At 41.7% G+C, this 288358-nt stretch overlaps 1 protein-coding gene across 1 annotated transcript; it reads right to left on the bottom strand.

The window, feature by feature from the left end:
• Positions 1–218990: 218990 nt before the first annotated feature.
• LOC139317487 (uncharacterized) lies at positions 218991–219404 on the bottom strand. The gene has a single exon (XM_070944554.1). The coding sequence runs from the start codon at positions 219402–219404 to the stop codon at positions 218991–218993; it is 414 nt and encodes a 137-aa protein (XP_070800655.1).
• Positions 219405–288358: the final 68954 nt, after the last annotated feature.

Raw genomic sequence — 288358 nt, 5'->3', positions numbered from 1 at the left:
CTTCTCCCTCCAATTAAAATTCCCAAGTGCCAATTAGCCGCTACTTTCCGTACCGGGACCTCTTTTAAGATTTTAAAAAGTTTCTTTTTTTTTAAAAAAAAAAGAATTTTTTTATTTTTTTAAAAAAACAAAAACAAAATATAAAAACATTATCATTCCAAACAATTAAAGACAGTGTATCAGTCAGTAACATTTTTTGTGCTCCTCCTCTCTTCAATTTATCACTAAACATGCTAGTTTATTTCCAAAAGTTTCAACATCCATTTATATCATAATTATCTCCAATTCTTATTCTCCATCCATTGATAAAATAAATCTCATATCAAATAATATTGTCTCTCTTCCTGCTCTCGTATTTCAAATGTCAGTCTACTCATTTCAGCACATTCCATCATTTTCTTAATAATTTCTTCATCATTGGGTAACTTTTCTCCTTTCCAGATTTTAACAAATACAATTCTGGCTGCTGTCAAAAAATTCACAATTAAGTATTGCAGTTCTTTATTATATGTCTCCGGTACGATCCCTAATAAAAATATCTCTGGTTTAAAGTCAATATGTCTCTTTATCATTTTTTCCAACCACGTGATCTGTCCCCGTCCCCACACACACACAACACAGCCAGCCGAGGGTTAAGGAAACACTTTGGAACGCACCCAGTTCTTATCTCCCTCTTGGCAGCGATAGACACACCGTCTGCCAAGGGACTTTATTTTCACAAACAGACAGATAAGGTACGAACGTTCAAGAAAGTCCAAACAGAAATAATATTCCTCCCAGCAGTTCCGGACGAGGCTTTAGTGACTGTCCAAGGTTTACTTTGTTCGTCACAAGGATCCTTTGACCACTACCCTCTATTATATAGTCTCTGGGGTGTGGTCCAGTGACTCAGTTCTAATCCCTAGCACGCCTCCTAAATTGCTGCAAACGTTTATCACGCCTTCGGAGGCGTGCGTCCAGGAATGATGTTTCATTATCACTTTGATTCGAATCAGCTGTCTCCTCTCCCTCGACCGGCACTTGAGACAATGCCAGAGGGGAGGGGCCTGGAGAGGGAGGCCTGGCTGACTCCTCTTCCTCATGCTCGGAGCTTTCTTCCTCCGATGGGACAGGCTCAGAGGGCGGGGCCACAACACTATCCCCCACCGCAGGGCCCTTCCCCCGGGTCTGACGGTCGGGATGGGGTCGGGACGGGAACTGTTCGTGGAAAGCCCGCACCAGGTCAGGGGCCTGAACGGCAGACGCGTCCACCCAGGTGAAATCCTCAGGCCCGTACCCCTTCCAGGCGATGAGGTATTGGAAGCGCCCCTTCAGCCAACGGGAGTCCCGGATACTGTCCACCTCGTACGTCGAGGCGTCGTCCTCGTCGGCTGCGGCTGGGGGGGCAGGCGTCGGCGGGCGGCGGAGATGGCTCGCGGGGGCCTCAGGGACCAGGAGGGACCGATGAAAAACAGGGTGGAGCCGCATGGAGCGGGGTAGAGTCAATCGGTAGGCCACCGGATTGATGACCGCCTCGATAGGGAAGGGACCGATAAAGCGGTGGGCCAGTTTCCTCACCGGCCGGTCCGTGGGGAGGTGTTTCGTGGACAACCACACCCGATCTCCAACTTCCAGCGGTGGCGTCGCCCGGCGGGCGCGATCGGTGAACCGTTTATAATCCTCTTTCGCCCGGATCAGCTGCCGCCGCACCACTTGCTGCACCGCCTGCAGCTCTGAGAGGAAGTCCCGGGTCTCGGGAACAGGGGAGTCCATGATGGTCAACGGGAAAAGCCATGGATGGTATCCGACGTTGGCATGGAACGGGGTCATCTGGGTGGAGGTGTGTTGGGAGTTATTAAAGGTGAACTCCGCCAGGGGAAGGTACTCGGCCCAGTTGTCCTGCTGCTGGTTGACAAAACAGCGGAGGTACTGCTCCAGTATGCCGATGACCTTCTCCGTGGCCCCGTCAGTCTCCGGATGGTGCGACGATGACAGGCACACCTGCACCTCCAGCGCGGCCATCAGGCTTTTCCAGAAGCGGGCCGTGAACTGGGCCCCACGGTCCGAAACCACCCGGTCCGGCAGGCCGTGGAGGCGGAAGATATGTTGCAGGAACAGGCGAGCCGTGGTGCGGGCCGAGGGCAGGCCGCGGCACGGGATTGAATGTGCCATCTTCGTGAGCGCATCCACCACCACGAGGACGGTCGTGTACGTAGCGGACAGGGGCAGGTCTGTCAGGAAGTCCATGGAGATGGCTCCCCATGGTCTCTCCGGTGTCGGCAGCGGCTGGAGGAGTCCGGGAGGGGGGCCGGACACGGCTTTGGCCTGTCGGCACGTCACACAGGACGTCACGTAGGCGTGCACGTCGTGCCGTACCCGAGGCCACCAAAAAGTCCGTGTCACCAGGTTCAAAGTCTTAAAGAAGCCGAAGTGCCCCGCTGCGGGGTTGTCATGACACTGGTTCATGACGAGGGCTCGGAGCGGACTCGTGGGCACGTACAGCCGACCCCGATGTCTGAGCAAGCCCTCCTCCACGGTCCATGGGGACGCGGGGCCGACGTCCGCTCTCCGCTGCTGCGACCAGTCGTCCCGTCACTGCGCTTCCAGCACCTGAGCCCGCAGGTCCACCAGTTCCTGGACCGCAGCCAAGGAGTCCGCTGGCAGCACCGTCCGGGGGGGAAGGGAGTCCTTGGGGCAAAAGTATTTCGGCTTACGGGATAGCGCGTCCGCCCTCTGGTTGAGGTTGCTCGGAATGTAGGTGACGTGGAAGTTGAACCGGGCGAAAAACAACGACCACCGGATCTGCCGCTGGTTCAACTTCCATGCCGTGGTGAGGTGCTCCAGGTTCCGATGGTCCGTCCGCACCTCCACCTGGTGTCAGGCCCCCTCGAGGTGATGTCGCCAAGCCTCGAACACGGCCGTGATGGCCAGCAACTCCTTTTCCCAGATGGTGTAGTTGTGCTCAGAAGGGTTGAGTTTCCGGGAGTAGTATGCGCAGGGAAAAAGAGTGCCGCCATCCACCGGAGCCTGTAGCAGCACCGCCCCAATCGCCACGTTGGACGCGTCTGTCTCCACCACGAACGGACGGTGTGGATTGGGGTGCCTCAGGACTGGCTCCGTGAGGAAGGCCTGCTTGAGGACCTCGAAGGCCTGCTGCTGCGGGGGCCCCCACTGGAACGGGACCTTCTTCCGAAGGAGCTGGGTCAACGGCAAGGTCAGGGTGGCGAAGCCCGGGATGAAGGTCCGATAGTAGTTGGCGAATCCCAACAGACGCTGGACGTCCTTCACCCGACGCGGGGGTTCCCAACTGCGCAAGGCCTCCACCTTGCGCGGGTCCATCGCGATGCCCTCGGGGGTGATGATGTGCCCGAGGAACTCTATGGAAGTCTGGAAGAAGTAGCATTTCTCCAACTTCGCATAGAGCTGGTGCTCCCGCAGGCGCTGCAGGACCTGGCGGACATGCTGGAGGTGACTTTCCGGGGTCCGGGAATAGATCAAAATGTCATCCAAGTAGATCACCACGAACCGATCCAGCATGTCCCGGAACACATCGTTCATCAAGTGCTGGAAGACCGCGGGGGCGTTGGTCAATCCGAATGGCATGACGGTATACTCGAAGTGTCTGTACCGAGTGCCGAACGCCGTCTTCCACTCGTCCCCCTCTCTCACGCGCACCAGGTTGTAGGCCCCTCGGAGATCGAGCTTAGTGAAGATCGAGGCCTCCCGCAACCTCTCCATCAGCTCCGGGATCAGCGGCAGGGGGTAGCGATTTCGCACTGTGATGGCGTTCAAGCGCCGGTAGTCGCAACACAGGTGCAAGTCCCCTGTCTTCTTTTTAACGAAGAGGACCGGGGCCGAGAGCGGGGAGGTCGAAGGCCGGATGAACCCACGGGCCAGGTTCTTTTCCAGAAAGTCCCGTAAGGCGGCCAGCTCGGGCTCCGACATGGAGTACAGGCGTCCCGAGGGCAGGGGTGCGTTGGGCATTAGGTCCACCGCACAGTCGTAGGGTCGGTGCGGGGGCAAGCGGTCCGCCTCCTTCTTGCTGAACACCTCGGCGAAGGGCGTCAGCTCCAGAGGCAAGGAGACGTTTGGGGCAGAGACGTCCTGGCCGGCGCAGGTGTGGCGAAGGTGGTCGACACACTGCAGGCTCGGGAACGAGATGGCGTTTCTCGACCACGCCACCTGAGGGTCGTGCGCCTGAAGCCAGGCCATCCCCAGGACCAAGGGAAAGTGCAGATCCGCCGTTACGTAAAACTGGATCGCCTCCTCGTGGTTTCCAATGGCGAGGCGCAAGGGCTGGGTAGCGGTTTTGATGGGCCCCGCCACGAGTTCCCGCCCATCTATAGTTTCAACCCTCAACGGAGGGTCCACTGGAACCAAGGGGACTTTGTAATGGGCCACAAAGGCCTGGTCCATAAAGTTCGTGGTGGCCCCTGAGTCCACCAGCGCGTGCGCTTGGAGCCCCTCCGACCGGTTAGCCAACAACACCCGGGTGTTCAAAATCAGGTGCCGAGGGGGCTCACAGTCCACAGCCGCCGACTCCGGCGGGGCATGGTCACGTGCCTGACCCAGAGTTTCCCCTAGGCCAGGCCTGGCCCGTTTCCCGGCTGGTCACGCCGAGACTCCGGAACAGGCATGAGCGGTCCACTCCGCTTCCGGGGACACGAGGCGGCAAAATGTCCCGCCTCGCCGCAATAGAGGCACAACCCCCCTTGACGTCTCCGCATCCGCTCCTGGGCCGTCAGTTGAGGTCTGGCTGCTCCGAGCTCCATGGGCTCCTCAGCCGTCGCCACAAAACGATGTGCGGTCCGGAGCGCTGTCGGTGCGAAACGCGGGGGGTGCCGACGCTGTCGATGGTTCCGGAAGAGCCCGACGGGGCCGTCGCCATTGCAGGCAGGCGTCGATGCGCAGGCATTGGGTCACCAGCGCGTCGAGAGTCGGTGGCGCCTCCACACGAACCAGCTCGTCCTGCATCTCGTCGGAAAGGCCGTCCTCGAAGGCGTCCATCAGCGCCACCTCATTCCAAGCCGAATCCTGGCCTAGCAGTCAGAACTCTGCAATATAGTCCTGCAGGGGGCGCTTGCCTTGGCGGAGGTCCTTGATGCGCCTCGCTGCCGTCTGCACCCGGAGGGGATCCTCAAACATGGTGCGCAGGTGTTGTAAAAAGCCCTGAAAGTCCAGGAGCAAGGGGCTATCTTGCAACAACAGGGGCGTGGCCCATCGGGCGGCAGTGCCAGAGAGGGAGCTGATAACAAATGCCACCCGAGCCCGGTCATCCGGAAAATCCTCCGGCCTCATTGCCATAAACAGTTGGCATTGTCCCAAGAAGGCCGGAAACATCTCCTGCTGCCCAGAAAACCTATCTGGCACGTTCACTGGGCATCTCGGACGGGGAGGGGGAGGAGGTGGAGCTGCAGGAGCATTTCCCAAAGCAAGTTGGGCAGTTAGCTGTGCTACTTGCTGTTGCAGAAGCTGATTGGCCTGCAGTATCAGCTGTAACTGCTGCTGCAGCTGTTGGTCCATCGTGGGTTAACGATGGAGTATGGGGTGACGAACAAGATGATCTGTCCCCGTCCCCACACACACACAACACAGCCAGCCGAGGGTTAAGGAAACACTTTGGAACGCACCCAGTTCTTATCTCCCTCTTGGCAGCGATAGACACACCGTCTGCCAAGGGACTTTATTTTCACAAACAGACAGATAAGGTACGAACGTTCAAGAAAGTCCAAACAGAAATAATATTCCTCCCAGCAGTTCCGGACGAGGCTTTAGTGACTGTCCAAGGTTTACTTTGTTCGTCACAAGGATCCTTTGACCACTACCCTCTATTATATAGTCTCTGGGGTGTGGTCCAGTGACTCAGTTCTAATCCCTAGCATGCCTCCTAAGCTGCTGCAAACGTTTATCACGCCTTCGGAGGCGTGCGTCCAGGAATGATGTTTCATTATCACTTTGATTCGAATCAGCTGTCTCCTCTCCCTCGGCCGGCACTTGAGACAATGCCAGAGGGGAGGGGCCTGGAGAGGGAGGCCTGGCTGACTCCTCTTCCTCATGCTCGGAGCTTTCTTCCTCCGATGGGACAGGCTCAGAGGGCGGGGCCACAACACCACGTGTGTATCTTAGTCCAATATCTCCTTGCTTCTACGCATGTCCACCACATGTGGTAATAGGATCCTGGGGTCTGATGACATTTCCAGCACTTCTCCGATTTGCTCTGGAACATTCTGACTATCCTCATCGGGGGTAGATGCCACCTGTAAAACATCTTATACAAATTCTCCTTATATGCTGTAGACATTGTCATTTTATAATTATGTGACCACAATTTTTGCCATTTCTCTAAATCAATACCATAGCCAAAATTCTTCCCCCATGCTATCATTGATTCTTTAACTTGTTCTTCTTCCAGTTTAACCTCTAATAAATAACCATATAGCTTTTTAATTACATGATCATCAGAGCCCATTAAGATCTTATCTAAATTAGTCAAGTCATTATACAAACCTTCTTGTTTGAGATCTTCTTGATATCTAGAAAGTATTTGCATATATGAAAACCAATCCATCTTATATCCTTGATCTTCTATATCGTGCTTTAGTTTAAGTTCACCCTTTTCATCCAATAATTCCTTATATCTTATAATTTGTTCCCCTTTAAATGTCACTGGATACGAGAATGCTTCAACTGTGGATATCCAGACTGGTACCTTCAAATAGTGATATTTTTTAATCTCTGCCCAGTTCAACCATAAAGCTTCACGTACTTTATGTCTTCTAAAATACCCCTGTATTTTAGTTCCTTTATACCACAAAAAGGCATGCCATCCCAACAACAAATCATGTCCCTCCAAATTTAACAATCTAGTATTTTTTAATAATATCCATTCTTTAATCCACATTAAGATAGCTGCTTGATAATAAAGTTCAAAGTTAGGTAAACCAAAACCACCCCACATTTTAGCATCTTGTAACAACTTAATTTTTATTCTTGCCTTTTTCCCTTGCCAAATATATTTCAATATCATTTTATTCAAATCTGTAAAAAAATCCTTGTCCAACTTTATTGGAATCGTCTGAAATAAATACAAAATTCTAGGCAGAATATTCATCTTAATCGTTGCAATTCTCCCAATTAAAGATAGTTGCAAATTTCCCCATTTTTCCAAATCTTGTCCTATCTGTCGCTTAACCTTATTGTAATTATTTTCTTTAAGAGAACTACACCTTGCTGTCAATTGTATCCCCAAATATTTTACCTTATTCGTGACCTGCATATTTGAAATCTCCATCAATTCTTCTTTTTGCTTTTTCAACATATTTTTAGTCATTATCTTTGTCTTCTCTTTATTAATTTTCAGACCAGCTACTTCCCCAAACTCTCCAATGTTTTCTAACGATTTATTTATTGACATTAATGGTTCTTCAATAATAAAGACCAGGTCTTCTGCAAAAGCTTGCAACTTATATTCTTCTTTCCGAATTTTCATACCTTTTATCTCTTTTTCTTCTCTAATGTTTCTATTTAAAACTTCCAATGTCAAGCAAGGAGGAAACAGATAGTAAAAGCCAAGAAGAAGAACCAATAGAAACAAATCAAGAAAAAGAAATAAGACAGAGGCAAGAAAAAGAGAGAGAACAGAGAGAAGGTGCAAAAGCTAAGGCACGGATGGAAACAAGAAACACAAAAAAACAGATACGATAGGCAATGGATGAACAGATCAAACTCTTTTCGGTAAATATTAATGGCTTAAATGCCCCAAAGAAAAGGAATCAAATTTTCACAAAATTACGAAAATTAGAAGCAGATGTGATATGTCTGCAAGAAGTACACATTCAAAAAGACTATCAAAAAATCCTAGAAAACCCCAAATTAGGAAAACTATATTCATCTCTGGCCCAAAAAAAGAAAAAAGGAGTAGTGATTTACGTAAAAGAAAAAATACAATCTAAATTAGTTTATACCGATAAGCAAGGTAGAGTGGTGATGGTAGAACTAGAAATAGGAAAGAGGAAAATGTTAATTGTAGTGATTTATGCACCTAACCAAAAACTTCAAGTTTTTTTTTAAAGATCTACACATAAAATTAGCAGAATTAGAATATGACGATATTTGTGTAATAGGGGATTATAATGCAATAGTAAATGCAAAGAAGGACTACAAAACTGGGGGAAAAAAAACAAAAGAAAAAAGAAATACTTCCAAAAGAATTCTTTACTATGGCTGAAGAACTAAACTTGGCAGACGTATGGAGGGAAACACATGAAGAAGAGGCCCAATACACCTTTTACTCCCATCCGCATAACTCCTGGTCAAGATTGGACATGGCATGGATGACCCCAAATATCAAAATAGAAGTAGAAAAAATTGAGATAGGCACAAACCAATGGGCAGACCACAATCCACTATTCATAAACTGGAAAGGGGAAAGAAGACGTAAGAGATGGACAATGAACCAAAGATTATGTAAAGAAAAAGAATTTAATTTGATGTTAGAAAAGGAAGTAAAAATATTCTTTCAGATAAATAAAATAGAGGAAACCTCTTTACAAAACACATGGGATACTTTAAAAGCATATATAAGGGGCCTAGTAATAGCATATACGAGGAAAAAGAATAAAGAGAAGAAAAAACAATTAGATAATTTAGAGAAAGACCTAAAACAAATAGAACAAAAACTCCAGGAAAAGCCCCAGAACAAAACAATAAGAGAAGAATGGGAAATGATTAAGCATAAATTGAATTTGATAAACCAAATAGAACTAGCCCAAAAAATAAAAATGGCAAAACAAAATTATTTCGAACACGCAAATAAAACGGGCAGATGGCTAGCCTATAAACTGAAAAAAGAACAGAAAAAAAAGAACGATATACCAATTGAAAGACGATAAAGGAGAAATTCAACATAGTAAAGAGGCCAAAAAAGAAATTATTAAGAAATTTTATGCGAATTTATATAATCAGGGAAAAATAGAGGAAGACAAGATAAAACAGTACATAGGGAAATCAGGAATGCCAAAAATCACAGAAGAACAAAGAATAACTCTCAATAGGCCAATAACCAAATTAGAATTAGATGAAGTACTGAAAAAGCAAAAAAACAATAAAACACCGGGACCCCGACTTCTGGTTGGCGCCGCCGTCGTTGCTAGACGGTCTCTTTAAGACCGCCAGCCCCGCCGCCCGTAAGAGCCGCCTCTACAGCTGAGAGGCGGCTTGAAAAACTCCACGTTCTTGAGGAAACGGGAGGAGAGCCGGCGAGACCAGGTAGAGCCCCCTGCGAAGTCCCCAGATTGTCTTTTTTTGCTTCTGGGGAGGAAGCAGGGTGAGGCTCCCTATCCAGCTCACCGAGGCTCCGGACTCCGGGGACAACTCTGCATCCAGCAGAGCCAGACGATGCGACCAACATAACCAGTGAAATCCAAGAGAATTATCAAAAATAAACAGGGTGGAATCTGGACCTGAAACTTAAAACTGCAAGTATTTGTATTAGCCCTGTGATTGAATTTAAGAATGGAGAAAAAGTGAAAGTCTGCTAAAATGGCGTCCGGCTGCAGCAGTAGGAAAAAAGCTGAAAGCGAAAGTGGATTTGCCTGAGTGTTTTAATACGTTACAAAGTATCCAAAGCAACAGCGCTGGCTAGAAGAAAAGGGAAAAGTTTTTTTTAAGTGATTCTGATCTGTTCCTTCTCCCTTAGAGACTTGATTAAAGCTGGGGAAATTTTTGAAAGGATTCTGTGGTGAAAAGGGAGGGAGGACTTCCTTCTTAGAAAGAATCAGACTGCGTGGCAGAATGGCTTCAAAGCAGACAAAGCCAGCCACTAAAGCTGCAGGGGGGGGGGTTCCCCCACCCACAAGTCACAAGAGCAGCTATTAAGTTTGCAGACTCAGAGCCAAGCGCAGGAGACTGGTTTTAAAGATTTGAAGGAATTTATTGCTGCAGCTCTGATGAATCAAAATGAAGTTTTGGACCAGAAATTTGAAAAATCTCAACAGGAAATTAAGGAGGTGGTTCAAGAAAAGTATGACAAGATGAAGCGTGACATACTGACAGTTGTGACTGGCTTGTCAGAAGTAGTTGTCCAGATTGATAAAAAAGTGGAAGAACTTAGTTCAGAAGTAGAATCTAAAATGAAGGAAGCTGATTATAAAATTTCTAATGTTGACAATAAAACACAAAGGATTGAAAATGAAGTGACAATGATGCAATTTAGATTCATGGAGTTTGCTGTAAGACTGAGAGGAATAAAAGAAAATAACAGAGAAGATTTGAGAAAGGTTTGTGCTGATGCCCTGGCTGTGATGCTAAAGGTTAGCCCTGAGGAAATTTTGTGCAAGATGGACAAGGTCTATAGAGTGAATTCTTGGGTGGCAAGGGAAAGGCAATTGCCTAGAGATGTGGTGATCTACTTTACAGATAGAAGAATAAGAAATGATATCTTGCAAAAGTCTTTTGTTTCTACTATTCAAGTGGATGGAAGGGAGATTGGGATTTACAAAGAGTTGCCACCTAAAATGCTAAGAGATAGAAAGGACTTTGGATTTTTGGTGACTGAATTAAAGAAACAACAAATTCCATTTAGATGGGATGCTCCAGTTGGCATAATATTGAGGTATCAAGGAGAGAGATATTGATTAAATACTGTTGAAAAAGCGGAAGATTTTTACTTCAATGTTTTTAAAACTGGCGCAACATCTCCACGTACATCCTCAGTGTTAGGTATAGAGGAGGGTGAGAAAGAGAAGCAATTTGAACAAGAGCTTGAAGAGCAGCGGAAACAGATGGAGGTGGAGGCAATGGAAACTCAAGGAGCAACAGGGTTTTTTTTGGATGAACCTTTGCTGTAAAGAAAAAAACAAAACAAAACACCGGGACCCGACGGGCTACCGGTAGAAATATATAAAACAATGCAAGAAGTATTGGGAGAGAATATGTTGCGATTATATAATGAAGCTATGGAGAAAGCCAAAATACCAAATTCATGGACAGAAGCCATAATAACAATCATTCCAAAAGAAGATACAGATCTCCAGTTAATTCAAAACTACAGACCTATTTCATTATTGAATGCTGATTACAAAATATTTGCAGCAATCTTGGCTGAAAGGATTAAATCAGTATTAAATACATATATACACCCAGACCAAAATGGATTTCTGCCGGGACGCCAAATAAAGAACAACATGAGAATAGTACTTAATGCTCTAGAACAGCGGTTCTCAACCTGGGGGTCGCGACCCCTTTGGGGGTCGAATGGCCATTTCACAGGGGTCGCCAAAGCCCTCTCTCGCCCCCCCACGCCTTCACTCACCCTCACTCTCTGCTCTGTTGGATCGCCGGCCGTTCGCTTACCCCGCCCACTCCCAATCTATTGCTGCCTCCGGAGTCCCAGCTGATGGCTAGAGGAAAAAAAAAAACTGTTTAAATTCTTGCCGCAGGGCTTCAAAGGGCCGCCCTATAGCCAGTGGTGGGATTCTGCCGAACCATTTGTTAAATTGCTGGCTTGCCCCGCCCCTCCACACCACTATTTATTGCCAATAAATAGTGGTGGGCGAGGGGTGGGCGAGCCAGCAATTTAACAAATGGTTCGGTGTTTTTTTGTAATTTTATTGGCCCATGGAGCTTCAGCATAGGCTAAAGATCGGCTCCCAACTCTCAGCTGATTTGCTCTCAGCTGTTTTGCTCAGGGCTCTGCTGCTTGTTTGCTTGCTGGAGCAGTTTTTTTTCCCCTAGCTATGCTGAAAAACGAAACTGAAAGTAAAGCAGGCTGTTGGCTTTGCCTTTGCTGCAACGTTGGAAAATTAGGCAGGCAGATTTCTTTTCTTTTTCCTCACCAAAAAAGGTAGGTGCAAACAATGGGAAATTTAGGGAAAAAGAGGAGAGTTCAAGATTTTAAAACACAAAAGAAAAAAAGCTCTATATAACTAGGGAATTGTAATAATTGAGATACTATTAATTGTATATTTCTGAAAGTAGAAATGGTTAAGATGTGGTTTGGAGGAATATATGGGGGAAATTATTTGGTTTATTATTATTGGTAAATATAATTAATTGATTTGTAAGAAATTGGATTGCATGGAAATAATTGGAATATTCATGTTCATATTGATTAATATACAAAAAAGGTAGTTATATAACTAATTGATTTATATTAAAATGTTGAATTTATATTAAACAACTAATATTACATAATTAACCAATGTGAGGATGGATATAAAAATAGATGACAATGGGAAGGGGTATAATATAGAATAGAAGGGAAAAATTGAATTTGATTAAGATTAGAGATGAGGATGAAGGGTAATACTGGTTTTTTACAAAAATAGATGAGGAATAAATATGGCAAAAAGGAAATATAGGAATTGTAAATTTAATTGAAATGACTAAACACTGTTTAAATTTGTGAACAGGCCAAATACTCATTGTATGTTTGTATGTGTGTTTCTAATTATTGTTATTTATTCATATTTGTTCTCTTTTATTCTTTAAAGTTTAACAATTCATTCTTTATCTTAATATCTTTATATTTGTTTGGGGTTGGCTTTCTTCCCTTTCATCTTTTTTATTGTACAGCAATCTTTCTCCTCAAACCTACCACCTCTCTCTTTTCTTTCCTTCTTACTTTCTCTTCCTCCCCCTCTTCTTCTTCTCCCTACTTCCTCTTCCTTTCTCCTTCTCCTCCTCTCTTCCTCCCTCTCTTACCCTCACTCCTACTCTAATTTCCCTTCCCTTCCTTCATCCCTTTCTATTGTTGTATCCTTTTATGCATATGGACTACTCAGAGGGCTGAAAAAGTTATTTTTGACTGGTCCTCGCACTTTTGACCAGTCCTCAAACTTACGACTGTCCTCACATTTTACCTTTTTGCCCTATCTTGTCACCATGGTGAAGAGAAGCAGTTGTGAAATGAGTGACATGGTTGTTAAGAATGCTACAATGGGCATAAATGATGACCAGTCATAAGTGCGAAGACCGGTCAAAAGTGCGAGGACCTGTCAGAAATCACTTTTTTCAGCCCTCTGGGTAGTCCTTTTGTGCATATGGACTACTCAGAGGGCTGAAAAAGTTATTTCTGACTGGTCCTCGCACTTTTGACCAGATCTCGAATTTACGACTATCCTCACATTTTACGTTTTTTTTTTTTTTTGCCCTATCTTATCACCATGGTGAAAAGAAGCAGTTGTGAAATGAGTGACATGGTTGTTAAGAATGCTGCACGGGAGACAAGACTTCCGGTGGCTCCGCAGACGACGAGGACGGTCTCCATAGACCGCCAGCCACCCGATCTGTAAAAACCGCCCTGACAGCGCTAAACAGCTGTCTGGCGGTTTGAAAAAACTCTCCTTCAGGCAAAGAAGGAGAGGAGAGTCGGAGGGGGTGGGTAGAGCTCCCCGAAAGTCACTGGATTAATTCCAGGGACTCGGAGGGTGAGAGCTCCCCAGTTCACCCCTCCCATCGCTCCGGATCGCTGGTGCCTCTGTTAATCAGAGCAAGACGTCTGCGTCCAATTCTGCCGGCAAACAGTGAGTTTTAATGATTTCTAACAAGGCAGACAGAGGGGAAGCAAGAGTGCAAGCTTTCTAAGAGAAACAGAACTTAACTCCGTGAATACATTGTTGCAAACGGAGCTCTCTTGAGCTGGAGGCTGGAGAGGAAGCCTTTGTTATGGGCGGAAGGGAAAGTGAAAGTTAAAGGGAAACTGCTTGTTAAGAGCCCTCTGCCTGAAGAGTAAACTGCTGGGGATTGAGTATAGCTTGAAGAGAGGATTGTTTATTTTGGAAAAACTTTGAAATATACTTTGTAAGACTGTTTATAAGATTCTGTGGCTGTAAAAGGAAAAAACTCTTTTTAAAATAAAATGGCTGCTAAACAACTAAAGCCACCAACTTCTAAAGGGGGAGGAGGTTCCCCTGTAGTGACTCAAAAACAACAACTTCCGGCTGATACACAGTCACAAGACCTTAAAGAATTTATAATGGGTGCCCTGAACAATCAGACAGAAATGATGAAAGAATTTTCAGAGGAGCTAAAGAAACTTACAAGTGTGGTGGAGGAAAAACATGATGAAATAAGAGATGACATTGTTTATGCAGTTTCAGGATTGGCTACTCATATGTTAAAGATTGAGGAGAGAGTACGGGAAATTGATGATGCTAACTTGGAGCTTGCAACTAAACTAGGAGAGGTTATGATACAAACAGAGAAAGTGGATGACGAAATGGTTATGTTACAATACAGATCAATGGAATTTGCCCTGAGGCTGAGAGGTTTGAAAGAAAAGAGTGGTGAAAATTTAAAAGATGTTTGCTCCAATGCTTTAGCAGAGCTGATCTCAGAAAGGCCAGAAGATGTGGCAATTCAAATGGACAAAATTTACAGGGTCAATTCCTGGCTGGCAAAACAAAAGCAGCTACCAAGAGATGTGGTGATTTATTTTACAACAAGGAGAGTTAGAAATGACATTTTGCAAGTGTCTTACAGAAACAAGACTAAAGTGGAGGGACAAGAGCTGGTGGTCCTGAAAGAGCTTCCTCCTAAAATGTTAAGAGACAGAAAGCAGTTTGGTTTTTTGGTGAATGAACTAAGAAATCAGCAACTCCAGTACAGATGGGATGTCCCATTTGGGATAATAGTGACATACGCTGGGCAAAGACATCGTTTAAACACAGTTGGAAAGGCAAAAGATTTTTATGCCAATGTTTTAAAGGCTGGAAGGCCACCCTCACCAGGGGGTGCTAGAAAGCAATTGGAAATCACACAACAAGAGAAAGATGGAGGGCAACCACAAACTTATGCTCAAGCACTAGCTGGAGGAGCCAATCTGGAAGAAGATCCACTATTGAGTGGGGGTCCACCACCAACCCTTGAGTCATTAACGATGATACAGCTGCCAAAAGATCAACGATTGACAAGAGCTACTTACAAACAACATCTGGCACAACAGCCTCAAGATTCAACCCAACAAGCCCAAAAAACACAAGCAGTGGGAGGAGCCAGGCCGAAGTCTAAAATGGCGGAGGAGGTTCAGCTGATGCTCTCAAAGCTTGGAACGCCCAGAGATGGCAAATAAATTTTTATCTTGGAATGTTAACGGTTTAAATTCTCCACAAAAAAGAAAGAAAATATTTCACTATTTGAAGCAATTTCAGAACGATGTCATTTGTTTGCAAGAAACGCATATTAAATCCTCAGATCAAAAGTACTTGATAAATTCGAAATTAGGTACACATTTTGTGGCATCAGCACCAGAAAAGAAAAATGGCCTAGTTATATACGTTAAAAGAGGCTTAGTGGCCAATTTAATTGAGGCTGACACTCAAGGTAGATATATTGCAATCGAATTAACAACACAGAATGGGAAGCTGCTTGTAATTGGAGTATACGCACCTAATCAATAACAAGATAAATTTTACAAACTTTTACATACCAAAATATTACAATGGGATTATAGATCTTTACTTCTAATGGGTGATTGGAATGGGGTATTAAATACCCAGAAAGATAAAAAAAGTCTTTCCAAGATTTCCATGCGTGCTAAGTTGCCTAAATCTTTTTTTGATATCTTGGAGGATATGGAGCTCAGAGACATTTGGAGAGAAAGGAACGTATTGGAGAGTGATTTTACTTTTTTTTCAGATAGGCATCAATCTTTTTCTAGGATTGATTTTATATTAACTACAAATGATCTTTTTTCTAGGGTGAAGAGTACGAAGATATGTCCAAGAACTTTAACTGATCACAGCCCGGTTTGGGTGGAACTAGAGCAGGAAAGAGGGGAAAGGAGGTCTTGGAGGTTAAATGAGAATTTATTTAGATATGAAGATAATTTGTGTGAGCTTGAAAAACAAATGAAAGAATTTTTTATTAACAATATGAATAAAGGAACTTCGATGGAGATGGTATGGGATGCGTGTAAGGCATATATGAGAGGAACATTAATTTTTTTGAATAATAAATATAGATTAAAACAACAAAATAGACGGAAAGAGATAGAGGAGGAAATTAAAAAGAAAGAACAATTGCTTATAATTAACCCGGGAGATAAAAAGGCAAAAGATATGATTAATATTTTAAGAGAGCAATTTAATATGTTAATGGCTGGGCAAGTAGCAACCAGCATACAATATGCCAGACATAATACATTTTGTAATGCTAATAAACCTGGGAGATGGTTGGCTTACACGATGAGGAAAAAACAGAAATCACGTGTTATAGACAAGATAGAATTTAGAGGTAAAGAGATTTATCAACAGAATTTAATAAAAAAGGCTTTTTTGGAGTTTTATACAAAGTTATATGCTAAAGATGCAATTCAAGATGTTGATATTGATAGATATTTAAAGATGGAGATTCCTGAATTAACGCTGGAACAGAGAGAGAGATTGAATCAGCCAATAACTTCCGAGGAAATTGTTGGGGCAATTAAACAATTAAAAATAGGTAAGGCTCCGGGAACAGATGGACTAACAGCTGTTTATTATAAACATTTACAATCTGAAATGTTAGAACCACTCAAAATTTTATTTAATAAAATACAAGTAGGAGGAGGAGTACCACCTTCTTGGAAAACAGCCTTTGTCTCACTAATTCCAAAGGAGGACCAAAATTCCATTAAACCTGAGAATTTCAGGCCAATTTCACTTCTGAATACTGATTATAAGATTTTTGCTAAAATATTAGCTAATAGATTAATGCCAGTTATGCAACAAATAATTCACAATGATCAATCAGGGTTTATAAAAGGGAGACAAATGAGATATAATGTTAGACAAATTGTAAACTTACTGGAATATTTGGAAAAAAATAATCAAGTCCCTGCAGCGTTTATATTTTTGGATGCAGAGAAGGCATTTGATCGTTTGAACTGGCAATTTTTGTTCAAAATAATAGAGAAAATGCACTTTGGGGAATATTTTACACAATCAATTAGAGCGATATACCAGCAGCAAACAGCACAAATTATAGTTAATGGAGGTTTAACAGAGGCTTTTAAAATTGAGAAAGGAACAAGGCAGGGGTGTCCTCTGTCCCCATTATTATTTATTTTGACTTTGGAGGTACTATTGAACAAGATACGTGATTCAGAAAAATTGAAGGGTATTGTAATTAGACAACAAGTTTATAGATTAAGAGCATTTGCAGATGACTTGGTTATTACTTTATCCCAACCTATAGAGTCGGCTCCATATATATTGGATATAATTGATCAATACGGGAAAGTATCAGGATTTAAAGTTAATTCACATAAGACAAAGATGATAGTTAAAAATATGACTATACTTGAAAGAGATAAACTAGCAAGATTAACAGATTTTGAAATAGTTAAAAAGGTTAAATATCTAGGGGTATACATAGCAGCTTCAAATACAAAATTATACAAAAACAATTATGAGGTACTTTGGCAGAAGGTACAGAAGGATATGGAAAATTGGAAAAAAATACAGTTGTCTTTATTGGGAAGAATTGCAGCAATTAAAATGAATGTTTTACCTAGATTTTTATTTTTGTTCCAAATGATACCTGTGCTTAAGAAAGATGAAAATCTGAGAGAATGGCAGAAAGGTGTTAATACTTTTATTTGGGCTGGGAAAAAACCCAGAATAAAAATGAAAATTATACAAGATACACGTGAAAGAGGGGGTCTTAAAATGCCTAATTTAAGATTATATTATGAAGCAGCGGTTTTATCACAAATTAGTGATTGGTTTAATTTAACTGAGGGGAGAATTTTGAATTTAGAAGGTTATGATTTGTTATATGGATGGCATGCCTATTTGTTATATGACAAAAAAGTGGATAAAGTATTTAAGGTTCATATATTAAGAAATGCTTTGTTAAGGGTTTGGAAAAAATATCAATATAAGTTAAATTATAAGATACCTTTATGGGCAAATCCTAGACATGCAATAGAAAATATAAGTATAGAACAAAAACAGGAGGTGATTACCTATAAAGAGCTTCTTATTATGGAAAGGGGGGTAATGTATTTGAAATCTTTAGATATACTGAGAGAAGAAGGTATAATTTATACATGGTTTCAGTACGGTCAACTTCAAGCTAGATGGAAGGAAGATCAAAAAACTGGCTTTGTGCAAAATGAGGAGAATTTGGTAAAACAAATTAGAGATCAAAAACAAATGCATATTAAAAGGTTGTATAATGCTTTATTGGAAATAGATTCTGAGACGGAATTGGTTAAAGACTGTATGATTAAATGGGCGCAAAATTTTCAAGAGCCAGTAATGATGGAGACTTGGGAAAAGATTTGGATTAGAAATGTGAAATTTACACAAGCACAAAATTTAAGAGAAAATTTTTATAAAATGTTTTATAGATGGCATTTAGATCCTAAAAAATTATCATGTATGTATTCTAATGTGCAAGCTAAATGTTGGAGATGTGACTGTGATGATGCAACTTATTATCATATATGGTGGACTTGTAGAAAAATCAAAGCATTTTGGATAAAGATTTGGTGGGTGATGCAGAATATTCTTAAAAAGAGACTGAAATTTACTCCACAGTTGTTCTTACTGGGTATAACTACGGACTGTACAGTTGCAGAGACTAAATTGATTTTGAACTTGATAACAGCAGCAAGATTGTTGGTAGCACAATACTGGAAGAAGGACTTGGGGAAATTGTGTTTGTTTTAAAACTTTTTCAATAAAAAGAATGCTGCACGGGCATAAATGTGAGGATGGTCATAAGTGTGAGGACCAGTCAAAAGTGCGAGGACCTGTCAGAAATGACTTTTTTCAGCCCTCTGAGTAGTCCCTATACACATAGCCACGCCCACCCGGTCACATGACCAGCTAGCCACGCCCACCCAGTCACATGACCTCCAAGCCATGCCCACAAAATAAGCCACACCCACAGAACCGGTAGTAAAAAAATTTAGAACCCACCACTGGTTGGGGGTCACTACAACATGAGGAACTGTATTAAAGGGTCGCGGCATTAGGAAGGTTGAGAACCACTGCTCTAGAATATTATGAATCACACCCGGAGAAGCAGGCAGCGTTGGTTTTTCTTGACGCCCAAAAGGCCTTCAATAATCAAAATTGGAAATTTATGATTGAACAACTACAAAATATGCAAATTGGGGAAAAATTTGGGAAAATTATAGCAGAAATCTATACCAAGCAATCAGCAAGGATAATTATGAATGATGATATAACAGACAAATTTAATATAACAAAAGGAGTCAGACAAGGCTGTCCACTTTCCCCCTTACTATATATTCTATCATTGGAAATCCTGTTGAAAAAAATTAGAGAAGACCAAGGAATTGAAGGTTTAAGGATCAATAGAGAAGAATACAAAGCTCAGGCCTTTGCTGATGACCTAGTGTTTTTGATAGAAAATCCTATGGAATCTATACCTAATTTGTACCAAAAAATAGAAGAATTTGGAGAAGTGGCCGGACTAAAAATCAATAAAAGTAAATCGAAGCTAATTGTAAAAAACCTTACAGAAATCCAAACAAAAGAATTGACAGATAATATACAAATCCAAACAACTGACCGAACACTGGTAAGGTCTCATATTAAGACCTACCTGGTGGCGATAAAAGTGGCGAAGTATAACTATTTTGCCTCTCTTATTGCGTCATCAGATAATTGCTCAGCCACCCTGTTTAGGGTGACCCGCTCCCTGCTCCACCAGGAAGCGCGGGAGGACCCCTTGGAGGGTAGAGCCGAGGATTTTGTACAGTATCTGTATGACAAAATCGCTCAGATTCGGGAACACCTGGACTCTGACTGGGTAGACTCAGTGGGGAGGACAGAGGCAGGTCTTGTGAGTATTATCTGGGAAGAGTTTGATTCTGTGACGCCCGAAGACATGGACAGGATACTGGGCAGACTGAGCGCAGCCACATGTTTACTGGACCCGTGTCTCTCCTGGTTGGTGCTGGCCTCTCGGGAGGTTACACGAGGCTGGCTCCAGGGGATTATAAATGCTTCCTTGAGTGAGGGTGTCTTCCCTGCCGCCTTGAAAGAGGCGGTGGTGAGGCCTCTCCTCAGGAAGCCTTCCCTGGACCCGGCAGTGTTGGCAAATTATCGTCCAGTCTCCAACCGTCACTTCGTTGCGAAGGTTGTTGAGAGTGTGGTAGCGCGACAGCTCCCCCAGTACCTGGATGAATCGTCGTATCTGGATCCGTTCCAGTCAGGCTTCAGGCCTGAGTACAGCACGGAAACGGCATTGGTCGCGTTGGTTGATGATCTCTGGAGGGCTCGGGACAGGGGTTGTTCCTCTGTCCTGGTCCTATTAGACCTCTCAGCGGCTTTTGATACCATCGACCATGGTATCATGCTGCACCAGCTAGAGAAGTTAGGGGTGGGGGGCACCATCCTACGGTGGTTCTCCTCCTTTCTCTCTGACTGGTCGCAGTCTGTGTTGACAGGGGGGCAGAGGTCGACCCCAAGGCTCCTTGTATGTGGGGTGCCACAAGGGTCGGTCCTCTCACCCCTTCTGTTCAACATTTATGTGAAGCCGCTGGGTGAGATCATCCGTGGTTTCGGGGTGAAGTACCATCAGTACGCTGATGATACTCAGCTGTACATCTCCACCCCGGACCACCCCAATGATGCCCTTGAAGTGATGTCCTGGTGCCTGGAGGCTGTGCGAATCTGGATGGGGAGAAACAGACTCAGGCTCAACCCATCCAAGACCGAGTGGCTGTGGTTTCCGACATCCCGATATAGTCAGTTGGTGCCATCACTGACTATTGGGGGCGAGTCATTGGCCCCCACGGAGAGGGTTCGCAACTTGGGTGTCCTCCTGGACTCACAGCTGTCTTTAGAAGAGCACATGACGGCCGTGGCCAGGGGGACTTTTTATCAGGTCCGCCTGATTCGCCAGTTGCGTCCCTTTCTGGATTGGGACTCGTTAAGTACGGTCACTCATGCTCTCGTTACTTCCCGCTTGGACTACTGCAATGCTCTCTACATGGAGCTCCCCTTGAGGAGCACCCGGAGGCTCCAGCTGGTCCAGAATGCGGCCGCGCGGGTGGTTATGGGAGCGACGTGGCGCTCCCATGTGACCCCTCTCCTGCGCAAGCTGCACTGGCTCCCGGTGGTCTTCCGGGTGCACTTCAAGGTTTTGGTTACCACCTTTAGAGCGCTCCATGGCATCGGACCGGGGTATTTACGAGACCGCCTTCTGCTACCAATAGCCTCTCACTGACCAGTACGCTCCCATAGAGAGGGGCTCCTCAGGGTGCCGTCGGCCAAACAGTGTCGACTGGCGGCCCCCAGGGGGAGAGCCTTCTCTGTGGGGGCACCTACCATCTGGAACGAGCTCCCCCCAGAGATACGGAGGATCCCAGACCTACGCACGTTTCGCCGTGCTCTCAAAACTTTTCTATTTCAGCAAGCTGGCCTGGCCTAACTCTCCTCTTTTAAATTTTTTAATTCGTGATTTTATAAATTGGGTGTTTTAATCTGTGTTTCGACCAAAATATTTAATAATTTTAAGGGATTTTTAATATTTGTATTATCTGTATTTTGTCTTGGCTGTTCACTGCCCTGAGTCCTTCAGGAGTAGGGCGGTATAGAAATTTGATTAATAAATAATAAATAAATAAACAACAAAAAATAAAATATCTAGGAATCTGGTTATCTACAAGAACATCAGCAATTAAAGAAAACAATTATGATAAATTACTAGAACAAAGAAAGACTTAGAAAAATGGGAAAATTTACACATTTCATTCCTAGGAAGAATTTCGGCCATCAAAATGACTATATTACCTAAATTTTTATATTTGTTTCAGGTCACCCCAATTAAAATAGATAAACCGTTTTTTGAAAAGCTGAATAAAATAACATCTAAATTTATATGGCAAGGGAAAAGGCCACGAATAAAATTTAAGCTGCTTCAGGATACAAAAGATAGAGGAGGAGCTGCACTCCCTGACTGGGAGGTATATTACCAAGCAGCAGTACTATCGTGGGTCAAAGATTGGATAGAATTAAAGGACTCTAGAATTTTAACAATTGAGGGACACGAACTCCAAACTGGCTGGCACTCCTTTATGTGGGATGAGAAATACAAAACACATTCATATTTTAAAAGACACACAATAAGAAACTCATTATTACAAATTTGGCTTAAAATTAAAAAACAACATTATATGAAGATACCAAATTGGCTAGCACCGGCAGAATCAATTAGACACCCAAATTTAACAGAAAAGACAAAAATAATTAGATATAAAGATATAATTGACTATCACGGCAAATTAAAGATAAAACAACAATTGGAGACAGATTTACACAGAGAAATAGACTGGTGGACTTATACTCAAATACAATCCAAATACAGAGAACATATAAAAACATATGAAATTTATAATCAAAAACAAGAAATAGATAAAATTATATTAGAGTCAGAAAATAAATTAATTAGTAGAATTTACAAATTTCTTCTACGCTATAAATTGGAAGAAGAGACAGTCAAAGAAACGATGATTAAGTGGGCTCAAAACATCAAACACACAATACCTTTGGAAAAATGGGAAAAGTTCTGGCAGGTAAACCTAAATTTAACGAAAGCAACAGCGTACAAGGAAAACCAACTGAAAATGTTTTATAGGTGGCATATGTCTCCAACCAGATTGGCAAAAATACAACCTAAAAATAGCCCGATTTGTTGGAAGTGCAAAAAGACACAAGGGACTTTCTATCATTTATGGTGGACTTGCCCGGCAGCAAAGAAATTTTGGTCTAACATCAAAAAATGGTTGGAACAAATAACAAAAACACGGATTGAAAAAGAACCAGAAACATTTCTATTAGGAATCTTTAACAAATCATACCCTAAGTGTCAGGGATAAATGCCTTGCCTCAGATCCAGGGCTGGAGGCAGGGGGGCTGGACAGGCCAACCCCCAGGGTCCACCCTAACCCATTGACCCCTCCTTACCTTAGCCACGCCCCGGGGATACTTAAGGTCCAGCCATGCGGTCCTGGCTCAGTTCCAGAATTGTACCTGCAATGATAAGATGCCTTGTTAATAAAGACTACTGATTTAAGGAGTACCTGTGTGATGGAGTTATTGGGCACGATCCTTGGACATCCTTAACAAAATGGTAGCAGAGGATGGTTAAATAGCCCAACCCTAATACTCCAGGATATGCCAGGGGACTCCATGCAGAGAACCACAACGAACAGGGTGAATACCAGGGCATTCACCAAGAAGATGGCAGAACGGCCTGCCCAACCTGAAGCTACGCAACGAGAGGCACCCGAGATGAGCGGCCTACTCCACCACCCATGCACCCCGACCAGACACGACGAGAGGTGGAAAGAACCCGAGAGCCCAACGAGCGAGAAACACAACCTAAAAGAAAAACTCATAAAGCTAATAGACTCGGCACAAAGCAACACCGACCTCATCGCGGAACTCCGAAGCCTGGTCAAAGGCTGCGAAGCAGCGAGTGAGGAAGATGAAGACGAGTCGGACTACAGCGACAAAGACGCGGTAAGGGTAGACTGCCCCCACCAGAAACCCACCGAAAAGGCCGAAAAAGAATTTGCGCCCTTTTTGCGGCGGCCATCTTGGGAGGTGACATCACCAAAGATGGCCGACCAGCCACCAATAGATTCCCGAGATTTAAATCTCATGGCGGGAATCGGGGCCTACTCGAGGGTGACCACCCAAAACTACCACGACGAACAAGAAAACCCTAAACCAAAGCCTATGAGCTTGCCTACTGAGCCCGAGGTCAACAGGGCAATAGAATTGGTCACCGCGGCACTAGGGGACAAAATGAGGCTGCCGGACACCCACACTGGCGCCAGGCCAAAGCACCAAGGGAACACCGACACGAGGGGAGCCAGCGCCGGTGACCACCCAGGGGAGCAGATCGCTACCGCGCAGACCCAACACTACCCACGACCCCCAGGAGGCCCACCCATGGGGACGGAGCACCGAGGGCGATGGGGCTACTCACCCAACCGGCAACTGGGACCAGATCCAGGATCCACGGGACCGTCAGCAGGCAGGGGACGACCATCGGCAGGCAGAGGACTTGGCCCGACACCTGGAGGCAGCATCCAAGCGAGGCCGGGCCATCCGGGACCATTCGCGGCCCCAGCGGGACTTCCGACCTTCACCGATGATCCTCATCGCTTCCCAGGGTTCCAGACGGCGATCCGAAGAGATTTCGACCAAGCGAGGCCGGCCAAAGAGGAACCGAAGGCCCATCTGGAAGATTGGGGCCTTCACCCGGGAGCTGCAGAGACGAGCTCCTCACTCCATGGCGGCTGGGCTGGAATGAACTTCAGGCATGCGCAGTGCCTCCCTGCAAGAGAAACGGAGCGGGACATAGAGCTAGACCGATGCAGGCACATAGAAGCAAGTCAGTTCAGATTTGCCACAGTCATCCCTCTGCCTTATTGCGAGTATCCTTATGTGAGAAACCATGGACAGCGACACAATGTAAGTAATTTAACTTACAATTCAGGGACTTTACCAAGTGACTTTCCCAAACTAAGACTAGATGGGGAGAATTTTCTGGAGTGGAACCAACAGCTCCAAGTCACCCTGCTGAAGGAAGACCTGTTGTCCCTAGTTACTGATCCCCCAGAAAAACCTTGGACTTTTGAATTAGATTGTACCCATCACAAGGCTTATTACATAGTTATTGCTAGCATCACCCCCAGCATTTACCCTAGCATTAGCCACCACCTAACAGCCCTAGAGGTAATACAGAGAATGCACAAACTGTTTTATTGTCAAAGCGTAGCAAGCACCACCAGACTCTCCAGGGAGTTCTATGCCACCAAGCTCAAGGCAGAGACCCCAATGAGCAAACATTTACTGTCTTTAAATGCCACCAGGGCCCAGCTGACTCAAAGGGGGGAGGTCATAAGTGAGAGAACCATGATCAGCATTATCGTGAACTCCCTGGACCCCAGCTGGGACACATTTATCATTTATTTATCCACGAGAACGCCAACTGGTCCAAGATACACCTCAACGAGGTGTCCCTTAGCAAGGACGGCCCAGAAGGTAACCAAAGGGGGACAGGGCATAACACAGGAAAGGCCACAGAACAGGAGAAGGGCAAACCCAAGAGGCAGGGAATACAAGTTAAGGAATGGAAGGAGAACCACCCCTGCATTAAAGTGGACTCACTCACAGAGAAAGAAGCTAAGTACCTACACGACACCGAGACACCTCCTGCCAGGCCAGTCAGGACAAACAGGGGTAAAGCACCAAAAAGGTTAGAAGACTACGTTTTATCCCTCCACACTAACCAACTAACCTCCAACACATACGAGGATGTGCTGAAGTTACCAGAGGGAGAGAGGACAAAGTGGGAACAAGCTATGGAGAGGGAAATGAGCAGCCTAAGGGAACTAAATGTATACACCCCCTCCGAGGTCCCAGAGGATAAAACACCAATAGGCACCAGGTGGGTCTACAAAATTAAAACATTAGAAGGAGATAAAGTCCTCTACAAAGCTAGACTAGTGGCACAAGGGTTCACCCAAAAATACCCTGATGACTATACAGAGACATATTCCCCCACGGTCAGGGCCGAAAGTGTGAAATGTGCACTGGTAATTGCATCTCTACTTGGCCTAGAAGTACATCAGTTCGATGTACAAACCGCTTACCTGCACGCTGAGCTCGACAAGGAGATATATGTAAGAGCACCACCCAGCCAAAGCACCAGGAAGGGGGAAACCTGGGTCCTAAACAGAAGCCTGTATGGACTCAAACAATCAGGGAAACGCTGGTACGAGTGCTTGTCCAAGACTCTGAAATCCATGGGGTTCTCAGCCACCTCTGCTGACAATTGCTTCTTCATTAAGAAGGTAGGCAACTCTGTCAAATATGTCTTAATATACGTGGACGACATACTGTACATCAGCGACCAGTCCAGCAAATGTAATGACTTTGCCAACGAGCTGGGGAGACACTTCTCGTTAAAGATACTGGGTAAAGTGGATAAATACCTGGGGGTACAAATTACAAAGACTGACAAAGGCTTCCAACTCTTACAAAAAGACAAAATATTGGAACTATTGCAAAAATGCAACATGGCAAACGCCAAAACGTGTGAGACACCAATGCAGCCAGATTTCATAAAGGACATGTACAATGAGGCTGAGGCATTCAAGGACAATACACTATATAGATCCACCATAGGTTCCCTATTATACATCGCGAACTGGACAAGGCCAGACATTGCCCTACCAGTTAACCTGCTATCTCGGCACGTAGGTAACCCCACTGTATACCACTGGGAAGCCATCAAAGGGGTGCTGAGATATCTAAAGCATAGCGCTAACGCCTGCCTATCACTAGAACCCGAGAACACCACAAGACCCACACTCACATGCTACGCTGATGCTGACTGGGCTGGGGACGTGAAAAGTAGGAAGAGCACCTCAGGCTACATATTCTTCCTCAACAACAGCCCAGTACATTGGTACACAGGTAAACAGAACCTGGTAGCCACATCCACAACAGAGGCCGAATACATATGCCTGTCCAAAGCCGCCAACAACCTGGTCTGGTTCGATGACCTGCTCACAAACATATGGGCGGAACCCAACTACCCAATAACCATACACGAGGACAATAAAGCTGCAGTGGAAATATCAAAGGCCGAAGCAGTTGGTCAGAGGTCGAGACATATCGATATAAAACATAAACACGTTAGACAGTTCTCAAGCATAGGATTCATAAAGGTCATACACTGCGATACAGAAGAGCAGACAGCAGACATTTTAACGAAACCATTGCAAAATAAACAGCATACATATCTAACATCCAAATTGGGTGTCCTCCCAGAAAAAACATCCCAGGTACACACAATCCAAGGGTACCTCGGCCAGGCATTTAGAGGGGGTTTTGTCAGGGATAAATGCCTTGCCTCAGATCCAGGGCTGGAGGCAGGGGGGCTGGACAGGCCAACCCCCAGGGTCCACCCTAACCCATTGACCCCTCCTTACCTTAGCCACGCCCCGGGGATACTTAAGGTCCAGCCATGCGGTCCTGGCTCAGTTCCAAAATTGTACCTGCAATGATAAGATGCCTTGTTAATAAAGACTACTGATTTAAGGAGTACCTGTGTGATGGAGTTATTGGGCACGATCCTTGGACATCCTTAACACTAAGGATATCAAATATCTCACAATTCACATATTAACTGCTGCAAGAATAACCTACGCAAAAAATTGGAAGCAAGAAAAAACACCAAGTGAAACAGAAGTAATAGGAAAATTTTTAGAATGCGCTGAAATGGATAGGTTAACCAAGAATTACAAGAAAGAGAAGAACCAGATTATTACAAAATATGGAATAATTGGTATAATTGGTTAAAAAACAGAAATATACAAAAAATATAGGGGGAAATATTACCGATTTAAATATATATATATATATATATATATATATATATATATATATATATATATATATATATATATATATATATATAATAAAAAATGTTATTAGATTAAGGAGAGGTGAAGGAATATATTACAAGTAGAATTGTAGAATGTCACTCTGAAAAAATGCTTAAGAAGAAATTATACTCTTTTTGTGTATATGTTGTATAAATGTTTGTTGTGTATATGTTACGTATGTCTTTTTAAATATTTATATTCAATAAAAAATATTTTACAAAAAAATAAAACTTCCAATGTCAATATAAACGATAGTGGGGACAGTGGACACCCTTGTCTAGTGCCTTTTTCTATTTCAATAAAGTCAGACAATTCTCCATTTATCATTACCTTGGCCTTTTGTTTGGAGTATATAGCTTCAATTGCCTGAATAAATTTCTTTCCCAAAGCCCATCTCCTCCATTTGTAACATCATAAATTGCCAATTCACATTGTCAAAGGCTTTTTGTGCATTTAGAAATATCAAAGCCATCTGCTTTTCAGGATGAGCTTCATAATATTCTAAGGTATCCAAAATTATTCTTATATTGTCTCTAATTTGTCTTTTTGGCAGGAATCCATTTTGGTCAGAATGTATAAAGTTATTCAAATATCTCTTAAGCCTTTCTGCCAATATCGTAGCAAAGATTTTATAGTCCACGTTTAGCAGGGATATAGGTCTATAGTTTTTGATTTGTTGTGGGTCTGTCTCTTCCTTGTGAATCAAAGTGATGTATGCCTCAGTCCATGTCTTGGGTATTTCTTTTTTTTCCATTACTTCATTCATCACCTCCAGCATTGGGATCGATAAAGATTCTTGTAAAGTCCTATGATATTCAGCTGGCAGTCCATCTGGTCCTGGTGCCTTTACATTCTTCTGTTTCTTAATTGCCTCAGTTAGTTCCATCATTGTTATGTTTCCATCCAACAGCTCCTCAATGTCTTTGGGAATTTGTGGTAGTTTTGCTTTTTGTAGATACCTTGCCACTTTATCCTCCTCTATTATGTCTTTCTTGTACAGTTGTGTATAGTATTCCTGTATTATTTCCCCCATCTCTTTAATTCCAAATCTTCTCTGTCCTTGATGATCAATTAGTTGTAATATTTTTCTTGATTTCTTTTTTCAATTTATATGCTAACCATCTGCCTGGTTTATTTGCATTTTCAATATAATTCTGTTTGGCAGCTCTTATTTTTTGAGCTAATTCTTCCTTCTCCAGTAGATCCATTTTGTGCTTTATAATATCCATTTTAATGTTTACATCTTTCTTATATGGATCTTTCTGGAATTCCTTTTCAAGTCTTTTATGATCATCTATCAATATTTTAAGGGTTTGTCTTTTCTTCACATTTCTTTTCCTTGTATAATCAATAATTAATCCTCTGGCAAAGGCCTTCATTGTATCCCAACGGTTTTGTATCGATGTTTCTTTCTTGTTTTCCTTGAGGAAAAAATCCAGTTCTCGATTCATTTTCTGTATGAAATCTTTCTCTTTTAATATTGTGTTGTTTAATGTCCATCTAGATCTACCTTTTCGCCCTTTCCAAATAGCAATCACCGGGTTATGGTCCGCTCATAGGTTAGTATCTATTTTCACTTGTTCAATATTTAAAGTCAATTCCATTGTTGTCCATATCATATCTAATCTGGACCAAGATAGATGTCTGTCAGAGTAGAAAGTATATTGTCTATTTTTTCCATTTCTTTCCCTCCATATGTCTTTCAAGTTTATTTCCTCTATCATTTTAAAGAAAGTTCTCGGCAATACCTTTCTACTATGTTTTGTTGTTTTGTGTGTTTTATAGTCCAATTTTTCATCCACAATTCCATTAAAATCTCCCATCATACAGACATTTTCATACTCCATTTCAATTATCTTATTATGTAGTTTTCTATAAAAGTCACTTTGATTATTGTTAGGAGCGTAAATTGCTACTAAGAGTAATTTTGTATTGTTATTAATTATTTCCACCATCAAAATTCTACCTTCTGGATCGGCGTATTTCTGCTCTGCCATTAGTACGTTTCTGATATACAAAGCAACTTTTTTACTTTGTGACAATGATTAAAAAGTTTTGCCAAGTTTTGGTTGAATCAATAGTTATTTATTTTTATTTATTTTATTTTATAAAATTTGTATGCCGCCCTATCTCCAAGGACTCAGGGCGGCTCACAACGACAATCGACCAAGCGAGTGTTAAAAACAACAAATATACACAAAAAAATAAAAAAATATTTTTTAAAAATTTAAAATATACTACCCCATCAGTCCAGGCCGGGGGACATAAATAGCCAGGTTTTCAATTCACGGCAGAAGGTGCGAAGGTCAGGGGCCAACCAGAGCCCCAAGGGAAGTTGATTCCAAAGGGTGGGGGCGCTTACAGAGAAGGCTCTACCCCTGGGGGTCGCCAGCTGACATTGTCTAGCTGACGGCACCCTGAGTAGGCCCTCTCTGTGAGAGCGCACCGGGCGATGGGAAGTTGACGCTGGTTGCAGGTGGTCCGACAAATAGCCTGGGCCTAAGCCATGAAGGGCTTTATAGGTTAACACCAGCACCTTGAATCTCACCCGGAGGGCAACTGGCAACCAATGCAAGCCGCGCAGGTGTGGTGTAATATGGGAGTATCGGGTCCCTCCCGCAACAATGCGCGCGGCCGCATTCTGTACCAGGTGAAGCCTCCGGGTGGTCTTCACGGGCAGCCCCAGGTAGAGAGCATTGCAGTAGTTGATCCGGGAGGTGACTAGCGCATAAGTGACTGTGTGTAGGGCATCTCGGTCCAAGTATGGGCGCAACTGGTGCACCAGGCGAACCTGGGCAAACGCCCCCCTGGTCATGGCCGTGATATGACCCTCCAAACTCAGCCCTGAATCCAAGAGGACGCCCAAGTTGCGCACCCTGTCTATAGTTGTTCATGTTGTTTTTTAATATGCACTTCCTGTAAACAAATTATATCAAATTTTAATTTTTCTAGTTTGTGAAATACTATTCTTCTTTTACTGGCTGAATTGAGTCCATTTACATTTATTGAAATTAATTTCTTTCTTCCATATTCATACTTTATAAATAGGTTTTGTTGCTCTAGTCGATCTAGCTTCACGTTGTTCCTTGTATTCCATAACTCCGCCAACCGCTCCTTCTGTTGCTTCCAGCATTATCAATTCTTCTTCAGTGGATATTATTGGAACTAATATTGCTTGAGTTTCAACTTCCATATCTACTTCTTTCTCTTTAAGGACTTCCTCATAGAAGGCTCTCGCTTTGTTGATTGTATTTAACCTGTATCTTTGGAATTGCCATGTTAGACCTACTCCTTCTGGGAACAACCATCTGTAGTTAATCCCTTTTTGCAGCAAAACTTTGGTCAAAAATTGATATCCTCTTCTTAACTCTCTCACTTTCCTTGGAATTTGTCTCAGAACTGTCACTTCTTTCCCTTTGTATTTCAAAGCCTTGTCACGAACAGCCTGAAGAATTTGTGTCTTAATTGATTTCTTAATAAATCTTATATGTACTTCTCTTGGAAACTTATTACGCATTGCGTATCCAGTATAAACTTGATAAATTTCATCAATTCCTTCCATCATCTTCTCTTTAGTGACTTCTAATGCCTCAGCTAGAATCGTGTTCATGATCTCGCCTAAATTCTCCCCTTTTTATTCCTCGACATTTTGGAATCTTAAGTAGAATTCTGCTTTATCCATTTCCCATCCAATTAAGCCAGATGTTCCTTGTTCTACCTCTCCCAATCTGTTCTCAATTTCCTTCATTTTTTCTTCTTTTTGGCCATCTCTTTCCTCCAATTTAACCAATCTTTCTTCATATTTCGACATTGTTTGTTGTATATTGACCACCTTTTCATCTGTTTGCAATAATTACTGTTCCATCCTTTGTTGTTGCTGTTCCATCCTTTTTTGTTGCTGTTCCATTCTTTGAAGTGTTTGTAAAATCGTTTGTGTCACTGGTTCTTTCTCTTTCTCTTGTTGTAACATTGTCTGGATGGAACGTTGGCCTCCAGATGGTGATGAAGTTGGTGTAGTCGCTGCAGCTCCCACCGTCACTACTTTTCTACTCATTTTATTCACTCTTTAGCCAAACTCACTTTCAGGTCAAGAAGGAATTTAGAAGATCCAGCTAGACAAAAGGGGGAGGGGAAAAAGGAAAAAAGGGAAAAAAAAGGGAAAAAGGGAAAAGAGAAAAAAAGGAGAAAGAAAAAAAAGAAATTCCTCAAGTTCTTCAGGTTCTTCTGAGACCCTAATCCAAAGGGATAAAACAAAAAAATTAGGAAAAGAACAAAATTTAAGATCCTCTTCCAAAAATAAATAAATAAATAAATAAATAAAGGAAAGGAAATATTAGGCAATAAATCTTCAGGCTCTTGAGTGCTTTAATCCAATATGAATACGTGGGGGTCCCAAATCAAAAATAAGAAAAGGCAATGAGGATAAGGAAATTAAAAAAGGAAAAAGAAAAAAGAAAGGGAAAGGAAAAAATTGAATAGTCCTTCAAGTCCTTTTATATCCGGAGAGCCTACAGGGAGTGACTTTTCCTTTTGCCTCTTTCCAGGCCACACGTCTCACTGGGCATTTAATAATTACTCAAAAAGAATCAAGCCTTCCAATATATTCCCAGGCTTTGTCAATTTAAAAGGAAGAGCACCTGTGTAAACAACATTCAGTAGCTCTTCAATTTTATCAATCCAAACAGATTCTCTGTATTTGTTTTGGCTACAGTATTTCTTTCTTCTGTTACTTAAGTAAGCATAGAAACAAAGTTTTTCTTCCAGTAGGTGGCAGCACTGCACACTCTCCTAACTCTCCTCCCGTTCTTTAAAGGGAAAAAAAATCTTTCTTTCTTTCTTTTAAAAATTAATCAAAAAGCTGCCTTGTCAAAAATAAGCCAAAACCCCATTCCAAATGTTCCAATCAGACAATCGAACAGTCTAGTGCCAACAACTTTCAAAAGTGTCCCAATACTGTTTTTTTCCCCTTCTTTCAATCCAGTCCGGTTATCCAAAGTGAAAGTAAAAACAATTAAGCAATTTCAAGTCTTTTAAAGCACATACTTGGGTAAAATAAAATTAATCCACCTTAGGTTCACCACTTATCTTCATTCATTCACCATCACTATCTCATTCCTCAATTAGGGTGTTCTTAGTATTATTAAAAAAAGTGAAAGTCTCTCACCGATCTGTTCACTGTCATTCCATTCTGTCTTCCTGAAGTTGTCACAGCCTCCGCAGCCTAATGGCTGCCGCTCCGCTACTGGAAAAAGGGCTTTCCTGGATCAACCAGGGACTTAGCGATGTCCCTGGGATCCTCAGGATGTGCCCTCCACTGCCACAGTCAAAACGAGACTGTGGGGTCCAATTCGGACCGTCCAGCAGTGGAGTTTTTGGCAGAGTTTCTGGAGCACCAAAAACCCTGCTCGTCTCACTACGACGCCAACTTCCGGTCACCCCCCAAAAGTTTCTTTTTTACCTGTGAGTTGGCCAATCACTCACCCGGTACCAATACTCCATTCAAACATTGCTCCTGCACAAAACCTTAATCCAGTTGCCCCAGCTTCAGAGCGGTCGTTTTAACAGCCGCCACCCCCGCTGCTGGTTCAGAGAGCTGCCTCCGACCCTTCAAGGAACTTGCCTGTTCCTCTTGGTTGTCCGAGGTGTCTCTTTTTCTTCACCATCCCTACAAGACAGTTCCGGTCCAAAGACCTTCCGACAGTGGTCGCAAGGCTTGTCAGAGCACACTATTTTCCAGCCAGTCTCATCGCGATGCTTCTGGTTCCAATCACATCTCATGGCGCTGGGACCTTCTGTGAGGAGATGACATGTGGGCGAGTCCCTCCAGCGCTGTGAGATGTGTGCTGAGATGGAGATGACTTGACCAAACCTTTCTGCTTCCCTTCGCAGTGAAGCTGCTCAGAAGGCAGCCGCTGTAGCCTGTCCCTTTAAGGTCCCACCTCCACCACCCTGGTTCAGTTTACAGAGCAACCAGGAGGGACTGGGACAGTCGAGCCCTTTTCCTTTGGCAGCAGCAGAAGCGGGCTGCCTTGGCACAGGGCTGGATGGCGGGCAGCAATGAAGTACCTTAAAGGGACAGGCTGCTGCAGCTGCCTTCCGAGCAGCTTCGCTGTTAAGGGAAGCAGAAAAGTTTGGCCAAGTCGTCTCCTCCTTCTTGACCTCAAACATACATACAGAGCAAACACGCACACATCTCACGGTGCCGGGACCTTCTGCGAGGAGACGGCGCATGGGCGAGTCCCTCTACCTCTGTGAGATGTGTGTGTATTTGCTCTGTATGTATGTTTGAGGCTGAGAAGGAGGAGACAACTTGGCCGAACTTTTCTGCTTCCCTACATAGCAAAGCTGCTCAGAGAGGGCGCAGTGTGCCACCTGTGGCATGCATGCCACAGGTTCACCATCATGGCGATAGGCCAGCCAGAAATCATATACCAAAACTTTGGGGATGTAAAACAGTATTTTGGATTTGCTAAAGTTAAAGTGTTAAAGGGGCCTCTACTGTTAGGTGTTTTGTGCCAGCCATGGCAGTCTCTTCAAAGGCCACCAGATGGGGCAAAGAGGCACCTTTGATCCCACTGGTGGGTCAAGGGGCTCCAGCCCCTGCAGCCCCATTGGGGAGAGTTAATGGCCCCCTCACACACCTTGTAAGGGAGGGGCCAGGGGCCCCTATAAGAACCCCTGCACAGGGGCTGCTCCCCCCTATTTGCTTTTCCCCTTTCCCCTGCTCTTGTTCTAGTCTCCTATGGGACTGACCCATGGGCTCAATCCAGGCATGGATGCCTCCATGCTTGGGAACTTACTTTACTCTACTTTTACTTCTAAATAAAGACTTAATTTGATTGCATCCTTGCGTGCTGACCTTTTCTTGGAAGCGCCCTCAACGAACCATCATTCTTCATGAGATCCCTCACAAAGTGGTAGCCGAGGATGGTTTGAGGCAATGCTTCCAAACCAGCAGAAGCAAGATGCCAGGAGGTTCCAGCAAGAACCCCCAAGAGATGGATGGCAGGACTTCCCCGGTCATGACAAGGAGTCTCCAAGCAAGGTTGGCAGCCCTGCATCCAGTCCCTGATGTGAGCTTCGATCCAGAGGAGGGTACAGATGATCTCTATGCCCCCAGAGGACCCAGCGGAATGCAAGGGACCCCTTCGCATGCTTCCTTGCAGCTGCAAGCCACAGAGGAAGGCGTGGAAGGCCAGCAGTTCACCCAGGACTGCCAGGACACTGGGGATGCGGCCAGGGACCAGGCCACCCCCAGCGTGGACCAGCTCACTGGCGAGGAATGCAGAGAACTGCTACGAACGCTCCTAGCAGCCCGAGGGACACCAGGAGCCCAGCCACATGGGACACCAGAGCAGGGGGCCTCTGGACACCAGGTAAGTCCTTCCCCAGCACCCAGGAGGCTCCCCAACATGGCACTGGCCACCCTGGGGGCCCCCGGGGCCCCGGAGCTTTTGGTGGGAAAGTTCCCGCCAAATCGCAACCTGCAGCTTCCGGGCCCAACTGGAAGCAACATGGCGGCCCCCAGGCCACCTGCTCCAGCGAGGCTTGGTAGGCCTCAGCTAGGCCACGAGGCCCAGCAACTGATGGCAGCCAGCCAAAGTAGCATGCAAACTGCTCGCCCCCCCCCCAGGCAAGCCTCGAAGTCTGCCCAGCCGCTCCTGCTGCAGCAGGCATCAGGGCTGCAATCCAAGTGCTGATCGCAGCCCTGGAGGCCACAATGACCGTGGCCTCAACCTCGGAGGCAGCCAGCCTCCCTCAACACCCCCAGGGGACCAGCGAGGGGGGGGCATCCAGTCCGGAGCCCCCCAGCCAGGACCCAGGCCTCCAGAAAGCCCCAGAAGAACCCCTGGGGGCTCCAGCCTTCCCAACACCTGCACCGAGGCAACGGAGGACTCACCTCAATGTCTTCAGGGGGCCTCCAGCTGAGCCTCCCACCTCCCAAGATGGATGCCTCCTCCGGAGTCTTCAGGGCCAGTGGTGGACCCCTCCAGGTGATCTTCAGCATTTTCGGGCTTTTCCAGCCCCATCCTGCAGCCTTCGCCCCCTGGTAAGTGTTCCAGTACCAGGGGGGCTTCCAGAAGACTCTTCAGAGCTCCACAGGCCTGGGCCCAGGCCTGGCCCTGAAGCACAGAGGGAGAGGTCTGCTCCCGTCGGCTCCTGGGCTGGAATGAGCTCTGAGCATGCTCAGCAGTTCGCACATGCTCAGTTCGCTCCACCTGAAAAAGAAAAGAATAATCAGAGAAAAATACCTACACTGGCCAGCAGAGGGATCCCTCTCCCATTTACTTCAATGGAACCAAAGCAAAGATACCTTGGACAGCAAGTGGGATCAGCATTTTCTGCTCCAGCTGTGTCTGTTCTCCCAAATAACTTTCAGAAGCTACATCTGGGAGGGGAAAATTATAATATATGGAACAAAGAGATTCGGGTATGTCTCTTAAAAGAGGGGACCCTAGAAATGGTTTTAGACCCCCCACCTTTCCCTTGGGGACCTCAAGAAGAGTGGTACCACAGGAGAGCCTATACCACTCTACTGAGCTCACTGGATGCTAAATTGTACCCTAGCATTCCAGATGGGCTCACAGCTGGTGAAATTTGGGGGTTGTTATATAGCTTATTTAATAGTGATAGCTTGGGCTCCACCACAAGACTCACAACGGAGTTCCGGTTTGCTGGCTCCCATTGAAGACGGTCCCTTTCTAAGGACCGCCAGCCCCGCCGTTTGTAGAGCCGCTTCGATTGTGAGAAGCGGCTTGGAAACTCCAGAATCTGCAGGATTTGAAGGAGAGAGTAAGCAAGGTGCAGGTCGAGCCCCTGTGAGCCCCCAGAAGTTTGCTACTGGGGAGGAAACAGGCGCGGCTCCCTCCCAACTTGCGAAGACTCCGGACGGCGTGGGACGACTCTGCTTGTTGCAGAGCAAGCCAGCTGCAGCAAACACCTAAATTGATTGAAATCAACCTTATTAACTAGTGGAGAAAAAAACCTGAACCTTGATACCAAGAAACTGCAAGTATTTTCCTTCTTTTGTGACTTCCCGATTTGAGTAAAAATTAGAGTGAGCGGAAGCAGCTTGAAAAGATGGCGCCGTTCCAGCGTTAACAAGCTGAAAGGGAGAGTGATCTTCTAAAGCTACTCTAATAAGTTACATTGTTGCGCTGCTTGTAGCAAGCAAACAGGAGAAGAGCAGAAAAAAATCCTTTTTAAAACAAGCTGAGCTTGCTCTAGTCTAATTCTATTTCCAACCCGACTAAAACTGGGGGACTTTTTTAGAGGACTAAATCTAATTTACGTGGCAGAATGGCTTCTAAAAAACAGGAAGGCAAGGCAGCAGGGGGGGGATCCCCCACACACAAGCCTGAAGAGCAGTTTTCTTCTGTTCAGCAGAGTCAGAAAAAAGATTTTGACTTTGAAAGTTTAAAAAAAATTATTACTCAGGCTCTGGATGATAATTTTCAAAAATCTCAACAGGAAATGGATGATAAATTTCAAAAATCTCAACAGGAAATCAAGCAGGAAATTAGTGAAATGAAAAAGTTGGTGAAAGAGAATTATGGCAAGGTGACTGATAAGTTATCAAATGTGGTCTCTGGCTTGTCAGAAATTATTATTAAAGTGGACTCTAAATTGGAAGAATTTAAATCAGAAGTGAATGTCAAAATAAAGGATACTGATTTTAAAATTTCTGATGTGGATAATAAAATGCAGAGAGTTGAAAACGAAATCACGATGATGCAATTCTGGTCTATGGAATTTGCTATAAGACTTAGAGGTATTAAGGAGAATGATCGACAAGATTTGAGACAGGTTTGTGCTGATGCCTTGGCTGTGTTGTTAAAAATCAATTCTGATGAGATTTTTTACAAAATAGACAAAATTTACAGAGTGAATTCGTGGGTGGCCAGACAAAGACAATTGCCTAGAGATGTGGTGATATATTTCACAGATAGAAGAATGAGAAATGATATTTTGCAAAAATCTTTTCTTTCTTCTGTGCAAGTGGAGGGAACTCAAATTGGAATCTACAAAGAACTACCGCCAAAGATGTTGAAAGATAGAAAAGATTTTGGTTTTTTAGTAAATGAATTAAAAAAATTAGAGATTCCATTTCGGTGGGATGCCCCAACGGGTATAATCCTGAAGTACCATGGAGAAAGATATCGATTGAATACTGTTGAAAAGGCGGAACATTTTTACTATACTGTTTTTAAGGAGAGACCACCATCCCCACGTACATCTACTGTGTTGGAGATAAAGGAGAGTGATAAGGAGAAGCAACCTCAGCAAGAGTTGGAAGAGCAGCCTAAGCAGATTGAATCAGACCCAACAGAAGTGCAGGGTGCTGTAGGAGGTTATCTGGAGGAGCCCCTGTTAGAATCTTCTCCAATTCTGACTACAAGAGATGTGGCCTTGGACCTAGCTCGTATGGTTGAAGCTAAAGACCAGCGAATAACTCGTGCAGTTTCTAAACAACTCAAAGAAAAACAATTGCAAGAAAGAGCTAAGGCACAACAATATAAAAAAGGAGCCAAGAGTACTACACAACAAAGTGAAGCCATGGGGGGAGCAAAGCCGATGGTCTCGGAAGATATCCGGCAATTCTGCTCGTCGCTTCAAAAAGGTATACATGCGGTTAAGTTTTTATCTTGGAATGTGAATGGACTGAATTCACCACAGAAAAGGAAGAAGATATTTACATATTTGCAACAATTTAATAATGATATAATTTGTCTACAAGAAACTCATATTAGAACGCAAGATCAAAAATATTTGATAAATTCAAAATTAGGAACACATTTTATAGCTTCAAACTTGGAAAAAAAGAATGGCGTGGTTATTTATATAAATAAAAGACTATCAGCTAAAATTATAGAAGCAGACGACGGTGGTAGGTTTGTAGCAATTGAACTGTACACTGTACATGGCCAAACTCTTGTGATTGGAATTTATGCTCCTAACCAACAACAGGATCACTTTTATAAAATTTTGCATACTAAAATATTGCAATGGGATTATAGATCTATTTTGATTATGGGAGACTGGAATGGAGTGATTGATTCTAAACTAGATAAAAAAAGTCTGGCGAACTCAAGGATCAGACTACCACAAACTTTTTTTTGATATGAAAGAAGATTTGGAATTAAAAGATGTGTGGAGAATATATAATTCAAAAGACTTGGACTATACTTTTTTTTCTGATAGACATACTGTAGATCCTTTTCAAGGATTGATTTTATTTTATTATCAAATGATTTACTTGTTAAAACAAAAAGAACTAAAATCTTTCCAAGAACTCTATCTGATCATAGTCCAGTATGGATAGAAATTGAGACTGGAAAAATTGAGAGAAGATCATGGAGATTAAATGAAAATTTGTTTAGATATGAAAAAAATATAATAGAACTTAAAAAGCAGATGAAAGAATTTTTTGAAATTAATTTGAACAAGGGTACCCCTATTGAAATTGTGTGGGATGCGAGTAAAGCATATATGAGAGGGGTACTCATTCACATGAACTCTAAACATAAATTGAACAGACAAAAGAAAAGATCCGAAATTGAAGTAGAAATAAAGAAAAAAGAACAGTTACTTATTAAAAATCCAACAGATGAAAGAATACGTGGTGCTATAAAACTTCTGAAAGATCAATTCCAAATGCTTATGGCGGAACAAGCTGCAACAAATTTACAATATGCAAAGCATAATACATTTTGTAATGCCAATAAACCGGGCAGATGGCTGGCCTATACATTAAGGAAGAAGCAGAGTATGCGGACTATTGATTGTATTGATATTGGAGGGAAAGAAATTTATCAATAAAAATTAATTAAAGAAGTCTTTGTAGATTATTATACTAAATTATATGCTAAAGATGACATACAGAATGGACTTATAGAAAAATACTTAGAAAATAAAAGAGTTACAAAAGTTACTAACCAACAAAAGGAAAGAATGAATTATCCTATAACAGTTGAGGAGATAATTGCAGCAATTAAACAACTGAAAACGGCCAAAACTCCTGGAACGGATGGCTTGACTGCAGTGTATTATAAAACTTTGCAAGCAGAAATGGTGGAACAACTTAGAGACTTATTTTGTAATATACAACAAGGGGGTAAAATACCCCCATCATGGAAAACAGCTTATATTTCTTTGATACCAAAAGAGCAAGCAGGTCCTAAAAAACCGGAGAACTATAGACCAATATCTCTTCTGAATAATGACTACAAAATTTATGCAAAAGTATTAGCCAACAGGTTGATGCCAATAATTCAAGAGGTGATTCACGATGATCAAGCGGGATTTATAGAGGGTAGATATATGAAGGACAACGTAAGGCAAGTTATAGATTTACTGGAATATCTTGAGAAGAATAAACAGATCCCTGCAGTGCTGGCTTTCTTGGATGCGGAGAAAGCCTTTGATAGAGTGGATTGGAATTTTCTATTAAAGACTTTAAAAAAGATGGACTTTGGGGATCAATTCATACAGGCGGTTTCAGCAATTTACCAAGAGCAAAAGGCACAGATTATTATTAATGGAAGTTTGACAACAGATTTTAAAATTGAAAAAGGAACAAGACAAGGTTGTCCGTTATCACCATTGTTATTTATTTTAACACTAGAAGTCTTGTTGAATACAATACGGGATTCGAACAGCTTGAAAGGTATAGTGATAAGGCAAGAGGATTACAGAATAAGGGCATTTGCAGACGATCTGGTTGTTACCCTAACACAGCCGGTGGAATCAATAATCCAGATGAAAGACATTATAAAAGATTATGGCACAGTATCAGGATTTAGACTGAACCAGAAAAAAACTAAGATGATAGTTAAAAATATGACACAAGATCGAAAACACGAACTTGAAAGGAGGGCAGGTTTTGAGATTGTACCAAAGGTTAAATATCTAGGAGTTCAGGTTGCAGAATCAAATATGAAACTGTTTCAAAATAATTATGAGGTGTTGTGGCGAGATGTACAAAAAGATATGGAGACTTGGAAAAAACTGCAGCTTTCTTTACTTGGAAGAATAGCAGCAGTTAAGATGAACATTTTGCCAAGATTTCTTTTTTTGTTCCAAATGATTCCGGTGCTTAAAAGTGATAAACAACTGAAAGAATGGCAAAGTGGAGTGAATAAGTTTGTCTGGAACGAGAAAAAATCAAGAGTGAAAATGAAAATTATGCAAGATGTTCCAGAAAGGGGAGGTCTTAAACTTCCAAACCTACAGTTATATTATGAAGCAGCAGCTTTGACTCAAGCAAGCGATTGGTTTGGAAGGAAAAAGACTGGAATATTGAATATAGAAAGCTTTGATCTTGAATTTGGTTGGCACGCTTACTTATTTTATGAAAACAAAGTGGATAAAGTATTTAAAAGCCATATACTTAGAGATTCTTTGATGAGAGTTTGGAAGAAGCACCGATTCAAATGGAATTACAAAATACCGCTATGGCTGGATCTTGGTCATATCATGTGGAATACAAATATAATGTCACTCGGGGGGGGTTTATATAAAGAGGTTCTTTTTACAGATGCGGGCAGATGGCAACTGAAGACATTAGAGACACTGTTGGACGAAGGGATTAATCTAACTTGGTTACAGTATAATCAACTTCAACTGAGATGGAAAGAGGACCAAAAAACTGGTATTATGTTGCATGAGGAAGAATTGGTTAGACATATAAAAGAGAAAGGTCCAATGCATATTAAAAGGCTATATAATGTTTTGTTAGAAAGGGATTCAGAAACTGAACTGGTTAAAGATTGTATGATTAAATGGGCACAGAATTTTGCAGAACCAGTGATGTTGGAAACATGGGAGAAAATATGGGTTCAGAATGTTAAATTTACACAATCGCAGAATTTGAGGGAAAATTTTTATAAAATGTTTTACAGATGGCATTTAGATCCCAAGAAATTATCCTGTATGTATCCTAATGTTCAGCCAAAATGTGGGAGATGTGATTGTTTAGATGCTACATATTACCATGTTTGGTGGAATTGTAAGAAAGTTAAGGCTTTTTGGATAAAAATATGGTGGGTTATGCAGAATGTTTTGAAGAAAAAAATTTAATTTTCTCCACAATTGTTTCTATTGGGTATAGTAAAGGGTTTTACATTGGATGAAACTAAGTTGATATTGTACATGATAACAGCAGCGAGATTATTGATAGGTAAATATTGGAAAAATGAAGCTTTACCCACTATTGAAGAATGGACTTTGAAGATGGCCAGTTTTGCGGAGATGGCGAAGATTTCAGCATATTTAAAAGATCGCTCACAAGAGACTTATGAATGGGAATGGAAAAAATGGATAGATTATGTGCAGAACAAATATCAAATTAGGAAGTATCAAATAGCTTTTCATTGAAAGTATTATATAAAAATAGAAATGTATGAATTTTGTGAAGATAAAAAAAATTATAAGGGGGTTTGATGGGTTCAAGTTTTATAAAAAGGGGATTTTGATGGGATTATACTCTGTAGAAGTCAGGGGGGAGGGTTGGGGGGGTCTGGGGGGGTTAGGGTGGGGAGTGTGGGGTGGGGTGGGGGGGAAAAATGGGGTGAAAATGTAATTGTAAAACTTTTGCAATAAAAAAAAAAAGACTCACAACGGAGTTCTATAACACCAAGCTAAAATTTGGGGCTAGCATGGCTGAGCACCTGGGAAAGTTGAAGGCACTCAGGGCAGAACTGGTGCTCAGGGACTACCCCGTGACTGAGGCCAACATGATCGCTGTCATTCTGGCATCCCTGGACAAAAGTTGGGGCAATTTTATTGTCTCACTAGAGGGAACCAGAAAGGAAGCCATGACTCTGTCCTACCTCACAGGGAGGCTCAATGAGGAAGACAGGAGGCATAGAGATGCGGGAGAGTACACCAGGGCCACAACTCATCGCATCAACAGAAGGCACCAGAGTTCAGAGCAGGTTAATGCTCTACCCAAGTGTTTCATCTGTGGCTCTGAGGAGCATCTGAAGAAGGACTGCCCCCATTACCAGCAAGGATCTAAGTGTGGTTCCAATCAAGGGAGGGGCAGGAGGCAGAGAAGGGGGCCTGGCGGGGGCAAAGGTGGTGCTAAGGGCAATTTTGTGTATACTAGCTATTTCACCCCCACCACAAAGGCTGATGGCCCTACTGGCCTCTGGTTACTGGACTCTGGGGCTTCATCTCACATTGCTAACTTGAGGCAAGGCTTTAAGAGGTTAAGGAGAATTAACTCCTCCGTTAAGGTTGCAAATGGTAACAATGCTTTGGTTGTTGGGGAGGGCACTGTCTCTGTACCAGGGCTGGGCAATGTCAAAGGTGTATTACATGCTCCCTCTATAGCCAATAACCTGTTAAGCATAACCAAGCTATGTGATGATGGCAGGGTGGAGGTATTGTTTCGCAAAGGGGGAGGTCATGTCACTCGAGACAAAAGGGTCATTGGGAATGTTACCATTATAAATGGTTTGCCATATTTCTCCCCTGAGTACCCAGCCACAGGAGACAGCTCACAGGGTGCCACCCCAGAAGGGGCCTGCACGCAGAGAGAGAGAAAGGCTCCACAGCCAGCTCCCAGGCTGTCAAAGATGCACAAGACTGAGGCAGTTGCGCCCATGCCGCCTCAACCGGCACCACGGCCTTCCAAGGCCAATGCGGGCAAGAAACCTGAGCCTCAGCAGGCACCTAAGGCAGGTAAGCCCAAAAAAAGGGCCTAAGGTGCCAGCACCACCCAAGGCAACCAGAGCCAAGGGGGTGTCAGTGGGACAGCCGCTCCATACTAAATGTGCCCACCTCTTACATCGGAGGTTAGGCCATGCGAGCTTCCCAGTGGTTAAAAAGATGGGGGAATTCGCTGAGGGGATTCATCTCCAGGATTGTGAGGTATTTCTGGACTGTGCCATCTGTAAGAGGGCAAAGAGGAAGGCCGCCCCAATACCTAAGGTGTCACTGCGTAAAACTCAATACCCATATCAATTAATACATGTTGATTTGGATGGGCCATTTACACCGTCCCTAGGAAAGAGGCAGTATTTCCTCACTGCCTTTGATGATTTCTCGAGGTACGGCCATGTGTATACCCTCACAGAAAAGTCTGAAGCCTTTGATGCCATAAAGTCACTGTACAACTACGTGGAAACTCAGTACAAGACCAAGATCACACAGCTGCAGAGCGACTGGGGGGCTGAGTTCATGTCCCGAAAGTTCCAGGTCTGGATAAGGCACAAGGGCATACACCATTTTCGTACAGCACCTTTTTCTCCTGCGCAGAACAGTGTGTCAGAAAACTGTAACAGCATTCTGCAGACCATGGTGCACAGCCTGATTGCGGATGCTGGGGTTGCTGAATCGTACTGGGCGGAGGCGGTACACTACGCCAACTACACCCTGAACCGCACCTGGAGCAGCATTGTGAACCAGACCCCATATTTTCTGGTCCACGGTAGGAAGCCAAATTTGGGACACTTGCGTGTGTTTGGCTCCTACGCTTGGGTGCACATCCCCAAGCAGCTGCGGAAGAAGGGGAGATCCGTCTCCCAGAGACTGAGGTTCTTGGGCTATGCCCCTGGCTCCAAGGCCTACCGATTCCTGGGAGAAGGAGGCAGGACTGTGACCTCCCAATCTGCCTCCTTCGAAGAGGACTCCAATTGGACCCAGATCCACTCAAATGATCTGGGTCCATACATTAACCGGCCCAGCAAAGCTGCACCAACCATGACACCGCCTGAGACAACCACAGACCCTGCCACCGACGAGAGCGAGGAACAGGACAAAGAGGTCAGCCTACCTGGTCCAGATGAGGAGGATGAGCCATCCAGTCCTGAGGGGGAAGACACGCCATCTTCACCTGACTCTTCACCTCCAGCGACGCTCCAGAGGCCCATGATGCCCAACGCCTGGGACCGAGGGCCTCCACATCCCGGTCGTGAACAGCCAGTTGGCAAAGAACCTGCAGAGGAAAAGGGTGGTGAGTGGCAGGAGGTCAGAAGGTCAAAGCAGTCCAACAAGGGGGTCCCACCAAAGAGAATTGACATTGGGCACGTCGCATCCGTCAACAGCGTCGTGGTCACCCCAAAGACTTTCTCGGACATCCAGGAGCTGCCCATCGAAGAACAGGAGAAGTGGCAGCTTGCGATGGAACAGGAGATGGAGAGCCTGAGAAAACTCAAGGTCTTCACCCCCGGGCAGCCACCCAAGGAGAAGAAGGTCATTGGCACAAGGTGGGTTTTCAAGGCCAAACCACTTGCCAATGGCCGCTATCTGTACAAGGCCCGCTTGGTAGCACAGGGGTTCGCCCAACGCTACATGGAGGACTACATAGAGACCTACTCTCCAACTGTCCGGCCAGAAAGCGTCAAGGCTGCCCTTGTAACTGCAGCCGCTCTGGGGAACGAAGTCTACCAATTCGACATCCAGACGGCCTACCTCCACGCCAACTTGGACCGGCAGATCTATGTGAGGGCCCCTCCTGGTTACCAGCAGGAGGGGGGAAACACATGGCTACTCCAAAAGGGATTATATGGCCTCAAGCAGTCAGGGAAACTCTGGTATGACTGCCTCAAAAAGGGTTTAGAGCGAATTGGCTTCAGGGCATCTCATGCAGATGAGTGCTTTTTTACACGTGACACCAAAGGTGATACAGAACGGGTGTTGGTTTATGTGGATGACCTCCTATACGTAGGGCCTGGCAAGGAAAGGTGTGATGAATTTGCCCAGGCCCTGGGGGAAAAGTTTACCCTGAAGTCCTTGGGGCGGGTTGACAGGTACCTGGGTGTACATATCTTGGCCACTAAAAAGGGATTTGCATTATCCCAAAAAGAAAAAAATTGAAGAATTGTTGGCCAAATGTAAAATAGCGGAGTCTAACCCAACGCGTAGCCCCATACAAAGTGATTACTACGGCCACAATCACAAAGACAGCCCCGACTTCACAGACAACAAATTATATAGATCTGTGATTGGCTCCTTGCTATACATTAGCAATTGGAGCAGGCCTGACATAGCTTTAGCCGTGAATCTATTGTCCAGGCACATGAAAAACCCAAAGGAATTCCACTGGAATGCTGTCAAGAGGGTATTTAGGTACCTCAGGGGCACTGCCGATGCCCTCCTTATGCTGGAGCCAGAGAAGAGGAAGCCAGCCCAGCTGTCCGCTTACTCGGATGCAGATTGGGCTGGTGACACCAAGAGTAGATGGAGCACCTCTGGTTTCCTCATACTGCTAAATGGCTGTCCTATCCATTGGCATGTTAGGCAGCAAAAATTTGTTTCTTGATCCACGGCCGAGGCAGAATATGCCAGCCTATTGGACACTGCAAATGACTTGATTTGGTTCAATGCTCTGGTAACGAGCATTTGGGCACCTCCTACTCTGCCCATCCAAATTCAAGAAGATAACACGGCCACAATTGGGATCTCAGGGGCATACGCGGTGGGCTCTAGGTCCCGCCACATAGACATCTGCTACAAGAATGTCAGGCAGCTTGCCAGAATTGGGTTTGTACACATCAAAAATTGTAACACAACCGACCAGTTAGCTGACCTGTTTACAAAACCTGTGCCCATTGACCGACACAACCTTCTGTGTAAGCGTTTGTGTTTGGTCCTGTAAACGATGCATCTGTATGTCTATGACACCTGCTCACCCTCTCAGACACATTCACCATCACCTGTCATTGGCTGGCAAGAAGGGGAATTGTTAGGTGTTTTGTGCCAGCCATGGCAGTTTCTTCAAAGGCCACCAGATGGGAGCAAAGAGGCACCTTTGATCCCACTGGTGGGTCAAGGGGCTCCAGCCCCTGCAGCCCCATTGGGGAGAGTTAATGGCCCTCCGGCCCCCTCACACACATGGGTAAGGGAGGGGCCAGGGGCCCCTATAAGAACCCCTGCACTGGGGCTGCTCCCCCCTTTTTGCTTTTCCCCTTTTCCCTGCTCTTGTTCTTGTCTCCTATGGGACTGACCCATGGGCTCAATCCAGGCATGGATGCCTCCATGCTTGGGAACTTACTTTACTCTACTTTTACTTCTAAATAAAGACTTAATTTGATTGCATCCTTGCGTGCTGACCTTTTCTTGGAAACGCCCTCAATGAACCATCGTTCTTCGTGAGATCCCTCACTTCTACTTTCCGGTACTGCCACATAGGTTAGAGGGGAAATTAATGTTTAGTCTGTGTGCAACCTGTACAGAGAATCAGAAAGTCACAGAGTGTCTCCACAATGATGAAGAAAGAGCCCTAACCAGTACGTGGTGCACTGTAGAACTGAATGCCACTGTGGAGAAAGGATCCAGAATTGCAGAGATCTATGAAGTTTGGTGACTTAAGATGCTTACTGCACAAGCTATGTCAGGTCTGGACCACTGTGACAGATATAACAAGCTCTCTATTGCAGACTGATATATCTCTTGATCACAGGCTTCACTTTTGTCCTCACCCAAATTTCATTAGCAGAATACCTGTCAGGTGGAATCCCCTTGTTCTATCACTCTGACCTGTGTGGCATTGACAGCTCTTGTGTTTCAACCCTCTTGTCAGATCCCTATCGTCATACTGCCATTCAAGTGCAGAGGGGACCCCGGATCATTTTACTCACTTATTGCTCTCATCCTGTTTTCCTATGTATCCTGTAATTCCCTACTTTATAACTTTTACCCTGTCACCTATTCTGCCCTGTGCTTTCATTTACCTTGGGGGATGTACAAGGGGGGAGTGCCATCTGTTTTCTTTCAGTTTGGAAGCCCCACAGAAGAAACCCACTGGTCCAGAATGCAGCCGCGTGGGTAATTATGGGAGCGACTCGACGCTCCCATGTAACACCGCTCCTGCGCAAGCTGCACTGGCTCCTGGTGGTCTTCCGGGTGCGATTCAAGGTGCTAGTTGCCACCTTTAAAGCGCTCCATGGCATGGGACCTGGGTATCTACGAGACTGCCTTCTGCCACCGATAGCCTCCCATCGACCCGTATGCTCCCACAGAGAGGGGCTCTTCTGGGTGCCGTCGGCTAGGCAATGATGGCTGACGACCCCCAGGGGGAGAGCATTCTATGTGGGGGGCCCCAACCTCTGGAATGAGCTGCCCCCAGAGATTCGTAGGATTCCCGACCTGCATACCTTTCGTTGCGCCCTAAAAACATTATTATTCCAACAAGCAGGGCTGGCCTAAATAATAATAATATTTTTACTATTTTAATGGGTTGTTTTATTAGAGTTTTTGGCCAATTGATTTAATTGTTTTAAATTGCTTTTAATTTTTATATTGTCATGGTTTTATTTCTGGCTGTACACCTCCCTGAGTCCTTCGGGAGAAGGGCGGTATAGAAATTTAATAAAATAAAAAATAAATAAATAAATAAATGCATGGGAACGTATCCTTATCTCTTTCTCAGGACCGTTTCCACAATATCTTCACGCCTGTGGATTGGCTCATTCAACATCAAACTGAGAGGAGGGGTTTCTAACCACTTTATCCTAATAGAATTGCCTGGGGAAACTCAGACCCTGCTTTGCTTTTGTCTTGCAATCACTCCCTTTCAACAAAAGGTTCCTTTTGAAATGCTGCTGTCTCAAGAGTCCATACTTTCTTGATTGGGGAGTAGAGGTAGAATCTTACATAAAGCAGGGTCTGCAAAAGTGGTCAACCCAGAGAAGCAAACTCATTCTACCAAGGGGACCCTGCACACAATGTCCAAGCAAAGTGGCAAGTAAGGAGAGGGAGAATGCTGGGGTGAAACCTCCACCACCACCCAGCCAGAAGCCAGCTCCTTCTGCCCCATCAAAGATATTGAAGCCAATTTGGAGGCCCCCATGAAGCCCAGATGGTCGATCAGAGTGGGGAAGAAAGATAACTGGGATGGAAGAACCTGAGGAGTCACCCTCACCCGGGGCAGTTGACAACCGGGCTGGAAACGCAAGCTGGAAGCCCGGTCCGACCAGGAAGAGCAGATTGAAGAACCAAGTGGAGATGACCACCTCAAGAGAAATGTTATGCGATTTGTGATGGAGGCTCTTGAAAACCTCAGAACCAGGGGGGAATTAGATCAACACCAGAGAGGGGGCGAGGCAGCAGCAATGAGGCCAGGAATACCGCTCTAGATCCAGCAGCAGCAGGCCAAGCAGATGTGGCAGGGGGGGTAGCAGACATCCAGGTGAACCCACCCTGCACAGCACCAGCCCTTGCAATTGTTTTGGCCAGCCCAGAGTGCCACAACTGGAGAAGAAGACCCCCCCCCCTTGGAGTCAAGTATAATGGCAACCCACAGCAACTGTGGTTTTTCCTGGTGCATGTACTCACATACATGTAGGAGTACGGGAGGGATTTCCAGACCCAAAGCACTCGGGTCCAAGTCATCACCTTGGCCCTGGAAGGGACAGCTGCCCATTGGATGGTGACCCTCCACAACACAGATGCCCCTGAACTGCGAAACTTCAACCGATTTGTGATGGCTCTCCACCACCAATTTGAAGACCCTTTGGCAGTTTGCAAAGATCGCGATCGCATCAGAACCGTGAAACAGGGGCACCGGCCGGTAGCTGAATATACTGAAGAATTCCGAGACCTCGCCTGCAGAGTGGACTGCCGGAAGACATCCTAGTGCGCTGGTTCAAAGACGGCCTGAATGATGACCTCTACCATGCCTGCCTGGCTCTAGGGGCCCCAGACCGCCTGCACAACTGGTACATCCTGAAGTGGAGATTGACATGGCCAGAAACCAGTACCGAGGGGGAAGAGCCTGGACGAGATCCCCACCCCAGGGGAAGTGAGAGCCATTCAAGCTGCAAACCCCCGTGGCACCAAGATCATCTGCCTGCTTCAAATGCAGGAAGGAGGGTCACCGTGCAGCCGAGTGTCATTCAAAAATTCCTGCCTGAAAGCCAGAATGTCTGTCCAGAGAAAAGCCCATGAAAACAGCCCCCCAAGGAAAAGACACCACACTGAGAAGTGGAGAGGCCGCAGAGTTTCACCCCCTCGCAAAATTGGGGGAAGGAACTCTGGTATCAGCTGGGGAGGAATCGGGCCCGTCCAAGAGCGACCCTGAAGACAACCCATTGGTAAGCAAACCAATTGAGACACTCACCCTGCCCCTAAGACTATTTGTCCCCAGTTGGGGGGAAAGAGTGAAAATCTCAGACCTTTTGGACTCAGGGTGCACCCGGTGTTTGATTAGCCCAACCCTGGTGGGAAAATTGGGCATGCACATACAGTTGCGGGGGGGGGGGGACGGCCATTTTTGCCACAGAACCCCTGGACATAGCAATGGGGACTCATGATGAGAGACTCACTTTCATTGTGGCACCCGGAATGGAATGGCCACTAGTTCTAGAGCTCACCTGGTTGAGGAAGTGGAACCCCAGAGTGAACTGGAAGCAGGGGACTCTAAGATTTCAATGGGGAGTGACTGGACCCGATGGCTGAAGGGAGGAAATGGGGGGAGACCCAAACAAAGAAGCAGTGATGGCAGGAAAGGCCACGCCAGACCAGGGCATCCCCAGGGAGTACAAGGACCTAGCTGAGGTGTTCAGCGAAGAAGGCTCCGATGAGCTCCCCCCCTCCGCCCCACAGACTGCGCTATCGAGATCCTCCCAGGGGCCAAACTACCAAACCAAAAATGTATAGCATGTCCCTCAGGGAACTCGAGGAATTGAGAGCCTTCATAGATAAAAACGTGGCAAGAGGTTTCATCGAACCCACACAACCAAAAATTGCTGCCCCAGTGCTATTCTGAGAGAAGAAAGATAGGTCCTTGCGGCTTTGTATAGATTATAGAAATTTGAACACTGTGAGTGTAGAGAATGTGTATCCCCTCCCCCTCATGTAAGACATGTTAGCCCACCTCTCCAAAGGAATTTTTTTTTCAAAACTGGACTTGAGAGAGGCTTACTACTGAATCAGGATTAGGGAAGGGGATGAATGGAAAACAGCTTTTAACACTGCTTTGGGGGTGTTACCAATTCAAAGTGCTCCCATTTGGATTACAAGGCGCCCCTGCCGTGTTTATGCAACTGATAAACGAGGTGCTCCATGAGCACCTGTACAATGGGGTTCTGGTGTACTTAGATGACATTTTAATATACACTGAGACAAAAGCCGAGCATGTAAAGCTTGTCCAAGCTTATCCAAGCGGTTCCACAAAGATAGAATTGACTACCTGGGATATAGGATTTCCCACGAGGGCATGGAAATGGACCCAGGGAAAGTGCAAGCAGTGATTGACTGGTGTTCTGTCCCCCCACCTCACATAGGCAGACACACGAGCAAAAGCCGTCTCTCAACAATTTATTTTCACAAGCCGACCTGAATCCTTTGGCAGAGGAACGTTCTGGCAGCTGCTGTCCGAATGCCTGCCAAGTTTCTTATCACTTCCAGATACAGGAGTCAGCGTATCTGTAGTCCATTGCTGGGGCAACCAAGAGTTCACAAGGTACCAAAAGAGTAGTCAGAAGTCATTCACAATGTCCAAGCCTTAAGTCCTAGAGATATCCCATCTGCAGCTCATGATATGCAGTTTTTGTCCATCACAGAGCCTGCAGAGCAACCCCACCCACTTTTATTCCCTGTGGGGCATGGCTCAGTGACTCAGCAATCTCTGGCCCTTCCACACCTCTTCCTTTGCTGCGCACGCCTCTCCCTCCGATGCTGCTTGGGATCAATCCAAGATTGAGTTTTGTCACTCCCTATTAGTGGGAGCTCCGACATGCCTTCCTCCTGGCCTTCAGCTGGAACCTGAGGCGTTGCCAGAAAGGAGGGTCCTGGAGAGGGAGGCCTTGTCGGTTCCTCCCCATCACTTTCAGAGTCATCTTCCTTCATGAGGACAGGCTCGGGAGCCGGAGTCACAACAACTGTACCCCACACACACACACCCGCAAACAACTACAAAGCTTCCTGGGGTTTGCAAATTTTTACCGGCAATTTATCCCAGCATTTGCACAAATTGCTCTCCCAATCACTAACCTACTGAAAACGGGGGGGGGGGGGGGGGCAAACCGAAACCAAAGCAGCCCATAAACTGGACCATGGAATGCCAGGCATCATTTGATAGACTGAAACAATTGTACTCAGACGAACCAGTCCTAAAACACCCAGATCAAGAATAATCATTCATCATATAGGCAGACGCCAGTGATGTAGCAGTTGGAGCCATCCTACTCCAAGAAAACAAACAGGGCCAACTGCAGCCCTGTGCATACACGTCTAAAAAACTAACCGACACTAAACAGAGATGGGCTATCTGGGAGAAGGAGGCTTTTGCAGTACGGTGGGCTCTCCTTACTTGGAGGCATTTCTTAGAGGGGAATAAAATCCCTTTCGAAGTCTGGGCTGATCATAAAAACCTAGAGGCCCTAAAAACCCCATGGAAACTCTCCCCAAAACAAGTTTGCTGGGCTCAACAGTTCAAATGTATCAATTTCAACCTAAAATACTTCCCTGGGGGGAAAACTTTTTAGCAGATGCACTATCCAGAAAGCCTCAGTTTAATAGCGGGAAACCTGAAATGATCAAACCCCTGCTCCCAGCCTCTCAACTGGCAGCCAAAGTGATGACCAGGGTGCAAGCTAAACAAGAATCACTAATGGACAATGCTACCACTCAGGCATTTGAAAAAGCCCTACAAACCGATGACTGATTCATAGCCCATAAAAACATCTGTTTAATTAAAGATGACTTAGCTTGGGTGGGAGGAAAATTATACGTCCCAGCTAGTCAGGGAACTCCTCTCATGCAAACATGCCACGACTACAAACTGGCTGGTCACTTCAGTTTCGTGAAAACCCTAAACCTTATCAAAAGGCAATTCTGGTGGCCATCTCTTAAGAAAGATATTGAAAGCTATGTTGCCAGTTGCCCTATCTGTCCAGCAGCAAAGAGGAGACAAGGGAAAACCCCCGGTCTTTTACAGACAGTAGCCGAGCCTTCAACACCCTGGAGAGCAATCTCTATGGATTTTATTGTGCAGTTACCTGAAAGTGGGGGGAATACTGTGAGTGTATAAGGTTATGGAACTAGAGCACACCAGACACAGTAAGACTGAACTGTAATTAAGCTGAAGGACTGCCTGTGTTAAAAAAAGTAAAAGGAACAAGGCAGAGAAGGCTTGCAGGATGACTGTTGATTTCCAGGAGAGCTCTCTGCCTTGATTGGGATAGAAGAATTATATTATTTGGGCTGCAAAATTGGAATACTTCCTGAAGGCTGAGTTCTGGGATATTGTTATTAATCCACCAAAGGCAGCATGATAAGGCACTGTCCTACATCTTCTTAAGTTTAGAAGATGAACAATTCCTGAATGTAGCTAATTTAAAAACAGCAAAGGCGGTTTTGCTGAAATTATGAAGTGTGCATGTGAGTGCATCATCATGCAATATTGTGCAATTATGAAGACAATTGTACAGAGCCAGATTGTTACCACAAGAGTGTAAGAAGGGAACTTCACCAAGACAGTGCTGTAAGACAAAAATTACCAGGATGGCCAGACAAATACTGACTCATAATCAGATTAAGCCAAAGAGATAGAAACTCTATAAACATTTAAAAAGAACCTTCTAAAAATAACCACAAGAGTACCGAAGCTATTAAGAAAAACTATAGACAAAAGACTAGGATGTGCAGGGAGAATCAGTTGATACACAAGACAATAGAAGGTCAAGGAGATAACAAAATATTGATCAGCTCAGGGCTAAGATTAAATCAGGAACAAATACGTTAGAAGTACCAGAGTGCGTCCCCGCCCAGAGAAAACGCCTATAGGACAGAAACATAACAAAAAGAAGCGCACTCACAAAACAAAAATAACACAATAGTAAAGGGGAAAACAAAAAGAACTTCATTAAAGGAAAAGTATAAAAACAGTATACTCACCACAAGTCGGGGTCAGCTCACCCAGGAACGCTAGTTCATGCAGTCGCCGGATTCATCTTCCTGAAACGAAAATAAAGGAACCTTGCTTTCACGCAGTGTTCTGCCCCAGCTACGGACCCCAAAAAACGCAGCACACACAAAGTCTGTACAAACCTTAGTTTTACTAAATTAAATCAGTCTTTTTCAAACAAAGGCTGTTAATTAACTTTCTTAACAGCCTACAAGAATCCAAAGAATAAATAATCGTAATCTTACTATGGTTGGCAGAAAGCCCAGAAGCAATTTGCAGGAAACTGATAAGAGAACTAAGATCAAGACGTGAAGGAGAGTGAACGAAGTTGTTCCCTGCAAATTGCCTCAGTTGTCGTCCTTCCTTAAATAGGCTAAGGGTGTGGCCAATTAGCCCCAAGCCTTACTCTCGAGGAGACCTCCTCCTGAGGAGCCACTCCTGCCTTTTGGCAGCTCTGCGTGCCTGTGCATCGAGAAGAGGCTCCTCCTCTTCTTCCTCTTCACTTATGGGAGCTTCTGGAGGTTCTGAAGGCCCTGGCTGAATCCCCGCCTCTGGCACCACATCTTCTCCAGCCTCCTCATTGTCCGACTCAAGTGCCAGCTGCACAGGCTGCTGGCGCAGCACCACACCAGCCTCCTCGCTGTCGGAATCAGCTACTGGCTGCACAGGCCGCTGATGGGCCACAACATGCAGCTCGCTTCAATCACAAATTCTTTCGTCACACTTGCGATGCTCTCCCAGCCAGGAAATTCGAACCCTTGGGGAAACCTCCCCACGGATTCAACAAGAGAATGTGGAGAAGCATTTGCTGTGAGTGCAAACTTTATTTATTGAGCTGGAACAGCATGGCATGCAGATTCCTGAGTCTCAGAAGGTATTGTTGGTATTAAATAGTCTTGATGAAACGTGGGACATTGTTTCAGCTGTTTTTGAGTGCAAACCAGAACAGGATTTACGAATGGAAGCCCTTAAAGTCTGTTTGCTTTCTGAAGAAAACAAATGCCATTTTAGAAAAAGCCGGACTTCCGGCGGCAACCTCAGCGCGTTAGGGACGAAAGGGACGGCGCTCCGTTCCTGAGTCTCTAATAATCCCACATCTGGAGCCGAAATAGGCGCTATCGATCTCAGAGGGATTGATAGTTTAAAGGGGAACGTCTTAGGACCTCGGAGGAGATCGCAACTCCTTCGAAGGTACAAGACAAGCCCTTAATCCAGAGTGAGGAAAAACCAGCCTTTTGAGACTGGCCGGAGGCGTTGACAACTGCGTGAGTGGGAAGCGAAGATTGAAAAAAGAAAAGAAGTCATCAACAGAGGACTTTAACCTAAAAAAACCCAAAAAGCATTTGATGAAGAAGCAGACGCTGGTGGCAGAGATACCAGGAAAAGACATTAGACAAGCGGCAGCAGAAGGATCGGGCGGATTGGAGCCATTTTGAATAGATATGACAGCGCAAAAATTTTGAACAGCCGAGAGAAAAGAGAAAGCGACAAGAATCGCGGAGGATTTAACTCCGATATAACCGGATTTTATTGGGGTGGACTGGATCGAGAGGACTAAATTGGGAATAAGAATAAGAACAGATCTTGTGAGATTGAAGGAAATAAGGAGAGAGTGAGGAGAGCGGTGTACCGGAAATCGGAAGGAGGATTGAAGGAAATAAAGAGAGAGTGAGGAGAGCGGTGTGCTGGAGATCGGAAGGAGGACTTTGGACGGATTTCTACAAACTGATCGCATTGGACTCTATTGGCTTCGGCCGGGCGGATTGGACTAAATTGGAAAACCGAGTGTGAAATAGACTGAAGGAGAGTGTGGACATTACATTGACAGAGACGAAACAAACTTCGATATAACGTATTTGAGCGGACTTTTAGAAGCTATCAATATTTCCACCATTTCCACTGACACTCTTCCGAAAAACTGGGATATATAACGACCTAATCATTAAATACTGAACTATTTAACTATTGAACTATTGAAACAACTGGTGAACAAACGGACGATATAGCTATTAATGGTCTGGCTTAATCTTATTACAACATATTAGAACGCAATAGAACCAAAACTTAATAATTTAGTATTTTTTCTTTCTTCTTTTTTCTGTTTGTGACTATATAAGAATAAGTTGATTATAATAATAACAAGTTGATCATCCAAACAACTATAGAGTACTATATGTGTGATAAATATATTGATTGAAAGCTAATTAATTTAAATAATTTAATACAGTTATAACAATTAAGATAATTAGAAATATAAATTGACATAGAATTGATTTTAGAATTACTATAAATACTGCTAGTGAAATAGATCTCTTAATTTGCAATTAATTTAAGAATAAGGTAATTTATGAATTGCTAGAAACGTGCCCTTTCCCCTCTGTCTCCCCCATTTCTACCTTCCCTCCCCCTGCTTTTCTTTTCTTTCTATATATATCATTATATTGCTGATTGCTGATTAGAAGTATTTCCACTAATATTAATTCCAACAATAACGTTCCATTTAAGCCATTAACATAAAGTAGGCAACACATAATTATATGAAACTGTGGACAAGACTAACATGTATAATAGACATGGCTACTTCAAGTACAGCAACTACCATTAAAACAACTAAAAAGGTACCCCAAACCCAAACACTACTGGTGGCCTCCCCAGTACAGCAAAAGACGGGAGAAGAAAAGACCAATACTATCATAGGCATGCAGAATATACAGGCTGCCCTCGCAATGATACAAGAGGGAATGAAAAGGATGGAAGATAAGATGACGCTAAATCACGATGAAACTAGAAAAAAACATGAACAATTGCGACTGGATGTAGGGGAAATCAAAGATGACATTAGAAACATAGATGAGAAGATAGTGAAAAATCCAGCAAAATATCATAGAAAATGAACAGAGAATACATAAAGTGGAGGAAAAAATGGAAGCTACAGCCTCTAGAATGGAGAGGATGGAGAACCAACAAACGATGAGGAGCCGAGACACCGAAGATGCACTCACATTTCTTGAAATGGAGAAGGCATCCTTCTTTCTTAGATTCCAAAATATAGAAGAACAGAGAGATGAAGACCTGGGCGAGATTATGATCGAAATACTGGCAAAGGCAATGCACAAAGATAAGGACGAAATTAGAAATGGAATTGATGAAATTTATAGAGCCTTTACAAATTATGCAAGGAGAAATAAACTCCCCAAAGAAGTCCATATTAGGTTTACAAAAAAAACAATGAGAGAAGAAATATATAGAAGAATGAGAGAGGAGACAGTCATGTACAAAGGGAGGGAAGTTCTAACATTGAAACAAGTACCGAGAAGAGCCAGAGACAGGAGAAGAGACTACAATTTCTTAAGTAGACAACTGAATAAACTTAAGATAAAATTTAGATGGCTCATACCGGAAGGCCTACTTATTTCATGGGAAGGAAAGGAAATCAGAATAGATACAATAGAAAAAGCTCAAGACTTTGTGGACCAACATCTAGGAAATGAAGGAGAACAGGAAAGCAGAGATAGTAGAGAAGAACATAACCCAAGTGACCAAGAGATACAAATGACAAACAAGGAAGACAAAGAACAAAAAAAGGGAAGGTTGGAGAGGGAGGAAACAGCGGGGATTTCACAAAGAGTTACAAGAAACACAACAAAACTCAAAATAACAGACAAATAAACACTAGCGGAAATGGAAGAAGAAATAAAGCTCATTTCCATAAATATAAATGGTTTAAACTCACCGAGCAAAAGACATCAGATGTTTACAAGGTTGCAAAAATTAGAGGCAGACATAATCACATTACAAGAAGTACACATAAGAAAACAACAGAAAAAACTACTTGAAAACAAAAAATTAGGAGTAATATACACATCTTTAGGAGATTGCAAAAAAAGGGGAGTGGTAACATATATTAGAGATCACATAAGATCTAAACTGATTTACACTGATAAAGAAGGCTGAGTCTTAATGGTAGAACTAAAATTGGAAATAAAAACAATATTGTTAGTAGCTATTTACGCTCCAAATGGAAACCAATCAGATTTTTACAAAAAATTACATGACAAACTAAAGGAGTTGGACTACGAAAATGTATGCATTGTTGGCGACTTTAATGCGATAGTAAACTTACGAGAAGATTACCACAGCATTAGGAAGAATAAAAATAAAAGGAAGACATTGCCACAAACATTCAAAGATTTAGTACAAGAAATGAGCCTACACAACACCTGGCGAGAACTTAACACCAAAACAAAACAATATACATATTTTTCTGGCCCACATCAATCGTGGTCCAGGCTGGATATGGCTTGGATGACACCTCAACTAAGCAAAGAAACATACGAAGTAGAAATTATGTCTAGTATATGGATCGATCACAACCCTATCAAAATAGTCTGGAAAGGTTTTCGAAAACAGAAGAGATGGAAAATGGACACAAGTATAATAAAGGAAAAAGAATATCAGCAAATGATAGAAAAGGAAATCAAGATATTTCTACAAATAAATACAAAAGATACAACATCGTTACAAAACCTATGGGATACCACGAAAGCCTATATTAGAGGCCTAACTATTGCATATGTGACAAGAAGGAAAAAAGAGAAACAAAGAATTAGAAATGAATTATTGGAAGAAATTAAGACAGAGGAAATTAAATTACAACAACAGCCCAACAACACGATTGTGCTACAAAAGCTAAATTTGGCCAAACACAAACTGAATCTAACCACAAAAACCGAATTGGCACAGAAAATAAGAATGGTAAAACAAATTAATTTTGAACACGCTAACAAAACTGGACGCTGGTTAGCATATAAGCTAAAAAAGCAAACAGAAAAAAGAATTATACACCAACTCCAAGACGAATCAGGAACTCTCTACCACACACATCTGGAGAAGAAAAACATAGCTAAAAAATTCTTTCAAAAACTTTATCGCCAGGAAGAGGTCCCGGAAGATCAAATCAAAAAATACCTCCATAAAACCAATCTCACACACTTCACAGAAGATCACAGAGAGATGTTAAACCGGCCCATAACAATGCTGGAACTAATGGAAGCCCGCAAAAAACAAAAGAACAATAAGACTCCAGGATTGGATGGAATTCCTACTGAATTCTATGAACTTTGTCAACAATCTATAGACCAAATACTGTTACAAGTTTTTAACGAAGCATTATTGATAGCTGAAATTCCAAAATCCTGGACAGAAACTATTATTACATTAATACACAAAGAAGACTCAGATCCGACGCAAATTAAAAATTACAGACCAATTTCATTACTCAACGTGGACTATAAGCTATTCATGTCAATACTAGCTCAGAGACTCAAAGCAATAATACATAACTATATACACCCAGACCAAAACGGTTTCATACCTAAAAGACAAATCAAGAATAATTTGAGAATGATTATAAATATTCTGGAATACTATGATCAGAAGATAGATAGAGAAATGGCCATAATCTCCCTTGATGCCCAGAAGGCCTTTGACAACTTAAATTGGTCTTTTTTCATAAAACAACTTGAACTAATGAACTGTGGAGAGAAATTTCATAACCTGATTAAAAAAATTTATTCCCAACAAACAACAAAAATCTCAATAAACGGTGACATGACACAAATTTTTGATATTCAGAAAGGAGTACGACAAGGATGTCCCATGTCACCGCTAATATTTATAATAGCATTGGAGGTATTATTAAATGAAATAAGGAACGAGGAAGAAATCAAAGGACTCAAGATCCGGGGAGAGGAGTACAAATTGCTCGCCTTTGCAGACAACGTAATTTTCAATGATTGATGTTGATGATAGAAGAATACGGGGAAGTCGCGGGCCTCAAAATAAACAAACAAAAAACAAAAATAATGACGAAAAATATGACCCAGACACAGAGATTGGAATTAGAAGAAGAATTAGGAATCCAATTAGTAAAGAAGATAAAATATTTAGGTATTTGGCTGACGGCAAAAGCAACCACGATCAAAGAAGACAATTACACGAAATTATTAAAAGAAATTAAAAAAGACCTGGAAATCTGGAATAGGCTACAATTGTCATTGATGGGCAGAATCAGTTCAATTAAAATGAATATATTACCGAGAATACTATATCTATACCAGGTAATACCATTACATCCAGGAAGGGACTTCTTCAAAAATCTCAACAAAATCACAATGACCTACATATGGCAGGGAAAGAAGGCTAGAATTAAGATTAAAGTGCTACAAGACACACGAGACAGAGGAGGCCTCGCAGTACCAGACTGGGAGCTATATTATAAAGCAGCCGGATTGACCTGGATCAAAGAATGGATGAGATTAGATGACAAAAGAACTTTATATCTAGAAGGCTTTGATCTCATACGAGGATGGCACGCGTTCCTATGGGATGGACCAGACAAACAACACATGTACTTCCAAAGACACATAATTCGGGCCTCACTCTTCAAGATTTGGCAGGGAATCAAGAAAACTTATTATACTAAAATACCAAAATGGTGGTCCCCGATGGAGGCATTGATATTTCCAAATACTCTTGAAATAGGAAAGATGATGCGATACCAAGATTTACTGAATCATGAAGGAGAACTTACTCCAAGACATCAACTCCAAAATGGCGATATAAATATTGATTGGTGGCACTATACTCAAATATATTCAAGATGCAATGCGGCTAAAATCAAATATGGAATTGCAAAAGATCTGAACGAACTGGACAGAATTCTATTAGGAGCAGACCAGAAAATGATTACTAAAACATATAACTACCATTTGAGAGACAAATTAATAGAAGAAACAGTTAAACATACAGTAACATGATAATGTGGGCCAGGGACATAGGACATAATATTCAATTGGCAGATTGGGAGAAATTATGGAAGCAGAACATTAAAATGACAAGAGCCTCATCTTACAAGGAGAACCTCATTAAAATGTTTTATAGATGGCACCTACCACCAGCCCGACTTGCCAAAATACACCCAAACACTCCGGCATTGTGTTGGAAATGTAAAACAAAAAAGGGGACATATTACCACACTTGGTGGAAATGTAGGAAAGCCCAACACAATTGGCATGATATAAAAAATATTATTGAAGAAATAACGAACATTCAAATAGAAAACAGTCCAGAATTCTTTTTATTTGGCATGATAACGGCACAATATCTTAAAGAAACGAAATATCTTATCATACATATCTTGACATCAGCAAGACTACTGTTCGCTCAAAATTGGAAATTAGACCAACTCACATCCCAAGACAAAATCATCGCAAAGGTAACAGAGTGTGCTGAAATGGACAGATTGACGCTGGAACTCCAGGAAAAGGAAGAAAGCGAATACTATCTTGTATGGCACCAATGGTATCAATGGCTGGAAAGGAAAATCAGCAAAAATGTAGAGGACAGAAATTAGGGTAAAGACTTACATAAGGAGATGAACTCATAAGAAATGTAAATTTGTAGTGTAAAGTTATAACGTTGGAATTAGATATTTAATAATTACTCTTTATTAAAATATATAAGCTCAACGACATATATTCTGTTGATGACAAAAACGTATATGTAGAATGTTAGGTGGGTTTGTAGGTGGTGGGTTTTTTTGTTTGTCTTTGTCTTGTCTTGTCTTGTCTTGTCTTGTCTTTATATCTGTGTTTATATTTTAATAATAAAAAAATATTAAAAAAAAAAAAAGAAAAAGCCACGAGGAGGAATTTCTGAGGTGGGGGCCCAAGGAGCAGAGAGAGAAAAGCAACAGACAGGATGTCTGCAGAGATTGGATTACAGCCCAGCAAAGTTTTTCAAAAAAGCAAGAAACAGGACAGCAACACCAGAGGTGTTTCATTTATGGTGATAAGACTCATTTAAATAAAGACTGTTTACAAAGAAAAGATACAACAGATGGACAGGCTGCTGTTGCAAAAGTTAGCTATTGTAATAGCAGAGACAAATGGTTAATAGACAGTGGGGCTAATCAAACAATTGTTAATAATTCTAAATTGTTTTTCAGAATGGATCCAGCTGGAGGAGATGCAGTAGCCTTGGCAAATGGCCAGAAGGCTAAAGTCATTGGAAAAGGCAGTGTGCTGATTCCATATCTAGAGGAAAGGTTTAGTAACATATTGTGTGTGCCTGAAATGGAACGTAATTTACTGAGTGTCTCTAGTCTAGACCAGAAAGGATTTGAGACCACATTTGTAAATGGGAAGTGTCTCATAAAGAGAAATGTAAGTGTATGTGCACAGGGCATAAAAGGATAATCTTTATGTGTTGCAGGTACAAAAGGTTCAATGTGCCCAAACATTTGGAAATGTGGCACAACCTGATTCATGTGTTCATCTCTTGCATAGAAAGCTTGTCCATGCCAGCTTCAGGGTTTTGCAAAAGATGCAACAGTTTGGAGAAGGGTTAAATTTAAAAGGGTGTAAGGCATCCTTGGACTGTGCAGTATGTAAATCATCAAAGTCCAAGGCGTTCCCAGGAAGCAAAAGTAGTACAAGGCAGACAACAAGAGCTCTAGAGCTGGTACATGCAGATTTGGTGGGGCCAATGCAAGCCAGTTTAGGAGGAGCTAAGTATGTGCTGGTCATTGTAAATGACTACAGCAGATTTGGGTTCTGCTATTTACTAAAGAGTAAAATAGAGGTGCTACAGAAATTTAAGCAATGGGTAAGCTTCGTAGAAAGGAGATATAAACAACAGGTATGTCAGCTGCAAACTGACAGAGGTTCAGAATTCATGTCAGCAAGTTTTCAACAGTGGTTGGGACAGTTAGGAATAAAACACAGACGCACAAATCCGTACACAGCAGCTGAGAATGGTGTGGTTGAGAGACAGAATGCTGTTTTACAAACAATGAAGGACACACTGCTGGAGGATTCTGGTCTGAGCAGGTCATATTGGGGTGAAGCCATGTTGACTGCTAACTATTTAATCAATAGGTTGTGGAGTTCCTCTATTAATAATACTCCATATGCAGTGCTATATGGGAGAAAGCCATCTCTGGCACATTTAAGGGTTTTTGGAAGTAATGCATGGGTGCATATTCTAAAAGCAGTTAGAAGAAAGGGACAACCAAAGGCTAGAAAGCTCAGGTTTATGGGCTATGAGCCTGGCTCAAAGAACTATTGAGGGGGGAGCAGACCTGGCGGGTATTACGGAGACTTGGTTGGGCCCGGAGGGAGGAGTCCCTCTGGTAGAAATGTGCCCACCAGGCTTCCACGCATTTCATCAGCCGAGGTCACAGGGGAGGGGCGGGGGAGTAGCGGTTATTATTAGAGAAGGCCTTAGGCCGAGGGAGACCACTGTTCCTCAGACGGCCGGTTGTGAGTCCCTCCTTGTGAAGTGGGGCCATGGGGTTCAGATGGGCTTGCTGATCACGTACCTGGCTCCCTGCCACGTGGCAGCAGCCCTGCCCGAGCTACTCAACGTTATCGCCCCGGTGGCGGTTGATACCCCCAGACTAATGGTCATGGGGGATTTCAACCTGCCGTCCGTGGGTGAGGCGTCTGAGGTGGCTCGGGAGTTCATGGCTTCCATGACGGCCATGGACCTGACCCAGCTAATTCATGACCCTACGCACACAGGGGGAAACACACTGGACCTGGTTTTTGTCTCTGGACAGTGGTTGAGTGATCTTGAGATAGGGGATATAGTCATCGAGCCCTTGTCATGGTCAGATCACTCTCTCCTTCTCCTTGACCTTTGAACCGCGGCACCCCGCCGCAGGGAGGCAGAACCGATAAGATGGTACCGCCCCAGGCGCCTGATGGAACCTGATAGGTTCCAGATGGAGCTTGGGCCAATTCCTGAGGTTCTGGCTCACGCCTCAACTGGAGACCTAGTGGCCGCCTGGGATAGGGCGGCCACTGGAGCTCTGGATCGAGTCGTGCCTTTGCGGCCTCTGACCCAGCGCTGATCTCGCCTGGCTCCTTGGTTCACCGAGGAGCTGAGGGAGATGAAGCGCCGGAAAAGACGCCTAGAGAGTAGTTGGAGGGCTAGTCTTTCTGAATCGGACCGGACACTGGTAAGATCTCATATTAGGAATTACCTAGTGGCGATAAAAGCAGCGAAATGTAGCTATTTTGCTGCTCTTATTGCATCATCAGATAATCGCCCGGCCGCCCTGTTTAGGGTGACCTGCTCCCTGCTCCACCAGGAAGCGCGGGAGGACCCCTTGGAGGGAAGAGCCGAGGATTTTGTTCAGTATCTGCATGACAAAATCACTCAGATTCGGGAAGGTCTGGACTCTGACTGGGTAGATCCAGCGAGGGTGACAGAGGCAGGTCTTGAGACTGTTATCTGGGATGAGTTTGATCCTGTGACCCCAGATGACGTGGACAGGATTCTGGGTAGATTGAACGCGACCACATGTTTGTTGGACCCGTGTCCCTCCTGGTTAGTGCTGGCTTCCCGGGAGGTGATGCGAGGCTGGCTCCAGGGGATTATAAATGCTTCACTGGGTGAGGGTGTCTTCCCCGCCGCCCTTAAGGAGGCAGTGGAAGCCTTCCCTGGACCCGGCAATATTGGCTAATTATCATCCAGTCTCCAACCTTCGTTTTGTAGCGAAGGTTGTTGAGAGTGTGGTTGCGGGACAGCTTCCCCGGTACCTGGATGAAGCGTCGTATCTGGATCCATTCCAGTCAGGTTTCAGGCCTGGGTACAGCATGGAAACAGCATTGGTCGCGTTGGCTGATGATCTCTGGAGGGCTCAGGACAGGGGTTGCTCCTCTGTCCTGGTCCTGTTAGATCTCTCAACGGCTTTTGATACCATCTACCATGGTATCATGCTGCACCGGTTGGAAGAGTTGGGGGTGGGAGGCACCGTACTAAGTTGGTTCTCCTCCTTTCTCTCTGACCGGTCGCAGTCTGTGTTGACAGGGGGGCAGAGGTCGACCCCGAGGCCCCTTATATGTGGGGTGCCGCAGGGATCAGTCCTCTCGCCCCTTTTGTTCAACATTTATGTAAAGCCGCTGGGTGAGATCATCCGTGGTTTCGGGGTGAAGTACCATCAGTACGCTGACGACACCCAGCTGTACATCTCCACCCCGGACCACCCCAACGATGCCCTTGAAGTGATGTCCCAGTGCCTGGAGGCTGTACGGATCTGGATGGGGAGGAACAGGCTCAGGCTCAACCCATCCAAGACCGAGTGGCTGTGGTTTCCGACATCCCGATATAGTCAGCTGGTGCCATCGCTGACTATTGGGGGTGAATCATTGGCCCCCACGGAGAGGGCTCGCAACTTGGGCGTCCTCCTGGATTCATGGCTGTCTTTAGAAGAGCATTTGACGGCCGTGACCGGGAGGATTTTTCATCAGGTTCGCCTGATCCACCAGTTGCGTCCCTTTCTAGATCAGGACTCCCTACGCACAGTCACTCATGCCCTCGTTACCTCTCGGATGGACTATTGCATGCTCTCTACCTGGGGCTCCCCTTGAGGTGCACTCGGAGGCTCCAACTGGCGCAGAGTGCGGCCCGCGCGGGTGGTTATGGGAGCGACGTGGAGTTCCCATGTAACACCTCTCCTGCGCGAGCTGCACTGGCTCCCGGTGGTCTTCCGGGTGCGCTTCAAGGTTCTGGTTATCACCTTTAAAGCTCTCCATGGCTTAGGACCTGGTTATTTATGGGACCGCCTGCTACCACCAATAGCCTCCCACCAGCCAGTATGCTCCCATAGAGAGGGGCTCCTCCAGGTGCCGTTGGCCAAACAATGTCGGCTGTCGGCCCCTAGGGGGAGAGCCTTCTCTGTGGGGGCACCTACGATCTGGAACGAGTTCCCCCCGGAGATACGGAGGATCCCGGATCTGCGCACCTTCCCCCGCGCGCTTAAGACTCTTCTATTTCATCAAGCCGGCCTGGCCTAAATCTTCCCCCTTTTAAATGTGGAAATTTTAAATTTGTTTTAATTATAGGATTATGGGTAAGGCGTTTTAAATTGGGGAGCCATTTTGGATTTAATTTTCTTTTAAATGTATTTTAATGTTTATATTATATGTTTTTTATTTTTATTTTTTTATTTTTTTTATTTACACTTTATTGGGTTTTTTTTTTTACACAAATAAAATATAATAACAATTCTGTTTGACATCGGATTTGCAGTGTTTATACATATATACATGAAAAAATATCTGGTGTCATTTATACTATACATTTCTAATTAATTTCTAATTAATTTCTGTACCATTTTACTCCTTCCTTAATTCTAATTGATTTCTACACCTTTTTCTCCTTTGATTCTATCATTTATCCATTCGTACCATCTTCCCCACACAGTATCATAGTCTGAATTTTCATCATCATTTATCTCATGTGTTAATTTACTTATCTCTGCACACTCTAATATTTTGCTAATTATAAGGTCGTCTGGTGGTGGGTCTTTCTTTTTCCAGTATTGAGCATACGCCAGTCTGGCAGCTGTAGCTATGTGTATTAGGAGGTGGACCTTTTCCTTTCCATACCCTTTCTTTGCCATTCCCAGGAGAAATATTTCTGGATTCAAATCGATTTCTTCTTTAATTATGTCTTTCGACCATCTCCGAATTTTGCTCCAGTATCTTTTTGCTTCGGGGCATGTCCACCACATATGAAAGAAGGTGCCCTGACCATGGCCACATTTCCAACAATTTGGGTGTACATTGGGGAACATCTTTGCTAATCTCGCAGGTGCTAAATGCCACCTATGAAGCATTTTATAATGGTTTTCCTTGTATGTGGCTGCTCTAGTTAATTTATAGTTTTTATTTCAGGCCTCTTCCCATTCGTTAAAGTTCAAACTGTGCCCAATGTTGCTCTCCCATGCTCTCAATTGGTTTCTGATTGTATCCTCATCTCTGTCTTCATCTAATAAGTAGTTATATAGCTTGGCCAATGCTTTTTTTCCTGGTCCTATCAAAATTTTGTCTAATCCGTTGTTTCCTAGTTCTAAGCCATACTCATCCTTATCTTTCTGGTATCTTGATTTTATTTGTAGGTAAGTCCACCAGTCTAGAGTTATACCTTGGTCTCTCAGGGTATCATTTGATTTGAGGTTTCCCCCTCCGTCGACAATGTCTTTGTATCTGCACAGTTTCTCCATTCCCCACCTGTTGGGGTAAATCAATGCCTCTACCGTAGAGAGCCAATTTGGGACTTTTGAGTAATATCTCTGCCTAATCCCCGCCCATGTTTGTATTAAGGAATCCCTAATTTTATGCCTGTGGAAGTAGGTTTTCTTTTTCTTGTCTTTGTCCCATAGGTACGCATGCCACCCTCTCTGTAAGTCATGGCCTTCTAACGTTAGGATTCTCTTATTCTCCAAAGTGATCCATTCCCTTATCCATATCAGTTTTGCTGCTCTGTAGTACGTTTCCCAATTCGGGAGTCCAAATCCTCCCACATTCCTTTTTTCCTGTAAGATTTTGAGTGAGATCCTCGATTTTTTTCCCTCCCAAACGAATTCCCTGATATTCTTATTTAATTCTAAAAAAATTTTTTTCTCTAAGGTCACTGGTAAATTTTGATATAGGAATAGCATCTTGGGGAGGATGTTCATCTTAATTGCCGCAATTTTGCCTATAAGTGACAATTTAATCTTTTTCCATCTATCCAAATCTTGTTTTAGTTTATTAATTAATGGGGTATAATTATCTTCTTTTAGAGATGAACACCTTTTGGTTAGCCAGATTCCTAAGTATTTTATTTTTGGGACAACCTGTAGGCCCAAAGCTCCTTCTATCTCTTTCTTCTGCGTTTCAGTTACGTTCTTAATTAGTATTTTGGTTTTAGATTTATTCAGTTTAAAGCCAGCCACCTCTCCATATTTACCCAATTCCTCTAATACTTTTTGTCCGGATATTAATGGGTCTTCAAGTATTAGCGCCACATCATCCGCAAAGGCTTGCGTTTTGTAAGTCTCTTTTCTAATCTTTAGGCCTTTGATTTCCTCGTTATTTCTAATCCTTCGTAGCAACACTTCTAGGGCCATGGATGAATAATAACGGTGACAGGGGGCAGCCCTGTCTTACTCCCTTCTTGATTTGGAATGTTCTTGTCCTATCTCCATTTACCAAAATGCTCGCCCTCTGATTGTCATAGATATTCTTTATCATCTTTTCGAAGTTTTGCCCAAATCCCATTGTTTTAATTTGCTTGGTCATAAAATTCCAATTTAAATTGTCAAATGCCTTTTGGGCATCCAAAAAAACTATGGCCAACTGCTTTTCTGGGTGTTCTTCATAATATTCTAGGGTATTTAACACAATTCTCAAATTATCCCTAATTTGTCGCCCCGGGAGAAATCCATTTTGATCTTTATGAATCCAGTTGTTTAATATTTTTTTGGTTCTTTCTGCCATTATACCCATGAATAGTTTGTAGTCAGTGTTTAAAAGCGAGATCGGTCTGTAATTTTGGATTTTTTTTGGGTCGGCACCTTCTTTCGGCAGCAGTGTGACATGTGCTTCCCTCCACGAGTCGGGGATTTTGGAGCCCATCAAAACCTCATTGAAAATTTCCATTAATTTGGGTTGTAAAATTTCTTCCAATTTTTTATATATTTCTCCTGGGAATCCATCTGGGCCTGGTGATTTGTTGTTTTTGAGTTTGGAGAGGGCTTTTTTGAATTCTTCAGTTGTTATCTTAGCATTTAACATCTCCTTCTCTTCCTCCGTTATTTGTGAGAGCTCCGCATTTGCCAGATATTGGTCTATTTTTCCTTCCAAGACCTCCTCTTCTTTGTATAGTGATTCATAATACTCTCTCGCTCTTTCTAATTTTTCTTCTTCTTTATTTAAAAGATTTCCCTCAGCGTGTTCTAGTGTCTGAATTGTCCCTTTTTCATTTTCCTTTTTTAATTTATAGGCCAGCCACCTGCCCGATTTGTTGGCGTTCTCAAAGTAGTACTGTTTTGTTCTTTTTATTTTTTGGGCTAGCTCCTCTTGATCTAGGATGTTTAATTTATGTCTCCACACCAGCCAATTTTCTTTTGCTACAGTATCTCCAGGTGTTTTCTGGAGTTTCCTTTCTGCTTCATCTAGATGTTTAATGAGATCTTCCCGGGATTTCCTTTTTAATTTATTTTTATATGCAGAGTAGGATATTATTACCCCTCTTAGATAGGCCTTCATTGTGTCCCATACTATTTTGCGGGGAGTTCCTTGATTCTCATTTTCTATAAAAAAAAGTCTTTATTTCTCCTTTCAATTTTTCTACACACTCTTTGTCGCATAGTAGTTTTGTGTTGAGCCTCCATCTCTGTTGCTTCTTTCTCTTTATGGTTCTCCATTTCATTTCCAGGGGGTTGTGATCAGCCCAGATATTTGGGCTAATTTCTGCTGTCTCTATTTCTAACCCCAACGTCCTGGTGACCCAAACCATGTCTATTCTCGACCATGACTGTTGCGGATTAGAATAGAATGTATATTGTCTTTTGTTTGGGTGTAAAGTTCGCCATATGTCAATTAGATTCATTTCCTCCACCAAATCGAAAAAAGCTTTTGGTAAAGTTGCCCGTTTATTTTTATTCAATTTATTACTTTTGTGGTCATTGTCTGGGTCTACAATTCCGTTGAAATCGCCTATCATGCAAATTTTATTATATTCCATTTTCCCTAATTGTTCACAAAGCTTTTGGAAATATTCTCCTTGTTTTTTATTTGGGGCATAAATGCCCACAAGTAATATTTTAGTGTTTTCTCTCGTAATTTCAACCATGAGGGTTCTTCCCTTTGTGTCATTATATTTCAATTCTGCTTCAATTCCTTTTTTAACATAGATTACTACCCCTCTCTTTCTTTTTTCAGCTAATGAGGTAAATAGTTTACCATATTTTTTATACTCCAAACATTTACCCTCATCCTTTTTTATATGGACCTCCTGTAAGCAGATTATATCCATATTTTGTTTTGCTAGTTTTGTAAGTGTTAATTTCCTCTTTTTACTATTGTTTAATCCATTAACATTTATTGAGATTAATTTCAAATCATTCATTCTTATTTTCCTTGCTCGGTCTTAGTTCTTGTTTAGTCTTACGGCTCTTACTGGTCTTGTTTTTTTCTCTTTGGCTTCTTCTTCGGTCTTCTTCTCCTCCGCGGTTCCTTCCTCTTCTAAATTTGTCGCCTCTATTTCCTCCTTACTGCTCTGTTCTTCTTCTGCACCCCTTAACTGATCAAGAAAGTCTTGTGCTGTGCTCAAGCTATCTATTTTTATTTTTCTCCCCTGCCAGGTGACTAACATCCCCTCTGGCAAGAGCCATCTAAATAATATATTTCTTTTGTTCAATTGCACAGCCAAAAATCTGTATTCCTTTCTCACCTCCCTCACTCTTCTTGGAATCTGTTTTAATATTATCACTTCTTTTCCTCTGTATGTTATTTGTCCGTCCCTCGCCATATTGTATAGGATGTCTTTTACTTTTTTTCTCGCGAATCTGATGTGAACTTCTCTGGGGAGCCTATTCCTCCTCGCATAATTTGTTTGGACTCTATAAAGGTCGTCCAATTCTCTGATGATCTCACGTTTATCTTGTTTATTTATTTATTTATTTATTTATTTATTAAATTTTTATACCGCCCCCTCTCCCGAAGGACTCGGGGCGGTGAACAGCCAAATTAAAAACACACAATACAAATATTAAAATACATTAAAACAGAATTAAATTATCTTAGGCTTCTCCAATTTAAAACCCCGTTACCCATAAAATTCACCAATTAAAAATTTTTAACCCAGCCCGGCTTGCTGAAATAAAAACGTCTTCAGGGCCCGGCGGAAGGTCCGGAGATCCGGGATTAGTTGTATCCCTGGGGGCAGCTCATTCCAGAGGGCGGGTGCCCCCACAGAGAAGGCTCTTCCCCGGGGGGTCGCCAGCCGACATTGCCTGACAGACGGCACCCTGAGGAGACCCTCTCTGTGGGAGCGTGTTGGCCGGTGGGAGGTTATCGGAGGCAGAAGGTGGTCTCGTAAATAACTGGGTCCTAAGCCATGGAGCGCTTTGAAGATGAGAACCAACACCTTGAAGCGCACTCGGAAGACCACTGGAAGCCAATGCAGCTCGCGCAGGAGAGGTGTCACGTGGGAGCGCCATGCCGCCCCCATAAGTACCCGCGCGGCCGCATTCTGCACCAGTTGGAGCCTCCGAGTGCTCCTCAAGGGGAGCCCCATGTAGAGAGCATTACAGTAGTAATTGTTGAAGTACTTCTGCGATTAGTTCCGCCATCTTCTCTCCCAGATCCTCATCTTTATCTTCTTCCACATTTTGAAAGCGCAAGAAGAATGACGCCCTATCCATCTCTAATTGTATTAACGAATCTTCTAATTCCTTGTTTTGCGTCGTCAATGTCTGGTCTACCATATCTAGTTTCTTCTCATTTTGTTCTATTTTTTGCTCTGCTTTCTGGATCCTTTGTTCGTTGTTAGAGATTGAGACTTGAATCTCATTCATCTTCTGATCCAGTAGGTGGATATCTGTTTTAAGTTCGGTGTGATTGTTGGACATTTTTTCCTGCATGACCATCATCGTTTCTTGAATTAATGTCAATGTTGACTGCACTGTTAGTAATGTTGGTGTTGCTATGGCCTTGTCCGTTTTTTGTAGTCCTTCCATTGACTTTTGGGTAGCCGGAGAGGTCATAGATATAGTGGGGTTTGAGGGGGTCTTTTTTCCTGTTTTCAGGATCGTTGATGACAAGCTCGTCATTTCTTTCAAGATTATTTTTTGTTCCCTGATTATTTTCTCGATATTTCTCCAAATTTTCATACACTGGTTGCCACCTCTTTTTTATATTTCTTCAGAATATGGAGAGAAATTATTTATCAATCAATGTCAATTTATCAGTCTATATCACTTCCAAACAGTATCTTCAATGAAATATTCAATCAATATCAATTTATCAATCTATATCACTTCCAATCAATATTTATGGTTTGTAATTAATTTATAGTTAATTGGTGTAATAAATAGTAGTTAATTGATAAGAATTTATTTCTACTTGTTAATAATTAATTCAAGTCCTAATAATTTAAAACACAATAACACAATAGCTCCTAGATAAATCTATAATCTATGACTAAAATTCCTATATCTAAATTACTACTTAAAAAAGATTTTATGTTCAAATTCCTATATAGCTGTTTACTAATAAATATATGTAGATATTGTAATTCTAATATATCAATATGTCAAGTCAAGTATATGAGAGTAGTGTCAGTACAAATAGATGTAAATAGATATATGTAAATACAATTAAATAATTAATTAAATGGGTATAAATCTAATAAACTCTATAAAAATATATCTTGTATATAGGCAGGGATCAGAGCTTAAATACTATAAAGATTTACAATTCTTGTTGATAAAAATATTATTATGCAAGGGATCCAAATGTTATGAAGAGAAGTTTCAGAGGAAAAGGGAAAAGAAAAAAAAAAGGGGGAGGGGGGAAATATTTCAATTGGGGTCAGGCAAAGTTTTTCCAAAATGGTAATAATCTTTCTCACTCAGCCACCGGTCTCCTCCAATCCTTTCTTCTTCCCACGTTTGCTTTGCTACTGTCAAAACTGTCAAAACTCTATGGTAAGCCTCGAAGCTAGATTGTCTCTATGCCTGTCCTTTTCAGTTTGCTCTGTCAGGCTTCTTCAATGGCTGCACTTCCTGTTCTCTGGCACAATTAGATAGAGTCCAATCTCCAACTTAGTTGACCTTTCTGCAATCACCAGCAAATGGAAAAAAGAGTTCTTCTGGATTCTTTTAGTTTCCTTGCTCCCTGTGCCCACCGATCCTCTTCTTGCACAGGTAATTTAGCGTCCTCAGTTTCTTATTCTCAGCGCCGGCTTGTCGGGCTCCGTAGTCATTCAAACTGTTCTCCGATCTCCGTCGCCGCCTTTTTCAGTTTAAGCCCTTCTCGCCCGATTCCGCCGGCCCCTTCCTGATGTTCGATCTCACATATGCAGGGAGGACACGTTTCAATCTCGGCACTGCAGCCTCCGATCTTCCTTGCTTCCCATCTAGTTGTCGGCTACCACAGCTTCAGGTCAGCCATTGAAAGGCTGACTTCACACGCGTCAGTTTGACAGAGCTGCCCGATTTTGCGAGAAGTGTTTGCGCTTCACTTTCTCGCTCACCTGGCTCTCTCTTTTGTCCGCGGGGCTCTCCAGGACCCGCGCCCCCGAAGGGATCCCCAAAACACGGTGACAAACGATGTTGAGGAGTGGCGATCACTCACTCAGCACCATGTCGCTGCAGCTCGCCAACCGGAAGTCCCATATTATATGGTTTTTTTTTAATCTTGGCTGTTCACCGCCCCGAGTCCTTCGGGAGAGGGGGCGGTATAAAAATTTAATAAATAGACTTCCGGTTTTACTTTTGGGATGGAGCGGATGAGATGCCCCATATCCCCAGCCGCTGCTCCGGGCTTTGGGAGACCTCTGCTAATGCAGAGCCAGGCGTGAAGAGCAAGCCTGCGAATTTAACAGATTACTCAAAGAAAATGTGAGCTGGACCTGTAATATTGAATCGCAAGTATTTTTCTTATCTTTTAAAAAAATTATTTAAGAGAAAAGAGGAAAGGAAAGGGGGAGAAAAAAAGCCTTTTAAAATGGCGTCTGCCGCGGCTGGAGAAGAGGCTGAAAGGAAAAGTCCTTCCGTTTTCTATTAATACAATGTAGCGGAATAAACACCACTGGCTACATTTGTAGATAAAACTTCGCTCCTGTGTCTTTTTCTCTCTTTTTTTTCCCTGGAGACTTGACATTGTTATTGATTGGAAAGAAGTCTTCTTTCTTGTTTTTTTTTTCTTTTAACAAAGCTTGCCTGGGCGGAAACATGGCACTGAAACTTATAAAGTCAAACAAACAAGTAGTGGGGGGGGGATTCCCCCACTAACAACTTAAAAGAACAAGTTTTAACTCTTCAATCTCAGAAACCTGATTTCAATATAATAGAATTTCTTTTAGAGGAGATTGTAAGAAGGGATGAGATTTTGAATCAGCATCTTGAAAAATTTAAGCAGGAAATTAAAGAATTGGTGAAATCTAAGTTTGATTTTTTGGAGCAAAAAATTTTAAAAGTGGCTAATGGTTTGTCAGAATTTATGATACAGTTGGCTACAAATACTAATGTACTAGAGTCTAAAATGGAAGAAATTCAATATAAATTGGACAATAGAATTCAAAAAATTGAAAATGATTTGATAAACACTCAGGATAATAGCTCAGAAGAAAAACCTAAAATGGAGGCTGATCAAAAGTCTGGTAATGTAGAAAACCTGCAACAGAGGATTGAAAGAGAGGTTTTAATGGTACAATATAATTTCACAGAATATGCGATAAGACTGAGAGGTTTGCAGGAAAATAACAGAGATGATTTAAGGAAAATATCTTCTGAATTTCTAGCTGGGATTTTAAAGGTTCAACCCGAGGAAGTGTTTTGTAGGATTGACAGAGTTTACAGAATAAATTCCTGGATTGCCAAGCAAAGGCAACTGCCTAGAGATGTGGTGATTTATTTTACAGATAAAGAAATTAGGAATAATATTGTGCAAAATTCCTTCAATTCTAATTTGCAATTGTATGGAAGAAAGATTTGGATTTACAAGGAACTCCCACCTAAGATATTAATGGAAAGGAAGAAATTTGGTTTTCTGGTGAATGAGTTAAAAAAAGAGAAATATCCCATTTAGGTGGGACGCCCCAGTTGGTATTATATTGAGATATCAAGGAGAAAGATACCAGCTAAATACTGTTGAAAGAGCGGAAGAATTTTATCAAAATAGGTTGAAAATGAACTTAACATCTTCAGGTATAATACAGGATAAGCAGAAGGAGCTGGAAACAAAGGTAAAATATCGAATTATAGAGACTGTACCAGATAAATTGCCTTTGGATTTATCGGACACCCCAGCTGGATTATCTACAAATTTGAGAGAAGTGGCATCTAACCTTAATGTGATGACTTATCAAGGCAAGGACAAGCATGGAAACCAATTAGGGGATATACAAGGGATAAAAAAGAAACATGAGACACAAAAACAAAACCAACAAGACCAATCTACAAAGCAGAATGAAAACCGACCAGATGATACACAATTTGTAGAAAGGAAACCAGGATGGAAATCAAACCCACAAAAAGAAAAGAAAAAAAGAAATAGGTTGCATAAAAATAGAAATTTCTAAATCAAGCAACAGTGAAGCCAGTGACTTTAAAATATGAATGATTATGTGTAAACATAGAAGAGGCGACGTATTGGTTAATATCATCCTGAGGATTGTGGCAGATCTCTGCATGGCCGTAATCTGGGGACGTGAAAAGAGCCTTAAACTGATGGATTTGAATTATCCACTTTGGAATTTCTTTTTGTGTTGATAAACATATTATAATTATCTTGAATCACAAGGCAAGAGAATTATGCTGGGGCATGCAGAAGATCGGGTTGTTACCCACTACGATGATGGGAATCAATAATCCTGATGAAACCCACAATTATTACTATATGGAATATAATTATAATGTCACTCGGGTGGTTGTTTTTACTTTTATACATATAAGAAGATATTTACTACTGATGGGGGCAGATATGATTGAAGATCCTGAATAAACTGTTGCACCAGCAAGCTATGTTACCCTATTATGGATGTTGGTTCTACCAATCCAGTGGAAAGACTTCAAAGAAGATATTATATGGACTATAAATTTAAAGTCATTGTCTTTTCTTTTTTTTATTTAGATATAATGGAATATATAGACATATATTTTTAAGTAGTGTGGGCAGTGAATCAAAGATATTAAGAATTGTTGTGTATGGTAATTTTGCAGGATAGTGGGTGAATAAGCTAGTTAGTAGATTGATTAGTCTAAGAAAAGGGATTATTAAGTGATATATTTAGGGGAGTGGAGGAAATGGATAGAGTGGAATAAATGTTAAACTAGATTTTATGGGGAAGGCCGCTTTGAAATGTTATAGTAATATATATAGAAGATTAAATGTTAAAGTAGGACTTATCGTATAGTTTTAAAGTGGAAGGTGGTCTTGAATTGTTGTAATAATATATAGATACAAGCTTGGGAGAGGAGAAAAAGGGCAGATTATTGCCAAATTGGGAGTTATAATACTATTATGTTAAATTAGAAGTTATTTTATAATGTTATAGTATAATGTCTTTTTTTATTATTTCTTTTCTCTTTTCTGAAATGTATGGATAAAGGGGGATGTCATAATATTAATAATATTTTTAGTAAGTAAAGGTCAATATTTAGAGGAGGGAGTAAGTAATCTGTTATGAATTAGGTTTTTTTTTTTTTTTACGAAGAAGTCACGGGGGGGATGGGTGGGGAGGGGGGGTTAGGGAGGGGGAGGGAGAGGGAAAAAAAGGGGGAAAAATTTGTATTTGAAAACTTTTTCAATAAAAAATAAATAAATAAATAAATAAATAAACTATCACTTTAGCAATGGGAGCAAAAGAATAGTCATTTCCAGGTCTGCGAGCTTTGCAGAGCAAAATTGGAACAGAATTGATGCCAATTTATGGAATCATCCACTTAGTGATAGTGACCCACTTAGTGACGGTAACTCACTTAGTGATGATGTCAACGTTCAGGGAGGAGAAACTGAAAAAAGCAAGAAAAGAAGTCATGAGAAGATGATGACTCGGATATGAAGCAAGAAGAGGGTTGAAATACAAGTCAATGCCACGCAGGTCAGAGCGATGGAATAAGGGGATCCCACCTGACAGGTATTGTGCTGGTAACATTAAGGTGTGTAATGTGTGGTATGAGCTAAGAAACTATCAGGAAATTACCCAAAATTGAACAAGTAAAGTGGAAAGAAACCATGGACAAAGAAATGAAACCCATGAATGAACATAAAGTATTCACATCTATGACTTTGCCACAAGGTTGCAAAGCCGTAGGATGTAAATGGGTGTTCACATCTATGACTTTGCCACAAGGTTGCAAAGCTGTAAGATGTAAATGGGTGTACAAAAAGAAAGTACTACCCAACAATGAGGTCCAATATAAGGCAAGATTAGTGGCACAAGGTTTTTCACAAAGGAAAAATGTGCACTATGATGAGGTATTCGTGCCAACTGTAAAGAGTGAAAGCATAAGGTTGGCACTAGCATTGGCAGCGGCATGTGGACATAAAATTTGGCATTTTGATATAAACACAACATTCCTCAATGCAGAATTAGAGGAAGAAATTTACATGGTTCAAGCACCAGGCTTATTAGCATTTGTAGATGATCTCTGTTTCATTGCAAAAGATCTGTCACAGAAAAAGGAATTTGCTAATCAATTAGAGAAAACAATTGAATTAAAAGATTTGGGAGAAATAAAAAACTATCTTGGTGTAAAGATACAAAAAACTGAGAAAGGTGGTTATGTTTTCAGTCAAAGAAGGAACATTGAACAGCTGTTGGAGAGCTCCAACATGAAGGATTGTAATTCTGCTCCAACATCTATGAGCACAGATTTTCACAACAATTTGGGTGAGGACAAAAGTGAAGCCTGTGATCAAGAGATATATCAGTCAGCAATAGGGAGCTTGTTATGTCTGTCACAGTGGTCCAGACCTGACATGAAACGACGGCCGCTGGGGCGGTGCTGGGTGGAACGGCGCTACCCTGGCTGTTTTCAGACCGACTTTAGACCTTTCTACCAGGGTCGGTTATTTACTGCGGAGGGGAGGAAGGGAAGAACGCAGTCTGACCGGTTGCTGACTTCTGAAGACCCCTGAAGACCGGGGACTTAAAGGGGATTAGAAGACCTTATGGAGACTGGGGGTTTGGCAAAGTTGGGTGACTGGCCTGCCTCCCCCTGGTCTGTATCCATTTTCCCCTTTCCCGCCGCGGCCTGGTTATGGGCGTGGTTGGGGCTGTGGCCATTTGATCTGGACCTTATCTGCACCGGCATTGGACTGCATTTGGACTTATTGGACCCCTGACCTGACCTGACCTGACTATAATTGACCCCCGGCTTCCGGCTATATCATCAGTCCCAGTCACATTTATAATGCCTTGCTGTGAGGAGAGGCTTAAGCCTGGGTGTGGTCACCGAGGGAGTCACCTTGCTGTTACTGCCACCGAATCAGACCTGTCGATACCAGCCGCCGTGAGAGGGTGGTTTGGTCATTGCTTTTCGGGGCATCGGCTTGAGACTCCTCTCCACTGCCGTGAGAGGACAGTGGAGCCCCGGTTTTGATCCGCGCCAAAATGGTGAACTGTCTTTCCTGGACCTTTAAATGCATCATCATTGAATCCTTAGCCTTATTCCATTTCCCCAGGCGGACTTGCAGGAATGTATTCACCGGCTGAGCTCTTTGCCTTGCGAGACTCCCCCCTCTCGTAAGCCTGGCCTTCCACGTTACTGAAGGCCTACCTCGATGAAGGGCTTTGGAACCCAGAGAGGTGGCATGTCGCGAAGAGGGGGTTGAGGGGTTTTTTATATAAAGTTTTAGCGAATGTCTTAAGGGGTTGCGGGGGGGGGGAGGGTTGGATCAGAAGTAGGGCCGTGGGTATGGGGGATAACCCACTAAGGGCAGGGCCAGGTATGGCTGTGGAGCACGGCATGGGGAGTGGGGGGCCTGGGGTCGAGGGGGGGCTAAAGTTCATCCAGATAAAGTTTTTACCATCAGTACTGTGGGTGGGAGGGGTAGATATGGCGGGAGCAGGGGGCCATATCGTGTTAGGGGAGCGTGCGCCCGCTGTCTTCGAGCGGTGGTGCGCTCCGGCCCCCAAATCTCCACTCGTTCTCCAGGTGGCGCAGATCCTCAGGGCCCTGGCCTCCGTCTGATGTTATGCAATGCCAGGTCTGTAGTAAATAAAGCCCCCCTCATTTGTGATCTTGTTCAGGAGGGGGGAGTGGACCTGGCAGGTATTACGGAAACCTGGTTGGGCCAAGAGGGGGGTCCCTCTCATTGAAATGTGCCCACCAGATTTCTGCGCATTCCATCGGCCGAGGTTGCAGGGTAGGGGCAGGGGGGGTAGCGGTTATTATTAACGAAGGTCTGAGACCGAGGGAGGCCACTGTTCCTCAGACGGCCGGCTGTGAATCCCTCCTTGTGAAATGGGGTCACGGGGTTCAGATGGGTTTGCTGATCACGTACCTGGCTCCCTGCCATGTGGCAGCAGCCCTGCCCGAGCTACTCAGCATCATCGTCGCGGTGGCGGTTGAAACCCCTAGGCTTATTGTCATGGGGGATTTCAACTTGCCGTCCATGGGTGAGGTGTCTGAGGTGGCTCGGGAGTTCATGGCTTCCATGACAGTTAATTCATGGCCCTACCCACACGGGGGGAAACACGCTGGATCTGTTTTTTGTCTCTGGACAGTGGTTGAGTGATTTTGAGATAGGGGATATAGTTACCGAGCCCTTGTCATGGTCAGATCACTCTCTCCTTCGTCTTCACCTCCGAACCGCTGCACCCCGCCGCAGGGAGGCGGAGCCGGTAAGATGGTAACGCCCCAGGCACCTGATGGAACCTGATAGGTTCCAGATGGAGCTTGGGCCATTTCCTGAGGCGCTGGCACACGCCTCGACTGGAGACCTAGTGGCCGCCTGGGATAGGGCGGCCGCTGGAGCTCTGGACCGGGTTGTGCCTTTGCGGCCTCTGACCCGGCGCCGATCTCATTTGGCTCCTTGGTTTACTGAGGAGCTAAGGGAGTTGAAGCACCAGAAAAGACGCCTAGAGAGTAGTTGGAGGGCCAGTCTTTCAGAATCGGACCGGACACTGGTAAGGTCTCATATTAGGAATTACCTAGTGGCGATAAAAGCAGCGAAATGTAGCTATTTTGCTGCTCTTATTGCGTCATCAGATAATCGCCCGGCCGCCCTGTTTAGGGTGACCCGCTCCCTGCTCCACCAGGAAGCGCGGGAGGACCCCTTGGAGGGAAGAGCCGAGGATTTTGTTCAGTATCTGCATGACAAAATCGCTCAGATCCAGGAAGATTTGGACTCCAACTGGGTAGTCTCAGGGGGAGGGACTGGGGCAGGTCTTGAGAATGTTATCTGAGATGAGTTTGATCCTGTGACCCCTGAGGATGTGGACAGGATTCTGGGTAGACTGAACGCGACCACTTGTTTATTGGACCCGTGCCCCTCCTGGTTAGTGCTGGAGGTGACGCGAGGCTGGCTCCAGGGGATTATAAATGCTTCGTTGGGTGAGGGTGACTTCCCCGCTGCCTTGAAAGAGGCGGTGGTGAGGCCTCTCCTCAAGAAGCCTTCCCTGGACCCGGCAGTGTTGGCTAATTATCGTCCGGTCTCCAGCCTTCGTTTTGTGGCGAAGGTTGCTGAGAGTGTGGTTGCGCGACAGCTCCCCCAGTACCTGGATGAAACGACGTATCTGGATCCGTTCCAGTCGGGCTTCAGGCCTGGGTACAGCACGGAAACGGCATTGGTCACGTTGTTTTTTTTTTTTTATTGAAAAAGTTTTTCAAATACAAATTCCCCCCCCTTTTTTCCCCCTCCTCCCTAACCCCCCTCACCATCCCCTCCCCCCTGTGACTTCTTCATAGTAAAACTCAAATTCATAACAGATTATATAATACTTTACCATCCCCTTACTCCATCCCATATGCTGACCCTTTCTTTCTAATAAGATTATCATATCCCCCTTATACTACACATTTCAAAATGACATTCTACTATAACATTATATAATAACTCCTAATTTAGCATAATAATATTATTACATCTCCCAGTTTAGCGATTTCTGCTCATAATCTACCCTTTTCTACCCCCTATACGTATATCTCTTAAGTCAAATCTTTTATGTATATTAATATAACATTTCAAAACAACCTTCCGCTATAAAACTATATAATAAATCCTAATTTAACATTTATTCAGTTCATAGTCTACCCATTTCCTTCACCCCCATCGTTATATCTCTTAACTCAAATCTTTTACATATATTCATATCTAAACATAATATCCCTTTTCTTAGACTAAACAATCAATAAACTAACCTGTCTCCACCCACTTTCCTACAAGACTACCATACTTAATAATTCTTAATATCTTTATTCTTCTGCCCATTCCACTAAAAAATATTCCCTTATGTAAATAAAATCCTCTTAAAGAGACTTTAGGCTTGTAATCCATATAATATCTTCTGTAATGTCTTTCAGCTGGATTGTAAACTCCATCACCCATGTTAGGGTAACATCACATCCTAATTCCAACAGTATGTTCGGTATCTTCAATTACCATCTACCCCCATCAATAACAAATATCTTCATAAAAAAAAAAGAAAAAAACAACAACCACCCGAGTGACTTTATATTTGTATTCCATATAGTGTCTGTAGAGGTGTCTTTTATCCAAATTATTAATTCCAACCACCGTAATAGGGTAACAGCCAGATCATCTGCGTGTCCCAATCCCATAACACTCTTGCCTTGTGACTCAGCATAAACGTAGTATATTTATCAAAGAATCCAAAAAAAGATAGTTCCAATCCATTCAATTTAAGGCCCTTTTCACATCCCAAAAGTACAGCACTGCAGAGATCTGTCACACTCCTCAGGATAATATAAACCAATACTTTGCCGATTATCTTTTCATATATTCAATCATCTCTTAAATAACTGGCATTACACTGTTGTTTAGTTTAAAAGTTTTTGTTTTTGTGAGACCTGCTTCTTCTTTTCTTGACTTTTTGTGGGTTGGATCTCCATCCTGATTTCATTTCAGTAAATTGTATATCAACTATATGGTTTTCATGCTGATCTTGTTGGTTTTGCTTTTGTGGTTTAAATCTCCATTCTGGTTCTGTGAGTTTTATATCAACTGATTGATTTCGGTGCTGGTCTGTAACTTGGTAAGTCATCACTTTAGAATCCAGAGCCGCCTCTCTTGTATTTATAAATGATCCAGCTGAGATCTCTAAAGAAGAATCTGAAAGCAGCTCATCTGCAAGAACCTCTGTAACTTGTTGTTTTTCCATTACTTCCACCTCCTTTTACTTATCTTGAATTTCTATCTCTTGTTGGTTTTGCTTTTGGAGAACCTTGTAGTAAAATTCTTCCGCTTTTTCAACAGTATTTAGCTGATATCTTTCTCCTTGATATCTCAATATTATACCAACTGGAACGTCCCACCTGAATGAAATATTTTGTTTCTTTAGCTCAGTCACCAAAAATCCAAATTTCTTTCTATCTTTTAGAATCTTAGGCGGCAACTCTTTATATATCCAGATCTTTCTTCCGTACAGTTGTAGAGTAGAATTGAAAGATTTTTGCACAATATCATTTCTTATTTCTTTATCTGTAAAATAAATCACCACATCTCTAGGCAATTGCCTTTGCTTTGCAATCCAAGAATTTACTCTATAGGCCTTGTCAATCTTGCAAGATACCTCCTCAGGATGAACCTTTAAAATCCCGGCCAGAACTTGAGCAGATATTTTTCTTAAATCATCTCTATTATTTTCCTGTAACCCTCTCATTCTGACCGCAAATTCTGTGAGCCTGTATTGCATCATTGTAATTTCTTTTTCAATTCCTTGCTTTATATCTTCTGCATTGTAAGTCTCGTGACCAGCTTCCTTTTTAAACTTTACTTCTAAACTTTTGTCTTGAATATTTATCAAATCATTTTCAATTATTTGTATTTTATTGTCCAAAGTATAAATCTTGTTATCAACTTCCTCCATTTTAGACTCTAATAACTTGATATTTGTATCCATCTTTATAACAATTTCTGAAAAAGCATTAGTCACTGTTACAATCTTTCGTTGCAAATTATCATACTTTAGTTGTATCATTTCTTTAATTTCTTGCCTAAATTTTTCAAGTTTCTGGTTCACAGTCTCGTGATATCTTGCCATTTCCTCCTGGAGAAATTCTTTTAAATTAAAGCCATTCTGCTGAGTCTGTAAGCTCAGAGCTTGTTCACATAATTGCAAATGGGGGAACCCCCCCCCCCCACTGCTTGTTTGTCAGGCTTTATTAGTTTTAACGCCATCCTGCCACACAAACTCTTTTTTTAAAAAAGAAAACTTTTCCCCAAACAAGATCAAGTACAAATCTCCAAGAAAAAAGGAACTTAACATAGATATTTTTCTTCCAGATTCTAACCAGCACTATTTATTCCGCTACTTTGTAGCTTGTTACGGAAGGACTCTCACTTTCGGCTTTCTTCTACTTCCCAAGCCTCAGCAGTCGCCATTTTAAAGTTTTTTTCTCCTTCACTCTAAAATGCTTGTAAAATCATTAAGGATACTTGCGATTTAGGGTCCCAAGTCCAAGTCTCATCTTTTTTAATTAATCCATCTGTTAGTTTCGTTGATTGATCCAGTTCCAGCGCCTAGCTCTGCAAAAAGGCAGAGTTCTCCCGAAGCCCGGAGCAGCGGCGAGCGGGAATAGGGAGCCACAACCTGCTCGTCCCCAAGAGTTAAAAAAAAACTCTGGGGACTTCGCAGAGGGCTCTACCTGCCCTCGCCTGCTCTGACTCACATTTCCATCAGGAAATGGAGTTTTTCGAGCCGCCTTTCAGGTGTAAAGGCGGCTCTTTACAGGCATCGGGGCTGGCGGTCTCAAAGGACCGTCTGACAGCAGTGGAAGCCAGACCGGAAGTCGGTCACGTTGGTTGATGATCTCTGGAGGGCTCGGGACAGGGGTTGCGCCTCTGTCCTGGTCCTATTAGATCTCTCAGCGGCTTTTGATACCATCGAACATGGTATCATGCTGAACCGGCTGGAGGAGTTAGGGGTGGGGGGCACTGTTCTACGGTGGTTCTCCTCCTTTCTCTCTGACCAGTTGCAGTCTGTGTTGGCAGGGGGGCAGAGGTCGTCCCCAAGGCCCCTCGTATGTGGGATGCCACAAGGGTCAGTCCTCTCGCCCCTTCTGTTCAACATTTATGTGAAGCCGCTGGGCGAGATCATCCGTGGTTTCGGGGTGAAGTTCCATCAGTACGCTGATGATACTCAGTTTTACATCTCCACCCCGGACCACCCCAACGATGCCCTTGAAGTGATGTCCCAGTGTCTGGAGGCCGTGCGGATCTGGATGGGGAGGAACAGGCTCAGGCTCAACCCATCCAAGACCGAGTGGCTGTGGTTTCCGATGTCCCGATATAGTCAGTTGACGCCATCGCTGACTATTGGGGGCGAATCGCTGGCCCCCATGGAGAGGGCTCGCAACTTGGGTGTCCTCCTGGATTCACGGCTGTCTTTAGAAGAGCATTTGACGGCCGTGACCGGGAGGATTTTTCATCAGGTTTGCCTGATCCGCCAGTTGCATCCCTTTCTGGATCGGGACTCCCTACACACAGTCACTCATGCCCTCGTCACCTCCCGCCTGGACTATTGTAATGCTCTCTACATGGGGCTCCCCTTGAGGAGCATGCGGAGGCTCCAACTGGTGCAGAGTGCGGCCGCGCGGGTGGTTATGGGAGCAACATGGTGCTCCCGTGTAACACCTCTCCTGCGCGAGCTGCAGTGGCTCCCGGTGGTCTTCCGTGTGCGCTTCAAGGTTTTGGTTACCACCTTTAAAGCGCTCCATGGCTTAGGACCTGGTTATTTACGGGACCGCCTACTACCACAAATAGCCTCCCACTGGCCGGTACGCTCTCATAGAGAGGGTCTCCTCCGGGTGCCATCAGCCAAGCAATGTCGACTGGCGGCCCCCAGGGGGAGGGCCTTCTCTGGGGGGGCACCTACTATCTGGAACGAGCTCCCCCCGGAGATACGGAGGATCCCGGATCTGTGCACCTTCCGCCGTGCTCTTAAGACCCTTTTATTCCAGCAAGCCGGCCTGGCCTAATTTTTCTCCCCTTTCTTTTAAATTTTAAATTGCAATTTTAATTTGTTTTAAATTTATTGGGATTTTAATTGTTGTGGGCCAATACTAATTAATTTGGTTTTAAATTGTCTTTAACTTTTGTATTTCTGTATTTTATCCTGTGCCTGTTCACCACCCTGAGTCCTTCGGGAGTAGGGCAGTATACAAATTTAATAAAACCAAACCAAACCAAACATAGCTTGTGTAGTAAGCATCTTAAGTCACTTTACTGCTGCACCAACACAATTGCATTGAATGGGTATAAAAAGGATTCTCAGGTATTTGAAGGGAACTGTGAATTTGGGTCTTCAAATACAGGTCTCTGAAGAATTAAAATTGAAATGTTATGTTGACAGTGATTATGCCAATGATGTAAAAGCCAGAAAGTCTAATTCTGGGATTGTGGTATTGTTTGGAGGGACTTTATTTGGTTTGAAGTCCAGAAAACAAACAACTGTAGCCATTTCTACGGCAGAAGCAGAATTTATTGCTCTGTCTGAGCTTTGCTCAGAGGTAACTTGGTACGTACAGCTGTTAAAGGATTTAAACATAAAAGTAACTGAAGCTGTAATGGTGTTTGAGGATAATGCTGCTTGCATTAAAATGGCAACAGGTGACAGAGTAAAGAATAGAAGCAAGCATGTGGATATTAAATACTGTAATGTAAGAGAAACCATTAAATGTAAATTAATTAGCTTGCTTCAGAGGACAATCTGGCAGATATAATGACCAAGCCATTGGGTGGAGTGCACCATGGGAAGAATATTAATTTATTTGGTTTTATGTCTATTCCAGTCATAAAGGGAGGAGTGTGAGCATATAAGATGTATTCATGAACTGGAATAGACACGGTAACAGGTCAGCCAATGGGGACTGTTTGGTGACCCAGACGGCTCAGAGCCTGGGTGTGGCTTAGGTTCACTGATCTGTATATATATGAGTGCTTCTGTGATTCTATAGCCTCTGTATTATATAGCGTCTGTGATTATTGATTCTGTACTTCTGGATTCTGAGTTCTGGTTCTGGCTTCCGCTGTATGGTATTGTATATAAAGAAGTTTCTTATATAAATGAATACTGCTGAATTCTTTACTTGTGTGCTGGTTGGATTGCTGCAAACTCTAACAAATACTGTTATCTGGGTCGTAACAGACCTTTTCTCCAAGCTGGCCCACTTCGTTCCCTGCCAAAAAATCCCCACTGCTAAGGCACTCACCAAACTGTTCCTGCAGCATATCTATCAACTACATGGGGCCCCACAAAGGATAATATCTGATTGGGGGGGGTCCAATTCACTTCAAAGTTCTGGAAGGCCTTTTAGGTCCTTCTCGGAACTGGCCAGGGCCTAAGTTCTAGTCATCATCCTCACACTAACAGTTCAACAGAGAGATTGAATTCAGTTCTGGAACAATATTTAAGATGCTTTATTAACTATCAACAGGATAACTGGACTGACCTCCTGCCTTTTGCAGAAGTTGCCTATAATAACTCTGTGCACTCTAGCACTGGGTTCACCTCATTTTGAGTTGCCACTGGCCAGGACTTCATCCCAATGCCAGAATTACCAGTAGAGGAACCAACCATACCCTCCCTTAAAGAGTGGATACAAGAGCTACAAAACATCTGGCCAGTAGTGAGACTAGCCCTGAATGAGGCTAGAGCCGCTTTTAAAGCCCAAGCTGACAAAAGGACAGAACCAAACCCATTCAAAATAGGCGATAAGGTTTACCTGTCCACAAAATTCCTACAATCCTTACACCACTCAAAGAAATTGGGACCCAAATTCATAGGACCTTTCCCAATCACTAGAATCATCAACCCAGTAATGGTAGAATTACTACTCCCCAAGACACTTAGACAGGTCCACCCAGAAAAACGTCAAAATCCCCCCGCCCAGGGGTCCATAGAAGAGAGGATACCCTGCAAACCACAGGGAGACCACAAATCCCTGTGGGAACAGAGGAAAACCTCTCAGACCAGCAAGGAGTGATAGACGGCCATTATGAGCTGTCAGAAGCCACGGCAGCCAGACTGGAAAGTTAAAAGAAGAAGAGCATCAAGCGGTGTGTTTGATCTAGATGAGACTTTTCTGAACTCTGCTTTAAAAGAAAAGACTTGCCTCTCCCTCAAAGCTGGATGTAATTGAGAGTGAGATTAAAGAAAAGGAGGTGGGATTGTAAACTTTCTACCTCCGGATTTGGTGGTGAAGAGGCCATTAGTCATTAACAAAAAGGACATAGAAGAAATTATTATTTTGTTACAAGGAATTGTGGAAGAGATAGAAAAAAGAGACTAAGGCATTAAGGACAAGTGCGCCATCTAGAGGCCTCGATAATATCCTTGGAGATGGAAAAGGCTGAATACTTCCTAAGATTCCAAAATATAGAAGAAGAGAAGGGGGAAGACCTCTCCGATAAAATGGCAGAGTTGTTGGCTTAAATCCTGGAAGTGAGCAAGCAGGAGGCATTATCGGAGATGGATGAAATTTTTCGGGTCCACACAGGCTATGCAAAGAGGAATAAACTCCCAAGAGAAGCACACATTAGGTTCTTGAAAAAGATGACGAGAATGGAAATACTTCAAAAAGCTAAAGGAAAGCCAATGGTGTATAAAGGGAGAGAAATAATGATTTTAAAACAGATACCGAGAAGAGTGAGAGATATAAGAAGAGAATACTAATTTTTGGCAAGAAAATTGATTAAATATGATGTACACTTCAGATGGTTGATACCTGAAGGCTTATTGGTGACTTGGCATGAGAAGAGATACAGGTTAGTTTCAATAGACAAGGCAATTGAATTTGATGATTAACACTTCACCATGGAGGAAGAGAATGAGAAAAGAAAGAAAACAGATAAGAGACAAGAAGTATTGGTCGGAGAGGAACCACTACAGTTAAAAGAGAGTGAAATGGAGAAAAAAGAAAGAGCAGAAAAGGAAGGAGTTAGAGCAAAAGAACAGAGAGAAATAAGAACCACTAGAACAATTAGACCTATTTACAAATAAAAAGATGGAAGAAGAAATTACTTTAATGTCAATTACTGTTAACGGATTGAACTCTTCAGCAAAAAGGAATTTTCAAAAAAACAAATTGAAAAAAATTGAACTTAGATTTTATTTGTCTCCAGGAAGTACACATTAAAAATAATCATCATAAACTTTTGGAAAACCCTAAAATAGGGAAACTATATGCCTCATTAGCACAGCAGAAAAAAAGAGGGGTGGCCCTCTTCATCAAAGAATCAATAGAATCAAAACAAATCTACAAATATGAAGAGGGGAGAATTCTGATGGTAGAAGTAATGATAAATTTTAAACGAACACTATTAACAGTTGTCAGGGTTCCAAGGAACACCCCCAACAAAATAAAGCTCTGAGGCCTGAGGTTCCTCAAAGTTCCAATTTATTAGAGATGTCATGTTGGCACATCTGGGAAAACCCGAATCTGAAGCTTCCAGGTTTTCCCCACCCAGCTAAGAGTTCACAGACCTGTCCCACACCCACAAGTTCATCACATTGTCCAATGAACTCTTCACACTCCACCGGATACAATCTTCAGGCAGTCTCCATCAGACGCAGGCAAAAGTCTTTGAATACGGAATGTTGTTATGACTAACTTTCTACTGCTCCAACAACAACCCCCTCCCAACTTCCCCAGCTAAAATATGTGGCAGTTTAGAAGCAAAAAGAAAATTGTCTTCCAAAACTGACAACAGTAATATATGCACCAAATACCAAGCAAGAAGTCTTTTATGAACAAGTACATAAGAAAATTATAGAAACGGAGTACGATAACATTTGTATTGTGGGAGATTTCAACGCAATTGTCAATGTAAAATTAGACTATGAAAGTAGTAAAACCTTGGTAGTACAGTGGTCTAAAGCACCCTGTTATTAAGACCAGCTGCCTGCAATTACTGCAGGTTCGAGTCTCGCCAGGCTCAAGGTTGACTCAGCCTTCCATCCTTTCTAAGGTAGGTAAATTGAGGACCCAGTTGTGGGGGCAATAAGCTGACTTTGTATAAATATACAAAAGGATGAAGGCTATTGCTTAGCACATTGTAAGCCGCCCTGAGTCTCCGGAGAAGGGCGGCATATAAATCAAATTTTTAAAAAAACAAAAAACAAACCAAAAAGCTAGGAGAACCTTACCAAAGACCTTTTTCAAAATGACGGCGGAAATAGGAATTAAAGATGCTTGGAAAGAATCAAAACCAGAGAAAAAACAATATACTTTCTATTCAAATATGCATAAATCATGGTCGAGAACTGATATGGATGTGATCAGAATTTCAAGAGAATATACAAGAAGTAGAAGTGGAGTCAGATATTTGGGCAGACCATAATTCAATAAAAGCTAAATGGAAAGGACAAATAAGAAAACCAAGATGGACATTAAAGCAGTCAGCACTGAAAGATAAAGAGTTTATACAAAAAATGGAGAAGGAAATGGATTTCTTTTTTTAAAAGAATAAAAATGGAGAAACATCCCTGCAAAATGTATGGGATATGGCCAAAGCATATTTTAGGGGATTAGTGATCTCCTATATAGGAAGGAAAAATAAGGAGAAGAAGAAAAGATGAAAGGGATTAGAAGAAGACTATAAAAGATTCGAATTGGAATTACAGAGAGACCCACAAAAACTAAATGATAAAAACCAAATGGAATTAGTAAAACATGAATTAAACATTTTAGAGAAAGAGGAACTGGCACAAAAAATTAAAGCAGCCAAACAGAACTTTTTTGAAAATGCAAACAAGCCAGGGAGATGGTTGGCATTCAGACTTAAAAAAGAGAAAGAAAAGAAAAGAAACTGATACATAAACTGCGAGACGAGACAGGTACAATTCAACACAAAAATGAAGATAAGAAAAAAATAATAAAAGAATTTTATGAAAAACTACAGTAAAGAAAACAGACTAGAAGATAAAATTATACAATATATGGAAGAAGCCAACTTACCAAAAGTGTTGGAAGAAGTGAAGACAATGTTGAAGGAAAGAATAACAATGATGGAATTAACAGAAGCAATTAAAAGGCAAAAAAAATGACAAAACACCAGGACCAGATGGCTTACCGGCAGAATTTTATAAGTACTTACAAGACACCTTAGGTCCATTTATACTTGAAGTCTACAACAAAGCATTGTTTGAAGCAAAGATTCCCAAAACATGGATGGAAGCAAGTATAACACTGATACCTAAAGAAGACTCTGATTTACTACAAATAAAAAACTATAGACAGATATCATTGTTAAATGTAGACTATAAAATTTATGCCTCAATAATTGCAAGAAGACTGAAAAGATTCTTGAATGACTTTATAAATGTAGATCAGAACGGATTTTTACCCAAAAGGCAAATTAAAAACAATATGCGGATGATCCTAAATACACTGGAATACTATGAGACGCACCCCGGAAAGCAGATGGCATTGATTTTTCTTGATGCACAGAAAGCTTTTGACAATTTGAGTTGGCAGTTTATGTTCTTACAATTAAAACATATGGACTTCGGAGAGACATTTATTAGTATGATTAAGACACTATACCATAAACAGCAAAGGTGATTATAAACGGTGATATGACTGAGAGCTTTAATATAACAAAAGGTACAAGGCAAGGCTGTCCTTTATCCCCATTGTTATTTATATTAACCTTAGAGTTGTTAGGTAGAAACGTTAGACAAGATAGTGAAATAAAAGGCATGAGAATAAAGAAGGAGGAGTACAAGTTACAGGCATTCGCTGATGACCTGGTGTTTATTCTAGAAGATCCACAGGAAACAGAACCTAAATTAATTGCAAAGATAGAAGAATATGGTGCAGTTGCAGGACTGAAAATAAAGAAAGAGAAAACGAAAATATTGGTTAAAATTTTTACAGATAAACAGAAGAGAGAATTTACAAGAATGATGAATATGTAGATTGTAAAGAAAGTTAAATATTTAAGAGTCCAATTAACAGCAAGATGTGTATCTCTCAAAGAAGATAACTACGATAAACTGAAAGCACAATTTAAAACGGACTTGGAAAATTGGAAAAACTTACAATTGTCCCTATTGGGTAGAATAGCTACAATTAAGATGAATATCCCGCTGAGATTATTGTACCTGTTTCAGACAATCCCAATAAAGCTGGGGAAAAAATATTTTGAAGAATTAAATAAGATAATACTAAAATTTGTATGGCAAGGTGAAAAAGCGAGAATAAAAGTAAAAATGCTACAAGATGTTAAGAGTAGAGGAGGTTTTGGTCTTCCGGATTGGGAGCTATACTACCAAGCATCGGCACTTACGTGGGTGAAAGAGTGGATTAATTTGAGGAGTACAAGATTACTAACACTGGAGGGTCATGACTTGCAATTGGGATGGCATGCCTTTTTATGGTACGAGAAGGGTGAGATACATAGCTATGTCCAGAGGCACTACATTAGGAAGGCATTATTGCTAGTATGGACCAAAATCAAAGAGCAACATTATCTGAAAATACCAGTTTGGTTATCTACAATGCAGGCACCCAAATGTCATAAATACACTCAAATGTCATAAATATGGAAAAAATCATAAGATACAAGGACATACTAAATGAAAGGGGAGAACTAAAAACTAAACAAGAACTAAACAGATTAGGGAGGGCGTGGCCAGCGTCGTGGCGATATGACAGACTCTTTGGAGGCTCCCAAAGAGTAGTCAATATCCCTGTTGTCCGAGGGTCCTTTGTGACCTAAGTCATCCTGTAGGGATGACCAAAAAGAGGAGCACGTACTGGTTGATCCAGGGGGACTGCAAACTCCCTGGAATGCTAGAAGAAGCTCCTCAAATCGGACACTGTGGGAAAGCGACCAAGAAGTCGCTAAAAAGCTGGGACGGCCATAACAGAAGAGAAAGTAAAGAGCCAGCCTGTGACATTGAGGTGAGATTGACTTAACTTTATCATTTTGAAAGTTTCTCTTAAAACTACCTGGAAGATCAATAGGGTGGAGAAGAGTGGCTGAGAATGAGGAGTGGGTGCGGGTGTGTACTTGCACCCACATCTGGAAAATTGGGGTGGCAAGGAACGCGTGACTGAGAGCCCATTAAACTTTCTTTTATTAAATTTTTACTGAAAAAAAAAAGAAGACGACGACTTGGAGACTTTAAAAACAATTGGATATTTGGACATTAAAGTTTTGAATGACTGAATGGATTACTTTTTTTTTTTAATGGACTGTTACAATGCTTAAACAATACTTTCAATACTTTTCATATTGGCCTTGTGGACTGTAACTTTTTATTTTATTTCTTTTCTTTTCTGGGTTGTTTAGTTTTGCTTTGAGAACTATAAAAAAAAGTCTTTGGGTTTGTCTTTTTATTTTTTACTTTTCTCTCTTTTTTGGTTGGAGATTTTTTTATTGAACTCAATAGAATTGGTTTTTTTAAGTATTATTTTCCTGTGGATTGAGACTTGAAGAGTCAGAAGAAACTTTTGCCTTTTTTAACCTTTATTTTCTTTTTAGTCTTTACCAAACCGATCCTTTTATGGACTCTTGTTTTTGATTTTGATTTTAAAATTCTACTTTTTTTTTTTCCTTTGAAACAGTTGGATTAAAACTTTTTCTTTTCTCTCCCCCCCCCCCACTTCTAGCTTTTAAAAAAAAAAAAAAAAAAAATCTTTATATTTTTGAAGGGAAGGGATGATTTGAGATTTTTTACTTTTTTTTTCTAATTTTATGCCTACTAATTCAATTATTGAATTAGACATTTGGATTATAATTAAACCATAAATGGATTATCAATTATTTACATTAAGTTTTTGGAGAAGTGGAAATGAAGAAATTTATGCAGACAGCACCAAGTCCCTCAGCGGCAGAAATGCAGAAAACTTCCGAGATGATGGAGTTACATAAATTTATGCAATCACTCCATGATGATATTAAACAGGAACTACAAGAAATGAAAGAAATGATGGGGAAGAATGAGGAGAGAATTCAGAAAGTAGAAGAAAAAGTGGAAATGACAGAGAAAAAACTTGAAAATTTGGTTTCCGCAGACAAACGGAAGCCTTGGTAGTACAGTGGTCTAAAGCACCCTGTTATTAAGACCAGCTGCCTGCAATTACTGCAGGTTCGAATCTCGCCAGGCTCAAGGTTGACTCAGCCTTCCATCCTTTCTAAGGTAGGTAAATTGAGGACCCAGTTGTGGGGGCAATAAGCTGACTTTGTATAAATATACAAAAGGATGAAGGCTATTGCTTAGCACATTGTAAGCCGCCCTGAGTCTCCGGAGAAGGGCGGCATATAAATCAAATTAAAAAAAAAAAATTCAAGGAAGAACAATTATTTTGCTGGAAATGGAACGTTCTGAATTCTACTTAAGATTCCAAAATATAGAAGAAGAAAAAGGAGAAAATCTACCAGAAATAATTGCAGAGATTTTGGCTGAAGCCTTGGAACAACCCAAGGAAAAGATTTTAAATGAGATTGATGAAGCCTTTAGAATATACACTAGATATGCAATAAGGAATAAATTACCAAGGGAAGTACATGTAAGATTCACAAAGATAGTGATGAAAACAGAGATACTTCAAGCAGCAAGGATTACAGCATTGAAACACAAGGATAAAGAACTTGTAGTTCTACAACAAATACCCAGAAGAGTTAGAGATTTGAGGAGACAATATCAATTTTTAATGAGATTTTTAATATCTAAAGGAGTGAGTTTTAGATGGTTAATACCTGAAGGGATCATGGTGACATGGCAAGAACAAAGACACAGACTTGATTCAATTGAGAAAGCAAAATTATTTTATCAACAATTTTGTGGACCAATGGAAGAAGATTTGGGAGCTGTAGGTGTTGCCAAAGAGAAAGATGAAGAAAAGGATAAAGAAGAAAAAGCTAAAGAGGAAAGGGCTCGGAGAGAAGGGGCGAGACCCAAAAATCCAATCAAACAAAGAGAGACTAGGGCAATGAAATTAAAACCTAGTAATAAGTAAACATGGAAGAAGAAATAAAAGCAATATCTTTAAATGTAAATGGACTAAATATGGTGATAAAAAGAAACAGATTATTGACTAAATTAAATACTCTGAAGATGGACATTATATGTTTACAAGAAGTTCATATTAGAAAACAACACATAAAACTATTACAATACCCAAAACTAGGAGTTTTATTTACATCACTGATACAACAAAGTAAAAGAGGTGTGGCATTATATATTAAAGAAAAATTAGAACATAAATCAATTTTTGAAGATGAGGAAGGCAGGATTTTGATGGTGGAAATAAAAATGAACTTTGAAAAAATACTCTTGATAGCATTGTATGCACCAAATGAAAAACAGGAAAAATTCTATCGGGAAAATTATAGCATTGAACTATGAAAATGTATGTATAATGGGTGATTTTAATGGCGTTACAGACCCAGATTTGGATTATAAAACTGTGAAGATAAATAAAAAATCTAGAAGAACATTACCAAAATCCTTTTTTACAATGATAGAAGAATTAAGTATCCAAGATATTTGGAGACAAAAACATGTGATGGAGAGTCAGTATACTTTTTATTCAAATAGACACCTATCATGGTCAAGGATAGATATGGTATGGATTGTAGAGGTTGAAGGTCATGATATCGAGCCGTGTGCAGCAAACTGCCTCTGCTTCTGGTGTCATGTATCTTGTTTCTGGACCCTGAATTCTACAATGGATGTCAACTGGACTTATAGAAGAGGTGCAAGAAGTGAATATTGGTTCAAATATTTGGGCAGACCATAGTCTGATGACAATAGTATGGAAAGGGCAGAACTTCCAGTTTGGCGTCGTGGCAAGACAGTCGAAATAGCGGGCTCTGATGAGCCCCGCAAAAACCCTGGCTGCCAAACCGCCACCGATGAGTCTTCAGACTGGAACCATCCTGCAGGGATGGGGGAAAAGGAGGGGCACCTCGGATGACCAAGAGAAACAGGCAAGTTCCTTAGAGGTCAGAGGGAACCCTCTGTGAGTTGGCGGCGGGGGGCGGCAGCCATGGCAGCTGCCACGAAGCTGGGACAACTGGGTAAGAAATGTGCTGGAGGAAGGTGGTTAGAAACGGAGCTCTTTGAAGCCAGGTGAGTGACAACCAACCCAGGCAGGCTAGAACAACGCCTAGAGCAAAATTAACATCTATAAGACCCCTAGCTATAAAATAGTGGCTGAATAACAAAGGAGCTGAAAGTTTAAAATGTTACCTTAAAGAAACAAAGACCCGATAAACAACTAAGCTTTGAATAGAACTAAAGGAATTAAATATCGAGATATGGGACAAAGACTGGATATTTTAAAATTTGAATTGGATTTTTTTAAAAAAAGAAGATTGGATACTTTTAAAATTAAAAGAAGAAATAAATTGGATTGTTACATAATAGCACAAAATGGATACTCGCATGACTAATGGAAAATGTGGATTGTAGAGGGACACCATCTGGTTCAAAAAAGAACTTTGTAACTCTTTTCTGTTATGGGAAATTTTGAGTCCTACAGATAAAAGTCGTGGGATCTTGCGGAGGAGGTTTTTTTTTCCCCTGTCTGCAGGCAGCTTGACTTTTGTGAAAAGAAAAGGAAATTATAATGGAACTCCTATAGTTGAAACAATAATAACTTAAAAAATTGGCGCAGGAATAAAAGAAGGAATAAGCACAGGCCCAACAGAAGATTTGATATATTATATCCGGAATAAAAATAACAAAAAGATATAATATGACTTATGGAGGACAAAATTGAAAACTTTGAAAATGGAAGGAAATATATGTTTGCAGGTGAGGAGATGAAGAAATAAGATAAACACGACTGGAAAAAGAAAAAAGAAGATTGAAACAATGTGATTAAAAATAAAACAATATACAGGTGGATTGTAGTAATAAAAAGGAGGTTTTTACAGAAATTAAGAATGTTAAAAGGAATTTATAAACATATTTAAAGGTATGTTTGAAGCAAGAATTATGTGTTAATGTTAAATTGGTATGAAAAAGGATAAAGATAAATATGGTTAATTTAAAATGTTAAAAGGAATTTATAAATATATTTAAAGCTATATTTTAAGCAAGAACCATGTCTCAATGTTAAATTGTTATGAAAAAGGATAAGGATAAATATGATTAACTGAAAATAAGCAATGTATAGATGGATGGAAACAACAAAGAAAGGATTAAGTAGGGATAGTTAAACCAACTATGATTATGCTGTGTTTAACATCCAAAAAATAAAAATAGATATGTTGTGTAACAGCCAGAAAACAAAAATGAATATGCTGTGTTTAACAGCCAAACAAAATGGATATGCTGTGTAACAGCCAAAACATAAAAGGATATGCTGTGTAACAGCCAAAAAACAAAATGAGCATGCTGTGTCTCAACAGCCAAACAAAAATGGTTATGCTGTGTAACAGCCAAAATAAAAATGGATATGCTGTGTAACGCCCAAAAAACAAAAATGAGTATGCTGTGTTTAACAGCCAAAAATAAAATGGTTATGCTGTGTTTAACAGCCAGGAAATAAAAATGATTGGTTTAACAACAAAGATGAAGATAAAGATGTTGGGTTTTATAGTAAAATAAAATGAGGTGGGATAGCCAAATAAGGAGGAGTATGTTGAGATTAATAGTTAAAATGAAATGAATAAGTTCGGTTTAATAACAGAAATAAAGACTATAAATGTTGAGTTCATTAGTAAAAATAAAATGATTATGTTGGAATTAATTACTTTATGAATGTTTATAATAATTGTGATGATTTATATTGTTAAAATATATCCATCTAAGCAAATGAAAGAGAAGAATGGAATTATAATTGATTAGGATTTAAGATTTAAGTAACGGGTTTTTGGGGATAATGGCATAGTTAAATAGATAAAATTGAGGGAAATAACTGAGTAAAATATTAAGTTGTGTTAATTGAAAATTAAGATTTGTTAGTGATTTGTATTAATTTGTGACTGGATCAAAAGCTTTGTTTTGAAAAAATGTGTTTTATGTTTATGTTTCAAAAAAATAATAAAAAACTTCTTTTAAAAAAAAAATAGTATGGAATGGGCAAAAGAAAAAGTCAAGATGGACTTTGAATACAACAATATTAAATGAAAAAGGATTCCAGGAATTTGTGGAAAAGGAATTGGAATTTTTTAAAAAATTAAATAAAAAGGAGGATACATCACTTCAAAATGTATGGGATACAATGAAAGCATACATTAGAGGACTGGCAATAACATACATGGGGAAAAAGAACAAAAAGAAACGGCAGAAACAAGTAAGATTGGAAGAAGAGTATAAAAGCCTGGAAAAAGAGTTCCAGAAAGATGTTCAAAATAAAAAAAAAATTAAGAAATTGATGGAATTGAAGAAGCATGAAATAACCTTAAATGAACAAGAATCATTAGCAAATCAATTGAGAGCATCGAAACAGAATTTTTTTGAAAATGCAAATAAAACAGGAAGATGACTAGCGTACAAACTAAGAAAAGAGAAGGAGAAAAAAGTTATAAAATATCTACAAGATGAAGAAGGGAAATTACAATATAGGACTGAGGAAAAAAAGAAAGTAATCCAAGAATATTATGAAAAACTTTATTCTCAAAAGAAGATCCCCGAGGAGGAGATACAAAACTACCTGGAAAAATCAGATTTAATTAAAATATCAGAACAATTTCAAGGAATGTTAGATGAAAGAATAACAATGATGGAATTAACAGAAGCAATAAAAAGACAAAAGAGTGGAAAAGTGCCTGGACCAGATGGTTTACCAGCTGAGTTGTATAAAACATTGGAAGAAGTGATTAGTAATGTAATGTTGGATTTATTTAATGAATTATTATTAGAGGCTAAAATGCCAGATTCATGGAAAGAGGCATATGTGACACTCATACTTAAAGAAGATACAGATTTACAATTGATTAAAAATTATAGACCGATTTCATTATTAAATGTAGATTATAAGATTTTTGCTTCAATAATGGCAAATAGGTTGAAAAAACCATTAAATGAATATATTCACAGTGATCAAAATGGATTCTTACCAAAAAGACAAATTAGAGATAATATGAGGATGATTCTGAATACCTTGGAATATTATGAGACTCACCCAGAAAAACAAATGGCGTTGATGTTCCTGGATGCACAGAAAGCCTTTGATAATGTGAATTGGCAGTTTATGATAAAGCAATTACAGAGAATGGATTTTGGGGAGAGATTTATAAATACCATAAAAACAATATATGACAGACAATTTGCAAAGATAATGATGAATGGAGAAATGACAGGAAAGATTAATATAAGGAAAGGTACCAGGCAAGGATGCCCTCTATCACCATTGCTGTTTATTTTGACTCTAGAAGTTTTAAACAGGAACATTAGACGGAGTGATGAGATAAAAGGGATGAAAGTCAAAAAAGAGGAGTACAAACTACAAGTGTTTGCCAATGATTTAGTTTTCAATATAGAGGAACCGCAAATAATAGGCCCTAAATTACTAGAACAGATAGAAGGATATGGAAAAGTATCCGGTTTGAAAATAAACAGAGACAAAACAAAAATTTTGGTGAAGAATACAACAGAAAAACAAAATAGAGAGATAAAAGAAAACTTAGATATACAAGTGGTGAAAAAAGTTAAATATTTGGGAGTATACTTAACTTCAAAATGTGCAACAATAAAAGAAGAAAACTATTACAAGTTAAAGCAACAAATTGAAAAAGATTTGGAAAAATGGAAGAACCTTCAACTATCACTTATGGGCATTGATAAAGATGAACATACTACCAAGACTATTATTTTTATTCCAAACTGTGCCAATAAAAATTGAAATGACTTACTTTCAATATCTTAATAAGAAATTTATATGGCAAGGGAAAAAAGTAAGAATAAGTTTAAGAATGTTGCAAGACACGAGACTACAAGGGGGATTTGGTTTACCAAATTGGGAATTATATTATCAAGCAGCAGCTTTGACATGGTTGAAGGAATGGATTGAACTAAGAAATACAAGGTTGCTAACACTGGAAGGGCATGATTTACAACTGGGATGGCATGTTTTTTTATGGTATGGTAGAAGTAAGATACATACATACTTTCATAGACATTATATAAGAAATGCATTGTTACTGGTATGGGAGAAGGTTAGAGATAAATTTTATGTGAAAATACCAACATGGTTATCAATAACGGAAGCTTTAACACACCCAAATGTTTTTAATTTTGGAAATATTGTTAGATATAATGAGTTACTAACAGATAAGGGGGAATTGAAAGAGAAACGAGAATTGGAACAACAGGGAATTGAGATAGATTGGTATATGTATATGCAGATAAGATCAAGATATGAAAAAGATGCTAAATTATATGGTTTTTATATGGAAAAGACTGAACTGGATAAGATACTCATGGGAACAGAGGAAAATTTAATTTAAAAAATTTATAATTTCTTGCTGTACATTGAATTGGAGGAGGAGCAAGTAAAAGAAACAATGATAGCCTGGGGTAGAAATTTTGGTTATCCAATTGAGTTTGAAAAATGGCAAGAACTATGGGAAAGGAACTATAAATTAACAATGTCCACTGCATATAAGGAAAATCAATATAAAATGTTTTATAGATGGCATATGCCACCGGAGAAGTTAGCAAAAATGTTTAAAGATAAATCAGTTACCTGCTGGAAATGTCATCAAACACCAGGATCTTAGTATCATATGTGGTGGACCTGTTCTGAAGCAAAAAGTTACTGGTACAAAATTAAAATCTGGTTGGAAGAAATGATACAGCAACGTATTGAATTTAAACCAGAGTTGTTCCTACTGGGTATCTTTCCAGAAAAAAATAGTAAGGAAAATGTATATTTGATCATACATGTAATAACAGCTGCAAGAATTGTGTATGCTCAAAATTGGAAATCAGAGAAAATACCATTGGAAGAAGAAGTAATAAAAAAAATTTTTAGATTGTGCAGAAATGAATAGATTAACTTTGATGATTAAGGATAAGGAAGAATCAGAATATTTTAAGACATGGAATCACTTTTATAGTTGGTTGGAAAAGAGATATAAATGACCGATATTATAACTATGTATAAATGACGATTACAACATTGCTTTAGCAATGAAATGTTAGAATGGTTTGGACGAAGATGAAGATAGAAGAAACTTATGGAAGATGGAGAAGAAGCCTAGAAGATAACACCGAGATGTCACAGGGAAGGGAGGATTGATGTATTAAATGTTTGTTTGTTTGTCTTAAAAAAAAATACTCAGAAAAAAGAACTAAACAGATTAGGGATTGACCTATCATGGTGGCCACAATTACAGATACAATCCAGATATGGAAAAGATAGGAAGGCATATGGGTTTTATAAAGAACCAAATGAGCTAGATCAGATGCTAATGGGAGCAGATGAAAAATTAATTGAGAGGATATATAATTATTTAGTAACCATTAAATTGGAGGAAGAACAAGTAAAAGAAACTATGATTATTTGGGCTAAGAATTTTGGCTATACAATCAAATTAGACAAATGGCAGTAATTATGGAATAGAAACTACAAGCTTACAATGTCAACAGCGTATAAAGAAAATTTCTATAAAATGTTTTATAGATGGCACTTGTCACCTGCAAGAATAGCGAATATGTACAAAGATAAATCTGTCAAATATTGGAAATGCAATCAAATACCAGGTTCATATTATCACATGTGGTGGACATGTCCCAAAGCAAAAAATATTGGAAGAAAATTTGCATATGGCTGGAATGTGAGAGATCTCACGAAGGTTGATGGTTCGTTGAGGTGCTTCCAAGAAAAAGGCAGCACGCAAGGATGCAATCAAGTTGAATCTTTATTTAGGAATAAAGTAGAGAAAATGAGTTCCCTGGCATGGAAGCATCCATGCCTGGATTGAGCCCATGGATCAGTCCCATAGGAAGCTAGAACAAGAGCCGAAGAGCGGCCCCTGTGCAGGGGTTCTAATGGGGGCCCCTGGCCCCTCCCTTACCAATGGGTGTGAGGGGGCCGGAGGGCCATTAACTCTCCCCAATGGGGCTGCAGGGGCCGGAGCCCCTTGACCCACCAGTGGGATCAAAGGTGCCTCTTTGCTCCCATCTGGTGGCCTTTGAAGAAACTGCCATGGCTGGCACAAAACACCTAACAATTCCCCTTCTTGCCAGCCAATGACAGGTACCAGTGAGTATGTATGAGAGGGCGAGCAGGTGTCATAGACATGCAGATGCATTATACACTTTTACAAGACCAGACGCAAACGCTTGCACAGAAGGTTGTGTCGGTCAATGGGTACAGGTTTGGCGAACAGGTCAGCTAACTGGTCGGTTGTATTACAATGTTTGATATGTACAAACCCCATTCTGGCAAGCTGCCTGACATTTTTGTAGCGGATGTCTATGTGGCGGGACCTAGAGCCCACCGCGTATGCCCCCGAGATTCCAATTGCGGCTGTATTAGCTTCTTGAATTTGGATGGGCAGAGTAGGAGGTGCCCAGATGCTCGTTACTAGAGCATTGAACCAAATCAAGTCATTTGCTGTGTCCAATAGGCTGGCATATTCTGCCTCGGCTGTGGATCAAGAAACAAATTTTTGCTGCCTAACATGCCAATGGATAGGACAGCCATTTAGCAATATGAGGAAACCAGAGGTGCTCCGTCTACTTTTGGTGTCACCAGCCCAGTCTGCGTCTGAGTAAGCGGAGAGCTGGGCTGGCTTCCCCTTCTCTGGCTCCAGCATAAGGAGGGCATTGGCCATGCCCCTGAGGTACCTAAGTAATAGCATTCCAGTGGAATTCCTTTGGGTTTTCCACGTGCCTGGACAATAGATTCACAGCTAAAGCTATGTCAGGCCTGCTCCAATTGCTAATGTATAGCAAGGAGCCAATCACAGATCTGTATAATTTATTATCTGTGAACTCAGGGCTGTCCTTGTGAGTGTGACCATAGTAGTCACTTTGCATGGGGCTATGCGTTGGGTTAGACTTTGCCATTTTGCATCTGGCCAACAACTCCTCAATCTTTTCTTTCTGAGATAGGGCGAACCCCTTTTCAGTGGCCAAGATGTGCACACCCAGGTACCTGTCAATCTGCCCCAAGGACTTCAGGGTAAACCTTTCTCCTAGGGCCTTGGCAAATTCATCACACCTTTCCTTGCCAGGCCCTACGTATAGGAGGTCGTCCACATAAACCAAAACCTGTTCTGTATCACCTTTGGTGTCACGTGTGAAAATGCATTCATCTGCATGAGATGCCCGGAAGCCAATTTGTTCTAACCTTTTTCTGAGGCAGTCGTACCAGAGTTTCCCCGACTGCTTGAGGCCATATAACGCTTTTTGGAGCAACCATGATGTCAGGTATGCTTCCTTCAAAATCCAGGAAAGAAAGACCCAAACTCCATATTTTATAGAGATTAGTTCTTTTACTGAATATGAAATGATCGCAACCCAGGTAAAGCTGGAAGTGAGCAAAACGCGTGAAATAGCATCTAGATAGCATTCCCCCCCCCTGTGTTCATCATCCATCATCCAATCCAAAGGTCTCCCAAAGGTCAGGTGGAATCTCATCTGCCAACGTCATCCATCAGGAATTTGTGACGGTTGGTCTAACGCCTCCTTTGGAGAATAAGTTTCGTTTCTTGGAAAGACACCTCCTGCACTCTTCCCTCCCCTCGCCCCCCTGACTAGTTCCCCCCCTCCATTTCTTATGGCAGCTGAAGCAGTGAAAGCGGAGGCTGACACATGTGTTTCCCCCCTCCTGCTGGTAACCAGGAGGGGCCCTCACGTAGATCTGCCGGTCCAAGTTGGTGTGGAGGTAGGCCGTCTGGATGTTATTTATTTATTTATTCGATTTGTATACCGCCCTACTCCCGAAGGACTCAGGGCGGTGAACAGCCAAACAATAAAATAACATAGACATAAAAAATTTAAAAACCAGATAAAATCAAATTTGATTTTATGTTGAATTGGTAGACTTCCTTTCCCAGAGCAGCTGCGGTTACGAGGGCGGCCTTGACACTTTCTGCCCAGACGGTTGGGGAGTAGGTCTCCATGTAGTCTTCCATATAGTGCTGGGTGAACCCCTGTGCTACCAAGCGGGCCTTGTACAGATAGCGGCCATTGGCAAGTGGTTTGGCCTTGAAAACCCACCTTGTGCCAATGACCTTCTTCTCCTTGGGTGGCTGCCCGGGGGTGAAGACCTTGAGTTTTCTCAGGCTCTCCATCTCCTGTTCCATCGCAAGCTGCCACTTCTCCTGTTCTTCGATGGGCAGCTCCTGGATGTCAGAAAAAGTCTTTGGGGCAACCACGATGCTGTTGACAGACGCGATGTGCCCAATGTCGATTCTCTTTGGCGGGACCCCCTTGTTGGACCGCTTTGACCTCCTGACCTCCTGCCATTCACCACCCTTTTCTTCTGCAGGTTCCTCGTTGACTGGCTGTTCACAACCGGGATGTGGAGGCCCTCGGTCCCAGGCGTTGGGCATCATGGGCCTCTGAGGCGTTGCTGGAGGCGAAGAGTCGAGCAAAGATGGCATGTCTTCCCCCTCAGGACTGGACGGCTCATCCTCCCCATCTGGACCAGGTAGGCTGACTTCATCCTGTTCCTCGCTCTCGTTGGTGGCAGGGTCTGTGGTTGTCTCAGGCGATGTTGTGGTCGGTGCGGCTTTGCTGGGTCGGCTGATGTATGGGCCCAGATCATTTGAGTGGATCTGGGTCCAATTGGAGTCCTCTTTGAAGGAGGCAGATTGGGAGGTCACAGTCCTGCCCCCTTCTCCCAGGGTCATAGGCCTTGGAGCCAGGGGCATAGCCCAAGAACCTCAGTCTCTGGGAGACGGAACTCCCCTTCTTCCGTAGCTGTTTGGGGATGTGCACCCAAGCATAGGAGCCAAATACACGTAAGTGTCCCAAACTTGACTTCCTTCCGTGGACCAGAAAATATGGAGTTTGGTCCAGAACGCTGCTCCAGGTGCGGTTCAAGGTGTAATTGGCATAATGTAGCACCTCCGCCCAGTATGATTCCACAACCCCAGCATCTGCAATCAGGCTACGCACCATAGTCTGCAGGATACCATTTCATTTTTCCACCACACCGTTTTGGGCAGGAGTAAAGGTCGCTGTTCGAAAATGGTGTATGCCCTTATGCCTTACCCAGTCTTGGAACTTTCGGAACATGAACTCAGCCCCACGGTCACTCTGCAGCTGTGCGATCTTGGTCTTGTACTGGGTTTCCACATAGTTGTATAGCGATCTTATGGCGTAAAAAGCTTCAGATTTTTCTGTGAGGGTATACACATGGCCGTACCACGAGAAATCGTCGATGGCAATGAGGAAATACTGCCTTTTCCCTAGGGACGGTGTAAATGGCCCAACCAAATCAACATGGACTAATTGATAGTGTCAGCCTCCATCTTTCAATGCTTGCTTAGTCGGCTGCCATGGTAACTGACGGAGGGGGAGCTGGGATGAGTACAAGGGGAAGCGTGCTGGAGGGGAAACGAAAGTGAATCTTAAGCTACAGCCCTGCGACTTTGAAGTTGCTATCAGGTCAACGGTCGCAGCATTCCTGATTGATGACACTGCCAGATGTATGTTTCCACCTGACCCCTGGAGGACCTTTGGATTGAATGATTTACAATGAACAGTGTGAGGGGATGCTTTCTATCTGTAATTTTCACGCTTTTGTCTCAGATTCTGCTTTTCTTGGTTGCAATCACTTCAATTTTCAGTAAAAGTACCTTTCTCTATAAACAATGGAGTTGGGGTCATTCTTTCTTGAACTTTGAAGGAAGCACACCTGACAGATACGGGTATTGAGTTTTACGCAGTGACACCTTAGGTATTGGGGCAGCCTTCCTCTTTGCCCTCTTACAGATGGCGCAGTCCAGAAACTCCTCACAATCCTGAAGGTGAATCCCCTCAGCAAATTCCCCCATCTTTTTGACTACTGGGAAGCTCGCATGGCCTAATCTCCGATGTAAAAGGTGGGCACATTTGACATGAAGCAGCTTTCCCACTGACACCCCCTTGGATCTGGCTGACTTGGGCGGTGCCGGCACCTTAGGCCCTTCTTTGGGCTTATCTGCCTTAGGTGCCTGCTGAGGCTCGGGTTTCTTGCCCACATTGGCCTTGAGAGGCCGTGGGGCTGGCTGTGGGGCCTTTCTCTCTCTCTCTGCGCGCAGGCCCCTTCTGAGGTGGCACCCTGTGAGCTGTCCCCTGTAGCTGGGCCCTCGGGGGAGAAATATGGCAAACCATTTATAATAGTAACACTCCCAATAACCTTTTGGTCCCGAGTGATATGACCTCCCCCTTTACGAAACAATACCTCCACCCTGCCATCATCACATAACTTGGTTATGCTCAACAAGTTATTGGCAATAGAGGGAGCATGTAACACACCTTCAACATTGCCCAGCCCTGGTACAGAGACAGTGCCCTCCCCAACAACCAAAGCATTATCACCATTGGCAACCTTGACGGAGGAGTTAATTTTCCTTAACCTTTTAAAAACTTGCTTCATGTTGGCTATGTGGGATGAAGCCCCAGAGTCCAGTAACCAGAGGCCAGTAGGGCCATCAGCCTTTGTGGCAGGGTTGAGATAACAAGTACATACAAAATTGCCCTTAGCACCACTTCTGCCCCCACCACGCCCCCTTCTCTGCCCCCTGCTCCTCCCTTGATTGGAACCACGCTTGGACCCTTGCTAGTAATGGGGGCAGTCCTTCTTCAGATGCTCCTCAGAGCCACAGATGAAAGACTTGAGTAGAGCGTTAACCTGCTCTGAACTCTGGTGCCTCCTGTTGATGCACTGAGTTGTGGCCCTGGCGTATTCTCCTGCATCTCTATGCCTCCTGTCTTCCTCATTGAGCCTCCCTGTGAGGTAGGACAGAGTCATGGCTTCCTTCCTAGTTCCCTCTAGTGAGACAATTAAATTGCCCCAACTTTTGTCCAGGGATGCCAGAATAACTGCAATCATGTTGGCCTCAGTCACGGGGTAGTCCCTGAGCACCAGTTCTGCCCTGAGTGCCTTTAACTTTCTCAGGTGCTCAGCCATGCTAGCCCCAAATCTCAGCTTGGTGTTGTAGAACTCCGATTTAAGCCTTGTGGTGGATCCCAAGCTATCACTGTTGAACAAGCTATATAACAACCCCCAAATCTCACCAGCTGTGAGCCCATCTGGAATACTAGGGTACAACTTAGCATCCAGTGAGCTCAGTAGAGTGGTATAGGCTTTCCTGTGGTACCACTTTTCTTGAGGCCCCCAAGGGAAAGGTGGGGGGTCTAAAACCATTTCTAGGGTCCCTTCCTTTAATAGACATACTTGTATTTCCTTGTTCCAGATGTTGAAATTCTCACCTCCCAGATGTAATTTTTCAAAATTATTTGGGAGAACAGAAGCAGAGGAATAGGCAGGAGCAGAAAATACAGATCCAGCTTGCTGTCCAATGTACCTCTGAGAAGATTCCATTGAAGTAAATGGGAGAGGGATCCCTCTGCTGGTAAGTGTTGGTATTTTTCTTTGATTATTTTTCTCTTTTTCAGATGGTGCTGACTGAGCATGCTCGGGCAAATGGGCATGCTCAGAGCTCATTTCAGGCCGGGAGCTGAAGGGAGCGGATGTCTCTCTCGGTGCTCCAGGGCCAGGCCTGACCCGAAGTGAGGCTGAAGGCGGCGGGAGCCCCGAAAACTCTTCTGGAAGTCCCCCTGGTACTGGGGCACTTACCCAGGGGCGAAGACTGCAGGATGGGGCCAGGAAGGCCCGAAGATGCCGAGGATTGCCTGGAGGGGCCCACCGCTGGCCCTGAAGACTCCGGAGGAGGCTGTCATCATTGGAGGTGGGGGGCTCGGCTGGAGGCCCCCTGAAGACATCAAGGTGGGTTCTCTGTTGTCGCAGTGGGGGTGTTGGGAAGGCTGCAAGTCGCAGTTTGGCAGGAACTTTCCTGCCAAAAGCTCCGGGGCCCCTGGATCCCCCAGGGTGGTGGGCACCATGTTAGGGGACCTCCTGGATGCTGGGGAATGACTTACCCGGTGTCCAGAGGCCCTCTGTGCTGGTGTCCCACTTGGCTTGGCTTGTGGCGTCCCTCTGGCTGCTAGGAGCATTCGGAGCAGCTCTCTGTATTCCTCACCACTGAGCTGGTCTACGCTGGAGGTGGCTTGGTCCCGGGCTGCCTCCCCGGTGTCCTGGCAGTCCTGGGTGGACTGCTGGCCTTCCATGCTTCCCTCTGTGGCTTGCACCACCCGGATTTTGTGCATTTCATCAGCCGAGGTCACAGGGGAGGGGCGGGGGGGTTGCGGTTGTTATTAAAGAGGGTCTTGGTCCGAGGGAGGCCACTGTTCCTCAGACCGCCGGATGTGAGTCCCTCCTTGTGAAGTGGGGTCATAGGGTGCAGATGGGCTTGTTGGTTACATACCTGGCTCCCTGCCACGTGATGGCAGCCCTGCCCGAGCTGCTCAACGTTATAGCCGCGGTGGCGGTTGATACCCCCAGGCTTATGGTCATGGGGGATTTTAACCTGCCATCTGTCGGTGAGGCATCTGAGATGGCTTGGGAGTTCATAGCTTTCATGACAGCCATGGACCTGACCCAGTTAGTTCATGGCCCTACTCACACGGGGGGAAACACGCTGGACCTGGTTTTTGTCTCTGGTCAGTGGTTGAGTGATCTTGAGATAGGGGATATAGTGATCGAGCCTTGTCATAGTCAGATCACTCCCTCCTTCGCTTTGACCTTCGAACCGCCACACCCCGCTGCAGGCAGGCGGAACCGATGAGGTGGTTCCGCCCCAGGCACCTGATGGACCCAGATAGGTTCCAGACGGAGCTTGGGCCATTTCCTGAGGCTCTGGCTCATGGCTCAACTGAAGACCTAGTGGCCGCCTGGGATAGGGCGGCTGCTGGAGCTTAGGACCGGGTCGTGCCTTTGCAGCCTCTGACCTGGCGCCAGTCTCACCTGGCTCCTTGGTTCACCAAGGAGCTGAGGGAGATGAAGCGCCGGAAAAGACACCTGGAGAGCAGTTGGAGGGCCAGCCGTTCTGAATCCGACCGAACACTGGTAAGGTCTTATATTAAGACCTACCTGGTGGCGATAAAAGCGGCAAAATGTAATTATTTTTCCACTCTTATTGCGTCATCAGATAATCACCCGGCCACCCTGTTTAGGGTGACCTGCTCCCTGCTCCACCAGGAAGCATGGGAGGACCCCTTGGAGGGTAGAGCCGAGGACTTTGTACAGTATCTGTATGACAAAATTGCTCAGATTCGGGAACACCTGGACTCTGACTGGGTAGATTCAGGGGGGATGATGGAGGCAGGTCTTGAGAATATTACCTGGGAAGAGTTTGATTCTGTGACTCCCGAAGACGTGGACAGGATACTGGGTAGACTGAGCGCGGCCACATCTTTATTGGACCCGTGTCCCTCCTGGTTGGTGCTGGCCTCCTGGGAGGTTACGCGAGGCTGGCTCCAGGGGATTATAAATGCTTCCTTGAGTGAGGGTGTCTTCCCCGCCACCTTGAAGGAGGCGGTGGTGAGGCCTCTCCTCAAGAAGCCTTCCCTGGACCCGGCAGTGTTAGCAAACTATCGTCCAGTCTCCAACCTCCGCTTTGTTGCGAGGGTTGTTGAGAGGGTGGTAGCGTGACAGCTTCCTCAGTACCTGGATGAATTGGCTTATCTAAATCCATTCCAGTCGGGCTTCAGGCCTGGGTACAGCACAGAGATGGCATTGGTCGATGATCTCTGGAGGGCTCGGGACAGGGGTTGCTCCTCTGTCCTGGTCCTATTAGACCTTTCAGCGGCTTTTGATACCATCGATCATGGTATCATGCTGCACCGGTTGGAAGAGTTAGGGGTGGGGGGCACCGTGTTGCAGTGGTTCTCCTCCTTTCTCTCTGACCGGTCGCAGTCTGTGTTGACAGGGGGGCAGAGGTCGACCCCAAGGCCCCTTGTATGTGGGGTGCCACAGGGGTCAGTCCTCTCGCCCCTTCTGTTTAACATTTATGTGAAGCCGCTGGGTGAGATCATCCGTGGTTTCGGGGTGAAGTACCATCAGGACGCTGATGACACTCAGCTGTACATCTCCACCCCGGATCACCCCAATGATGCCCTTGAAGTGATGTCCTGGTGCCTGGAGGCTGTATGGATCTGGATAAGGAGAAACAGACTCAGGCTCAACCCATCCAAGACCGAGTGGCTGTGGTTTCCGACATCCCGATATAGTCGCTTGGTGCCATCACTGACTATTGGGGGTGAGTCGTTGGCCCCCACGGAGAGGGTTCGCAACTTGGGTGTCCTTCTGGACTCATGGCTGTCTTTAGAAGAGCATTTGACGGCTGTGGCTGGGAGGACTTTTTATCAGGTTCGACTGATCCGCCAGTTGCATCCCTTTCTGGATCAGGACTCATTACGTACGGTCACTCATGCCCTCGTCACTTCTGTAATGCTCTCTACATGGGGCTCCCCTTGAGGAGCACTCAGAGGCTACAACTGGTCCAGAATGCGGCCGCGCGGGTGGTTACGGGAGCGACGTGGCGCTTCCATGTGACTCCCCTCCTGCGCGAGCTGCACTGGCTCCCGGTGGTCTTCCGGGTGCACTTCAAGGTTTTGGTTACCACCTTTAGAGCACTCCATGGCTTAGGACCGGGGTACCTACGAGACCGCCTTCTGCCACCAATAGCCTCTCACCGACCAGTACGCTCCCATAGAGAGGGTCTTCTCAGAGTGCCGTCGGTCAAACAATGTCGACTGGCGGCCCCCAGGGGGAGAGCCTTCTCTGTGGGGGCACCTGCCATCTGGAACAAGCTCCCCCCGGAGATACGGAGGATCCCGGATCTGCGCACTTTCCGCCGCGCCCTCAAAACATTCTTATTCCAGCAGGCTGGTCTGGCCTAACCTCCCTTTTTAAATTGTTTTTAAATTGGTTTTATAATTGGGGTGTTTTAAATCTGGCCAAAGTATTTAATGTATTTTAAAAGGTTTTTAACATTTGTATTATGTATATTTTACTTTCTGGCTGTTCACCACCCTGAGTCCTTCGGGAGTAGGGCGTTTGCCTACAGAGGGAATAGGTCGACAGATGATGCCATAGTTACTGCTTTACATTCTGTAGCGAGCCATCTGGAGAAACCCGGGAACTATGTCAGGATGCTTTTCATAGACTATAGCTCGCCCTTCAACACCATTCTGCCGAGCATCCTTATTGAAAAGCTGACTGACTTGGATTTTCCCTCTTCCATCTGTGACTGGATCAAAGACTTTCTGAGGGACCGGCCACAAACAGTGAGGGTTGGGTCTCTCATATCCACCTCCCTGAAGCTTAGCACTGGCTCCCCACAGGGCTGTGTGCTCAGTCCCTACCTGTATTCACTGTACACACATGATTGTGTACCGTCTGACCCATCCACTGTGATCATTAAGTTTTGTTAAATGTGTTCAAGGATCGTGCCCAATAACTCCATAAGCAGATATTCATTAAATCAGATATTGTTTATTAATTAAGCATCTTGTCATTACAGGTACAAGTCTGGAACTGAGGCAGGACCGCATGGCTGACCCTTAAGTACCCCCTGGGCATGGCTAAGGTAAGGAGGGGTTATTGGGCTAGGGTGGACCTTGGGGGCTGGCTTGTCCAGCCCCCCTGCCTCTAGCTCTGGATCAGAGGCAAGGCATTTATTCTTGACAAAACCCCCTCTAAATGCCTGGCCGAGGTGCTCTTGTGTGGTGCATACCTGAGGTGTCCTTTTCAGGAGGACACCTAATTTTGATGTTAGGTACGTGTGCTGTTTATTTTGCAAAGGCTTTGTTAGAATGTCCGCTGTTTGTTCTTCTGTGTCACAATGTATAACTTTTATGAATCCTATGCTTGCGAACTGTCTAACGTGTTTGTATTTTATGTCGATATGCCTCGACCTTTGACCCACTGCTTCAGCCTTAGATATTTCCATAGCGGCTTTATTGTCCTCGTGCATGATGATGGGGTAGTTCGGTTCGGCCCATATGTCTGCGAGCAGGTCATCAAACCAGACCAGGTTGTTGGCGGCCTTGGACAAACAAATATATTCGGCCTCTGTTGTGGATGTGGCTACCAGATCCTGTTTGCCTGTGTACCAATGTACTGGGCTGTTGTTTAGAAAAAATACGTAGCCTGAAGTGCTCTTTCTGCATTTCACATCCCCAGCCCAGTCAGCGTCTGCATAGCACGTGAGTGTGGGTGTTGTGGTGTTCTCGGGTTCTAGTGATAGGCAAGCATCGGAGCTTTGCTTTAGGTGCCTCAATACCCTTTTGATGGCTTCCCAGTGGTACACAGTGGGTTTACCTACATGTCGTGATAGCAAGTTGACTGGCAGAGCGATGTCTGGCCTAGTCCAGTTCTCAATGTATAGTAGGGAGCCTATGGTGGATCTGTATAATGTGTTGTCCTTGAACGCCTCAGCCTCATTATACATGTCCTTCAAGAAGTCTGGTTGCATTGGTGTTTCACACCCCTTGGCGTTTGTCATGTTGCATTTATGTATTAGTTCCAAAATTTTGTCCTTCTGAGACAGTTGGAAACCTCTGCCTGTTTTTGTGATTTGCACCCCCAAGTATTTATCTACCTTACCCAATATCTTCAGTGTAAAATGTTTTCCTAGCTCATTGGCGAAGTCATTACATTTGCTAGACTGACCACCGATATACAATATATCGTCCACATATATCAAAACATACTCGAGGGAACTGCCTGTCTTCTTGGTGAAGAAGCAGTTGTCAGCCGAGGTGGCTGAGAATCCCATGGACTTTAATGTCTTGGATAGACATTCATACCAACGTTTCCCTGACTGTTTGAGTCCATACAAGCTTCGGTTTAGGATCCAGGTTTCTCCCTTCCTGGTGTTTTGGCTGGGTGGCGCTCTCACGTATATCTCTTTATCGAGCTCAGCGTGCAGATAGGCGGTTTGCATGTCGAATTGGTGTACTTCTAACCCAAGTAGTGATGCAATTACCAACGCACATTTTACGCTTTCAGCCCTGACTGTGGGGGAGTACGTTTCCGTGTAATCATCAGGGTATTTTTGGGCGAACCCCTGTGCCAGCAGCCTAGCCTTGTAGAGTGCTTTGTTTCCCTCTAGTGTTTTTATTTTGTAGACCCACCTGGTGCCTATGGTCGTCTTTCCTATTGGGACTTTAGAGGGAGTGTATACGTTCATTTCCCTCAGGCTGTCCATTTCCCTCTCCATGGCTTGTTCCCATTTTTCCCTTTCCTCATCTGATAACTTTAGTACGCCCTCATATGTGTTGGGGGGTTAGTTGGTTAGTGTGGAGGGATAACACGTAGTCCCCTAACCTTTCTGGCTTTTTGCCCCTGTTTGCCCTGATTGGTCTGTCAGGGGGTGTCTCTGTGTCATGCATGTACCTAGCTTCTCTCTCGGTGAGTGAGTCCACTTTGATGCATGGGTGGTTTTCCTTCCACCCCTTCACTGGTATTTCCTGTCTCTTGGGTTTGCTCTTTTCCTGCTCTGTACCCTTTCCTGTTTGGTGCTTTATCCCCCTTTGGTTATCCCCTGGTCCGTCCTTGCTAAGGGACACCTCGTTGAGGTGTATCTTGGACCATTTGGCATTTTCGTGAAAGACAGCTGTTCGTGATATCACAAAATTGTTATTGCTGTCTATGAATCTATATCCCTTCGTCCCTGGTTCATACCCCATGAACCTCAGTCTTCTGGATACCCTGTCTCCCTTATGTCTCAATTGTTTGGGGATGTGCACATCTGCTGTGACCCCGAATATGTGTAAGTGTGACACCTGTGGTTTCCTTTGGTACATTAACTCGTATGGAGTTTTATTTAGTATGCTGGACCATAACCTGTTCAAAGTGTAGTTCGAATAAATGAGTGCTTCTGACCAGAAATGCTGCCCTAAACCGGCATCCTCTAGTGCGCACCTCATCATGGTCTGCAGTGTTCCATTTTTTTGTTCTGCAACGCCATTTTGAAAGGCGGAAAAAGGACAAGTCGTGTAGTGGACTATCCCGCGTGTTTTTAGCCATTGCGAGAAGTCGCTTGATAAAAATTCAGACCCCCCGGTCTGTCATTATTTGTCTGATCTTGGTATCATGTTGTGTCTCCACCCTTGCGTAGAATTCCTTAAATTTTTGGAATACTTCGCTCTTGTGTTTTAGCGTGTATACGAAGCCATAGCGGCTGAAATCATCCACTATGGTCAGGAAGTACCTCTTCCTGTATTTGATGGAGGGTCTTAGTGGTCCCACTAGGTCCATATGTATGAGTTGGAAGATCGAATTGGTTGTGCGCACTGACTTTTTGGGCCTTGGTTTGGTTTTTAATTTAGAGCTCTTACAAATAGAACACTCAAGATAGTTCTCACAATCCTTTATTTTTACACCTTCAGAGCATTCCATCATTTTCTGCACCACAGGAAAGCTAATGTGTCCTAGTTTTCTGTGTAACAGGTGGGCACAGTTGTCATGCATTAGCTTTCCTATCGCTGGCTTTCCTTCCCTGGGAGTCCCCTGCTCACTTGGATCATCAGTGATGTGTGCGTGACTAACCCCCTCTACTTCCCCACTTGTGTTGTCTGGGTTGTCGGGTCTAACCTTCCGGTGATTGTTTACCTCTGGCTGCTTGTCCCTGACTGGGTGGAAGAATGGCAGTTCCCCACTGATTACTACTTTCCCTATTCTTTTGCCCCCTCTAGTTACCTGTGCTTTCCCTTCCTTGAATGTCACCTCGACATTGTTGTCCTTGCTTAGTTTTAGGGTGGCAAGGATGTTATAGGGTATATTTGGCACTAATAGCACTCCTTGTATTACTCCTATCCCCGGCACGTATGCGTTACCTTTACCTGTTACTTGCACATTGTTCTGGTTAGCCACTTTTATTATAAAACTTTCTTCTGTGAATGAGGTTAGTAAGTTACGGTCATATGTGGTATGGTTTGTGGCCCCTGAGTCCAGCAGCCATGTGCCTTCCTCCCTATCCTGGCCTATGTGTCGCTCTTGATCTCCTATGCCATACAGTGACCCAGTCTGGCTCTCCCTGGAGCTGTCCCTGTGGTTTCTCCTGTCCCTGGGGCTAGGGGAATCCCTACGCCTGTGTCTGTCCTCTGGTGAGCGTCCGCTAGTGTGTCTTGTCCTTTGTTCTGGTCTGTCCCTTCTATGTGACCTGTCCCTGTCCCCTGTGATTCTAGGACAGTCCCTTTTGTAATGGCTTCTTGACCCACATATGTAGCACTCTGTGTTACTGTAGTTCCTACCCTGTGGCTCAGCCTTCCTGCTGGGTCTTTGCTCCCTGCGGCTTAGTGAGCGGTCTTTCCTGATGCTATCTTCAGCTATTAGCTTGCTTGTTAGTAACTCCAGTGAGAGTTTCCCTGACCCTAGGTTGTCTATCTGCGTGATGAAGGTGTCCCAACTGGGGTCAAGGGAATTTACAATGATGCTTATCATGGTCCTCTCACTTATGACCTCCCCCCTTTGTGTCAGCTGAGCTCTGGTGGTATTCAGTGACAATAAATGCTCGCTCATTGGGGTCCCTGCTTTAAGTTTGGTGGCGTAGAATTCCCTGGATAACCTGGTGGTGCTTGCTACGCTTTGGCAGTAAAATATTCTGTGCATCCTCTGTATTACCTCCAGAGCAGTCAAGTGGTGGCTAATGCTGGGGTAAATACTGGGGGTAATGCTGGCAATGACAATACAGTATGCTTTATGGTGGATGCAATCTAATTCAAAAGTCCAGGGTTTTTCTGGGGGGTCTATGACTAGGGATAATAGGTCTTCTTTTAGCAGGGTGACTTGGAGCTGCTGGTTCCAGTCCAGGAAATTCTCCCCATCTAGTCTCAGTTTGGGAAAGTCACTTGGCAAAGTCCCTGAATTGTAAGTTAAATTACTTACATTATGTCGCTGTCCATGGTTCCTCATGTAAGGGTACTCACAATAAGGCAGAGGAACGACTGTGGCAAGTCTGAACTGACTTGTCTCTATGTGCTTGCGTCGGTGTAGCTCTATGTCTTGTTCCGTTTCTCTTACAGGGATGCATTGCGCATGCGTGAGGTTCATTTCTGCCCAGCCGCCGTGGAGAGAGGAGCTCGTCCCTGCAGCTCCCGGGTGAAGGCCCCAACCTTCCGGGTGGGCCTTCGGTTCCTCCTTGGTCGGCCTCGCTTGCTCGGGATCGTCGCGGATCGTCGTCTGGAGCCTCAGGAAGTGGTGAGGATCGTAGGTGGGGGTCGGAAGTCCCGTTGGGGCCGCGAATGGTCCCGGATGGCCCGGCCTTGTGTGGGTGTCGCCTCCGGGTGTCGGGCTGAGTCCCCTGCCCGCCGATGGACGTCCCCTGCCTGCGGATGGCCCCGTGGGCGTTGGATCTGGTCCCGGTCGTCGGTCCGGTGAGTAGTCCCATCGCCTTCGGTGTCCCGTTTTTATGGGGAGGCTCCTTGGGAGCTCTGGGTGGCCCTGGGCCCATGCGGTAGTGGTCAGTTCCCCAGGGTGGGTGCCGGTGTCAGCCCTCTTTGCGTTAGGGTCCCCTTTGCGTTTTGGCCTAGCACCGGGGTGCGTGTTCGGTAACTTCATCTTATCCCCTAGGGCCGCGGTGATTAATTCGATGGCCTTGTTGACCTCGGGCTCGGTAGCTGGGCCCGTAGGTTTTGGCTTTGGGCTTTCTTGTTTTTTGTGGTAGTTTTGGGCGGCTACTTTTGAGTAGGCCCCGATTCCCGCCATGAGATTTAAATCTCGGGATTCAATTGGTGGGTGGTCGGCCATTTTTGATGACATTGCCTCCCAAGATGGCCGCCACAAAAAGGGCGCAAAGTCTCCTTCGGCCTTCTCGGTGGGTTTCTGGTGGAGGAAGTCCTCCCTTACCGCATCTTCGTCGCTGTAGTCGGATTCGTCTCCATCTTCCTCACTCGCTGCTTCGCAGCCTTTGACCAGGCTTCGGAGTTCCGCGATGAGGTCGGTGTTGCTTTGTGATGAAACTATCAGCTCCAGAAGTTTTCCTTTTAGGTCGTGTTTTTCTCCTTTTGAGGTGTCATGTTTCTTCCACCCCTCGTCGCTTCTGGCTGGGGTGCATGGGTGGTGGAGTAGGCCGCTCGTCTCGGGTGCCTCTCCTTGCGTGGTTTCGGGTTGGGCAGGTCGTTCTGCCATCTTCTTGGTGAATGCTCTGGTATTCACCCTGTCTGTCATGGTCCTTTGCATGTTGTGGAGTATTAGGATTGGGCTATTAAACCATCCTCTGCTACCATATTATTAAATGTGTTCAAGGATCATGCCCAATAACTCCATAAGCAGATATTCATTAAATCAGATATTGTTTATTAATTAAGCATCTTGTCATTACAGGTACAAGTCTGGAACTGAGGCAGGACCGCATGGCTGACCCTTAAGTACCCCCTGGGCGTGGCTAAGGTAAGGAGGGTTTATTGGGCTAGGGTGGACCTTGGGGGCTGGCTTGTCCAGCCCCCCTGCCTCTAGCTCTGGATCAGAGGCAAGGCATTTATTCTTGACAAGTTTGCAGATGACACCACCATAATGGGTCTTATTACAGGTGGAGATGAAACAGCGTACGGGAGGAGGTTCAAAAACTATCCACATGGTGCTTAAAAAACAACTTGCACCTGAATATCAGCAAGACCAAGGAGATGGTGTTGGACGTCCGGAGGAAGAGAGAGGAACTTGCCCCACTTTACATCGAGGGGAGCTGTGTAGAGAGAGTCTCCTCCTTTAAATGTCAGCATTCCAGAAAACCCCAACTCCAATTAAAACTCTGAGGCAAGCATTTTCTCAAAGTTCCATTTATTAGAGTAGGTATACTGGCACATCTGGGAAAACCTGAATCTGAGAGTTCCGGGTTTTCCCTCAGTAAATCAAAACCCCAAATCCAGCCCCTGTACCCATCAGTCCATCACATGGCCCAATCACCATCTGTCCCAACCTGAGCCATCACTGCAACCACTCCTCCTCCAGATGCAGGAACACCATAACCTTGACCGAAGGGAAGAATGCTATTATGTCTAACTACAATCACTCTACTGAATCCCCCCTCCTACTTTCCCAAGCGCAAGAAGTTGGCAGCGTGGAAGCTTCTGGTGTTAATATGGCTTCCAAAGCTGACAGGCGTCCCCCCCCTCGAGGGAAAAACCATGCTCTGGAAAATAAAATGGACAAAACACAAAAGAAGAGGGTTAACACATTGTTCATGAAACTGCTTAACCCCCTCTCCCCCCTCCTGGAGGACCCTTTGGCTTGTCAGGGAATTTATCATGAAATTGTTTCACTAGTCTATCAGCTTTCACATCCCAACTTTTTACCCACATAGCTTCTGACAAAGGGTACCCTTTCCAGTGTACTAAATATTGTAACCGACCTCGTTGCAACCTAGATTCAAGAAACTTCTTGACTTCATAATGAGTTTCACCTTGTACTATCCTAGGTGGGGTGGAAGCAGCTGGTAAGGGTCTCAAGATAGAGCCCACTGCTGGTTTTAATAGGCTGCTGTGAAACACAGGATGTATTTTCCCTAGTATTCGAGGGAGGTTAAACTGGACAGTTACAGGGTTAATCACCTTCACTATAGGGAAAGGACTGATGAATTTCAGTCCGAATTTCTTGCTAGGTAGCCTCAATCTTAGGTACTTAGTTGACAAATACACCTTATCTCCTATTTGAACAGGCAGCTGGAGAGACCTGTGTTTGTCTGCCTGGGTTTTATATTTCTCAGCTGCTTCTGCTAAAGCTTTCTTAGTATTCTTCCAACCCTTTTGCAAGGAGGTTATCCATTCTGTTAGGGATATGGAAGTGGATGGTTCTCTAGGCAATTCAGGCATAGGCACAAAATCCATGCCAGTAGTTATTCGAAACGGAGTCAACCCTGTACTACTGTGTACTGCATTATTATAAGCCACTTCTGCGAACGGTAATAACTCCACCCAGTTTTCTTGTTGATAATTTACATAACATCTAATGTATTGTTCCACCATTGTGTTCACTTTTTCAGAGTATCCGTTAGTAGCCGGCTGGAAACCCGAGCTAAGCCCCTGGGACGATCCAATGTGTTCTGTCCCCATCTCACACACACACCCCCACAGACAGGCAACAGTTAAAGAACTCAGCCGACAACAGTTTATCCAGTATCAGAATTGGCAGCAACCCAGTGGCTGGCTGCCAGGTATTCTTTACTCACGAGGGGGGAGTTTCTCCCTTCGGGAACAAAGCCAATACACAATAATCAACAAAGTCCAGTAAATACAAAGAAGGTCGTCCGATATCCGTTTTTTGCTTGTCACAGAGCTGAACTGGCCACCACACCCTCTTTTATACCCTGTGGGGTGTGGTCCAGTGACTCAGCCTAATCCCTGGCATGCCTCTTCTTCTGCTGCACGCGCTTATCTCTGCGACGCTGCCGAGGGTCCAGCCAAGACTCATCTTCCTCATTACTGTCCACCTGTGGCTGCGTGGACATGCTTGGCCCCGGGCCTATCTCTTGACTTTCGGAGGACACCGAAGGCATTGCCAGAGAGGAGGGTCCTGGAGAGGGAGGCCTTGCCAACTCCTCCCCTTCACTCTCGGAGTCCTCTCCTGCCGATAACACAGGCTCAGGTAATGGAGCCACAACACAATGGACCTCAGGAACTCCCTCCAGAATTTAGCAGTAAATTGGACCCCTCGATCTGATATTATTCTCCGTGGGACCCCATGTAGCCTGTAGATGTGCTGCACGAAACTTTTTGCCAGCTTTTTGGCAGAGAGTAGTCCATTACAGGCAGTGAAGTGTGCTTGTTTGGAGAATAAATCAATGACAGTCCAAATCACAGTCCAAAAAAATAGTTTGATGTTTTCTTCCATATTTTTGTTGAATATAAGAATGCCATCTAGGTAAACTAGGACTCCCTTATACAGGTGTTCATGCAGCACCTTATTGATCAGCTGCATGAATACTGAAGGGGTCCCTTGAAGCCCAAAAGGCATGACTCAGAATTGGAAGCTGCCCAGCAGGCAGTTAAATGCCATTTTCCATTTGTCCCCCTCCTATATGCAGACTCGATAGTAGGCTTCCCTTAGATCTAGCTTGGTGAAGATTTTGCCTTTTGTAAGTGGTTCAGCAAGTCCTTCATTAGGGGTAGGTGTTTTGTATGCAAATTGTGTTGACACTGCAAAAATCAACACATAATCTCAGCCCCTCATCTTTCTCTCAGCCTTCCTGGACAAACCTTGTCAGCAGAAACAAACCACGCTGAAACGATCAATGTCCGGGCTTGTAACAATAGTTTAATGTAGCTGCAAGCTAGATCCGAGGAAACGCTGAGCTCAAACAGTTCAAAGTCAGCGCTGAGAGCATCTGCCTCTCAGCGCTTTTTGTAGAGCCGCGCCGCCCACCCGCCATGCCCCCAACAATCATCTGGGCTTCTCTCAGCTGTGGAACACTTTCCTCTGAGCCACCCTCCTCCGTGTCGGTTTCATGATGGCATTCTTCGGCGACCTCATCTCCCTTCCCCCCTGCCTCTGACGCTCTCAGTTCTCCCAGCCCCAGCCGCCTAACTTCAGTGCCACTGTCACCACACCCCATAAAACTACAGTTCGTTCGGCATTCAAGCATGTCCATTTCCTCCACCACTCCTCCTTCCCTTCCCTGCGTTGTCGAGCGGAACGCCGGGCTCAACACTTTCTTCTCTTTAAACAAAATGGGGGCTGCCACTTTAGATTTTGCAGTCTCGATGAATCCTCTGGCTAAGTTGGTATCAATGTACTTCCTCAACTCGGTCATTTCTGCAGGCGTCATGGAGTATATTCTGGGTTTTGGTAACTTGGCCCCAGGTTCTAATTCGATGGCACAATCAGTGGCTCAATGAGGGGGAAGGATCTTAAATTCCTCCTCACTAAATGCCTCGGCCAGGTCTTTATATTCCTTAGGAATCTGGGGCTCGCCTGGAGGGCAGTCTGAAGCAGCTGCTGCGGCTTCTGGCATTTGGCTCCTATAGTTTGGCAGTCTCTTGGGAGGAGGGACTGGGGGCAGTGGGTCAACGCCAATTATGAACTTCCGGTACCCATCTTCCCATTTGATGGTGGGGGCCCATTTGTCAAGCCACGCAAGGCCTAATATGATGGATTCTGACATCTTTGGCACTACTATAATTTGTATAAGTTCATGATGCAACCCCATTTCTAATTTCACAAGTTCTGTAATTTGGGTAGCTGGAACCCCTCCAATTAACGTTCCATCCACCTGTTCAAACTTAACTGGGCATTTTAGAGCTCTAGTTTTTATTCCTAGTTGTTCAATGATTGGACGGCCAATTAAACATCTAGTGTAGCCTATATCTATTACTGCTGATACTTCTCCTTCCTCCCCAGTTTCAGGCACCACCAATTTCACTTTAATTGAAAAAAGGGCGGGTGGCTGCACTCACCATTGGGCCATCGTCATTGTTTGGCTCTCCGGGAGGTTCTCCTTTGGCCAGAGGTTCCTCGCTCTCTTTGGTGGGGAGGAGAACCTCTATGGCTTGTTGGGCAAATCGGCTGGTGTCTGGGGGCTTTTGTGAAGCCCTTCTGCCTCTGGTGGCCATGGGAGGACGTGGTTTAGGAACTGGCACAGGAGCCAGACACTCGGAAGCTCGATGCCCTGTTTGGCCACAATGGTAGCACTTGATAGCCCCTGTAGGTTGAGAAGGAGGGGCCTCAGCAAGTTTAGAAAGAGGACGTCTATCCAAAGCCCTCCGGGGTGGCTTCTCCGCTGAGGGCTTGTGGTGTGGGTTGATTTCTCTATCCAAAGCTATGGACATGGTATACCAGTCCTGCAGTTGCTCTGGCACCCCTCGGACACCACATGCTTTCCTGACTTCTTGTTCAATGGATTCTTTAAAATAGTGTAGGAGTATGCGGTCCGGCCAATGGGCAAGGTTCCCTGCGATGTGTCTAAAGTCCCATACAAAGTCTTTTATGGGTCAATTACCTTGCTTCATCTCTTTTATTGTGGCTTCGTTCACATTGATCCAGTCATGGACATCGAATCTGGCCTGGAGCAGCTCAACAAACCCTTCAGCATCATTTAGTTCAGCAGCTCCCTCGTGCAACTGGGCTATCCAGTCTGAAGCGACCCAGACTTGGCTGAAGAAGTAAGCCAGTTTGGTAGGTTTACCATCGAATGTGGCCCTAAAACAGGGTGGAGGTGGTCTTGCAGGTGGATTGACCCTGGTTCTGTGGGAGTAGCTTGGTGGGGGGTGTCCTGTGACTGAGTGGGCATGGCCAACTTGATGTCACTCACAGCCACACCCACTCAGTCACAAGACCCCCTCCCACCAAGCCACGCCCACAGAACCCGGTAGGAAAACTTTTTAAATTTCTATTCTGCCGGCATGTCCTTACCTTTCTCCCGTGGCTCCGCCCACCCTCCCCATTCCCCGGAGTCGGGGAATGCACCATTCCCCGACTCCTACTGCTCACCTTTCTTCCATGGCTGGCTGTCAGGGAAGGCAAGCGGCCGAAAGTTACCAGAGTCGCTCACTCTCCTTCTTGAATGAGCCGCTCTGGTCCACGCGCTGGCTGCGCAAGCACACACCCAACCTGCTGCTGCTGAGTGAATTAAATAAATGGTGTGCGCTTGTGCAGCCGGCGCATGGACCAGAGAGGCTCATTCAAGAAGGAGAGTGAGCGACTCCATTAACTTTCGGCTGCTTGCCTTCCCTGACAGCCAGCCATGGGAGAAAGGTGAGCAGTAGGATACACCGCGTGGCGAAGGGCTAGCAGGCAGCGGCTCCGCGGCAAGGCCGTAGTCGGGGAATGTGCATTCCCCAACTCCAGGGAATGGGGCGGGTGGGCGGGTGGGCGGGTGGGCGGAGCCTCCAGCTGCCATTGCTACCGGTTCTCCGAACCACCGGCCATCATCGCTACCTACTCGCCCGAGCCGGTCCGAACCGGGAGCATTTCACCCCTGATATAGCCCCAGCCTGGGGGATACATTCTGCAGGGGGTAGTGCAAAGACAGACTGGTGAGGGGGGGCAGAAGGTGGGGGGGTGGTCCCCATGTCAGCTGTGTCTGCTGTCTCCCAACTGCTGCTTGGTCTGGCTGCGCTGAGCCGCTCCTCCTGTCATCCCTGGCTGGGTAGAAAGGTGCCTGCAGCCCGTTAATTCCTCCGCCAGGTCCTGGATCAGGAAAAGTGAAAGTGGATTTCATTAAGCTCCATCTCACTTGAGGAGGTTGGGGGGGCATAACTTCCCACTTCCATCTGTTCAAAATGCTCTGGGAGTCTAGTTAATGATTGGCTTTGAGATGGAGGCAACAGGTTCCAGTCTTGGGAATCTCCGGATACCAAAGCTGTCACACCTCTCCACTCTGGCTCATGGGGTGACTTCATTGGGCTCGACGCGGCACAATATTCAAGCAGTCTCTCCTCCTGTCCCCTTTCTGGAGTTGGATCAGACTGGCAACTTTTCCAGGAATCCGACTCCTTGGGCTGAGCACCTAGCCTTCATGTCATCTCTGCAGCTTCAATGGCTCACACCACGACTTCCGGTTTGGCTCCGCGAGCCTCGCAGACGCTCCTCTGTGAGCGCCCAATCCCCGGCACCGTAAAAGACTCCAGAACAGCAGAAAAACAGCTGTCTGGAGGCTGGAAACCCTCTCCCCAGGCAAAGGGGAGAGAGGAGAGCTGACAGGCGGAGGTAGAGCCCCCCAAGTGCCCTAGGAGAAATTCTGGGGCGTGAATGGCGAGAGCTCCCTAGAAGCCTGTCAATTTGCTCCGGACCTGGGTCGACTCTGCTAATTAGCGGAGCAAGAAGCTGTGACCAACTCTGCTAAATACAAATGAGGGGAATTCCAACATCCTGAATTGCTGCAGGCAGAACAAGCCAGGAGAAGTCAGACTGCAAGTATTTAAACTTAACTCCAATGTTTATTGCCTCCTTCGGAAGTAACAACTTAGTAAATTTGCAACAAAATGGCGATTGAGGCTTGAAAAGGGCGTGGAATGTGAAAGTTAAAGGAAAGTTTCATTTCGCTGGAAGCCTCTTGCCTGAAGAGAACTTTTGTAATGAGAGAAGGAGGATTTTAAGACATCAGTTTAAGATTGGGGAAAACCTTTGAATTTGATGAACTTTTCCTTTTGGCTTCTGATTAAAATATAAAGACTAATCTAAACTGAGAATGGCCTCAAAACCTGTAAAGACTGTTCCTACTAAAGGAACTGGGAGTGCTGGAAGTTCCCCAGCTCACACTTTTAGAATGCAAGCCTCTGCCCCCCCCAACTGATCCACAGACTTTAACGATTGAAATGATACAAGAAGCCCTAATAGCCACACAGAGTAAACTTACCACTGTGATTAATGAAAAAATCAATGAAACTAATGAAAAAATACAGGCAGTTTTAGAGGACATTTCAATTCGGAATCAACAAATTAGGGAAGATATACTACTGGCATTTAAAGGTCTGACAGGCAATATTGAAATATTGGATGACAAAGTTGAAGAAATTAAACAATCTATGGAAATTTTGGATACTAAATTAGGAGAGACTCCGAATAGAATTGAAAGGGCTGAAGCTGATGTAACTATGATCCAATACAGGAATATGGAATTTGCTTTAAGAATAAGAGGGGTGAAGGAAAACAAACAAGAGAATTTGAAAGAAATGATGTCAGAGGCACTGGCACTGATGTTGGGGGGGAAGAAAGTGGAGTTAGGCTGGCAGATTGACAAGATATATCATGTCAATTCGTGGGTGGCCAGACAGTAACATTTACCAAGAGACATTGTAATATATTTTACTACAAGGAGTTTACGTAATGAAATTTTACAGGCTACCTTTAAAAACAAGCTTCAGGTGGAAGGCCAGGAGGTGATGACAATGAAAGAAATTCCTCCCAAAATGTTGAGAGCTAGAAGGGACTATGCCTTTCTTGTGGATGAACTGAAAAAGTGTGAGATACAGTATAGATGGGAAGTGCCAGCCGGCTTAGTGGTGACATATTCGGGAGAGAGATATCGCCTTAATACAATATGGAAAGCAAGAGATTTCTATGCCAATGTGTTAAAGGCTGGGACATCCAAATCACCAGAAGGAAAAAGAAAGAAGGAAGTAATGGAAGGAGAGAGAGAAGAGCTGTTGACAGTAGTCCAGGGGGGAGTTTCGACAAGTCAAGAAGAATTGTTACAGATTGCTGTTCAAGATTTGGATCTAATTGATATATTAGAAGAACCGAAGGATCAAAGACAGACTAGAGCAGCAACAGCTAAACGCAAGGAAGAATTAAGACAGCAACAACTTCAGATGGCAACTCAAGAAACTACCAAAACAGAAGCTGTGGGAGGAGCCAGACTTAAAGGTCAAATGAGGCAAGATCATCAGAAAGTGCTCCAGATGCTTCAGAGGCCCAGAGATGGGAACTAGATTTTTAACCTGGAACGTTAACGGTTTGAATTCGCCACAGAAGAGGAGGAAAATATTTCACTATCTTAAACAATTTAAGAATGATGTAATTTCTTTACAAGAGACTCATATTAGGATACAAGATCAAAAATATTTGACAAATACAAGACTAGGTACACATTATGTAGCAGCAGCACCAGAGAAGAAAAATGGTATAGTCATATATTTGAAAAGAGACTTAATTGCCAAACTAATTGAAGCAGATGATCAAGGAAGATTTTTAGCGATTGAACTTTTAATAAAAGGAGAAAAATTATTGTTAATTGGAGTATATGCCCCGAGCCAACAACAGGAAAAATGTTATAATCTTCTACATTCAAAGTTGATACAATGGGGATACAAGACTTGTATCCTATTGGGTGACTGGAATGGTGTTTTGGATGTTAAAAAGGATAAGAAGGGACCCAAGCAAAATGTTTTAACAAGAGCAAGATTGCCCAAATTGTTTTTGGAGATGATGGATGATTGGGAGTTGAGGGATATTTGGCGTGAAAGAAACCCAGAAGAAAAAGATTTTACTTTCTTTTCAGACAGACATCAATCCTTTTCAAGGATTGATTTTATACTAATTACTAATGACCTTTTTTCTAGGGTGAAGAATACGAAGATTTGTTCAAGAACATTGACAGACCATAGTCCACTCTGGTTGGAATTGGAGTATGGAAAAGGGCCTAGGAGGTCCTGGAGGTTAAATGATAATCTGTTTAGATATGAAGAAAATGTAAATGAGCGTAAAAAATTTATGAAAGAATTTTTTGTTATGAATATGCAAAAGGGTACTTCTATGGAAATGGTATGGGATGCAAGTAAAGCATATATGCGAGGCATTTTGATATATTTGAATAATAAATATAGAAAGAAACAGGGGGAAAAAAGAAAAGAATTAGAAGAAGAGATTAGAAAACAGGAACGAGCTTTGATTGCTAATCCAAAAGATAAGAAAATTAAAGAGGCAATTAATTTACTGAAAGGTCAATTTAATATGTTAATAGCAGATCAAGTGGCAACTAACTTACAATATGCTAAATATAATACTTTCTGTAACGCTAATAAACCAGGTAGGTGGTTAGCATATATGTTAAGGAAAAAGCAGAAATCAAGGACTATAGAGAAAATAAAATACAAGGGCAAAGAGGTTTATGAGCAAGAATTGATTAAAAAATCTTTTTTAGAGTTTTATTCAAGGCTGTATGCCGGTGATAAAATTCAAGACATAGATATAGATAGATATTTACAGAAAGAAAACATTTATATAACTTCAAAAGAGCAGAGGGATAGTTTAAATCAATTGATAACTTCCGAGGAAATTTTGTTTGCAATTAAGCAGTTGAAAGTGGGTAAAGCTCCTGGGACGGATGGTTTGACAGCTGTTTATTATAAAAGCTTACAGGAGGAAATGGTGGAACCACTGAAGGAATTATTCAATAATATACAACAGGGAGGAGAGGTACCTCCAACTTGGAAGACAGCTTTTATTTCTTTGATTCCAAAAGAAGATCAAGATTATACAGATCCAAAAGACTATAGGCCGATTTCACTTTTAAATACAGATTATAAGATTTTTGCTAAAAACTTAGCAAATAGATTAATGACAGTTATGCAGCAAATGATTCACCACGATCAAACTGGTTTTATAAATGGTAGACAAATGAAAAGTAATGTAAGGCAAATTGTTAACTTACTAAAGTATTTGGGAGGGAACAACCAGGTTCCCGTAGTGCTAGTATTTCTGGATGCTGAGAAAGCCTTTGATAGATTGAATTGGCATTTTTTACTAAAATTAATAGAAAGGATGCAATTTGGAAAATATTTTATACAATCTATTAAGGCAATATATCAAAAACAAACAGAGCAAATAATAATCAATGGTGGTTTAACAGATATTTTTAATATAGAAAAAGGAACAAGGCAAGGTTGTCCCCTGTCTCCATTATTGTTTATTCTGACGCTGGAAATCCTACTGAGTAAAATATGTGGGACGGACACAATAAAAGGAATTAAAATTAGACAGCATGAGTATAAGTTACGGGCATTTGCGGACAACCTGGTTGTTACCTTAGCCCAACCAGTACAATCGATTACAGCCTTGATGGATGTAATTAATTTATATGGTCAAGTATCTGGTTTTAAAATAAATACAGCTAAAACAAAGATAATAGCTAAAAATATGACTAGAAGCCAAAAAGAAGAGATAGAAAGGGTAACAGGATTTGAGATAGTTAAGAAGGTTAAATATTTAGGGGTTTATATTATGACCACAAATATGAAATTATATCAGTACAACTATGAACCGTTATGGCAAAAAATACAGAAAGAGATGGAAAATTGGAAAAAACTACAATTGTCTTTGCTGGGAAGGATAGCCGCTGTAAAAATGAATGTTTTACCAAGGTTTTTATTTCTTTTTCAAATGATACCTATACTTAAAAAAGATGAAAATTTGAAGGAATGGAAAGAAAAGGGCATAAATAAATTTGTTTGGGCAGGGAAAAAACCGCAAGTAAATCAAAAGATAATGCAAGATACACAAGAAAGAGGAGGTCTTAAAATGCCTAATTTAAGATTGTACTACGAAGCCGCTGCCCTCTCAGCAATTACTGATTGGATAAATTTAACGGAGGAAAGGATATTAAATATTGAAGGATATGGTCTGGTCTACGGCTGGCATGCTTATTTATTGTATGATAAGAAAGTAGATAAGACTTTTAAAAGTCATATACTAAGAAATGCTCTATTGCGTGTCTGGAAAAAGTATCAATACAAATTAAATGATAAGTTACCAATATGGACAGTACCTAGACACGCGATAGAGAATATAAATTTGGAGCAAAAGCAAGATAAGACTACATACAAGGAACTCCTTTATAAAGAAGGAGTTAGATTACGATTAAAATCTATAGAGCAATTAAGAGAAGAAGGAATAATTAGAACTTGGTTTCAGTATGGGCAGCTGCAGGCCAGATGGAAAGAAGATCAAAAAATTTGTATTTTGCAACAGGATGAGAATTTGATAAAACAAATAAGAGACAAAAGTCAAATGCATATAAAAAGGTTGTATAATGTGTTAGTGGAGATAGATTCAGAAACAGAGCTAGTCAAGGACTGTATGATAAAATGGGCACAAAATGTAGGAGAACCAATAATGATGGAAACATGGGAAAAGATATGGGTTAGAAATGTAAGATTTACACAAGCCCAAAACTTAAGAGAGAACTTTTATAAAATGTTTTATAGATGGCATTTAGACCAAAAAAAACTAGCCTGTATGTATCCAAATTTACAACTTAAGTGTTGGCGATGTGAATGTGAAGATGCTACGTATTTTTATATATGGTGGACATGTAAAAAAATTAAGGCTTTTTGGATAAAAATATGGTGGATTATTCAAAATATTTTAAAGAAAAAGATTAAATTTACACCACAGTTTTTTTTGTTGGGAATAGTTACGGACTGTACTGTAATAGAAACTAAGTTGGTTTTGAATTTAATAACAGCTGCCAGGTTACTGGTGGCACAGTATTGGAAGAAGGAAGATCCACCTACTATTGAGGAATGGACATTAAAAGTTGTGCATTTGGCAGAGATGGCAAAAATTTCATCATATCTTAAAGACCATTCAAACGAAAGATACATATCGGAATGGAGAAGATGGATTGATTATATTCAAAATAAGTATCAGACTAAGAAGATTCATATAGCTTATGAGTGAAATATTTTTAATTTTTAGCTTATGTTTATAGTGTTTTGAGTTATAAGGAGTTAAAGACCTAGAAAGAATTTGAAGTCAATAATTTGTTAGCATATTTTAGTTTTAAGTTTGTGAGTGCTATACCCTGTGCTTGTTATGGGAAGTCAGGGAGGGGGCTTGGGGGATGGGTGGGAGGGCAAGGGGGGAGGGATGGGGTGAGGGGGGAAGGGTGAGGGGGGAGAAAATGTTTGTATTTCCTACAAAACTTTTCAATTAAAAAAAATGGCTCACATCACTACTTCAGAAGGAGAATACCGGGTCTCGATAAATCCTTTAGTATCCGTCCCCATGGCTCCCTCTGCAATCTCCTGTTTCTCTTCCATCTTTGCTGAGTCTTCACACCACCCGAGTTTTAGGTCGATGCTGGAGCTCAGCACCCCGGACAGCCGCCTTTCGAGGTGCCATTATGATTTTAGGGATTCGGGTTGATGTCAGCATTCCAGAAAACCCCAACTCCAATTAAAACTCCGAGGCAAGCATTTTCTCAAAGTTCCATTTATTAGAGTAGGTATACTGGCACATCTGGGAAAACACGAATCTGAGAGTTCTGTGTTTTCCCTCAGTAAATCAAAACCCCAAATCCAGCCCCTGCACCCATCAGTCCATCACATGGCCCAATCACCATCCGTCCCAACCTGAGTCATCACTGCAACCACTTCTCCTCCAGATGCAGGAACACCATGACCTTGACCGAAGGGAAGAATGCTATTATGTCTAACTACAAACACTCTACTGAATCCCCCCTTCTACTTTCCCAAGCGCAAGAAGTTGGCAGCGTGGAAGCTTCTGGTGTTAATATGGCTTCCAAAGCTGACATTAAATTCCTGGGAGTCCATCTCAGCGAAGACCTCACCTGGAAAAACAACATGATCCAGGTGGCCAGGAAGGCCCAACAGAGACTCCATTTCCTTAGGCTCTTGTGTAAAAACAGGGTGGAACAACAACTGATGACCTCCTTTTACCGGTCCACAATGGAAAGCGTTCTCACTTATTGCATCACGGTATGGTATGCCGGCCTGACAGCTGCAGATAGAAAAATATTACAGAGGGTGGTGAGCACAGCGCAAAACATCATGGGCTGTCCCCGATACCACTAGATGAGAATTCTAGGGCTCTCTGCCTTAGAACAGTGAGGAAAATTCTCAGGGATGACTCTCACCCTGGTCACCACTTCTTTACCCTCCTACCATCGGGAAGGAGATATAGAAGCATAGCCAGCTGCACAAACGGGCTGAAGAACAGTTTTTATCCGTGGGCTGTCAGACTCCTGAATACGAAATAACATCATAACTATGTAGTATGATGGACTTGCAGGGCCAGCGCAACGTGTAACATGTTCACACTGGTGTAATAGGACTGGGTGTTTGTTAATATTATTTATTGGGTTAGGGATTTTCTGCTTCCACTGTGAGTTGTATTGTATGAGGGGGAGTGCACTGAGGGAGCTTCACCAATCTCATTTTACATATGTTGTGCAGTGACAATAAAAATTATTATTATTATTAATAATAATAATAATAATAATAATAATAATAATAATAATAATAATAATAATAATAATAATAATAATAAAAAAGACAGGTCCACCCAGTTTTTCACTGCAGCCTATTGAAACCTGAAATTACATCCCCTTTAAGGCCCCAAGAAAATGCTCCTCCGACCCCTATTATGGTGGAAGGGGAACAACACTTTGAAATCAAAGAGATCCTTGACTCCCGCACCCACCGGGGTTCAACTCAATACCTAGTCTCCTGGAGACATTTACCTCCCTCACAAAATGAGTGGGTAGCTAAGAAACATGTTAGGACCCCTGCATTGCTGAAAAAGTTTCATTCGAAGTATCCTAACAAACCGAACTAACTCTCTATGATGTCCATTTTTCTGTTCTCTCTTACAGATAATCCCCTCATTTTTTAAAGCGGGGCAGCAGGTCAGATCTGTATCGTGATACTGCCATTCAAGTGGGGAGGGGACCCCGGATCCTTTTAATTGCTTATTGCTCTCATCCTGTTTTCCTATGTATCCTGTAATTCCCTACTTTATAACTTTTACCCTGTCACCTATTCTGCCCTGTGCTTTGATTTACCTTGGGGGATGTACAAGGGGGGAGTGCCATCTGTTTTCTTTCAGTTTGGAAGCCCCACAGAAGAAACGCATGGGAACGAATCCTTATCTCTTTCTCAGGATGACCGTTTCCACAACATCTTCGCACCTGCGGATTGGCTCATTCAACATCAAACTGAAAGGAGGGTTTTCTAACCACTTTATTGCCTGGGGGGAACTCAGACCCCTGCTTTGCTCTCAAGAGTCCGTACTTTCTTGATTGGGGAGTAGAGGCAGGACCTTACACCTCTCTTGCTTCGTATCCGAGTCATCATCTTCTCCTGACTCCTTTTCTTGCTCTTTTTCACTTTCTCCTCTCTGAACGTTGAGACCGTCACTAAGTGAGTTACTGTCACTAAGTGAGTCACCATCACTAAGTGGATCATTCCAAAAATTTGCATCAATTCTGTTCCAATTTTGCTTTGCAAAGCTCGCAGACCTTGAAATCACTATTCTTTTGCTCCCATCACTAACGCGATTGCTCTTTGAGCCAGGCTCATAGCCCGTAAACCTGAGCTTTCTAGCCTTTGTTTGACCTTTTCTCCTGATTGCTTTTGGAATATGCACCCATGCATTGCTTCCAAACACCCTTAAATGTGCCAGAGATGGCTTTCTCCCATATAGCACTGCATATGGAGTATTATTAATAGAGGAACTCCATAGCCTATTGATTAAATAATTAGCAGTCAACATAGCTTCACCCCAATATGACCTGCTCAGTCCAGAATCCTCCAGCAGTGAGTCCTTCATTGTTTGTAAAACAGCATTCTGTCTCTCAACCACACCATTCTCAGCTGCTGTGTATGGATTTGTGCGTCTGTGTTTTATTCCTAACTGTCCCAACCACTGTTGAAAACTTGCTGACATGAATTCTGAACCTCTGTCAGTTTGCAGCTGACATACCTGTTGTTTATATCTCCTTTCTACGAAGCTTACCCATTGCTTAAATTTCTGTAGCACCTCTATTTTACTCTTTAGTAAATAGCAGAACCCAAATCTGCTGTAGTCATTTACAATGACCAGCACATACTTAGCTCCTCCTAAACTGGCTTGCATTGGCCCCACCAAATCTGCATGTACCAGCTCTAGAGCTCTTGTTGTCTGCCTTGTACTACTTTTGCTTACTGGGAACGCCTTGGACTTTGATGATTTACATACTGCACAGTCCAAGGATGCCTTACACCCTTTTAAATTTAACCCTTCTCCAAACTGTTGCATCTTTTGCAAAACTCTGAAGCTGGCATGGACAAGCTTTCTGTGCAAGAGATGATCACATGAATCATGTTGTGCCACATTTTCAAATGTTTGTGCACATTGAACCTTTTGTCCCTGCAACACATAAAAATTATCCTCTTTTTTTTTTAAAGATTTTTTTTTATTTTAAAACAAAAAACATAAAACATATATCCATCATCCATACAATTGCAAACAGTGTGTCGGTTGGTTACAAATCTTTTGTGCTTCCTCACCATATTCATTACTTACTAATTATCTGATTTCTCATATTACCAATCTAATAAGTATCTTTGTAGTATAATCCCCATTAATCTCTTCATAACAATTATTTTCAAATATTTATATTATTACATTCATTTCTTCATCTCAATCAACAATAGTCATACCATTTTGTATTATATTTTATATATTTCTACCATTCTTATGTTCTAATAATCTCATCCCCATTCTAATTTCAAATGTCAATTTACTCATTTCAGCACATTCCATGATTTTCTTAATAACTTCATCTTGTGTTGGTATTTTCTCATTTTTCCAATTTTTAGCAAACACAATTTTAGCCACTGTTAATACATTCACAATAAAATATTTCAATTCTCCATTGTATATTTCTGGCACAATCCCTAATAAAAAAATCTCTGGTTTAAAGTCTATGTGTTTTCTTGTCATTTTTTCCAGCCATGTGTGGATTTTAGTCCAGTATCTTTTATTTTATTTATTTATTTATTTATTTATTTATTTATTTATTTATTTATTTATTTATTTTATTTATTTGATTTGTATAGCTTCTATACATGTCCACCACATATGGTAATATGAGCCTGGTATCTGATGACATTTCCAACACTTTTCCGATTTGTTCTTGAACATTCTGGCTATTTTCGCCAGGGGTAGATGCCACCTATAAAACATCTTATACAAATTTTCCTTGTATGCTGTTGACATTGTCATTTTATAATTTTGCAACCACAATTTTTGCCATTTCTCTAAATCAATTCCATAACCAAAATTTTCCCCCCATGCATCATTGTTTCTTTAACTTGTTCTTCCAGTTTTACCTCTAATAAATAACCATACAATTTTTTAATTACATAGTCATCAGAACCTGTTAAGATTTTATCTAAGTTAGTCAAATTATTGTAAAAACCTTCTGTCTTACAGTCTTTATCATATCTAGAATGTATTTGCATATACTGTAAGAAAACCAATTCATCTTTATATCCTGTTCTTCTAATTCTGGCTTCGTTTTAAGTTCACCCTTTTCATTCAATAATTCACTATATCTAACAATTTGTTCCTTTCTAAATTTTATTGAATATGAGAATGCTTCAATAGTAGATAACCAGACTGGAATTTTTAAATAATGTTGTCTTTTAATCTTCTCCCAATTTAATAGCAAAGACTCTCGTATAAAATGTCTTCTAACGTACCCCTGTGTTTTTGTACCCTTGTATCATAAAAAAGCGTGCCAGCCCAACAAGTCATGTCCTTCTAAAGTCAACAATCTAGTATTTCTTAACATTATCCATTCTTTAATCCACATCAAATTTGTTGCTTGGTAATATAGTTCCCAATCAGGCAAACCAAAACCTCCTCTTATTCTAGCATCTTGCAGCAATTTTAATTTTATCCTCGCCTTTTTACCCTGCCAAATATATTTTAACACTATTTTATTCAAATCTTCAAAATAATCTTTTCCCAGCCTAATTGGGATTGTCTGGAACAAATATAGAATTCTAGGCAATATATTCATCTTAATAGTTGATATCCTCCCTATCAATGATAATTGCAAATTCTCCCATTTAGCCAAATATGTCACTATCTGTTGTTTGAGTTTATTATAATTATTCTCCTTGAGTGTGCTGCATCTTGCTGTCAAATATATCCCCAAATACTTAACCTTGTTTGTGACGTGCATCTTCGATACTTCCGCCAATTCTTCTTTTTGTTTTTTTAACATATTTTTTGTCAAAATCTTCATTTTATCTTTATTTATTTTCAAACCTGCTACCGTTCCAAATTCTCCTATTTTATCTATCAATATGTTTATTGATTTAAGTGGATCTTCAAGAATAAACACCAGGTCATCTGCAAATGATTGCAGTTTATATTCTTCTTTTTGAATTCTCATTCCTTTTATATCTTTTTCATCTCTAATATTTCTATTTAATACTTCTAGTGTTAACATGAACAACAGAGGTGACAGTGGACAACCTTGTCTCGTTCCTTTTTGTATTTCAATAGACTCTGTCAATTCTCCATTTATCATTACTTTTGCTGTTTGTTTATAGTATATGGCTTCTATGGCTTGAATAAATTTTCTGCCAAAGCCCATTTGTTTCAACTGTAATAGCATAAATAGCCAATTCACATTGTCAAAGGCTTTCTGTGCATCTAGAAATATCAAAGACTTTTGCTTCTCCGGATGTGCCTCATAGTATTCCAAAGTGTCCAGAATTATCCTCAAATTATCTCTGATCTGTCTTTTTGGCAGAAACCCATTTTGATCAGAGTGTATAAAATTATTTAAATATCTTTTGAGTCTTTCTGCCAGTATTGAAGCAAATATTTTATAGTCTGAATTTAGCAGGGATATAGGCCTATAATTCTTGATTTGTTGTGGGTCAGTATCCTCCTTTGGAACAAGTTTAATATATGCTTCTGACCATGATTTCGGTATTTCCATCTTTAACATTACTTCATTCATAACTTCTAACAATGGAAGATTCAACAACTCCTGTAGAGTCTTGTAGTATTCCGCTGGTAGTCCATCTGGGCCTGGTGCCTTCCCATTCTTTTGTTTTTTAAGTGCTTCAGTTAATTCCATCATCGTTATATTCCCATCTAGCATCATTTCAGTGTCTTTAGAAATATGGGGTAGATTCGCCTTCTGCAGGTATCGTTTAACATTTTCCTCCTCTATATTCTCTTGTTCATATAGTTTTTTATTTTATTATTTTATTTTATTGCTTTGATTTATATGCTGCCCTTCTCCAGAGACTCAGGGCGGCTTACAATGCATTAAGCAATAGCCTTCATACTTTTGTATATACCTGCTTAGTAGGGCTTTGCCCCCCCCCCCAAAGCGGTGTTCTTTTTTATACAAAGTTATTATTTATAATAATCTTGTATAATATTTTTCTTCTCTTTATTCCCAAATTTAATTTGTACTTGATCATCCACTAGCTGTATTATTTTCTTTGATTCTCTCTCTTTTTTCAATTTGTATGCTAGCCATCTACCTGGTTTTTTAGCATCTTCAAAATAGTTCTGTTTGGCACTTCTGATTTTTTGTGCTAAATCTTCTTTTTCTGTTAATCCCATTTTATGTTTAATTGTGTCCATTTTCATTTTAATGTCCTTTTTTTGTGGGAATTTCTGTAGTTCTTTTTCAAATTTCTTATAGTCATCTTCTAATGTTTTGTAAGCTTGCCTTTTCTTAATATTTCTTTTCCTTGTATAGTCAATTATCAGACCTCTGGCATAAGCTTTCATAGTGTCCCAAAGATTTTGCATTGATGTGTCCTCTTTTCTATTTTCTTTGAAAAAGAAAGCCAATTCTTTCTCCATTTTCTGTACAAAGTCCTTTTCTTTTAGTACTGTGTTATTTAAAGTCCATCTAAACCTTCTCCTTTGTCCTTTCCATCTCACTGTCATTGGATTATGGTCTGCCCAGGTATTAGCTTCTATATCAATTTCTTCTATACTAGAGATCAATTCCATTGTCATTCATATCATATCTATTCTAGACCATGATGAATGTCTATTAGAATAAAAAGTATATTGTCTATAAAAAATGTTGTTCTTTATATTCTGTGATGCCCCCTACTGCGCCTTCTTCCTTTTCAATCGTTCCTAGACATTCCTGTTGAAGTTCAATCAGTGACTCTTCCCTTCTTGTCTCTACTTCTTTCTCTCTAAGGTATTCAGCATAAAATGCTTTGGCTTTATCAATTGAGTCTACAGTCAGGTCCAGAAATATTGGGACATCGACACAATTCTAACATCTTTGGCTCTATACACCACCACAATGGAGTTGGAATGAAACAAACACAATGTGTGTTAACTGCAGACTGTCAGCTTTAATTTGAGGGTATGTACATCCAACTCAGGTGAACGGTGTAGGACTTACAGCAGTTTGCATATGTGCCTCCCACTTGTTAAGGGACCAAAAGTAATGGGACAGAATAATAATCATAAATCAAACTTTCCCTTCTTAATACTTGGTTGCAAATCCTTTGCAGTCAATCACAGTCTGAAGTCTGGAACGCATAGACATCACCAGAAGCTGGGTTTCATCCCTGGTGATGCTCTGCCAGGTCTCTACTGCAACTGTCTTCAGTTCCTGCTTGTTCTTGGGGCATTTTCCCTTCAGTTTTGTCTTCAGAAAGTGAAATGCATGCTCAATGGGATTCAGGTCAGGTGATTGACTTGGCCATTGCATAACATTCCACTTCTGTCCCTTCAAAAACTCTTTGGTTGCTTTTGCAGTATGCTTTGGGTCATTGTCCATCTACACTGTGAAGTGCCGTCCAATGAGTTCTGCAGCATTTGGCTGAATGTGAGCAGATAATATTGCCCAAAACACTTCAGAATTCATCCTGCTGCTTTTGTCAGCAGTCACATCATCAATAAATACAAGAGAACCAGTTCCATTGGCAGCCATACATGCCCACGCCATGACACTACCACCACCATGCTTCACTGATGAGGTGGTATGCTTAGGATCATGAGCAATTCCTTTCCTTCTCCATACTCTTCTATTCCCATCACTCTGGTACAAGTTGATCTTGGTCTCATCTGTCCATAGGATCTTGTTCCAGAACTGTGAAGGCTTTGTTAGATGTTTTGGCAAACTCTAATCTGGCCTTCCTGTTTTTGAAACTCACCAATGGTTTACAACTTGTGGTGAACCCTCTGTATTCACCCTGGTGAAGTCTTCTCTTGATTGTTGACTTTGACACACATACACCTACCTCCTGGAGAGTGTTCTTGATCTGGCCAACTGTTGTGAAGGGTGTTTTCTTCACCAGGGAAAGAATTCTTTGGTCATCCACCACACTTGTTTTCCATGGTCTCCCAGGTCTTTTGGTGTTGCTGAGCTCACCGGTGCATTCCTTCTTTTTGAGAATGTTTCAAACAGTTGTTTTGGCCATGCCTAATGTTCTTGCTATCTCTCTGATGGGTTTGTTTTGTTTCTTCAGCCTAATGATGGCTTGCTTCACTGATAGTGACAGCTCTTTGGATCTCATCTTGAGAGTTGACAGCAACAGATTCCAAATGCAAATAGCACACTTGAAATGAACTCTGGGCCTTTTATCTGCACATTGTAATTGGGGTAATGAGGGAATATCACACACCTGGCCATGGAACAGCTGAGAAGCCAATTGTCCCATTACTTTTGGTCCCTTAACAAGTGGGGGGCACATATATAAACTGCTGTAAATCCTACACCGTTCACCTGAGTTGGATGTACATACCGTCAAATTAAAGCTGACAGTCTGCAGTTAACGCACATTGTGTTTGTTTCATTCCAACTCCATTGTGGTGGTGTATAGAGCCAACGATGTTAGAATTGTGTCGATGTCCCAATATTTTTGGACCTGACTGTAAAAGCAGCTGTGCTAGACCCAAATTGGACCCTGCAACAAGCAGGAACCTCACACAGCCACAAAAAAACCAAAAAACCAACTTTCACACTTTACACACACAGAATTCCACATACAGCTTTGTGAGATTTTGTGTGTTTGTGTAGTTAGAGTGAAACACTACAGAAACACACAAAATCTCAGAAAGCTGCACAAATATTATTTTATTTCATTTTTATTTTTATATAAAAGCAGCTAAATTTAAAACTTCCTAAACTTTAAATGGCTAGTTTTTAAAAAAGAACAACTAAAAAAACCCCCAATTAACTATTTTTTTTAAAGCTCCCAAAGGGGAAAAAACTTACAGGCAGGCAGGCAGGCAGGCAGGCAGGCAGGCAAAGCTGCTCACCGATGAGCTTGATTGCAGGCAGGGAGATTCAGTTGCTTGCTGATGCAATTGATTGCAGGGATTACAGCAAGCGAAGCAAGGCAGGCGTGCGAAGGTAAGCAAGCTGGAGGCTGGGGGGGGGGGAGGGATTTTTGCTACTGGTTCTCCAAACTGCCCACTGCCATTGCTACCTACTCGCCCGAGCCGGTCCGAACCGGGAGCATTTCACCCCTGCATTACCACCACCCCCCACCAAACCACGCCCACAGAACCAGTAGTAACAAATTTTAGATTTCACCACTGCTCTGAAGCCTTCACAATATCAAAATTTAAAGAGAAAGAAAGACTGTATTAAAAAGCTGAGTGATAGAAAGCTCTCCCTGAAAAAGAAGAAACAGGTCATTCTTACTCAGGAGGCTTTATCGGTGCATTACTAGGTGCAGCTATACTGCTGCTGACTAATCTATTAGTCAGGTAAACATGGAGCATGCCGAGAAAATGTATTTGGTGTCACAGCATCAGATGGAACAGCTACAAGGCCGGGTCCCTACAATAGGCACTACTGCTGTTAGCCGCTTGGACGATGACATGAGGACCATTCTTCAGAGAACGGATCTCAGTGAGGATGACAAGATAAAACTGTACAACTCGGTGCTGCAGAGATTTCTAAGGTTGACCAGACAAAATGACTCTGAGAAGGACATTCTGAATCTTATCCAACCTCCAGAAGTCTTTAAACGACCCCCTGCTGTACCAGAGCTGACACCTCCACACCCACAGAAGGATCCAACAACGCAGGAGCTATTAGATGGGGTGAGCACGCAATACAAAAAAAATGCTGAACTTTTGTTGAACAAAATGAAACAGCATCAAGACATTTTGAGGTGGGACGATCATGGCATGGTTTTATACAAGGGTACCCCGGTTCCTGGAACTAACATTGTAGACCTGATCAAAGGAGCTTCTCAAAACAGATCATGTACTGCAAAATATTATCCTAAGGGATGGAACAAGTTTATGTCTGCTATGGCAGAGATGAACGTTCCAACAGTATTGCTAGGGCTAACTCTGTTAAAGAGCAACTTGAAAAGCTGAAAGAGGCAGGTAGTTTTAAGGTTGTAAGTTCCATTAAACCATCTTTTGCTATGTCTGCACCTCATGGTATGCCTATACCAAATCCTAAAAGTGTTCCAAAATTTGGTGACTGGATCAAATTGTGAACGAATAAAACACTGTAAAACATGCAATGCTTTTAACGTTTTGTGTTCATAATGGGCCATGCATGTTTGCATACATTGGTAACTGTTACATGTTCCGGAACCACTTCCAGGCTTCATATTTACTACAAACTGCTTCACCATTTGATCATTTTGACATCGTATTCAGAGTATAGCTTTAAAACATCTTTGTAAGGTAACCCTTTAAAGCGTTTAACTAGATAAAACAAGCAATGCTGCCCACAGGTTATTGCCAGGGGATGCTGCAGTTGAAGAGGTTGATATGTGTACTTCTTAGTTTGCAGTTCTAAAAACTTCACAATGTCGACGGGAAAGGCAGAGTTAACTGGAGCTCTTCTGTAGGAGTCAAAAAATTCATCATTGCTGTGAGTTGGAAAGTAGAATGCCAACCAGTGTTCGCCGGGTAGAGTATGAGGGTGGGTATTTACAATTAACCCGAAAGGCCTCTTGGAGATTTTTCTCTTGGGCAACAAATTGCTGGGGTATACGCCTAGAAAGAGCGCATTTCCAGACAACACACATAGTATCTGCATGGTGTCCATTCTCACATATAATCAACACATTCCTTGTGTGCCTTATTTCAATAAGATTTTCAAAGATTGCATAGAGTATCATGTTGACGGTATTGAGGAGGGGCACAGCAAATCTAATTTCTGCTCTGAGGTTTCCATTCCTGATCAGGGAATAGTGCTCTGAGTAGCCTTGATCGGGACTCAAATCAAAACAATATAAAGTATAGCTGTTGTTAAACTCCTCACAGTTGATTAGCACAGACCGATATTTCATTGCTTTGCCAGATGTTTGTAACAACTGCATATATTCTCCCACACAAAGGTTATGTTCCTAATCAGACTGAAGGGGTTTAGCAGGAATCTGTTCGCCGTCACAATACAGGGCACAAAAGTTGACATTATAGTGTTGAAAATTGAAAGGATTTCTTTCATAATTACCACTAAAGGCTGCGTTGTCCACAAAACCAATCACTAATTGCTTAGGTAACTGCCCTAGAAATAGGTTTTCCTGGTTACACACAAGAGTGCCTGCAGGAATGCTTTAAACCTTCATACCCACATGATCAATGGGGTATTTAGCATTGGAGGTAAGCAGAGCCTCAGCATGCCCTAAACGCATGCCGGGAGATACTTTTACACGTTTTACAAAGAGAGACACTGCCAGGATCTGTGCTTTGTAATTCTAGTTACTGTCCCTCATCAGGCAGAACTCATTTTTACTTCTTGAGAGTTTAATTTTCACATCCACACCATTAATCAGTAGTTTGTCTTGAAAAAAGAGATCGCTATGCAATGGTACTAGCAGATCCCATTTTTGGCTGCCCACTGTATGTCTGGCTCTCACGCTGAAACTAGAGTTACCAGCAGCGGTCAGCAGGGTGTTCTCCATGAGTGATGCATCGTCCTTGTAAAAACCACCAGCTGAAAACTGAATACCCAAGGCATCCCTGCCAAAGTTCAATAAGAGCTCTGTATGCATAGCAGTGGTGACTCTGTGTAATCACACAGTTGCCTAATGTAACATCCACCTGACTGAATAGCGATGCTATGGGGTAATTGATAAGGCTCACTCTTGCACCATCATCGATATATGTGTCATCGGCCTTTACAACCTTGCAGCTCATATACAGCAGAGTATTGTTTAAGTCTGTGTAATGACTGCCATGTCCCATTATAAAAAATGCCAAGGGTGCATTGGACGTCAGTGCTGATAAAGGGAGGATCTTGATGTACATGCTGTTTTCAATGCTGGTTTTCATAGTAGGGGCCAATTGAAAAAGATCTAGCTCCGATTTGACACATTCCTCTGAAGCCTCATAGATAAACGCCATTTTATGTTAGAAGATGTTCTGTTTGTCACAGCGCTTCCTTCCTTGTGAACATTTCCTCTTTGTATGGTGTGGTTTTTTCACAAGCTTCCTCTTTTTAGGATGCATAGGTAGCCCAACAGAATGTTTCTTCCTGATCACGGCCATACCAGATCCCTCCTGACCGCCCCCAACAACACGTGATACAAGATGGCCTGACATGTCTCTGGCAATGTTATTAGTTGCAGCTTTCATATGAGGTTTAATGATTTCTAGTCCTCTCCTCAGTAAGGGCATTGCTTTTCAAAAAAGTCCCCGGAACAGACCTCCTATACCCGTACCGTACATAACAGGGGCTCCTTGGAAGCCTGCTAGACCGTTTCCTGTCTGAGCCCGGTAGTAGGCAACATAGTCTTGAGGACTCCCACACTTCTTCATCACGACCATCCTTCACTTTTCTGAGGCCTGAAATGAAGCTTAACAACCACTTTACTGTGGTTAAAAGTGATGTTTTCATTCTGATCTGATTTGATTTCTACAGTAATTGTGTCAATATAATGTTTGTTGACACGCACATAAAGTGGCTGTTCATAGGTTGTCGTGATTATTTCATTGTTGTTACCCTGCACTGGTAAACATTGCAGTACCGGTACATAGAAGTCCCCCACTATCTGTGGACTTACAATATCTGTATAAATATATAGCGTGTTGAATCCTCCTGTAATGTCCGCAACAAAGTTAATTTTTTTGGTACAAACATGTGGTTGTATGCCTAATATATTCCCAAGTCCTTCAGTGACTAGAATGCTGTAGGGTCCCTCACCTTTAAGTCTGATTTTTTGTCTGATTGCATCATACTTCACGGTCTCTTCTGGAGGATCTTTGGCCTCTGCGATAACTGCAGAGGTCGGGAGAGGGGGGGCTAGGAGGGCGCCGCCGCTTCGTTCAAGTGGTGGCGCCCTCCTGCCCCCTCAGCTCATCCTGCTCCCCCGACGGCAACAGAGTGCGGAGCCCTGGACTCCGACTGGTGTACTTAAATGCCAGGTCCGTGGTGAACAAGACACTCCTCGTCCGAGATCTTATAGACGAGGAGGACACGGACCTGGGTTGTATCACTGAGACCTGGCTGGGGCTGGAGGGCGGTGTCCCTCTCGTGGATTTGTGTCCCCCAGGTTTCCGGATACTACACCAGCCACGACTCCAGGGGAGGGGCGGAGGAGTGGCGGTAGTTATTAAGGAAAGTCTTAGGCCTAGGGAGGTCACTGTTCCTCAGGTTGGCGGGTGTGAATTCCTCCTTTTGAAATGGGACCCTGGAGTTCAGTCTGGGCTGTTGATCACGTACCTCTCCCCCAGCTGCATGGCCTCAGCCCTGCCCGCACTACTAGATGTCTTAGCCGATTTGACGGTGGAACTCCCCAACCTTTTGGTTGTGGGAGATTTCAATCTGCCATCGGCCGGTGAGTCATCTGAGTTGGTGCGGGAGTTCATGACCTCCATGACGGCTATGGACCTGACTCAGATTGTACAGGGCCCAACTCATATTGGAGGACACACACTCGACCTTATTTTTCTCTCTGGACAGTGGATAAATGATCGTGGGGAGGGGACTCTATCTATTGACCCTCTGTCATGGACCGATCATTCCCTCCTTAGACTCGACTTTTCCTCCGCCATCCCCCATCGCAGGGGTGTGGAACCAGTAAGATGGTTCTGCCCCAGGCGCCTGATGGAACCCGAAAGTTTCCTGATGGAGCTTGGGTCATTTCCCGCCTCCTTAGCCCACGATTCATCTGAGACCCTTGTCGCGGCCTGGGAACAGGCTGCGGTGGGGGCCCTGGATTGAATCGCGCCTTTGCGGCCTCTGATCTGACGCAGATCCCGGGCGGCTCCTTGGTTTACCGCGGAGCTCAGGGAAATGAAGCGTTGGAAAAGAAGCCTGGAGGGTGGTTGGAGATCCTCCCGATCCGAGTCCGACCGAACACAACTAAGAACCCATATTAGGTCTTATCTTGTGGCGATGGAAGTAGTGAAACGTAACTATTTCGCCACTCTCATTGCATCTGCAGAAAATCGCCCAGCAGCCCTGTTTAGAGTGACCCGCTCCCTCCTTAATCAGGGAGCGAGGGAGGACCCCTTACAGGGCCATGCTGAGGACTTTGCACAGTTTCTGCAAGATAAAATCACTCAGATTCGGACCGGGTTGGACTCCGACTGGACAGAGTCCGTTGAGGTGACAGGGCCTAGTCTCGGTGGAGACATCTGGGTTGAGTTTGAGCCTGTTTCATTGGATGACGTGGACAGGATTATGAGTAGGCTGGGGTCTTCCACATGTTTACTGGACCCTTGTCCCTCCTGGCTTGTTTCGGCAGCCAGGGAGGTGACTGGAGACTGGATCCAGGCTATTGTCAACGCTTCACTAAAGGAAGGGGTCTTTCCCGCTGCGCTTAAAGAGGCGGTGGTTCGACCTCTCCTTAAGAAGCCTAACCTGGATCCTGACGTACTTAACAACTACCGTCCAGTCTCCAACCTTCGCTTTTTAGCGAAGGTTGTTGAGTCCGTGGTGGCACAGCAATTCCCTCAATTCCTGGAGGAAACTGACTACCTGGATCCTTACCAATCTGGTTTCAGGCGTGGCCACAGCACGGAAACGGCATTGGTCGCCCTAGTAAATGATCTCTGGCGGGCCAGGGATAGGGGTTGCTCCTCCATCCTGGTCCTTCTTGACCTCTCAGCGGCGTTCGATACCATCGACCATGGTATCCTGCTGCAGCGGCTCAGGGGGATAGGGTTAGGAGGCACTGTTTTACAGTGGTTCTCCTCCTATCTCTCGGGCCATCTGCAGTCTGTTTGGGCGGGGGGTCAGGGATCCTCCCAGAAGCCTCTCACTTGTGGGGTGCCTCAGGGATCGGTTCTCTCTCCTCTGCTCTTTAATATCTATATGAAACCGCTGGGTGAGATCATCCGTGGTTTTGGGGTGAGGTATCATCAATATGCTGATGATACCCAGCTTTACATTTCCACCCCTGACCACCCTAGGGATGCCCTTTCCATGATGTCCCACTGCCTGGAAGCGGTGCGGGTTTGGATGGGGAGGAACAGGCTTAGACTCAACCCTTCTAAGACTGAGTGGCTGTGGATGCCGGCATCCCAGGATCTGGAGGTTCCATCCTTAATGATCGGAGGTGAAACCCTTGCTCCCTCCGATAGGGTCCGCAACTTGGGTGTCCTCCTGGATTCTCGGCTGTCTTTAGATGACCATCTGACGGCCGTAACCAGGGGGGCCTTCGCACAGGTCCGTCTTGTGCGCCAGTTGCTCCCGTTCCTAGACCGGGATGCCCTCGCCACGGTCACTCACACCCTTGTTACCTCTAGGTTGGACTACTGTAACACCCTCTACATGGGGCTGCCCTTGGGATGTGTCCAGAGGCTTCAGCTAGTCCAAAATGCAGCCACGCGGGTAGTTACGGGGGTGTCTAGATACTCCCGTGTAACACCTCTCCTGCGTGAGCTGCACTGGCTACCGGTGGCACTCCGGATACGTTTCAAGGTGCTGGTGCTCACCTATAAAGCCCTTCATGGTTTAGGCCCGGGGTACTTGCAGGACCATCTCCAGCCATTCTCCCATCGTCCTGTGCGCTCTCACAGAGTCGGCCTCCTCAGGGTGCCGTCGGCCAAACAATGTCGGCTGACGACCCCCAGGGGGAGGGCATTCTCTGTGGGAGCCCCGACCCTCTGGAATGGATTGCCCACTGAGCTCAGGACAGCCCCAGACCTTCTTTCCTTCCGTCGAGAGCTGAAGACGTGGCTCTTCCACCAATTAAACTGATCCGTTTTGGGGTACACTGGTATAATTTTAAATCATTTTTTAATTGGGTTACTGATTTTAATTTGGTATTGTATTGTGATTTGTATTGACGTTGTCATTTTGTAAGCCGCCTTGAGTCCCTAGGGAGAAAGGCGGCATATAAATCGCAATAAATAAATAAATAAATAAACCTTGTTCATATTTTCTATCACTTGCTGGATGGTTGCATAGTGACCGGAGTTTAAAGAAAAATGCCATTTTTTTCTCTCATTAGCGATTTCAAAATATTCTCTTGAATTTATTGTATTCCAAGTGTGTGGGTATTGTATCTCAGCCAGCCCTACTTCCCATGACCCCAGATGCTCCAAAGCCTTTGCTAATTGAATAGTAAAGTTGGAACTTTTGTTGTTGGGAAACGCTGCCGCAAATGCATTGCTGGGCAGTGTAATATAAAATCCTGCCATGTCAAAGGTGACACACTTCAGCCTCCTTAATCCAACTGTTGAACGTCTCCGGCCAGCCAGACCATTTAACTAGGAGTTCTCTTTGTTTTCCCCTCCCGCTTCTGGCGGTGATGTAGAGTCATGGTGACACAGGAGAGAAGTGCTCTCTCTCTGGTGTCGATTTTCTGAGCTTTGGTGCCTTTTTCGGCAGAGACCGGTCCCGGAGAGATCGGGAATAAGGAGGGGAAGCTTCGGGGGAGGCGAGGAGAGGTGAAGATCCCTCAATCCAGTCTTGGGAAGAAGCCGGCTGGCGAGGCGAGTGCAGCCGGCCCGGAGACCCGACGCGCTGATTGAGACCATCGGGAGCAAAGGAGTGAGTACAGTGCAAGATCGCTGAGGTTGAGCAGAAGACGATAAATATTTCATCTGTAAAGGTTTGATGATACCCCTTTTCAAACTTTCCCTTTAGTCTGGATATCCTAACGTGCTCCCCCACCTTAAGGTTTTTTAACTTTCTGACTGTTTTTAATTTTTTTCCATATAGTCATATCCACATGTCTTTTTCATTAGATCATTTTACCATATTGGGAGCTGTCCGGATACTGCGATGGTAAGCGCTATTGTAGCCCTGAATGAGAGCAGGTAAAACATCTATATAACGATGAGTATTTTTAGCTGTAAAATATCTCCAGAGTTTATTTTTCAGAGTGTGATTAAACCTCTCTATAACCGCTGCTTTAGTTTCACTATGTGTGACAAAATGACGTAACATGCCAAAAGCTTCTTCAGAGGTTTATTTAAGAATTCTTTTCTGGCATCTGACTGTAACTTTCTGGGGGCCCTTCCTGATTGGAAGATGTTCTGGAAGGCATTGGCAACCCCCCATCACGACTTATCAGATAAACAGACCGCCCAGGCATATTTGGATAGTACATCGATTACTGTTAAAGTTTGTGCCACTGTTTTCAAAGGCAAATTCTAATAAATCCATGAGGTCGGCTTGCCATTGACAGTTTATGCAAGAAACTATTGTTGCGTGGTAAAGATGAAAAAGCAAAAGAGGAAAGAGCGCTAAGAGAGGGAGCCAGAGCTAAAGATTCAATGGAACAAAGAGAGACAAGAGCGATGAAATTAAAAACTAGTAATAAGTAAAACATTGAAGAAGAAATTAAAGCAATTTCCTTAAATGTAAATGGAATAAATGCGGCAATAAAAAGAAATAGAACATTGACTAAATTAAATACTTTGAAGATGGACATTATATGTTTACAAGAAGTACATATTAGAAAACAACACTTAAAATTATTACAATATTCAAAATTAGGAGTCTTATTCACAGCATTGATGCACCAAAGTAAAAGAGGTGTGGTATTGTATATTAAAGAAAAATTGGAACCCAAGTTAACTTTTGAAGACAAGAAAGGCAGGATTTTGATGGTGGAAATAAAAATGAATTTTAAACAAATACTTTTGATAGCATTATATGCACCAAATGAAAAACAAGAAGAATTTTACCGGAGATTACACAGGAAAATTATTGAGTTGGACTATGAAAAGATATGTATAATGGGAGATTTCAATGCGGTAATAGATGCAGGCTTGGACTATAAAACAATGAAGGTAAAAAAAAAGCCTAGAAGTACTCTGCCAAAATTGTTTTTTACAATGATAGAAGAATTAAGCATTCAAGATATTTGGAGACAAAAACACTTGAAAGAGAGACAATATACTTTTTATTCAAATAGACATTTATCATGGTCGAGGATAGATATGATATGGATGTCAACTGGACTTATAGATGCTGTACAAGAAGTAAATATTGGTTCAAATATTTGGGCTGATCATAGCCCAATGACAATAATATGGAAAGGGCAAAAGAAAAAGACAAGGTGGACTTTGAATGCAACAATTTTAAATGAAAAAGAGTTCCAGGACTTTGTAGAAAAAGAACTGGAAGTATTCTTTAAAATAAATAAGAAAGAGGATACATCACTTCAAAATTTATGGGATACAATGAAAGCATATATCAGAGGCCTAGCAATAATGTACTTGGGAAAAAAGAAATGGCAGAAACAAGTAAAATTAGAAGAGGATTATAAGAAATTGGAAAAAGAGTTTCAGAAAGACACTTTAAATAAAAAAACTAAAAATTGATGGAATTGAAAAAACATGAAATAAATTTAAATGAACAAGAAGCATTAGCTAATAAATTGAGAGCAACCAAACAGAATTTTTTTGAAAATGCAAACAAACCAGGAAGATGGCTAGCATACAAGTTAAGAAAAGAGAGGGAGAAGAAAACCATAAAATGCTTACAAGATGGAGAAGGGAAATTACAATATAGAATTGAAGATAAAAAGAAAATAATTCAAGAATATTATGAGCAACTTTACTCTCAAGAGAAGATACCGGAGGAAGAGATATTAAGCTATTTGGAAAAATCATATTTGACTAAAATACCAGAACAATACAAAGGAATGCTAGAAGAAAGAATAACAATGATGGAAGTAAGAGAAGCAATAAAAAGACAAAAAAGTGGAAAAGCACCAGGACCAGATGGTCTACCAGCAGAGATATATAAAACATTACAAGAGATGATTAGTAATATAATGTTGGATTTATTTAATGATTTATTAATGAAGGCAAAAATGCCAGAGTCATGGAAAGAGGCATACATAACACTTATACCTAAAGAAGATACGGGTTTACAATTGATAAAAAACTATAGACCGATTTCATTGTTAAATGCGGACTATAAGATTTTTGAGTCAATAATGGCACACAGATTGAAAAAAACCACTGAATCAGGGGTGAAATGCTCCTGGTTTGGACTGGCTCGGGCGAGTAGGTAGCAGAGATTGAGGCTAGTTCGCCGAACCGGAAGCAATGGCTGGCTGGCTATGCCCCCGAACCGGTCCACGGCCCGCAGTCCTGCCATGCTTGCCTGCCTTCCATGCTGCCTTCCTGGCATCCCAGTGGCCAGCTTGCAAAGGCAGGCAAGCAGAAGTCCATGTGGAAGGTAGGCAAGCATGGCAGGGCTGTGGGGAAGGAGCTAACAGTTTACTGCCCCCCCCCCCACTCAAGCAGCAGCTTCCCTGCTCAGCCCCAACAAGCTATGCATCCATAGCAATGGGGTTGTTTTGTTCACCACGGTGGTGCTTCGGGAGGGCAGGTGGACATATTCATTATAGTTGTCTGCCTGCCCTCCCGAAGTACCACCTCGGTGAACAAAACAACCCCATTGCACTGCGCCTCCTTCTGCAGCCAAATGTGCCCAGCCGTGCATGCCCTTTCCTCAAATGGGGTGTGCATGGGGCGCTTGGAGAGCGAGTGAGCAAGAGAGCTCTCCAACCTCTGTTTTTGTGTGTGTGTGAGAGAGAGGGAGGGAGGGAGGAAGGGAGGGAGGGAGTGATCTGAAGCCGATGCACCCAAACTTCTGGCAGCGGTGCAGGCGGCTTCTGAGCAGCCCTGAGTCAGCCAGCTCCACCTGACCTACTCCCTGAGTCTCGCCGTTCTCCTTGCCCCCCCCCACTCAAGCAGCGGCAGGCTCTGCAGGACAACAGGACCTCTCATTTTTCCCACAGCACGGTGTACGGTTGCTACCTCTGCTTGTCTGCTTGCAAGCGATTATCTCCTCTGCTTCTCTCGGGATGCTGGTGCGGGCACCATGGATGCATAGCTTGTTGGGGCTGAGTAGGGAAGCTGCTGCTTGAGTGGGGTGGGGGTGGGGGTGAGGAGAACGACGAGACTCAGGGAGTAGGTCAGGTGGAGCTGGCTGCTCAGAAGCTGCCCCCGCCGCTGCCAGACGTTTGGGTGCCTCGGCTTCAGATCGCTCCCTCCCTCCCTCTCTCTCTCTCTCTCTCACACACACACACACACAGAGGTTGGAAAGCTTGCTCGCCCTCTCTCCAAGCACCCCATGCACAGCAGAGTGACGTGAATGACGTCAAACTGGCCACGCCCACCCAGTCACATGACCACCAAGCCACGCCACACCAAGCCACGCCCACAGAACCAGTAGCAAAAAAATTTAGATTTCACCCCTGCACTAAATGAATACATACATCCAGACCAGAATGGATTTTTACCAAAAAGACAAATTAAAGACAATATGAGGATGATTTTGAACACTTTGGAGTATTATGAGAATCATCCAGAAAAACAAATGGCGTTGATGTTTTTGGATGCCCAAAAAGCTTTTGACAATGTTAAAATGTTACACTCATGCCCTCGTCACCTCCCGTCTGGACTACTGTAATGCTCTCTACATGGGGCTCCCCTTGAGGAGCACTCGGAGGCTCCAACTGGCGCAGAGTGCAGCCGCGCGGGTGGTGATGGGAGCGACGTGGCGCTCCCATGTAACGCCCCTCCTGCGCGAGCTGCACTGGCTCCCGGTGGTCTTCCGAGTGCGCTTCAAGGTTTTGGTTATCACCTTTAGAGTGCTCCATGGCTTAGGACCTGGTTATTTACGGGACCGCCTGCTACCACCAATAGCCTCCCACCGACCAGTACGCTCCCATAGAGAGGGGCTCCTCCGGGTGCCGTCGGCCAAACAATGTCGACTGGCGGCCCCCAGGGGGAGAGCCTTCTCTGTGGGGGCACCTACTATCTGGAACGAGCTCCCCCCTGAGATACGGAGGATTCCGGATCTGCGTACCTTCCGTCGCACGCTTAAGACGTTCCTATTCCAGCAAGCCGGCCTGACCTAAACTTCTCCGCTTTTAAATGGGAATTTTAAATTTGGTTTTAAATTATTGGGGTTTTAAATATGGTTCAGCCAAATTTATTTAATTTGTTTTATCTCTATTTTAAATTTTGTACTTTCATGTTTTATTTTTATGGCTGTTCACCGCCCTGAGTCCTTCGGGAGTAGGGCGGTATACAAATTCAATAAATACAAATACAAATACAATGTGAGCTGGCAGTTCATGATAAAACAACTACAGAGTATGGACTTTGGGGAGAGATTTGTAAACATAATAAAAACAATATATAATAGACAATTTGCTAAGATAATGATAAATGGGGATATGACAGAAAAGATCAGTATAATGAAAGGTACTAGACAAGGATGTCCCCTCTTGCCATTGTTGTTTATCTTGACTTTAAATAGAAATATTAGACGAGACAAGACGAGACAAAGAGATAAAAGGTATAAAAGAAGAGTATAAATTGCAGGCCTTTGCAGATGATTTGGTATTTATTATAGAGGATCCACAAACAACAGGCCCTAAATTACTAGAACAAATAGAAGACTATGGGAAAGTCTCTGGCTTGAAAATAAATAAAGACAAAACAAAAATGTTGGTTAAAAATATAACAGAAAAACAAAAAAGAGAGATGGAAGAAAACTTGGATATACAAGTAGTGAAAAAAGTTAAATATCTTGGAGTGAATTTAACTTCAAGATGTGTAACGATAAAATAAGATAATTATTATAAATTAAAACAGCAAATTGAAAGAGATTTGGAAAAATGGAAGAAACTTCAATGATCATTTATGGGACGGATTGCACTGATAAAGATGAATATATTACCAAGATTATTATTTTTATTTCAGACTGTGTCAATAAAAATTGAAAAGACTTATTTTCAATATCTTAATAAGATAATAAGGAAATTTATATGGCAAAGGAAAAAAGCAAGAATAAGCATAAAAATGCTGCAAGATACAAGATAGAGAGGTGGATTTGGTTTACCAAATTGGGAATTGTACTACCAGGCAGCAACACTGACATGGTTAAAGGAATGGGTGGAGCTAAGAAACACAAGGTTGTTAACATTGGAAGGTTATGATTTACAATTGGGATGGCATGCTTTCTTGTGGTATGGTAGAAATAAGATACATGCATACTGTATTTTCATAGACATGTATGGTATGTATTGGTATGGGGAAAAGTAAGAGATAAGTATTATGTGAAAATACCAACATGCTTATCGACTATGGAAGCTTTAATACACCCAAATGTTTTCAATTTTGGAAATATTGTTAGATATAAGGATTTACTAACAGACAAGGGGGAGTTGAGAGGGAAACAGGAACTAGAAGAACAGGGGATTGAGACAGACTGGTATATTTATATGCAGATACAAACAAGTTATGATAAAGATGCTAAATTATATGGTTTTTACTTGGAAAAGACTGAGTTGGATAGGATACTCACAGGAACAGATGATAACTTAATAATATATATATACAGGTGAAACTCGAAAAATTAGAATATCGTGCAAAAATTCATTTATTTCAGTAATACAACTTAAAAGGTGAAACTAATATATGAGATAGACTCATTACATGCAAAGCGAGATAGTTCAAGCCTTGATTTGTCATACTTTTGATGATTATGGTTTTCAGCTCATGAAAACCCCAAATTCACAATCTCAGAAAATTAGAATATTGTGAAAAGGTTCAATATTCTAGGCTCAAAGTGTCCCACTCTAATCAGCTAATTAAGCCATAACACCTGCAAAGGGTTCCTGAGCCTTTAAATGGTCTCTCAGTCTGGTTCAGTAAGAATCACAATCATGGGAAAGACTGCTGACCTGACAGTTGTGCAGAAAACCATCATTGACACCCTCCATAAGGAGGGAAAGCCTCAAAAGGTAATTGCAAAAGAAGTTGGATGTTCCCAAAGTGCTGTATCAAAGCACATTAATAGAAAGTTATGTGGAAGGGAAAAGTGTGGAAGAAAAAGGTGCACAAGCATCAGGGATAACCGCAGTCTGGAGAGGATTGTCAGGAAAAGGCCATTCAAAAGTGTTGGGGACTTTCACAAGGAGTGGACTGAGGCTGGAGTCAGTGCATCAAGAGCCACCACACACAGATGGATCCTGGACATGGGCTTCAAATGTCGTATTCTTCGTCAAGCTGCTCCTGAACAACAAACAACATCAGAAGCGTCTTACCTGGGCTAAAGAAAAAAAGAACTGGTCTGTTGCTCAGTGGTCCAAAGTCCTCTTTTCCGATGAGAGCAACTTTTGCATCTCATTTGGAAACCAAGGACCCAGAGTCTGGAGGAAGAATGGAGAGGCACACACTGCAAGATGCTTGAAATCCAGTGTGAAGTTTCCACAGTCTGTGTTGATTTGGGGAGCCATGTCATCTGCTGGTGTTGGTCCACTGTGCTTCATTAAGTTCAGGGTCAACGCAGCCGTCTACCAGGAGATTTTGGAGCACTTCATGCTTCCTTCCGCAGACGAGCTTTATGGGGATGCTGACTTCATTTTCCAGCAGGACCTGGCACCTGCCCACACTGCCAAAAGTACCAAAACCTGGTTCAATGACCATGGGATTACTTTGCTTGATTGGCCAGCAAACTTGCCTGACCTGAGCCCCATAGAGAATCTATGGGGCATTGCCAAGAAAAAAGGTGAGAGACATGAGACCGAACAATGCAGAAGAGTTGAAGTCCGCTATTGAAGCATCCTGGTCTTCCATAACACCTCAACAGTGCCACAGGCTGATAGCATCCATGCCAGGCCCATTGAGGCAGTAATTGATGCAAAAGGGGCCCAAACCAAGTACTGAGTACATATGCATGCTTATACTTTTCAGAGGTCCGATATTGTTCTATGTACAATCCTTGTTTTATTGATTTCATATAATATTCTAATTTTCTGAGATTGTGAATTTGGGGTTTTCATGAGCTGTAAGCCATAATCATCAAAATTATGACAAATCAAGGCTTGAACTATGTTGCTTTGCATGTAATGAGTCTATCTCATATATTAGTTCCACCTTTTAAGTTGCATTACTGAAATAAATGAACTTTTGCACGATATTCTAATTTTTCGAGTTTCACCTGTATATATAATTTCTTACTTAGCATTGAATTAGAGGAGGAACAAGTAAAAGAAACAATGATAGCTTGGGGAAGAAACTTTGGATATTCAATTGATTTGGAAAAATGGCAACAACTATGGGAAAGGAACTATAAATTAACGATGTCCACTGCATATAAGGAGAATCAATATAAAATGTTTTATAGATGGCATATGCCACCTGAGAAACTAGCAAAAATGTTTAAAGAAAAATCAGCCAAATGTTGGAAGTGTCATCAAACACCAGGATCATATTAACATATGTGGTGGACATGTCCAGAAGCTAAAAACTACTGGAGTAGAATTAAGACTTGGCTGGAGGAAATGATACAGAAACGTACTGAATTTAAACCAGAGCTGTTCCTATTGGGTATCCTACCTGAAAAAACTAGCAAGGAAAATGTTTATTTGATAATACATGTAATAACAGCTGCAAGGATTGTCTATGCACAAAATTGGAAAGTAGAGAAAATACCTCTGGAAGAAGAGGTAATAAAAAAAATCTTGGATTGTGCAGAAATGAATAGATTAACCCTGATAATTAAGGATAGAGAAAACTCAGAATATTTTAAAATATGGAATTATTTTTATTATTGGCTGGAGAAGAGATATAAATGACTAATTATATAAGTATGTATAAATATGTGATGAGTAGAATATTATGTTAGTGATGAATTGATATAATGGATTGGATAAGGATCAAGATAGAAGAAATAACAACTACATAGAAGAAGAAAGAACTTTGGAAGACAACGCCGAAATGTCGCAGGGGAAAGATAACTGATGTATTAAATGTTTGTTTGTCTAAAAAATAAAAAACTGTTTCAAAAAAAAAGAAACTATTGTTGCGTTCGTAGGAAAATTAATTCTTGCTGGTTTATGAAGAGTATAAGCATCTTGTCCGGAAAGCCATGTCTTGACATGCTTCAAGGTTAAGTTTTTAACCAGCCTTAAATAGAGCATTTGCCCCCCTATAACTACCCATACATTCTGGAGTATAATAAAGTTCCTTTAAAATTATTTCATACTTCATTCTGCACTGTTCACCTTGCACAATAATCACACTTTACTCTTTAGCACAAGCCTTTTATTTGTAATTTAGAGTGTGTTAACATGAACGTCCCCATCGGAATAATAACCTTCATCATCAATATCATTATCGTCATCATCTTCAACATCTGTAGTCATCACACAAATACAATCAACACTACCACATACACATCCTTCAGCAACATTATCTTTATTTGAAACATATCTTTTAAATTCACCAGGTAGATAAAAGGGGTAATCAGAAAGCTTCAGAACAACGTCATTAATATCATCATTAACATCATCAGTAAGTATGCTGCTAATAGGCTTTGTAGGGCTCCGAAAATCTCGGCAGTCATCTGTAGACTCATCCTCACTTGAGATGTTTCTTAAAAACGCCAGGCTCTTGTCATGTTTATATCCAGGAACCGTTTCTGCTTAAATATAAAAATATAGCCTGTTACTAAAGTTATCAACAACTCTTTCTCTGTTTATTATATAAAATTATCATCAATAGGTATAGTAAAAAAGACAATTTAGCTTCATTTACCTCCGCATTTACCTTACTGCCCTCTGCATACCCTTCATCGGTTGGGATGTTTGTTATTAAGGAGGAACTGGTGTTATGGCTATAACACAGAACAGAACCTGGAAAATGTATTAAGTCATTACCTATCACAGTGATAACAATGTCATCTTGTATTTACCCATTTGAATGTATAACAAGGGCTTACTTACTCAGTCCAGTTCCTTGGATTGGTGATAAAGAACATCTCTTAGTCATTGCCCAGGATGCCCGGTTAGTCCTGTCGAGGTCGGCCACATCTTCCCATTGTACTGCATCACGTACATTATAACATGGTAGACGACATCCAAACAAAATAGGTCTGAAGTAACACAAGTCTTCGTCAAACATAGTACAGCATATTTTATGACAATCTGTCAAAATAGGCCTTAACTCTGGCCATGATGTAGAAGGGTCTACATTACAACCTTTTTATTATTCCCTTCATAAGGGCACATGTTATTATTAAACATGGGCTACGCTTTAAGCGGCTGAAATTGGCAACCGTCTGCAGAGACCCTTTTTATCAGACCGTGAAAAGCAGGCCCGAACATGCCCCGAGCACACCCGCAGTCACATGCATTGCACACATGCTCTCTAACACGCCTCTACAGCGCATGCCCAGATGCTAACCCACTGGGACATGCCCCAACACATCCTGTGCCCAATTGTCATAAACAAGCATGTTCATAAGTCCCACATTTTTATTTTTTTTATTTTTACATTTATCAAATGTAACCCCCCTCAATCACCCCTCAAACCACAGTCATTTTTCTTGGTTTTATCCTGTTACATGCCTCTTTGACTGAATCTGTATTTGATGCATTAGTGCTAGTCAATGTGACGATCCCCACACCTTACACACCCGTCCACTCTCTTAATTTTATTTTTTCCAGCCTTTTAACGCTACCCCTGAACCATTTCGGAAAAACACGCATACAAAAAGGGCTTTTGCAAAATAGTATTTTATTTTTACATTTCTGCAATGTAAAACATCCTAGAACAAAGAAAAGGCAATGCCCAAATTCCTTGCATTACAACAGGACACAGGTACCGGAACAGGGACAGGGTCTACTTACTTTACATTGATAACACCTTTACTTCCTGCAGTGCGTAATCAGGCTTTTTAATTAATTTTTGGGGCCTCCCCACTGCTCAAACAGGCATCCGTCTGATCAGATATGCATCTGTTTTTTTGTATTAGGCAGACGTGTGCTCAATTCGGCCAATGGGAAGCTGATCTGAGGCATAGCAGCAACGTCGTAGGCTGCTGCTACCAATTGCCACCTCTACAAATACGGACCAATGAGAACGCTCTCTGGCGAATAATTAATACAACATATTGGACTCTGACTGGGTAGACTCAGGAGGGATGATGGGGGCAGGTCTTGAGAATGTTATCTGGGAAGAGTTTGACCCTGTGACTCCCGAAGATGTGGACAGGATTCTGGGTAGACTGAGCGCAGCCACATGTTTATTGGACCTGTGTCCCTCCTGGTTGGTGCTGGCTTCTCGGGAGGTGACACGAGGCTGGCTCCAGGGGATTATAAATGCTTCAATGAGTGAGGGTGACTTTCCCGCCGCCTTGAAAGAGGCGGTGGTGAGGCCTCTCCTCAAGAAGCCTTCCCTGGACCCGGCAGTGTTAGCAAACTATCGTCCAGTCTCCAACCTTCGCTTTGTGGCAAAGGTTGTTGAGAGTGTGGTGGCACGACAGCTTCCCCAGTACCTGGATGAAATGGTTTATCTGGATCCTTTCCAGTCGGGCTTCAGGCCTGGGTACAGCACGGAAACGGCATTGGTCACATTGGTTGATGATCTCTGTCCTGGTCCTATTAGATCTCTCAGCGGCTTTTGATACCATCGACCATGGTATCATGCTACACCGGTTGGAAGAGTTGGGGATGGGGGGCACCGTGCTGTGGTGGTTCTCCTCCTTTCTCTCCAACTGGTCACAGACTGTGTTGGCAGGGGGGCAGAGGTTGAGCCCAAGGCGCCTTATATGTGGGGTGCCACAGGCGTCGGTCCTCTCACCCCTTCTGTTCAACATTTATGTGAAACCACTGGGCAAGATCATCCGTGGTTTCGGGGTGAAGTACCATCAGTACACTGATGATACTCAGCTGTACATCTCCACCTCGGACCACCCCAATGATGCCCTTGAAGTGATGTCCCAGTGCCTGGAGGCCGTGCGGATCTGGATGGGGAGAAACAGACTCGGTGTCGAGTCCTACTGGAGCTCGCCATCAATGGGGGGTGTGGGAGACGAAGGAGTGGAGATAAGCAGCCGCAGCGAACACACAAACAGTTCCTGGATAGCAGCATTCAGGGCGATGATTGATGACGTTGCCGGGCCTCTCCGATTCTGCTGTCCTCGCTGCTCTGGAGCCCGCAGCTGTTACTGTTAGGGGAGTGGGGGGTGCTTGATTGATAATCACCGGATGTATGTTTAAGGGGCTGAGTTTTTGTTAAATAGCGCTGTGGTGTGATTACACCCAGCGCTGACTTTGAACCAAAACACCGACTTGTACTTTACTTTTGACTGCAAGCTTATCATTGCCAAAGTAAACCCTGATTCTCTGTGCGTTACTGGTGATTATTTCCTATCGCAGTTCTGAACGAACGACAAGCCGAGAGAAAGTCAGCGCTTGGTTCCTTTTCGCAAGAGGTGAGGATTCCCTGTGGCTTTGCAGCAAAGGGGGATATGGCAGAAGGGACGGCCTTGGAAGAGCAGGAGTGTGGTGGAGATGTGGAGGGGGAGGAACCACTGATAGAGGAGGTGAAGGAGAGTGTGGAACAGTTGGCAGTGAAACCAAAAGTCAAGCAACCCAAGAGCGCCCCGCCCCGACCGGAGGAGGAGAGTTTTCCAGGACAACGGGCTCGGACGGGGGATTGGTGGCACAGCTCTGTTCTCCTCGGGCCGCGGATGCCAACGCCCCCTCGCTTGGGAGCGTCTTTCCAGGGCTGGAGGGAAAGACGATGGACTGAGGAGGATGAAGGGGATTGGGGGTATCCTGCCTCATCCGGTCCCAGCACCATGGATATGCTACGTGAGCGTTTTGGGGAATCTGGATTTCGTGACGCCCCATCCTGGCAGCCCTGGGTTGCAGGGCTGGAGCCTCCAGGTTCTTCTTGGCAGGATACAGGGGTGACCGCTTCGGAGACCCAATTCCGGCTCACAAGTCCTAAATTGAGGATGGAGCGGACCTCTAGACGATCCATGGACCAACCCCCTCCAGAACATGACCAAGGTGCCTCATCGGGAGACCTTGGAGCCGGTCCTGAGCCCCAACCAACGCAATTGGCAGGGGGCTTACCTGTTGGGGGTCGCGGGGCGACGAGGGACCGACCTAGGCAGGACAGGAGAGCGACTGGAGCAGCGAGGACCCCAGGCCCCATGCCTTGGCCTCCGGGGGCCCCGCCGGGGCTGTGGGTCCCGCAGGCCATTTTGGGTATTTAAAAACTCTACACCTTGTGAGGAGGCAATTCTGGTGGCCACGAATGCGTAAGGACATAGAAACATACGTAAAAGGTTGCACAACCTGTGCAACCGCCAAACCCTGGTCTGGACGACCGTTAGGACTATTACAGACAGTCGCGAATCCTAGCAGGCCTTGGGAAGAGATCGCTATGGATTTCATAGTCGATCTCCCCCCTAGCCATGGCCACACTGTAATTTGGACGGTGGTAGATCTGTTTTCGAAACAGGCCCACTTTGTGCCATGTAAAAGCATACCATCCGCGCGACAATTAACCAAACTCTTTTTGCAACATATCTATCGTCTCCATGGAGCACCTAAGAGGATTATATCCGACCGCGGTGTTCAATTCACCTCTAAGTTTTGGAGACAATTTGTCCGTTTAATTGGGTCCTCTCAAGGGTTAAGTTCAGCATTTCACCCGAGCACTAACGGGGCGGCTGAATGGGCCAATGCCATGGTCGAAAGATATATCAGATGCTACGTTTCTTACCAGCAGACGAATTGGTCAGGACTCCTGCCTTTCGCCGAAGTGGCATATAACAACATACCCCACCGCAGTACTGGGGTCTCCCCTTTCCAAGTAATATATGGCCGAGAGTTTTCAGCCATTCCAGAGTTAGATCCCCCTATGACAGACGGTGACACGCCACGCGGTTGGGCCGATAAAATTAGTCATGTATGGCCAAGTGTAAAAACAGCATTACAAAAGGCAGCAGACGAGTACAAAAAATATGCAGACAAGAAAAGAGCTGATCCAAAACCATTCCAGATAGGAGACAAAGTATACTTATCTACGAAATACCTTAAACTCCGACTGCCCAGTAAAAAATTAGGACCTAAATATATAGGACCATTTCCCATAACACAAGTCATCAATCCCGTAACCGTAGCTCTTAAACTTCCCCCTTTGTTCAGTAGGATACATCCCGTATTCCATAGCAGTTTGGTGAAACCGGTGACGATAGAAAGGCCAGGTACCTCGACTACTCCACCGGGTCCCGTGCATACCAACCAATATGAGATAGACCGAATATTGGACTCCAGGGTTCGTAGGGGGATGTTACAATATCTTGTGCGGTGGAAAGGATACCCTGTAACACAGGCCTCGTGGGTGGCAGCACCCGATGTTCATGCTGCCCGATTGATACAACGGTTCCATCGGAAATACCCAGACAAACCTAATGCAGGATCGTAACAGTGACTAACATTTGTATGTTTTCTATTTATAGGTGAGCTCCTGGTAGGGGGGGCCGCCTGTCGAGTCCTACCGGAGCTCGCCATCGATGGGGTGTGTGGGAGACGAAGGAGTGGAGATAAGCAGCTGCAGCGAACACACAAACAGTTCCTGGATAGCAGCATTCAGGGCGATGATTGATGACGTTGCCGGGCCTCTCCGATTCTGCTGTCCTCGCTGCTCTGGAGCCCGCAGCTGTTACTGTTAAGGGAGTGGGGGGTGCTTGATTGATAATCACCGGATGTATGTTTAAGGGGCTGAGTTTTTGTTAAATAGCGCTGTGGTGTGATTACACCCAGCGCTGACTTTGAACCAAAACACCGACTTGTACTTTACTTTTGACTGCAAGCTTATCATTGCCAAAGTAAACCCTGATTCTCTGTGCGTTACTGGTGATTATTTCCTATCGCAGTTCTGAACGAACGACAAGCCGAGACTCAGGCTCAACCCATCCAAGACCGAGTGGCTCTGGTTTCTGGCGTCCCGATATAGTCACTTGGTGCCATCACTGACTATTGGGGGCGAGTCATTGGCCCCCACGGAGAGTGCTCACAACTTGGGCGTCGTCCTGGATTCACAGCTGTCTTTAGAAGAGCACTTGATGGCTGTGGTCAGGAGGACTTTCTATCATGCCCTCATCACTTCCCGCCTGGACTACTGTAATGCTTTCTACATGGGGCTCCCCTTGAGGAGCACCCGGAGGCTCCAGCTGGTTCAGAGTGCAGCCGCGCGGGTGGTTATGGGAGCGATGTGGCGTTCCCATGTGACACCTCTCCTGTGTGAGCTGCACCGGCTCCCGGTGGTCTTCTGGGTGCGCTTCAAGGTTTTGGTTACCACCTTTAGAGCGCTCCATGGCTTAGGACCAGGGTACTTACGGGACCGCCTTCTGCCACCAGTAGCCTCTCACCGGCCAGTACGCTCACATAGAGAGGGGCTCCTCAGGGTGCCATCGGCCAAACAATGTCGACTGGCGACACCCAGGGGGAGAGCCTTCTCTGTGTGGGCACCAGCTCTCTGGAATGAGCTCCCCCTAGAGCTTCATCTTAGCCCCAACCTGCGTACCTTTCGCCGCGCTCTGAAGACCCTTCTGTTCCAGCAAGCTGGACTGGCCTAATAGGAATTTTATAAGGGGTGTAGGTGTGTTTTAATTTTTGAGCCAAATTTTATATATTTGATTTTAATTGGTTTTAAATTTTGTAAATCTATGTGTTTTAATATGGCTGTACACCGCCCTGAGTCCTTCGGGAGAAGGGCGGTATAGAAGTCTAATTATAAATAAATAAACAAATAAATAAATAAAATGATGTCACAGTCCTCCGAGGGAGGGGGTGGAAGTGACATCACAAAGGGGAGGGGCTAAAGACTCACTAAAAATGGTATGTACTACATACTACTCAGGTCACTTTAAGGTGGCGCAGGTTGAAATCACACAAGCATCCCTGGCTCAACAGAATACCCTCTTTCCAATTTAGGAAATCAAACTGTGGTAGGATTATGGAAAGGGCTACTATACAAAGGGAATAATAAAAAAAAAGATGCCTAAAAGGCTGTTTTAAGTAGAACTCCCCACTTCCAAGAATGTTTCCAGTTACGGAGGAGCTCTGGGATCTGAAGCGCCAGAAGAGACGTCTAGAGCGACGCTGGAGGACCAGTAACTCCGAATCTGACCGAACACTCTTAAGAGCCTATAGTAGGACTTATTTAGTAGCGATACGGACGGCAAAATGTTCACATTTTTCTGCACTTATTGCATCTGCTGATTCGCGCCCACCCACCCTATTTAGGGTGATGTGCTCCCTCCTTGATGTAGGGGGAGTGGAGGAGCCCTTGCAGGGTAGAGCTGAGGAGTTTGTGCAGTTTCTGTCGGATAAAGTCGCTCAGATTCGGATGGACCTGGACTCTGATTGGGCAATTCTGACTGAGATGACGGAGGCAGGTCTTAGTCCTATTGTGTGGGATGAGTTTGAGCCTGTGACTCCTGAGGAAGTAGACAAGGCTGCAGGGGCGATGAGTTCCTCCACTTGTTTGTTGGACCCGTGCCCCTCCTGGCTGGTCTCGGCCAGCAGGGAGGTGACACGAGGCTGGCTCCAGGCTTTAGTTAATGCGTCCTTGAGGGAGGGGTCCTCCCCGCAACCATTGAAGGAAGCGGTTGTAAGGCCCCTCCTCAAGAAGCCTTCCCTGGATCCAGCAGAATTAAAGAACTTTTGGCCAGTCTCCAACCTATCCTTTGTGGGAAAGGTTGTAGAGAAAGTGGTGGCACTTCAGCTCCTGCGGTCATTGGATGAAACGGATTATCTGGACACTTTTCAGTCTGGCTTCAGGCCTGGCTACAGCACGGAAACTGCTTTGGTCACACTGATGGATGATCTCTGGCGATCCTAAGATGGGGGTCATTCCTCCATCTTGGTGCTACTTGACCTCTCAGCAGCTTTCAATACCATTGATCCCCTCCTATTTAACATCTACATGAAGCTGCTGGGTGAGATCATCTGATGATACGGGGTGAGATATCAGCAGTACGCTCATGATACCCAGCTGTATATCTCTACCCCGCGTCAATTCAGTGATGCAGTGGATGTGATGTGCCGGTGCCTGGAGGCTGTGAGGGTCTGGATGGGAGTCAACAGGCTCAGACTTAACCCAGACAAAACTGAGTGGCTGTGGGTATTGCCTCCTAAAGACTATGTTGATTGTCCATCCTTGGTTCTGGGGGGGGGAGAAATTGTCCCCCTCAGAACGGGCTCGCAATTTGGGTGTCCTCCTAGACTCACAGCTAAGATTAGAGCAACCTCTGACAGCTGTGGCTAGGGGGACCTTTGCACAAGTTCGCCTGGTACACCAATTGCAACCCTACTTGGATCGGGAGGCTCTCCTCACAGTCTCTCATGCCCTTGTCACCTCACGGTTAGATTATTGCAACATGCTCTACATGGGGCTACCCTTGAAAAGTGTTCAGAGACTACAGTTGGTCCAGAATGCAGCCACGCGAGCTATTGTGGGTGCACCTAGATACACCCACATTACACCAATTCTCTGCGAGCTGCACTGGCTCCCTATTGATCTCCGGGCACAATTCAAGGTGTTGGTTATTACCTTTAAAGCCCGACATGGCTCAGGGCCAGGTTATCTTCGAGACCGCCTTCTACCACATAGCTCCCAGTGACCGGTAAGATCCCACAGAGTTGGTCTCCTCTGGGTCCCGTCAGCTAAACAATGCTGGCTGGCGGGCCCGTGGGGGAGGGCCTTCTCTGTGGCTGCCCCAGCTCTCTGGAACCAGTTACCTCCTGAGGTCCGGACCACCCCCACCCTATTGGCCTTCTGAAAAGTGGTGAAGACCTGGCTTTTCCGGCAGGCCTGGGGCCGTTGATCTCGCTGTTGCGGTCTTGTGAGATCCGGCCATGAATAGTGTGAATGGTTTTTTTTTTTTATTATTATTTTTTTAATTTGATTTATATGCCACCCTTCTCCGGAGACTCAGGGCGGCTTACAATGTGCTCAGCAATAGCTTTTATCCTTTTTGTATATTTATACAAAGTCAGCTTATTGCCCCCACAACTGGGTCCTCAATTTACCTACCTTAGAAAGGATGGAAGGCTGAGTCAACCTTGAGCCTTGGCGAGATTCGAACCTGCAGTAATTGCAGGCAGCTGGTCTTAATAACCAGCTTAATAACAGGGTGCCTTAGACCACTGTACTACCAAGGCTCTTGGTAGTTTTAATGTTTTAATTTTTAAATGTTTTTATGATGGTTTGTTTTTTTAAATGCATTGTAAGCCGCCCTGAGTCTCCAGAGAAAGGCGGCATATAAATTGAATAAATAAATAAATAAATAAATAAATAATAAATTACTGGGATTTGTGAATTAATAGAGTAACTTAATTGTAATCTAACCTGGAAATGCTGCTTCATACAAATGTGATTAAGGAGGGAATGGGACAACTTGCCACAGCTATTTTGCTGCGGCCAACTCGCCACAGCCAACTCATCACAGCCAACTCACTGCAGGACAATGTAACAATTCTATGTAATTATTTAAAATAAATAAATTTTTGCCATTCACATTTTATTCTGTCCTTCCTTTTGCATCCTTTAATGATTCTATTTCACCATTTCTTTGATAATAGTGTAACTCTTGTCCCGCAGTGAGTTGTCCTGCAGCAAGTTGGCTGTGGCAAGTTGGCTGTGGCGAGTTAGCCCTGGTGAGTTGAATGTGGCAAGTTGGTCATGGCAAGTTGGCCGTGGCGAATTGTCATAGACCCGTTTAAGGAAGAGCTTCTAGGATGGTGTTTGAAACTACTATATTTATTGGAAATAAATCTCTTTGAAGTGAACAGGATTAGCTCTCCACTTAATGTACTTAATAGTGATTATTTTTTAAAGTACTCCTAACCCTGCTAAAACTTGACTTCTGTTGACTTCAAGGAACCTTGCCATTGTGTTCATTCCAGAATGTTTTTTCCTGTTCCAATCTAGTCTACATCTATGGGATTTTCCTATGGTCTCGCATCTGTGTACCAACCAACCTGATCCTACATGGCTTCCAAGCCCAGAAAATGTGGGCCAGATGCTGCCACCTGTTGCAAATAAAGTCCAGCCCGTTCATCTCAATGGGAGTTATTTCTGAGAAGATGTGGAAAGTGTTGTTTGTTGTAACCCATGAGATTTAATAGCAGTAAATAAGTTTGATGTCCAAGTGTCTTGTCTCACAAGCTCCCCAGCAGGCTCAGGTTTGATTTATGTACCTAAGTAAGTGCACCCCATTGTATAACACCAACACAATTATTAAATTTGCGGATGACACAACAGTGGTGGGGCTCATTAATAAGAACAATGAGTCTGTTTACAGGAAGGAAGTACAAGGGCTGACATTGTGGTGTAATGAAAATAATCTCACTGTCAGTGCTGGGACGCATCGAAACCTGACACTCACACTTAACACCACAAAAACTAAAAAACTAAGGAAGAGAGATGTACATCTACCATTGTACATAAATGGTGAGGAGGTGGAGAGGGTGGGTAGTTTTAAATTTCTGGGCACTTATATCTCGGAGGACCTCTCATGGACTATGAATGCTAACATGCTTGTGAAGAAGGCACAGAAGAAGCTGTACTTCCTGAGAATGCTCAGGAAGATAAATCTATCTCAGCATCTACTTCTGTCCTACTATCGCAGCACCATTGAGTGTCCTGACATATGGCATTCTTGCATGGTATGGGAGCAGCTCTGTAGTGGACAAAAAAGCTCTACAGAGAATCATTAAAACTGCCCAGAATATCATCAGACTCCAGCTACCAGCCCTGGACGACATCTTCAAATCTCGCTGTTTGAGAAAGTTGCATAACATTCTCAGAGACTCTTCCCATCCTGCTTACAATCTTTTTGGACTGTTGCCTTCTGGCAGAAGATACAGAACAATTAAAACTCAGATTACACGTTTTCTGAATAGTTTTTATCCCAAAGCTATAATTGCACTCAACAATTGCTGAGCACATTGTAAGCCGCCCTGAGTCTCCGGAGAAGGGCGGCATATAAATCAAATTAAAAAAAAAAAAAAAAAAAAAAAAAACAATGAACTAAAGGACCACCATCAGTGAGCTGTTGGACAGCATTACTTGGTCTGTTGTGTGGATGTTTGGGCAGTTTAGGGGTGGAGAATTGTGGTGGGTGGGAGTGTGCTTGGGGATTGTTATGTGTGTTGGACCTGGTCTTTGGATATTACGTGAATTTCGTTGTATGGGTATACTGTGTATACACATACAATGACAATAAAGTTATTTATTTATTTATTTATTTATTTATTTATTTATTTATTTATTTATTTATTTATTTATAAGTGAAGTAGGGGAGCTTTGCTATGGAAAAGGGTTTGAACTATGAAAGAGCCTGCTTTTTGAGGATATGTTGGGTCTGAGTGGGAAAAGCTAGCAAATTTAGCCACTGCAAGCTGACCCACAATCCACCCCCACCCAAAATCCTTGCCAGCAAAACAGAGCATCTTGCAAAAAATTCACCTATATATTAGGACCTGATGATGATTCACTTTATACACTGAGCTAGCCATCCACTTTAGTCTGGCATATTTTGCTAACTCAGAAAATTGGATAAATTGAATAAACCATGCTTAGGTTAACTATGGGTAAGTGTGCCATATAAACATAGCTAGACCAGGGGTGAAATGCTCCCGGTTCGGACCGGATCACCTGATCCAGTAGTGATGGCGGCGGGTGGTTCGGAGAACCGGTAGCAAAAATCCCTGCGCCCCCCCCCCCATGCCCAGCTGAGCCGCATGAACATCAGAGGCTTTTTTTTTTACTTTTAAAAGCATTTTTTCTACAATCTCTTCCAACGAAAAAATGCTTTTAAAAGTAAAAAAAAGCCTCTGATGATTGCGTGGCTCAGCTGGGATCATCAGAGGCTTTTCAAAGTATTTTTTCTGCAACCTCTTGGCCGAAGAGGTGGTAAAAAAATGCTTTGAAAAGTCTCTGACAATCCCAGCTGAGTTGCCTGATCGGCAGAGGCTTTTCAAAGCATTAGAAAAAATGCTTTGAAAAGTTAAAAAAAAAAGTTGGCCACGCCCACCCAGTCACATTACCCCCCCTCCACCAAGCCACGCCCACAGAACCAGTAGTAACAAATTTTACATTTCACCCCTGAGCTAGACCCACAGATACTAAGATTCTCTATTGTTAATATGGTCTCTTTTTAAAAACTAGTATGTCAGCAAATATATATATATATATTTGGTAGGAGAGGGTTGAAGAACCTCCACAGATGATAGTTTGTTATTACTTCTTTCCACTTCTTTTTCTTCCATGTTCTTAGGCCTGAAGAGACCTGTGAATGCTGCACCTAAATCTTGGACAATGGATTACTTCTGGGCAAGCACAGCGTGCTTTAAAATCATATGAATAAATGCCTCTGCTCACTTCACTCTGGGATTAGTAGTAGGAATCATTCAGGGCAGAGTGGTAGTAGGAATCATTCAGGCCAGAGTAATTGGTTTTCAAAGGTGTGTGTCGAGTCCTACCGGAGCTCGCCATTGATGGGGGGTGTGGGAGACGAAGGAGTGGAGATAAGCAGCTGCAGCGAACACACAAACAGTTCCTGGATAGCAGCATTCAGGGCGATGGATGATTGATGACGTTGCCGGGCCTCTCCAATTCTGCTGTCCTCACTGCTCTGGTGCTTGCAGCTGTTACTGTTAAGGGAGTGGGGGGTGCTTGATTGATAATCACCGGATGTATGTTTAAGGGGCTGAGTTTTTGTTAAATAGCGCTGTGGTGTGGTTACACCCAGCGCTGACTTTGAACCAAAACACCGACTTGTACTTTACTTTTGACTGCAAGCTTATCATTGCCAAAGTAAACCCTGATTCTCTGTGCGTTACTGGTGATTATTTCCTATCGCAGTTCTGTGTGATCGCAGCTGTTTCTTCCTTTTAACTGCCAGTGGGGGTGTGAACTGATTGGGTGGGAGCTTGGCTGTGTTCTGATTGGGTGGAGGTGTGTTGACTTTATTGACTTTTAAAAGACCAGAACTATCGCCCAAACTGAACACTTTAACAACAGAATAATCAGAGAAGCCATTGAGATAGAAAAACGCCCACACAGCATGAATAAACGAGATGATACCTCCCACCTACCAGCCATTTGGAAACCCGCCCTCATTGACAAATGAGTCCCTAACACAAAGAATGACACTGTACCCACACTCACGAAAACCACACAGGATGTCACCACCACACATCCACGCAAAAAGCAAACCCACACCGATGAGGCACGACCACAAACCAGAAGCCAAACCACAGCTGCATCATTAGCCACTTTAAACCCCTCCAATCCATACATGAAGCAAACTGACACCCACCATGAAGATGTGGCACGACCACGAATGCGAAGCAAAACAACAGCAATGCAGCTCACCAGCTCAAATTCCCCTGCAACTCAGACTAACCCGAGCACAACCAAGCCCCCACCTAAACAGAACACACACCCAGCCAATCAGAGCACAGCCAACCCCCCATCCAATCAGAGCACAGCCAAACCCCCAACCAATCAGAACACACCTCCACCCAATCAGAACACAGCCAAGCTCCCATCCAATCAGTTCACACCCCCACTGGCAGTTAAAAGGAAGAAACAGCTGCGATCACACATTGCTCCTAGAAGCACAAAGCCGAAAACACCAGCCTGAAGATGACGAATGAGACTTCGTCGAAACGTTGCCAAGACACTTCCAATTTTACGCGGGAGAAAATCCGAATAACCAAGATTTACGACAATATTCATTACATTAATATTAATTCTATAATATTAAAATAATAATATTAAACATAATAATCATAATACTTGCTTCTCTCTCTTAACATATCTTCTTTATTTCACTAATCTTTTTCTTTTGTTTCCCTGTTTCTAACTTCCATTTTTGTTATCTAACCATTGATAAGTCCCATGTCATATAGTATTCAGTTTGTTCTTTCTCCTTAATTGCTAGCATTAGTCTATTCATTTCTGCACATTCTAATATTTTCCTGATCACATTCTCATCTGTGGGGATCTCTTCACTTTTCCAATTTTGTGCAAATACAATTCTAGCTGCAGTTAATATATGAATAATTAAATATGCATTCCCCTTACTATATCTTTTGGGTAAAATCCCCAACAAGAATATTTCTGGCTTTAAATCAATATTTATTTATTTATTTATTTATTTATTTATTTATTTATTATTTATTTATTTATTTATTTGTCAGATTTATATGCCACCCTTCTCCCGTAGGACTCGGGGCGGCTCTCAACAATAAAACAACCCGACAATAGATAAAGATTAAATAATATTAAAAACCAATTTAAAATCCCCAAATCCCCAAGTTAAAATCCACAGCAGCTCAGGGAAGTTGCTGAAAGAGCCATGTCTTTAGGTCGGCGCAGAAAGTGCGGAGGTCAGGGGCCATCCGGAGCCTGGTGGGCAGCCCATTCCAGAGGGTCGGTGCAACCACAGAGACTGCCCTCATCCTGGGGACCACCAGCCAACACTGTCTGGCCGAGGGGACCCGGAGGAGGGCAGCCCTATGTGAGCGCACTGAGCGGTGGGAGGCTGGTAGGAGGTGATCCTGCAAATACCCCGGGCCCATGCCATGAAGGGCTTTATAGGTGAGTACCAGCACCTTGAAGCGGATCCGGAGGACCACTGGCAACCAGTGCAGCTCGCGCAATAATGGTGTTATATGGGAGTAGTGGGACGCACCTGTAACTACTCACGCAGCCACATTCTGGACCAGTTGGAGCCTCCGGGTGCACCCCAAGGGCAGTCCCATGTAGAGGGCATTGCAGTAATCCAACCGAGAGATAATGAGAGCATGACTGACCGTACGGAGGGCGTCCCTGTCTAGAAAAGGGCGTAACTGGCGCACCAGGCAAACCTGTGCAAATGCCCCTCTTGTCACGGCCATTAGATGGTCCACTAAAGACAGACGTGAATCAAGGAGGACGCCAAGATTACGAACCCTTTCCGAGGGAGCAAGACACTCCCCTCCTATCAACAGTGATGGAGGAGCTAGATCATGGGACGCCTGTATCCACAGCCACTCTGTCTTGGAGGGGTTGAGCCTGAGCCTGTTCCTACCCATCCAGACCCATACCGCCTCCAGGCACTTAGACATCACGGAAAGAGCATCCCTGGGTTGGTCCAGGGTGGAGATGTAAAGTTGGGTATCATCAGCGTACTGATGATACCGCACCCCGAAACCACGAATTTTATTTATTTATTTATTTATTTATTTATTAAATTTTTATACCGCCCCCTCTCCCGAAGGACTCGGGGCGGTGAACAGCCAAAATTAAAAACACACAATACAAATATTAAAATACATTAAAACAGAATTAAATTATCTTAGGCTTCTCCAATTTAAAACCCCGTTACCCATAAAATTCACCAATTAAAAATTTTTAACCCAGCCCGGCTTGCTGAAATAAAAACGTCTTCAGGGCCCGGCGGAAGGTCCGGAGATCCGGGATTAGTCGTATCCCTGGGGGCAGCTCATTCCAGAGGGCGGGTGCCCCCACAGAGAAGGCTCTTCCCCGGGGGGTCGCCAGCCGACATTGCCTGACAGACGGCACCCTGAGGAGACCCTCTCTGTGGGAGCGTGTTGGCCGGTGGGAGGTTATCGGAGGCAGAAGGTGGTCTCGTAAATAACTGGGTCCTAAGCCATGGTCTCATCCAGCGGCTTCATATAGATGTTAAAGAGCAGGGGGGAGAGAACCGACCCCTGCGGCACCCCACAAGTGAGGGGCCTCGGGGAGGATCTCTGACCCCCCCGCCCAAACAAACTGCGTACGGCCTGAGAGGTAGGAGGAGAACCACTGTAAAACAGTGCCCCCCACCCCCAACCCCCCGAGACATCGCAGTAGGATACCATGGTCGATGGTATCAAAAGCCGCTGAGAGGTCAAGTAGCACCAGGATGGAGGAATAACCCCCATCCCGGGCCCGCCAGAGATCATTCACCAGGGCGACCAATGCCGTTTCCGTGCTGTGTCCACGCCTGAAGCCTGATTGGTAAGGGTCTAGATAATCAGTCTCCTCCAGGAATTGCAGAAGCTGGTACACCACCACAGACTCAACAACCTTCGCTATAAAGCAAAGGTTGGAGACAGGACAAAAGTTGTTCAGGGAGGCCGGATCCAGGGCAGGCTTCTTGAGGAGGGGATGAACCACTGCCTCCTTAAGTAAGGCGGGGAAGACCCCATCTCTCAATGAAGTGTTGATAATCGCCCGGATCCAATCTCCAGTCACCTCCTTGGTTGCCGCAACAAGCCAGGAGGGACAAGGGTCCAGTAAACATGTGGAGGCCCCCAGTCTACCCACAATCCTGTCCACTTCCTCCATAGAAACAGGATCAAAGTCAACTCAGTTGTTACCTCCAAGATCTGCTCCCATCCCCTCGTTGGATCCTGCCTAGTCAGAGTCTAACCCCATCCGAATCTGAGCGATTTTGTCTTGCAGAAATTGCGCAAAATCCTCAGCACTGCCTTGCAAGGGGTCCTCTCTCGCTCCCTGATGGAGAAGGGAGCGAGTCACTTGGAACAAGGCTGCTGGGTGATTTTCTGCAGACGCAATGAGAGCAGCAAAATAGTCACGTTTCGCCGCTTCCATCGCCACAAGATAAGACCTAATATGGGTTCTTAACTGTGTTAGGTCAGACTCGAAGTGGGAAGACCTCCAATGGCCCTCTAGGCGTCTCTTCCGACGCTTCATTTCCCTGAGCTCCAATATGCTGCTTTATCATTTTTTCCAGCCACGTATGTATTTTTGTCCAATATGTTTTTGCTTTTGAGCATGTCCACCACATATGATAATATGACCCAGGTATTTGGCACTTCCAGCATTTAGCTGACTTATCTTTAAACATCTTTGCCAACCTCGCTGGTGCAAAATGCCATCTATAAAACATCTTATACAAATTTTCTATTGTATAACCAAAGTGTGGGAATCAGGTGGCCATAGTACATGTATAGACCAGTCTAACTGGTTGGACACTGTATGGAGCTTGGCACCGAAATAATCTGAGTAGAAAAAGCGGGTTCATATGGATACTCTCTGAAGGACCCTATTCGTTCTCTCTTTGTTCAGAACATAGACTGTATTTGCAAAGGCAGAGACATCTCCTTGTGCTACATTCCTGAGGGTTGAAGTAATCTGATAGCGGGAGGATGGGCCCCTCGGCTGGCAGCAACTGGCAGCAAATATGATAACATTAGCAGAGTTAAGTTTTGTTTTTCACCTTAAGTATCGCTTTCCTAGAATTCACGTGATTTACTGTAATTGGTAGAATGTGAAACCTATATGGAGAATATATGGATGCTTTTCTATTTTGTGTATGTAATATGAGATGTGTAGCCATAATAACGCCTTCTGATGACGCTGTATTTTGATAACTAATAAAAGAGATGGCAGGCTTTTGTTCGCTGCTCTCTCATCACGAGAAACACCTGTCCTTGTGCTTTCTCTAATCTGGACTACTCATGAGGAGCCCGCCAGGATGAATGCAACATCTGGTGACCCCGACGTGATAACCCTCGTGGCTATATGTCTCTTGGCACCCTCATATTCATTCGGCTGGAAGAAGCCTCTGCAAACCAGGGCCGGTTGTCTGCGGACGAAGCACCCTCCCATAAATCGTGAGTATGGGGGCAGAATTGCCAAGTACCCTGACATGATAACCCTTGAGGCTATACGTCTCTTGGAACTCCTGTTCTCACCGCCTGGAATGAGGCTGCGCACCCGATTTCACCTGAAACACGACGACAATCTTTTGTGAGAATAGGAGAAGGTCTTTCCAAGCTACAGACGAAGCATCTGAGGAGCTTGGTGAGATATCCAAGACTAATATTATTGTTTTTAAAAGATAACGGGAAAGTCCTGCCCATGAAAGAATTTGATTTGCCTTCTAAAATACAATTGGCAATATTATCCGGCTTATCCGGAAAAGGGCTCTATAAAAGTGAAAATGTGGAAGCAGATAGGAACATCGTATAAAACTAATTTGTTACATTTTAATTGGAGCGCAAAAATACAACCTAATTGGCTTTTTGAAATACAAAATGATTTATGTGTAAATGAATTGCACATCGCCCCAGAAAAAATACAGCTGTACGCTTCTTATCTGTATGTAGGGCATAAATTATTGCAATCTCTTTCTGCTCCGGCTTTTAAAGTTACCCAAAGTTAAATTTGCAACAATTACTGGGTACTATTAATTGGGACTGCTCATATTTTTCTTTACCTATGCATTTACTTAGCCCATTATTTGAGTTATTGACTAAAAGAAAAAGCCAGGAGATTTAATTCTGTTTTAGAACAGCAAAAAGTACATTGCTTTATTTGTCTCATTACCATCTAAAAATGTTTTACCCTTTATTTAAGCTATTGCTGAAATTATAACCTTGGTGCGTAATCCAGACTGTCGAAGAAATGGAACTGATCTAATAAATATTATTCTTTCTATCTCAAAATCTGACTTTCACTTTTATCTTCAGAATAATTCATCTCTTCAGTGTGCTCTAACTGACTATGTAGGCTGTATTTCATATCATTTGCCTAAAGATCCTAGGTTTACTTGCTCAATGATTTCCTCCAGAGGAGCCATTGCTTACAAGGATACTCATGACGACATCTGGAAAGAATCTTACACTAATTAATCTTACACTTTTTCTCAACAACCTTTTAATATGATCTCTGACTCTCAGTATGTTTGACAGGCTGAAACAACTTGAAGTGATTTCTGTTTAAAATATTTTGTCGATGTGCATCTATAATGATAGTGTGTGGAATTGTATGTGGTTGAAATAATTTTAATTATGATATTTTTGGCTGGCCAGCAAAAATTGACTGGGCTTGAACTTGAAACTGTGGAAAACCAGACAATGGTTATGGGCCCAAAAATTCACCATTGTGATTAAAACTGTTGCCTGAATTTTTTCCACGGTTTTGGGGATAAGCTAGTTCATTGAAATAATTTGAATGACTGATTTGCATGAAGGACGTATTATACAAAAGGTCTGATTGCAGTACAGATGTGAATGGGTGTGTATTGGATTGCATGAAATGTAATTTTATGTATAAGCACCTTTTTTCTTTTCTCTTCCTGCCTTCTGAGGAGGAGGGAGGCTTGTCTGTTTAAAAAAAAAAAAAATTCCTTTCCCTCACCCCCTCCTTTTTTTCCCTGGGAGATGAGAGGCACGAAAGGGGGGGGGGGCTACGGTTTCTTTTTTACTTTAACCATTTTTTTTTTCTCTCAGAGAACCAGCCAGAGAAAGGCAGGGTGAAAGGGTGATATCTGATACCTGCCTTTGCAGTTTCGGATCATTGACTCAAAATACCTCATTTAGATTGTTTGTTTTATTTTTGAAGCTGTTTTTCTTACTTTTATGTTTTTATGTCTGCGTGCATTTTGCATACTTAACAGATGGCATGTTTGTTCTTTGTTTGTCTGTTGTTTATTTGTTTGTTTGTTTGTCAGCAGCATAAGCTGCTGCCTTTTTAGGAATTATCACAGAGATGAGTTAGAAGTTACAATATGGAGACAGAGAGATAAAATACATAGGACATTTAATTAATGAAAGAAGATAACACCTGAAGAGTTGAGGAAATTTTTAGGATTGACTGGATATTGTAGGCTGTGAATAGATAATTGTGCTATTTTGAATAAAGACTGGTATGCAAAGAACCCAGTGTTACAGGGAATGTAAGAGAGAGTGAAGGAAAGCAGAAAGTTGACTTTTGGAAGTATGCTTGTTTTTTGTTTGAATCAAGCTCAGTTTACAAAGAGATTTAAAAGGACGATCAGATATTGGTGCAGAGAAGGAGTTGAATTGTTTAAGAGAAAAGTTGGTTTGCACAGACTTGGGCTGGCTTGGAAGTCAGAATGGCAGTGGGAGAAAGGACTTGAATGTTTAGTGTTATAAGGAGATTTGTTTATTGGAAGGTTATAGATGTTATGGGTGGCGGAGACAGAGATTGGAAGAGGGAAATGACAAAGCTGCAACTGCGCTCATGGTTATATCTTCCATCACACCATGGGACAGTCATGCCTATTTTCATCAAAATAAAAAAGCATTAGCAAAACAATTTGGTCTCACGGCAGCCGAAGCGACTGCCATCATACAACAATGTCCTACCTGTAATCAACAAGCTCATTCTATCCCTATGGGTGTAAAACCTAGAGGACTCAAAGCTTGTGAAATCTGGCAAATGGATGTGACTCAATACCTTTCCTTTGCCCCATGGAAATATTTGCATGTTTCCTTGGATACTTATTCAGGATTTATTAATGGCATTCCCAAAAAGGGGGGAAGCAACCAAACATGTAATAAATCATTGTATTCGGACTTCTGCATCGATGGGACACCCAATTGAACTTAAAACTGACAATGGACCTGCGTACACCAGTACTGCCTTTGCAGACTTTTGTAAGAAGTGGTCCATCACACACAAATGTGGCTTATAAAATTGAAAGAGGAAAAATGCCTCGGCCTCCCAGCCATGCAAAACAAACTCAATCTTTGCTTATATACTTTGAACTTCCTTAACCTGACTGGACAGCCTCTATTTCCACCAACTACCTGATCCTGCATGGAGAGGACCTGCTGACCTTATTACCTGGGGCCATGGATATGCTGCTGTCCAGGACAATGATCGCATCATTTGGATCCCCAGAAGACACGTAAGACCATTTCATTTACAACAAAAAGAAGGAGAAACCCCTGGTGCTGAGATTTAAGAAGAAAACATCTTGCTGAGTCCTACCGGCAACAGACTCTCAACGCACGGTGGTGATCAGTTGGTCCCCTGCGCACAGAGGAAGATTCATCAGGAGGAAACTACCTTCACATTGTACATATACATTTTATTAGCTTTAATATAACACTTTCTTACACATACTAATGTTAGTAGAATTGTTTTTCTAATTTTGCTAGTAATTTTGTTTCACACGTATAAGTGACTATGATTTGTTTATGGCCTTGGACATTGTTAGTTTTGGGACTCTCAAGTGACCATGTAAGGAATATCAAATCCCCACATACATACACTTCAAGTCAAGTACGCTCCCGCCACAAACGCATTGTCTATGCACAAGGTCCTTACTTTCTACCTAAGTCTACTCCACCACCTAAGGTTCCCATATTGACATTTCCAGCTGAGGGGGGAGTGGATAAGGACAATGAGCCTCTGCAACAATTGCATAGAGGAGACTATATATCACGGATTCTGGAATTAAGTCACGATCTTGCATCTATTGCCCCTACATCTCATGATCCTTCATGTCAGCAGCCTCTACATTCAATCATGATGGGACAGTAATAAAAGACATTCAAATAGCTGCTAATCGGACAAACTCCACTACTCCTATTTCTCAAACCACACCCACCACTGACACTGGGTGGCTCATTAAAAACTCAGATATCCAGAGGCATCTTGCCCAATCTCGGGTGGCAATGAACTATTGGGATCTTCATTTATTAAATAACTGGACAGTACATATGTTCAACGAGACTATCAAGGTGCTGAAGCTGATGAACAAAGAACTGGTTGAAATCAGGGAGGTAGTCTTACAAAATCAATATGCCTTAGATATTATGCTAGTAGCTAAAGGAGGCGATTGTGCCCTCATGCACTCACATTGTTGTACCTATGTATATTGTATCTATAATCATACTGCTTGTTTTGCTTTGTTGCTGTATCCAATGTCTCCCCTCCCTTTTGCAAATGTGCAAAGGTTTTATTCCCTCCAATAGGAAGGACGTCCTGAAAAGTGAAACCAAAGCCCTTCTGGAACTGGAGGAACAAAATCAGGTGTGGTCAGAGAAGGTGCTCGGGACTTGCAAGATAGGGCTTCCAAGATAACTCAGAGGTTACAAACTCCTGACATGTGGTTTTCTTGGGTGCTTGAAACTGGATGGATTTACAATTTGTGTGAGCAATTTGTGGAAATGTATAACTGGAATACAACTCAGAAACTTTATGGCCTACCTCGCTTGACATCTTCCGGCCACTTTTCCACTAACTTTGTTCACCATAATAAAAGGATGGGTGAGCTAAAAACATCTGCAGAAACCAGATGGCTGAAGAACATATTGTCTACTGTACTCATGATCATTGCTTTGCTTATTTCTGTATGTTGTAGTATTCAATATATTCCTGCTTTCTTTGCTATGATGATAGGCATGTTTCCCAGGCATAAAGAGAACATCATAATAACAACACAGCTGAACCCTGTTGCAAAAAAAACAAAAACAAAAACAGAGGAGATGTGGGAATCAGGTGGCCATAGTACATGTATAGACCAGTCTAACTGGTTGGACACTGTATGGAGCTTGGCACCGAAATAATCTGAGTAGAAAAAGCGGGTTCATATGGATACTCTCTGAAGGGCCCTATTCGTTCTCTCTTTGTTCAGAACATAGACTGTATTTGCAAAGGCAGAGACATCTCCTTGTGCTACATTCCTGAGGGTTGAAGTAATCTGATAGCGAGAGGATGGGCCCCTCGGCTGGCAGCAACTGGCAGCAAATATGATAACATTAGCAGAGTTAAGTTTTGTTTTTCACCTTAAGTATCGCTTTCCTAGAATTCACGTGATTTACTGTAATTGGTAGAATGTGAAACCTATATGGAGAATATATGGATGCTTTTCTATTTTGTGTATGTAATATGAGATGTGTAGCCATAATAACGCCTTCTGATGATGCTGTATTTTGATAACTAATAAAAGAGATGGCAGGCTTTTGTTCGCTGCTCTCTCATCACGAGAAATACCTGTCCTTGTGCTTTCTCTAATCTGGACTACTCATGAGGAGCCCGCCAGGATGAATGCAACACCAAAGTTTTTTGCCCATACTATCATTGTCTCCTTCACTTGTTCACTTTCCAATTTAATACTCAATTTATATGTAACAATATTTTCCATGTTAATAACATTTGGGTGAATCAGTGCTTCCATTGTTGAAAGCCAAACTGGTATCCTCAAATAATGTTGTTCAAAAGTTTGAGTATTGTACAAATAATTTATTTAGGAAATTAGCATCAGGGGTCTGTAACAGAAAAACTAAAGTGGAAGATGGCAAGAAGATGGATATATGGCTGAAGTATCAAGAGACTTTCTAAGGGCAAACTTAGGTGAACTAAAGAAACATATAGGAAGACACTTGGTGGAAATAGCCCCCCAGAGGAGGATAAGCCCCTTTATAACATAGTCCTTGGTAGCAGTACTAAAGCTGACTAGCTGTTGGGCAACACTATCTTAATTTATTGGTGATTAAAATGAATATAGAGAAATATAGGCACTTCTCTCATCTGAATGCTGTGAGGAAAAACAGAGCTTTGCACATTTAGATATATTTCAGCCTATGGTTAAAATGCAATAGCACAAAAATGCTGTCCTTTTCTAAATAAGGTTGTCTTCTCCTCTGCCTTGCTGAATGTCTTGAGAGAAGCTGATGCCAAAATAGAGGGGGGGGGGAGGGATGTGTATGAAGGGAACTGGAGAGAGCAAACTCTTAAGAGAGAAATGAAAGCGGCTACCAACCAGAGAGAGCCTGTGCTTGTGGCTCCCAGTATATATCTTTGATCATACCCTCAATGGGTCAGCTGACTTCACCACCAAGATGAAGGATGTCAAAGCGTTCCAAATCTCAAACACCTTGTGACTGTGTTGATACAATGTTAACTTAAGGGAGAAAATGCATTTTTATACTATCACACCTAATAATAACTTGAGACTCACACATGTTGCAATGGTTTACATTTATTTTAACTGGAGATAGGTCCAGTGGTTGGTTGCCCCCGGTTTGCACCAGTTCTATAGAACCGGTAGTAAAACTGGTGGGAGGCCCCGCCCACTGACACTGACGTCATGAAAACGTTCTCTCTCTTGCACAGCCCCGTTGCGAACTGGTAGTAAAGGTAAGTAGTACCCACCCCTGGATAGGTCCCCTGTTGCAAAAAGGGAAAAGTAGTGTTATCAAGGTATGATTATGCAATATTCCAAATGGGGACTGTCATAACATGCAACACTGTTCCCTGCAACCTAGTTATGTCTACTAACACACCTGTGAGAAAATGGATTATTCCTGTAAAAAGCATAGCCTGAGTAATGCCATATTTAACCTTTATATATCTCATGTATCCTGATGTAACCTCATAATCAGGACATGAGTAGGCGGTAAGGTTTGGAACAGAAAAGGGGAACGGTAATGTTCATATGATACTTGTTTTGTAACACTAAAATGCTTGGTCTGGAGAAAGTTTTGGGTACATTCTAAGTGGGGTCACGTTGACCCGAATGAGGAAGAGTGCCTAATGGTTTATCAAGAAGTACAGTACCACTGAGTATGGAAACATATGTGCTGGGTAATTTATGGAGGGGAATTTTGGAGGGGAACTCCAAAAATGGAACATGTGTAGAGAGCCAACTGTGTTATATAAGACCTAGCCATGTGTCCCTAAGGGGACATTCATATGAATGAAAAAAAGAAAAGAAAAACAATTATTTTTTCTTTTTGAATTATGTTTTGTTAGTTGGAAGGGGAGTTAAAGAGCAAGAGGGAGTTTGGAGTCTATAGAAAGTTAGCATATTTTAGTTTATGTTTGTTAAATGTTATACCCTGTATTTGCTCTGGGAAGTCCGGGGTGGGGGGTGAGGGGAGGGAGGTTGGGGGGAGAGGGGGGAGGAGGGATGGGGGGTGGGTGGAGGAGGGATGGGGGGGAGGAGGGATGGGAAAAATTGTTGTAATATGTCAGGATGGGGTTGAGGGTTGTCCCCGAACCGTGAACCAGCTCACGAGCAAACACACTAGGACTGAAATAAAACTAGCAGAGGAGTCTTGTATAAAAATATACTTTACTTCAAAATGTTTAAACACTATATCTTTAAAAAGGCACATTAATAACAAAGTCTTATCTTGGTTAAATGAAGCCAAGCCATCTCCCTAAATTCCTCTCCACAATACCGAAACAGTCCATAAGAAAAAACTAACATGACATTAAGCAGCTTCGGTATCGATACATCATCGAGGTGGTAGAAGGGCAGCAGCGTAAGCTTCACAGCTAAAAGTCACCTGTGAAAAACAATTCAATCAGCAAACGTGGCTTGAAGCTCCTAGGAGGGAAACTGTCCAGCTCTTCCTCCGATCGTAGCTCCAACAGCAGCAACAGTTCAGATGTTGGCTTGCGTGCTTCAACTCAGCAAAAGGCAAGCCGAAATTGGAGACTTCAAAAGGCTCCCAGCTATCTCAACTCACAGTTGCAGCTAGCTCCGTGGGAGTATCTTTACACAGCTCTTCGGCTCCTTAGCTGAGTTCTCCTCCCTTCTGCAGCTCTGCTCTGGGCTCTGCATCCAGGTGCTTCAGCACTGGCTCTGCATCTAGGCCTAAACAGCGTCTAGGCCCAAATAGCAAGCAGAAAGGTCCGTGCTTATATGGGGAGTTAACCTGCAATTAACTAGGGTGGGGAAGGCTTGCAGTTAATTGCAAACAGGAGATGGCTTGATTGGATCCATACTGTTTGTGACTGATCAAGTAGCTACAGCAATTCTGAAAACACTCATGACATAATATTTGATAAAACGTTTTAATAAAAAAAAAACCATCATCAACTTCCCCAAGCCCAGGAATAAAAACCTTACCAATGCCAATAACTCTTACCCTTTTACCATTTGCGACCTTAACCATGGATTTATATCCCCTCAATTCAGTAAACAAACTTTGATTATTCACAATATGTTTGCTGGCGCCACTATCCAGCAGCCATAGTTTCGCACGTTGTCTCCTTGAGAGATCTGATTCAGATGTCTCAACTACAGTAACAAGGTTACTAGCAAAACCAAATTTGTCCTTCTTATCATCCTTCTTCGGCCATCTACCCCTTCTCTGACTAGAAGGGTTACCTTGTGGCTTCCCATTTGGGGTAGGTGATCTTTTTCTATACCGACCACCAGAGGGCGCCCTTTGCCGTTCTCTAGCATTATGCGGGCACTCTCTTTTATAATGACCCTTAAACCCACAATTAAAACATTCTCCAACAGTAAAAATCTTATCAGGGCTATTTGACCTTCTCATTTGCCTATCCTTCCCATGGAAGGTTGCCCTATTTTTTCTCAAGTTGTCTTCGGCAATTAACTTACCAGACAGAACTTCCAGGGACATATTTTCAGGACTAATATTGTCCAATCGGGACACAAAATTATCCCAACAAGGATCCAGGGAGTTGATTATAATACTGATCAAACTCTGTTCATCTACATGCCGTCCCCTTAGGGTTAACTCCTCCCTCATCTTATTAAGTTCACAAAGGTGTTCATTCATATCAATACCTGGTTTCAATTTTGCAGAATGAAATTCCCTGGAAATTCTGCTTGTTGCATTTGAATTCTTGCAACAAAACAGTTTAAACAATTTTTGCCAAACTTCACATATAGTTAAACCATGTGGAATACTGGGATACAAAGCAGGGTCAATGGCTGATAGCAAAACATAAAATGCTTTGTGATGCAAAAGATCAATTTCCATGGTCCAGGGTTTATGGGGGGGGATCAAGCAATAACGATAACACATCCTCCCTCATTAGAATAACCTGCACATTTTTAGACCATTCCTCTAAATTCTCTCCACTAATATGTAAGGTTTTAAAACCGGATGGCAAAATATTTGCATTTGAAGGCGTAGGATTAGAAAAATGCTGCCTCCCATGATGCCGCAAATTTTTAAACTGGCAGTAGGGCATAGGAATCACGGCAGTTGGCCTAAAAACTGCCGATTGATCACTCGATGGTGGGCCCCCTTCAATGGAGGGGGTCAAATTCTCAGGCTGTATGTACTCAGGAATCATCCGTGCCTGTGGTGCAGAATGCAAAGACCTCCTCGGCTGCCCCCCCACAGAAAATCTTGAGTGTTCTCCTGGAACATCAACTTCAGTTGGCATAGTCCCGGGAGTAGCTCCAAAAACTGGGGGGACCACAGGATTGCCCACCCCATTTGCAACAGATGAAAAATGGGTCATAGATATCGAGGGAGTATTAACACGAGTTGCAGTTTCACGTTGAGCAAGGAACAACTGAAAATCAGATGTATGTGGTGGGGCAGGCGGTGCATGGGATTTCATATACTCCTTGATTTTCTAACTCAATTTTGTCTTTGGGGTTTCTTAGGATGGTGGATATTTTTCAGTTTGTGCAGAATGCTGTCTTGATGTTGTGTTTGTGGAGGATCTTGCTGATTGCATGCTGAAATCCCATGCACCGCCTGCCCCACCACATAAATCGGACAAACCAACAGAAGAATAAGTGCACGCATTGAAGAACACAAGAACTCAGTCAGAAAAGAGGAACCAACTTCTTCCCTGGTCCAACACCTCAAAGCCACAGGACATGATGTTGACTTTAAAAAGACCAGAACTATCGCCAAAACTGAACACTTTCATATATAGAGATGCTATCATTTTTTCAAATCTCTCCCCGAATTTCATGTTTTTTATTTGCTGAATCATAAATTGCCAATTAACCTGATCGAAAGCTTTTTGTGCATCCAGAAACATCTGTTGTTTTTTTTTTTTAATAAAAAAGTTTTTATTTTCTGATCAAACAAGTATACAATATAAACAATCATTCATACTATCATCAGAAAAAAAGAAAAAAAAATCAATTTGGTAAACTCAATCTTCAACCCCTCCTTACCACCCCCCACCCCCGACTTCCCAGAACAAAAACAGGGCATAGATTTCACCAAACATTCGCTAAAATAAACTAGCTAACTGCAAGATTTAATAACTCCCAAGACCCCTTAACTCCCCTTTTACAATTTCATCAACCTCCCTTTATATAAACACAAAGTAACATGTAATCCAATAACTCTAAGAATTTTAAAACCATTAACAAATCTTAAACATTCAAACCTAAAAACATTTTTCCCCCTCCTATTTTTCTCAAAGTTCAGATATTTTGAAATCTCATAACAAAAAATAAACCTTAGATATTCACTAATTAAATTTCTACATTTTTATAATTAACCATTAGTACATTAACTAGAAAACCAAAAAAGATTAATCAACCATTAATACATCATATTTAAAAATCAATATTCAACTTTATACTTTTTCCCCCTCAGTAGTTATAACACCTAAAACATAATCAATTTAAACCATGAATAGAACAACTGCAAAGCCAAAAAAAAAAAAATAATAATCTTCCATTCTTGGTTTCTTATTTTGAAATCTCATAACAAAAAATAAACCTTAGATATTCACTAATTAAATTTCTACATTTTTTAAGTTTCTAAATTTCCCCCCTTCATTATTCCTCCCTCCAATTTTTAAAATTTAAAAGATAATCAACAACATAATTAACCATTAATACATAAACTAAAAAACCAAAAAGGATTAATCAACCATTAGTACATCATATTTAAAAATCAATATTTAACTTTATACTTTTTCCCCCCTCAGTAGTTATAATACCTACAACATAATCATTTTTAACCATGAGTAGAACAACTACAAAGCCAAAAGAAAAGGTTAATCTTCCATTCTTGCTTTCTTTTTATATTTTTTCCAATCTTTCTGCATCCCTCCTACTTCTATTTTGAGGAGGTTTTTCATTTTAATTTGAGGTTGATATAACTGCAAAAATTGTCCCCTTTTTAAAAAAGTTTCCTCTGATTTAGAGCCCCCAAATCGCCTCTTCATGCTTATATAAATCAGTTCATTCCTTCGTCTGTAAAACCAAAGTTTGTCAAGAGTTTGTGAAGAAAAGTTCAATTGTTTCTTTTCTATTAAATGTATAGATGCCACTGACAAGTCTCCTTCATCTTCTGAAACTTCGAAAGTCTGGTCATTTACTACTTTTTTCCAAACCAAGTCATAATTTTGAAGGATTCTATCAATTTTTCCGAAAAGAGCAGAGAGTAAGCTCGAAAATTCTTGAGAAAATTCTTCCACCCTCTCTGCTGCAATATCTCCTGAGTTGTCATCATGCTCCGTAGTTGTTTTGATTTCCTCAGTCATTTCTGTTGTTATCCCTTTAAGAATTGCTATTTGGTTACTTATAGCTGCAGTATGATTATTCATGGCTTCTTTTATAAATTCTGTAAGTTCTGCATCAAAATCCTTACAACTCTGTAAATCAGACAACTGTTTCGTTTCTGACACCTCCAAATAGCATCCAGCACTTTCAAGATCTCCTTTCTTAGAAGCCATTTTATTTTAAAGAAATTTTCTTTCTTCCCACAACCATAAAATCATAAAGTCAGAGCCATCCTTTTGAGCAGCATTCAGCAATTTCTTTATAAACAATCTTTTCCCAAACAGCTCTTCAAAATCTATTCCAGCAACTTAAAGCCAGTCTCTGAGCACGAGTCTATTAGCAAAAACTTTTTCTAACTTTCCCTTTTAAAATCGCAACAAAGAAACGCCATCTTAACTTCCAGCTCAGAAAATCCAATTAGAAACATTGTATCCCCGGAGTTAAGTGTTATACTTGCAAAAAGCTTGTCCTCCTGCTTCTGTTCCGCCTGCTTTTTTGAAATCATTTAATCTTCTGTTTGACAGCAGAAATTGGACGCAACACCTAGCTCTGTAAAAAAAAAACAGAGTCCCCCCGGATCCGGAGCTTCAGTGGGCTGAACGGGGAGCTCTCACCCTCCTAACCCCTGGAATTAATCCAGGGGTTTTCAGGGAGCTCTACCCTCACCACCCTGCTCTCCTCCCCTTCTTTTCCCGAAGGGGAGATTTTCAAGCCGTTTGACAGCTGATTAACGCTGTCAGAACGGCTCAACGGAATCACGGGGGCGGCGGTCTAAAAAGACCGTCAATGGTGCTGCAGAGCCAACCCGGAAGTCCCAGAAACATCTGTTGTTGTGATGAAGAAAAACACATAGGCAGGAAGAAGGTTAATGGGAAGGCACCCCGAACAGCTTCTGGGAGCTCCCTTTTATTGTTATCCACAGTCTCCGTGGCAGAAGCTGATTCATTGATAAAGATTCACTTATCCCAATTGGCTAAACAAAGCTCATGATATCCATGTGGACAGCTCATGCTTTCCTGCTCCAAACAATGTGATCTGCCTATGTGCCAAATCTCATGTCTCACACTTCCTGAGATAGGATCATTATGCTGACGTTGCATTCCTCAGCGTGGTTTGCCAGCCACTGAGAAAGCAATCATCCCCACATGTCCTCCTTTTTATTTTATTCTTTATTTTTTAATAATTTGTATGCATACATAACTTCAGATCTGGAGGGCCGAATTCTTGGACGAAATACCATTAACAAACCAGGGAAACATTGCACGCAGCAGCAACAGCAAATTAAGGCAATGATAACTAAAATAACAATGGGCACTATTTGTCGCACCCATCCAAAATCTGGGAGCCAAGACCATAACCACTCCCACGGGGATTGTGGAATAGTGGAACCAATTGGATTATCTGCAATCATGTTTTCCATGTGCTCAATTGTGGCTGAAATATTTGCTTTATGATCAGTGATATATATACAACAATGTGAATGAATTAAAGCACATACACCACCCTTGGCTGCTAAAATAATATCTAAAGCATAACGATTTTGTAAAACTACCTCTCGAATTTGTGACATTTCTTCATTTATCAATTTTAAGGATTTGATAGTAGCATTAAATAAAGCAGTAGTCCAATTTGATAAGATATGTAAATCTCTATAATTCATCATTACTCCTAAAGGAGGAATAACACCCCTTGCTAATTGTTTGACCATTGATCTTACCAAATTACATAAAGAGAGACCTCCGGTGGTCGTACTTGTCAGACACCCTCCCCTTACCAGTACTGGGCACCCAGTTAATTGGTATGTACAGCCATAAGAGGTAAAATTATGAAGATGTTCCATTATAGTGGCATTCAAAAAGGTATTATGTCTCTCAATAGTGGTGTTAAGAACGAATGTCGTGTTACAATAGGGATACTTTCCAACATCAACAGATGCCTTCCTAGTATGGTTGATGAATTCCCAACAATATGCCACTACTTCTTGAAGCCTGCTACCAATGGCTAAAATAGTATAATTAACATTTTCTTTTTGTAGTATTCCGGGGATCCAAGGATGTTGTTTCCATCCGGTTTCATTAAAAGGAATAGCATGTATTAAAAGTCCTCCTTTGGCATGTGGGGGAATGTGCATGCAGATCCAACAATCAGTCTTGTTTACTAATCGAGAGATATTTTGCACATCCCATATATAGGAATTTCGTTCCCAAAGTCCTTGCTCTGGAATTCCATCTTGCAAAGTCACTGTAGCCACGCCAGGAGGAAAAATACACATAAAAAGAATACACATTACAATAGTTACAGAATTAGCATTTAAACAAGCAAATGCCGCTACCAAAAAGTTCTCTGGTGTCTGCGGCATGTCCTTTTCCTGTAGCAATTTTGTAGATTGAGCAGAGAGGGCCTTAATCTGCCCCCAGGTCACTTGATGTGTCTGACGAGGTGCTCGGTCCCAATCCTGCTGAGGGTTCTGCAGGCTGAGTGAGAAGTTTGGTATCGGGTTTTTCAGTCCTTGATGCCACGCCATCCTTCCACGGTTTCACACACCAAGCAGGGATCCACACCGGACCTGTAGGAGCAAGCACAGCAGCATATCCCTGTCCCCACGTCAATAAGGGAACAGGTCCATGCCATTCGGGATTAGGCAATAATCTATACATTACCTGTGGCTGGGGATGACTTATTCTACTTCCAAAATGATTATCTACTGGAGTTGATAAATCTGTGATATTAAGATGATTCAGAGTAAACAGAACTTTATTCAACCATTCCTGTTTACCAGGGAGACCTATAGGAATCCCTCCTGTTTGTTTATGTTTATCCAAAGCAGATTTTAATGTAAAATTTGCTCGCTCCACTATGGCCTGTCGTGTAGAGTTATAAGGTATGCCAAAAAGATGTTTAATTTACCATTTGTCACAAAATTCAGCAAAGGAGCGACTACAATATGCAGGGCCATTGTCTGTTTTTAACGTAGAAGGTAGGCCCATGACAGCAAATGTTTGAATACAATGATTAACAACATGTTTGGTGGCTTCCCCTTTCTGAGGAGTAGCCCAAATAAAATGAGAAAAAGTATCAATAGTTACATGAAGATATTTCCAAGGGGCAAAAGAGGGGTATTGGGTTACATCCATTTGCCAAAGTTTGTTTGCTTTAAGACCTCTCGGGTTCACCCCAATGGAGGGAGATGGGGTGATTTGAGAACATTGAGGGCATTGTTGTATGACTGCTCTAGCATGATCTAGAGGAATGTGAAATTGTTTTGCAAGAGCCTTGGCATTTTGATGAAACATAGAATGACTTTCCCATGGAGTAACAGACAGAACATGCTGCTTTGTTGCGGCATCTGCAACAGCATTTCCCTCTGACAATATGCCGGGAAAAGACTGATGACTTCTGATATGTGCGATGTAAATTTGATTCTTTCTAATTTGCAAAACTTGCTGTAATGTCAAAAAGAGGGACAGAAGATCATCATCCAAAGATGGTGTAACATATGTACCAGGGAGGGAGGTGACAATTTGACAGACATACTGGCTATCTGAAATAATATTGAGGTCTCGAGTTGGAAAGTTTTGCAAGGCCAAAATTACGGCTGCAACCTCTGCATGCTGAGCGGACTTTTGCGGAGGTGTAATTTTCATAACCCATTTCCCATGTTCAAGCCAGGCAGTTGCCCCCCACTTTGGCCCCCCATCAGTGAAGACTGTGAGGGCATTCACCAAAGGTTTTAATGAGATACTATTTTGGACTATGATTTCTACTTGATTAAAGGCAAGCAGGCGCGGGTCTGCAGGAATATGGTAAGAAATTTTCCCAACATAATCGGTCAGCGCTGCTTGTAAAGAAGAGGAGAGGCTAACCATACGCTCCCAATCTTTCAATGGCAAGGGGACTATGATATTGACAAGATCTTGACCTATAAGTACCTTGCATCATTCTCTTCCTTTGAAAATTAATTCTGCATGCATTTGTGCCGGTACGCTAATAGTATGACTTGGGCTATGTGAGAGATATAGCCATTCAATTATTAATAATGAAGGCTTATTCTTGCTTCGTTGTTGTATTTCCTGAGCTAATACCTCTGTAGGTTGTTTTGCGGTTGGAATGATAATCATTATCAAGGGAATATTTTCCTGGCATCTATCTACCCAAACCAATTTTAATGCTTCATTAATTTTTGTAAAGACCGCTTTTTGAGTTGGGGTAAGTGTTATCAATTCAGATGAATCTTTCTTATTTTTTAATGCATCAAACAAAGGACTAAGCATACTAGTAGGAAGGCCTACGTATGGTCGCAACCAATTAATTGAACCCAAAAGTTGCTGTAATTGAACATAGGAAACTTTATCCTCTATCCTTAGTTGAGGAATTTGTGGGTGTGAATATGTCTGTAATAACTTGTGACCTAAATAAATAAATGGTTCTTGTAGCTTTTTCTTGTACTTTTTCTGGTGCTATCTGCAAACCATATGCAGCCAGATCTCATGTTAGATGTTCTAGCCAATATGGAGGAATTTGCGGTCCAACAACTAAGATATCATCCATATAATGATATACCAGCGCTTGAGGATATCTTTTCCTAAAAGATTTCAAAGCTCTCGCAACAAATTGCTGACAGAGAGTAGGACTATTTAACATGCCTTGAGGTAATACAGTCCATTGATATCTTTCTGTGGGTTGTTCAGCATTTAATACTGGAACTGTGAAGGCAAAGAGAGGCTTATTCTTTTTGCATAATGGAATGGTAAAGAAACAATCCTTTAAATCAATGATCATAACTTGATATTCCCTAGGAATCATGTTCGGATTCGGGGTGCCACATTGTAGTGGCCCCATTGGTTGTAGAATTGCATTAATGGCCCTGAGGTCGTGAAGAAGCCTCCATTTACCAGATTTCTTCTTTATTACAAAAACTGGCATATTAAATGGACTTGTAGTGGGTTCAATGTGGTTAGCGGCTAGCTGTTCTCTCACTAACTCATGTAAGGCTATAAGTTTTTCTTGCAGTAAAGGCCATTGCTCGATCCATACAGGCGTAGTAGATTGCCATACTAAAGGGAGAGCAGTAGGCCGAGACATAGTAACTATTAATCATTAATCATTAATTTTGCTTGAAATTGCAACATCAAATCTCTTCCCCATAGGTTTACATGAATGGGGAGTATAACTGGCTTTAACTGGGCTGTGCGTTTGCCATCAAGAGCTTTTACCGTAAGCCATTTGGTGCTGCGTCGGGCTGCTTGGGGTCCTCCAACTCCCCACATGGAGGGTGATTCTGTAGTAGGCCAATCTGTGGGCCAATTGTCAGTGGCTATGACAGAGACGTCTGCGCCAGAATCGAGGACTCCTTCAAAAGATCTGCCATTTAACAAATATATACGCTTTGGTTTTTCTTCTTGAATTGATTGTGTTACTGCCATAATGCTAGGATGCAGGGAGCGGATAGGATTGGTAGAACCAAATCCTCTACTTCCTCTACTAATTTGCTTACCTCCTGCTGGCACTACATATGGAACAATTACCAATTGTGCCCAAGAATCTCCTTGTTTTAAAGTCATGGGCACATTCATTTCAAATTGTATCATAATTATGCCTTCATAATCTGAGTCAATGACTCCAGGGATGACAAAAATCCCTTTTTTTCCTGCGGAGGATCGAGGAAGGACCAATCCCACAGTGTTAGCAGGTAATGGTCCTTTCAATTGTGATGACATTAAGGTAACAACTCCAAGGAAAGGAATGAATTTAACTTCTTGATTAATCAAATCAATACCTGCACTACCTCTCGTAGCTGCTTTAGAATTTTTGATAGTAGTTGCGGCAATTGGGCCGGGGCTTGCCGTGAGCCCAAACTCTAGTTTCCCTGACTATTTCCCTGATTTCTACACTGATTTGCCCAGTGGAACCCCTTCTTACATTTAGGGCAAACAGTTTTTGGTCTAGTTACTTGACCTCCTCCTGGCCCATTGCCTTTATGGGCTCCACCACCAGGGGCTCTGCACTGCTGTTTAAAATGGCCAGGTTTATTACAATTAAAACAGTTACCTTTGGGCTTGCCAAACTTTCCTTTTTGTAAGGCAGCTGCTAAGGCATCCATTTGATGAACATTTGTGCCTATATCAGCACATGCTTTCAACATATCAGCCAAGGTGTAATCCCCTCTATTAACAACAGATTGCAATGCGCGGCGGCAATCAGCATTAGCATGTTCATAAGCTAGCCTTTTCATTAATTCTCTGCTAGCTTCCTCATTATCTACTTGCCGCTGAATAGCTTCTTGCAATCTATCAATAAAATCAGAATATGTTTCACCAGCACCCTGTCGAATTTCTGCAAAAGACTTGCTAGGTTTGCCTGAGATTGGCACTTTCTTAAATGCTTTGAGCACACAACGCCCTAGCACAGAGTAAGTTGGCGGGGGTGTACCTGTGGCTTGTTGCTGTATTGTAGTAAAAGCACCAACTCCGTACAGTTGGTCTGGTATATATAAACCTCCTGAATTGTTTCCTGCATGAATTGCCTCTCTCTGATATTCTGAATCCCAAACAACATACTGTGCTGGTGTGAGAAGCATGCAAAACAAATCCTTCCAATCTTGTGGGATCCAATTATAACCATTAGATATGCCTTCCACCATTCCAACAGTATAGGTGGAATGCAAACCTGTCTCTGTGATACCTTTCCGCAGCTCTCTCAAAATTTGATATGGCTGATATTGAGCTTGCCCTTGTGGATTGACTGTCTGTGTGACCGGAAAAGCTTGGAGACCCTCTGCAAGTTCTATCCCAGTGAGGGTTCCTTTTTGCTGCTCTTCCCGAAACCCTGCTCTGACTGCGCTAAATGGCTCCTGTGAAAGAGCGATCGGTAAGGGAGCAGTTGGGGAGCTAGGCTCCACTGGCTTCAGCATAGTTGCGGCTGGCAGAGTCAGCTGCATATATGGCAGAGGGGGAGCAGACCCCTCCTCAGGAAGCAAAGAGAGAGATGGTGACGGTGCCTTGAGTTTATGAGTCCCCATAACCTCAATTACTTCCTTACATTTTTGCCACAGCAACAAATGTTGTATTGATGCTCGTGGTGGCGAATGCAAATGTATTCCAAGTTTTATCCAATCCCACATGTCTAAGGTTCCTTCTTCAGGATACCATGGGCATTGACAACCTATTTCATTTACTAACTGCTCTAAATCACTTAAACTAATTCCTGCTGTTCCATTATTCTTAAGTATTTTCTGTAGCTCTTTTGTATGAAGCTTCTGCAGAGCTGACAGTTCCCCCCCCCATACTCACGTATTTTGGGGAGCGAAGTTCGCTGTGGTGCACCTGGGCTCGTCCGGCCGAATGAGTGCAGAGGGGTATCACGTCGGGGTCACCAGATGTTGTTGTGATGAAGAAAAACGCATAGGCAGGAAGAAGGTTAATGGGAAGGCACCCCGAACAGCTTCTGGGAGCTCCCTTTTATTGTTATCCACAGTCTCCGTGGCAGAAGCTGATTCATTGATAAAGATTCACTTATCCCAATTGGCTAAACAAAGCTCATGATATCCATGTGGACAGCTCATGCTTTCCTGCTCCAAACAATGTGATCTGCCTACGTGCCAAATCTCATGTCTCACACTTCCTGAGATAGGATCATTATGCTGACGTTGCATTCCTCAGCGTGGTTTGCCAGCCACTGAGAAAGCAATCATCTCCACACATTTCCATCATTATTGATTCTTCAATATTTTGTGCCCATTTTATCATACAGTCCTTAACTAGCTCCATTTCTGAATCTATTTCTACCAATGCATTATACAACCTTTTTACTGTATATGCATTTGACTTTGGTCTCTAATTTGTTTTACCAAGTTCTCCTCATTCTGCAAGATACCAATTTTCTGATCTTCTCTCCATCTAGCTTGCAGCTGTCCATACTGAAACCATGTTTGAATTATCTTTTCTTCTCTTAATTGATTCAAAGATTTTAGTTGTAGTATACCTCTTTCCTTATTAAGAAGCTCTTTATAAGTAGTCACATCTTGTTTTTGCTCTACACTTATATTCTCTATCGCGTGTCTGGGTATTGCCCACATTGGTAACTTATCGTTTAATTTATACTGATACTTTTTCCAGACACGCAATAGAGCATTCCTTAATATGTGACTTTTAAAAGGCTTATCCACTTTCTTTTCATATAATAAATAAGCATGCCAACCGTAAACCAAATCATATCCCTCAATATTGGTATAATTTGAAAAAGAAATAAAAACTTAGGCAAAACATTCATTTTTACTGCTGCTATTCTTCCCAACAAAGATAATTGTAATTTTTTCCAATTTTCCATCTCTCTCTGTATTTTTTGCCACAACGGATCATAATTATGCTTAAATAATTTCGCATTTGATGTCATAATATAAACCCCTAAATGCTTAACTTTTTTACTATTTCAAATCCTGTTAGTCTTTCTAATTCTTCTTTTTGATTTGTAGTCATGTTTTTAGTTATTATCTTCGTTTTCCCTGCATTTATTTTAAATCCAGATACTTGTCCATATTGATTAATTATATCCATTAAACCTACAACTGACTGTAATGGTTGGGTTAAAGTAACAACCAAGTCGTCTGCAAATGCTCGTAATCTGTAATCATACTGCCTAATTTTAATTCCCTTTATTTTATCCGACCCATGTATTTTACTCAACAAAAATTCCATGGTCAAAATAAACAATAATGGAGACAAGGGACATCGTTGTCTTGTTCCTTTTTCTATATGAAAAGTATCTGTTAAACTACCAATAATTATTATTTGCGCTGTTTGTTTCTGATATATTGCCTTAATAGATTGTGTAAAATGTTCTCCAAACTGCATCTTTTCTATTATTTGCAATAAGAAATGCCAGTTCAATCGATCGAATGCTTTCTCCGCATCAAGAAATATTAGCACTGCAGGGACTTGGTTGTTCTTCCCCAAATACTCTAATAGGTTAACAACTTGCCTTACATTACTTTTCATTTGTCTACCATTTATAAAACCAGTTTGATCATTATGAATCATTTGTTGCATGACTGTCATTAATCTATTTGCTAGTATTTTAGCAAAAATCTTATAATCTGTATTTAAAAGTGATATAGGCCTGTAATTTTTTGGCTGGGTGTGGTCTTGGTCCTCCTTTGGAATCAGAGAAATAAAAGCTGTCCTCCAAGATGGGGGTACATCTCCTCCAGATTGTATATTAGTAAATAGTTCCTTAAGTGGTCCCACCATTTCTAACTGCAAGTATTTGTAATAAGCGGCTGTCAAACCATCCGTCCCAGGGGATTTACCCACTTTCAACTGCTTAACTGCAAACATAATTTCTTCAGAAGTTATCGGTTGATTTAAACCCTCCCTTTGCTCTTTTGTAATTGTAGAAATATTCTCTTTCTGTAAATATCTATCTATATCTATACTTGAAATTTTATCACTAGCATACCACCTCGTATAAAATTCTAAAAATGCTTTTTTAATCATATTTTGCTGATAAACCTCTTTACCTTTATATTCTATTTTCTCTATAGTCAGTAACTTTTGTTTTTTCCTTAACAGATATGCTAACCATCTGCCTGGTTTGTTAGCATTGCAAAAAGTATTGTGTTTAGCATATTGCAAGTTAGTTGCAACCTGATCTGCCATTAACATATTAAATTGCCCTTGCAGTAAGTTAATTGCCTCTTTTGTTTTCTTGTCTGCTGGATTCAATATCAAGGCTTGTTCTTTTTTTTTTAATTTCCTCTTCTAAGTCCTTCCTTTTTTTCCCCTGTTTATGTCTATGTTTATTATTCAAATATATCAAAATACCTCTCATATATGCTTTACTTGCATCCCAAACCATTTCCATAGATGTACCCTTATGCATATTCATAATGAAAAATTCTTTCATAAATTTTTTACATTCGTTTACATTTTCCTCATATCTAAACAGATTTTCATTTAACCTCCAAGACCTCTTAAATCCCTTTCCATACTCCAATTCCATCCAAACTGGACTATGATCCGTTAAAACTCTTGGACATATCTTCGTCTTCTTCACCCTAGAAAAGAGATCATTGGTAATTAATATGAAATCAATCCTAGAAAAAGATTGATGTCTGTCAGAAAAAAAGGTAAAATCTTTTTCTTCAGAGTTCATCTCTCGCCAGATATCTCTCAACTCCATGTCATCCATCATTTCAAAAAACGATTTTGGCAATCTGGCGCGTGTTGAGATATTTTGCAAAAGCCCCTTCTTATCTTTCTTAGTATCCAAAACTCCATTCCAATCACCCAATAAAATGCATGATTTATAATCCCATTGTAGTAACTTGGAATGTAAAAGCTTGTAAAATTTTTCCTGTTGTTGGTTCGGTGCATATACTCCAATTAAAAGTATTTTTCCCCTTTTATTAAAAGTTCAATTGTTATGAATCTTCCTTGATCATCTGCTTCAATTAGTTTAGCAATTAAGTCTTTTTTTAGGTATATAACTATACCATTCTTCTTCTCTGGAGCAGATGCAACAAAATGTGTACCTAGCCTTGCGTTTATTAAATATTTTTGATCTTTCATTCTAATATGAGTCTCTTGTAGACAGATTACTTCATTTTTAAACTGTTTCAAATAATGAAATATTTTCCTCCTTTTTTGTGGTGAATTTAGGCCATTAACATTCCAAGTCAGAAATCTAGTTGCCATTCTTGGCACCCTGAAGCTTCTGGAGCATCTGCTGGAAATCTCCATGCATTTTGCTTTTTGGCCTTGCTCCTCCCACTGCTTCTGTTTTTGTAGTTTCTTGAATTGTCATCTGGAGTTGCTGCACTCTTAATTCTTCTTGACGCTTGGCTGCTGCTCGGGTCTGTCTTTGATCCTTAGGTTCTTCTATTTTTTCAAATACATCCAAAGCTTGAGCAGTAGTCGAAAGTTGTATTAAACCTTCTTGTATAATCAAGGCTCCCCTTTGGGCCTGTGCCAGTGATTCTTCCTTCTCCCCCTTTCTTGCCCCCTCTGCTTCCATCTTCCTTCTAGCTTCTGGGGACTGTGGGCATCCAGCCTTTAGTACATTGGTGTAAAAATCTCTTGCCTTCCACACTGAGTTAAGACGATATCTTTCTCCTGAATAGTTCACCACTAGTCCAGCTGGAACTTCCCATCTGTACTGTATCTGACGGTTTCTCAGTTCTTCCACCAGAAAGGCATAATCCCTTCTGGCTCTCAACATTTTTTTTTGGGGGGGGGGATTTCTTTCAATATTAAAACCTCCTGCCCCTCCACTTGAAGTTTATTTTTAAAAGTGGCTTGTAAAATTTCATTGTGTATCCTCCTTGTAGTAAAATAGACTACAATGTCTCTTGGTAAATGTTTCTGTCTGGCAACCCATGAATTGACACGATAGATTTTGTCAATTTGCCATTCAAAATTTGCTTTTTGTTCTCCCATTATCTGTGCAAATGCTTCTGCAAAAATCTCTCTCAAATTCTCTTGCTTATTTTCCTTCAGACCTCTTATTCTCAAAGCAAATTCCATGTCTCTATATTGTATCATTGTTAGGTCGGCCTCTGCTCTTTCCATCTTATTCTGAACCCCTCCCATTTTATTTTCCAAATTCACATTAGACTGCTTAATTTCTTCCACTTTTTCATCTAATGATTCAATATGGCTTGCCAGACCTTGAACTGCCATGACAATATCTTCTCTAATTTCCTGATTTCAAATTTGAATAAACTCTTTAATTTCAGCCATCTCATCAGCGACATCTCAGATTTTATCCTCAAACACAGAAGTAATTTTTTTCTCTGTAACAGAGGCTTGTGTTTTAAGGGCTTCCTGCAACATTTCAAGTGTTAATATTCGTGGTTCCGTTGGAGCAGAGAGAGACTGCAATTTGGACATTTGAGCTGGCGAACTCCCAGCACTTTTAGGGACAACAGTCTTTATTTGTTTTGAAGCCATTTTTAGTTTTCAATTTGAATTTATTCAGCAACCAGAACAACAAATCTACCAGGTCCAAAAATTTCCAGTCCTTAAATAATATCAATCATTTTTTAAAATCACTACTATAGTCTTTTTAGCCTTTAAATCTTCTTTCTTTCAAAGCAAAAATCTCTAGTTTTAGACAGGGGCTGCCAGCGCTAAACAAAACTTTCCTTTTAGCTTTCACTTTCCACGCCCCATTAGAGCTCAATCGCCATCTTGCTTTCACTTTCTTCCCTTAATAACTCAGAAGGAAGTAATACACATTTAGAGTTAAAGTTTAGTACTTGCAAATCTGATCTCTCCTGGCTTTGCTCAGCCTGCTTCCAAATCCAATGTTTTATTCAAAGCGTTGTTTGCAGGGGTGGTCGCGGCGTCTTGTTCTGCTTAAAGCAGAAACGTCCCAGATCCGGAGCTCTGTCGGGCTTCCAGGGAGCTCTCACCCTTTGAGCCCCAGAATTGTTCCTGGGGCTCTTGGGGAGCTCTACCTACACCTGTCTGCTCTCTTCCTCCCCTTTTCCCGGGGAGAAAGTTTCCAAGCCACTAGACAGCTGATTTTCGCTGTTCTAGCGGCTTTAACACGATCGCAGGGCTGGCGCTCACAAAGGAGCGTCTTCAACGCCTATATATAGACTTGAACCCCTCCCTCCCCTGTATAATGTTTCTCTTTATCTCATTACATTAAAAAATTTCTAGTACATTATTTTCAAATAAAAGCTATTTGATACTTTCTAGTTTGATATTTGTTCTGAACATATTCTATCCACCTTTTCCATTCCCACTCATAAGTCTCTTGTGAACAGTCTTTTAAATATGCTGAAATCTTCGCCATCTCTGCAAAACTGGCCATCTTCAAAGTCCATTCCTCAATAGTGGGCAAAGCTTCATTCTTCCAATATTTACCTATCAACAATCTTGCTGCTGTTATCATATACAATATCAATTTTGTTTCACCCGATGTAAAACCCTTAACTATACCCAATAAAAACAGTTGTGGAGAAAATTGAATTTTTTTCTTCAAAACATTCTGCATGACCCACCAAATTTTTATCCAAAAAGCCTTAACTTTCCTACAGGTCCACCAAACATGATAATACGTAGCATCCAAACATTCACATCTCCAACATTTTGGCTGAACATTAGGGTACATACATGACAATTTTTTGGGATCTAAATGCCATCGATAAAACATTTTGTAGAAATTTTCCCTCAGGTTCTGCGACTGTGTAAATTTAACATTCTGAACCCAAATTTTTTCCCATGTTTCCAGCATCACTGGTTCTTCAAAATTCTGTGCCCACTTAATCATACAGTCTTTAACTAATTCAGTTTCTGAATCTCTTTCTAGCAAAACATTATAAAGCCTTTTGATATGCATTGGACCTTTCTCTCTTATATGTCTAACCAATTCTTCCTCATGCAACATAATACCAGTTTTTTGGTCCTCTTTCCATCTCAGTTGTAATTGATTATATTGTAACCAAGTTAAATTAATCCCTTCATCCAACAGTGTCTGCAATGTCTTCAGCTGCCATCTGCCCGCATCTGTAAAAAGAACCTCTTTATATAAAAACCCCCCGAGTGACATTATATTTGTATTCCACAAAGTATGACCAAGATCCAGCCATAGCGGTATTTTATAATCCCATTTGAGTCGGTGCTTCTTCCAAACTCTCATCAAAGAATCTCTAAGTATATGACTTTTAAATACTTTATCTACTTTGTCGTCGTAAAATAAGTAAGCATGCCATCCAAATTCAAGATCAAAACTTTCTGCATTCAATATTCCAGTCTTTTTCCTTCCAAACCAATCACTTGTTGAAGTTAAAGCTGCTGCATCATAATAAAGCTGTAGGTTTGGAAGTTTAAGACCTCCTCTTTCTGGAACATCTTGCATAATTTTCAATTTCACTCTCGGCTTCTTCTCGTTCCAGACAAACTTATTCACTCCAGATTGCCAAACTTTCAATTGTTTATCACTTTTAAGCACCGGAATCATTTGAAACAAAAAAAGAAATCTTGGCAAAATGTTCATCTTAACTGCTGCTATTCTTCCAAGTAAAGACAGCTGCAGTTTTTTCCAGGTCTCCATGTCTTTCTGCACCTCTCGCCACAACACCTCATAGTTATTTTGAAACAATTTCATGTTTGATTCTGCAACCTGAACTCCTAGATATTTTACCTTAGGTACAGTCTCAAAACCTGCCCTCCTTTCAAGCTCATGTTTACGATCTTGTGTCATGTTTTTAACTATCATTTTAGTCTTTTTTGGATTCAGTCTAAAACCTGAAACTTTACCATAGTCTTGTATAATGTCCTTCATCAGGATTATTGATTCCATTGGTTGTGATAGGGTAACAACCAGATCATCTGCAAATGCCTTTATTCTGTAATCCTCTTGCCTAATCTTTATTCCTTTCAAGATATTAGAGTCCCTTATTGTATTTAACAAGACTTCTAGTGTTAAAATAAATAAAAGTGGGGACAACGGACATCCCTGTCTTGTTCCTTTTTCAATTTTAAACTCTGTTGTCAGGTTTCCATTAATAATGATCTGTGCCTTTTGCTCTTGATAAATTGCTGAAATCGCCTGTATAAATTGATCCCCAAAGTCCATCTTTTTTAAAGTCTTTAGTAGAAAATTCCAATCCACTCTATCAAAGGCCTTCTCTGCATCCAAAAAGACCAGCACTGCAGGAATCTGTTTATTCTTCTCAAGATATTCCAATAAATCTATTACTTGCCTTACATTGTCCTTCATGTGTCTACCCTCGATGAATCCCGCTTGATCCTCATGAATCACCTTTTGGATTACTGGCATCAACCTGTTGGCTAATACTTTCGCATAGATTTTATAATCTGTATTCAAAAGAGATATTGGTCTATAATTCTCTGGTTTTTTAGGACCAACTTGTTCTTTTGGTATCAAAGATATGTAAGCTGTTGTCCATGATGGGGGTATTTTACCCCCTTGTTGAATATTACAAAATAAATCTCTAAGTTGTTCCACCATTTCAGCTTGCAAAGTTTTATAATACACTGCGGTCAAACCATCCGTACCAGGAGCTTTGGCTGTTTTTAACTGTTTAATTGCTACTATTATCTCCTCCTCTGTTATAGGATAATTCATTCTTTCCTTTTGTTGATCAGTAATTTTTGTAACTCTTTTATCGTTTAAGTATTTTTCTATAAGTCCATTCTGCACCTCCTCTTTGGCATATAGTTTAGTATAATAGTCCACAAAAGCTTCTTTAATTAATTTTTGTTGAAAAATTTCTTTCCCTCCAATATCAATACTATCTATAGTCCGTATACTTTGTTTTTTCCTCAATGTGTAAGCCAACCATCTGCCCGGTTTATTAGCGTTACAAAATGTATTATGCTTCGCATATTGTAAGTTTGTTGCAACTTGTTCCGCCGTAAGCATTTGAAATTGGTCTTTCAAAAGTTTTATAGCACTGCTTATTCTTTCATCTGTTGGATTTTTAATAAGTAACTGTTCTTTATTCTTTATTTCTATTTCCAATTCAGATCTTTTCTTTTGTCGAAACAGTCTATGTTTAGAGTTCATGTAAATAAATACCCCTCTCATATAAGCTTTACTTGCGTCCCAGACAATTTCAATTGGGGTACCTTTATTCGAATTTATTTCAAAAAATTCTTTCAAGTGCTTTTTAAGTTCTGTTGTATTTTTTTCATATCTAAACAAGTTCTCATTTAATCTCCAAGAACGTCTCTCAACCTTATCCATCTCAATTTCTATCCATACTGGGCTATGGTCAGTCAAAGTTCTTGGAAAAATCTTTGTTCTTTTTGTCTTGACAAGTAGATCATCTGACAACAAGATAAAGTCAATCCTAGAGAAGGATCTGTGTCTATCAGAAAAGAAAGTGTAGTCCAGTTCTTTTGGATTATGTATTCTCCAAACATCTTTTAGTTCCATATCTTCTTTCATATCAAAAAAAGTCTGTGGTAGTCTGATTCTAGACTTTGCCAAACTCTTTTTATCTAATTTAGAATCAATTACTCCATTCCAGTCTCCCATAATTAAAATAGATCTGTAATCCCATTGCAGTATTTTAGTATGTAACATCTTATAGAAATGATCCTGTTGTTGATTGGGAGCATAAATTCCAATCAGAAGAATTTGGCCATTTGCTGTAAGCAATTCAATTGCTACAAACCTACCATCTTCATCTGCTTCTATAACTTTAGCTGTTAACTTTTTATTTACATATATAACCACACCGTTCTTTTTTTGCGAAGTTGAAGATATAAAATGTGTTCCTAGTTTGGAGTTTATCAAATATTTTTGATCTTGAGTTGTGATATGCGTTTCTTGTAAACAAATTATATCATTATTAAATTGTTTCAAATATGTAAATAATTTCTTCCTTTTCTGTGCTGAATTCAACCCATTAACATTCCAAGATAAACACTTAAAGGTCATCAGCCTCTTTCTGGAGCACAGAGCAAAATACTTGAAGTTCATCTGAAAGCTTCGATCTCGCTCCTCCCATAGCTCCAATCTCTTGTGCAGTACTCTTAACTGCCTCCTTGTCTTGTCTTTCCTGTTGTTGTTGTTGCTTTTGTTTAAGTAACTTAGATTGAGCTCTAGTTATACGTTGATCCTTAATTTCAATCATCCGAACCGAGTCCAAAATTGGAGAAGATTCCAGCAAGGGCTCTTCCAGAAAACCTCCTTCTGCACCTTGCACTTCTTTTAATTCCTGCTTGGACTGTTCTTGCAATTCTCGTTGAAATTGCTTCTCTTCACTCTCTTTAATCTCCAAAACTGTAGATGTACGTGGAGATGGTGTTCTTTCCTTAAGAATAGTAGTATAAAAATGTTGTGCCTTCTCCACGGTATTCAAACGGCATCTTTCTCCCTTATATCTGAAAATTATCCCAGCTGGTGCGTCCCACCGGAAAGGTATCTGTAAATTTTGCAATTCCTTGACAAGAAAGCCAAATTCTTTTCTAGCTTTCAACATTTTAGGAGGCAATTCTTTGTAAATTCCAATTCGTGAGCCCCCCCACTTGTACAGAAGTATAGAAGGATTTTTGCAGGATATCATTTCTTATTTCTCTATCTGTAAAATATATGACCACATCTCTAGGTAATTGTCTTTGTCTGGCCACCCAAGAGTTCACTCTGTAAATTTTGTCTATTTTATGAAAAACCACATCAGGATTAACTTGTAGAATCTTGGCCAAGGCCTCAGAACAAACTTGTCTCAAATCCTGTCTTTCCTCCTCTCGAATTCCCCGAAGCCGTATAGCGAACTCCATTGCCCTGAATTGTATCATAACAATCTCGTCTTCAACTCTCTGCATTTTATTATCAACATCAGCAATTTTATAATCATTGTCTTTCATCTTAACATTAACTTCTGATTTAAGTTCTTCAACTTTAAAATCAACTTTCCCAATAAATTCTGCCAGGCCAGATGCCACTTCTGATATTTTTTTGGTCACCTTATTTTGATTCTGTTTCACCATATCTTTGACTTCATTAATTTCCTGCATAAATTCCTGGTGTGATTTTTGAAGTTTATCATCTATCCCCTGATGTGATTTTTGAAGTTTATCATCTATCTCCTGTTGAGATTTTTGAAATTTATCATCCAAAGTTTTAGAAATAAATTCTTTTAAATCTCCCACATCAAATTCTTTTTTCTGAGTCTGTAACTGTTGAGCAGGGGGAAGTTGCATTTCATGTTTATGTGTGGGGGATCCCCCCCCTGTTGCCTTCCCTTCCTGCTTCTTTGAAGCCATCCTGCCACGTGATCTAGTTTTTCTAAAGAGGGAAGTTCCTTTTCCTTTCCCTCCTGCACAAAGACTTCTAAAAAAGTCCCCCAGATTTAATCAAATAAAGGTTGAAGTAAAGCAAAGTCAAAGTCAAATATTGAAAGGGAGAAATTTTCCAATTGTTTCTCTTATAACAAGCAAGGCAACTTTGTAGCAACTTGGAAACTTTGTAACAAAGCGAAATAACTTCACCAATCCACACTCGCTGGCTCGTTATCTCTGAGGCTAAGCGCCATGTTTTTTCAAAGCACTTTCACTCATTCACGTTTTCTCAAATTGAAAAGTCAACAAAGCGCTAATACTTGCGTTTCCAAGATTCAAGATTCAGGTAGTTTCGCTGTTAATTAAAGCTGGTTCTTTCGCTTTAAGTTTCCTGCAGCCGGCTTGTTCTGCAAAGGCAGAGTCGTCCCACGTCGCCCGGAGTTTCAGCAGGTTGGAAGGGAGCCACGCCTGTTCTCTCCCCAGAAACTTCCCTGGGGGGTTACAGGGGCTCGACCTGTGCCCTGCGATCTCTCCTTCTTCAGTCCTGTGGATTCAGAAGTTTTCGAGCCGCTTCTTCGTCTCGAAGCAGCTCTACAGGCGGCGGGGCTGGCGGAGCTTCAAAAGGCACCGCCGTCGCCGAAGAGAAGGAAACCGGAAGTTACCACTTCTGATAGTGATGATGATCCCAGTTTGATTCAGATGATGACTTTGAAGGTACACAAGAGAAGGGGAATTTTAAAGGTAATTGTAAAAATGTTTTAAGTAGTAAGAAGTCTGTAAGTTTTAGCCTAAAACAGGAAAGGAGTGAGCCTGAGAACGCCAACGCAATCTCCATTGGCGAGCCATTACATGATGAATGTGCTCATTTTATGCATCGTAGATTGGGTCATGTAAGTTTTCCAGTAGTACAAAAGGTATCTGAACGTTCAAATGGAACTAAGGTTAAAGATTGTAACGTTTTTCTGGACTGTTCTATTTGCAGGATTGCGAAGTCAAAAACAACCCTGCACCCAAGAAATCCCTGAGATATTCTGAACACATATTCCAGTTGGTACATATGGATCTGGTGGGTCCCCTGAAAGCTTCTTTTAGTGGGAATCATTACTTTCTGACAATTGTGGATGACCATAGTAGGTTTGGATTTGTTTACCCTATTAAATCTAAGGATCAGACATTGTCTAAGTTTAAGGAATTCTGCCGCCTAGTGGAGAACCAGCATAAGGTCAATATTCAAAAGATTTTGACTGACAGAGGAACTGAATTTAACTCAGCACAGTTCTCTGACTGGTTAAAACGGAAAGGTATAATACATTTAAGGACAACCCCTTACTCCGCGTTCCAGAATAGAATTTCAGAAAGACAGAATGGCGTACTGCAGACAATGGTAAGATGTGCACTTGAGGATGCTAACTTAAGTTTTTCATATTGGGCGGAAGCTGTTTCGTATGCGAATTATACACTCAACTGGGTATGGTCCAGTGTGGTACAAAAGACCCCATATGAGATAATGTATGGCCATAAGCCAAAATTGGCACATCTTCATGTATTTGGAGTAATGGCTGATGTCCACATCCCAAAAGAACTTAGAAAGAAGGGGGATAAGAAGAAATTTTTAAATGTTTTAATTGGTAGTGATTTTTAATTTTTGGGCCAAATTTATAGATATTTTAATTGTTTTTTAATATTTGTATTGCATGTTTTTAATTCTGGCTGTACACCGCCCTGAGTCCTCAGGGAGAAAGGCGGTATAGAAATTGGAAATAAAATAAAATAAAATAAATAAATAAATAAAGTCTCAGCCAAACTGAGGTTTATGGGCTATGAGACTGGTTCTAAGGCCTTTAGGTTTGTGGACTCAAATGGCAGAATAGTAATATCCAGGTCAGCCACCTTTTATGAAGGCACTAATTGGAGCAGGATCCATGCAAATGAGATCCTGGCTCAAGATCCCCCTCGTAGTAAAAATAAAAACGCAAAAAAAGTGTCTGAAGGCCTATCTATTGATAGCGACACTTCTGGTTTTGGAGATGAGGAGGACAGTACACCCCCCAAACCCTTGAAGGGAATTTTAAAGTGGAAGACGGAGACAGCATGGAAAGAAGGGCATCCCACTTTAAAGGTAAAGGATGGTGATGGTGAGGAGGACAATCTATCAGATAGTACTGAAGTGGATGAAGAACCAGTTAAAAGGTCAGTTCGACCCACTAGGGGGAAGAAGCCAAAAAGGTATGAAGGTTTTGTCACTTCTGTTGACCAGGTTTCGGTCATACCCCAAAGATATGAAGATGTTTTAATGTTATCTGATAAAGAACAACAGAATTGGCGTGCTGCGATGGATACCGAATTGCAGAGTTTGAAAAAACTAGAGGTATTCACCCCAACGGAGTTACCAACAAATAAAAAGGTAATTGGCACAAGATGGGTCTTTAAGAAAAAGCCCATTGAGAATGGGAAGTTTATTTATAAGGCGAGGTTGGTTGCACAGGGTTTCTCACAAAGGTTCCCTGATGATTATGTTGATACCTTCTCGCCTACAGTGTGGCCTGAAAGTGTGAAAACCGCACTCACCATAGCTGCCATACAAGGAGAGTGTGTATCAATTTGACGTACAAACAGCATACCTACACGCCAAGCTAGATAAGAAAATATATGTTAAGGCTCCTCAAGGTATAGATCACCAGGGAAATGATATTTGCCTTTTAAACAAAAGCCTCTATGGCCTTAAACAATCTGGCAGAAGGTGGTACGAATGCCTTACCAATAGTTTAAAACAGATGGGTTTTACAATCTTGTCAGCTGACGAATGTGTGTTCATTAAAAATCACCAGGGTATTAAAGAAACAGTCCTGGTTTACGTGGATGATATTTTGTATGTCTGCAAGTCTGAGGATAGATGTAAATTGTTCTCCAAGGAGTTAAGCAAGAATTTTGCCCTAAAGCCTCTGGGTCGGATCGTTAAATTTCTAGGAGTCCAATTCGTAAAAACAGAGAAGAGATATGAACTCTCCCAACAGGATAAGATTATAGAATTGGTAGAAAGAGGCAATATGATAGAGGCCAAACCTTGTGACACACCCATGCAGACAGATTTCCTCAAGAATATGTATGCTGAAAGTGAACCTTTTGAGCAGAAGACTCTTTATAAGTCGGTGATAGGATCACTGCTGTATATTGCAAGCTGGACTAGGCCAGACATTAGTCTAACCGTAAACGTTCTGTCCAGGCATTCTGAGAATCCCACTCAATACCACTGGAGTGGAATTAAAAGAGTTTTAAGGTATTTAAAGAACATTGTTAAACATTCACTTCTATTGGAACCAGATATATCAGAGAAAATAGTTTATGCTATTATGCAGATGCTGATTGGGCAGGGGAAATTAAGTCCAGAAAGAGTACCTCAGGTTATGTTATATTCCTGAATGGGAGTCCCATCCATTGGTACTCAGGTAAACAGAAGTTAATTACAACTTCCACTGCCGAAGCAGAATATGTGTGTTTATCAAAAGCATCAAACGATCTGGTGTGGTTTGATGATCTCCTAATAAACTTGTGGGAAGAACCAGTGTATCCTATTGACATTTATGAGGACAATACAGCTGCTATTAATATCTCGCAGGCTGATGCAGTGGGACAGAGGTCACGTCACATTGACATCAAGTACAAACATTAACCAAGATAGGTTTTGTTAGGACAGTCTTCTGCGAGACAAAGGAACAAATAGCAGACTTGCTCACGAAGCCATTACCTAGGGATCAACATCAATATCTTTTGGATAAGATGTCTATGACTATGTAAGACTGTATTTCATACTACTGTAATGTATATGCTCATGACTTGTATGTACATGTATTTCTGTAATCAATTATTGCAGAGAAGGGGATTGTGAGAGGAAAAACCTCTCAGCATGTTACTGCAATTAATTGATTGATTGGTTTGAACATTTTGAATGAGCCAATCAGAGTACAGCTTCCTGGCTCTGAGTTTCCTGCACTTTCCAACTGTCAGTTGGTCAGTATATAAGTAGCAGCAGGATTGCAGTCACTTCAGAGCCTCTCACGCAGACTCTCACCATGAGACTCTCAGAAAGAACCTCCAAAGCTGAAGTCACTACAAAGAGCTGAGTCACTGCCTTGCTCCTGAGAAGACTGACAAAGAAAACCTCCCATGCTTGGGAAGAAGACTAGAGCAAATGGACTTTGCTGAGAGGAGAATCTTTTGGGCTCTTGATGCCTTCTTGTAGGTTTTGTTTTTATGTGTTTTTATTAAAGTAGTTTCTCAAGACTCCTCTGTCAACTTCCATGCTAGTGCGTTTGTGTGCGTATCGGGCCACAGTCCATTCGTTTACAGAACCCTTTCCTTCACAGAACCTATTAATTATAATCTATCACATGTAATTACTATATTTAGGAGTCTGAAAAAGCCTAATAAATGGACTAACCTGAGGGAATTGGTAATTAAAGTGAAAACTATATTACCAGTTTATGATTGTGTGGTATATAGACATCCTGAGAGAAAGCAGGAGAAAATAATATATGTTCCTGTGCCTACTGAGCATGTGTTTACCTGTCTAAGATGGATGACATAGTTGCTAGAGGATGGTTTGTATTTTGAGGATTATATGCTTATGCATGCGTACCTGCATATGCAATAGGAGACTCTTGAATAATTGGACATTTGACTACCTTTATGGCAGTTGCTCATTGTAAGACATAAATCAGAAAGCAGTATTCTATTATGAAATGATGAATACAAGTCTTTATCATAGTAATCGTGTTCCTAAGAAGGTGGCTACAAAGATGACTACACATGATGGTATGTTAGAAACGATAGATGAAGCACATGTACATGAAGCATTTGATGCTGGATGAAATGATGTGGTAGTAATATTAAAGAAAGTATAAGCAGGGCTTTTGGGAATGTTTCCCTGGATGGCTATACAATATAACCAGTTGCAATTTGGACATCTTGACTGTGCTTTAGAAAAAAGCATAAATGGAATATCTTCTGCTATTGCTGCACTGACTGATGAACTGGGTGAAAAATTGCATAATATCACTACACATTCAACACATATAATGGAAAACACTGCTTTTAGCGGAATTCGAGATTTGTTAACCTCTTGGTTACCCAGCTTTGCTTGGTAAAAGGATCTGTTTGTAGGCATCATTGTTATTGTATGTGCATTATCTCCTGTATTTGTATAAAATGTGTACCTGTATGCTGTAACTGTTGGAAATATTGTTATTGTGTACACAGAATCACATGGAAGATTAGGGAGACAGGAAGTGTCAATAATGTTGCAAAACTTATGTAATTTACAGGAATAAAACCAATGAAAAGTAAAAGGGGGGATTGTGAGAAAATGGATTATTCCTGTAAAAAGCATAGCCTGAGTAACGCCATATTTAACCTTTATATATCTCATGTATCCTGATGTAACCTCATAATCAGGACATGAGTAGGCGGTAAGGTTTGGAACAGAAAAGGGGAACGGTAATGTTCATATGATACTTGTTTTGTAACACTAAAATGCTTGGTCTGGAGAAAGTTTTGGGTACACTCTAAGTGGGGTCACACTGACCCGAATGAGGAAGAGTGCCTAATGGTTTATCAAGAAGTACAATACCACTGAGTCTCTGTTTTATTTTATATTATGTGGGTTGGTGTTTTTACCACATTAGAAACCAAATTTAACAGGCAATGGCTGTGTAGAATTACAACCAAGGAATCCTGAAAGTGTATCCCATTCACTTGTTTGTGTGATGTTGTCATACATGTGAAGTCATCATGTCTCTTGGATATTGATGGCTATGCAAAAACACATTGTGCTAATACAACACATTTTGGCTGGATTCACACAAGATGTTAGAGATTCCTGTATGAATACATATAACACATTAAAGTAAAACTAAGTGAACAGTATTATGTTTTTCAACTCAAATTCAAGTTCTTAGCTGTTAAAAACAGAAGATAAGATGATGGACTTTATTAAAGTGGCTGTTATTCATCATGGATAAATATTACTCAAACTTGATTTAGGGCAGCATTCTGTATTTTTATATACAAAATTCCCTTCAAATGGAATGGTTCCAAGTGAGTTAAGTATAAATAAATATGAGAGCTAGTGTAATGTAATGAGGAGATACATGACTAGGACTGGGGAAACTTGAAGGACAAGTCTACCATCAACTATGGAAATGCATTGATTTGGGGACAATTGTTCTATTTCAGCCCAATGTGCTTTAGAGGGTTGTTGTAGGAGGAATAAAATGGGAGGTGAAATGACTGTGAAAGCCACCTTGAGTTCTCAAAGAAAACCCAAATAAATCAGACCAGGAATTCAAATGAATAGGTTTAGAGCAGTGTATTTGCTTAGATTTTAAATTCATTTCCAGTGGGGTAGTCAGTGTGCTGTTACTATGATTTCTGTAAAATCACCAAGCAAAAAATGGGATGGCATCTAAAAAACTTATACAAATAGATTATGTGATCAGTTTCAGTGGCCATAATAAATGTGTTAACTTTTTTTTAAAAAAAAATATTATTTTTTTCTTTAAAAACAAGAACAAAAAAAGTTTCCATTTTACAACAGTTCCGTATCGGTGTGTATCCACAATTTATATTCTCCCCCCCTGTTACGTTGGGCGAATGAGGAGGCAGAAGCAAGGTCTTCAGTAACAACAGCTCTTTAATTCACAGTGTGAATCCAGCAAAGCATACAGTAAAACAGCTCCCTTTATATACTTCTCCGGCCAGGGAGTTAGCCAATCACCAACGTTCTATTGTTCTTTTAAACTTCCCGCCAAAACTATATACATTACACCCCCCACCCTGCATATTCACATAGTTATATTTGTGGTTCCCTTATTCCTTATATATTGTATATACTACTCCTTAATTATTATACATACTATTATATTGATATATTACCTAACATACATTGTATATTTAATACCATTTTACTAATACTTCCTAATTTCTAGATCATCTCTATTATACTGTATATTTTCTTACTTATTTATTCCTGTCCTCTAACCATTTGTACCATTTATTCCATATTAAGTAATATTCCGTTTAATCTTTTTCTTTTATTTCTTTCGTCAATTTATCCATCTCTGTACAGTCCAAAATTTTCCTTATCACCTCTTTTGGTATGACATTATTTTTCCAATTTTGTGCATATGTTATCCTAGCTGCAGTTATACTATGTAGAATTAGATATTGTATTTCTTTATTATAATTTCTTGTGGGTATGCCCAATAAAAATAATTCCGGTTTCCAGTCTATATTATGTTCAGTTATCTCTTCAAGCCACTTTTTAATTTTAGTCCAGTACTTTTTTGCTGTTGCACAAGTCCACCATAGATGATAATATGTCCTGTATGATTTCTTACATTTCCAAAAAATCAGTGATGTGTTTGGGAACATCTTAGCAAGTCTCGCTGGCGGAAGATGCCATCTATAAAACATCTTGTACTGGTTTTCCTTATAAGCCGCTGACATAGTCAATTTCAAATTTATTTCCCAAAGTTTTTCCCATTTCTCCAAATCTATGCTGTATCAAAAATTTTTTGCCCAGCTTATTGTTTCTTTAACCACTTCCTCTTCCATTTTATATCTCAGTAAATATTTATATATTTTCCTAATCAACTTTTCTTCCGTACCTTGTAAAATCCTGTCTAATTCCTGCTGTTCTTTTTGGAATTCGTATAGCTTTATATCTTTTCTATACCTGATCTGGATTTGCATATATGTCCACCAATCTGTGTCTATACCCTGATCTTTTAATTCTTGTTTGGTTTTCAAATTCCCTTGCTCGTTTATCAGATCCTAATATCTTATTAATTTATCTTTGTCTGTTAAATTTGGGCATTTCAACGCTTCCATTGTGGATAACCAGTTTGGTATTTTGGTGTAATGTTTTTTTTTTAATTTTTTGCCAAACCTGTAGTAAGGCATTCCTGATTAAGTGTCTTTGGAAATAACTGTGGGATTTATTTTTCCCATCCCATATAAATGCATGCCATCCTAATTGTAGGTCATGCCCTTCTAGTGTCAAAATCCTCTTATTTTTTAGTTCAATCCAATCTTTAATCCATGTTAACGCTGTTGCCTGATAATATATTTCCCAATCTGGGACTGCAAAGCCTCCTTTCTCTTTGCTATCCTGCAGTAATTTTAATTTGATCCTTGGTTTTTTCCCTTGCCAAATGTATTTTGTGGTTAATTTATTTAAATCTTCAAAAAAAGTTTTCCCTGGTTTTATTGGTGTGACTTGGAATAGAAATAATACTCTTGGTAGTATGTTCATTTTCATAGAGGCTATCCTTCCAGTAAGTGACAATTGAAGATTTTTCCAACTTTCTAAGTCTTTTTTTATTTGTTGTATTATTTTATTGTAATTATCTTCCTTAATTGAAGAGCATTTAGCCGATAGCCAAATTCCTAAATATTTTACTTTCTTAGCTACTTGCATATGTTTTTTCTTCCAATTCCCTATCTTGTTTTTTGTAAAGTTTTTTACTATTTTTGTTTTACTTTTATTAATTTTAAGCCCCGCTACCCCGCCAAATTCTTCTACTTTTTGAATTAATTTAGGTCCAGATTCTAATGGTTCTTCTAATATGAATACTAAATCATCTGCGAATGCTTGGACTTTATACTCTTCTTTTTTAATTTTTAAGCCTTTTATGTCCTGATCCTTTCTAATTTTTATTAAGAGTGTCTCTAAAGTTAGGATAAATAGAAGAGGAGAAAGCGGACATCCTTGTCTTACCCCTTTTGTTATATCGAATTTTTCTGTGGTGTCACCATTCATTATCGCTTTTGCTGTTTGAATTGTATAAATTTTTCCACCATTTTTACAAATTTCCCCCCAAATTTCATTTTTTAATTGTGTAACAATAAATTTCCAATTTAAATTATCAAATGCTTTTTGGGAATCTAGGAAAACCAGTGCAGCTTGTTTTTCTGGGTGTGCCTCATAATACTCTAATGTATTTATGATAGTTCTCATGTTTTTTATCTGTCATCTTGGTAAGAAACCATTTTGATCTGGATGGATGCATTCATTTAAAACTCTTTTAACTCGGCTTCCGGTCTGGCTTCCGTCGCCGCCAGACGGTCCTCTGAGACCGCCAGCCCCGTCGCCCGTAAAGACCCGCCTTTACATCTGAAAGGCGGCTCGAAAAACTCCATTTCCTAAAGGAAATGTGAGATAGAGCTGGCGAGGGCAGGTAGAGTCCTCTGCGAAGTCCCCAGAGTTCTTTTTTTACTCTTGGGGACGAAGCAGGTTGTGGCTCCCTATTTCTGCTCGCCGCTGCTCCGGGCTTCGGGAGAACTCTGCCTTTTTGCAGAGCTAGGCGCTGGGACCGGACCAATCAACGAAATTAACAGATCATCTGAATAAGCAGGATGAAATCCGGATCGGGGATCCTAAACTGCAAGTATTCTAACCCCAGGACTGATTTTAAAATTAAAGAAGAGTGAAAGGAGGAAAAAGGAGAGTTTAAAATGGCGACTGGCCGAGGCTTGAGAAAAGCTGAAAGCGAAAGTCCTTCCGTTTGAATAGTTTATAACGTTACAAAGTTACAAAGTTATAAAGTATCTAGCAAAAGTGCTGGTTAGAAGTGAAGAGAAAAAACTCTTATTTCATGTTTCTTCCTTCTTAGAGACTTGTTATTGATACTGTTTGGAGAGAAGTCTTTCTCTTTAAAAGGAAAAAGAAAAAAAATCTGTTGTGTGGCAGGATGGCGCTAAAACTGACAAAGCCAGATAACCAAGCCATGGGGGGGGGGGGCTCTCCCATTTATAAATCGCATGAACAAGTTGAGAGTTTGCAGATACAGAAGAATGGCTTCATAGACCTAAAGCAATTTTTACTGGAGGAGATGGCAAGACATGATAAGACTGTAAATCTGAATCTTGAAAATTTTAGACAGGAAATTAAAGAGTTGGTTCAACAAAAGTATGACATTCTGAAGCAACATATGAAAAGTTTCATAGAACTAATTCTGAAGGTGGATGAAATTATAAATTTAAAAATAGACTCTAAGGAAGTTGACGATAAGATTTATAATTTGGATAATAAAATACAAAGAATTGAAAATGATTTAATAAAGATTCAAGAAAAAAGCTCAGAAGTAGAGTTTAAAAAAATAAAGGAAGCTAATTATAAGACTTACAATGTAGATAATATAAAACAAAGGATTGAAAATGAAGCCACAATAATGCAATTCAGACTCATGGAATTTGCGGTTAGAATTAGGGGAATACAGGAAGATAAAAGACAAGATTTGAGAAAGATGTCTGCTGAAGTTTTGGCTGGGATTTTAAAGGTTAGCCCTGAAGATGTATCCTGCAAGATTGATAAGGCCTACAGAGTTAATTCTTGGGTGGCAAAGCAAAGGCAGCTGCCTAGAGATGTGGTGATTTACTTTACTGATAAAGAAATAAGAAATGATATTGTGCAAAAGTCTTTCAACTCCACTCTTGAAATGCATGGAAGGAAGATCTGGATATTTAAAGAACTACCGCCCAAGATGTTAAAAGATAGAAAGGATTTTGGATTTTTGGTGACTGAACTAAAGAAACAAAACATCCCATTCAGGTGGGATGTCCCAGTTGGTATAATATTGAGATATCAAGGAGAACGATATCAACGAAATACTGTTGAAAAAGCGGAAGAATTTTACTATAAGGTTTTTAAAATGGGTTTAACATCTCCACGTATAATACACGAGGGGAATAAAGAAAAGCAAAATCAACAAGAGATTGAAATTCAGGCTAAGCAGATGGAGGTGGAGGTAACGGAAAAACAACAAGTTACAGAGGCTGGAATACCTATAAATATAAGAGAGGCAGCTTCGGATTCTAATGTGATGACTTATCAAGCTACAGACCAGCATGGAAACCAAACAGTTGATATACAACTCATAGAAAGGAAACCAGGATGGAGATTTAAGCCACAAAAAGTTAAGAAAAGAAGAAGCAGGTCCTACAAAAATAAATTTTTTTAGACCAAACAACAGTGTAATGCCAGTTACTTAAGAGCTGATTGAATATTTAGAAATTTAGTTGAGGCAAAGTATTGGTGTATATTATCTTGAGGAGAGTGACAGATCTCTGCAGTGCTGTACTCTTGGGATGTGAAGATGGCCATAAATTGAGTGGATTGGAATTTTCTATTTTGGATTCTTTGACAAATGGATTACGTTTATGCTGAGCTATAAGGCAAGAGAACTATGGGATTGGGGCATGCAGAAGATCTGGCTGTTACCCCAACACGGTGGTTGGAATTAATAATCTAGATGGAAGACATTATAGACGGCACTATATGGAATATAGATATAAAGTCACTCGGGTGGTTTTTTATATATGAAAACATTTACTATTGATGGGGGCAGATGGTAATTGAAGATACCGAACATACTGTTGGAATTAGGATGTGATGTTACCCTAACATGGGTGATGGAATTAACAATCCAGTTGAGAGACATTACAGAAGATATCATATGGATTACAAATTTAAAGTTAATTGAGGATTTTATATATATATGCAAATAAATTCTTTTTTAGTGGGATGGGCAGAAGAATAAAGATATTGAAAATATTATGTATGTAGACCTGTAGGAAAGTGGGTGGAGACAGGTTAGTTTACTGATTGTTTAGTTTAGGAGAAGGGATGTTATGTTATATCAATATACGTAAAAGATTCAAATTAAGAGATATATGTATGGGGGAGGAGGAAATGGATAGATTATGAGTTGAAATTGCTAAATTAGGATTTATTATATAGTTTTACAGCTGAAAGTTGCTTTGAATGTTGTTTTGAAATGTATAGTATAAGGGGGATATAATGATATTGTTAGGATAGATTATGAGTTGAATAGATGAAATTGCTAAATTAGAATTTATTATATAATTTTACAGTTGAATGTTGTTTTTGAAATGTATAGTATAAGGGGGATATAATAATATTGTTAGAAAGAAAGGGTTAGTATATGGGGGGTGGAATGAGGGTAATAAATGCTTCTGTCCATGTTGTTGGTAATTTGGCCTCTTCAACTGCTTCATTAACTATTTCTAATATTAACCATTTCTCAGGATCATCGGGCGAAACAAAGACAAACTCCACAAACGACCAAAGACAACGCTTGGATGTGTAATGTTAGTTTAATCTTGTTAGCTCCGAAAATGCTTCAGTCGTAGCGATGTAAAATTGGCGCTACAAGCATGTGGTTTGTATTGTATTTATCCACCCCACCCCTAACAGCTGTGGGGCATAGCCCACACCCCACCCCAACAACGCCCTTCGAGCAGCAAATCAGCAAACGAATCGGTGGGCAAGGAAACAGCAGGCGAGGGATCAGCGCCTTTCTCGAAACGTCCTGTCATAGGAACACTGATCATCTGCAAGCAGAAACGCCCCCTCAGTCACGGAGACAGCGTGAAGGAGCCGTGGACCCCCTAGCCCCGACGCGCCCCACCCCCACACCCGACCGCCTACACCAGTGTTATCACCACCACCACCCTTGTGCGTGTATGTGCCGGAGCGAAGCAGCCCTCCGCCGACCATTCCTCCAAAGTCAACTGCGGAACGGGATGCTTGTCAGAGGTAGTATGCCGGGCGGGATGGTGAGCCTGTTCACGCCCCAGCGCCGTGGTGTCGAGTGTGATGGTGGGCTCGACAGGCAGCTCCCCTTCACCAAGGGGTTTTCTGCAACACATAAAACAGACTCATTAATATTAGACCCTGGTTTCATCTGATATTTCTTGTGAAATGTTTTACGTAATCTTTTAGCACTAACGTCCTCCTTAGGTACCCAGGATGCCTCCTCCAATATATGCCGCCAGCTGAGGAGCGCCCATCGGACAGCGAAGGCCTCTTTTTCCCATATAGCCCATCCCCGTTCTGTCGGGGTGAATTTCTTTGAGGTATATGCACACGGCTGCAAGTGGCCCTGGCTGTTGGCTTGTAACAATACGGCCCCCACATCCACGTCACTCACATCCACTTGCACTACAAACAGGGTTTCCTGATCAGGATGTTGAAGTACGGGAGCCTGCGCAAACCGAGCTTTCAACGCTTCGAAAGCTGCTTGACACTCCAATGACCAATTTAGTTTTTGACCTGGCCGTGGGTTTCCTTCCTGTCCCCGAGTTTGCAGGAGGTTAGTGATTGGCAACGCTATCTGGGCAGATGAGGGGATGAATTGTTGATAAAAGTTAGCGAAGCCAAGGAAGCTTTGTAGCTGCTTCCTAGTCCTGGGACTTTGCCACTCCAAAACGGTACTGACCTTTTTCAGATCCATTTCTAAGCCATCCCTAGATATCCTGTAGCCAAGGTAATCCAATTTGGTGTGGTGAAATTTGCATTTCGACACCTTAACATATAGTTTCGCCTCCAATAATTTTCTTAACATCTGGCGGACTAATTGTACATGTTTTTCCATTGTAGTGGCGTAAATCAAGATATCATCCAGGTATACCAATACACCAGGATATAAGTATTTGTGGAGAACCTCGTTAATTAACTGCATAAATACCGCCGGAGCACCTTGCAGTCCGAACGGCATAACCCGGAATTTGTAGCTTCCAAGAGGACAATTGAAGGTGGTTTTCCATTCATCCCCCTGTCTGATCCGAACCTGGTAATACGCCTCCCGCAGATCCAATTTAGTAAAGTACTTGCCCGTTGCCAACGTAGCCAAGAGATCTTTTATCAACGGGAGGGGATAGAGCAGCTCTACGCTTACAGCATTTAAACTGTGAAAATCGACACATAGGCGAAGACCCCCATCCTTTTTCTCCCAAAAGAGGACTGGGGCAGCCATATGCGCTCGACTGGGTTGGATAAACCCCCAAGCTAAATTCTTATCTATGTATTTATGCAATTCCTCCACTTCTCTTGGTGTCATCGCATACATTCATGGCTTTGGCAGCTTCGCCCCTGGTAGGAGTTCTATAGCACAGTCCGTCATATGGTGGGGTGGTAACACGTCACATTCCTCCTCATTAAATACTGCTGCCAAATCTGTATACACCTCGGGCACCCCAGGCTACAGGGGTTTCTCAATCCCCTTCGGACTACCGTCCACCCGGCCCGTTGGTTCTATGGTACTTGGTTCAGGGCTGAGTTCAAGGTGGAGTTTCCGATAACCCCCTTCCCACCAGATGGTAGGCTTCCACTTATCCAGCCAGGCCAGTCCCAGGATGATGGGTTCAATCATGGCATCCACCACCACAAATCTAAGGCACTCCAGATGTTCCCCTATGCTCAACTGCACTGGTTCTGTGACATGTGTAGCAGGCGCCCCCCCCAAGGTAGACCCATCCACCTGTTCAAATCTAATAGGGGACCGCAGGTGATGTAACCTGAGACCTAGCTGTTTGGCTAAAGTTTGTCTCATTAAGCAACAAGTACATCCAGAGTCAATCAACGCTCCTTGGCATACTTCTACTCCACTATGTGTATTCTTCAATGTAATCGGGATTAAAAAAGGATGAATGGGAGCACTCACCATCGGGTCATTGTTGCTGTCATTGTCGTCGCTATCCTCGTCCATCACAGGCATAACGCCAGGACCTGAGTGTTCCCCAGCCTCAGGTGTCGACGTGTCAATGCCTGACTGCAGAGCTTGAGACACCACCTTGGACCGCTCTGGAGTTGTCTGTTGGCGTTCACGGCCCTTCCCCCCAGTTGCAAGAGTACGGCCCACTGATGGTTGAGGTGGTGGGAGGGGACATTCCAAAGCTCTGTGGCCTACTTGGTTGCATTGAAAACAGCGGAAGGTTGGCCGATGGGTGGAGTCCCCAGTTCCTATGGAGATGTTTCCTCGGCTGGGTGCAGGTTGATCTGGGGCCCTCCTTGTCTGAGGCGGCAGGCCTGTACCACTTTTGACATGAAATTTTGAATCTCAATCCAACATCCAGTTCTATGGCCGCCCGAAACCATTCGGGCAGACGTGGCGGCAATCCTCGATAGACGCATGCTTGTCTTAGGTCCTGGTCTAGTCCCAAATGAAATTGATGTACTAGCATGCATTCGGGCCACGCCCATAACCTTCCGGTGATTGTCCGAAATTCTTTAACATAGTCTTTAGCGGGACGGCCCCTCTGTCTCAAGGAAACCAGTTCCCCCTTGGCCTATTGTGTTCTGGAGTCGTCCTCGAACCTAGCTCTGAGGCCTTCCAGAAACAGTCCAACATCGGTCAATTCCTGGGCATGGTCGCTATGGAGATCCGCTACCCAGTCCGCCACTTCCCCCATCAAGACGGTAGTGATGGCAACCACCATTGCCCATTGGGACGTGTAGAAGCGACCGTAGAGGTCCATATAGCTAATGGCCTGGCTTAGAAAAATCGCCACCCAGTCGGGACTCCCATTGAAGGTTGCTTGCAATGGTGGCGGGCCCCACATAGGTTGGGGCCCCCATGTTCCTGGAGGCTAAGAGGGTGCTGGCCCGGGCAGACCAGATATCGTGCAAGTTCCTCGGGACCCCTGCGAAGGGAGCTGCTGCCCTGGGCCAGTCTGGGCCCTGTCTCGTGCATACTGAGCAGGAACAAGTCATCCCTGATCGTCAGGTCTTACCCCCTACCCATCCCCCAGGGACAGCGTATAGGTACTGGTGGAGGGGAGGTCTGCCATTTTCTGTCTGGCTGACACATGCTCCAATCGCAACTTAGGGCTAGCCAAACAGAAATGTCTGTCTGCACTAGAAGGTCCCATCATGCTTTGCCAGGTGGAAGCGGGCTCCACCCCTGCCACCCATGGTTGCCAGGATTGCACGTCTCGGAAGCTGGCCTCCCCAAACCGCTCCCTTAGTACATCCAAGGTGGAGGGCTCTGGGCCTGTCGAATAACTCCACTCCCCCCGTCTTCATCCTCAACCCACTGTAGCTCTCTCCACTTCAGAAACCTCTCACCCGAGGGGGGAGGAATCGGAGCTCTCAAACCCCTTCCAGGACCAGTAAGAGCAGAGCTGTGCCACCATTCTCTGGAGGCAGAGGGTGTCACTTCAGCTCTTGCCTCTGGCACATTGACTACCTCCTCGTCCTGGCTTTTCGCCCGCTCTATTGGCTGAACCACAGGGGGTGGAAGATCAACTTGAGCTTCTGGGGTGGTCTCCGCCTGCTGCTCACCGACCGCATCCTGCATGAGCATCTCAGGGTCCAATCCCTCTGCCATATTGTCCGTTCGCTAGCAGCAAATAAAAGGGTAGCGCCAATTTCCTCTCAGGATCATCGGGCGAAACAAAGACAAACTCCACAAACCACCAAAGACGACGCTTGGATGTGTAATGTTGATTTTTTTTAAAAAAAAAATATTTTTATTTGATTTATATGCCGCCCTTCTCCGAAGACTCAGGGCGGCTTACAATGCATTAAGCAATAGCCTTCATACTTTTGTATATTTATACAAAGTCAGTTTATTGCCCCCACAATCTGGGTCCTCATTTTACCTACCTTAGAAAGGATGGAAGGCTGAGTCAACCTTGAGCCTGGTAAGATTTGAACTTGCAGTAATTGCAGGCAGCTGATGTTAATAACAGTGGTTTAGTCTGCTGCGCTACCAGGGCTCTTCCCTGGTTTAATCTTGTTAGCTTTGAAAACGCTGCAGTCGTAGCGATGTAAAATTGGCGCTACGAGCGTGTGGCTTGTATCATATTTATCCACCCCGCGCCTATCAGCTGTGAGGCATAGCCCACACCCCGCCCCGACAACGCCCTTCGAGCAGCGAATCAGTAAACGAATCGGCGGGCGAGGAAACAGCAGGCGAGGGCCTTTCTTGAAACATCCCGTCATAGGAACACTGATCATCTGCAAGCAGAAACGCCCCCTCAGTCACGGAGACAGCGTGAAGGAGCCGTGGACCCCCTAGCCCCGATGCGCCCCACCCCCACCCCCAACCGCCTACCCCAGTGTTATCACCACCACCACCCTCGTGCGTGTATGTGCCGGAGCAAAGCAGCCCTCGGCCGACCATTCCTCCAACGTCAACTGCGGAACGGGATGCTCGTCAGAGGTAGCATGCCGGGCAGGATGGTGAGCCTGTTCACGCCCCAGCACCATGGTGTCGAGCGTGATGGTGGGCTCGACACCATTCTAACATTTCTTGTGTATTTTTGTATAACACAACTGGAATTCCATCTGGGCCCGGTGATTTATTGTTGTTTTGTTTTTTCAATGCAACCTCTAGTTCCATTGAAGTTATTGCTCCATTTAACATCTCTCTTTGCTCTTCTGTAATTTGGTTTATGTTCAGTGTGTCTAGATATTGTTTGATCTTGTCCTCTGCAGTATTATCTTGTGAATATAACTTTGTAAAAAATTCTTGTATTATATTCTTTTTTTCTTCCCTTCTGTGCTGAATCACTCCTTTCTCATCCTGTAGTTGGTATATTATTCTTTTCTCCTTTTCTTTTTTTAATTTGTATGCTAGCCAACATCCTGGTTTATTCACATGCTCAAAAAAATGTTTTGCCATCTTAATTTTCTGTGCAATATCTTCTTGCATGGTCAAGTTGAGTTTGTGTTTTATATAATCTCCTTTTTCTTTTGTCTTATTATTTTGGGGCTCTTTCTGTAATTCGAGTTCCACTTTTTAAAGTTCTTTCTGTAGCATCTATTGTTAATATTTTCTTTTCTTATTTTTTTTTTTGCCGTGTACGCTATTGTTAGTCCACATATATAGGCTTTTGTGGTATCCCACAGGTTTTGTAGTGATGTATCTTCTTTTTTGTTTACCGTAAAAAATAATCTCAGTTCTTTTTCTAACATTTGTCTGTATTCTTTGTCTTTTAATAAATTTTGGTTCATTGTCCATCTCTTTTTCTTTTTCTGTCCTTTCCATATTATTTTTATTGGGTTATGATCCGCCCAATTATTGGTCTCTATTTCTATTTCTTCTATCTCTTTTCGCAATCCCGGTGTCACCCATGCCATATCGATCCTTGACCAAGACTGGTGTGGATTTGAGTAAAATGTATATTGACTGTTTGTCCCGTGTGCTTCTCTCCATACATCCTGCAGATTTAGTTCTAATGTTTGTTAGTTAGTTAGTTAGTTAGTTAATGTTAGTTCTAATGTGTGTTTTTCTTGTTTTTCTTATTACTTTTGTAGTCTTTTTTAATGTCCACAATTGCATTAAAATCTCCAATTATGCATATATTTTCGTATTCCATTTCCGTTATTTTATTATGTATTTTTTTTGTAAAATTCATATTGGTTGTTATTTGGTGCATATATTATTGTAAGTAAAGTTCGTTTTTGCTCTGTTTCTAACTCTATCATTAAAATTCTACCCTCTTCGTCTGCATATATTGGTCTTGATTTTATTCTTTCTTTGACATATTTTGCGATTCCTCTTTTTTGTGTGTGTTAGTGTTGTATAAAGTTTTCCTATTTTTGGATTTTCAAGTAGTTTACTGTGTTCTTCCTTAATATGTACTTCTTGTAAGCATATCACATCTATATCTAATTTCCGTAGTTTTGCAAAGGTTTGCATTCTTTTCCTTGGTGAGTTTAGTCCATTTATATTTATAGAAAGCATTTTGATTTCCTCTTCCATTTTTTACTTATATACCGTATTTTTCGGAGTATAAAACGCACCTTTTTTCCCCCCAAAAAGAGGGTGAAATTCCGGGTGTGTCTTATACTCCGAATGTAGCCCTGCCCAGCCTCACAAATGGTGATTTCAGATGCTGAAAGAAGCCTCTGAAAGAAGCTTCAGAAGAAAAGCCTTAGAAAAAAAGCTTCAGAAAAAAAGCTTCCGAAAGGCTTTTATCTAAAATAATATGGCAAGCAACAAAAGAAGAATCAGTAAAGGTTCTAACCAAACTGTTAACAAATCTGGAGAATGACACACTAACCAACAGATTGGAAGAGGTTAATCTACATACCAATACCAAAGAAAGGAGGTTGAACAGAGTACAGATAGTCCTTCAGAATAAAAGCCTCTGAAAGAAGCTTCAGAAAAAAAGCCTCTGAAAGAAGCTTCAGGAAAAAAGCCTTTTTTTCTGAAGCTGTGTTTCGGAGGCTTTCAGAGGCAGAAAAAAAAGTTTTTTTCTGAAACAGAGTTTCAGAAGTTTCAGAGGCAGAAAAAAAAGCAAGGCACAGAGCTCACAACCAACGAAGCTGTTGCTAAAATTCACCACTGGGAACAGCTGATTGGGGGTATTCCGGGCGGCCGATCCACCCACCAATCAGCTTTTGTCTTATTTTCCTCCCCAAAAACTAAGGTGCGTCTTATACTCCGAAAAATACGGTAGTTTTCTTGTGTTTCTTGTCTCCCTCTGTACTCTCCCTCTTGTGCCTTCCCGTTCTACTTGTTCTCTTTCCTGTATCCTTTTTCCCTCTCTCTCCCTCTCTTTTTCCTCTGTTTGATCTTCTTCCTGGCTTCTACTCTCCACCTCTTCTCTGCTCTCTTGTTCCTCTTCAGTTGTGAAATGATGCTCATAAAATACTTGTGCTTTGTCCAGCATATCTATTTTGAATTTTTTTCCTGCCATGTGATCAAGATGCCTTCCGGCACCAACCACCTAAGCATAACCTTGTATCTGACTAATTGAGTTGTTAGAAACTGGTATTGTCTTCTTTGATTTCTCACCTGTCATGGTATTTGTTTCAATGTTATTATTTCTTTCCCTTTGTATGTTATTGGTTCTTCCCTCGTTTTTTTGTATATTTCATCCCTTATCATTCTCTTAGTAAACCTTACATGTACTTCTTTGGCTAATCTGTGTCTTCATGCATAATTTGTATGCACTCTCTACACTTCATCTATGTCTCTTCTTATGTCTTGTTTGTCTTTCTGTAACGTCTCTGTGAGAATCTCTGCCATTTTCTCATCCAGGTCTTCCTCCTTTTCTTCCATGATATTTTGGAATCTTAAGTAATAAGATGCCTTTTCCATCTTGAGGAAGATGATCGAGTCTTCAAGCTCTCTGTTTGCAAGCATACATTTTTGCTCCATTGTTTCCATTTTTCGGTCTACTTGTTCCATTTTTGTTCCTACTGATTTTATCTTCTGTTCTTTTTCTGTGATAGCTTGTTGGATGTTCCCTATTTTATCATCCATACTTTTAATGTCTCCTTTCATTTCTCCCATTTCAGTCTTGATTACTTCATGGTGTCTTTTTGTTTCCTCATGATTATTTGCTATCACCTCTTGTGTTTTAGTCATTGTTACTTGAATCATTAGCAAAGTTGTCTGCATATTCTGGAAACTCAGTGCCGAACCTGATTTCTCCATCCCCAGCATACTCTCTATTGATCTTTGGTCCGAGGGTGATGATGTTGTAGATGCTGGGTTTGAAGCTGTTTTTTCCCTATCATGGTTATGGTAGTTGTACTTGTCATTTTTATCGCTTGGCAAATGTTTTTCAACAATAACATACAATTTTAGTTAAAGTTACGTTAAGTTTAGGATTAGAGTTTGGTTATTAGTTCTAACAGTCCCGAATTACCTTATATATATAAATATAGCAATATACTAATAAAAAATTGATTAACTTTAACAATATATAAATATATGGGAGGTATCTATAGACTTATGTATTATGTGTATGTTATACAATGCTGAGATTACTATGATTAATATACTTAATATAATATAAATATATTCTCCTTATATATCAGTAAGTATATATGCATGTAAATACAGATATAGATAAATTTAAATAAATAAATATATAGTTTTGTAATATACTAAGATTATTATCTAAATCTAGCTCTTAACATCAATAACCTCTCATTTAATCACATTCTTTATAATCACTTGTTTGTTATCACTTAATTGTATTAATTAATTAATTACCACTAATCCTATGTTCATAAATCAATCTTTGCTTATATCAATACGATACAGTGTTGCATCAGTCTTGCTTTCGACTTGTTTCTAATCTGTCATATAGCCCGTTGGTGAATTCCAATAGATGGCGCCTCTTGTACTGTCCAATAGTCCCTCTTGTCAATGTTCTCAATATTCTCGGTTATACAGTTGTACAGTTATATACTTTATATAGTTATAATATTATCCAAATTCCAAAAGATTCCAAAGATATAAATCAATGTTCACCACTCTTCTAGGGTCCCATTTTTAATCCATATATGATGTGTATCAGAGTTCTTGGTATTCCTTTTTAAACGACTAAGTCAGTTTTTTCCACCACTTAATCACCAGTGTTCATGTCAAATTGTCAGATTTTTATAATCACCAATCACCGCTCCTTATAATCCTGTATGGTTTCGCTTTATTCCTTTGCAAAGTTTTTAAATCTGAAATCTGAAATCTTCACTTCCTTGCACTGTCACCATTTGACTCCACTTCTGGAGAACCTCATCTGGATCCAGGCCTCAATAATTTCAGAAAAGATGTCAAAATATAGAACCTGTATGCTTAAGTGTATGTTTAACTCCTCTTGATTTCAGTAGTGTATTTATACACATGCTGTGAGCACAATTTTGCAGCCTTATGCAGGCACTTAATTTTCCTGGTAAAAACAAAGGGTCTGAGGAACATTTAAATTGGGATTGATTACATGAAGCTAATTTGAATTTACACATACTGCTAAAGTATAATTTAACTACAACTTGTGAGAATGTTGCAGTTGATTGCCTTCATATGTTGTGCTGTCTTAGCTTAGTTGCTAAGTTACAACTAGTTCCCCCAAATTTCAGTGTCATCAGCGAAAATGGGCATTACTGAGAATTCTGGGAACTCAAGACCACATATTTGGAGCTGAGTAGGTTGGGGATAGCTACTATAAATTGTGGATCACTGATGTGTCCCACCTTTTCTTCAGAAGCTCAGGGTGACATTCCTCCTCCCATTTCCCCCACAATAACCCTGGGAGGTAAGCTGGACTTTAACCTGTCTGACAATGAAACATTCTGATTTTATGATTAGTAATCAAACATTTTAATCAATTCCTATAGTATATAAATTACACTATTACTTCAATGGGATAGTTGCAATTTTACTCTTCAAAGCTTAAGTTTGCTGGTTGATGATGAAAATAAAGAGCCTTAACTTGACCCAGCCCCTTCTTCTTTGGGTTGAGGATCCACCAAAATTCTCAATTTCTAAAATAGGAGCAACTTCTCCCAGAATGCCTTGAACATCGAACAAGTCAACCAAGAGTTCACATTTGAGGCATAAATAACCAGGCTTAAATTATCCTGCTTCAGATACATTATGTAAAGACCCGACACTGGAAAAGGCTCTGGTGTTCTGGGAAAGGAAGAAGGAAAGAAAAGAAGAGGATGGCCAGCAGCAAGGTGGGTGGACTCAGTTACAGTGCACCTGAAAAAAACAGAATAGGGATAGATCGTCATGGTCACTAGGAGTCGAAAACTCCTAATCAATCAATTAATCGATCCATCAGTCAGCACCTTAATCCCGTTTATGTTTCAGCAGCATTTTGAATAAGAAAGGAAGGGACCCCATAGATTTCCTGTATTCCAGGGGTTCCAGATTGTTGACCTTGGCGATGGAAGTTGGTTGACCAATCCCTCCGGAAAAACAGCAGGTGGTCCTAGAAGCAACTAGAAGCAAGCCGCCTTGAGTCACTATGGGCAAATAGGTGGCAATATAAATCTAATAAATAACTACGCACCCACCTTGGACAGGCCCCCATTGCTGGTTTTTGTTGGTTCTTAGGAAGCCAGGAGAAAAGTTAGAGGCACATTGGAACTCTTGGGGGAGGTGGCTTTCCTGCCTGCTTTGGAGCAGCTCTGCCACCTGTGGCAACTATCTGAATACTTCTGAGTAGAGCTGTCAGGACATCCAGGCTTCAGAGGGTTGTACTCAATGAGCTGCCAAACCAGCGTCACCTCTTGGCCCCATTTTCTCTTGAATTCCTGCAGTTGAAAGGCACATTTCACAGAAATTATATTTGATACCTCATCAGGAAATTAAAATGAGGCTGCAACTCTAATTCTTAACATGCTTTCGTCAAAGTTAACTCCCACAAAACCAGCAAGTCTTACTCCAGAGAAAAGCTTACGTGTGTTACCACCATGGAGTAACATGAGTAAGCTTTTTTATTCTGGGAAGAGTAGAAGAAGTAGAACGTTTTTGTGTATCTACCAAAAAGGGAAGGAATGGGTGTCCTCCCCTAAGTTCTTTCAAGTTCTAATAAAATCTGTTTGTAAAGGGTTAGAAAAAGAGACCCTTTCTTGTTCTTAGCACTGTGTAATTACTGTGTGCCTCAGTTGGATCCCTTGAGAGTCCAGTACAAGTATGTCCGATTTTTGGTTTTTCGTCCTCCGGTAAATTCAGCTATGAGGATTCCTAAAACTCTCTGTGAATGTTTTATAAATAATACACATGGGGAATAGTTTTGAAAGACGCAGCCAGATGAGTGAGATGGACTTGAAAAAGAGGCTCTCCTGCCCGAACTCAAAGCTGTGAACGAGAAACTGGCTTCTTTTCATCCCTGATTCCAGCTCAGTTTCATAGGAAGCATGCAGGATGATTCCTTCTTGATCTTGCCCTTTGCTTAAATACTAGCAACATTTCCTTGTTTCCCGCTGACTTGCTCTTCTGTCCATAAGGCTTAGACAATCTCCACTGCACAAGTTAACAAGGAACCAGTAGAACTCCGAATCGCCCACCTCGTAGCTTTTTCAGTTAGCTCTTCCTACAACAAGTTTTCTTCCATTACTCCATTTCCAGGGGTCACGATATTAGAAGCTAGCACTGGGTTGGTCTAAATCATGGGTCCTCAAACTGTGGCCCATGGGCCACATGCGGCCCGCTGAAGCAATTAATCCGGCATGCGGAGCACCATGAGGTTGCCCCACCCACATCACCCCACCCACCCTTCAGCAGAGTGCAGGACTTGCCTTCGGGAGACCTGCGGGCTGGAACCAAATGGTAAACTCAACAATTTTAGCCTGCAGTGTTATATATCTAATTTTGGTGGGAAATTAGAGCAGGAAAAATCTCAATGCTCATTGGTTGAGACACTTGGAAAGTAGCTATATAAGGAGAACTGTTGAATTGCAAAGTTGCTGGATTCTCACTGTATATTAAAGAGTTGTTGTTCACTTCGACCTGTCTCCTGTCTCCTCACTCGCCCAATCTAACACTGGCGACGAGGATGGGATTGAGGTAGACAGGTTACACAAATAAGAGCTGACAACTTAATCCAGCCAGGCGGGAAAATCTGCACGAGCCGAGCACAGCAGAGAAATGTCCGCCTTTGCACCACCAATGCCGTTCAATCCTGCAAAAGAGAAATGGGGATCGTACATGACACGGTTTGAATGCTTCCTCGAAGCAAATGACCTCCAAGGGCTGTCCGACAATCGGAAGTGAGCCCTCTTTTTGAGCCACTGCAGCCCCAAAGTGTTTGACACAGCTGAATCGCTGTCAGAGCCAACACCGGTGCAGTCTGTACCATGGCAGGTACACAGACCACGTTGAGGACGCACTATGCCCCTGTGCTGTCCAAATTCATTCCAGCAAAGACTCCAGAGGGACGACGAGTCAATAAATACATACATGACAGCGCTACGCAAGGCCACCATGTATTGCAAGTACTGTGATCTAGATGATGTTCTCCTAGAGCAACTAATCTGCGGAGTCCGGGACATTAGCCTACAGAGGCGACTGCTGGCCAAGACAAACCTCACCCTTCACATTGCCCTAGATGAAGCCAGAGCGCATGAATCATCTAATAATGCAGCAGTATCCCTGCAGCAACCGGCGCCACCCCAGGTGGCACAAAAGTCTACCCCTATCCACAGGGAATCAGCCCTGACTGATAGCAATGAAGAAGGCAATGAGGACGTCTTCAAAACTGACAGCAAGAAGAGGGATGATGATGGCCAGAAAGAGAGTTGTGCTAGTTGTGGGGGATTCCATCAGAGACAGACTTGCCGTTTCAAAGATGCCATTTGCAGGCGTTGTGACAAAAAGGGACATTTGGCGCGGGTGTGCAGGGCAAGTCAACTGTACAGTCACAAACAGAGAGCATTCGCCAATCAAGCCAGTCAGCCACGACCTCATAAGAAGGATGGAAACGTCCGGAGACTTCCTGTGCTCCGCGAATGCCGATGGATGCTCCTTCGAGAGCTCCAGCCCCATGATTCTGTTAGCCGCTAGAACAGTGAAAATCTGCTGTCTAGTGGCTTAAAACTCTCCCCTGACCCCCGAGCAGGGGAAGAAGGGGGAGAGAAGAGCAGAAGGGTCTGGGTAGAGCTCCCCTAGACCCCCAGGTTTTTCTTTTTAAGTCTGGGGTTTGCAGGGTGAGAGCTCCCTGAAAGCCCTTCAGTTGCTCCGGATCCGGAACGAGTCTGCTTTATGCAGACCAAGGCGTTCGTGACCACACCAGTAAGCAATTTTAAGGATTACAAAAATTTTGACCATGGATGCTGGCAGAGCAATCTCAGGAGAACAAAAAAATGCAAGTATTTTGAAACTCCATTTAAAAGGAGAAGAAATGGCGCCTGAGGGCATGGGGACGAGGGCTGGAAGATTACTGCTGGGTGAGTCAGCAAACTCACAAGCTGTGACTGTAAAGGGCTTTCAAGAACTTTTAAATTTCTTTACTTCTGCTCTTTTGGAATCAATTGATAGAACCTTTCAAAAATATAATTATAACCTCAAATTAAAATTCAAAAACTCTCCAAAATAAAAGCAGAGGGGAAGAAGAAGGACTGGAAAAAATATAGAAAGAAAGGAATGAAGAATGTTTTATTGATGTATTAAGATTTTAAAATGTTTGGATCTTGAGAATAAAAGCAGGAGGAAGAAAGGAAGAAGAGTAAAATGGTTAATTAAAATTTAATGGATAGCTTCCTGAAGGTTGTGAATTTATATTCTGAGAAACGAAGTAAGAATATTTCATTGATGTATTAAGAGATTTTTAGAACGTTTAAAATGAGATTTTAGTATTTTAACTGTTGAAAAAGAATGGTGTTTGAGGGTTTGAATGAAATTTATCAGTGTTTGTTAATGTTTCTAAAACTCTAAAAGTTATTGGATTACATGCTAAGAAAAAGGCCTTTATACTTAGGAAGAAAGAATTTAATTTAATTGATTTTCAGAATTTATAAAAGGAAGGTTGATGAATAATTTGTAAAAAGGGAGTTAAAGTGTGTGAGGGAGTTTTGAATCTTGCAGTAAGTTAGATTTTAGCATATGTTTGTTAAATGTCATACCCTGTTTTTGCTCTGGGAAGTCGGGGGTGGGGGGTGGGGAGGGGGGGTTGAGGGTTGGGTTAGGATATAAAACGGAGAGACAGATAAATGTATTAACAGATAAGTAAATGTGAGGGAAATGTTACATTAAATGAAATGAAAAGATGTACTTAGACGATACAATGAATGATTGACTATATATTGTATATTTGTTTGTTCATAAAATAAAAAACTTTTTTCTTAAAAAAAAAAAAAAGAAGGATGGAAACGTCCAACAAAAACAAGGTGCCTATTCCAAAACCCCCGAGACATTCCAGACCCGCATCGGCCAAGCTATGACATCCCCGGAGAAAAAGCTGCATGTAACAGTTGAAATTGAGGGATCACCATGCCAAATGGAAATAGACACTGGCTCGTCTATTACCATCATGTCCTGGGCCGAGCTAAAAGCGGCAATTCCGAACATCAAGAAACATCAGCTGAAACAGCAGCGTCTAAGGCTGAACGACTACCAGGGAAATCGCATTCCCGTTGAAGGCTGTGGGACATTCCAGGTGAAATTCAGCCATTTCAATGAGCGGCTGCCAATCACCATGGTCAGCGGACATCTATCGAGCCTCCTAGGATTCGACTGGTTCAAAACCCTGGGCATGGGGGTAACTGGGTTCCACTCCACCAATGGCGGCCTGACGGACGACGTGCTCCATGAATTCCAGGACGTTTTTGACGACCGCCTTGGCAAGTATGCGGGGACTCCTATTTCTTTTAACCTGGACCCTAATATAGCCCCCTGTCAGGTATGCTTCCTTCAAAATCCAGGAAAGAAAGACCCAAACTCCATAATTTTATAGAGATTTGTACTTTTACTGAATTTGAAATGATAGCAACCCAGGTAAAGCTGGAAGTGAGCAAAACGCGCGAAATAGCAACTAGATAGCATCCCCCCCCGTGTTCATCATCCATCATCCAATCCAAAGGTCTTCCAAAGGTCAGGTGGAATCACGTCTGACAACGTCATCCATCAGGAATGTGTGACGGTTGGTCTAACGGCTCCTTTGGAGAATCGGTTTCGTTTCCTCCTGCGCTCTTCCCCCCCTCGCCCCCCTGACTAGTTTCCCCCCCCTGTTTCTTATGGCAGCTGAAGCAGTGAAAGCGGAGGCTGACATTCGGCCCCTCTGCAGAAGGGACGTTAGTCCTAGATAGAAGGAAGGAAGAGAGAGAGGAAACAAAATATATACAAGAATTAAGGTTTATCTGGGTATTTTGTATAGAATTGCTGTACTTTCTTTGGAGCTCGGACATCCTGTTTATTTACCCATTCAGCTTGAGACAAAGGGAAATGTTTCCAGGCCACCAGATATTGCACTTTACCATGATGTTTCCTAGAGTCTAAGATTTCTTTAACTTCAAAATGTTGTTCCCCCTCTATGAGTATGGGAACTGGAGGGCAGCTTCGGTTACCTCTTAGCGAAGACGAGTGTTCAGGTTTCAGCAAGCTAACATGGAATACAGGGTGTATACATCTCAGCGTTTTTGGCAACTCTAATTCCACTGTTACTGGATTAACCAATCTAATCACCCGAAATGGACCCACATACTTGGGACCAAGCTTTTTTGACTTTTGGGAAGTTTGTAAGTACTTACTGGAGAGATATACTTTATCGCCCACTTTATAGACATGTGTTGGGGACCTTTTTTTATCGGCTTGTGCCTTATGGGCTTGGTGTGCCTCATCTAATGCTTTTCGAGTTACTGCCCAAGTACTCTTTAATTGTTCAATCCAGTCCAACAAGGAAGGGTTTTGGGGATCATCTTGCGGTAGTTCAGGGATTGGTATGAAATCTTGGCCCGATGCAACCTTAAATGGCGTGAAGCCGGTACTACTGTGTATGGAATTATTATATGCCACTTCTGCAAATGGTAACAAGTCTACTCAATTGTCTTGTTGGTAATTTACGTAACATCTCAGGTATTGTTCTAAAATCCCATTGGTTCTTTCACAAGCCCCATTTGTTTGGGAGTGGTGACTGGAACTTAGCCCTTGGGCGGAGCCTATCAATTTCAAAAACTCCTTCCAGAAATTGGAAGTAAATTGTACACCCCTGTCCGAGATTATTCTTTTTGGAGCTCTATGTAGTCCTATATTGGAGAAGGGCGGTATAGAAATTTAAACAAATAAATGTAGTCGGTAAATCTGACGAATAAACAGTTTTGCAAGGGTTTTCGCTGAAGGAATTTTTGAGCAAGGGATAAAATGTACTTGTTTGGAAAACAAATCCGTCACCACCCAAATGACAGTACACCCTTCACTCTCTGGCAGGTCTACAATAAAATCCATGGATATTTCCTTCCACGGGGTAGTTGGTCTAGCCACACTTTGAAGTAATCCCGGTGGCTTCCCTGGAGGTCTTTTAGCCGAGGCGCACACCGGACAACTAGCGACATACGCCTGTATATCCTTCTTGAGTGCAGGCCACCAAAATTGTCTTTTAACCAAATGTAGAGTTTTAACAAATGCAAAGTGTCCCGCTGCCTTGGCATCATGGGCATATTGCAATACTGTTACTCTTAGTTTGGCCGGAACATACAATTTCGTCCCAACCCAAGGTAGTCCATCACAGAGTGTACATTCATTTGAGTGGTTCTTAAACCACTCATCAATTTCCAGAGCTTCTCGCAATTTTTCAAGTAAGTCTCCCGTGAGTTATGGCTCGGCTTTTGTCTGTGCTCTGGTAGTGACTGGTACTGCTAATTGAGTCGAGGGGATAATAGGCTGAACCACCTCCTTTTTGATGCTGTTGTACTGAGGCAATCTGGAAAGTGCGTCTGCCATGAAGTTCTTTCTACCAGGAAGGTAACGTAGAGTGAAACTGAAACGATTGAAATGTTGGGCCCAACAAGCTTGCTTTGGGGACAATTTACGTGGTGTTTTTAATGCCTCTAAGTTTTTGTGATCAGTCCAAACTTCAAAAGGGTGTTTCGCTCCTTCTAGAAATTGTCTCCAGGTTAACAGGGCCCATCTCACCACGAAAGCCTCCTTTTCCCATATGGCCCATCTCCTTTCCGTTTCCGAGAGTTTACGAGATGTGTAGGCACAAGGTTGTAGTTCCCCTTTTTCATTTTTTTGCAAGAGTATTACTCCCACAGCTACGTCGCTGGTGTCAGCTTGTACTACAAAAGGCTTTTCCATGTCTGGGTGTTTGAGTACTGGTTCAGCCGCAAACAGCTGTTTCAATTTTTCGAAGGCAGCTTGACATTCCATAGTCCATTCGAGTGGTTTCGAGGGTTTGGGTTTTACTTCACCTTTTGTTTTTAGAAGGTTTGTAATTGGCAATGCAATTTTAGCAAACGAGGGGATAAATTGTCTATAAAAATTAGCAAACCCCAGGAAACTCTGTAACTGTTTGCGGGTGCGTGGTGCGGCCCATTCCAATACTGCCCGAACCTTCTCAGGGTCCATCTCTATCCCATCATGCGATATGCGATAGCCAAGATAGTCTATCTTGTCTTGGTGGAATTCACATTTAGAAAGTTTGGCATATAGTTCAGCAGCCCTGAGGTTTTTCAGGACAGTTCGCACTAATTTGACATGGTCGGCCATGTTCTCAGAGTAGATAAGAATGTCATCCAAGTAGACTAGCACCCCCTTATACAGGTGCTCATGCAATACTTCGTTGATCAACTGCATGAATACAGCAGGAGCTCCCTGTAACCCAAAAGGGAGTACTTTGAACTGGAAACATCCCAGTGGGCAATTAAATGCTGTTTTCCATTCATCCCCCTCCTTAATTCTCACTCGGTAGTACACTTCTCTTAAATCAAGTTTGGTGAATACCTTTCCCTTCCCTAAATGGGCTAACATGTCCTTCATGAGTGGGAGGGGGTAGACATTTTCCACGCAAGTAGCGTTTATGTTTCTATAGTCGACCACCAAACGAAAGGAGCCATCTTTCTTTTCGCGGAACATCACTGGCGCCGCCACCTTGGGTTTGGCTCGTTCGATGAATCCCTGTTCTAGGTTCTTATCAATAAAACTTCGCAATTCCCCTAATTCTCGAGGGGTCATGGGGTAGATTTTTGGTTTGGGAAGCTTCACCCCGGGAAGTATTTCAATGGTGCAATCGGTAGCCCGGTGGGGAGGCAGCGTGTCTGAGGCTCTTTTGCTAAAAACTTCTCTGAGGTCCCAATATTCTTTTGGAATCTTCTCCTGTCCTTCAATATAGTCTAATGCTACTTCCACCCTTTCTGATTGTATATTGTCCTTCAAGGGAAAATTTTCCTTCTCTGAGGTCGGTTTTGCCGTGCGGATGCGCAAGACCCCTGTCTTCCAATTTACCCGTGGGTTCCATTTTCGAAGCCAGGGCAGTCCAAGTATAAGGGGTCTTTCCATCCCAGGGGCCACAATAAATCTGAGATTCTCTACATGGTCCCCCAACTGCAATTCCAGGGGTTCGGTCATAAAACTAGCTGGGCCTCCTCCTGCAATCGATCCATCCAACTGACAGAACGCAATGGGTCTTTTTAGCATTTTTAGTCTTAGTCCCATTTCCTCTACCACTTGGGGACTAATTATGCATCTGGTGCACCCCGAGTCCAACAAGGCTTACATTTGGGCATGGGTCCCTGTGGATGGCACCCTTACTTCTACGGGGATTAGTAGGGGTTCTTCCGTGTGACTCACCCGATCGTCGGTGTCAGAGTCGGAGTCCGTCTCGCTGTCGTCATCGTTGGTCGGAGTTCCCAGCTCACCCTGGTTTCGGGGAGCGAACTCAACGACTTCTCCTTTCAGGGCGGTGCCGCGGGTCTTGGTGGGTATTTTGTCGCCTTTCTTGGTCCCGGAGCCGACAACTTTTGGTACTGGTTTGGAGAAGCATTCGGCAGCTCGGTGTCCCTCCTTCCCACATTTGAAACAGGTGAAGGGCTTTGATTTGGGTTTGAATTCTGCTCTCCCCCCCATCATCTTGGGTGCTCCCTTACGATGGAAGGATGATGACTGATCCCCCATCCGCCCTCCTCGGAGTTGGCTTCGTTTCAATTCGATCTCCACATCCTCAGCTACTATGTACCATCTCTGCAAGTCTTCGGGGACCCCCCTACTTCTGCAGTCTCGATATATCTCTTCATTCAGCCCATCCTTGAAACTCTCCAATAGAGCCATTTCTGACCATCCTGTCATATAGGGTGCCAGCTCGCGAAACTCTTGGATATACTCTGCCACAGGTCTCCGGCCCTGCTGGATTCCCTTCATCCTGAGTCTCGCCTTACGTTCAGCTAAATGGTCTTCAAACTGCCTTCTAAGGGCCCGCATGAACTGGTTGTAATTTGTCAATAAGGGGGAGTCGTTATTGTGGAGAACCACCATCCATTCAGCTGCTAAACCCTCTAAAGAGTTCGTGACACATCTCACTCGGGTGGCATCTGATACATAGTCTTCCCCCCAGTCTTGCATGTGGTTCCACACTTGGGTCAGGAAAAACCCCAAGGTTTTCGGATTTCCATCATATTTCCCAGGTAGGGGGGGAATTTTTGGCTTTTTTCGTCTGCGGGGAGGGGCCTGCAAGGCTGGGGGACCCTGGACAGCTGCATCCCTCCCTTGAGCAGCAGAAGCCTGGCATGTTCCTTCCTCAGCTTCGTCCTCTCCCCCACAGGCTGTTTCTTCTGGCTCCCCCCTGGGGTCTTCTCCTCCCCTCTCCTCAGGAAACCCAAAAGACTCACGGCTCTCCTGGCTTTTCCTGCTCTCTTCCACATCACGAATAAGCTGCAAGGCTTGTTCCATCATGAGGTGTTCCTTCTGTTCCTGCATCCAAACTGCCTCTTTCTTGCGGGGTCTGGAGGTGGTCACTCCCCGGGGGGTCTCTCCTCAGTCCGGCAATCTCCCAACTCCTTTCGACCATCTGGCTTCCTCAGGTTCTAGCCGGAGTTTTTGCAACCATTCTGCACTTTCTCTTTCTGCTTGGAGGGTGGCTGCCTCGGAACTCGCTGCTCCCATCTGGTTTTCGTCACTGTCAGACATAATTCCAGTCTCTCGGGGATTTTTTTTTTCCGGATAACTGGAGTGACTTCCAGCTTAATGTCAGGTATGCTTCCTTCAAAATCCAGGAAAGAAAGACCCAAACTCCATAATTTTATAGAGATTTGTACTTTTACTGAATTTGAAATGATAGCAACCCAGGTAAAGCTGGAAGTGAGCAAAACGCGTGAAATAGCAACTAGATAGCATCCCCCCCCCCCGTGTTCATCGTCCATCATCCAATCCAAAGGTCTTCCAAAGGTCAGGTGGAATCACGTCTGGCAACGTCATCCATCAGGAATGTGTGACGGTTGGTCTAACGGCTCCTTTGGAGAATCGGTTTTGTTTCCTCCTGCGCTCTTCCCCCCCTCGCCCCCCTGACTAGTTTCCCCCCCCGTTTCTTATGGCAGCTGAAGCAGTGAAAGCGGAGGCTGACACCCCCATTAGAATGAAGGCGAGGAGAGTGCCATTCGCGCTCAAGCCTAAAATAGACCAGGAGCTGGATAAGCTCATACGTCAGGGCATACTAGTACCGGTCGACCATGCAAAATGGGAGACCCCGATAGTCACCCCTCTCAAATCTGACGGGTCAGTGCGCATCTGCTCCGACTATAAGTGTACCCTAAACAAAGCCCTCCAGCAAAGCGCCTACCCTGTCCCCATTGTGCAGCACCTGCTCCATTCCTTGGGCCCCGGCAAGGTTTTTGCTAAACTCAACCTTGCGCAGGCATACCAGCAATTGCCAGTAGATGATGCTACCGTGGAAGCACAGACTATAGTAACACATAGAGGTGCCTTCAAGTGCACCAGACTACAATTTGGGGTTAGCGTTGCTCCTGGACTGTTTCTAAGTGTCATGGAATGCCTGCTGCAAGGACTGCCAGGGGATGTATCCTATTTCGATGATGTCTTAGTTACCGCAGCAGATGAGCAACAGCTGCGGGATCGCTTGAGGGGAGTGCTAACTATATTCAGGAACGTGGGGCTACAAGTTAAAAGGGACAAATGCCAGATTGCTGTACCCACAGTTGAGTTCTAGGGTACAAGATCGATGGGGCTGGTATCCACCCCACAGAGAACAAAGTCTGGGCTATTCGCAACTTACCTACCCCAATGACCCGGACAGAACTGCAGGCGTTCCTGGGACGTTTAAACTTTTATTTTATCTTTTTAAAAGGCAAAGCCACAGTGGCCGAACCACTCCACAAACTATTGGCAAAAAAATCTCTGTGGGTTTGGGGTAGGGCGGAAGCCGTGGCGTTTGCAGCTGTCAAAAGACTTCTATCAGCCAACAGCCTCCTAATCCAACACAATGAACTGCTTCCCCTTGTCCTTGTCTGCGATGCCTCCCCCTTTGGCGTTGGGGTTGTTTTGAGTCATAGACTGCCAAATGGACAAGAAGCCCCCATCACCTATTTCTCTCGTACCCTGTCCAGCGCTGAGAGAAATTACAGCCAGCTGGACAGGGAGGCTCTGGCGGCTGTCACCGGAGTTAAAAAGATTCATGAGTATCTGTTTGGAAGGACTTTTGAACTTGTTACTGATCACCAACCCCTGCTAGGACTTTTGGCTGGGGATCGCCCCACCCCGGCAGCCATGTCCCCCCATCTGACTTGGTGGGCTATTTTTCTGGCTGCCTACTCATATCGACTCATCCATCGACCGGGTCGGAGCCTTGGGCATGCCGATGTCCTCAGCAGGTGCCCGCTGCCGGATTTGCTGGAGGACCTGACTCCAGGCATCCCTGTTCTGCTTATTGACTCTATGGACTCTGGCCCTATCACTTCTGCTGAAGTTGCAAGGGCCTCTGCTAAAGACTCTGTGTTGCGAACTGTTATTGGCTGGGTGCATAGGGGATGGCCGAACGGCCTTGTTGGGGGGGAATTTAAACCGTTTGTCTGTAAACAACATGAGCTGTCTATGCAAGGGGGTTGCTTGCTATGGGGTGACCGGGTGGTGATTCTGCCATGTCTAAGGGAACAAGTATTGACCACATTGCATATTGGTCACCTGGAAATTCTGAGGATGAAGGGATTGGCAAGGAGCTATGTGTGGTGGCCTAATATGGACGATTGCATTGCTGAATGGGTGGCCAAGTGTACTCCCTGTCAAGAGTCTCGCCCCGTTCCCCTGACGGCCCAGTCCAAAGAGTGGGAAAGGCCCCGGGGACCATGGTCCCGCATTCATATTGATTTTGCTGGCCCATTCCATGGTCAAACCTTTCTGATCATGATGGACGCTTATTCTAAGTGGCTGGAGATCATTCTAATGCACTTCACCACTGCGGAGGCTGTAATTAAAGCGCTTCAGAATCTATTCACCACACATGAGCTACCTGACACCCTGGTGTCAGATAATGGGCCTCAATTTATGGCTACTCAATTTGAGGGGTACCTAGCTGAGATAGGGGTCCGTCACGCACTCACAGCACCTTTTCATCCAGCCAGTAATGGTTAAGCTGAAAGGTTTGTTAGATCGGCCAAAGAGGCATTGGCCAGACTCGGACCGGGAGACTGGCAAGCTAGGATTGAAACTTTTCTAGCAGCCCAGCATGTTACCCCATGCATGGCAATGGGACGAAGTCCGGCAGAGCTCTTAATGGGCCAGAGACTCCGTTGCACCCTAGATAGGCTACACCCCAATTACTCCCCTGTGGGGTACATGGAAGCCGAAAGTAAGACTAGAAGTTTTTATATTGTGTCCACAGTCTTCACGAGAAATTATGTGGATGGTCCCCTCTGGGTGGCTGGGCAGATCACTGACATTACCGGGCCCAGGTCATATATTGTAGAAGTCAGTAATGGAAGGGTATGGCGAAGACATATTGACCAGTTAAGGAAACGTCTGGGCCAAACAATGCCTGATGAGCCAGACTGCAAAATAGACAAACCAGTCCCTGACTCACCAATCATTCATCCAACAGCTAACTCAAACCCGAAGTGGCCGGAAGACTTACCTGATGACTTCAGTGTCCAGCGCCACCTCCTCGAGAAGCCAGGCCCATCTGAAGAGTGCGACACCCATAAAAAAATCCAGGAGGTTCCATTGGCTGGGCTGGGAGAGACAAAGGGTTCCTCTGACCAGCCCAAATCCCTGCCTCAGACTGAATTGTGCAGGTCAACTAGAATCAGGGAACGCCCTAGTCACCTGCGTGATTATGTATGTAAATAGTTTGGTAAAATGCTTTCTGGGAGTGGAGGAGTGTTATGTATCTAATTTGGTGGGAAATTAGAGTGGGAAAAATCTCAATGCTCATTGGTTAAGACACTTGGAAAGTAACTATATAAGGAGAGCTGTTGAACTGCAAAGTTGCTGGATTCTCACTGTATATTAAAGAGTTGTTGTTCACTTCGACCTGGCTCCTCACTCACCTGATCTAACATGCAGAATGTTTGTGGAGGTGGGGGGGAGTGAAAGGAGGCAAAAAAACAGGCAAAAACGGCCCATTTTTGGCCAAAAAATGAGCCATTTTTGCCTGGTTTTAGCCTGCAGAATGCTTCTGGAGCTGGGGGGGAGGCAAAAAAACAGGCAAAAATGGCTCATTTTTCACCTTCCCCGCCTGCACAAGATAGAGAGAGAGAGACACACACAAACAGAAAGAGAGAGAGAGAGAAACAGAGAGGGAGAGAGAGAGAGAAAGAGAGAAGGAGGGAGGGAGAGAAGGAAAGAGAGAGGGAAAGGGAAAGAAAGAGAGGGAGAGAGAAACAGAGAGGGAGAGAGAGAGAGAAAGAGAGAAGGAGGGAGGGAGAGAAGGAAAGAGAGAGGGAAAGGGAAAGAAAGAGAGGGAGAGAGAAATAGAGAGAGAGAGAAAGAAAGAGATAAGAAGAGAAAGAGAGAAAGAATGAAAGAGAGAGAGAGAGAAAGAGAAAGAGGGGGAGAGAGACGGAAAGAGAGAGAAGGAGAGAGAGAGAAAGAGAGAGGGAGAGAGACAGACAGAGAGAGAGACAGAAAGAGAGAGAAGGAGAGAGAGAGAAAGAGAGAGGGAGAGAGACAGACAGAGAGAGAGACAGAAAGAGAGAGGGAGAGAGGGAGAGAGAGAAAGAGGGGAGAGAGAGAGGGAGAGAGAAGGAGAGAGACAGAGAGAGAGAGGGAGAGAGGCAAAGAAAGAAAGACAGACAGACAGAGAGACAGAAAGAGAGAAGGAGAGAGAGAAAGGGAGAGAGAGGGGGAGAGAGACAAAGAAAGAGAGAGACAAACAGAGAGAAAGGGAGAGAGAAAGAGAGAGGGAGAGAGAAGGAGAGAGAGAAAGAGAGAGAGAGAGAGAGAGAGAGAGAGAAAGAAAAAGAGAGGGAGAGAGAGAAGGAAAGAGAGAGAGACAAAGAGAGATTTCTCAAGCTCCTTGGGGCTGAGAAGAATTGCTGCAAAACTGAGTTTCCTGAAGTGGACCACTAGACTCCTAAACAACTGAAAAAACGATCTAGTAAAAAGAAAAGGCAACCAAAAGAGCAACATGCAAACAAAAGCAAATAAAACACCCCAGGAGTAAAACAAATTAAAGTTTAATTTGTGTGCATTGTTCAATGGACTGTTAAATTGGCCACGCCCACCCAGTCACATGACCTAGCCATGCCCACCTAGTCACATGACCACCTAGTCACGCCCTCCCAGCCGATCCAGCCCCCCAACAGTCTGAGGGATCGTGAATTGGCCCCCTGTTTAAAAAGTTTGAGGACCCCTGGTCTAAACGATGGTGGGATAATTTCTGATGGAGTGAAGGGGTGAAGGCAATTGCCTGGGGCTACACTTGCTAAGAGATGAACTAGTGTCATTATCCTCAAGGGCTTCTTTCAAGAACTCTGTCTTCAATATCTGGATACAAATACCCCAAAATTGGGAAACTATATTTTTCATCAGCACAGCAAAAGAAAAGAGGGGTAGCCTTATATATTAAGGAAACTATAAATTCTAAACAAATCTATACAGATGATAAAGAATTTTAATAGTGGAGATAGTAATGATTCAAAAAAGGATAATATTAATAGCAGTATATGTGCCAAATAATAAGCAAGCAAAATTTTATCAAAAGCTGTATAAAAAGGTACTATAATTGGAAAGTGAAAATATTTGTGTAATAGGACACTTTAATGCAATTGTAGATGGAAGACTAGATTATAAAAGGCAAGGAAGATACTCCCAAAAGCATTTTTTTAAAATGGCAGAAGAAATCTCCATGCAGGATGTATGGAGGGAAATGAACCCGAGGAAAAATCAATATACATTTTATTCAAATAGGCACAGGTCATGGTCCAGAATTGACATGATTTGGAGCACACCTGAATTAAGAACCAACATGCAAGAGATAGAAACAGAAACCAATTTATGGGCTGATCATAACCCTATAAAAGTAAAATGGAAAGGAGAAAAGAAAAGGTGGAGATGGATACTGAATCAATCTATATTAAAAGAAAAAGAGTTTATGCAAACAATAGTAAAAGAAATGGATTTTTTTAAAGAAAACAAAAAAGAAGATACTTCATTACAAAACCTATGGAATACAACTAAACCACATATGAGAGGCCTAGCGATTACTTATACAGCGAGAAAGAATAGGAAGAAAAAACTACCAAAAGACATTAGAAGAATATAAAAAATTGGAATTAGAACTGCAAAAGGATCTAAAAAAGGAAACCGTAAAACAACAAAGGGAAATAATAAAACACAAATTAAATTTAATAGAAAAAGAAGAATTGGTACAGTGAATTAAAAGAGCAAGACAAAACCTTTTTGAAAATGCGAACAAACCAGGAATATGGTTAGCCTACAAACTAAGAAAAAAGACAAAGAAGAGATTGATAAGCAAATTACAAGATGGAAAAGGAAACCTACAGTTCCAAAATGAGATTAAAAAGAAAATAGTCCAGGAGTACTATGAAAAACTTTTGTCAGGGTTCCAAGTAACACCCCCAACGAAATCAAACTCCAAGACTTGAAATTCCTCAAAGCTAACTTTTATTAGAGATGTCATATTGGCACATCTGGGAAAACCTGAATCTGAGAGCTTCTGGGTTTTCCTCACCCAAAAGTAAGTTCAAGTCCTTACCCATCACCCACATGTCCATCACACAAACCAATCAGGTACCCTCCGGAACAGAAGATACCTCCCCAGTCTTCTCAGCACAGCTTCAGGGCAAAGCGGCCTTGACTTTCTGGAAAGAATGTTGTTTTGACTACATATCATATTCACTCCATACAATACCCCCTCCCATTTTCCCACAGTAGAATTTGTGGCAGGCCTGAAGGCTCAAAGGTAAAAGATGGCTTCCAGGTCTGACAACTATATGATAAAGAAGAAATTCTGAGGAAAGGATAAGACAATATTTGGAAAAAGCCAAATTACCGAAAGTGACTGAAAATATTAAAAATATGCTAAATCAAAAAATAACAATGATGGAGCTGACAGAGGCAATAAAGAGAAAAAAAAATAATAAAACCCCAGGACCAGATGGACTACCAGCTGAAGTAGATAAACAACTACAGGATATGTTGAGTTTGCCAATGCTAGAGGTTTATAACGAGGTTTTGTTAGAAGCTAAGATACCAAACACCTGGATAGAGTCCAATATCACTTTAATCCTGAAAGAAGAGTCAGACTTGACACAGATAAAGAACTATAGGCCTATATCATTATTAAATGCAGACTATAAAATGTTTGCATGAATAATGGCAGAGAGATTAAAAAGATATCTGAATGAATTTATTCACCCGGACCAAAATGGGTTCCTTCCAAAAAGACAAATCCAAAACAATGTAAGGTTTATACTAGACACACTGGAATACTATGAAGTGCACTCGGAAAAACAAATGGTGCTGATTTTTTTAGATGCACAGAAAGCCTTTGACAATGTAAACTGGCACTTTATGATACAACAGTTTGAATACATGGGTTTTGGCAAGAAGTTTATAAAAATGATTAAAGCAATATATTGTAAGCAAATGGCAAAAGTAATAGTCAATGGGGACTTAACAGAGAATTTTAATATTAAAAAAGGCACAAGACAAGGATGTCCATTGTCCCCATTGCTATTTATATTAACATTGGAAGTGTTAAACAGAAATATCAGGCAAGACTTAGAAATTAAAGGTATGGAAATAAAAAGGGAAAACTACAAATTGCAAGCTTTTGAAGATGATTTAGTATTTATCTTAGAAGAACCACTAGAAACGGGCCCTAAGTTAATGGGAGTAATAGAAGAATATGGGCAAGTTTCAGGACTGAAAATTAATAAAGATAAAACAAAAAAAATTAGCTAAAAATCTTACAGAAAAACAGAAGAGAACTGACAAAGAAGTTAGATTTACAGATAGTTAAGAAAATTAAATATTTGGGAATATGTGTAACAGCAAGCTGCGTCACAATCAAGGAAGATAACTATACAAGACTGCTACAACAAATTAAAGCAGATCTAGATAAATGGAAAAACTTGCACCTATCAATGGTAGGGAGAATTGCAACTATAAAAATGAATATCTTGCCGAAGTTACTGTTTTTGATCCAAACGATTCCCATAAAAATAGGAAAAAAAATACTTTGATGAACTAAACACTATAATTTTGAAAATATATTATATTCAAAATATAATTTTGAAACTTCACATTTGGCAAGGTAAAAAAGCAGGAATAAGATTGAAAATGTTGCAGGAGTCCAAAAACAACTGGGGCTTTGGGCTACCTGATTGGGAGTTTTATTATCACACAGTCACACTAATATGGGTGAGGGAATGGATAACGCTTGGACATAAAATATTATTGCTTTTAGAAGGCCATGATCTCCAATTAGGATGCATGGTATGGTATAACAAAAGCAAAACTCAGATATTTTCAAAGACACTATATAAGAAATGCTCTACTTTCAGTATGGGAAAAGGTGAAAGCAAAAGTTTACATTAAAATTCCAGTTTGGCTCTCAACAATGGAAGCATTTATACATCCAAATGTAGTAAATCTGGAAAAAATATTAACATATAAAGACATTTTAAATGTGGAAGGGGAACTTAAAACCCAACAAGAACTGCAGAATCAAAGTGTGGATTTATCATGGTGGTCACATATGCAAATAAAATGATATGAGAAAGACACAAAGGATTATGGTTTTTACAAAGAACCTACAACATTTGACCAAATAATGCTAGGAGTAGATGAAAAATTGATGAAGAAAATAGATAACTTCTTGTTAAGCTTAAAAATGGAAGTTGAACAAGTAAAGGAAACAATGATAGTATGGGCAAAGAACTTTGGATATACTATAGACTTAGATGAATGGCAAAAGCTTTGGGAAAGAAATTGTAAATTGACAATGGCAAGTGCATATAAGGAAAATTTATATAAAATGTTTTATAGGTGGCATTTACCAATGGCAAGATTAGCAAAGATGTTTAAAAGTATGTCCGCCAAATGTTGAAAATGTAACCAGACACCGGGGACATATTATCATATGTGGTGGACATGTGAAAAAGCAAAGAAATATTGGACAAAAATACATACATGGTTGGAAAAAATGTTAAAACAACACATAGATTATAAAACAGAAATATTTTTGCTAGGCATAATACCTGAAAAGTATGATAAAGGGAACCTATATTTAATATTACATGTTTTGACAGCAGCAAGAATTGTGTGTGCACAATATTGGAAAAATGAGGTAACACCCACAGAAGACGATGTAATTCAAAAAATTTTAGAGTGCAGAAATGGATAGGTTGACATTAAAAATAAAAGAAAAAGAAGATACAGAGTATTTTCGAACATGGGATTTATTTTATAAATGGATGGATAGTAGGAATAGGAAATGGCTATTGCCTAATTGGTTGGCCAGGAAATATATAAGCCAACATTGTATGTTTGTATTATGTGACTGTATTATGTAGCTTCAAGAACTGTGCTGAGTCATTCTGCATCCTGATTGGCTGAGCTCTGTAGCCAATGTATTTAAGGAGAGCTAAATTATGGTTAGTGTGGACACTACACCATTTTTACCTGCTGCTACGCTGTAACTCTTTTTGATCTCTCTATATGGTCAATTGTTTGATCATGATTATTTATTTACTGCTTTCTGATATACCTAGATTGAAATTCAACTTGTTATCTATTAAATCATTATTACAGGTTGGATTTGTAGTAACCTTTAGAGGAGATGACTGTTTAATTGAAAAGGATGGAAAATGTGTTACTGCAATGTTAGAAAATGATTTATTTGTATTAAGAGATAACCCAGCAATAGTGGCTAATACTAACTCGGTCTATGATAATAAGAAGCCACACAATGAATGTATTCATTTACTTCATCGACGATTAGGACATATGAATTTTAAGGTATTGAAAAAGACAGTAGAATTATCTGAAGGGATAAAGTTAAAACCATGTACTAAATATCTGAACTGTAATGCCTGTAATCAAGAGAAAAGCAAAGTAACCCCAGCAAACCGAGTCAATGGAGTCAAAACCAAAAGACCATTAGAAGTGGTGTTTGCTGATCTAATTAGACCTAAACAACCCAGTTTAGGGGGAGCCTGCTATATACTAAGCATTGCTGATCATTTCTCTAGATATGGTTTCTGTTACTTGATGAAAACAAAATCTGAAACATTTCAGCGTATTAACAACTGGCTAAGATTTGTAGAGAGAAAACAGAAGCATAAAGTAGTTTGCTTGGTAACAGACAACGGTACCGAGTTTACTAATCTAAGGTTAGAGAATATGTTGCAGGAGGCAGGTATTGACCATAAACGTTCTGCCCCATATAGACCACAACCCAATGCTTATGTAGAACGCAGAGGTCAAACACTGCAAGCTATGGCTAGAGCTATGTTAGCAGATTCTAGTTTGCCAGAAACTCTATGGGGTGAAGCCATAATGTGTGCTAACCATGTTTTAAACAACGTAGTAAATTCATCTACTGGTGAATTACCATTTACACTATGGCATGGTAGAAAACCTAATCTTAGTTATTTGCATACATTTGGTGCTCCTGCTTGGATTCATATTCCCTCTCCGTTAAGACGAAAAGGACAACAGAGAGCTAGAAAAAATTTTTTTGTAGGATATGAATTGAACCACAGATCATTTAGATTCTGGGCACCAGGAACCACTAGTATCTATTGTAGCGCTAGTGCAAAATTCCTGGAGCATGTAGGATGGGATAAGCTTGAGCAAGCTGATTACAGAAATGATGATAGTGTTATTATTGATAATCAAATGTTCAATAATACCCCTGATGAAGATGATATAGATGATGTAGAATCTATTGTAAAAGAATAAGAAGGTTTAGGGGAGGAGTCAGATGAAATACCAGTTATGAGTCCTGTATTGCCTAGAAGATCTACTCGGGTAAGACATCCACCCGACAGGTATCAAGCAAGTGTGGTTTGTCAAGTAAATGTAGAACCTTCCAATTATGATGATATCAAAATGTATCCTGAAAAGGATCGAATGGCATGGAAGGAGGCTACGAATAGAGAACTCAAATCTTTAACAGTTAGATGTATATGAAAATGTTCAGTTACCACCAGGAGAAAGGTTAATAGGTTGTAAATGGGTTTATAAGTTAAAGACAGGTGTTGATGGAATTGTAACCCATAAAGCACGTTTAGTCGCTCGAGGTTTCGCGCCGTCTGAAAGAGACTACGATGAAGTTTTTGCTCCCAGTTTAAGAGCAACCACATTGAGAACAATGCTAGTGTGGGCAGCGAAGAATAACTACCAGATTACTCATATAGATGTTGAGTCAACATATTTACATGCACTTTTACGTCACAACATTTATATGAAGAAGCCGTTAGGTGTAAGAACGGATGAGCGAACTGATTGCTGGAAATTAAAAAAGAGCCTTTATGGTTTGAAGCAATCAGGGTTTGAGTGGAATAAGTGTATAGTTAAAGAACTGAATGCTATGGGGTTTTTGGAAGGTGTAGCAGACAAATGTCTCTTTAAACGGGAGAAAGATGGTTTGATTTCATTTTTACTCTTGTTTACAGACGACATTGCTATCATAACAAAGACTGAACAGGAAGCAATAGAAATTATTAATTTGTTACAGAATAAGTTTAGGATAAGAAATCTAGGTAATATTAAACATTATTTAGGTCTTGAAAGTATAAGAACTGCTAGAGGGTATAAACTGTCTCAATCTAGCAAGATTAGCCAAGTGTTAAAGCGCTATAATATGGAGTTATGTAAGCCAGCAAAAACACCTATGAGTGTTCTGCCCCAGCTCCAGATCCCAAGGAGTGTGACACACACCAAGCTCCAAAAACTCTGTTTATTACAAACAGACCCCTTTCAAAATGCAGGCTTTCAGTGCAAATGTCCTTATCAGCCTGCTATAAAGTACAAAGAATAAACAAAGTCTGACAAAGGTTGGCAACCAGCCCAGAAACCAAGATGTGATAAGAAACTCACTCTCCAAAATGTGTTCCGTAATAATTAAATGTTGTTTCCAGCAACAATTGCTAACTGCGTGCAACTTAAATAGGCTAAGGGAGTGGCCAATTATCCTCAAGCCTTACTCTCGAGGAGACCTCCTCCTCCTGAGTAGCCACTCCTGCCTTTTGGCAGCCCTGCGTGCTCGAGCATTGAGGAGAGGCTCCTCCACTTCGCTATCTCCACTTGAAGGAGCCTCTGGAGGTTCTGAAGGCCCTGGCTGAGTCTCTGCCTCTGGCACCACATCCTCTTCAACCTCCCTGCTGTCCGATGTGAGCGCTGGGTGCGCAGGCTGGTGGCGCGACACCACACCAGCCTCCTCCTCGTCGGGATCAGCCACGATCCGCGCAGGCCACTGGCAGGCCACAACAAGTATAAGCTACAAGCATTTGCGGATGATTTAGTATTCATTATGGAAGAACCAATAGAAACAGGCCCAAAGTTAATTGAGCAAATAGAGGAATATGGAAAAGTAGCTGGATTGAAAATAAATAAAGATAAAACAAAAATTATAGTTAAAAATATGAGAGAAAAACAAAAGAAGCAACTAATGGAGAAGTTAGATATTCAAATAGTGAAGAAAGTGAAATATTTGGGTATCCAATTAACCTCAAGATGTATTACAGTGAAGGAAGATAACTATTATAAACTAAGAAATCAAATTGAAACAGATTTGGAAAAATGGAAAAATTTACAATTATTTATAATGGGGAGAATAGTGTTAATCAAAATGAATGTATTGCCAAGATTGTTGGTTTTTTTTTTCCCAAACAATTCTGATAAAGTTGGAGAAAAAATACTTTGAAAGTTTGAATAAAATGAAAATAAAATAAATAAAAGTTTGAAATATATATGGCAAGGGAAAAAAGCGAGAATTAACCTTAAATTGCTTCAAGATTACAGAATTAGAGGACAATTTGGTCTACCAACTTGGGAATTGTATCACCAAGCGTCGATGTTAACTTGGATTAAAGAATGGCTCTTATTGAGAAATACAAGACTGTTGTCTTTGGAAGGACATGACTTACAACTAGGATGGCATGCTTTCTTATTTATTTATTTATTTATTTATTTATTTATTTATTTATTTATTTATTTATTATTTATTTATTTATTTATTTATTTATTTATTTATTTATTTATTGGTTCGATTTATATGCCGCCCTTCTCCGGAGACTCAGGGCGGCTTACAATGCGTTAAGCAATAGCCTTCATACTTTTGTATATACCTGCTTATTAGGGCTTTCGGCCCCCCCAAGCGGTGTTCTTTTTTAATACAAAGTCAGCTTATTGCCCCCACAATCTGGGTCCTCATTTTACCTACCTCAAAAGGATGGAAGGTTGAGTCAACCTTGAGCCTGGTGAGATTTGAACTTGCACTAATTGCAGGCAGCTGGTGCTACTTAATAGCACTTTAGTCTGCTGCGCCACCAAGGCTCTTATGGTATAGAAAAAATCGGATCCATTGATACTTCCAGAAACATTGTGTAAGGAATGGTTTGTTGGTAGTATGGGAAAGAGTGAAAGAAAAACATTATATGGAAGTACCAATGTGGCTTTCAACAATAGAAGCGTTGACACACCCAAATATAATTAACATGGACAAGATTGTAAGATACAAAGACATTTTAACAAAGAAGGGAGAATTAAAACAGAAACAAGACTTAGAAAAACAAGGGATTGAGATTGACTGGTATACACGGCTGCAGATACAATCAAGATATGATAAAGACTTGAAACAATATGGTTTTAATTTGGGGGAATCAGAGTTGGATCAGATAATGATTGGAAAGGATGAAAAAATGATTAAAAGACTGTATAATTATTTGTTGCAAATTAGACTGGAAGATGAAGAGGTAAAAGAGACAATGATAACATGGGCAAAATTTTTTGGATATGCAATAGAATTAGAGAAATGGCAACAACTATGGGAAAAGAATTATAAATTGACAATGGCAACTTCATATAAAGAAAATCTATATAAAATGTTTTATAGGTGGCATATGCCACCAGAAAGATTAACAAAGATGTTTAAGGATAAATCAGCCAAATGTTGGAAATGTTTGCATTTGCCGGGATCATACTATGTGGTGGTCATGTTTAGAAGCAAAAAATTATTGGTCTAGAATACAGAAATGGTTGGAAGAAATATTACATAAATCTATAGAATTAAAACCAGAGGGGTTTTTTTTGGGGGGGGGGGTATTCTCCCAGAGAGATATAGCTGCCTCCCCGTCAAACCAAAGAACAATGGAAAACATGTTGGGGAAAGAAAAAGAGAAAACAGATTTGACAGCAAACAGTATGCAGAGTATGTTGCAGATGATACAGGAAACATTAATGAAAACACAAGAGAAAATTGCTGATAATCATGAAGAGGCGAAAGTACATCATAAAGAAATTAAGAATGAAATAGGAGAGGTAAAAGAAGATATTAAAAATATGAACGATAAAATAGAGACCATACAACAAGCAATGTTGGAGAACGACCAAAGAATTAAAAAAATGGAAACAAAAATGGACCAAATAGATGTCAAAATAGAAACGATGGAACAGAAGTCATTACAACTAAATAAGGAGCTGTCAGATTCAATTGTGTTTTTAGAAATGGAGAAAGCTTCATATTTCCTATGGTTCCAAAATATCGCGGAAGAGAAAGAGGAGGATTTGGGCAAAAAAAATGGCAGAAATTTTGGCAGAATTAACACAAAGAAACAAGACGGAATTAAGAAATTAGGGGACAGATAGACGAAATTTACCGTGTGCACACCAACTATATATGAAGACACAGGCTGGCAAGGGAAGTACACATAAGATTTACAAAAAAAGCAGTGAGACATGAAATTTATAAGAAATCAAGAGAAGAAACATTAACAAATTATAATTCTGAAGCAGATACCACGAAGAATCTGGAATCAACAACAACAATACCAATTCTTGACAACTCAACTGACCAAGTATAAAGTGATGTTTAGATGGTTAATACCAGATGGCATAGTTATTACATGGCAAGACAGAAAATACAGAGTGGACACGGTAGAGAAAGCACAATAATTTTATAAACGTTATCTTTCACAGGAAGAAGAACAAGAAAGCAAGGAAGAATCAGAGAGCAAAAGCCAGGAGGAAGATCAAATAGAAGAAATGGAAAGAGAAAGAGAAATAAGAAAAATACAGGAAAAAGAACGAGAAGAAAAAGAGGGAGTGAGAGGGAGAGTAAAAATAGAGACAAGAAACACCAAAAAACAACTTCAGTAAGAAATGGCAGAGGCAATAAATCTCTTCTCTTTGAACATAAACGGTTTGAATGCACCAAAAAAAAAGAACACAAATTTTTACTAAATTAAAAAAAACTTGAAACAGACGTGATATGCCTTCAAGAGGTACACATTAAAAAAGGATACCAGAAACTATTAGCGAACCCAAAATTAGGAAGACTATATAAATTATTAATACAAAAGAAAAAAAGAGGAATTGCTATATATGTAAAAGAAAGAATAAAATCAAAATTAATTCATTCGGACGAAGAAGGTAGAATGTTAATGGTAGAATTAGAATTCAAACAAAAACAACTGTTATTAATAGTAATATATGCTCCCAATAAAAATGAACATGAATTTTTTAAAAAAATGCACAATAAAATAATAGAACTAGGATATGATAATACTGTATTTGTTTAATTGGGGACTATAATGCAATAGTGGATATCAAAAAAGATTACAAGAGTAATAAAATAAATAAATAAATAAATAAATAAATAAATAAATAAAGGAATAAAGGAATATTACCAAAAGAATTATTTAATATGACAACAGAACTAAAATTGTGAGATGTATGGAGAGAAATGCATAGTGAAAAGAGCCAATATACATTTTATTCACACCCACATCAGTCCTGGTCCAGGATTGATATGGTTTGGATGACAGCGGAAATACGGACAGGAGTGGAAGTAGAAATAGGAGTAAATGAGTGGGCAGACCATAACCCAATAACTATAAAATGGAAAGGACAAAAAAGATTTAAAAGATGGACATTGAACCAAAATATATGCAAAGACAAAGAATACAAAAAGATGTTGGAAAAGGAGTTGAACATATTTTTTAGTGTGAATAAAAAAGAAGATACATCAATACAAAACCTTTGGGACACGCTAAAGGCATACATCCGTGGACTAACAATGTCTTATAACACAAGGAAGAAGAAGGAAAGGAAACATGAACAAGAAAAACTACAGGAAGAACTTAAAAAGTTAGAAAGAAAATTACAGGAAGATCCCCAAAATGAAAAAATAAAAGAGGAATGGAATATAGTTAGACATAAAATAAATTTAACAATCCAAAAGGAAATAGCGTAGAAAATAAAGATGTCAAAACAAAATTTTTTTGAACATGCGAATAAAACGGGTAGATGGTTGGCCTATAAATTAAAAAAAGAAAAAGATAAAAGAATGATATATCAATTGAAAGATGAAAATGGAATAACCCAACACAAAAGGGAGGACAAAGAGGAAATTATACAAAAGTTTTTCTCAAATCTATACTGTCAGGAAGAGATAGCAGAAGAAAAAGTTAAAGACTATATAGAGGGAACAAACATGTGTAAAAATTACGGAGGAACAACAAGAAATACTAAATAGACCGATAACTGAAACAGAATTTGAAATGGCAATGAAAAAACAACAAAACAACAAAACACCCGGACGGACTCCCAATAGAGGTATATAAAAACACTCAAGAAATGCTGGGGGGGGGTGATGTTGGAAATATTCAATGAGGCTCTAGAACAGGCAAATATACCTAAAATATGGACAGAAGCAATAATCACCCACCAATATCATTGTTTTTTAAAAAAATATTTTTTTTTATTTTTAAAACAAAAACATAAAACACATCTTTTCAAAATGAAGCTATTGCTCCGGTCACATATTAAAGCAAATCATTAACAAAGCTTATTTTTCAATTAACACAACTAAATATTTTAAACAAGTATTTCCCTCAAATCTGTCTATGTAACTATGCCATTATCCCCAAAAACCCGTTACTTAAATCTTAAATCCATTTTCAATTATCAATCCATTTTTCTCTTTCATTTGCTTAGATGGATATATTTTAACAATATAAATCATACAATTATATTAAACATTCCAAAAATATTTAATTTCAACATACCCATTTTATTTCTATTAAACTCAAAATTTATACTCTTTATTTCTATTATTAAACCTAACGTATTCATTTTATCTTAACTATGACTCTCAACATAGACCTCCTCACTTTAATTATCCCACCTCATTTTATATTTTCCTACAAAAAAACAACAACAACCCAGCATTATTGTCTTTATCTTTGTTGTTAAACCAATCATTTTTATTTCTTGACTGTTAAACACAGCATAACCATTTGTTTTGGCTGTTGAACACAGCATATCCTTTTTTATTTTTTTGGCTGTTACACAGCATGCCCTTTCTTGTTTGGCTATTAAACACAGCATATTAATTTTTATTTTTTGGCTGTTACACAGCATATTCCATTTTTTTTGGGCTGGGGGTTTTTTTTTTTTTTTTTGCTTTAATTTATATGCCGCCCTTCTCTGGAGACTCAGGGTGGCTTACAATGCGTTAAGCAATAACCTTCATACTTTTGTATATTTATACAAAGTCAGTTTATTGCCCCCACAATCTGGGTCCTCATTTCACCTACCTTTGAAAGGATGGAAGGCTGAGTCAACCTTGAGCCTGGTGAGATTTGAACTTGCAGTAATTGCAAGCAGCAGATGTTAATAACAGTGCTTTAGTCCACTGTACTACAGGCTCTGTACTACAGCATATTCATTTTTGGGTTTTTTGGCCATTACACGGTATATTCAGTTTTGTTTTGGCTGTTACACAGCATAATCATTTTGTTTGGCTGTTCAACACAGGATATTATAACTTTTTGGCTGTTAAACACAGCATATTCATAGTTGGTTTAACTATCAATCTCTACTTAAACCTTTCTTTGTTGTTTCCATCCATCTATGCATTACTTTTTCACATAATCTTATTTTTCTGTATCCTTTTTCATGACATTCATGACATTTTAACATTGAGACATGGTTCTTGCTTAAAACATATCTTTAACTGTATTTATGAATCCCTTTTAACATTTTCAATTAATCATATTTATCCTTATTCTTTTCCTTAACATTTTGACATTAAAACATAGTTCTTGCATCAAGCGTATCTTTACATGTATTAAGTTCTTTTAACATTCTTGATTTCTATAAAAACCTCACTTTTATTATTACAATCCATCTTTACTTTATTTTATTTTTAATCACATTATCTTCATTTCCTCGTCTGCAAACATATATTTCCTTCCATTTTCCAAGTTTTTAATTTTGTTCTCCATAAATCAAGTTAATTCTCTTTTCTTATTTTTATTCCGGATATGATATATCAAATCTTTCTCTTTTGAGGCTGCACTTAATCCTTCTTCTATTCCTGCGTCAGCATTTAAATTATTATTATTTCAACTGTAGGAGTTCCATTGTAGATTTCTTTTCTTTTCACCATAATCAAACCGCCTGCATACAGGGGAAAAAAAATCCTCCTCCACAGAGTTCAGTAATTTTTATCTGTAAAGTTCAGAGTTTCCCATAACAAAGGGAAGTTACAAAGTTCCTCTTTACGCCAGATGGTGTCTCTCTATAATCCATTTTCCATTAGTCATGCAAGACTCCATTTTATTTATTATTATATAATCATCCAATTTATTTCTTCTTTTAATTAAAAAGTATCAAATCTTTTTTCTTTTTAAAATCCAATTCAGATTTTTAGTCTTTTAACCATATCTCCAGATTAATTCTCTTAGTTCCCAAATTAGTTGTTTTTCAGGTCTTTGTCTCTTTAAAGTTGTAGTTTTAAAAAAATTTTCAAAGCCCCTTTGTTGCATAGCTGCTGTTTTAGGCTAGGGGTCTTCTAATTATTAATAATGCTCCAAACGTTGTTACAAGCCTGGGCTGTTGTCACTCACCCGGCTTCAAAGAGCTCCGTTTTTCTCTGCTTTCCTCCAGCACTTTTCTTGCCCGGTTGTCCCAGCTTCGTGGCAGCCGCCGTGGTTGCTGCCCCCCGCCGTCGACTCACAGAGGGTTCCCTCCGACCTCCGAGGAACTTGCCTGTTCCTCTCGGTCGTCCGAGGCACCCCTCTTCTTCCCCCGTCCCTGCAAGATGAGTTTGGTCTGAAGATCCATCGGCGCCGGTTCGGCAGCCAGGGTTTTCGCGGGACTCATCAGAGCCCATTATTTCCCTGCTATCTCACCGCGACACCAAACTGGAAGTCCCACCAATATCATTGTTAAATACTGATTACAAGGTATTTATGTCAATCATAGCTGAAAGAACAAAAAAGAATCTTGAACTAACATATACATTCAGATCAAAACAGTTTCCTGCCAGGTCGACAAATTAAAAACAACATGAGAACAATAATAAATACCCTAGAGTTTTATGAAGCACATCCAGAAAAACAAGCTTCACTGGTTTTCCTTGATGCCCAAAAGGCATTTGATAATTTGAACTGGAAATTTATGTTAAATCAATTGAAATTTATGGAATTTGGGACTAAATTTGAAAATATGATTGGAAAAATTTACACAAAACAAACGGCGAGAGTAATCATGAATGAAGATATGACAGGGAAATTCGATATAACAAAAGGGGTGAGACAAGGATGCCCACTTTCTCCACTTCTATTTATATTAACTTTAGAAACATTTTTGAAGAGAATTAGAGAGGATCGAGAAATAAAAGGGTTAAAGATAAAGACAGAAGAGTATAAGCTTCAGGCTTTTGCCGATGATCTGGTGTTTATAGTGGAGGAACCATTAGAATCAGGCCCAAAATTGATTTAAAAATTAGAAGAATTTGGCGACGTAGCGGGACTTAAAATTAACAAAAATAAATCTAAATTATTAGCTAAAAAACTTACAAAGAAACAAGAGAAGGAATTAGAATGCAGTACAAAAATTCAAATAACCAAGAAAATAAAATACTTAGGGATTTGGCTTACTGCAAGATGCTCCTCAATTAAGGAAGACAACTATGACAAATTACTACTGCAAATTAAAAAAGATTTAGATAATTGGAAAAAATTACAAATTTCATTTATGGGAAGGATCGCTACAATCAAAATGAATATTTTGCCCAAAATACTATTTCTCTTCCAAGTTATACCAGTAAAATTAGAGAAGACTTTCTTTGAAACATTAAATAGAACAATTACCAAATTTATATGGCAAGAAAAAAGACCGAGAATTAGATGATGCAAGACACAAAAGATAGAGGAGGAGTAGCACTCCCAGAATGGGAAATATATTATCAAGCATCTTGTATAACCAGGCTGAAAGAATGGATGGAGTTAAGGGACAAAAGAACATTAGTGATTGAAGGGCGCAATTTGCAAGTGGGATGGCATGCATTCCTTTGGGACGAAAAATATAAAATACATGGTTACTTTAGAAGACACATACTAAGGAATGCATTGCTACAAATTTGGATCAAGATTAAAAAACAACATTACACAAAAATACCAATTTGGATTTCACCTACAGAAACATTAAAACATCCAAATTTAACTGAGTGGGAGAAGATAATAAGATATAGAGATATATTAAAAGAACAAGGAAATCTGAAAACAAAACAGGAATTGGAACAAGATCTAAATAGAGAAATTGATTGGTGGACATATACGCAAATTCGGTCGAAATATAAAGAAGACACAAAATTAAATGCGATACACACTGAACAAAATGAATTGGACAAAATTATACAAGGGACAGAGGAGAAATTAATCAGTAGAATATACAAATTTTTGCTGCGATATAAAATGGAAGAAGAAATAGTTAAGGATACAATGATTAAATAGGCAAAAAACTTTAACCACACAATAGAATTGGAGAAATGGGAAAAAAATGTGGCAAATAAATACAAAACTAACAATGTCCACAGCATACAAGGAAAACCAGTTGAAGATGTTTCATAGATGGCATCTACCCCCCGGCTAGACTTGCAAAGATGTTTCTGAGTAAATCTCCAGTGTGTTGGAAATGTAACAAGAGCTACGGAACATACTACCACCTCTGGTGGACATGTCCAGCTGCAAAGAAGTTCTGAGCTAAAATTAAAGAATGGCTAGAGAAAATAATAGAACAACCTATGAGCGGAAAACCAGAGACATTCTTATTAGGGATATTTACAGAAAAATACATCAAGGAAATAAAATATTTGATCTTACACATCATAACAGCTGCCCGTATAGTATACACACTAAATTGGAAAAAAGAAAATATACCAACAGAAGAAGAGTTGATAAAAAAAATCTTAGTGTGTGCCGAGATGGATAAATTAACAAAAGATCTTAAAGAAAAAGAGGATACGGAATATTATATAATCTGGCACAAATGGTATAAGTGGCTGGAGAATAGGAATAGGAATAACGGAGAAGAAAAATAGGGGTGAAATGTAGAAAAGGAAAGAATGAATATGTCAATGTATAGAAAATATAAAGTTAATAGGGGTCTTAATAAATACATTGTAATTAAAAGAGAGGGGACAAGAAGAAACTGGAATAATATAAAGGGAAAAGGGAGAAAATGTAAATACTAGAAGACCATCACGTAATAGCTGTTAAGAGAGTATATATATAAATGTTGTATGTCTTGTAATGTCATTTTATGTTATAATAATAAAAAATTTAAAAAATGATTAAAAGACTGTATAATTATTTGTTGCAAATTAGATTGGAAGATGAAGAGGTAAAAGAGACAATGATAACATGGGCAAAAATTTTTGGATATGCAATAGAATTAGAGAAATGGCAACAACTATGGGAAAGGAATTATAAATTGACAATGGCAACTGCATATAAAGAAAATCTATATAAAATGTTTTATAGGTGGCATATGCCACCAGAAAGATTAGCAAAGATGTTTAAGGTATAAATCAGCCAAATGTTGGAAATGTTTGCATTTGCCAGGATCATACTATGTGGTGGTCATGTTTAGAAGCAAAAAATTATTGGTCTAGAATACAGAAATGGTTGGAAGAAATATTACATAAATCTATAGAATTAAAACCAGAGGTTTTTTATTGGGTATTCTCCCAGAGAGATATAGTAAAGAAGATGTATATTTAACTATACATATAATAACAGCAGCAAGAATTGTATTTGCACAAAATTGGAAGACAGAAAAAATTCCGTCAGAAGGTGAAGTAATAAAAAAGATTTTAGACTGTGCGGAAATGAATAGATTAATTTAAGAATAAGAGATAAAGAGGAATCAGTGTATTTCAAGACATGGGGAATATTTTATATATGGTTAGAAAAGAAATATGAAGATAAGAGGATAGATAAATGATTTAGATAATAGAAAGTTAAACGAGGGAGAGGATAAAAAAGAAATAGAAACCCAGATGACACCAGAGTAAATGGAAAAGGGGGATGGGAGGGGGGAAAAGAAAGAAGATGATAAGAATAAATGTACAATTATGATGATAATACTGATAGATAGAATAAATCTGAAAAGAAATTGAAAGAAAGTATATACTATTAGAATACAGGAGTTGCTTGGATACCAAACAAGGAGAATATTCCACAGCAAAGAAGATAGAAAGGAGAGAGGAGTAGAGGGTAGGAAGAGGAGAGGGAGGGAGAGGAATGGAAGAAAGGGAAAAGGAGAGGAAGGAAGGGTAGGGGACAGGAGTAGGAGAGAAGGTGAGAAGGGGGAAAAGAAAAGAGGAGTGGGGGAAAGGAAGGGGAAGTAGGATGAGGTAGGAGAGGAAGAAGGAGAAAGTAGGAGAGGAGAGGAGGGAGGGAGGGAGGGAAGGGAAAGAGGAGAAGAAGAAGAAGGGTTGTTGTGAAATGAGGGAAGAAAGGGTAGAAGAGCAACTCTGAATGTAAATTAAAATGCCTTATTTTAATGCTTTCTTTAAGGAAAACATGTATATGTATGGTTAATTATGTATAAGAAAATGTACATTTTATGTTATGTGTATAAGAAATAAAACTGAGAAACTTTTCAAAAAAAAAAAAGAAAAAGAAAAAGAAAAAGAAAGGGGCCAAAAAGGAGTCAAAGTTGACTCCTACCTTCCAGCAATGGAGAGGGAACTCCGACCCCGAGACCTCCAGCCGTCCTCAAGAGCAACAGCGAAAGGGAAAATGACCCAATGGTGAATGGTACCAGCCTCCCTATGATCACTAGGGTAGAAATAACAGTGGCTTCCTCAGGGTCTAAGGAGCTCCTGACAGTCCTGTGAGACCTGGGATGCACCAGGTGTCTGGTCAGCCCTGGGGTGGTGGGAAAGCTGGGGATGCGACTGAGGGAACTGAAAAGACCCATAGCTTTCTGCCAGTTGGATGGGACAGTGGCAGGAGGGGCGCCGGCCACGTTCCTGACTGAACCAGTGGAGATGAGGACATTGAGTAGTTGGAACTGTGGAAAAGTGAAAGAAGAAGGAGAAGTACTCTCTGTGAACTTGGAAATTGTGTTTTCGTTTAGGTACTGTACTGAAAGGAAAGCTCAATGACCTGATGGGTTTTGGGGCCTTGGTGGATTATATATTCTAACTCTTAAAAGGATTTGCAAAAGGAATATAACAATAGCAGTGTGGACAGACCTATGTGGATTATAAATTTGACTGTTGGAGGAAGAAGAATAAAGGAAGCACTTACCCTTAAGAGATCTATGAGTAATTAACAGACCTGACAGGACTATTAACATTGTATTATTATTGTATTATCATTGTAGACCAAAGACTTATTTTTTGTTAAACGGTGGTTATTGGAAATCTTAGACTGTGGGTATATTTCTACAGATACAATACCAGAGAATTGAAGGAGGTACACCTGGGGGTGTGGGAAATAGTTTTTCTCTGTGTAGATATAACCCTTTTGTCTTTCCTCTTCTGACAAGATTTTCGCTGAATATTAGAGATGACAACTATATCGAATATGTCTAAGATAGGAAAGAAAGCTGCATCTACACCCTCCTCCTCATCATCATCATCAACAGCAGCAGCATCAAGCCCATCTAACCAAAGATCGATAGAAAGTATGCTAGGTCTGGAGAAAACAAGTTCCCTTCAGATTATGCAAGCAATGTTAATATCGATCCAAGAAGCAATGACCAAAAGTCAGGATTCAGGAAGCTATGTCAAAAAACCATGATGAGATTAAGAATGAAATGGGGCAGATGAAGGGTGATATATGGAAGATGGATGAAAAGATAGGGAATTTTCAGCAAATGATAGCGAAGAATGAACAGAGGATACAGAAAATGGAAATAAAGGCTGATCAATTTCCTTTATAATATCCAATTTATCTTGTTGCAACACCTCAGCGATTAATTCTGCCATCACCTGGCACAGATCTTCTTCCTTATCTTCCGCAATGTTTTGGAAACGGAGATAAAAGGAGGCTCGATCCATTTCCAATTGGGTAATTGAGTCTGTCAATTCCCTGTTCTGTGCCATCAGTTTTAGGTCAACCGTATCTAAATTTTTTTCCTGTTGTTCCATTTTATCTTCCATCTTTTTAATCTTCTATGTATTAGTTTGTATCGATTCCTGTATACCTATCATTTTTTGATCTAATGCCCTAATATCTGTCTTTAATTCAGTATGATTACTAGACATTTTGTCTTGCAACATAATCATCGTGTCCTGTATTGCTGTCAATGTTGATTGCATTGCTTGCATTGTGGGTAGCATTCCTGATTTCTCCATTTTAGAGAGACCTTCAGTCGATTTCTGTGTAGCAGGTGATGTCGTTGTGATCGTGGGATTTGAGGGTGTTTTCTTTCCTGTTTTTGTCACCGTGGATGAGAGGCTCGTCATCTCCTTTAATACCTTTTTCTGTTTTCTTATTATCTTTTCAATGTTTTTCCAGATTGTCATCCACCAATATTTAACTACCTCTATCAAATGTATTTATATTAAATCGTTCCCTTCCGTTCCACTATTCAATATTGTTTAGTAATACGATAATTCAAATTTTTATCTGTTGCACAAATCTATCTTGTAATAAGTCACTTATTAATCAATTAATAGTTAAACTAATTTGAGCTAAGGTACCCTTCTCACCTGCTACCACTACTTAAGCAAATAATCTTTACCTATCCTTATTTAACACTTAAGCACTGATGACTTTCTAATATATCTTGAGCAATCTAAGTACACATATAGATAATTGATTATGCAATCTCAATATTCAATATTTTAAGTTATAAAAAGCTAATCAAAATTAAGAATCAATAATTGAAAGAAGAAGAAAGGAGGAGAAGAAAGGGAAAAATCCAATTATAGAATATATAAGATTATAGCGTATATAAATTCCTTAATAAAAAAATCTAAAAAGTACTTAATAAATTTTAAATAAGTTCACAATTAATTTAGATTATCTGAAATGAAATATGTAATGTATATAATAGTGATATAGATATATAAGATATATAATTGTAGATATATAAATTTTCTAATGTTTTTTTTTGTTGTTATTTGCCCAACTCGTTAATTAATTGATTGCTCAATAACTTATCTCAGTCATAAAAGAGCAAAAAGGAGAAGCAACCAAAAATATAAAAAAGTTCTTTTACAATGATGCAGCAGGTACACTTTGCTGTATGATCCGCTTTGCGTTGCCCTTAAGTTCTTAGTCATTCAAGAGAGGCCAGTGCAGTCCAGCTGAACATATTTCTAAATGAAAGCAAAGATTTCTACTTCACCCAAGCTCTTAAGTTCAATCACTCTCCATTTACATTGTCATTCAGATTTCATCAGCCACATTATCTTCCCCAAGTGCTCCTTCTCTGTCTCTCAGCTCACGACAGTCTTATTATTAGTCCTGACAATTACCGCACTTCCGAAATCCAGTTCCCTTATTCAAATAGTCTATTCCACACTCTTAACTTCGAAGTTTATTTGCTCAAAACAAAGTATCAATCCAATCCACTGAAGGCGCCGTCTCCCTTTCTAAAAGTATCCTCAGTCTCACCGGCACGTCTGCGATTTCGCCTCCCACCAATCTCCTCCAGCCTCCCAATCGCCGCCAATTCCTTCCAGGATCCTTCTTATCCGACGCAGCCAGCACAATCCAATTGAACTCACTCCGAGCGTGTTCAGAGGAGAGTAGTACGAATAATCATAGGCACCAACTTCACCGAAATCTTCTTGCTTCCTGTCTTTTGTTGGCTATCACAGCTTCAAGTCTGCCATTTAAAGCAGACGCGCCGCGTTAGTTTGACAGCGGTAGTCGGTCCAGCAGAGAGTGCTTGCTCCTCACCGCTCTGCCTGCTGACACCCCGCTATCGTCCGCGGAGCTCTCCGAGCTCCCACGCCTCGAAGGGACCCCAAAATGCAACAAAAAAGTGGTGCTGCAAACAGCGATCGCTGTCACAGCACCATTTTGCTGGGATTCACCAACCGGAAGTCATAGAGGCATATAGGGTCCAGACAAATTATGCACGAAGAAATAAATTGCCAAGGGAGGTGCATATAAGATTCGCAAGGAAGAAGGTAAAGGATATCTTCTATAGTATGGCAAGAGATGATCCAGTCATGTATAAGGGAAAGGAGGTGATTATATTGAAACAAATTCCAAGGAGGGTAAGGGAGATAAGGAGAGATTATAGGTTTTTGGCTATTCAATTAAACAAAAGGAATATCCTCTTCAGGTGGATTTTACCGGAAGGCATGTGGATCATGTGGCAAGGGAATAAAGTTAAGATAGATAGCTTAGTAGCAGCTCAAGAGTTCTTGGATCAATTACGAGCGTCTGAAGAGGATCAAAGCAGTAAAGAGGAGTTAGAGGCGATAACATCTAAAGAAGAAGCAACCCAGCAGGAAAGAGAGAAAGAAGGGACATCGAAGGAAAAGGAGGAGGAAGAGAAGGATAGTAAGGAGACAAAGAAAGACCAAAGTCCACAAAGAGTCACACGCGCCAAGAAGTATTAGGATAGTATACAAAAATTAAGAGATGGATGATTGGAAATTGATATCGATTAATGGCCTAAACGATAACAAAAAGAGAATTTTTTTTTTACAAAATTAGCTAAACAAAATATGGATATAGTGTGCCTTCAAGAGGTTCATATTAAAAAGGAAAATCAAAAATATTTGGAATATAAGAAATTGGGGAATCTTTATGCATCTCTAGCTGACAAAAAGAAAAGGGGAGTAGCATTGTACATCAAGAAGGAAATAAAAGCCGAACTAAAATATCCAGACCCGAAGGGAAGGGTATTAATGGTGGAAGTTAAAAGAGGCAATTATCCAATTTTATTAACAGCAATTTATGCCCCGAATGAAAACTTAGGAGACTTTTATAAAAAATTAGGAGAGAGATTAAGCATGATGGATAAGAGCAAGATTTGCATAATTGGGGATTTTAATGGGGTAATAGATTCGAATAGAGATTATAAGGGGACCAAAGATAAAAAGAAAAAGAGGAAAAATTTACCAAAACCATTTTTTGATATGGTAGAAGAACTCAATCTAGTGGATATTTGGCGGGTTCTGCACCCACATCAGAGGCAGTATACTTATTATTCTAATCCTAAATCTTGGTCTAGGATTGATATGATGTGGATAAGCAGAGATATAGGGTTAGATATTAAGTCAACAGAAATCATGCCCAACATTTGGGCAGACCATAATCCATTAGAGGTTAAATGGGAATGTACGCACAAGAGAAGAAATACAAGATGGAGATTAAATAATCAATTTCTAAAGGACAAGCAAAATGTTGAGAAAGTAAAAAAAGAATTAAATCTATTTTTTGAAGTAAATGAAAAGGAAGTAACATCTCGAGGTATCATATGGGATACAATGAAAGCGTACATAAGGGGACTAGCAATATCGTATAGTGCACATAGGAATAAGGAAAGAAGAGAGAGGCAGAAGGCACTGATAGAAGAATTAGGGAAAGCTGAGAGGGAACTACAACACAAACCAGATAATAAAGTTGTTAAAGAAAATTGGATGGTTATACGGCACAAATTAAATGTTATAGATCAAGAGGAATTGGCATACAAAATGAAACAAACCAAACAATATTATTTTGAAAATGCAAACAAACCGGGCAGGTGGCTGTCCTACAGGTTAAAAAAAGAAAAAGAGAAAGGTATAATTCATCAATTGGAAGACCCGGAAGGCCACCTTAACAATAAACAGGAAGATAAATTGGAGATTGCCCAAGAGTATTATGCGGCTCTGTATGTGGAAGAACCAATTCCTAATGAAAAGGTGGTCCAATACTTGTCAAAAGAAAGTCTTCCAAAGATCGGGGAAGAGGATAAAGAAATACTTAATAAAGAAATAATGATGACAGAATTAAGGATGGTAATATCAAAACTTAAAAAGAACAAATCCCCAGGCCCAGATGGACTTCCAGGGGAATTTTACAAAAATTTGGATTTGGAGGAAATTTTATTACCAAAGTTGTTAGAAATTTATAATGAGGCCCTAACAGAATCCAAAATTCCAGAATCATGGAGAGAGGCGTATATTACTCTCCTCCAAAAAGAAGGAGAAGACCCAAAATCAATTAAAAATTATAGACCGATCTCCCTCCTGAATACGGACTACAAAATTTATATGGGTATCTTAGCAGGAAGGCTAAAAATAATTTTGAATAAATTAATACACAGTGACCAAAATGGATTCCTCCCTGGGAGGCAAATCAGGAATAATACAAGGATGATAATAGATATATTGGAATACTATGAGGAACACCCGAACAAAGAAATGGCATTGGTCTTTGTCGACGCCCAAAAGGCATTCGACAATCTTAATTGGCAATTTATGAAACAACAAATTATCCAAATGGAATTCGGATCAAATTTTGTCAATACAATATCCACAATTTATCAAAAACAAAAGGCTAACATATTACTGAATGGAGAATTAACTAAGGCTTTTCAAATTAGAAAAGGGGTCCGACAAGGGTGCCCTCTATCCCCACTTTTATTTATTTTAGCACTAGAAGTACTCTTGAGAAAGATTAGGAATAATAATGAAATAAAGGGTTTGACAATCAGAAAAGAGATATATAAGACACAGGCATTTGCAGATGATGTGGTATTAATCATGGAAGAACCATTAGAATCAGGTACTAAAATTTTGGAAGAATTGGGCAATTACGGGGAGGTAGCAGGCCTTAAATTAAATAAATCCAAAACTAAATTATTAACAAAAAATATGACGGAGGTAAGGAAAAAAGTACTGGAAGAATCAATGGAGATCCAAACCTCCAAGAAGGTAAAATACCTGGGGGTCTGGATTTCATCAAGGTGCTCGGCTCTCAGAGAGGATAATTATTTACCATTGATTAGAAATATTAAACAGGATTTGGAAAAGTGGGGAAGACTACAGATATCATTATTAGGTAGAATTGCGGCAATAAAAATGAGTATATTACCCAAGTTATTGTATCTATTCCGAACGGTCCCTGTTAAATTAGATAAAAAAAATTTTTTGGAGCTCAACAGCATCATTAGGAAATTTATTTGGGAGGGAAAGAAACCAAGAATAGCAATTAGGAATTTACAGGACAAGAAGGAAAGAGGGGGTTTCGGATTACCTAAATGGGAGTTATATCAAAAAACTGCAAACCTAGTATGGCTGAAAGATTGGGCAACTCTGAGAAATAAAAGACTGTTAACTTTAGAAGGGCACGATCTCCAGAAGGGTTGGCATGCATATCTCTGGGATACTGGGAAGAAGATAAAAACTTATTTTCATAGGCATAAAATAAGGGAGATCTTGATACAAATATGGGGAGAGATGAGACAGAAGCACTATAGGAAAATTCCGAGATGGCTTTCCACCATGGAGGCTATAATATATCCAAATATATTAGAAATGGGTAAAATGGTCAGATACAATGAATTATTAGATGGGGGAGGGAATCTTAAAACAAGGGAAGAATTGATGGAACAAGGTATTTCCATAGACTGGTGGCCATATAACCAAATTAAATCTAGATATAAAAAAGATAAGGAGGAATTTGGCATTGAAACGAGCATAAATGGATTTGACAAGATATGGATGGGTACGGATGACAAAATTCTAGCTAAATTATATAATTACTTATTGGAGTACGATATGGCAGAGGAAGTAGTTAAAGAACCGATGTTAGCATGGGCCAAAAATATAGGACAGAATATAAATCTGAACGAATGGGATTCAATATGGAATAATAATCTCAAAATGACAAAGGCGACGGCTTACAAGGAAAACCAATACAAGCTGTTTTATAGATGGCATATGGCCCCAGCTAGGAAAGCGAAGATCTACCCCAATTCGAGCCCTAAATGTTGGAAATGTGACCATCAGCAGGGTACGTTCTATCATTGCTGGTGGACATGTAATCAGGCACAAAAATTCTGGAGGATGATATGGATGTGGATTAGTGAAATAATAAAAGAAAATTTTGATTTCGAACCAAAAGCCTTTCTCCTGGGAATTTTGAAAACTGAATATGCAAAAAAGAAAAAGTATTTAATTATACATATTCTGACAGCCGCTAGAATTTCCTTTGCCCAGTATTGGAAAGAAAAACAAATACCACCTCAAGAACATGTTATTGGAAAAATATTGGAGTGTGCCGAAAATTGACTTCAGAAATTAATGACAGAGAAGATTCGGAATTTTATAGCGTGTGGGACATGTGGTATGAATGGATGGGGAAAAGAAATAAAGAAGGAAATAGAGATTAAATATTAATTAATTAACAAAATTCATATGAATAGTATTACATTTAGTCTTACAGATTTGAGCACTATTATCTTTAAGTGTTTTGAAATTAAATCTAGCTTTAAGAAACAATATCAAATAAAAGACAAGTAATAATGTATGTAGATGTATATATGTACATAATTGCACCAATGAACCGAAAATGTACCAAATGTATCACTATGTGTTATAATAAAAATCAATTTTTTTTTTTTAAAAAAAAGGAAATAAAGGCTGAACAAACAGAAAAAAAATTGGAGGAAATGGATCAAAAGCTATCACAGGCCAATAGAGAATTAGAAGAGACAGTAATTATTTTAGAGATGGAAAAGGCAGCCTACTATTTGAGATTTCAGAACATCATGGAAGAGAAAGAGGAAGACCTGGCTGACGTGATGAAAGAATTGCTGGCTGGAGTACTACAGAAAGATAAACAAGAGGTACAAAGAGAAATTGACGAAATATTTAGAATACATACAAATTATGCAAGAAGACACGAACTACCAAAAGAGGTCCACGTAAGTTTTACTAAAAAGACGTTGAGAGATGAAATATATAAAAGAACTAGAGAGGAGCCCTTGGAGTATAAAGGGAGAGAAATCGTGACTTTAAAACAGATCCCCAGGAGAATTAGAGAGCAGAGGAGACAATACCAATTTTTGATGGCACAATTGATTAAATACAATGTGACTTTTAGATGGCTGATACCAGAAGGAATTCTGGTCACCTGGCAAGATAAAAAACTTAGGGTGGATACATTAGATAAAGCACATGAATTCTTTGAACACCATTTCACTGCAAATGAAGAACAGGAAAGCAGAGAAGAGGTAGAAAGTAAAAGTCAAGAGGAAATACAAATAGAAGAAAAAGCCCTAGACCAAGAAGAAAGAGAGAAGGGGAAAAAGGAGCAGGCAGAACGAGAAGGAGCAAAAATAAAAGGACAGAGGGAGATAAGAACAACTAGAAGGGTAAGACCTATATACAAATGAAAAGATAGAAGAAGTAAAGATGTTATCTATTAATATAAATGGATTGAACTCCCCCATGAAAAGGAAAAAAATCTTCACAAAACTACGAAGATTGAAATTGGATATAATTTGTCTTCAGGAAGTGCATATTAAAAAACAACATGGCAACTTATTGGAATACCCCAAAATCGGGAAACTACCATATTTTTCGGAGTATAAGACGCACCTTTTTCCTCCCTAAAAGGGGGTGAAAATTTGGGTGCATCTTATACACCAAATGTAGGCCCGCCCACCCACTGGCCCCCACCCTATGGCCTCTGCCTCCCAACAATTTACCTCCTTGCAGCAAGCAGCAAGAAGAAACAGCCCATTTCAGCTTCAGCACAGCCTAATTAGCACAAGTTGATTGTCAGTTGGATCGGCCTCCCGACTCTCAGCTGTTTCAGGATGCAGGGATTGCCATTGCCTATTGCTGCGCTGGCCTCTGCTGCTTGCTGCAAGGAGGTAAATTGCTGGGAGCAGATTTTTTTTTCTTGTGCTAATCAAGCTATGCTGAAAATGAAAATGAAAGTAAAGCAGGCTGTTTGCTGTTTGCTGCAACGAGGCAAAATTGCTGGGAGGCAGAGGCAGAGGTAGATTTCTTTTTCTTGTTTTCCTCACCAAAAAAGGTAGGTGTGTCTTATAGTCCGGAGCGTCTTATACTCCGAAAAATATGGTATATTCAGCATTAGCACATCAAAAGAAAAGAGGGGTGGCATTATATGTTAGAGAATCATTAAAAGCCAAACAAATATATGCAGATGAAGAAGGGAGAATACTAATGGTGCTAATAAACCAGAAACAAATCCTTTTGATTGCAATATACACCCCAAACAATAAGCAGGAAGAATTCTACAAAAGACTTTATAAAAAGATAATTGAAATGGACCATGAAAACATATGTATGATAGGGGATTTTAATGCAATTGTGGATGCCAAAATAGATTATAGAAGCAATAAAAAGGTAAAAAACCAAGAAGGACACTTCCAAAAACCTTTTTTGAAATGACACAAGAAATAGGCCTACAGGATATATGGAGAGAGCTAAACCCTAAGACAAACCAATATACATTCTACTCAAACAGACATCAATCGTGATGTCAGAAATGAGAACAGATGTCCAAGAGGTAGACATAGAAACGAACATATGGGCAGACCACAACCCCATAAAAGTTACATGGAAGGGAGAAAAGAAGAAACTGAGATGGACAATGAATCAAACATTTTAAAGGACAAGGAATTTACACAAATGATGGGGAAAGAAATGGAATTTTTCTTCAAAGAAAATAGGAAAGAAGAAACATCACTGCAAACTGTTTGGGACACGGCAAAAGCATATATCTGAGGGTTAGCGATAACATATATAGGAAGAAAAAGTAAGAAAAGGAAACAACAGCAAAATACACTACAGGAAGAGCTTAAAAAATTGGAGACAGAATTGCAGAATGAACCCCCCAAAAATAAGATAAAAGAGAAAATTGATATAATAAAACATAAATTGAACTTAATAGTACAAGAGGAAATGGCACAAAAAATCAAAATGGCAAAACAAAACTTTTTTGAAAACGCAAATAAGCCAGGTAGATGGCTAGCATACAAATTGAAAAAAGAGAAAGAGAAGAAAATGATATACAAACTGATAGACGAGAAGGGGAGTCTCCATTACCACAATGAAGACAAAAAGAAAATAATCCAGGAATTTTTTAGGAAACTCTACAGTCAAGAAAAAATGGCAGAAGATACAATAAAACAATATTTGGAAAAGGCTGGTCTACCTAAAATACCAGATATAGTGAGAGCAATGTTAAACGAAAGAATAAAGACAATGGAAATAACAGAAGCAATTAAAAGACAAAAAAACAATAAAACACCTGGACCAGATGGGTTTCCGGCAAAACTCCATAAAAATCTCCAAGAGACATTAGGATTGTCAATGCTGGAGGTCTATAATGAAGCGCTATCAAAGGCCAAGCTCCCCAAAACATGGACAGAAGCATATATTAAATTAATACCAAAAGAAGATACAGATTTCCAACAGATAAAAAACTACAGATCAATATCATTATTAAATGTAGACTACAAAATATACGCCTCTATAATTTCAGAGAGATTAAAAAGATTCCTAAACGAATTTATACATCCTGACCAGAATGGTTTCCTACCTAAAAGACAACTAAAAAATAATATGAGGATATATTTAAAATATATATATATTTAATTTGATTTATATGCCGCCCTTCTCCGGAGACTCAGGGCGGCTTACAGTGCGTTAAGCAATAGCCTTCATACTTTTGTATATTTATACACAGTCAGCTTATTGCCCCCACAAACTGGGTCCTCATTTAACCTACCTTAGAAAGGATGGAAGGCTGAGTCAACCTTGAGCCTTGGAGAGATTCGAACCAGCAGTAAATTGCAGGCAGCTGTGTTAATAACAGGGTGCTTTAAACCACTGTAGTACCAAGACTCTTATATTCCAAAAAAACGGCAAAAGTGTTAGTAAACAGGGAGACAACAGAAAAGTTTAGCATAAGTAAAGGTGCAAGGCAAGGATGTCCACTATCCCCGCTATTATTCATACTAACCCTGGAAGTCTTGCTCAGAAAGATTAGACAAGATCCAGAAATAAAAGGATTGGAAATAAAAAAAAGAACACTACAAAGTACAAACATTCACAGATGACTTAGTATTCATTTTGGAGGAACCCCTAGAAATGGGACCCAAATTAATAAAAATAATAGAAGAGTTTGCCTAAGTGGCAGGACTAAAAATAAACAAGGAAAAGACTAAGATTTTGACAAAAAATCTTACAAACAAACAGAAAAATGAACTGACGGAAAAGATGGACAGGCAGATAACTAAAAAAGTCAAATACTTGGGAATCTGGTTAACAGCAAGATGCATAACTATCAAAGAAGACAACTACATCAAATTATTACAACAAATAAAGATAGATTTGGAAAAATTGAGAAATTTACAGTTGTTGTTAGTCGGAAGGATAGCCACAACAAAAATGAATATCCTACCGAAAGTGTTATTTTTATTCAAAGCAACCCCGATAAAACTAGGGAAAAAGTTATTTGAGGACTTAAACAGATTGATTCTAAAGTTCATCTGGCAAGGCAAAAAAACAAGAATCAAATTGAAAATGCTACAAGACACCAAAAATAAAGGGGGGGGGGTGTTTGGGCTACCAGACTGGGAGCTGTACTACCAGGCCTCTGTGCTTACATGGGTGAAGGAGTGGATAAATCTGAGGAACAAAAGAATATTGATGTTAGAAGGACATGACTTACAACTGGGGTGGCACTCATTTATATGGTATGAAAAAAGTAAAATACACAGATACTTCCAAAGGCATTATATCAGGAATGCGCTGATTTCAGTATGAGTCAGTATGGGGAAAAGTCAAACAGTACAATGCTGTTACTAATCTGGGATTGGATCAACTAGTAACAAACAACACTAGACTCAACAACTGCCTTGATCTCATCTTCTGCAATAGTTTAAACTCAATCTATGGTCTACAAATAAATGAACCCTTTTCCAACAGTGACCACAGGATGTGTTGTGACCCAGGCCCAAGTAGTTAGTATTAAACGCAAACAGTTCAAAAACAAACAGACTTTATTAGAACAGCTGAGAATTAACTCATTTTCAGCGTAGTCCAAACTAAATTAAAGCAAATTCTTCAAAACACCATTCCTCAGTTTATCACCGACCTTGGTATAATTAGGCAAACTGCCAAAGGCTTTTCTTGGCAAAAGTTCAGAAGCAGAAGATGCCGACAAGAAATAAATACAGCAAAACAAGAAGCAATTCTCTCAACGTTATTTTCCGGCAAAGAGGCCAAGAGCCGTTGCTGGTCTTTTAAGCTTTATGGGAGGGGCCAATCATCTCTTGGCCCTACTCCCGAGTCGTCCTCTCTGCTTTATCTGCTCCTGCCTTCTGGCAGCTCTTCTTATGCGTGCACTAGGAACAGGCTCCTCCTGTTCCTCTGCCTCTCTACTGTCAGCCTCTGGAGGCTCTGAAGTCCGCACATCACTCCCCGATGGCCCTGGCCCCATCTCTGCCTCTGACGCAGAGCCCTCATCCGGCCCTTCCCCAGCCTCCAGGACTGGCCCATGTTCTTTCTCAGCCTCATCGCTGTCCGACTCTGCTGCCAGCTCCGCAGGCTGCTGGTGGACCACAACAGCATGATTGACTTTTGTCTCAATCTATGTCCTTACAAAAACAATCATAATGATGGAATCCCAAAGTATAACTTTAGAAAAGCCAACTATGATCGCATAACTGATGACCTCTCATCTCTTGATTGGCAAACTCTGTTCACTGGCTGCAACACTGCCGAAGATAATTATAACATTTTTTTGCATGAAGTCAAAAGAATCATCAAACTATACGTACCACTAATAGCCCCCAAAACCAGGAAAAACAAATTACCTATAACAATAAGGAAGCTTCAATTAAAGAAAAAACTCTTTGGTGCAAAAACAAAACTGGCTACATAGCTAACTTCAAAAGTCGCTATAAAACCTTATGCCGACAGATAAAGGCAGAATGCATCAGTCATCACAGCAAACAAGAGGAAAACCTACTATGCACGAAATCCACCCTGGACTCTATAATTTTGTAAACAAACTTAAAGACTCAAGATCCATCTCACCACTAAAAGGGCCAAACGGGAAGGACTGTAATGATGAAACCGTTAAGGCCAACCTCTTCAACACATTCTTCGGTTCGGTCTTTGTAAACAGCAATGGCTCATGCCCCACATTTCCAAATCATACCACAAATGATCACAACGATCTAATACATGTCAATTTTACAGAAGATGCTGTTGAAAAGGCACTATGCAACCTAAAACCATCTCTATCTATTGGCCCTGATGGATTATGTGCCTACTTCTTTAAAAAGCTCTCAACCACCATAGCAGAACCTCTTAGCATAATCTACAAAATATCTTTCAGAACCAGCTCCTTACCTAACTTATGGTCACTAGCCACGGTCATCCTTATCTTCAAAAAGGGTGACCCCATCCTAGTTGAAAATTACAGACCAATCTCATTATGTTGCATCACATGCAAAGTCATGGACTCAATCATAAACCAATCCATTACCCTCTTCTAAGAGACAAACAATCTACTCTCTAACAAGCAGTTTGGCTTCAGAATGGGCGTTGGTCTTATCTGATACGCCCTTTCTGTGATAGGTGAGCACAGCAGTCATGCCTAGGAGTGACACAGCCCTGCTCCAATGGGACCGAGTCTGCTGAAAAGTTCTTAAGTCCCGCCTCTTCCTCTGTAGTCCAGTTTTGAGATGAGGTAGATCAGCAGACTGTTGTGTCTGGAAAATTAGAACATACATGAGACTGCCACCCACCCCCACGTCCGGGAACGGCCCAACAAGGAGGGTCTGACTGCCATGCCCACCTATCACAGAAAGGGCGTATCAGGTAAGACCAACACCCATTCTCATGACGGTGGGCACGGCAGTCATGCCTGGGACATACCAAAGCCAATGTCCTATAGGGTGGGATCCGGCCAGACCCGGGCAGCAGTCTCCAGATGAATTCCTTGCAACACTCTCCTTCCAAATGCCGCATCAGCCGAGGCGTAGGCATCCAACCTGTAATGCCGGATGAACGGAGTAGGAGAGGACCAGGTGGCCGCCCTGCAAATTTCCTCCAGGGGAGCCCTGGTGGACCAGGCCGCAGATGTGGCCGCACTCCTTGTGGAGTGTGCCGTAATATTCCGGGGAACCAGCAAGGCTTGGACTGAATAAGCCGTAGCTATGGTAGCTCTGATCCACCAGCCAATGGCCGAAGAAGACAGCTTGGCGCCCATGGAAGAAGGCTGGAAAGCGACAAACAGAGCTTCCGTATGACAGAATGAAGATGTGCGGGCAATGTAGATCTTAAGGGCTCTGCGAACGTCTAGAGTGTGCCATGTTCATTCTAATTGGTGCCGAGGAGAAGGGCAGAAATTAGGAAGAACAAGCTCTTGCGAACTGTGAAAAAACAGAGTTGATTTTGGGAATAAACGCCGGATCCAGACGAAGGACCACCTTGTCCACATGAAAAATACACAGATCTTGTAAAACCGACAGGGCCGCCAACTCAGAAATCCGGTGGGCAGAGGTTATGGCTACCAGAAAGGAGACTTTGAATGATAGGAATTTTAGGTCCACCTCCCGAAGAGGTTCAAAGGGGTGTCTAGTGAGTGCTGACAATACCTTGTTAAGGTCCCAAGTAGGGAACCTGTGTATGACTGGAGGTCTGAGGTTTGTGGCTCCACGTAAAAAACTGTGAATCAAAGGGTCTTTAGACAGAGAAACAGCTGATGAGTAAGACAGAATAGATGAAATAGCCAATACCTGGCGTCGTAGAGTATTCGGAGAGAGACCAGAAGAGAAACTGTCTTGCAGGAAACCAAGGACTTGAACGACCGATGCTGAAGTGGGAATGATACTGCACCGTCTACACCATCTGGAGAAAGCAGACCACATGGTGTCGTAAATGCGAGTGGTAGATCCACATCTAGAGGCTTGAATAGTTGCGATGACATCTGGAGGAACCTGAGCCTCCGTCAAGAGGAACCGCTCAATCTCAAAATGGCTAGCTGGAAGGACTGTGGATCTGGATGAACTAGCCGTCCTTGCAGGAGTGAGACCTGACCGTCTGGAATTCTCCAGGGCGGGGCCACCGATAGGGACACTAGGTCCGCGCACCGCGGATGACGAGGACAATGCGGGGCCACCAGTACCAGTTCCGCCTCCTCTCTGATCAGTTTCCGGATCACCCTGGCTACAAGAGAAAAAGGAGGAAAGGCATAGAGAAGGATTCCCTTTGGCCACGGGTTGCGTAATGCATCGACTGATTCCGCTCCTTAGGCGGGGAAACGGGAAAAGAAATGGGGTAGTTGATGGTTGGCTGCCGAGGCAAACAGATCCACTTGAGGATGGCCAAACCATTTGGAAAGCTCCTGGAACAGACGAGGATGTAGGCTCCACTCTGCCGGGTCGATCGTAGAGCGGCTGAGGGAGTCCGCTTGAACATTGGACACCGAAATGTGTTCTGTGCGGAGAGACATCAGGTGTGACTCGGCCCAGAGCCCCAGCCGAAGAGACTCCTGAAGAAGAGCTCGGGAACGGGTCCCTCCTTGTCTGTTTATGTGAGCTTTGGCCGTGATGTTGTCCGTGATGATGAGGACATCCCTGCCCTGGACCTGTGCCCGAAATCCCTGAAGGGCTAGGAAGATCGCCCTGAGCTCTAGGAGATTTATGTTGAGATCGCATTCCTATGGGGTCCACTTGCCCTGAATCATGCACGTCTCCAGATGAGCACCCCAACCTACTAGGCTGGCATCCGTCGTTATGACTAACCGTTGAGGTTCCAGGAATGAGCTGCCCTTGGAGACATTCTCTGGTGTCCACCACTTGAGAGAGTCGACGGTGGTGCTGGACAGATGAAGCAGGAGAGTTGAGATACTGTTGAGGGTTTGCTGGTAGGGCAGAAGAAACCACTGCAACTCCCTGCTGTGAAGACGAGACCAGGGTACTATACCGTAACAAGACACCATCTTGCCTAACAAGCGAGACAAGCTCAGTAGGGAAGCTGACCTGGACTGAATAAACCTACGGGCCATATCACAAAGACTATCCTGTCTATCCTGGGATAGGAAAACCTTAGCTGACACTGTATCTATTATAGATCCAAGGTGCTGAAGACGGGTGGATGGAGCTAAATGACTCTTCTTCCAGTTAATGGAAAACCCATGGGTCCTTAAGATATCCAGAGATGTTTCCATGTCCCGACGAGCCTGAAGCTCAGAACGGGAAAGGATGAGAATATCATCCAAGTAAAAAAGAATCCTGATCGGAAAAGAGGAAATGTGAGAAATAAGGGCCGCCATAATTTTAGTAAACGCCCTAGGCGCTGAAGACAAACCAAAGGGAAGGGCTTTGTACTGATAATGTTTACCATTGTAACAGAACCTGAGAAATCTACGATGGGCAGGGAGAATAGGAATGTGTAAGTAGGCTTCCGTTAAATCAATAGAGGACATAAAATCACCCTCTCTAATAGCTAAAAGAATAGTGTGGAGAGATTGCATCTTGAACCGGCGGTAGATTGTGTACCAGTTCAAAGATTTTAAATCAAGTATAGCCCTCCAATCCCCTGAAGTCTTCTGCACTAGGAATAAACAGAAATAGAATCCCTGACCCCATTGGGAAAAGGGTACAGGCTGGATGGCCTGTATCAGCAAAAGGTGTTCAATGGCCGTCTCAACACGAGTACGTTTGTTTCTATCCCAGGACAAAGGGCATCGCAGAAAACATTTGGGGGGACTGGAGAGGAACTCAAGAGCTAGGCCAAATCGAATAGTTTCCTTAACCCAAGAATCTGACACTGTGTTATCCCATATGTCAGCGAAAAAGGATAACCTGCCCCCAATCCTAGAATCAGGAGGGGGATTAACGGGCTCGGCGAAAGGGCCGGCCTCTGGAGCCTCTGAAAGGTCTCTTGGAGGAGAACCTGTACCCCTGTCTGACCTGAGAATCCTGTTGGAGAGGTCCTCTTTGATGAAATGGCTGATGGGAACGTTGCTGGTAGAAATTGGAGTCGTGGGCCCGAAAGGATCCCGAACGAAAGGAAGTCTGTGGGCGGATCTCCGACCTTCTAGAAAGAGATGGTAAAATCTTACGATGATCCTTAGTCTCCACTAGGAGGGGTTCTAGAGGAGCCCCAAACAACTTGTCACCCTGGAAGGGAGAAGAAGCTAGACGCCATTTGGCTCTTTGATCTGCCTGCCAATTTTTGAGCCAAAGGAGATGCCTAGATGTAACTGAAGAACCTATAGCTTTAGCAGAGAAACGGGCTGCGTTAAGAGTGGCCTCTGCAGAGAATTCCACTGCTGCCAAAATTTTGTTTAAGTCCTGGTGAGACCTATGATCAGTGGCTGGAATTCTCTCCTGAAGTTGTTTCAGCCATAGAATGGTAGCGCGGTTGAAAAAGGAGGCCGCAGAAGAAGCTTGACCTCTTCAGCTGGGCCTGAAACTGGAGACGATGAGGACAAAGCAACAACAGGAGAATCGACAGAAGGAACCTGTAATATATTGGAAAAGTCAGTTGCCAAATTATAGAAACGTTTGTCCAGAGAATTAGGTAGAGGACCAGTACTTGGGAAATTCAATTTTCTTTGAACTACGTCTGAAAATAATTTGGGAGCGGGAACAACTTCAGTTCAAACAGTGGGCTCCAGAAACACAGATGTTGTTGGATCAGAGGACAAAGAAGATGAACCAGAGCTGGAACTGGGAAGACCCATACGCGTAGTGGTTTGAGCCTTGAATAACAAAGACCTAAACATCTGAGGCTTGAAGAGGCCCACAAAGGCAGGCTGATCTGGTTCCAAGCCTTCATCCTCAGAAAGTTCTTGATCAGGAATGATCTCACCCTCAGATAGAGAATCCTGACTTTCAGAATGGTGAGAGTCATGAGATTCCTCAAGAGTAACAGTATCTCTCGATTCTTGATGCCTATGAGAATGTCTCTGATGGCTCTGCATTTCTGAAGCCTCAGAAGGGGCCCGCTGATGAAGACCTTCAGCGATGCCCTGGCGAATGGCAATAAAAATGATGGAGGCCAAAGCAGGAGAAAATTCTGGAATACCTTGGGCAGGAGTAGAATGATCACACACACACAAACACACCCAATTTCAGAACCTGACTGAGTAGGAGCAGTCAGAGCAGCATCCTGAGATTCAGCTTGAATAATGCTGGACTCTGCTGTGGATATTGGAAAAACAGTGGAAGCATCTGCTAAATTTGTATCACCTTGCAATGATCTATCTGGAGATAGAGAAGGAGTATGAGAAGGCTGAGATCTAGCAGCTTGAGTTTCTGTGGGAGGAGCCATTACAGAAAGGGAGGGGGCCTGGGGAGGTTCTAGGGCTTTATTCTTATCAGCTTGAGCCTTTTTAAAAGCCCTTTCCATGGCTCTATGGTGTCTTTCCTCATCTATTTAGAGGAAATAGATTTAGAGCCTTTAGAAGCAGATGAGTGAGTTACTTTAGCAGCAGGGGGGTTGTGGGAAGAACAGCCCTCCCCTGGATCAGGCCCATGCTGCTGCTTTCGTTTTGATGACGTGCGAGAAGCCTTGGAAGGAATAGCGTCGGCCATTTTGAATTAATTAGTTTCACTTTCCAGTTATTCTTAAAGTCACAGAAACCTCCCACAGCCCAAATTGGCACAAACAGTCACAAATTAAATAATCACAGGCTCCAGGGGATTAAAAACTCCCAAATACTTGCAGTTCCAATGATCCTTGGTAATTGCTGCGATCTCAAGCCTTTCTTCTTGGCACGACAGTCACAGGCGCGGTAAAAACCTTCGCGCCAAACAGCTGTAGAGCCGAAGCCCTTAAAGCAGCTCCCAGCCCTGCAAACACTTTCAAAACGGCTCCAAACGCCTCCAAATGCCTCCAACTCTTCCAAAATTAAATATTAAGGGCTTAGAATGCCGCGGAGCAAGCTCGTGGGTGGAAAATGCCTATGGTTCTGCCAGCCGGCAGATCCAAGCCGCTCAAGCGGCTTAGAGAGGTTTTTCTTTGGCACAAGCCTTTCTCTCTTTAGCAGTAGGCAATTTAGAAAATAAAATAAAACAAACTAAAATAAAAAAGCAGAGTAAATACTCTTAATTAGAGAAGAGAAACTACAGACACGACTGTCCCAGAGAAGACCGAGTCGAAAAACTGGACTACACAGGAAGAGGCGGGACTTAAGAACTTTTCAGCAGACTCGGTCCCATTGGAGCAGGGCTGTGTCACTCCTAGGCATGACTGCCGTGCCCACCGTCATGAGAAAAAAACTGTCCTGCAATCTGCAACTCCTACACTGCAAAAACATATGGACTTCACAACTCGTCTATCAAGTTTCCGAAAGATGCCCTAATTAATTCATGAGCCATGATCCAAACTTCAAAGGAAATATAGTGATTTATTTGGAGCACCATTCCGGCAATACTTGGATGCAGTCAAGACTGACCCCACGTAGATTTACGTTCCCCTATGACCCTGTTTCTCCCCTCCCCCCTGGCCATGTCATAAATCACATTCTCCAATTAACCACTTTGGCTGGCTGTGAAACCTAACACCCTCCTTCTGCTCCTTCTGTTAACAGCGGTGTCCCCCAAGGTAGCGTTTTAGGACCCACACTCTTTATACTTTACATATTTACATATATGTATTTTACATATATGTAAAATTTACATATTTTCATATTATAAGCAATTGCGTTCTCTTTGCTGATGATGTAAAACTATTCAACACCACCGACAATGCTGCTACCCTACAAAAAGACCTTGACTATGTGTCAGAATGGTCAATTGGCAACTCCAAATCTCAACCAACAAATGCTCTGTCTTACACATTGGCAAAAAAATCAGAACACAAAATACAAGCTGGGAGGATATGACCTCATAGACAACCTTCACTCTGTCAAGGACCTTGGAGTACTCATCTCAAGGGCATACAAAACTTTTGCTAGACCAATTCTTCAATACAGCTCATCTGTCTGGAACCTGCACTGCATTTTGGACATTAATACAATCAAATGAGTCCAGAGATATTTCACGAGAAGAGTCCTCCATTCCTCTGCTTGCAAGAGAATACCTTATGCCACCAGACTTGAAATTTTGGGCTTAGACAACTTAGAACTTCACCGTCTTCAGTCCGACCTAAGCGTAGTACATAAAATTATCTTCTACAATGTTCTACCTGTCAATGAATACTTCAGCTTCAACCACAATACACGAGCACACAATAGATACAAACTTATGGGAAACCTCTCCAAACCTGATTGCAGAAAATACAACTTCAGTAACAGAGTTGTCAATGCCTGGAATGCACTACCTGACTCTGGTTTCTTCCCCAAACCGCCAGGTGAGAAAGAAAAACAGGCCTACCGGGCCATCGTGTGCCAGGAGCAGGGGGGGAGGGGGCATAGAATTATGGGTGTAGGCACGCGCGTGCGTGAACCTCCCACGCCCCCCCCTCCTGGCATGCGATGGCAGAAAGGTTAGCCATCACTGCCTTAGACTGTCTACTGTTGACCTCACCCCATTCCTAAGAGGTCTTTAAGGGGCGTGCATAAGCGCACCAGCGTGTCTACCGTCCCTGTCCTAATGTTCCCTTTTATTTGTATCCATTTAATGTATTCATAATCATGTTTATACTTATATCTGTTATCTAATACATGCTTGACAAAAATAAATTTTAAAAAATAGAATCACTATATAAAAATACCAGTCTGGCTATCCACGCTGGAAGCACTAATACATCCTAATGTTTTAGAACTGGAAAAAATTGTAAGGTATAAAACATCTTAAATGAACAAGGGGACCTAAAATCAAAACAGGAATTAAAAAAATCAAGGAATTGATCTGGACTTGTGGCCACATATTCAAATACAAACGAGACACAAGAAAGATGCAAAAATATATGGATTTTACAAAGAACCCCTACAATTAGATCAGATATTCCTAGGGACAAATGATGAATTAATAAAGAAAATTTATAATTATTTATTGAACTTTAAAATGGAAGAAGAACATGTAAAAGAAACTATGATAGTATGGGCCAAAAACTTTGGATACAATATAGAATTAGACAATTGGCAAAAACTTTGGGAAAGAAATTACAAACTAACGATGTCAACAGCATACAAAGAAAACCTTTATAAAATGTTCTACAGATGGCATTTGTCACCAGCAAGAATGGCAAAGATGTTCCAAAATATATTGACAAAGTGCTGGAAATGTAAACAGATACTGGGGTCCTATTACCACATGTGGTGGACTTGTCCAATAGCAAAAAAATATTGGTTAAAGATAAAAAGTTGGTTAGAAGAAATGACAGCACAACAAATAGATTTAAAACCAGAATTGTTCCTACTAGGTATATTACCAGGGAAATATAACAAAAGAAGCATATATTTAACATTACATGTAATAACAGCAGCGAGAATTATCTATGCACAAAACTGGAAAAGCGAAAACGTACCTATAGGTGAAAATGTAATAAAGAAAATACTAGACTGCGCCGAAATGGACAGGTTAACGATGAGAATTAAGGACAAAGAGGAATCAGAGTATTATTTAACATGGGACTTATTTTATAAATGGATAGAAAACAGAAGCAGAAGTTAGTAAATTTATAATTAAGAATGATTAATAGAATAGATTTAAATGTATATATAGATATAGATATATCTATTTTCTTACTTCTGCGCACTCATAAGCTGTGTATACTGTCATAATAATAATAATAATAATAATAATAATAATAATAATAATAATAATAATAATAGTGTTATCCATATATATATATATATATAAGCTTCCTTGTTTTTCTGTCCAAATTGTCTAACTCCATCTGGGTCCAGTCAATTATTCCTGCAGAGTATCTAATCACAGGTATAGCCCAGGTATTTATGGCTTTTATGATGTTTCCTCCACTCAATTTGGACATTAATATCTTACAAATTCGCCGAATGTACTTGGCTGAAGTTGATTCCTTGACTTTATTATGCATTAAGTCAGAGGCTTCTAAAATCCCCAAGTACTTGTAGCCTTCTTCTGATTTTACTGCCTTTATCATTTCTTCATTCTCTAGTTCTTTTTTTTTTTTTAAATACTTTATTGAATTTTCCAATTTTTAAAAAGACAATGTACAATCACAATCTTGATCCGAGGTGCAGTGTTTACACATTTCATAGATCAAACATTAGGTGAATTCCATCCATAACTATACAATATACAATTCTATACAATTCTCTACATTTCTATACAATTAAGTCCATTTCGGGTGTCTAACAAATCATAGCCTATTATCATATTTTTATCCTATTCTTTAACCAGTTATACCAAATTCCCCATACTTCGTAGTACTTAGAGTTCTCTTCATTTTTTAGCTCGCTCGTCAATTTAGCCATCTCTGCGCACTCTAGAATTTTATTTATTAATGTTTCTTCAGAGGGGGTAGAGTTGGATTTCCAGAGTTTCGCAAAGGCTAATCTAGCCGCAGTAATAATTTGAATTGCCAGTTGGGTTTTATTGTTGTCGAGACCATCTTCAGTCATACCTAAGAGGAAGGATTCCGGGGCCAGGGCTATCTCCTGTCCCGTTATTTCAGAGAGCCAGAGTCGAATCTTTAACCAAAACTTTTTGGTCTCAGGGCAAGTCCACCACAGATGATAAAAGGTGCCGACCGTCTTTCCACATTTCCAAAATAAAGCAGAGGAATTTGGAAATATTTTGGCCAGCCTGTCCGGGGCTAGGTACCACCTATGCAACATTTTGTAGTGATTTTCCCTGAATGTTACCGATTTCGTTATTTTGAAATTTCTGTTCCAAGCTATCTCCCAGTCATTGAAATTAAGGCCATATCCTAAGTTTTTCTCCCAAATGCTTAGCTGATTTTTAGCTATCGTCTCGGCTCTATCCTCATCTAATATAAAGTTATAGATTTTCGATAACATTTTCTTATCTGGTCCCCAAATAATTTTATCAAAATATCCATATTTCATTTCAATACCACATTTATCTCTATCTTCTTGAAATCTAGACTTAATCTGGAGATATTTCCACCAATCCAGAATAAACCCCTGGTCCCTCAATACTTCCAAGGGTTTGAGCTTCCCTTCTTCATCCAAGATATCCTTATATGTGCCCATTTTATAGTTCCCTCTTCTATTTGGGGCCACTAGAGCATCCATAATCGACAACCAGCTAGGAACCTTGGTATATATCTTCTGTCTAATTTCCAGCCACGTACGAATCAATGTCTCTCTAATTTTATGTTTATAAAAATGAGTTTTCCTCCTATCCTTTGTATCCCAGAGGTAAGCGTGCCATCCTTCAAGGAGATTGTGTCCTTCTAGTGTCAAAATTCTACCTTCTTGTAATTTGATCCACTCCTTTATCCAAATTATTTTTGCCGCCTTTTGATATAATTCCCAGTCAGGGAGCCCGAACCCTCCCAAATTTCTTTTCCCTTGAAGTGTCTTGAGAGAAATCCTCGATTTCTTGCCCTCCCACAAAAAATTCCTGATATGTTTATTCAAATCCAAAAAAAATTTTTTATCTAGTGATATCGGTATATTTTGAAATAGAAATAGAAATTTCGGTAAAATATTCATTTTGATCGCCGCAATTTTACCAGTCAGGGACAATTTAAGCCTCCTCCACCTATCGAGGTCTTGATTAGTTTTCTGCAATAAGGGGATATAGTTATCATCTTTTAATGAAGAAAGTCTCGCCGTAATCCATATTCCCAGATATTTTATCTTCTTAACTACCTGAAGGCCTAATAAATCTTCTAATTCTTTCGTTTGTAGGTTTGTCATATTTTTCACAATTATTTTAGTTTTGTTCTTATTAAGTTTAAGGCCCGCGACTTCTCCATAATTCTGAACTTCCTGCATTAATTTTGAGCCAGTATCTAATGGGTCTTCTATTATGAAGGCAACGTCGTCCGCAAAAGCCTGTGTTTTAAATATTTCCTTCCTAATCTTCAAGCCTTTGATATCTTCATTAGTTCTAATCCTTCTAAGTAAGACCTCTAATGCTAGAATGTAAAGTAAGGGGGATAGGGGACATCCCTGCCTGACTCCTCTTTGGATCTGAAATGTCTGGGTTCTGTCTCCGTTTACTAATATATTTGCCCTCTGATTTTGGTAGATATTCTCTATCATCCTCCTAAAATTAGTCCCGAATCCCATTAAATCTATTTGGTTTATCATGAAGGTCCAATTCAAATTGTCGAATGCCTTTTGGGCATCGACAAACATTAAAGCCATCTGTTTTCCAGGGTGTTGTTCATAATATTCAATGGTATTTAGGACTGTTCTCAAGTTGTCTCTAATCTGTCTCCCTGGGAGAAAACCATTTTGATCCTTATGTATCCATCGGTTTAGAATTTTCTTGAATCTCTCCGCTATTATAGTCATAAATAATTTGTAATCTGCGTTAAGCAGTGAGATAGGTCTATAGTTGGAGATCTGCTTCGGGTCGGCACCTTCTTTCAGAATGATCGTCAAATACGCTTCCCTCCAGGAGTCTGGGATTGTTATGCCAGCAATAACATCATTTAGAATTTCTAACAGTTCCAGTTTCAGGGCATCATCAAATTTTTGGTATAATTCCCCGGGGAGACCATCAGGGCCTGGGGTTTTGTTCTTCTTTATTTTGGATAAGGCGGTTCTTAACTCCCCTATGGTGATCTTTTCATTTAACATTTCCTTTTCTTCTTCCGAAATTTGAGGAAGGTTGGCTTCCAACAAATACTGTTCTACCTTGTTTAACTCAATTCCTTCATTTTTGTAAAGACATTCATAAAATTTTCTTATGCTTTCTAATTTGTCTTCTTCCTTCGTCAACAGGATGCCCTGTGGGTCTTCTAAAGCTAGTATTTGGTTTTTTTCCTTCTCTTTTTTTAATTTATATGCCAACCATCTCCCCGACTTGTTAGCGTTCTCGAAACAATAGTGCTTAGATCTTCTTATTTTTTGAGCTACCTCCTCCTGGTCCAATAGATTCAATCTATGTCTCATCATCAACCACTGTTGTTTCGTCGCCTCATCTCCCGGTCGTTGCTGTAGTTCAACCTCAGTTTGTAATAATTTTTGAGTAAGTTCTTCTCTACTCTTTCTTTTTTCCTTATTTTTAAAGGCAGTATATGAAATAGCTACTCCTCTGACATAGGCCTTCATGGTGTCCCACACAATTTCTTTGGCTGTCCCTCGATTTCCATTTTCTAAGAAGAAGCGTTTAATTTCTTCATTCAATTTGAGTGTGAACTCTTTTTCATTTAGGAGATTGGTCCTTAAGCTCCATCTCTGTTGTATTTTCTTCGTATCATGGGACCAACTGATTTCAAGGAGCTTATGATCTGCCCAAGTATTGGTGCCCATGTTAACTTTCTTAATTTCTAACGCCAATTTTCTAGTAACCCAAACCATATCGATTCTGGACCAGGAGTTCTGTGGGATGGAATAAAATGTAAATTGTCTGTCCTGGGGGTGTAAGGTACGCCACATGTCAATTAGATTTATCTCATCCACCAAATCAAAGAAAGTCTTTGGTAAGGGAGATCTTTTATTCTTTTTGGTTATATCACACTTATAATCAAGCTTTGGATCTACAATTCCATTAAAATCCCCTAGCATACATATTTCTTTTTTTTTTTTTAATAAAAAAGTTTTTATTTTCTGATCAAACAAGTATACAATATAAACAATCATTCAAACTATCATCAAGAAAAAGAAAAAAAAATCAATCCTTGATAAACTCAATCTTCAACCCCTCCTCACCACCCCCCACCCCCGACTTCCCAGAACAGAAAACAGGGCATAGATTTCACCAAGCATTCGCTAAAATAAACTAGCTAACTGCAAGATTTAATAACTCCCAAGACCCCTTAACTCCCCTTTTACAATTTCATCAACCTCCCTTTTTATAAACCAAAGTAGCGTATAATCCAATAACTCTAAGAGTTTTAAAGCCATTAACAAATATTAAACATTCAAACCTTAAAAATTCTCTTAATATATCAGTAGAGTATTCAATTCATTTGCAAAAACATTTTTCCCCCTCCTACTTTTCTCAAAGTTCAGATATTTTAAAATCTCATTATTCCTCCCTCCAACTTTTAGAATTTTAAAAGATAATCATCAACATAATTAACCATTAATACATAAACTAGAAAGCCAAAAAGGATTAATCTTACATTCAACCATTAATGCATCATATTTAAAAATCAATATTTAACTTTATGCTTTTTCCCCCTCAGTAGTTATAACACCTAAAACATAATCATTTTTAACCATGAGTAAAACAACTACAAAGCCAAAAGAAAAGAAAATATTAAACATTCAAACCTTAAAAATTCTCTTAATATATCAATAAAGTATTCAGTTCATTTGCAAAAACATTTTTCCCCCTCCTACTTTTCTCAAAGTTCAGATACTTTAAAATCTCATAACAAAAAATAAACCTTAGATATTCAATAGTTAAATTTCTACATTTTTTAAGTTCCTAAATTTTCCCCCTTCATTATTCCTCCCTCCAACTTTTAGAATTTTAAAAGATAATCATCAACATAATTAACCATTAATACATAAACTAGAAAACCAAAAAGGATTAATACATTCAGCCATTAATGAACTTTATGCTTTTTCCCCCTCAGTAGTTATAACACCTAAAACATAATCATTTTTAACCATGAGTAGAACAACTGCAAAGCCAAAAGAAAAAGTTAATCTTCCATTCTTGCTTTCTTTTTATATTTTTTCCAGTCTTTCTGCATCCCTCCTACTTCTATTTTGAGGAGATTTTTCATTTTAATTTGAGGTTGATGTAACTGCAAAAATTGTCCCCTTTTTAAGAAAATTTCCTCTGATTTAGAGCCCCCAAACCGCCTCTTCTTGCTTATATAAATCAGTTCATTCCTTCGTCTGTAGGACCAAAGTTTGTCAAGAGTTTGTGAAAAAAAGTTCAGTTGTTTCTTTTCTATTAAATGTATAAATGCCACTGAGAAATCTCCTTCATCTTCTGAAACTTCGAAAGTCTGGTCATTTACTACTTTTTTCCAAACCAAGTCATAATTTTGAAAGATTCTATCAATTTTTTTAAAAAGAGCAGAGAATAAGCTCGAAAATTCTTGAGAAGATTCTTCCACCTTCTCTGCTGCAATCAGAATATCTCCTGAATTGTCATCATGCTCCGTATTTGTTTTTGTCTCCTCAGTCATTTCTGTTGTTATCCCTTTAAGAATTGCTATTTGATTACTTATAGCTGCAGTATGATTATTCATGGCTTCTTTTATAAATTCTGTAAATTCTGCATCAAAATCCTTATAGCTCTGTAAATCAGCCATTTCTGACACCTCCAAATAGCTTCCAGCACTTTCTGGATCTTCTTTCTTAGAAGCCATTTTATTTTAAAAAGATTTTCTTTCTTCCCACAACCATAAAATCATAAAGTCAGAGCCATCCTTTTGAGCAGCTTTCAGCAATTTCTTTATAAATCACCAAACGAAATAATCTTTTCCCAAACAGCTCTTCAAAATCTATTCCAGCAACTTAAAGCCAATCTCTGAGCATGAGTCTATTAGCGAAGACTTTCCTTTCTAACTTTCAGTTTTAAAATCGCAACAAAGAAACGCCATCTTTACTCCGCTCAGAAAATCCAATTAGAAACATTGTATCCCCGGAGTTAAGTATTATACTTGCAAAAAGCTTGTCCTCCTGCTTCTGTTCCGCCTGCTTTTTTGAAATCATTTAATCTTCTGTTTGACAGCAGAAATTGGACGCAACGCCTAGCTCTGTAAAAAAAAAACAGAGTCCCCCCGGATCCGGAGCTTCAGTGGGCTGAACGGGGAGCTCTCGCCCTCCTAACCCCTGGAATTAATCCAGGGGTTTTCGGGGAGCTCTACCCTCACCCACCTGCTCTCCTCCCCTTCTTTTCCCGAAGGGGAGATTTTCAAGCCGTTTGACAGCTGATTAACGCTGTCAGAACGGCTCAACGGAATCACGGGGGCGGCGGTCTAAAAAGACCGTCAATGGTGCTGCGGAGCCAACCCGGAAGCCTAGCATACATATTTCAAGATGTGCCCAATTTGCCAACTGTTCCTGCAGTTTCCTATAGAATTTCCCTTGTTTTTTATTCGGTGCATAAACCCCTACTAATAGCAGCCTAGAGTTACCTCTCATTATTTCAACTATAAGTATTCTCCCTTTTTCATCTTTATATTTACATTCTGCCATTATTCCTTTCTTAACATAGATGGCGACCCCCCTTTTCCTTTTCTCAGCTAGTGAGGAAAATACTTTACCAAATTTACAGTAATTTAAATAGTCAGCTTCATCTTTTTTTATATGGACCTCTTGGATGCAGATAATATCGGGATTTTGTTTCACCAATTTCGACAATATTATCCTTCTTTTTTTGTAATCGTTTAGGCCATTCGCATTTACCGATATGATCTTGGTATCGTTCATTCCTGAAATTGGTTTCTAGTCTCTTGTTCTTATTTACCTTTTAAAGTTACTGCTCTCACTGGTCTTGGTTTTTTCCCTCTTTCCTCAGTATCCTCCTTTTTCTTCTCCTCTTCTATGTCTTCCCTAGTAATTTGCTCTTGGGATATCTCTTCTTCCGTATTTACTATCTCGTTATCCTCCTTACTGGTTTGTTCCTCCTCTCCTCCCCTTAGTTGTTCTAAAAAGTCTTGAGCATCACTTAGACAATCAATTCTTATTTTCCTCCCTTGTCAGGAAATTTGCAATCCTTCTGGCAAAAGCCACCTAAAAATTATATTTCTCCTGTTTAGATGATTTGTCAAAAACCTATAATTTCTCCTCCTTTCCCTCACTCTTCTCGGAATTTGTTTCAGAATATTAATTTCTTTTCCCCCATAGGTAATTTTTTCCTCCCGAGCTATATTATACAGGATATCCCTAACTTTTTTTCTAGCAAAACGCACATGGACCTCTCTGGGGAGTCTGTTTCTTCTTACGTAATTTGTCTGAACTCTGTACACCTCGTCAATCTCACGAATTATTTCCTGCTTGTCTTGCTGCAGAGTTTCTGCAATCAACTCCACCATCTTATCACCTAAATCCTCATCTTTATCTTCCAGGATGTTCTGGAAACACAAGTAAAACGAGGCCTTGTCCATCTCAAGTTGGATCAGCGCATCTTCTGTTTCTTTGTTTTGTGCCGACAAAGTTTGGTCTACTGTGTCCAGTTTTTTCTCGTTTTTTTCAATTCTTTGTTCTGCTTTTAAAATTCTATTTTCGTTACTAGCAATAGCAGTTTGGATCTCATTCATTTTAAAATCAAGAGCATGGATGTCTGATTTTAATTCGGAGTGACTATTCAAAAGTTTTTCTTGCATCGCAAGCATTGTTTCTTGGATTGACTGAAGAGATGTTTGTACCGTTTGCAGTGTAGGAGTTATAGGGGGTTTGTCTAGTTTCTGGAGACCTTCTACTGATTTCTGGGTGGCTGGGGAAGACATCGCTAAGGTAGGTATAGATGTCGCTTTTTTACCAGTTTTCGCAATTGTGGAGGTCAAACTTGCCATTTCTTTCAGAACCGATTTTTGGTCTCTTATTATCTCCTCTATCTTTCTCCAAATTCTCATCCAGTGGCACTTGCCACGTTTTCTCTGAGGAGCTTTCTTAGACCTTTATTTCGCTCCTTTATTGGTCCTCTCTACACTCTCAATAAGATCCAATTAATACTAAGTTCTAAATTTCCAAAATACTGTAGTAGGCTACTATAAAGTTTCCAGCAATTAACAATCACTAATTATATAATTATATAATTCTCCTCCAAATAGGTAGACAAAATATCGATACTAGTCAATTAATCACTTAATAAAATCTAAATTCAATCTTAGAAAAGAGTAAGTAATATATGTAAATTGTTAAAGGCTAGCAGTACAAGTAATTATTTTAAGTTAATAAATTCTAATTTCAGAACCTAATGGATAGTATTGATATAGATAAGTACAAATAGATATTCTAAATTATATAAGTTGACCACAATAAGTTAATGAGTTAATAAATTCTAAGTTCAGATCTTAATAAAAGTTGGATATAAATAGATATAATAGATATAGATAGGTATAAATAGGTATAAATAGATTACAATAAATATAAATAAATATAAAATCCTATATAATAATTTAATTAGTAGGATACAAATCCGACCCTATTTTTTTTTTCCCTTAACTAGTAATAATTATAGAAATCTAAATTCTCATATATAATCAACCTTTTTTTTTTTTGTATATATCTATAAGATGGCTTAACAGGTCTAATTAATATTAATTATAAAATTATAAAATTAGAGAGAAAAACAGAGTTCACTTATTAATATCACAGATACTCAAGAGAAGGATAAGGAAAATATAAACATAAATATGTGGGTATAAGTATGTTGTTTTATAGTATTTATAGTATTTACGGAGTTTTAGAGTATAAATAGGAATTCTTCAGTTTCCCACTTTGCTGGGCTCCAACCAAACTCGATGGTGATAGTCTCTGCCAGAGGGTCTTCTTGTTCAACCACTGCTATTCCGCTCTTCCGAATCAATGGACGCACTTCCTGTTTGCTGGAAGCCTCAAACAGCTAATCACTGTATTTCTCCTGCTTTCTTCCACTCAATCACAATACCAAAAGCCAGCCACACCAATGGTCTTTCCTTTTTCTTTTACTCTCTCGCCACACCGCACCCTCCAGAGCTCCTTACAGACGCAATCCACTCTCCCCGTTTTCTCGTCTGCTCTTCGGCTTGTCGGATCGCCGGGAGTACAAGCTGCTCCACCCTCTCCGTCTCTGCCTCTCGCCGCTCCGAGCACTCCTCTCCCGACACCACCGATCCCCTCTCTACCGCACGATCGTAGGTATAGGGAAATAGGCTTAAATCTGTCACCGCACCTCCGATCTTCTTCTTAGCTTCCCGTCTTTGTTGGCTATTGCTGCTTCGCGCCCGCCATCAATGGCCGGCTCACCGCGTTGGCTAGACAGAGCCGCCTGGTCCAGCGAGAGGTGATCGCACCCACTTCCCGCTTGCCTGGCTTCCTCTTTTGCCCGCAGGGCTCTCTGGGTCCCGCGTCCCCCGAGGGGATCCCCAAAACGCGGTGCTAAAAGGTGTTGAGGAGCAGCGAGCTCTCACTCAACACCCTGTCGCTGCAAATCACCAACCGGAAGTCTTCATTCTCTAGTTCTATTCCATCCTCTTCTATGATCTTGCCTGCTTTGGTTGCTATTGCACATTTGTCAATTCCAAACTGTCTTGGCTGAATTCTTTTGTGTTTTCAATTAATAAATTCAGTTCAGCTTTTGTTTTACCAAACAGCTTCAAATCATCCATGTACATCAAGTGCGAGATTTTCAGTCCTTTCTTTGCAAGTTCGTATCCACAGTTCATCTTCTTCAAAATGATTGTCAGTGGTAGCATTGAGAGTATAAAAAGTAGGGGTGAAAGGGAATCGCCCTGGAAAATGCCTCGTTTAATTTCGTATTATTATTATTATTATTATTATTATTATTATTATTATTATTATTATTGGATTGTATTTGATTACAGATTAAATTGTACAGAATGACCAGGAGTGAAGAGCATATTGTATATACAATGAAAATAATGGCTATAATCAAGATGTATAATATTATGTGTATCCAAAAGAGATTTGATACGGACAGTACACTGTTGTTGCAGAAATGGAAATGTGATGCATAACAAAAGAAAATGTATAATGAAAAATAATATAAAAAAAAGAAATTATCTAACTCAGTGGTTCTCAACCTTCCTAATGCCGCAACCCTTTAATACAGTTCCTCATGTTGTGGTGACCCCCAACCAGGGGTGGGTTCTAAAATTTTTTACTACTGGTTCCGTGGGCGTGGCTTGGATGTCATGTGACTGGGTGGGCGTGGCTAGCTGGTCATGTGACCAGGTGGCCATGATTATGTGTATAGGGACTACTCAGAGGGCTGAAAAAAGTCATTTCTGACAGGTCCTCGCACTTTTGCCTGGTCCTCACACTTATGACCATCCTCACATTTATGCCCGTGCAGCATTCTTAACAACCATGTCACTCATTTCACAATTGCTTCTCTTCACCATGGTGACAAGATAGGGAGAAAAACGTAAAATGTGAGGACAGTCGTAAGTTCGAGGACTGGTCAAAAGTGCGAGGACCAGTCAAAAATAACTTTTTCAGCCCTGAGTAGTCCATATGCACAAAAGGTGTCAGGATGGGATTGAGGGTTGTCCCCGAACCGTGAACCAGCTCACGAGCAAACACACTAGGACTGAAATAAAACTAGCAGAGGAGTCTTGTATAAAAATATACTTTACTTGAAAAGGTTTAAAAAACACTATATCTTTAAAAAGGCACATTAACAACAAAGTCTTATCTTGGTTAAATGAAGCCAGGCCATCTCCCTAAATTCCTCTCCACAATACCGAAACAGTTCATAAGAAAAAACTAACATGACATTAAGCAGCTTCGGTGTCGATACATCATCGAGGTGGTAGAAGGGCAGCAACGTAAGCTTCACAGCTAAAAGTCACCTGTGAAAAACAATTCAATCAGCAAACGTGGCTTGAAGCTCCTAGGAGGGAAACTGTCCAGCAGCAACAGTTCAGATGTTGGCTTGCATGCTTCAACTCAGCAAAAGGCAAGCCGAAATTGGAGACTTCAAAAGGCTCCCAGCTATCTCAACTCACAGTTGCAGCTAGCTCCGTGGGAGTACCTTTACACAGCTCTTCGGCTCCTTTTCTGCTGCTATCTCTGCTGCAGCCGTCAGGACTCCTTAGCTGAGTTCTCCTCCCTTCTGCAGCTCTGCTCTGGGCTCTGCATCCAGGTGCTTCAGCAGTGGCTCTGCATCTAGGCCTAAACAGCGTCTACGCCCAAATAGCAAGCAGAAAGGTCCCTGCTTATATGGGGAGTTAACCTGCAATTAACTAGGGCGGGGAAGGCTTGAAGTTAATTGCAAACAGGAGATGGCTTGATTGGATCCATACTGTTTGTGACTGATCAAGTAGCCACAGCAATTCTGAAAACACTTGTGACAAAAGGACTACCCAGAGGGCTGAAAAAAGTGATTTCTGACAGGTCCTCGCAAATCAAAGATTTCTGAGACCAATGGTGAATACTTAAATTTCAGTAGTCACCAATCCCAGTCTTAAAATGAGTTTAGAATCAGTGGTAGTCACTGATAACAATGAACTAACTAGCTACTGATAATGAGTCCAGTCCTGCCTTTCTTTTCCTTCTGTCCAAGTTTTGCAAGTGCTTTTTCCAGGTATATGTTTTATTCCAAAGTATACAAACCATTATTGTTAGGGAAAAAATGGGTCTTCCGAGCAATTTTAAAAGACACTGTCAGAATGACTCTGCTCTCAGCCCCCCTTGTGGCTCCTTGAAAAGCATCCCCCCCACATATGTAAATGAAAAGAATAAGCTTAAAAATCCTAGCCTTTTAAAATTGAAAATATGGAGAATTGGGAGGATGAATTTGAGACACTAAGGGAGATGTTTCAAAAAGTAAGGGAGGCATTTAAGGGAAATAAAGAAGCAGAGAATTGGTTAGCTTGCAAAAAAAGAAAGAGAAAAGATGAATGAGAAGCAAGAGAAACAAGGAGATAATATTGAAAAGGAAATAATTGAAAAAAAAAGATAAAGATGATTACACTGGGTTCAATAGAAAAAATGGAATAAGATGAAATATACTGCTAATAATTAAAAAGATGAAGGGAAATTTTGAGAAATATACTTGATAAATGAAAGGAAGACCGGGGTTGCCTGGACTCCATAGTGGAAAATATAAAATTGAAAATGAATACAGCAATAGAGAGGGATGAAGGAAGGAGAAGAGAGATGGAAGAGGGAAGGAAGAGAAGGGAGGAAGGAAGGGAAGGGAAATTAGAGTAAGAGTGAGGGTAAGAGAGGGAGGTAGAGAGGAGAAGGAGAAAGGAAGAGGAAGTAGGGAGGAGAAGAAGAGGGGGGAAGAGAAAGTAAGAAGGAAAGAAAAGAGAGAGGTGGTAGGTTTGAGGAGAAAGATTGCTGTACAATAAAAAAGATGAAAGGGAAGAAAGCCAACCCCAAACAAATATAAAGATATTAAGATAAAGAATGAATTGTTAAACTTTAAAGAATAGAAGAGAACAAATATGAATAAATAGCAATAATTAGAAACACACGTACAAACATACA

Source organism: Pituophis catenifer, unplaced genomic scaffold (genome assembly GCF_029215685.1).
Source record: "Pituophis catenifer annectens isolate HBS135680 unplaced genomic scaffold, rPitCat1.0.hap2 SCAF_5, whole genome shotgun sequence".
NCBI lineage: Eukaryota > Metazoa > Chordata > Lepidosauria > Squamata > Colubridae > Pituophis > Pituophis catenifer.
This window is presented reverse-complemented; position numbering and strand designations above follow the sequence as displayed.

Excerpts from the sequence above, each read along its gene's own strand:
- LOC139317487 (XM_070944554.1), bottom strand. The coding sequence starts at position 219,404 with ATGACTAAAACACAAGAGGTGATAGCAAATAATCATGAGGAAACAAAA.